Source organism: Pseudophryne corroboree, chromosome 6, assembly GCF_028390025.1.
Source record: "Pseudophryne corroboree isolate aPseCor3 chromosome 6, aPseCor3.hap2, whole genome shotgun sequence".
Lineage (NCBI taxonomy): Eukaryota > Metazoa > Chordata > Amphibia > Anura > Myobatrachidae > Pseudophryne > Pseudophryne corroboree.
The window spans coordinates 452,384,985-452,673,342 of NC_086449.1; the positions used below are offsets into that span (position 1 = coordinate 452,384,985).

The window sequence follows — 288,358 nt, forward strand, 5'->3', positions numbered from 1 at the left end:
TGACTCTGGTCAGAGACCTCTTAAAACCAAAACAGGTGTCGGTGCATCAATGCACGCGAGTCCTGGGAAAGATGGTGGCGTCATACGAAGCCATTCCCTTCGGCAGGTTTCATGCGAGGACCTTTCAGTGGGATCTGTTGGACAAGTGGTCCGTATCGCATCTTCAGATGCATCGGCTGATCACTCTATCCCCCAGGGCCAGGGTGTCTCTTCTGTGGTGGCTGCGGAGTGCTCACCTTCTCGAGGGCCGCAGGTTCGGCATACAGGACTGGGTCCTGGTGACCACGGATGCAAGCCTCCGAGGGTGGGGGGCAGTCACTCAGGGAAGAAATTTCCAGGGGCTGTGGTCAAGTCAGGAGACTTGTCTGCACATCAATATCCTGGAACTAAGGGCCATATACAACGCCCTGAGTCAAGCGGAGCGTCTGCTTCGCAACCAACCGGTGCTGATTCAGTCAGACAACATCACCGCAGTGGCTCATGTAAACCGCCAAGGCGGCACAAGGAGCAGGGTGGCGATGGCAGAAGCCACCAGAATTCTTCGCTGGGCGGAGAATCACGTGCAAGCACTGTCAGCAGTGTTCATTCCGGGAGTGGACAACTGGGAAGCAGACTTCCTCAGCAGGCACGACCTCCACCCGGGAGAGTGGGGACTTCATCAAGAAGTCTTCACACAGATTACAAATCGATGGGAACTGCCACAGGTGGACATGGTGGCATCCCGCTTCAACAAAAAGCTACAAAGGTATTGCGCCAGGTCAAGAGACCCTCAGGCGATAGCTGTGGACGCACTAGTGACACCGTGGGTGTTCCAGTCGGTTTATGTGTTTCCTCCTCTTCCTCTCATACCCAAGGTGCTGAGAATCGTAAGAAAAAGAGGAGTGAGAACAATACTCATTGTTCCGGATTGGCCAAGAAGGACTTGGTATCCGGAATTGCAAGAAATGCTCACAGAGGACCCATGGCCTCTGCCTCTCAGACAGGATCTGTTGCAACAAGGGCCCTGTCTGTTCCAAGACTTACCGCGGCTGCGTTTGACGGCATGGCGGTTGAACGCCGGATCCTAGCGGAGAAAGGCATTCCGGATGAGGTTATTCCTATGCTAATAAAGGCTAGGAAGGACGTTACAGCAAAACATTATCACCGTATATGGCGAAAATATGTTGCTTGGTGAGAGGCCAGGAAGGCCCCTACAGAGGAATTCCAGCTGGGCCGTTTCCTTCACTTCCTACAGTCGGGAGTGACTATGGGCTTAAAATTAGGGTCATTAAGGTCCAGATTTCGGCCCTATCCATTTTCTTTCAAAAGGAACTGGCTTCTCTTCCTGAAGTTCAGACGTTTGTAAAGGGAGTGCTGCATATTCAACCCCCTCTTGTGCCACCAGTGGCACCTTGGGATCTTAACGTGGTGTTGAGTTTCCTGAAATCTCACTGGTTTGAGCCACTTAAGACCGTGGAGTTAAAATATCTCACGTGGAAGGTGGTCATGCTATTGGCCTTAGCTTCGGCTAGGCGTGTGTCAGAATTGGCTGCTTTGTCACATAAAAGCCCCTATCTGGTTTTCCATATGGACAGGGCAGAATTGCGGACTCGTCCGCAATTTCTGCCGAAAGTGTTGTCATCTTTTCATGTGAACCAACCTATTGTCGTGCCTGTGGCTACACGGGACTTGGAGGATTCCGAGTCCCTGGATGTAGTCGGGGCTTTGAAGATTTATGTGACCAGAACGGCTAGAATCAGGAAGACTGAAGCTTTGTTCGTTCTGTATGCGGCCAACAAGGTTGGCGCTCCTGCTTCAAATCAGACTATTGCTCGCTGGATCTGTAACACGATTCAGCAGGCGCATTCTACGGCAGGATTGCCGTTACCGAAATCGGTTAAGGCCCACTCCAGTAGGAAAGTGGGCTCTTCTTGGGCGGCTGCCCGAGGGGTCTCGGCTTTACAGTTGTGCCGAGCAGCTACTTGGTCGGGGACAAACACCTTTGCTAAGTTCTATAAATTTGATACCCTGGCTGAGGAGGACCTTGTGTTTGCTCATTCGGTGCTGCAGAGTCATCCGCACTCTCCCGCCCGTTTGGGAGCTTTGGTATAATCCCCATGGTCCTTACGGAGTCCCCAGCATCCACTAGGACGTTAGAGAAAATAAGATTTTACTTACCGGTAAATCTATTTCTCGTAGTCCGTAGTGAATGCTGGGCGCCCATCCCAAGTGCGGACTTCTTCTGCAATACTTGTATATAGTTATTGCTTAAATAAGGGTTATGTTATGGTTGCATCAGGTTTGTCTGTTGCTCTGTTGTTGTTCATACTGTTAACTGGGTAAGTTTATCACGAGTTATACAATGTGATTGGTGTGGCTGGTATGAGTCTTACCCTGGATTCCAAAATCCTTTCCTTGTACTGTCAGCTCTTCCGGGCAGTTTCCTTAACTGAGGTCTGGAGGAGGGACATAGAGGGAGGAGCCAGTGCACACCAGTATTCCTAATTCTTTCTTAAAGTGCCCTGTCTCCTGCGGAGCCCGTCTATTCCCCATGGTCCTTACGGAGTCCCCAGCATCCACTACGGACTACGAGAAATAGATTTACCGGTAAGTAAAATCTTATTTTTTTAGTATATGTGCGCTTCCTTTTTCTCTCTCTCTCTCTCTATATATATATTTTTTATATTATAGAAATTAGTGTTTGTGTTGGGGTTTTCAGAATACCCTGTGGGAGCAGTCACTATATTTTAATATGGTCGTTTTATTGTGGCTTATTTGTGATTTATATACTGTCTGTGCCTGATTTGACTTTATTTATTAATTTTAATATATGGTCATATTTCTATGCTTCCAAACTAGACAAGCCTGCTACATGACGGCAGGGTGGGCCTCCCCCTGGGGGATCCCAGGGTAGGAGGCCAACTTCTGCAGTTCACCCAGACCTGGTTAAAGACCACTTCGGACGCCTGGGTACGGGAAGTTGTCTCTCACGGGTATGCAATCACTTATAAAAGAGACGTCCGTCTCACCAGTTCTGCTCGACGGTTATCCCTTCGGATACTTTAAAAGCACAAGCTCTTCACCTGGTCGTGCGATCTCTCCTGGACGCAGGAGTGGTACTGCCGGTACCGCTGTCCCAGAGAGGCAGGGGATACTATTCAACCCTGTTTCTAGTCCCGAAACCCAATGGGTCCTTCCGGCCTATACTCAACCTCAAATCATTTAACAAATTTGTGAGTGTGTCCAAATTCCATATGGAAACTCTGCGCTCTATTGTACTGGCCATGGAATCCGAAGACTATATGGTATCCCTGGAGATACAGGATGCTTACCTGCATATATCTATAGCCATATCGCATCAGCAATATCTACGGTTTGCTATTGGCAATGCACATCATCAATTCCAGGCTCTGGCATTTGGACTGGCCACGGCCCCTCGGATCTTCACCAAGGTCTTGGCAGTGATGACGGCCCTTCTACGCAGTCAAGATGTTCTCCTCAGTCATCTGGAACTGACGGTCCAATTCCTACAAGCCCACGGGTGGCTCATCAACTGGAAAAAGTCCTCACTGGTCCCTGCTTGGAGCATGGTGCACCTGGCGGCACTGCTGGACACACACGGCCAAACACTATTTCTGTCTCCAGATAAAGTCCTGAAACTTCAGGACAGGATCAGATACTTCCTTTCTCGCCCAAGAGTGTCGATATACTTGGTGATGCAAGTACTAGGCCTCATGGTGTTGGTTTTCAACATGGTAGAGTACGCTCAATTTTATTCCCGCCCTCTGCAGAGGTTAATCCTTTCCAAGTGGGACGGCCTGCCTCATCGGATCAGGTCTCAAATTATCTCCTTTGACTTTGGAGGTTCGTCTGTCACTGAGCTGGTGGCTACAGGACCAACAGTTGAGCAGGGGCTGTCCCTTCTGGATCCCCAACTGGGTCCTACTGACCACGGTGCCAGTCTAAGGGGTTGGGGCGCAGTGCTAGAGCAACACTCTCTCCAGGGTCGGTGGACCAAGGAGGAATCTCTCCTCTTGATAAACATTGTGGAGTTGCAGGCAGTGTTCAATGCTTTGACTCTTGCCCTGCCTCTGATACAGAACAGGCATGTTCAAGTACAATCAGACAACGCCACCACGGTGGCATACATAAATCATCAAGGCGGCACTCGAAGCCGCATGGCAATGATGAAAGTGTTAAAAATCCTTCGTTGGGTGGAACGCCATCTGCCAGCAATATCGGCAGTGTTCATTTTGGGTGTCCTCAACTGGGAAGCAGATTTCCTCAGTCGTTAGGACGTGCATGCCAGAAAGTGGAGTCTTCATCTGGAAGTCTCAACTCCTAGTGGACAAGTGGGGCCTACTAGATGTAGATTATGGCGTCTCAACATAATCACAGGTTCCAGTCTTCGGATCAAGGGATCCTCAAGTAGCATTCGTGGATGCGCTAGCAATTCCATGGAACTTTCGGCTGCCATACAAGTCCCCTCCAGTGTCACTCCTGCCCAGGGTACTACGGAAGTTTAAGCAAGAAGGAGGAATACTACTTCTAGTCGCTCCAGTGTGGCCCAGACGGCATTAGTTCTCAGACCTACAGGGTCTGTCGATAGAGCGTCCTCTTCTACTTCCTCAACGCCCAGACCTCCTCGTTCAGGGCCCTTGTGTCTACCTGGAACTGGCCAGACTGGCTTTGACGGCATGGCTCTTGAAGCTACACCCCTGAGAGCCAAAGGATTTTCCAAGGCGGTTATCCAAACTATGCTAAAGACCCACAAACCGGCTTCTGCACGGATTACTTATAGGGTCTGGGATTCTTACTTCACCTGGTGTGCTGCTAAGAATTACGATGCTTAGGAGTTTAGTACTTTCAGGCTTCTGGCTTTTCTACAACAAGGCCTAAACTTAGGATTTCGTCTGGCCTCCTTTAAGGTTCATATTTCTGCCTTGTCGGTGTGGTTTCAGCGGAAAATTGTGTCTATTCCTGACGTTCACACATTCACTCAGGGCGTATTGCGAATTCAACCTCCCTATGTCCCTCCTGTGGCTCAGTGGGATTTGTCTGTTGTCCTGAATGCCCTGCAAGAGTCTCCATTTGAACCTCTTGAGACGGTGGCCCTTAAGTGGCTCACTGCCAAGGTCCTCTTTTTGCTGGCTATTGCCTCGGCTAGAAGGGTTTCAGGATTAGGTGCACTGTCCTGCCGTCCACCCTTTCTGTTATTTAACCGTGACCGGGCGATTCTTAAAACTCACCCAGGTTATTTGCCTAAGGTGGTGTCATCTTTTCACCTAATCCAAGAGCGGTCTTTGGATATGGTATGGGCTTTCCGTATATACATAAGGACTGCCTCTATCAGGAGGTCTGATTCCCTTTTTGTACTTTTTGGTTTTCACAAACATGGCTGGCCTGTGAACAAGTAAACTTTGGCCAGATGGATTAGAATGGTGATTGCACAAGCTTATTCGCAGACCGGGCTCCCAGCTCCTGCTGCTATTAAGGCCCATTCTCCTTGGGCAGTTGGACCTTCTTGGGTGGCCCGCCAAACAATTGTGCAAGGCGGCTACGTGGTCCTCAGTGAACACGTTCATTAGGTTCTATGCCTATGATACTTCCACCTCCCAGGATGCTTCCTTTGGACGCCGGGTTCTCATACCTGCTAAGGTGCGTCCCCTCCCTTGAGGAACTGGTTTAGGACATCCCCGAAATATTCCTGTGAAATCCCAGTGTACCCTGCTGCAGAAAAAAAAGATTTATGGTAGACTTACCATGGTTTAATCTCTTTCTGCGAGGTACAATGGGTACCACAGGGCACCCACCCTGATGCACTTAGCTTTGGGGTTTGTATGGCATTAGCCGCTGGTCCCTTCTCCTGTCGTGAGGATGTGGTTCTATGTGACCAACATCTGCCTTCTTTTTCACCTGCTACTGCATTGGACTGGTTAACGAAACTGAGCTCCTGTGCACGGAGGCGAGGTTATAGAGGAGGCCATGCAATGCATCCTGGGAAGTCCAAGCTTTAGCCTGTTGGTGCCTCGGATAAAGATCCAATTTACACCTCAATGTATTCCCTGTGAAACCCAGTGAACCTCGCAGAGATTTAACTATGGTAAGTCTACCATAAATCTCCTTTTCACTACACGCTCAATTAAAAGTAAAAATAAGAATTTACTCACCGGTAATTCTATTTCTCGTAGTCCGTAGTGGATGCTGGGAACTCCGTAAGGACCATGGGGAATAGACGGCTCCGCAGGAGACTGGGCACATCTAAAGAAAGATTTAGGACTATCTGGTGTGCACTGGCTCCTCCCCCTATGACCCTCCTCCAAGCCTCAGTTAGGACACTGTGCCCGGAAGAGCTGACACAATAAGGAAGGATTTTGAATCCCGGGTAAGACTCATACCAGCCACACCAATCACACGTATAACTCGTGATAGGAACCCCGGTTAACAGTATGATAACAATAGGAGCCTCTGAACAGATGGCTCGCAATAATAACCCGATTTGTGTAACAATAACTATTTACAAGTATTGCAGACAATCCGCACTTGGGATGGGCGCCCAGCATCCACTACGGACTACGAGAAATAGAATTACCGGTGAGTAAATTCTTATTTTCTCTGACGTCCTAGTGGATGCTGGGAACTCCGTAAGGACCATGGGGATTATACCAAAGCTCCCAAACGGGCGGGAGAGTGCGGACGACTCTGCAACACCGAATGAGAGAACTCCAGGTCCTCCTCAGCCAGGGTATCAAATTTGTAGAATTTTGCAAACGTGTTTGCCCCTGACCAAGTAGCAGCTCGGCAAAGTTGTAAAGCCGAGACCCCTCGGGCAGCCGCCCAAGATGAGCCCACCTTCCTTGTGGAATGGGCTTTTACAGATTTAGGCTGCGGTGGTCCCACCGCAGAATGCGCCAGCTGAATAGTGCTACAAATCCAGCGCGCGATAGTCTGCTTAGAAGCAGGAGCACCCAGTTTGTTGGGTGCATACAGGATAAACAGCGAATCAGTTTTTCTGACTCCAGCCGTCCTGGAAACATAAATTTTCAGGGCCCTGACTACGTCCAGTAACTTGGAATCCTCCAAGTTCCCAGCAGCCGCAGGCACCACAATAGGCTGGTTCAAGTGAAACGCTGATACCACCTTCGGGAGAAACTGAGGACGAGTCCTCAATTCTGCCCTATCCATATGGAAAATCAGATAAGGGCTTTTATAGGACAAAGCCGCCAATTCTGACACACGCCTGGCCGAAGCCAGGGCCAACAGCATGACCACTTTCCACGTGAGATATTTCACATCCACAGTCTTAAGTGGTTCAAACCAATGTGATTTCAGGAACTCCAAAACCACATTGAGATCCCAAGGTGCCACTGGGGGCACAAAAGGAGGCTGAATATGCAGAACTCCCTTGACAAAAGTCTGAACTTCAGGCAGGGAAGCCAGTTTTTTCTGGAAGAAAATCGACAGGGCCGAAATCAGGACCTTAATGGACCCCAATTTGAGGCCCAACGTCACCCCTGCTTGTAGGAAATGCTGGAATCGCCCCAGTTGAAATTCCTCCGTTGGGGCCTTCCTGGCCTCACACCAAGCAACATATTTTCGCCAATGTGGTGATAATGTTTTGCGGTGACATCCTTCCTGGCTTTGATCAGGGTAGGGATGACTTCCTCCGGAATGCCCTTTTGCTTCAGGATCCGGTGTTCAACCGCCATGCCGTCAAACGCAGCCGCGGTAAGTCTTGGAACAGACAGGGCCCCTGCTGCAGCAGGTCCTGTCTGAGCGGCAGAGGCCAAGGGTCCTCTGAAAGCATCTCTTGAAGTTCCGGGACCAAGCTCTTCTTGGCCAATCCGGAACCACGAGTATAGTTTTCACTCCTCGCCTTCGTATTACCTTGGGAATGAGAGGCAGAGAAGGAAACACATAAACCGACTGGTACACCCACGGTGTTACTAGAGCGTCCACAGCGATCGCCTGAGGGTCCCTTGACCTGGCGCAATTCCACCTGTGGTCTTTCCCACCGGTTTACCAGTATTTGGAAGACTTCTGGATGAAGTCCCCATTCTCCCGGGTGGAGGTCGTGCCTGCTGAGGAAGTCTGCTTCCCAGTTGTCCACTCCCGGAATGAACACTGCTATCAGTGCTAACACATGATTTTCCGCCCATCGGAGAATCCTTGTGGCTTCTGCCATTGCCCTCCTGCTTCTTGTGCCGCCCTGTCTGTTTACATGGGCGACCGCCGTGATGTCTGATTGGATCAGTACCGGCTGGTTCTGAAGCAGGGGCCTTGCTTGGCTTAGGGCATTGTAAATGGCCCTTAGCTCCAGAATATTTATGTGAAGCGAAATCTCCTGATTTGACCACAGTCCTTGGAAATTTCTTCCCTGTGTGACTGCCCCCCAGCCCCGAAGGCTGGCATCCGTGGTCACCAGGACCCAGTCCTGTATTCCGAATCTGCGGCCCTCTAGTAGATGAGCCCTCTGCAGCCACCACAGCAGCGACACCCTGGTCCTTGCCGACAGGGTTATCCGCTGTTGCATCTGGAGATGGGACCCGGACGATTTGTCCAACAGGTCCCACTGGAAAGTCCTTGCGTGGAACCTTTCCGAATGGAATTGCTTCGTACGAAGCTACCATTTTTCCCAGGACTCGTGTGCATTGATGTACCGACACCTGTCCCGGTTTTAGGAGGTCTCTGACTAGAGATGACAACTCCTCTGCTTATTCCACTGGAAGAAACACTTTTTTCTGGTCTGTGTCCAGAATCATTCCCAGGAACAGAAGACGTGTCGTCGGGACCAGCTGTGACTTTGGAATATTGAGAATCCAGCCGTGCTGTTGTAGCACTTCCCGAGAAAGTGCTACCCCCACTACCAACTGTTCCTTGGACCTCGCCTTTATCAGGAGATCGTCCAAGTACGGGATAATTTAAAACTCCCTTCTTGCGAAGGAGTATCATCATTTCGGCCATTACCTTGGTAAAGACCCTCGGTGCCGTGGATAACCCAAACGGCAGCGTCTGGAACTGATAGTGACAGTCCTGTACCACAAATCTGAGGTACTCCTGGTGAGGGGGGTAAATGGGGACATGTAGGTACGCATCCTTGATGTCCAGGGAGACCATGTAATCCCCCTCGTCCAGTCTCGCAATAACCGCCCTGAGCGATTCCATCTTGAACTTGAACCTTTTGATATAAGTGTTCAAGGATTTTAAATTTAAGATGGGCCTCACCGAACCGTCCGGTTTCGGTACCACAAACATTGTGGAATAGTAACCCTTTCCTTGCTGAAGGAGGGGTACCTTGACAATCACTTGCTGTGAATACCGTTTCTGGATAGCCACCAACACTGCCTCCTTGACAGAGGGAGTTGCTGGTAAGGCAGATTTTAGAAAACAGCGGGGGGGGGGGGGGGGGGGAGGGGCGTCTCGAATTCCAGCCTGTACCCCTGAGACACTACTTGAAGGATCCAGGGATCCACCTGTGAGAGAGCCCACTGTGTGCTGAAATTTCTGAGACGGGCCCCCATTGTACCCGGGTCCGCCTGTGAAGCCCCAGCGTCATGCTGTGGACTTACCGGACGCGGGGGAGGACTTTTGCTCTTGGGAACTGGCTGTATGCTGCAGCTTTTTCCCTCTACCTTTGCCTCTCGGCAGAAAGGATGCGCCTCGAGCCCTCTTGTGTTTATGGGGCCAAAAGGACTGTACTTGATAATACGGTGCTTTCTTTTGCTGTGGGGTAGCCTGTGGCAAAATGTCGATTCCCAGCCGTAGCTGTGGAAACGAGGTCTGAAAGACCATCCCCAACAGTTCCACCCCTCAGCAAAATATTGTCCCTATCCAGGGTATCAATATTATCAGACAGGGAATCTGACCACGCAGCAGCAGCACTGCACATCCATGCTGATGCAATCGCTGGTCGCAATATAATGCCCGTGTGTGTATATATAGCTTTTAGGGTAACTTCCTGCCTTCTATCAGCAGGATCCTTTAGGGCGGCCGTATCCGGAGACGGTAGTGCCACCTGTTTTGATAAACGTGTAAGCGCTTTATCTACCCTAGGGGATGTTTCCCAACGTGACCTATCCTCTGGCGGGAAAGGGTACGCTGCCAATAACCGTTTAGAAATTATCAATTTCTTATCGGGGGAAGTCCAGGCTTCCTCACACACCTCATTTAATTCCTCAGATGCAGGAAAAACTACTGGTAGTTTTTTCTCACCGAACATAATACCCTTTTTTGTGGTACCTGGGGTACTATCAGAAATGTGTAATACATTTTTCATTGCCTCAATCATGTAACAGGTGGACCTATTGGAGGGTACACTAGTCTCATCGTCGTCGACACTGGAGTCGGTATCAGTGTCGACATCTGTGTCTGTCATCTGAGGTAGCGGGCGTTTTAAAGCCCCTGATGACATTTGAGACGCTGGAACAGTCACAAGCTGAGTAGCCGGCTGTCCTATGTCGTCAAACCTTTTATGTAAGGAGCTGACACTGTCACGTAATTCCTTCCATAAGTCCATCCACACAGGTGTCGACCCCTCAGGGGGTGACAACACATTTACAGGCATTTGCTCTGCCTCCACATCATTTTCCTCATCATACATGTCGTCACAGCGGTACCGACACAGCACACACACAGGGAATGCTCTGACAGAGGACAGGACCCCACAAAGCCCTTTGGGGAGACAGAGGGAGAGTATGGCAGCACACACCAGAGCGCTATATACCACAGGGATATCACCTATAAAGAGTGTTTTCCCCATATAGCTGCATATATATATTATACTGCGCCTAAATTTGTGCCCCCCCTCTCTTTTTTACCCTTTCTGTTGCAGGACTGCAGGGGAGAGCCAGGGAGCGATCCTTCCAGCGAAGCTGTGAGGGAAAATGGCGCCAGTGTGCTGAGGGAGATGGCTCCGCCCCTTTTTCGGCGGGCTTTCTCCCGCTATTTTAATATTTCTGGCAGGGGTTAATATACACCTATATAGCCTCTGGGGCTATATATGGTGTCAGTTTGCCAGCCAAGGTGTTATTTATTGCTGCTCAGGGCACCCCCCCCCAGCGCCCTGCACCCATCAGTGACCGAAGTGTGTGGTGTGCATGAGGAGCAATTGCGCACAGCTGCAGTGCTGTGCGCTACCTTGGAGAAGACAGAAGTCTTCAGCCGCCGATTTTCCGGACCTTCTTGCTTCTGGCTCTGTAAGGGGGACGGCGGCGCGGCTCCGGGAACGGACAACGAGGTTGGGTCCTGTGTGCGATCCCTCTGGAGCTAATGGTGTCCAGTAGCCTAAGAAGCCCAAGCTACCACCACTTAGGTAAGTTCGCTTCTTCTCCCCTTAGTCCCTCGGTGCAGTGAGCCTGTTGCCAGCAGGTCTCACTGAAAATAAAAAACCTAAACTATACTTTCTTCTAGGAGCTCAGGAGAGCCCCTAGTGTGCATCCAGCTCGGCCGGGCACAGAAATCTAACTGAGGCTTGGAGGAGGGTCATAGGGGGAGGAGCCAGTGCACACCAGATAGTCCTAAATCTTTCTTTAGATGTGCCCAGTCTCCTGCGGAGCCGTCTATTCCCCATGGTCCTTACGGAGTTCCCAGCATCCACTAGGACGTCAGATAAATAAAAACTAATAAGAAAAGGAACAGGGGACATTTAAAAGCAGCCCACATTGTAGTGATGCCCGCTCCTGCTGGCACCAGAACAGGCTGCTCAATGGCCGCTAGGGGCAGAGTATAGAGAAAAATAATGAAACTATTTGGTGCCCAGACTCTCCTCTCCAGGCTATATCCAGTGTTATCCCTGTGTCCCCTAAAGTGGAGGAAGAACAAACAATTTTCCCAGAATGTGATCTGAAAGAAGAGATCTGTGATTTTTTTACAAATTTTAAAAAAGTATGCCTTTTTATGAGATTCAAACTTAAAGTGAAGAACAGAGTCAAATCTGAACTGCCAGTCTGTGCTGTAAATTATATTTGGGTACTTTGACCGAGTGTGCTAAATATATAACACACACAGAGGGAGATATTTTTTTTCCATCCAATTCAATTGTCCCCCATTTTTTTGCCTGAAAAATTTTGTATTTTCATGCGAAAACACAAAGGATCCGTGATAAGTTCCCGGACCTATTTGTTTTTGCAAAAAAACCCCAACATGGCTGGTTATTTGGGATTTTTTTCCACCTGCCTCGGACACATATCAAAAAATCCCCGATGACTACCGGCATCGGTCAACAATTGAATATCCCCAGGTGAGGGAACAGTCAATTAGCCGCGGTAATTTACCATGGCTAATTAAAAACCCAGGCAATGTAAAAGTAGAAAACTGAACCAAGGAAGTAACTGGTTTAGCATCTTAAAGGCATTTGATTCCATGTACTGCAATCATTCAGTACAGGTTGAGTATCCCATATCCAAATATTCCGAAATACGGAATATTCCGAAATACGGACTTTTTTGAGTGAGAGTGAGAGAGTGAAACCTTTGTTTTTTGATGGTTCAATGTACACAAACTTTTTTTAATACACAAAGCTATTAAAAATATTGTATTAAATGACCTTCAGGCTGTGTGTATAAGGTGTGTATGAAACATAAATTAATTGTGTGAATATAGACACACTTTGTTTAATGCACAAAGTTATAAAAAATATTGGCTAAAATGACCTTCAGGCTGTGTGTATAAGGTGTGTATGAAACATAAATTAATTGTGTGAATATAGACACACTTTGTTTAATGCACAAAGTTATAAAAAATATTGGCTAAAATGACCTTCAGGCTGTGTGTATAAGGTGTATATGTAACATAAATGCTTTCTGTGCTTAGATTTAGGTCCCATCACCATGATATCTCATTATGGTATGCAATTATTCCAAAATACGGAAAAATCCGATATACAAAATACCTCTGGTCCCAAGCATTTTGGATAAGGGATACTCAACCTGTAATAACATATTGCTATGCTACGGCTTTTGCTGTTCTTTTACATTTGTAGATTTACCCAATAATGGAGGGACCCAGAGGATTATAAAGACTACACACACTTATTTTATAATGTTTTATTTAAGACATTTGCTTCTAAGTTTACATTTGATTTGTTAAAAAAATAAATTGAGCATAAATAAAGATTTACAAATAGTTTACCCAAAGCGAGACCTTTCTAAGATAATTAATTTGGTAATTAATTTGATGTAGACTGGTGGAAAAGTAGTAATATTAAAACCAAATCCATCAAAACTAGATATGTGACTTAGTATTGTATGAGTTTTCTTGTAGTATGACAAATGAGTAGTTTCAAATTCCATAATGATGTGCGTATAGAAAGTCATAGCATTATCATTCGGGGTAAGGTCTTCTCTTTTGTCGTATCTGGAGGCAAAAAGTACAAGTGAAAAAAAGACAGCCAATGTTAATACACGCTCACAACTTCATTCACTATTGTGCTTAGGATGCGATCACACGTGACTATTTAATTGAAAATCTTAAGCAAATTTACAGCAAACTGATGCAACAATAAAATTGGGGTGCATAACCAATTACCACAGATAGCAAAAAATAGAAATCATACTACTTATGTAAGAAAATTAAATTGGCCATGGACTCACCAGCTATGTAGGCAGCTATTGGCAGCCTGCTCTAACAGAGTTCCAAGGTAAAAACCCTTTTATGTACAGGGCCAGAAAAAAAAAACCCTAGTTGGTGCAACATTCCCCTCTAAAGTGGCAGCCCCTTTGTAAGGCACTGCACTCCTACAGCCAGTGCATATCCAGCTCCTCAGACTGAAAATGTGGCACTTGGCTGCCACACTATTGCAAAGTGATACACTCCCAGTTTAACACCAACATTTTACATAGTTTATACACTATATGGACAAAAGTATTTGGTCACACTTGTTAATTATTGAATTCAGGTATTTCAAATCAGACCTGTTGCCACAGGTGTATGAAATCAAGCACCTAGCTATGCAGTCTCCATTTTCAAACATTTGTGATACAAAATGGTTCATTCTGAAGAGCTCAGTGACTTCAAGCGTGGTACTGTGATAGGATGCCACCTTTGCAATAAGATGGTTTGTGAAATATCCCTGCTGGATATTCCACGGTCAGCTGTAAGTGATAATATTAGAAAGTGGAAGCATTTAGTAATAATAGCAACTCAGCCACGAAGACCAAGTAAAATCAGAGCGGGGTCAACGACTGCTAAGGAGCGTGGTGTGTTAAAGACGCCGATGCTCCGCTGATTCCACAGCTGAAGAGTTCCAAATTACCATTGGCAATAATGTAAGCATAAAAACTGTGCGGCGGGAGCTTAATGGAATGGGGTTCCATGGTCAAGCAGCTGCATGCAAGCCTAACATCACTAAGTTCAATGCCAAGCGTCGGATGGAGTGGTGAAAAGCACACAGACACTGGACTGTGGAGCAGTGGAAACATGTTCTATGGAGTAATGTATCATGCTGCTTTGTTTGGCAGTCAGATGGGCGAGTCTGGGTTTGGGCGATGCCCGGAGACCGTTACCTGAATTACTGCATTGTGCCAAATGTGAAGTTTGGTGGAGGAGGCATAATGGTATGAGGCTGTTTTCCAGGGTTCGGGCTAGGGTAATCCGGACTATGGGTTGACAGTCATTAAGTCAACCCCATATTGTAGACACTAACAAAGTCGACCTGGATAAAACGTCGACAGGTTCATCCGCTCAACATGACACACTTTTTCATTTTTTTCATATTTTTGGACTTTTTCCATCCTTGACTATCCATGTCACAAATCGGTACCTTTAATAAGCTTGTGGCGAGCGAAGCAAGTCACTGTGTCCAAAGCGTGGTGTGTGACGCGTGCCCACTAGGGGCCATGTTTCAACAAATGGTGGTCCCAGATGAAAAAAAACTATCCACACTAACCCTAAATACGCAAAAAATGTGTCGACCATTTTCATGTCAACCTTGCTCATCAACCTTTTGTCAGTGTAGTCCTTTCATATGTCAACCTTTTGTCAGTGTCGACTTTATTTGTAAACCAAATATGGTCGACCTAATGACTGTAGACCTAATTCATGTAGATCTTGTATACCACACCCTGGGCTAGGCCCCTTATCTCCAGTGAAGGGCAATCTTAATGCTTCAGCATACCAAGACATTTTGGACAATGCTATGCTTCCAACTTTGTGGGAACAGTTTGGGGAAGGCCCTTTTCTATTCTAGCATGACTATAGTCCTTGATTTGTGCACTGGGACACAAAGACATGGTTTAATGACTTCAGTGTGGAAGAACTTGGCTGGCCCGCACAGAGCCCTGACCTCAACTCCATCAAGCACCTTTGGGATGAACTGGACCGGCGACTGAGTCAGGCCTTCTCGTCCAACATCAGTGCCTGACCTTCTAAATGCTCTACAGAATGAATGGGCACAAATTCCACAGAAACACTCCAAAACCTTGTGGAAAGCCTTCCAAGAAGAGTGGAAGCTGTTATAGCTGCAAAAGGTAGACCAACTATTAAAGTATATGTATTTGAACACAATATCATCACAGTCCCTGTTGGTGTAATGGTCAGGCGTCCAAATACTTTTATCGATATAATGTATTTGTCTAGAAGTACTGTACCATATGCTGCCTATAACACTATCCGTTTAACTACACACAATACTCTTACCAGTTATCTGGAATAAATTCACAGAGATTTTATCTGCACATTTAACCATTGTTGGATGTGGTATCTGTTGATAGATTTACATTAAAATGATAGTCAATAGATAGACCCAAAATAAACAGCAGGGTCAAAATGTCAACAATTTAAAAAAAAACCCCCTGAAACAACACGTGCTACCCTCACAAAAGCTTGTTCAGCATTGGAGGGATAGGCACAATAATAACGTAATAGTGCAGCCAGTCGTCACAAAGAACATGAATGTTTAATATAGTGCACTAACAAAACACAAGATTAAAAATAGTATATAAACATCCTCTAGTGGCAAATACAGCAACACTCTAGGCATCTCACGGAATCCCACAGATGTCAGCAAGATAGTGGCAGGTACATGCAGGTCCGGAATCCGCAAAACCTTTCCGCAACGATACCCAGCGTGCAAAGATGTCCAAAACGAGGTGTCAAGAGTCGCACACAAACACGTTTTCAGACCTCACAGGATCCTTCATCAGATGTGTGATTGTGTGTATTGTGCCTATCCCTCCAATGCTGAACAAACTTTTGTGAGGGTAGCACATGGGTCGTCAGGATGTCTACCGCCACCGCCTGTGGGTCTCTCGCCCTGGAACAATACTGCCTGAGCTTCTTGTTGAGACAAGAGGCCATCATGATGATCTGTGGATATCCCCATTGACTTGTCAAGCACCTGAACACTTCCGGTTGAAGGCCCTACTCCCCCGGGTGCAGGTCATGTCTGCCGAGGAAGTCTGCTTCCCAGTTGTCTACTCCTGGAATGAAGACGCAGCGTTTCTTTCTGCCCAGAGGAGAATTCTTGACACCTCTGACATTGCTGATCTGCTTTTTATTCCACCCTGTCAGTTTATGTACGTTACTGCCGTCACATTGTCCGACTGGACCTGAATTGCCCGGTCTTGAAAAAGATGTGAGGTCTGCAGAAGGGCGTTGTATATGGCCCTGAGTTCCAGAATGTTGATTGGAAGGAAAACTTCCTGACTTGACCATCTTCCCTGAAACTGCACCCCGAGTGACTGCTCCCCAACCTCTGAGGCTTGCGTCTGTGGTTAACAGAATCTAGTTCAGAAATCCGAACCTCCGTCCTGCGAGGTGAGAAAACTGTAGCCACCACAGAAGGGAGGATCCTTTTAGCAACTGACGGATCCTCTGGTGCATGTGAAGATGCGATCCGGACCATTTGTCCAACAGATCGAGATGGATTACCAATGCTTCAGGACATCCCGAACCATCGACTGGATTACCAATGCCTTTTCCAATGGATGGAACACCTTCTGTGACTCCGTTTCCAGTATCATTCCCAGGAATGGGAGCCTCCGTTTTGGCTCTAGGTGAGATTTCGGAAGGTTCAGAATCCACCCGTGATCCTGGAGGAGTTTGCTTGAGAGAGCAATGCTGTCCAGCAACCTTTTCCTGGATGGCGCTTTTATCAGGAGATCGTCCAGGTACGGAATTATGTTAACTCTCTGCTTGCGGAATAGAAACATCATCTCTGCCATCACCTTGGTGAGCACCCTCGGTGCTGTGGACAGACCAAATGGCAGGGCCTGGAACTGGTAGTGACAGTCCTGCAGTGCAAACCAGAAATAAGCCTGATGAGGCGGCCAGATCGGAATATGAAGGTACACATCCTTGATATCCAGAGGAATTCTCCCTCCTCCAGACCTGAGATCACCGCTCTCAGAGACTCCATCTTGAATTTGAACACTGCGTGCCGACACTGCCATAGCGGTGGTGCATGCATTAAGCACGCCTATTTCCTTTATGGCTTCCGCCGTAAAGTTAGCAGGAGTAAGACAACATCCCCCCTAGATAAGGAATCTAACCCCTCAATTAGGTTACCTGACCATTTAGCAATGGCTTTAGTGGCCCATGCACATGCAATAGTGGGTCTTTGGGCCACCCCAGCAGCTGTGTACAATGATTTGAGTGTAGTCTCAATTTTACGATCAGCTGTGTCTTTCAGGGAGGCTGCACCAGGGACAGGCAATACAATTTTACGTGACAGCCTAGAGACTGATGCGTCCACTATCTGTGTATTTTCCCATTTTTTTCCTATCCTCTAGAGCAGTGGTGGCCAACGCGTGGCTCTTGAGCCACATGCGGCTCTTTCTTTATTCAAATGTGGCTCCCAACACTCAAAGTCACGTGACCACAAGAGATCTGTAAACCACTGCACTCCAGCCAGACATGCAGCAGCACTACGTAGACTGAGAACTGAGGGAGCCAAATACACATGGGGGAGTTGGCTGGAGTGACACAGGCGGGTGCTGGCTGGAGTGACACATGGGGGAACTAATGTGTATTATGCGAATCTGGCTTTTAAATATATTTTCTGCGGATCTGGCTTTTTAAATTATTTGATGTAGAAGTGGCTTTTTCATTGTATTTTATGTTGGATCTGGCTTTTTCAATGTATTTTATACCAGGGCGTGGCCTAGCAGGCACAAGCTGACACCCCATTTTTGCAAGTGCACCTTCGGCTCGAAGACGGCTCTTTGATGTACCTAACAAGATTTTATGGCTCTTTGTCTCTGATTGGTTGGCCACCCCTGCTCTAGAGGAAAAGGAAAAGATAAGAGCATCCTTTTAGGGATCTGAAACTTCTTATCAGGATTAACCCATGTTTCTTCAAACAGGGTATTCAATTTCTTTGTGACTGAGGACTTCTTTTTTACATTAAAATAAGATTCCTCACACTCCTCTGACACCTTATCAGGAATATGCAGAACATGTCTGATAGCCTCTATAAGAGCCTCTATTCCCTGTGGCAGAGCTGCATTCCCCCCCCCCCCCCTGTGAGTCCACCTCCCCCTCCTCCATGCCTGACCTGTCAGAGTCAGCCTGCAGGATATGGGCCAGAGATCACTTTTGCGGACAAATGGGAGGGGATTGAGACACTGTTTTGGGGACTGAGTCTCCCGTTCATAAACTCATCCACAGTCTGCCTTAAGTATTGCGTCTCTTTCTTATTGTGGGACAATTTTGTAGAAAGAGTGGAGATCATTCCTTTCAGAGAATTAACCCACTGTGGTTCAGCCCCACTATTCTGTGAACCCCGAGTACCCAAGTAGTGAGCCCCCTGGTGAAGAGGAACACTCCGCTGTACAAGAAACACACTCTTTGCCTGACATAATGTAAATGTGACAGAGCGCGCACACACACACACACACACACACACACACACACACACACACACACACACACACACGAAAAGGTTAAGCACAAGTAGCCCACAAATAGCCCTTCAGGGAGACACAGAGTTGTCTGGAGCCAGCCCCCACCGCACCCTTACCGCTATTGCCAAGCTTAGCCGGGTCGCAGACTAAGTACCCTGATAGGGGACTTAATATACTAATAGTCGCTTCTCACCTGCTATGACCCCCTGGTACCACTGAGGTAATTTGGAGTCACAACGGAGGAGCTGCGCGTCCCTGTCAGCGTCTGTGTGCACTGCAGAGGGAAATTGGCGCTGGTGAGCTGCTTGATCCTCATAGTGAAGCCCCACCCCTTCAATGGAGCACGATCTTCCCTCTTTTTTTATACTGGCTGAGGTAATTTTTGTGCTTAAAATGGAGCAGAACCGTTTTAAGGCTATGTTTGCCAGTCTGGGTACTATGGCCCTCATTCCGAGTTGATCGGTCGCAAGGCGAATTTAGCAGAGTTACACACGCTAAGCCGCCGCCTACTGGGAGTGAATCTTAGCTTCTTAAAATTGCGACCGATGTATTCGCAATATTGCGATTACTAACTACTTAGCAGTTTCAGAGTAGCTTCAGACTTACTCTGCCTGTGCGATCAGTTCAGTGCTTGTCGTTCCTGGTTGACGTCACAAACACACCCAGCGTTCGCCCAGGCACTCCCACCGTTTCTCCGGCCACTCCTGCGTTTTTTCCGGAAACGGTAGCGTTTTCAGCCACACGCCCCTGAAACGCCGTGTTTCCGCCCAGTAACACCCATTTCCTGTCAATCACATTACGATCGCCGGAGCGAGGAAAAAGCCGTGAGTAAAATTACTTTCTACATAGCAAAGTTACTTGGCGCAGTCGCAGTGCGAACATTGCGCATGCGTACTAAGCGGATTTTCATTGCGATGCGATGAAAAATACCGAGCGAACAACTCGGAATGAGGGCCTATGTACAGTGTACTAAAACGCAGTTTTGTACTGTGTCTGGAGACGGATTCCGCCCCGTTTAGAAGCCGTGCATCTCTGTACCCTTGTGCCGCCATAATGGCCGGCACCCCGCTAACCAGGACGCCGGCTCAGTACTCACCACTTTTCATTCTTCTGGCTCTGTTAGTGTTGGCGGCGTGCTGCGGGAATGTACGCTCGCTGTGGTGGGGATTGCGAATAGTTCCCTCAGGAGCTCAATGTCCTGTCAGCGGGGAACGGGACCATTAACCCTTCAAGAGGTTGGGCCATTTCCCCCCTAAATCCCACGAAGCAGGCAGGCCGGTGCCAACCAGCCCTGCCTGAAAATAAGAGAAAATAAATGCAGAAAACTCTTCAGGAGCTTCCTTCAGCGTGACCGGCTCCACCGGGCACATTTTCAAAACTGAGTCTGATAGGAGGGGCATGGAGGGAGGAGCCAGCCCACACTATCAAATTCCTAAAGTGCCCATGGCTCCTAGTGGACCCGTCTATACCCCATGGTACAAAATGGACCCCAGTATCCTCTAGGACGTAAGAGATATAAGGTCTATCGTTTGTCCCATGCATGCAACATGCCAGAAATGGTGTTCACCACAGAGCCATGTAGGATCATTAGTTTTCAGTGGGAAGCAATATAGGATTTTGTTGAGTGGCAACAGAAAATTTGAGGGTGGTATAAAAGGAAAAATATCCACAAATCTTCGGGAATAAAGGCTTCCATCATGGAGCTGAGAAGTCTACGGATCCGATTCCCAAATAAATATATCTTGGGACAGGGCCACCAAATGTGAAGGAGTGTCCGCCTGTGACCATAATCCCTTCAACAGAACATAAACTAAACTTTTTAGACATTTTTGTTGAAAATGGAACAAACTAATTTCAAAAATACTGATCTAAAGGCTGCTCCCAGATAGGTACTTTTGTATGCTGGCTGAACCACTCTAATGCACCAGACATGTAAGCAGAAGGTACAATTTGTAGAATTGGGTAAGCTGAATACAGCAGCAACTTGAGGCCTTCAAACAATCCATGTTAACTGAACTGGTTGGTTCAACATACTAATAACGCCAGCTATATATGCTAGAGAAACCAAAATCTAATTTCACTACTTGAAATAGAATGATTTGCGGTTGCTCTTTTCTAAACTAGCTTATTTATAAAAAGCATAATGCATTCAGTATTAATGATTCCCAGTTGTAAAACTATGATAATGGCATAGACACATACATTCCCATTAAGGACTCCTTCCTCTGGCTACTGGCATTCTATACATGTGAATGGATGGGGAACAATGGCAAGCATAATTGTTATATTTTAGGAATGGTGTACAAACTACAGAAATACTCTACAGAAAAATAAGACGTTACCTCCAATGTGAGTTTAATTGCAAAAAACGCGAGACTCCAGTTTGAGCAGCTGCCACATCTATGTGAACAGACACATCTGAAAAAGTGAAGACAATTTGGATACATTTCATTAAATAAAACAGCATAGAAGTAGCAAAAATAATAATAAAGGGGAGTAGTTTAATTTGAGAAAAAGATGCCAACCTCTAGAAGAGTCCACCAATTTATGCAAAGCATCCATTGCAGCACCTCCAGGGTAATTAAAATGGGAAGCATACAAAGAAGTTACAGAGTAGCTTGCATTTGCCAGTAGATGGGCTATTACACAGAAAGTGCCAAATTTGAACATCCAAGATTTCTGATAGTTATGAAGTCTGCAACAGTAGAAATAAATTAACACAATCATACTATACGCTAAACAATGGATTATTAGACATTACTAAATTACTTTTACTCAAAGACTATATAAAAAGACTATATAAAAAGAATATATTTTAAGTTTAATACATAAATGAGACTGCACATGCAAACATAATTCATATATAAAACATTCAGCGTGTGTTTTACTAAAGATGTTAGGCAGATAAGTGAAAGTATACATCAAGCAGGCTTACTTTATACTTACATATATGCACATCCTTTAGAAGCCACTATGTTTAAAAGAGGAAATGTGTAAATGATAAACCGTAGCTCTTTATGAGGAAGGAAAGAGTACAAAAATATGAAACCCACAGCTGGTGCAATCAAGAGGCACATCCTCCTGTCAAAAAGGCCAAACGGCAGAAAGAAAAGGCTAAATGCCAAAGCTCGAGGCAAAACTGAATAAAAATACCACAGAAATGGTGATGTCTTTGAAATCTATTAAGGAAAAGGATGTCTAAACAAAGCATTAGTAATACGGAATATTCCGAAATACGGATTTTTTTGAGTGAACTGAGATAGTGAAACCTTTTCTGATGGCTCAGTGAACACAAACTTTGTTTAATACACAAAGTTATTAAAAATATTGTATTAAATGACCTTCAGGCTGTGTGTATAAGGTGTATACGAAATATAAATGAATTGTGTGTATGTACACAAACTTTGTTTAATGCACAAAGTTATTAAAAATATTGGCTAAAATTACATTCAGGCTGTAAAATATAATATATTAAAAATGTATTTTTTAAATGGATGGCACTGCAGCAGAAAATATTAAGTGATGTGAAAAGATAGAACAATGGTGAATAAGAATTTAAAACATTAAAATAGGATTAAAATACCTCCATGAAAAAAATGCATCATTCATATTTCATCTATAAATACAATTATTGAAGATAATTATTAGAATGATACACTGAGCTGCTGAAGCTTTCCAATTAAAATATTGAAAAGTAGTATATATTGCATAATAAAATACATTACAATTACATAGCAATAAAATAAAAAAATAAAAACAGGGATGTGTGTTCTTAATTTATTATGTTAAACACATTAATAACAGAAAATAGCTAATTAAATCATCAGTAATGACTCATCTTTTCTAAAAACTCCATGGCAAACCTTAAAATGCATTGCTTCCCTTTTAAGTTAGATTGGAGGATAAAAAGAAAAACTAAACCACATATGCTGCATAATGAAACCTTTGTTTAAGTAGCTGTATGGAAACAATGGCTCCTTAGCAGACATTGGAGGGAATTCAAATGTTTGAAAAGTCAGTTGGGTGTCTGTTTTTTCCTGTCTATTAGATAAGAAAAAACAGACACTCAACTGACTTTTCAAACATTTGAATTCCCCCCATTGAGCAGAGAAGAATATACTCAGATGAACATGAATGGAGAAGGTATGGGTAGATGTCCATTCTGCTGCCTTGCAAGTTTCTGTTACCAAGGACTGAGCCATAATTGCCCAAAAAGTAGCCACTCTTCAAGATGAATGTGCTTTTAATATTGCAAGCACTTTAGGTCTACATTTCTTGCATGATTACTTCTCTAATCCTTTTGAAAATTATTTGTTTGGAAGTGATGGAATCACTAAAAATTGTTCTTTATAATGAAAGTATTCTATCCTGTATAAGTATTCAGTGACAGCACTCACTAGATCTAACAAATGTTTCTTTTCTTTTCCATTGACTGACTGTAGGTGAAAAGACGGTAATAAATCTCCTGGCAGGTACAGCTTATCGCGCGAACACTGGATTGACTCTTAGGGGGATATCCAATTAGAGGTGAAGAAACATCAGGTGTGAAAAAATGGACGTTTTTCAGCCATTTTGTCTTTTTTTTTTTTAAACAGGGTATACAATTTGGTCACCTGCAAAAAAAATAATTACATTCTCTCCCGAAAAACACAGATTCAGTGTGTTTTCAGAAGAAACAGCACCATTTTTGGATGAAAACAGGGCTGTTTCCGGGGGTTAGGTTTCGCCTGCCTGAGGCAGGTAAAACAAAATCCCAGATTAGCCGCGGTTCGCACCGGCTTATCAGGGCTAATAGGATAGCCTCCGGCAAGACAATTAGCCAGGGTAATTAACAGTGCATAATTTTATTCCCGCCCCAGGATCACTTTAGCCTTTAAGATATTTAAAACTGGTTCCTCTCATCATAATACCTATAATGGTATTCATCTCAGAGGCTAATTCTGATTATATTAGATTCACTCAATTAAATACATGTTTTCCGAATGCTAATCTACAAGCAAAAATAAGAATTTACTTACCGATAATTCTATTTCTCGGAGTCCGTAGTGGATGCTGGGGTTCCTGAAAGGACCATGGGGAATAGCGGACAGAAAGGTGAGAATGTGTGTGGGAATTTGAGGTTTTTACACAGCTTGATCCAGCTGTTGTATGTGTTTCTAAACAAGGAGTGGTTTGCGATGTGTGGAGGTATTAAGTGGAGAGGTGTGTGTAGTAAAGCTCCTGGGGAAAAATAAGATTTTACTTACCGATAAATCTATTTCTCGTAGTCCGTAGTGGATGCTGGGACTCCGTAAGGACCATGGGGAATAGCGGCTCCGCAGGAGACAGGGCACAAAAGTAAAGCTTTACGATCAGGTGGTGTGCACTGGCTCCTCCCCCTATGACCCTCCTCCAAGCCTCAGTTAGGTACTGTGCCCGGACGAGCGTACACAATAAGGAAGGATTTATGAATCCCGGGTAAGACTCATACCAGCCACACCAGTCACACCGTACAACCTGTGATATAAACCCAGTTAACAGTATGATAACAGAAGAGCCTCTAAAAGATGGCTCCCTACAACAATAACCCGAATTAGTTAACAATAACTATGTACAATTATTGCAGATAATCCGCACTTGGGATGGGCGCCCAGCATCCACTACGGACTCCGAGAAATAGAATTATCGGTAAGTAAATTCTTATTTTCTCTATCGTCCTAGTGGATGCTGGGGTTCCTGAAAGGACCATGGGGATTATACCAAAGCTCCCAAACGGGCGGGAGAGTGCGGATAACTCTGCAGCACCGAATGAGAGAACTCCAGGTCCTCCTTAGCCAGAGTATCAAATTTGTAAAATTTTACAAACGTGTTCTCCCCTGACCACGTAGCTGCTCGGCAAAGTTGTAATGCCGAGACCCCTCGGGCAGCCGCCCAAGATGAGCCCACCTTCCTTGTGGAGTGGGCCTTTACAGATTTAGGCTGTGGCAGGCCTGCCACAGAATGTGCAAGTTGGATTGTGCTACAGATCCAACGAGCAATCGTCTGCTTAGACGCAGGAGCACCCATCTTGTTGGGTGCATACAATATAAACAACGAGTCAGATTTTCTGACTCCAGCTGTCCTTGCAATATATATTTTCAATGCTCTGACAACATCCAGTAACTTGGAGTCCTCCAAGTCACTTGTAGCCGCAGGCACTACAATAGGCTGGTTCAGATGAAATGCTGACACCACCTTAGGGAGAAAATGCGGACGAGTCCGCAGTTCTGCCCTGTCCGAATGGAAAATCAGATATGGGCTTTTGTAAGATAAAGCTGCCAGTTCTGACACTCTCCTGGCCGAAGCCAGGGCTAGTAGCATGGTCACTTTCCATGTGAGATATTTCAAATCCACATTATTTAGTGGTTCAAACCAATGAGATTTGAGAAAGTCCAAAACAACATTGAGATCCCACGGTGCCACTGGGGGCACCACAGGAGGCTGTATATGCAGCACTCCCTTAACAAAAGTCTGGACTTCAGGAACTGAAGCCAATTCTTTCTGGAAGAAAATCGACAGGGCCGAAATTTGAACCTTAATAGATCCCAATTTGAGACCCATAGACAATCCTGATTGCAGGAAATGTAGGAATCGACCCAGTTGAAATTCCTCCGTCGGAGCACTCCGATCCACGCACCACGCAACATATTTTCGCCAAATGCGGTGATAATGTTGCGCGGTTACTTCCTTCCGTGCTTTAATCAAAGTAGGAATGACTTCTTCCGGCATGCCTTTTTCCTTTAGGATCCGGCGTTCAACCGCCATGCCGTCAAACGCAGCCGCGGTAAGTCTTGAAACAGACAGGGACCCTGCTGAAGCAAGTCCCTTCTCAGAGGTAGAGGCCACGGATCTTCCGTGATCATCTCTTGAAGTTCCGGGTACCAAGTTCTTCTTGGCCAATCCGGAACCACTAGTATCGTTCTTACGCCTCTTTGCCGTATAATTCTCAATACTTTTGGTATGAGAGGCAGAGGAGGAAACACATATACCGACTGGTACACCCAAGGCGTTACCAGCGCGTCCACAGCTATTGCCTGCGGATCTCTTGACCTGGCGCAATACCTGTCCAGTTTTTTGTTGAGGCGAGACGCCATCATGTCCACCATTGGTCTTTCCCAACGGGTTACCAGCATGTGGAAAACTTCTGGATGAAGTCCCCACTCTCCCGGGTGAAGGTCGTGTCTGCTGAGGAAGTCTGCTTCCCAGTTGTCCACTCCCGGGATGAACACTGCTGACAGTGCTATCACATGATTTTCCGCCCAGCGAAGAATCCTTGCAGCTTCTGCCATTGCACTCCTGCTTCTTGTGCCGCCCTGTCTGTTCACATGGGCGACTGCCGTGATGTTGTCCGACTGGATCAACACCGGCTTTCCCTGAAGCAGAGGTTCTGCCTGGCTTAGAGCATTGTAGATTGCTCTTAGTTCCAGAATGTTTATGTGAAGAGACGTTTCCAGGCTCGTCCACACTCCCTGGAAGTTTCTTCCTTGTGTGACTGCTCCCCAGCCTCTCAGGCTGGCGTCCGTGGTCACCAGGATCCAATCCTGTATGCCGAATCTGCGGCCCTCCAATAGATGAGCACTCTGTAACCACCACAGAAGAGATACCCTTGTCCTTGGAGACAGGGTTATCCGCTGGTGCATCTGAAGATGCGACCCTGACCATTTGTCCAACAGATCCCTCTGGAAAATTCTTGCGTGGAATCTGCCGAATGGAATTGCTTCGTAAGAAGCCACCATTTTTCCCAGGACTCTTGTGCATTGATGTACAGACACCTTTCCTGGTTTTAGGAGGTTCCTGACAAGCTCGGATAACTCCTTGGCTTTTTCCTCCGGGAGAAAAACCTTTTTCTGAACCGTGTCCAGAATCATCCCTAGGAACAACAGACGTGTTGTCGGAATTAACTGGGATTTTGGAATATTCAGAATCCACCCGTGCTGTTTTAGCATTTCTTGAGACAGTGCTAATCCCATCTCTAGCTGTTCTCTGGACCTTGCCCTTATTAGGAGATCGTCCAAGTATGGGATAATTAATACGCCTTTTCTTCGAAGAAGAATCATCATCTCGGCCATTACCTTGGTAAAGACCCGAGGTGCCGTGGACAATCCGAACGGCAGCGTCTGAAACTGATAGTGACAGTTCTGTACGACGAAACTGAGGTACCCCTGGTGTGAGGGGTAAATTGGAACGTGGAGATACGCATCCTTGATGTCCAAGGATACCATAAAGTCCCCTTCTTCCAGGTTCGCTATCACTGCTCTGAGTGACTCCATCTTGAACTTGAACTTCTTTATGTACAGGTTCAAGGACTTCAGATTTAGAATAGGTCTTACCGAGCCATCCGGCTTCGGTACCACAAATAGAGTGGAATAATACCCCTTTCCTTGTTGTAAAAGAGGTACCTTGACTATCACCTGCTGAGAGTACAGCTTGTGAATGGCTTCCAAGACCGTCACCCTGTCGGAGGGGGACGTTGGTAAAGCAGACTTCAGGAAACGGCGAGGTGGATTCGTCTCTAGTTCTAACCTGTACCCCTGAGATATTATCTGCAGGATCCCGGGATCTACCTGCGAGTGAGCCCACTGCGCGCTGAAATTCTTGAGACGACCCCCCACCGCCCCCGAGTCCGCTTGAGAAGCCCCAGCGTCATGCTGAGGCTTTTGTAGAAGCGGGGGAGGGCTTCTGTTCCTGGGAAGGAGCTGCCTGTTGCTGTCTCTTCCCCCTTCCTCTGCCTCGTGGCAGATATGAATATCCCTTTGCTCTCTTGTTTTTAAAGGAACGAAAGGGCTGCGGTTGAAAAGTCGGTGTCTTTTTCTGTTGGGGAGTGACTTGAGGTAAAAAGGTGGATTTCCCGGCTGTAGCCGTGGCCACCAAATCCGATAGACCGACTCCAAATAACTCCTCCCCTTTATACGGCAAAACTTCCATATGCCGTTTTGAGTCCGCATCGCCTGACCACTGTCGCGTCCATAAACTTCTTCTGGCCGAAATGGACATAGCACTTACCCGTGATGCCAGTGTGCAGATATCCCTCTGTGCATCACGCATATAAAGAAATGCATCCTTTATTTGCTCTAAAGACAGTAAAACATTGTCCCTATCCAGGGTATCAATATTTTCAATCAGGGACTCTGACCAAGCTACCCCAGCACTGCACATCCAGGCTGTCGCTATAGCTGGTCGTAGTATAACACCTGTATGTGTGTATATACTTTTTTGGATATTTTCCATCCTCCTATCTGCTGGATCTTTAAGTGCGGCCGTCTCAGGAGAGGGTAACGCCACTTGTTTTGATAAGCGTGTGAGCGCCTTGTCCACCCTAGGAGGTGTTTCCCAGCGCGCCCTAACCTCTGGCGGGAAAGGGTATAAAGCCAATAACTTCTTTGAAATTAGCATTTTTTTATCGGGGGCAACCCACGCTTCATCACACACCTCATTTAATTCTTCTGATTCAGGAAAAACTATAGGTAGTTTTTTCACACCCCACATAATACCCTGTTTAGTGGTACCTGTAGTATCAGCTATATGTAACGCCTCCTTCATTGCCAAAATCATATAACGTGTGGCCCTACTGGAAAATACGGTTGATTCGTCACCGTCACCACTAGAATCAGTGCCTGTGTCTGGGTCTGTGTCGACCGACTGAGGCAAAGGGCGTTTTACAGCCCCTGACGGTGTTTGAGGCGCCTGGACAGGCACTAATTGATTGTCCGGCCGTCTCATGTCGTCAAACGACTGCTTTAGCGTGTTGACACTATCCCGTAATTCCATAAATAAAGGCATCCATTCTGGTGTCGACCCCCTAGGAGGTGACATCCCCATATTTGGCAATTGCTCCGCCTCCACACCAATATCGTCCTCATACATGTCGACACACACGTACCGACACAGCAGACACACAGGGAATGCTCTTAACGAAGACAGGACCCCACTAGCCCTTTGGGGAGACAGAGGGAGAGTTTGCCAGCACACACCAAAAGCGCTATATATGACAGGGATAGCCTTATAATAAGTGCTCCCTGTATAGCTGCTTTAATAATATATTTTTGCCACAATTTTGCCCCCCCCTCTCTTTTTTACCCTGTTTCTGTAGTGCAGTGCAGGGGAGAGCCTGGGAGCCGTCCTGACCAGCGGAGCTGTGTAAGGAAAATGGCGCTGTGTGCTGAGGAGATAGGCCCCGCCCCTTTTTCGGCGGGCTCGTCTCCCGCTCTTTAGTGGATTCTGGCAGGGGTTAAATATCTCCATATAGCCCCCGGAGGCTATATGTGAGGTATTTTTAGCCAAATTAGGTTTTCATTTGCCTCCCAGGGCGCCCCCCTCCCAGCGCCCTGCACCCTCAGTGACTGCCGTGTGAAGTGTGCTGAGAGGAAAATGGCGCACAGCTGCAGTGCTGTGCGCTACCTTTAGAAGACTGAGGAGTCTTCTGCCGCCGATTCTGGACCTCTTCTCGTTTCAGCATCTGCAAGGGGGCCGGCGGCGAGGCTCCGGTGACCATCCAGGCTGTACCTGTGATCGTCCCTCTGGAGCTAATGTCCAGTAGCCAAGAAGCCAATCCATCCTGCACGCAGGTGAGTTCACTTCTTCTCCCCTAAGTCCCTCGTTGCAGTGATCCTGTTGCCAGCAGGACTCACTGTAAAATAAAAAACCTAAGCTAAACTTTTCTAAGCAGCTCTTTAGGAGAGCCACCTAGATTGCACCCTTCTCGGCCGGGCACAAAAATCTAACTGAGGCTTGGAGGAGGGTCATAGGGGGAGGAGCCAGTGCACACCACCTGATCGTAAAGCTTTACTTTTGTGCCCTGTCTCCTGCGGAGCCGCTATTCCCCATGGTCCTTTCAGGAACCCCAGCATCCACTAGGACGATAGAGAAATTAATTCTTCAATAATATGAATGTGTTGATACCTTACTGATACTCCTTTCTTGTTCAATTTGCATGCCATTAGACACAGTTGCTGTACATTTAGGTGAAAATAGACACTGAAGCCATAAACCTGCATGAAGTGGTAGAGGCCATGGATCATCCTGAAGCATCTGACAAGCTACTGGTACCACAGATGTCATGCCCAAAATGGAAGCCTTGATATAACCTGTACTTGCTCTTTTATGAACATTCTTATCAGGTGAGAAAGGAAGACATTCATAGACAAGCTGATAACTCCAGGGAAACATCAATATGTTCTTTTTCCGGGGGGTCTTCAGGTTGTTGGCTCCCAGCGACCGCCATACCAGCACCGGAATCCTGACCGCCGGCATACCGACATCTTTTCTCCCTCGTGGGGGTCCACGACCCCCCTGGAGGGAGAATAGATAGCGTGGCGCGCTTAGCGCACCACCGTGCCCGCAACGGGCTCATTTGCGCTCACCCAGCTGTCGGTATGCGGCAATCGAGATTCCGGCGCCGGTATGCTAGTCGCCGGGCCCCCGACCGCCGGCAAACCATACTACACCCATTCTTTCCATGTCCCTGGAACTGCATGTCGAGAAAAGACTTGGGGGCTGTTTCTGAAATGGACGTAACCTCGTGTCCATCTGATCTGCGCAAACGCGTGTGTGTGGGGGGGGGGCGACGTCACACGCAGCCACTCCGGAAAAATAAATGGCGGCGGACCGCCTGCGCTACCAGGGGTCAACTTTAGTTCCGATGTGTCCGCAATCTGATTGCGGATGCACTGGGAGGCGGCCCCCAGCATGTGAGGAGATGGACACAGATCTGGCTGCATATGCAGCGATCTGGACCCATCTCTGAATTAGGCCCTTGGTACATTGGCATACTGGTTTGTTACCATAATATTCAGCAGAGGGAAAACAGGGTCAGCAGTTCCACCTGAAGACATGTGCCATCTTGCCCTGACTACCACCGATATCGGCTGAGGAAGACATTAAGCGTGCAAACTGTTGTCTGCTGGTGGATCTGTATTTTGGATACACCTTTCCTCTTAGAGAGCTACCTTGTTAGGTACTGTATTTATTTTCTCAACCATATATTTTATTTGTTGCTAGAATAGGTGTCCTGTTCACAATCCAGTAATGCTTCTGCACAAAGGCAGTTGCCTGAAATTGTAGGTATTCACAACCTGTTTTGATATTTTCATCTATAGGATGTCATCAAAATTTATTATGATCTATTGTTCTTTTAATTCTTCCATTGTCTTTAACAGTACTTCTGTAGAAAGTTCTTGGGAGAAGTTGCCAGGTCAAAATGCAGACAGGTGAATTGGAAGTACTGTCCCGTAATCCAGAATCTGAGACACTTTCTATGCTGAATTGCAATATGAAAGTAAGCATCTTGAAGATCAACGAATGTGAGAAAATATTCTTTGCTAACGAAAATAAGATTTTACTTACCGGTAAATCTATTTCTCGTAGTCCGTAGTGGATGCTGGGGACTCCGTAAGGACCATGGGGAATAGACGGGCTCCGCAGGAGACATGGGCACTTTAAGAAAGAATTTAGATTCTGGTGTGCTCTGGCTCCTCCCTCTATGTCCCTCCTCCAGACCTCAGTTAGAGAAACTGTGCCCGGAAGAGCTGACAGTACAAGGAAAGGATTTTGGGAATCCAGGGTAAGACTCATACCAGCCACACCAATCACACCGTATAACTTGTGATAACTTTACCCAGTTAACAGTATGAACAATCACAGAGCATCAGATAAACTCTGATGCAACTATAACATAACCCTTATTTAAGCAATAACTATATACAAGCATTGCAGAAGAAGTCCGCACTTGGGACGGGCGCCCAGCATCCACTACGGACTACGAGAAATAGATTTACCGGTAAGTAAAATCTTATTTTCTCTAACGTCCTAGTGGATGCTGGGGACTCCGTAAGGACCATGGGGATTATACCAAAGCTCCCAAACGGGCGGGAGAGTGCGGATGACTCTGCAGCACCGAATGAGCAAACACAAGGTCCTCCCCTCAGCCAGGGTATCAAACTTGTAGAACTTTGCAAAGGTGTTTGAACCTGACCAAGTAGCCGCTCGGCAAAGCTGTAATGCCGAGACCCCTCGGGCAGCCGCCCAAGAAGAGCCCACCTTCCTTGTGGAATGGGCCTTAACTGATTTAGGCAGCGGCAACCCAGCCGCAGAATGAGCCTGCTGAATCGTGTTACAGATCCAGCGAGCAATAGTTTGCTTTGAAGCAGGCGCCCAAGCTTGTTGGAAGCATACAGGATAAACAAAGATTCTGTTTTCCTGACCCTAGCCGTTCTGGCTACATAAACCTTCAAAGCCCCGACTACATCCAGTGACTCGGAATCCTCCAAGTCAGTAGTAGCCACAGGCACCACAATAGGTTGGTTTATATGAAAGGATGAAACCACTTTCGGCAGAAATTGTGGGCGGGTTCGCAATTCTGCTCTATCCGCATGGAAAACCAGGTAAGGGCTTTTATGTGACAAAGCCGCCAATTCTGACACACGCCTAGCCGAAGCCAAGGCTAATAGCATGACCACCTTCCACGTGAGATATTTTACTTCCACCGTTTTGAGTGGTTCAAACCAGTGTGATTTCAGGAAACTCAACACCACGTTAAGATCCCAAGGTGCCACTGGAGGCACAAAAGGGGGCTGAATATGCAGCACTCCCTTTACAAACGTCTGAACTTCAGGCAGAGAAGCCAGTTCTTTTTGAAAGAAAATGGACAAGGCCGAAATCTGAACCTTAATGGAACCCAATTTAAGGCCCAAAGTCACTCCCGACTGTAGGAAGTGAAGGAAAAGGTCCAGCTGGAATTCCTCCATAGGGGTATTCCTGGCCTCACACCAAGCCACATATTTTCGCCATATACGGTGATAATGTTGAGCCGTCACATCCTTCCTAGCCTCTATCAGCGTAGGAATGACCTCATCCGGAATGCCTTTTTCTGCTAGGATCCGGCGTTCAACCGCCATGCCGTCAAACGCAGCCGCGGTAAGTCTTGGAACAGACAGGGCCCCTGTTGCACAAGTCCTGTCCTAGAGGCAGAGGCCACGGGTCCTCTGTGAGCATTTCTTGCAGATCTGGATACCAAGTCCTTCTTGGCCAATCCGGAACAAAGAGTATTGTTCTCACTCCTCTTTTCCTTATGATTCTCAGCACCTTGGGTATGAGAGGAAGAGGAGGAAATACATAGACCGACGGGAACACCCACGCTGTCACCAGTGCGTCCACAGCTATTGCCTGAGGGTCTCTTGACCTGGCGCAATATCTCTGCAGCTTTTTGTTGAGGCGGATGCCATCATGTCCACCTGTGGCAGTTCCCACCGACTTGCAATCTGCATGAAGACTTCTTGATGAAGTCCCCACTCTCCCGGGTGGAGGTCGTGCCTGCTGAGGAAGTCTGCTTCCCAGTTGTCCACTCCCGGAATGAGCACTGCTGACAGTGCGCTTACATGATTCTCCGCCCAGCGAAGAATTCTGGTGGCTTCTACCATCGCCACCCTGCTCCTGACTTGACCACAGCCCTTGTCTCCTGACTTGACCACAGCCCTTGGAAATTTCTTCCCTGTGTGACTGCCCCCCACCCTCGGAGGCTTGCATCCGTGGTCACCAGGACCCAGTCCTGAATGCCGAATCTGCGACCTTCGAGAAGGTGAGCACTCTGCAGCCACCACAGGAGAGACACCCTGGCCCTGGGGGATAGGGTGATTAACCGATGCATCTGAAGATGTGATCCGGACCACTTGTCCAGTAAGTCCCATTGGAAGGTCCTCGCATGGAACCTGCCGAAGGGAATGGCCTCGTATGATGCCACCATCCTTCCCAGGACTCGAGTGCAGTGATGCACTGACACCTGTTTTGGTTTTAATAGATTCCTGGCCAGTGTCACGAGCTCCTGAGCTCTCTCTATCGGGAGATAAACCCTTTTCTGGTCTGTGTCTAGGATCATGCCTAGAAGAGGCAGATGAGCTGTAGGAACCAACTGCGACTTTGGAATATATAGAATCCAGCCGTGTTGCCGTTACACTTCCAGAGAAAGTGATACGCTGTTCAGCAACTGCTCTCTTGATCTCGCTTTTATGAGGAGATCGTCCAAGTACATGATAATAGTGACACCTTGCTTCCGCAGGAGCACCATCATTTCCGCCATTACCTTGGTGAATATTCTCGGGGCCGTGGAGAGACCAAACGGCAACGTCTGAAATTGGTAATGACAATCCCGTACCTCAATTCTGAGGTACGCCTGATGAGGTGGATAAATGGGGACATGAAGGTATGCATCCTTTATGTCCAGAGTCACCATAAAATCTCCCCCTTTCAGGCTTGCAATAACCGCTCTTAGCGATTCCATCTTGAACTTGAACCTTTTCAGGTATATGTTCAGGGATTTTAAATTCAATATGGGTCTGACCGAACCGTCTGGTTTCGGGACTACAACATGGTCGAATAATAACCCCCTCCTTGTTGAAGGAGGAGAACCTTGACCACCACCTGTTGAAGATACAATTTGTGAATTGCAGTTAACACTGTTTCCCTCTCGTGAGGGGAAGCCGGCAGGGCCGTCGGTGAGGGGGCATCTCCTCAAAGTCCAGCTTGTATCCATGAGACACAATAGCTATTGCCCAGGGATCTAACAGTAAGTGAACCCACCAGCGATATGCGGTGGATTTTGTAGAGGCCGGGGAGGACTTCTGTTCCTGGGAACTAGCTGTGTTGTGCAGCTTCTTTCCTCTGCCCCAGCCTCTGGCAAGAAAGGACGCACCTCGGACTTTCTTGTTTCTTTGTTCGAAAGGCTGCTTTTGATAATGTCGTGCTTTCCTAGGCTGTGCAGGAATATAAGGCAAAATATCAGAATTACCAGCTATAGCTGTGGAGACCAGGTCCGAGAACCCTTCTCCACACAATCCTCAGCCTTCCATATGCCTCTTAAGTCGGCATCATCTGTCCATTGCATATTCTACAGGACACGTCAAGCAGAAATCGACATAGCTTTGACTCTAGGACCCAGTATACTCATGTCTCTTTGGGCATGTTTTATATATATATATATATATAAAAGAACAGAAATAGGAAGGCGCAATATTGAGTAAAATAGAAATTCTTTACTAATAAAAATGCATAAGCTCACGTACATCAAAGTAAAATAATACCGGCTCCCATCTCCAGGCCCCCGCAAAAATGCCTCCGGAAAGCACTTGGCAGTGCTCAGGACAGGGAATCCACAGCGGTTTCTTATTCAGCTGTTTTAAACCACCGCGGCTCTCGTTCAGCTGTTTGTTGTGCAGCTGAATAAGAAACCGCTGTGGATTCCCTGTCCTGAGCACTGCCAAGTGCTTTCCGGAGGCATTTTTGCGGGGGCCTGGAGATGGGAGCCGGTATTATTTTACTTTGATGTACGTGAGCTTATGCATTTTTATTAGTAAAGAATTTCTATTTTACTCAATATTGCGCCTTCCTATTTCTGTTCTTTTACATGTACCCAGCCGGTGGATCGGCTTTTTAGGAACTGGCAGCAAGTACATCCATTAAAAGGATTGATCATACTACATTCGGAATTGGACTGAGAGTATTTTCCCATGCGCAGTTTTAAAAATTGTGGTGAATATATATATATATATATATATATATATATCTTAAGACAGCATCTTTAATATATATATCTATATATATCTATATATATATATACATACTAGGGTCTCAATCTCTGCTGATAAGGTACCTGTCCACGCTGCCACAGCGCTATAAACCCATGCTGACACAATCGCCGGTCTGAGTAGTGTACCAGAATGTGCACGCTATCTGCAGGATCCCTAAGAATAGCTGTTACGTCAGGGCTACCTTTTGGGCAAACGTGACACCCTAGGGGAAGATTCCCATCATATCCTGGCCCTAGTGGGAAAAGGATACTGCCTGAGAATTCTTTGTGGGAAACTGCAGTCTCTTGTCTGGAGATTCCCGCTCTTTTTCATCATGAGAGGAGGGAAATTTACCTCAGCTTTCTTCCGCTTAAACATGTGTACCCTTGTGTCAGGGACAGATGAGTCATCAGTGATATGCAAATCATCTTTTATTACAATAATCATATATTGAATACTTTTCTGCCATTTTGGCTGTAACTTTGCATTATCGTAGTCGACACTGGAGTCAAACTCCGTGTCGATATCAGTGTCTATTATTTTGGATAGTGAGCATTGAAAGACTCTGAAGGTCTCTGCGACATAGGGACAGACATGGGTAGATTTCCTGTCTGTTCTCTAATCTTTTGTGCAATAAATTCACCTTAGCACTTAATTACACATATCCAAACAGGTGTCGGCGTTGTCGACGGAGACACCCTCTCACACATATTTGCTTTATCTCCTCCTTAGGGGATTCTTTTACCTCAGACATGTCGACACACACGTACCGACACACCACACACTCAGGGAATGCTCATCTGAAGACAATTCCCCCATAAGGCCCTTTGGAGAGACAGAGAGAGAGTATGCCAGCACACACCCCAGCGCTATTAACCCAGGAATAACACAGTAACTTAATGTTAACCCAGTAGCTGCTGTTTATATTGATTTTTGCGCCTAATTATGTGCCCCCCTCTCTTTTTACCCTCTTCTACCGTGTAACTGCAGGGGAGAGATTGGGGAGATTCCTCTCAGCGGTGCTGTGGAGAAAAAACATGGCGCTGGTGAGTGCTGAGGAAGAAGCCCCGCCCCCTCGACGGCGGGCTTCTGTCCCGCTTTCATGTACAATTTTGGCGGGGGCTCATACGTATATACAGTGCCCAACTGTATATTATGCAAACTTTTGCCAAAGAGGTCTCTAATTGCTGCCCAGGGCGCCCCCCCCCCTGCGCCCTTACAGTGACCGGAGTATGTGGGTGTAGTGTGGGAGCAATGGCGCACAGCTGCAGTGCTGTGCGCTACCTCATATGAAGACTGGAGTCTTCTGCCGCCGATTTCGAAGTCTTCTTGCTTCTTTCACCCGGCTTCTGTCTTCCGGCTCTGCGAGGGGGATGGCGGCGCGGCACCGGGATCGGACGACAAAGGGTACGATCCTGTGTACGATCCCTCTGGAGCTAATGGTGTCCAGTAGCCTAAGAAGCAGGACCTATCTTCAGAGAGTAGGGCTGCTTCTCTCCCCTCAGTCCCACGATGCAGGGAGTCTGTTGCCAGCAGAGCTCCCTGAAAATAAAAAACCTAACAAAATACTTTCTTATAGCAAGCTCAGGAGAGCTCACTAAGTAGCACCCAGCTCGTCCGGGCACAGATTCAAACTGAGGTCTGGAGGAGGGACATAGAGGGAGGAGCCAGAGCACACCAGAATCTAAATTCTTTCTTAAAGTGCCCATGTCTCCTGCGGAGCCCGTCTATTCCCCATGGTCCTTACGGAGTCCCCAGCATCCACTAGGCCGTTAGAGAAATCAGAATTATAGTCTCACAGCCATATGAAACTGTCTGGCACTGACAAATCTGTTGCATCTCCGCTGGTCCTGAATAGTGTAAAAGGCATATGAGGAGTTTTTGACAAAGATCAGTCTGAAAGAGAAACCTTCATCTCTCTTATCTTAAGGAACTGGGGCAGTTACTCTGACTTTTGATTTCAAAGATTTTATTAATTTTGACAAAGAAGTAACATATGAATCAAACAATATGAATCTTAGCAAATGCCCTCAGGTGGGGACATGAGGTTTTGCACTCCATTTACCTGAACAGAAGTAAGAATATCTGAGTATTGGTCTGAACATATATAGTCAAGTAAGTGTGAATGATGTGTTGCCTTCAAATGTATTTTTCTAGGATCTCCGATAATAGTGAGTCAGAAAGTGGATATGTAACACTTCTGATAGGCAACCATGAGTAGAGGAGAGTGAAAATAGGAAGAAGAGAAAAAAAATAAAAGCAGGAATATGATGAAAAGAGGAGTAAATAAAAGAAGACAGGAGAGAAGGGTCAATAGTTGAGGACATGACAGACTCAAGGGGGAGGAGGGGGGGGGGGGGATTAGCAGTAGAACATAGATCATACTTTAAAGCATTATATATATAAACTATGATTACATCTAGGATCTACTAAATGAGGTTACTAGGGTTACAGCAAGTTCCTCCAAATGTCCAGTTGAGTAGAGTCATCTAAAGTAGATATATACTTTCCCCATTTTTTAATAAAGGAATCGAAGGAGTATTCGGTGTTGAGTGAGAGTGTTCTTTTGTCGAAATATATTAGTTGGAGGATTCTGATCCGAAGTTCTCTAATAGACGGGGCGTTTTTTTGTGTCCAATGTATCAAGATGAGCTTCTTCGCCATAGTGAATACTGTGATAAGAAATGCTGTGGGCGGGCTCTCTGTCTTGGAAAAGTTCCAATCTTTAAAGTTTAGGCATATACAGGCAAGTGGATTGAGGTCAAGATTTAGGTGTAGTGTAGAGTTGAGAAAGGCTATAGTCTTGCGCCAAAACTTTAACACCTTATTGCAGGACCAAAAACAATGAAAGAATTTGGCGTTGACCATAGAGCATTTGTAGCAAGAGCCAGGATCTGAGGTAGACATATGTCTTCTTTGTGCTGGGGAGATATAGATCCTGTGTATAGACTTAAAGTGGACTTCTTGAAGATAAGATGAATGGAGCGTTTTCATAATTTTTGGAAACTGGAAGGTATCAATAATCTCGGCACTTGTAATCCCAGGGATGTCGGCACTCCAAGCAGACACAAGGTTAGTTAGACCCAAATCATTTACTGAATTTGTTAGGAGAGCATATAGCATCTTGGTTGAGGATTTATGACTATTATAGGATTTAAAGATAGTATCCAGAGGGTGAGTAGCTTTAAGTGAGGGGCTTAGTGGAGGTAATGACATTGTATAATGTCTAGCTTGTAGATATAAATAAAAGTGGGAGTTAGGGAGGTCATAAGTGTCTTTTAGGGTGGAGAAGGTAAGTATATGGCCTCCAGGATCAAAAAGTTTCGATGCTAGATTAAGGCCTTTTTGGGACCATTGGCGGAAGATTGGATTAGTTAGGGAGGGTTGGAAATTGGGGTTGCCCCATAATGGACAGAAAGGTGAGAATGTGTGTGGGAATTTGAGGTTTTTACACAGCTTGATCCAGCTGTTGTATGTGTTTCTAAACAAGGAGTGGTTTGCGATGTGTGGAGGTATTAAGTGGAGAGGTGTGTGTAGTAAAGCTCCTGGGGAAAAATAAGATTTTACTTACCGATAAATCTATTTCTCGTAGTCCGTAGTGGATGCTGGGACTCCGTAAGGACCATGGGGAATAGCGGCTCCGCAGGAGACAGGGCACAAGAATAAAAGCTTTAGGATCAGGTGGTGTGCACTGGCTCCTCCCCCTATGACCCTCCTCCAAGCCTCAGTTAGGATACTGTGCCCGGACGAGCGTACATAATAAGGAAGGATATTGAATCCCGGGTAAGACTGTAAGACTCATACCAGCCACACCAATCACACCGTACAACTTGTGATCTGAACCCAGTTAACAGTATGATAACAACGAAGGAGCCTCTGAAAAGATGGCTCACAACAACAATAACCCGATTTAGTTAACAATAACTATGTACAAGTATTGCAGACAATCCGCACTTGGGATGGGCGCCCAGCATCCACTACGGACTACGAGAAATAGATTTATCGGTAAGTAAAATCTTATTTTCTCTGACGTCCTAGTGGATGCTGGGACTCCGTAAGGACCATGGGGATTATACCAAAGCTCCCAAGCGGGCGGGAGAGTGCGGATGACTGCAGCACCGAATGAGAGAACTCCAGGTCCTCCTCAGCCAGGGTATCAAATTTGTAGAATTTAGCAAACGTGTTTGCCCCTGACCAAGTAGCTGCTCGGCAAAGTTGTAAAGCCGAGACCCCTCGGGCAGCCGCCCAAGATGAGCCCACTTTCCTTGTGGAATGGGCTTTTACAGATTTTGGCTGTGGCAGGCCTGCCACAGAATGTGCAAGCTGAATTGTACTGCAAATCCAACGAGCAATAGTCTGCTTAGAAGCAGGAGCACCCAGCTTGTTGGGTGCATACAGGATAAACAGCGAGTCAGACTTTTTGACTCCAGCCGTCCTGGAAACATATATTTTCAGGGCCCTGACAACGTCAAGTAACTTGGAGTCCTCCAAGTCCCTTGTAGCCGCAGGCACCACAATAGGTTGGTTCATGTGAAAAGCAGAAACCACCTTAGGGAGAAATTGAGGACGAGTCCTCAATTCTGCCCTGTCAGAATGAAAAATTAAGTAAGGGCTTTTATATGATAAAGCCGCCAATTCTGACACACGCCTGGCTGAAGCCAGGGCTAACAGCATCGTCACCTTCGATGTGAGATATTTTAAGTCCACAGTGGTGAGTGGTTCAAACCAATGTGACTTAAGGAACCTCAAAACAACATTGAGATCCCAAGGTGCCACTGGAGGCACAAAAGGAGGTTGTATATGCAGTACCCCTTTTACAAATGTCTGAACTTCAGGTACTGAAGCCAGTTCTTTCTGGAAGAAAATCGACAGGGACGAAATTTGAACCTTAATGGACCCTAATTTTAGGCCCATAGACAGTCCTGTTTGCAGGAAATGGAGGAAACGACCCAGTTGAAATTCCTCTGTAGGGGCCTTCTTGGCCTCACACCACGCAACATATTTTCGCCAAATGCGGTGATAATGTTTTGCGGTTACATCCTTCCTGGCTTTGACCAGGGTAGGGATGACTTCATCTGGAATGCCTTTTTCCTTCAGGATCCGGCGTTCAACCGCCATGCCGTCAAACGCAGCCGCGGTAAGTCTTGGAACAGACAAGGCCCCTGCTGGAGCAGGTCCTTTCTTAGAGGTAGAGGCCACGGGTCTTCCGTGAGCATCTCTTGAAGTTCCGGGTACCAAGTCCTTCTTGGCCAATCCGGAACCACGAGTATCGTTCTTACTCCTCTCCTTCTTATGATTCTCAGTACTTTTGGTATGAGAGGCAGAGGAGGGAACACATACACTGACTGGTACACCCACGGTGTCACCAGAGCGTCCACCGCTATTGCCTGAGGGTCCCTTGACCTGGCGCAATATCTGTCTAGTTTTTTGTTTAGACGTGACGCCATCATGTCCACCTTTGGTTTTTCCCAACGGTTTACAATCAGGTGGAAGACTTCTGGGTGAAGTCCCCACTCTCCCGGGTGAAGGTCGTGTCTGCTGAGGAAGTCTGCTTCCCAGTTGTCCACTCCCGGAATGAACACTGCTGACAGAGCTATCACATGATTTTCCGCCCAGCGAAGAATCCTTGCAGCTTCTGCCATTGCCCTCCTGCTTCTCATGCCGCCCTGTCTGTTTACGTGGGCGACTGACGTGATGTTGTCCGATTGGATCAATACCGCCTGACCCTGAAGCAGGGGTTTCGCTTGACTTAGGGCATTGTAAATGGCCCGTAGTTCCAGAATGTTTATATGAAGAGATGTTTCCATGCTTGACCACAAGCCCTGGAAGTTTTTTCCCTGTGTGACTGCTCCCCAGCCTCTCAGGCTTGCATCCGTGGTCACCAGGATCCAATCCTGAATGCCGAATCTGCGGCCCTCTAGAAGATGAGCACTCTGTAACCACCACAGGAGGGACACCCTTGTCTTTGGTGACAGGGTTATCCGCTGCTGCATCTGAAGATGCTAACCGGACCATTTGTCCAGTAGATCCCACTGAAACGTTCTTGCATGGAATCTTCCGAATGGAATTGCTTCGTAAGAAGCCACCATTTTTCCCAGGACCCTCGTGCACTGATGCACTGACACCTGGCCTGGTTTTAGGAGGTTCCTGACTAGCTCGGATAACTCCTTGGCCTTCTCCTCCGGGAGAAAAACCTTCTTCTGGACTGTGTCCAGAATCATTCCTAGGAACAGAAGACGTGTCGTTGGAATCAGCTGCGATTTTGGAATATTTAGGATCCACCCGTGCTGACGTAACACTATCTGAGATAGTGCTACTCCGACTTCTAACTGTTCCCTGGACCTTGCCCTTATCAGGAGATCGTCCAAGTAAGGGATAATTAATACGCCTTTTCTTCGAAGAAGAATCATCATTTCGGCCATTACCTTGGTAAAGACCCGAGGTGCCGTGGACAACCCAAACGGCAGCGTCTGAAACTGATAATGACAGTCTTGTACTACAAACCTGAGATACCCTTGGTGAGAAGGGTAGATTGGGACGTGGAGATAAGCATCTTTGATGTCCAGAGACACCATATAGTCCCCTTCTTCCAGGTTCGCTATCACCGCTCTGAGTGATTCCATCTTGAATTTGAACCTTTTTATGTAAGTGTTCAAGGATTTCAGATTTAAAATTGGTCTCACCGAGCCGTCCGGCTTCGGTACCACAAACAGCGTGGAATAATACCCCTTTCCTTGTTGTAGGGGGGGTACCTTGATTATCACCTGCTGGGAATACAGCTTGTGAATGGCTTCCAGAACTGCCTCCCTGTCGGAGGGAGACTTTGGCAGAGCAGACTTCAGGAACCGGCGAGGGGGAAACGCCTCGAATTCCAGTATGTACCCCTGCGATACTACCTGTAGAATCCAGGGATCCACTTGCGAGTGAGCCCACTGCGCGTTGAAATTCTTGAGACGGGCCCCCACCAAGTCTGAGTCTGCTTGTAAAGCCCCAGCGTCATGCTGAAGACTTGGCAGAAGCAGGGGAAGGCTTCTGATCCTGGGAAGCGGCTGCATGGTGCAGTCTTTTTCCCCTTCCTCTGCCCCGGGGCAGAAAGGAATGGCCTTTTGCTCGCTTGTATTTATGGGAACGAAAGGACTGAGTTTGAAAAGACGGTGTCTTTTTCTGTTGATGTGAAGTGACCTGGGGTAAGAAGGTGGACTTTCCAGCCGTTGCCACCAGGTCCGAAAGACCAGCCCCAAATAACTCCTCCCCTTTATACGGCAATACTTCCATATGTCGTTTGGAATCCGCATCCCCTGACCACTAACGCGTCCATAACGTTCTTCTGGCAGAGATGGACATAGCACTTACTCTTGATGCCAGGGTGCAAATATCCCTCTGTGCATCACGCATATATAGTAATGCATCCTTCAAATGCTCTATAGTTAACAATATATTGTCCCTATCCAGGGTATCAATATTTTCAGTCAGGGAATCCGACCACGCGACTCCAGCACTGCACATCCAGGCTGAAGCGATTGCTGGTCGCAGTATAACACCAGTATGTGTGTATATACTTTTTTGGATATTTTCCAGCCTTCTATCAGCTGGTTCTTTGAGGGTGGCCGTATCAGGAGACGGTAACGCTACTTGTTTAGATAAACGTGTGAGCGCCTTATCTACCCTAGGGGGTGTTTCCCAACGTGTCCTAACCTCTAATGGGAAAGGATATAGTGCCAATAATTTATTAGAAATTAGCAGTTTTTTGTCGGGAGAAACCCACGCTTTATCACATACCTCATTCAATTCATCTGACTCAGGAAAAACTATTGGTAGTTTTTTCACCCCCCACCTAATACCCTTCTTAGTGGTATTTGTAGTGTCAGAAATGTGCAATGCTTCCTTCATTGCCGTGATCATGTAACGTGTGGCCCTACTGGACATTACGTTCGACTCATCACCGTCGACACTAGACTCAGTATCTGTGTCTGGGTCTGTGTCGACCCACTGAGGTAACGGGCGTTTTAGGGCCCCTGACGGTGTCTGAGACGCCTGGACAGGCACTAATTGATTTGCCGGCTGTCTCATGTCGTCAACAGTTTTTTGCAAAGTGTTGACATTATCACTTAATTGTTTGAACACGATCATCCAGTCAGGTGTCGACTCCCTAGGGGGTGACATCACTAACGCAGGCAATTGCTCCGCCTCCACATCATTTTCCTCCTCATACATGTCGACACACACGTACCGACACACAGCACACACACCGGGAATGCTCTGATAGAGGACAGGACCCCACGAGCCCTTTGGAGAGACAGAGGGAGAGTCTGCCAGCACACACCCAGCGCTATATATATATATATATATATATATATATATACAGGGATAACCTTATATAAGTGTTATTCCCTTATAGCTGCTGTTGATATTGTCATTTGCTGCCAATAGTGCCCCCCCTTCTCTTTTTTACCCTGATTCTGAAGCAGGACTGCAGGGGAGAGTCAGGGAGCCGTCCTTCCAGCGGAACTGTGAGGGAAAATGGCGCTTGTGTGCTGAGGAGATAGGCTCCGCCCCTTCACGACGTCCTTATCTCCCGCTCTTTGTGTAAAAATGGCAGGGGTTAAAATACATCCATATAGCCCAGGAGCTATATGTGATGTATTCTTTTGCCACCTAAGGTATTATCATTTATATTGCGTCTCAGGGCGCTCCCCCCCAAGCGCCCTGCACCCTCAGTGACCGGAGTGTGAAGTGTGCTGAGAGCAATGGCGCACAGCTGCGGTGCTGTGCGCTACCTTAGTCTGAAGACAGGATTGTCTTCTGCCGCCGATTTCACCGGACCTCTTCGTCTCTTCTGGCTCTGTAAGGGGGACGGCGGCGCGGCTCCGGTGACCCATCCAGGCTGTACCTGTGATCGTCCCTCTGGAGCTAATGTCCAGTAGCCTAAGAAGCCCAATCCACTCTGCACGCAGGTGAGTTCGCTTCTTCTCCCCTTAGTCCCACGATGCAGTGAGCCTGTTGCCAGCAGGACTCACTGAAAATAAAAAACCTAAATTAAACTTTTATTCTAAGCAGCTCAGGAGAGCCACCTAGCCTGCACCCTTCTCGTTCGGGCACAAAAATCTAACTGAGGCTTGGAGGAGGGTCATAGGGGGAGGAGCCAGTGCACACCACCTGATCCTAAAGCTTTTATTCTTGTGCCCTGTCTCCTGCGGAGCCGCTATTCCCCATGGTCCTTACGGAGTCCCAGCATCCACTAGGACGTCAGAGAAATGGGTAAAATAAGGATTGTTCAAGTGCCTTATCAGTGAATTTTGAGGTTTCCATAAGCCAATCTGCTATTATCCTGAATTGAGTCGTGACAGAATATAGTGCAAAATTTGGGATGCTGAGACCACCGTTTGACTTCGGTTTGTATAGCTTTTTTAGAGCTAGTCTAGGACGTTTGCCCTGCCATAAGAATAGTGAGATTCTTTTCTCGAGGGTGCTAAGGTCTTGTTTGGATATGACACATGGTAATAATTGTAGGGGGTAGTATATTTTTGGAAAAATTACACTTTTCAATATTGCTGCTCTACCTAGTAGCGATAGAGGGAGTTTTGCCCACCCTTCTAGTTGAGAATAGATTTTTGTAAGGAGGGGGGGGAAATTAGATGAATATAGGGAGTGAGAATCGTTAGTGATCTGTACTCCTAAATATTTAAGCTGAGAGGTTTTAATGCGAAATTGGGACAGTATCGGTAAGGAGTGGAAGTCAGGAGATTGCTTAGATATGGGGAGAATTTCGGACTTAGCAACGTTAATTTTATAACCTGCTATCGAGCTGAAAGATGATATTATCTCTAAAATCACAGGGAGGGACTTAATAGGATTAGATATGAAGAGTAACATGTCGTCTGCAAAGAGGGACACTTTCAATTCTAATGAGGAGACTTTAATGCCGGTGAAGTCTAATGCGGATCTAAGGGCGATAGCCAAAGGTTCGATCGCTATATCAAAAAGGAGTGGTGACAGGGGACAACCCTGCCGAGTACCCTTCTGAATTGGAAAGGGGGAAGATAGGAATCCATTGCATGAGATTTGTGAGGATGACATTGTGTATAGTGTTTTAATAAAAGAGATAAAAGTGGGTGGGATACCAAATCTCTCCATAGTGAGGAACAAGTGGGACCAGTGTACTAGGTCAAATGCTTTTTCTGCATCAATTGATAGAATTGCTTTTCCACTGGACCCACCTGTTCCCTCACTACCCATGTGTACTGCTGCCAAAACTTTTCGGATATTTGTTAGTGAGTGTCTGCCCTTAATGAATCCTGTTTGGTCATGGTGTATTATTGAGGGGAGGATAGGGTTGAGGCGGGTGGCTAAGATTTTTGTAAGGAGTTTGTAGTCAGAATTTAAAAAGGAGATGGGTCTGTATGAAGCATATTGTGCAGGGTCTCTACCAGGTTTAAGTATAAGTTTGATAATTGCCGAATTAAAATAGGGGGGAGGGGCTGCATTAAAGAGGATAAAATTAAAGACTGATACTAAAATTGGGGCTATACGTTTGTCAAATAATTTATAAAAATCTCCATTGAAGCCATCTGGTCCTGGTGCTTTCGCTGATTTTAACGTTTTCATGGTCTGAATGACTTCAGATAGGGTGATCGGTTGTGTTAACAAATTATTAGAATCTTTAGGAGATTGGGGGTATGTAAGAGTGTCCCATAAGGATCGGGGGGAATTAAGAGTTGGAGGAGTATTAGGAGGGTCAATATCCGAGGGTGTCTGGGGATGTGAATATATGTCTGAATAATAGTGTTGCATGTTTTGGGAGATCTGTTTGTTGGATGTGGTATGTGTGCCATCCGATTGGATTAGGGGGTGTACTGTCATAGGGGGTCTAGTCCCGTTAAGAATGTTGGTCAATAACTTACTAGTTTTGTTGCCATATCTATGGAAGCGGTAATTAGAGTAGAATTGTGATTTGTCTGATAAGGTTTGGAGGGTTTCCTCAAATTTTATTTTAGCTGCTAGGTATATGGACTTGTTGGCAGGGGTAGGTAGTAAGCTATAGGTTGAATAGGCTTCTGTGAGGGATTGTTGGAGTAGGAGATAAGATTTAGAACCATTCTTTTTTTCCTTAAATTCAAAGTTTAAGATCGAACCCCTCAAAACTGCCTTTGCAGACATCCAGTATAGTGGTGGATTAGTGGCTAGGTGTTGTTTGTTATTTTCGTGATATTCATCCCAGGAGTGTAGTACATGATTAATGAATCTAAGAATTTTAGAAAGGTGCGCCGGGAATCTCCAGGTCTTATGTGTAGATCTTTCATTTTGTGTTTTAACTGTAAGCCATACCAATGCATGGTCAGATAAGATGATTGGTTCTATACCTGAGTCCAGGACTTGGGAGAATAAGTTATTAGAGAGAGTGACGTAGTCTATCCGGGATAAGGAATGGTGTGCGGAAGATAGACATGTATAACCTCTGTCTGTGGGGTGTAGGGCCCTCCAGACATCAATTAGTTGTAGAGAGGACAGGAACGTGGGGATACCTAATTTTGGTAGGGAATGGTGGGATCTTCTAGTATGGGATCTGTCCAAATGTGGGTGTGAGATCAGATTGAGATCTCCGCCCATAATGAGATTATTAGAAGATAAGGGTAATAATTTACGTAGTATCTGTTGAAAGAAAGCTTTAGAGTAGGAGTTAGGGGCATAGATTGAGCATAAGGTATATATGTTAGTGTATAATTTTATGGTGACGATGGCATATCTGCCCTCTGGGTCGCAGTCAGATGATATAATCTCTAGTGGGAGTGATTTAGAAACCAAGATTACTACTCCTCTGGATTTTGAGTTGAAAGAAGAGGAGGCCAACAGGCGCCAATTAAGCATTTGTAGTTTGAGTGTTTCCGGATGCGTAAGGTGCGTCTCCTGAATAAATGCAATATCCAATTTTTGTCTATTTAAATATATTAATACCTTGCGTCGCTTTGCCGGAGTGCCAAAACCCCCAGCATTCAGAGAGCCAACCCGTAATGAAGTTACGTCAGCGTGTGGCATGTAGATAATTCCGGGGAGGGAGACATCCTAAGGAACTCGTAACAAATCCTGTAGTGGAAAGGGGAACATATAGGGGAAGAACAAGAGGGGTGGGGGGGGACAAGACAAAAGAGATAGAAAGGAGCATAGGCATATTAGAGTTACATACCTCATATTTACAGCTGTATCCGCATGTATGAATGCGCGATACTTCCGCAAATAGGAAAAAAAAAAATATAAAAACAAAACACTAAACATAGTGTTTAAATTTAACATAGCATCATAACGGAGCATAACAGGTGCATCAATACCCTATTATAAATATCAGAATTATCAGACCTCTTACGTATGTTATTAGAACAGTGTATTGTCTGATCCTTCCATACCTATATCACCGCAGAACTAGCTTAAATCGTCAGGCATAAGGGGGTATTAGCTGCCAGAGGGGGTTGAGAATTTTGTGGGATAGGTCGGGGGGTATAAGATAACTATGTGAGGATCTTGTGGAGAATTGGATATCTGAAGTGGGGGAGGAGTAATCATTTAAGGGAAGAGGGTCTGCAGTGGTATATACAACTATATATATATAATCTGTGAGGTGGACTGTCAACGAGAATCACTGGGAGTAGGTGTTACATCGGATATATCATCGACTTGAGTCTGCTGATCTTCATTCAAGAATGCTCGTGCATCTTCCGGTGTGTTAAAGTCATAATGTTTGTCTGAAAAGAATATGCGCAAACGCGCCGGGTACATGAGGGCAAATTTCTGTTTAGCTGAGGCCAATTCAGAGCATACTGGATTAAAGGCTTTTCTAGCTCTCGTGAGCTCTACTGAGAAGTCTTGGAATAGATGTATGCGTTTGCCTTCCCATGAGAGGTTTTGTATCTGACGAGAGGCCTTCCAAATAGCTACCTTGTGAAGGTAGTTAAGGCATTTGAAGATAACTACACGCGGTCTCTTTTCATGTGGCTTAGGAACAGGGCCGATTCTGTGTACCCTCTCAATTATTAAGTCTTTGCATTCTGACTCAATTTTTAGCATTTGAGGAAGTGTAACAGATACAAAGGAGAGGAGGTCTGGGCCTTTAAAGGACTCCGGTATTCCTACCACTCTTATATTCGATCTCCTGGAGCGATTCTCTATATCATCTACTTTGTTCCACAGTTGATGGTTCTCTTTCTGTAGATTTAAAATAGCTCGCTGTGCCTCTGACATATCGTGGCAGACTGACGCTACTCGGTGTTCTGTGTCAGTGACTCTTCCCTGTAAATGGTGTAGCTGTTGTGTGATGTCTGCTACAGCCTGTGTTAGCAGGGGGGTCATAGTGCTCTTAATGGCGTCTACTATGTCCTGGTAAGTCGCTGGTGATTCTGGCGGGCGACGTACCTTTGGAGCATTTGCATCATCTGCTGCTTCTGCTGCAGCTTTCTTTGAGGCTGGTATGCTGTGAGCCGTTTCAGCGTCCGGCGCCATTGTGGGGTCTGCACGGCGCTTCTCCTGACGGCCCGGCGGGTGTTTAGCGGCAGGCGGTGAGGCCAGGAATTTCTCCATCAGAGGGGGAACGGTGCAGGAAGGTCGGGTAGCGAGGCTGTGGAGGCTGCAGGAGCCGTTAATAGTTATATTATTCCGGGTATTGTGCGGAGGAGCACGATTACGCTGTGCTCTGCATGCAACCGGAAGCGGAAGAAGCCTTACTCTGACTTTAAAGGTTTCTAGATCATCTTGCAAAACCTCTAGTCGGTGGTAGGCATTTGATATGCCGGCTGCCGGGATCCCGGCGCTCAGCATACCAGTACCGGGATCCCGACAACCGGCATACCGACAACTATTCTCCCTCTTGGTGTATCCACGACACCCCTGGAGGGAGAATAAATAGCGTGGCGTGTATAGCGCGGCACCGTACCCGCAAGGGGCTCTTTTGCGCTCACCCCGCTGCCTGCCGGCGGTCAGGATCCCGGCGCCAGGATCTCAAGCGCTGGCATAACGTAGTAGACCCGAGTCGGTCATCCAGTGCATGATAATCATTCAGATCAGCCAATGAAACAGCTGTTCTGTACAATGCTCGTTTAGTATATTGGTTTGAACAATAATCACGTATCAACCCGACCTACATATTGCCTTCATACATCCTGCAGAGTATGGAGGCACTTAGCTTATCCTAATCAATGTCACCGACACTACTGTGCGGTCTAGGGCCAGTTTAATTCTGCTGAGTCAAATTAAGTCTTGGTGTAAAAAAAGATTTTTTTTTTGGTTTACTGGTAAATCTCTATCTGGTGAACATTTCTTACAATGTCTATAATGCATTGATCTTTGATTAAATGTCACTGGTGTTATAAAGGACTGAATCTGACAAGTCATTGTATGGTGCTCTGATTTAGCATTTCATTTTTTTCACTTGAAGGTTCAAAAAGATTGTCTAGCGATAGAAGGAATATTCTGCCTGTTGTATTGTCTTCCTAATTTATAGCTTCTTAGGTCTTTGAATTACTGATGTAATGAAAGAGATACAAGTACTCTGTTCCTATGGAAAATTGTCTGCTGTGATACGGAGACATTAGTATCATGGATTCTATTTTTTAGATCTTAAAAGAATGACTCCTTCAAATTAGAGTTTGCTCAAACTATTTTCAGATTAAGTGTTTGCTGCCATAATACAAATTGCTGATGTGCTCCACACATTGTACATTTTAGAACAGTTTTCCAGCCATTTGAGCCACAGCAATTGAAGTTTGCTCAGTCTTCTATCTCTGTCATGCTTAAACCATATGAACTGCCCCTGATGTCAGCCCACTTACCGACCACAGAATCTCCAGCAGGCTGTGGGTCTATAAAGCTAGACGTTAACACATACTCAGTGCTGGTTATATCCCCTGTTTTGCTGGACTGTGCGGAGCCTGTTCTGTTCCTGTACTTCTATTACCTGTTGCTGACCAGACTATTCTTAGATTCTCTTGTTCTCACTTTTTCTGACCTAGGCTTGTTCCTGGACTTCATTTTGCCTGCCGTCTGCACTAAATTTGGAACTGTGACCTATTTTTGAGTGCCAGTTTATAAAACAACTTCTGGATCTTACCTCTGCCACACCCATTTTTAGTACTTCCAGTCATCCCCACCACTGAATATCCACTGATTTCCTGTCCATTATCATCAGTAATATTGACAACTTAACTAGGGGATTGGTGGGGTGTTAGGAGCAAAGTCCAGCTCTCCTTGCAGAAGCCCCTAGTGAACACTTAACTCTTGTTAGACTTTGTGTCAATAGATTAAGGAGTGAAAAACTGAGCCGCCTTCATCCGTGTCACTGCAAAACACCCAGGTATGTAAACAGAGACCTCTTCTGATCACTACGGCTGATGCCAAAAATCTTTCTGTAGATGCCATAGTGCATAAAGATGCTTGACCATTTTGATCCTTTTAAGCAAATACTGTCTATGTATCTACTCCTTGATATCCCTATGAAGTTTCTCACACCATACATGATGGATCTGCTATGGAGGCATTGACAATGTTGGTTTTTAATGTTACGCCTTGAGAAACCTTTTGAAAGAACTGTCCACCAACCAATGGGGTCCCTACAACATCCAATATAAAAAATAAATAAAAAAATTGTAGTTGTAGCAGCTATGGTTGCATCTACTTTAGGTTTCAGGCTCAATTTTGGCATTTCTTGTTCATTTAAATGGATAAATACGATTTAGCATTCTGACTAATGGCCTAAGTTTTTTTTAATCAGGGGCCAATTGTACAATAGATAATTTGCTATCCTTCTTTCCAACAGTTTCTAAATAAAAAATGTATCTCTAGGCACTGTAGTTTGTTTTGTATAAGTCAGTGGGTTCCCAAAGTCTGTGCCTAGGCACACTGAGGTCAGTGATCGTGGTGAGCGAAAAAAATTGTGGGTCCTACTCAACTGTTTCTGAGTCCCATCACATATTATGGGGAAGAGGGAGGGAGAAGTTGGGGTAGAGGGGTGTGGTATGTTAGGTAGATTAGACTTAGGTCGACAGTGTCTAGGTCGACCACCACTGGTCGACAGCAAGCAGGCCAACATGGCCTCCATTCGACAAGGACCCAGGTAGACATGCACCAGGTCGACATGAGAGAACAGGTCGACATGAGTTGTTGTTTCCCCCCCCCCCTTTTTTTTGGTGTTGTTTTCTCCATACAGTGACCGGGAACCCCAATTAGTGCCCCGTGTCCCCTCGCATGCAGGCTACCGTTCCCAATCGTAGTCCACGTGGATCAAAAAGTATGAAAAAGTTCAAAAAAGAAAAAAAAAATGTAAAAAACGTATGTCGACCTTTTGTCATGTCGACCCAGAACACGTCGACCCAGAGTCCCTGTTGGCCCAGAAACCAGGTCGACCCACTGTCGACCAACAGTGGTCGACCCAGACAGAGTCGACTCACTGTCGGCATAAAGACCGGATCCCGGGGTAGAGCTGGGGCTAGAGAGAGTAAGGGCAGACAGTGCTGGGGTAGGGAGTGGGTAAGTGCAGACAAAAGCTGGGGCAGTACTGGGGGTAGGGAAGGGGGTAAGTGCAGACAGCAGTTGGAATAGTGCTGAGGGGCAAGGAATGGGCTAGAAGCAGGCAGTGTTAGGGGTAGTGACGGGCTAAGGGTAGATAGCAGCTGGGGTAGTACTAGGGGTTAAGGAGGGTGTTAGGGGCAGGCAGTACTAGGAGTAAGAAGGAGGAAAGGGTAGATATGAGCAGTACTGGGGCAAGTAGCATTCACTCTAGATTGGGGACAGGGCAGTATTTACGTCTATGTCCCCGAAAAACACCAGTTTTCGGAGGTTAGCCACAAATACTATGTATCCCTGGAATGTATGAAGGAGGGATCGCAGCAGGTACTTGATGTGATCCCTCCATTGCTGCACACAACCGCATCCCCCATAAGTTTCTATGGAGGATTCAATGCTGTCCGATATGTCAATATTGGGAATGCTTCACATACCCAATATTGGCCCCAGCAGCTACCGCAATCAACGAGAGCACTTTTCCATTTCTGCAGGGCACGTTTTACCTTTGCAAGCCTTAGGTGTGCTCATCCAATATGTCAATATTGGGAATGCTTCACATACCCAATATTGGCCCCAGCAGCTACCGCAATCAACGAGAGCACTTTTCCATTTCTGCAGGGCACGTTTTACCTTTGCAAGCCTTAGGTGTGCTCATCCAAAAAGGGGTGTGGCCCAATGCCAGCATTAGATCACCCCCTACGCCCCTCAAAACCCACATTCCCCACAATACCAACCCATATGCCACTGCTGACTCTAAACAGTTTTACCAGTTCTTAAGCCTTCACTATTGTTGGGAGGGGCTGGGAAAGACCCGGCGGTCTTGGTGCACGTTGGCACCAATGACAAAGTTAGCGGAAGGTGGGATGTCCTTAAGAAAGACTATAGGGACTTAGGAAAGAAACTTAAGGCAAGGACATCTAAGGTAATATTCTCCGAAATATTACCCGTGCCACGCGCAAGTCCAGGGAGGCAGAGGGAGATTAGGGAGGTAAATGTGTGGCTTAGGGATTGGTGCAGGAAAGAGGGGTTTGTGTTTCTGGAACACTGGGCAGACTTCTCAGTCAGGCGCCATCTCTTTTGTCGTGACGGATTGCACCTGACTGAGGAGGGGGCAGCGGTGCTGGGGGGGGGGGGGGGGGGGGGGGAAGGATGGTTAGAAGGTTGGAGGAGATTTTAAACTAGGAGCCTGGGGGGAGGGTTTAGCTAGAAACTACGGGTCATGCAGTGAGAATAGTGGGGATGGCGGTAATAAACAAAATGGGGGAGAAGTTGGGGGGAGGGTAAGAGCAGGCGGTAAGGTTACTAACATGGGTACTAAAAGAGATTTTACCAAAGCACTAACCAATGACGATTACAGGTCATCATTGCTACATAAGGTGAAAGATGTCCCTAACGCAAGGGAAAATAGTTATCTTAGTTGTATGTATGTAAACGCTAGAAGCATTACTGGTAAAAAGGGCGAACTAGAAATACTTGCAGCAAGCAAACAGTATGATATTATAGGCATTACTGAAACTTGGTGGGACGAATCTCCTGATTGGACAGTCAATCTAGAGGGCTATACACTGTTTAGGAGAGACAGACTAAATAAAAAGGGTGGAGGGGTGTGTCTTTACGTAAAGCCGTTTTTAAAACCTGATATACGGGAAGATATTCAGGAGGGGACTGTAGACACTGTCGAGACATTATGGGTAGAAATTGCATGTGGGGAAAAAGGAATAAAAAAGTTAGTATTGGGTGTATGCTATAGGCCGCCTGGTATCAACGTATCTGATGAGGAATTGTTACTAAAGCAAACTGAAAGAGCAGCAGGAGTAGGAGACATAGTAGTGATGGGAGATTTTAACTATCCATAGATAAACTGGAAAAACGATTCATGTGATACTGCTAGGGGCAATATATTTTTAAACACACTTAATGAGAACTACTTAGTTCAACTAATTGAGGAACCAACTAGGTACAATGCAATCTTAGACCTGGTATTAACAAACAATGGGGATTTGGTATCAGGTATTATAGTAGGGGAACCCATAGGAAACAGCGACCACAATATGGTCACATTCAATATCAGTTTTTATAAACAGCCCTATACTGGCTCAACTAGGACTCTAAACTTTAGCAAAGCGAATTTTTAAAAGATGAGGGTATTTTTCAGGGATATTGAATGGGAAGGTTTGTTTTTAGGAAAAAATACTACGGAGAAATGGGAGGTACTAAAATTCCTGCTAGCTAAAAATACACTCAAATTTATTCCTACGAGCAGCAAAAAAAGGAATAAAAATCATAAACCGATGTAGCTTAACAAAAAGATTAAGGAACTTATGGGCAAGAAAAGGCGAGCATTTAAAAAATACAAATCTGACGGGGAAGCAGAGTCATTTCAGCACTATAAGGAATGTAACAAAAATAAGAATTTACTTACCGATAATTCTATTTCTCGGAGTCCGTAGTGGATGCTGGGGTTCCTGAAAGGACCATGGGGAATAGCGGCTCCGCAGGAGACAGGGCACAAAAAGTAAAGCTTTAGGATCAGGTGGTGTGCACTGGCTCCTCCCCCTATGACCCTCCTCCAAGCCTCAGTTAGGATACTGTGCCCGGACGAGCGTACACAATAAGGAAGGATTTATGAATCCCGGGTAAGACTCATACCAGCCACACCAATCACACTGTACAACCTGTGATCTGAACCCAGTTAACAGTATGATAACAGCGGAGCCTCTGAAAGATGGCTCACAACAATAATAACCCGATTTTTGTAACTATGTACAAGTATTGCAGATAATCCGCACTTGGGATGGGCGCCCAGCATCCACTACGGACTCCGAGAAATAGAATTATCGGTAAGTAAATTCTTATTTTCTCTATCGTCCTAGTGGATGCTGGGGTTCCTGAAAGGACCGTGGGGATTATACCAAAGCTCCCAAACGGGCGGGAGAGTGCGGATGACTCTGCAGCACCGAATGAGAGAACTCCAGGTCCTCCTTAGCCAGGTTATCAAATTTGTAGGATTTTACAAACGTGTTTGCCCCTGACTAAATAGCCGCTCGGCAAAGTTGTAAAGCCGAGACCCCTCGGGCAGCCGCCCAAGATGAGCCCACCTTCCTTGTGGAATGGGCATTTACATATTTTGGCTGTGGCAGGCCTGCCACAGAATGTGCAAGCTGAATTGTATTACACATCCAACTAGCAAAGGTCTGCTTAGAAGCAAGAGCACCCAGTTTGTTGGGTGCATACAGGATAACAGCAAGTCAGTTTTCCTGACTCCAGCCGTCCTGGAACCTATATTTTCAGGGCCCTGACCACATCTAGCAACTTGGAGTCCTCCAAGTCCCTAGTAGGCGCAAGACACCACAATAAGCTGGTTCAGGTGAAACACTGACACCACCTTAGGGAGAGAACTGGGGACGAGTCCGCAGCTCTGCCCTGTCCGAATGGACAAACAGATATGGGCTTTTTTGAGAAAAAAACCACCAATTTGACACTCGCCTGGTCCAGGCCAGGTCCAAGAGCATGTTCACTTTTCATGTGAGATGCTTCAAATCCACAGATTTGACTGGTTTTAAACCAATGTGTTTTGAGGAATCCCAGAACTACGTTGAGATCCCACAGTGCCACTGGAGGCACAAAAGGGGGTTGTATATGCAATACTCCCTTGACAAACTTCTGGACTTCAGGAACTGAAGCCAATTCTTTCTGGAAGAAAAATCGACAGGGCCGAAATTTGAACCTTAATGGACCCCAATTTGAGGCCCATAGACACTCCTGTTTGCAGGAAATGCAGGAATCGACCGAGTTGAAATTTCTTCGTGGGGTCTTCCTGGCCTCACACCACGCAACATATTTTCGCCACATGTGGTGATAATGTTGTGCGGTCACCTCCTTTCTGGCTTTGACCAGGGTAGGAATGACCTCTTCCTGAATGCCTTTTCCCTTAGGATCCGGCGTTCCACCGCCATGCCGTCAAACGCAGCTGCGGTAAGTCTTGGAACAGACATGGTACTTGCTGAAACAAGTCCCTTCTTAGCGGCAGAGGCCATAAGTCCTCTGTGAGCATCTCTTGAAGTTCCGGGTACCAAGTCCTTCTTGGCCAATCCGGAGCCATGAGTATAGTTCTTACTCCTCTACGTCTTATAATTCTCAGTACCTTAGGTATGAAAAGCAGAGGATGGAACACATACACCGACTGGTACACCCACGGTGTTACCAGAACGTCCACAGCTATTGCCTGAGGGTCTCTTAACCTGGCGCAATACCTGTCCCGTTTTTTGTTCAGACGGGACGCCATCATGTCCACCTTTGGTAATTCCCAACGGTTTACAATCATGTGGAAAACTTCCCCATGAAGTTCCCACTCTGCCGGGTGGAGGTCGTGCCTACTGAGGAAGTCTGCTTCCCAGTTTCCATTCCCGGAATGAAACACTGCTGACAGTGCTATCACATGATTTTCCGCCCAGCGAAAAGTCCTTGCAGTTTTTGCCACTGCCCTCCTGCTTCTTGTGCCGCCCTGTCTATTTACGTGGCCGACTGCCGTGATGTTTTATCCCACTGGATCAATACCGGCTGACCTTGAAGCAGAGGTCTTGCTAAGCTTAGAGCATTATAAATTTACCCTTAGCTATATTTATGTGGAGAAAAGTCTCCAGACTTGATCACACTCCCTGGAAATTTTTTCCTTGTGTGACTGCTCCCCAGCCTCTCGGGCTGGCCTCCGTGGTCACCAACATCCAAAACTGAATGCCGAATCTGCGGCCCTCTAGAAGATGAGCACTCTGTAACCACCACAGGAGAGACACCCTTGTCCTTGGATATAGGGTTATCCGCTGATGCATCTGAAGATGCGATCCGGACCATTTGTCCAGCAGATCCCACTGAAAAGTTCTTGCATGAAATCTGCCGACTGGAATTGCTTCGAAGGAAGTCACCATTTTTTTACCATGGCCCTTGTGCAATGATGCACTGATTTTAGGAGGTTCCTGACTAGCTCGGATAACTCCCTGGCTTTCTCTTCCGGGAGAAACACCTTTTTCTGGACTGTGTCCAGAATCATCCCTAAGCACAGGAGACTTGTTGTCGGGATCAGCTGCGATTTTGGAATATTTAGAATCCACCCCTGCTGTTGTAACAGTATCCGAGATAGTGCTACTCCGACCTCCAACTGTTCCCTGGACTTTGCCCTTATCAGGAGATCGTCCAAGTAAGGGATAATTAAGACGCCTTTTCTTCGAAGAAGAACCATCATTTCGGCCATTACCTTGGTAAAGACCCGGGGTGCCGTGGACAATCCAAACGGCAGTGTCTGAAACTGATAGTGACAGTTCTGTACCACGAACCTGAGGTACCCTTAGTGATAAGGGCAAATTTGGGACATGGAGGTAAGCATCCCTGATGTCTCGGGACACCATATAGTCCCCTTCTTCCCGGTTCGTTATCACTGCTCTGAGTGACTCCATCTTGATTTGAACCTTTGTAAGTGTTCAAATTTTTTTAGATTTAGAATAGGTCTCACCTAGCCTTCTGGCTTCAGTACCACAATATAGTGTGGAATAATACCCCTTTTCTTGTTGTAGGAGGGGTAATTTAATTATCACCTGCTGGGAATACAGCTCGTGAATTGTTTCCCATACTGCCTCCTTGTCGGAGGGAGACCTTGGTAAAGCAGACTTCAGGAGCCTGCGCAGGGGAAACGTCTCGACATTCCAATCTGTACCCCTGGGATACTACTTGTAGGATCCAGGGGTCCTGTACGGTCTCAGCGTCATGCTGAGAGCTTGTCAGAAGCGGTGGAACGCTTCTGTTCCTGGGAATGGGCTGCCTGCTGCAGTCTTCTTCCCTTTCCTCTATCCCTGGGCAGATATGACTCTTATAGGGACGAAAGGACTGAAGCTGAAAAGACGGTGTCTTTTTCTGCAGAGATGTGACTTAGGGTAAAAACGGTGGATTTTCCAGCAGTTGCCGTGGCCACCAGGTCCGATGGACCGACCCCAAATAACTCCTCTTCCTTTATACGGCAATACACCTTTGTGCCGTTTGGAATCTGCATCACCTGACCACTGTCGTGTCCATAAACATTTTCTGGCAGATATGGACATCGCACTTACTCTTGATGCCAGAGTGCAAATATCCCTCTGTGCATCTCGCATATATAGAAATGCATCCTTTAAATGCTCTATAGTCAATAAAATACTGTCCCTGTCAAGGGTATCAATATTTTTAGTCAGGGAATCCGACCAAGCCACCCCAGCTCTGCACATCCAGGCTGAGGCGATCGCTGGTCGCAGTATAACACCAGTATGTGTGTATATACTTTTTATGATATTTTCCAGCCTCCTGTCAGCTGGCTCCTTGAGGACGGCCCTATCTATAGACGGTACCGCCACTTGTTCTGATAAGCGTGTGAGCGCCTTATCCACCCTAAGGGGTGTTTCCCAACGCGCCCTAACTTCTGGCGGGAAAGGGTATACCGCCCATATTTTCTATCGGGGGGAACCCACGCATCATCACACACTTCATTTAATTTATCTGATTCAGGAAAAACTACGGTAGTTTTTTCACATCCCACATAATACCCTCTTTTGTGGTACTTGTAGTATCAGAAATATGTAACACCTCCTTCATTGCCCTTAACGTGTGGCCCTAATAAGGAATACGTTTGTTTATTCACCGTCGACACTGGATTCAGTGTCCCTGTCTGTGTCGACCGACTAAAGTAAACGGGCGTTTTAAAACCCCTGACGGTGTTTTTGAGACGTCTGGACCGGTACTAATTGTTTGTCGGCCGTCTCATGTCGTCAACCGACCTTGCCGCGTGTTGACATTATCACGTAATTCCCTAAATAAGCCATCCATTCCGGTGTCGACTCCCTAGAGAGTGACATCACCATTACAGGCAATTGCTCCGCCTCCTCACCAACATCGTGCTCATACATGTCGACACACACGTACCGACACACAGCACACACACAGGGAATGCTCTGATAGAGGACAGGACCTACTAGCCCTTTGGAGAGACAGAGGGAGAGTTTGCCAGCACACACCAAAAACGCTATAATTATATAGGGACAACCTTATATAAGTGTTTTCCCTTATAGCATCTTTTTTATATATTTTTAACGCCAAATTAGTGCCCCCCCTCTCTGTTTTAACCCTGTTTCTGTAGTGCAGTGCAGGGGAGAGCCTGGGAGCCTTCCCTCCAGCCTTTCTGTGAGGGAAAATGGCGCTGTGTGCTGAGGAGATAGGCCCCGCCCCTTTTTCGGCGGCCTCGTCTCCCGCTCTTAACGGATTCTGGCAGGGGTTAAATATCTCCATATAGCCCCCGGAGGCTATATGTGAGGTATTTTTAGCCAAAAATAGGTTTTCATTGCCTCCCAGGGCGCCCCCCTCCCAGCGCCCTGCACCCTCAGTGACTGCCGTGTGAAGTGTGCTGAGAGGAAATGGCGCACAGCTGCAGTGCTGTGCGCTACCTTAAGAAGACTGAGGAGTCTTCATGCCGCCGATTCTGGACCTTCTTCTTGTTTCAGCATCTGCAAGGGGGCCGGCGGCGAGGCTCCGGTGACCATCCAGGCTGTACCTGTGATCGTCCCTCTGGAGCTAATGTCCAGTAGCCAAAGAAGCCAATCCATCCTGCACGCAGGTGAGTTCACTTCTTCTCCCCTAAGTCCCTCGTTGCAGTGATCCTGTTGCCAGCAGGACTCACTGTAAAATAAAAAACCTAAGCTAAACTTTTCTAAGCAGCTCTTTAGGAGAGCCACCTAGATTGCACCCTTCTCGGCCGGGCACAAAAATCTAACTGAGGCTTGGAGGAGGGTCATAGGGGGAGGAGCCAGTGCACACCACCTGATCCTAAAGCTTTACTTTTTGTGCCCTGTCTCCTGCGGAGCCGCTATTCCCCATGGTCCTTTCAGGAACCCCAGCATCCACTAGGACGATAGAGAAATATGCAAAAAGGAAATAAGAGCGGCTAAAGTAGAAACTGAAAAACTAGTAGCAAAGGAAAGCAAAGAGCATGGTGTCAATTTTTGCAGATGATACCAAATTGTGTAAAGTTATAAATGCGGAGGGGGATGCTGAGTCGCTTCAGAACAACTTAGTTAAATTAGAAGATTGGGCAGCGAAATGGAGAATGCGCTTCAATACAGACAAGTATAAGATAATGCACTGTGGTAACAAGAACAAAAATAACACCTACCTACTAAATGGGGTAAAATTAGGGGATTCTGTACTGGAAAAGGACTTAGGTGTCCTCATAGATAGCAAACTAAGCAGTAGTACCCAAAGTAGGACTGCAGCAAAGAAGGCTAATAAGATATTAGCATGCATAAAACGGGGAATTGATGCTAGGGACGAGAGTATTACACTCCCGTTATATAAATCACTTGTGAGGCCACACCTTGAATACTGTGTACAATTCTGGGCACCTTACTACAAAAAGGATATCCTGAAGCTAGAAAAGGTTCAAAGGCAGGCGACCAAACTAATTAAGGGTATGGAGACGCTGGAATACGAGGAATGGCTTGCAAGACTAGGCATGTTTACACTGGAAAAGAGGAGATTAAGAGGGGACATGATCAACATTTACAAATATATAAGGGGACAATATACAGATCTTACGCAGGACCTGTTTTTGGTTAGATCAACACAGAGAACTCGTGGACACTCGCTCAGGTTAGAGGAGAGGAGATTCCGCACAATACGGCGTAAAGGCTTTTTTACGGTAAGGACGATACGTGTTTGGAATTCCCTGCCTGAGGGAGTTGTAATGGCCGACTCAGTCAACACCTTTAAGAATGGGTTAGATAAATTCCTAATGGATTAGGATATCCAGGGTTACGGGGCATAGTCACGCACTATGGTTATTATAAAAAAGAGGGGTAAAACGTAACGGCAGTCATCAACTTCAGTCAAAATTTTATACAAAATAATCGTGCATAGGAGACCACAAATAGGTTGAACTCGATGGACAATTGTCTTTTTTCAACCTTAGATACTATGTTACTACCCTCCATGCTTTCATGTGTACAGTTGCAAACACAACTTGGAGACAATGTAAGTGACTATATAAACTTGTCAGGTATTACTGTATATTTTACAGCAATAGTTCTCATGACAAATTGGAAAATAGCAGAAGTAACATGCACCCCTACCTGTTCTGGACTATGGGGGTGATTCAGACTTGATCGCAGATGTGATAATTTAGCACATCTACGATCAGTCACACAGACATGCGGGGGTACGCCCAGCACAGTGCTAGTCCGCCTCGCATGTCAGGCCCTACCCCACCCCCGCACAGGTACAAAAGCATCACATGGTGGCAATGCTTTTATACCTGACAAGTAGCTCCCAGCCAGTGCAGCTCCTGCGCGCTGGCAGGGGGATAACCGCCGCATCCCGGGTCGCAGCGGCTGCGTGTGACGTCACGCAATCGCCCCGGCCCGCCCACCCAACAGCTTGGACATGCCTCTGTTGTCCAGACCGCGCCCCGCCAACAGCGTTCTAACACCGCCAGCCCACCCCCTCTGCCTCTGTCTGTCAATCAGGCAGAGACGATCACACCAGTAGATGCTTTCGCATCTCACTGGCTGCCCTTGCGCATAGTAATTCAGACTGTGATTGCTGCAGCGATGCAGTCTGAATTACTCCAGTTTGCTGTGGTGATGCTGGTCATTGTTTATGGAGATGCGGTTATGTATGGTACCATTTTTACTCCTTCTTGTACCTGCTGCGATCCCTCCTTCATACATTCCAGGGCTTCCTATGGGAGTCATTTTTGTCCATACCTGGCCCATGCAGGGCAGGGGAGTTCATTTGGAAAATATGGTGGGATCAGGAGCTTGTAGTGGGTCACACAAGGCATGCCATGTAACTGCTGTCGAGGCAAATTAGTAACGGCAACAGCCCACCTCCTCCTCCACCATCTCTGCTGCCTATCACTGCCTCCCACTGCATGCTTCTGCTTAGGGTCCCCGGAGCCTGTCTGCTTGCACAGGATGACACTAAGTACAGAGGGAGGAATCACTTGGTCCTGGGTCTCTGGAGTTTGCACACCAGTCTGTGCATGGAGCCCAGACCCCCTGTCTCTTCCCCGTGTGTACAGCCTGCAGTGCCGGCATATGGGGGCAGCAGGACTGTGCCAGCAATATTGAGCGGGACTAAACACCCAAAGACCTCCCACTTATTCTTTGAATAGTGTCAATCCCGCCTCCAGTCCATCGCTCCTCCTGCTCCCAGTCTGTGTCAGCTTGCTCGGGGAAAAGTGCCGATGCATGTGCCCTGCAAAACGGCACCAGTGATGGACACCGGATGCCCACCATCAAATGATGGCTGGGCTTCCACCATTGAAACTTTCGATGCGATGGTAACTAACCATCACATCAAAAGTATTCGATGGTAAAAACTATATGATTTGCGCATGCGCAAACACCTTTGCAGTGCGGTTGACAAGGCGTGACAAGGGGTGGGATTGTGGCGTGACTAGGGCCGTGATTGGGGAGTGACTAGGGCCGTGATTGGGGAGTGACTAGGGCCGGGATTGGGGCGGAGCCTGGAGCAACAGACAAAGTCTAGTAGTGTAACTAGCAGCGGTGCTCTGCTATGCCTCGGACTGGACGGTACACTATACCTGCTGCTGCTGAAGTGAGTCCAGTGTATTACAGCCAGGCAGTGAGGAGGAGAGACACTGTCACTGCTGCACTGCTCTGCTGTGTGAGTGACTGCTGCAGGGCAAAGGCTGCACTCTGATTGGCTCTTACTGTCTCAGAGAGCCAATCAGAGCTAGCAATGTGCCCTGTTGCCTAGCAGCAGCCTAGAGAGGGGAGGGAGTGAGGGGACTGAGCAGGGCCACGTCTGAGGCAGGCAGAGAGTCAGAGACAGCCTCCAACAAACTCATAAAGACTCCATGAACAGAAACAGCAGCCAGGAAGGAGTTGGGGGAGGCATAGCTATCAAGAATTAAAAAAAAAAGGCCAACATCGGAACACCATCAAATGATAGGGTTATAGAGGAGGCCCCGCAATGCATTCTGGGACAGTCTAAAGCTTTAGCCTGTTGGTGCCTCTGGATCAAGATCCATCTCTACACCCCGATGTGTTCCCTGTGGAACACAGTGTACCCCACTGCAGAAATCCACATTTTTTTTATTTTTTTTTCAAAAAAGGATACTCCCCAGTTGGCACTGTTATTCAAAATAGTGTTATACCACAAAACCTCTCCCTCAGGCCATAGAAGACGTTTCCAGAAAAAGGAGTCTACAGCCGTGGTTAAACCTAAAGGAACAGAGGAACAAGGGAGAAATTAAAAATTATGAACTAGGTTAAAATTTATAATCCAACTGTAACGATTTTACTTTCAAATTTGTTTATTATTCTTAGGGGTCGATCCAATTAGCCTAGATGATTTTGCATGTGCGAATCATAGCGGAAGCCTGAATTCGCACAAAAGAGCTCGCTGCCCCATAGGGCTCCCAGCATTTGGATGCGATTCAGCCCAAAATCAGATAGCGAACGGTGCGAGATCAGATGCCGCTGCCGGCGTTTAAATGCAACTGCACATCGCACCCTTTGCGGCTAATAGGATCAACCCCTTAGTTAGAAAGGACATGGTTGTGAAAATGTTTGCACGTAAGCTTTTGCAAAATAACACCTACAAAATTAGTAGAGATGTTTGTTGCAGCTGTTAATGGAGCAGGCTGTTGATTGTACTACATAAGTTTTTATTGGTTAAAGTAAATTTCAAAAACAAAGCGTGCTATAATAGTAAAAAAAATGCCAGCAAACCCTGGCAGCCATGAACTGTTTTGGCATGCTAGAGCTTGTCAGTGACTGTCTTAGCATACTGGTACTTGTAGTAGTATAAAAGTCCTTATGAACAGGCAGCCAGGACTGGTAGCTTCACATAGAAAGTACTTGTCAACGAACACACTGACACCATATGAATAATCAATTTTAATTGGCATTTAGCATGCCCTTCTTACTATCTTTTATTTTAGTATTACCTTAAACTCTGCTGGCCAGAAAGGTTGGGATGAGTCTCAGTGAAAACCGTGTGGTTGGCAGGCCCAAGTCCACTAGGGAATTCAGCCCTTTGCTGACCGGGATGGGGCTGCAGATCTCCCAGTTATAGTACGATGCGACCAGACAATCGATAATCCTTGCATTAGCTGAAACCAATAGCAGAAGCTCTGACTACTGGTGTCAGAAGGTGACTAGCTTTTAATTACTATAGACTCATCAGGATATGCTTTAAGCATATTTTGATGTGACCACATATTTACACAGTACTTATCTTAAGAGTGTGATCTTGCAGTCAGAAACAAATAATTTGTTCATTAGCAAAAAATAAGAATTTACTCATGGGTAATTCTATTTCTCGTAGTCCGTAGTGGATGCTGGGACTCCGTAAGGACCATGGGGAATAGCGGCTCCGCAGGAGACTGGGCACAACTATAAAGAAAGCTTTAGACTACTGGTGTGCACTGGCTCCTCCCACTATGACCCTCCTCCAGACCTCAGTTAGGATACTGTGCCCGGAAGAGCTGACACAATAAGGAAGGATTTTGAATCCCGGGTAAGACTCATACCAGCCACACCGTATAACTCGTGATACAATACCCAGTTAACAGTATGATTACAACTGAGCCTCTCAACAGATGGCTCAACAATAACCCTTTAGTTAGGCAATAACTATATACAAGTATTGCAGACAATCCGCACTTGGGATGGGCGCCCAGCATCCACTACGGACTACGAGAAATAGAATTACCGGTGAGTAAATTCTTATTTTCTCTAACGTCCTAAGTGGATGCTGGGACTCCGTAAGGACCATGGGGATTATACCAAAGCTCCCAAACGGGCGGGAGAGTGCGGATGACTCTGCAGCACCGAATGAGCAAACTCTAGGTCCTCCTCAGCCAGGGTATCAAACTCGTAGAATTTTGCAAATGTGTTTGACCCCGACCAAGTAGCTGCTCGGCAAAGTTGTAGAGCCGAGACCCCTCGGGCAGCCGCCCAAGAAGAGCCCACCTTCCTCGTGGAATGGGCTTTCACTGATTTAGGATGCGGCAGTCCAGCCGCCGAATGTGCAAGCTGAATCATACTACAGATCCAGCGAGCAATAGTCTGCTTTGAAGCAGGTGCACCCAACTTGTTGGGCGCATACAGGATAAATAGCGAGTCAGTCTTTCAGACTCCAGCTGTCCTGGAAACATAGACTTTCAGGGCCCTGACTACGTCCAACAACTTGGAAGCCTCCAAGTCTTTAGTAGTCGCAGGCACCACGATAGGTTGGTTCAGATGAAAAGCTGATACCACTTTAGGGAGAAACAGGGGACGAGTCCTCAATTCTGCCCTATCCATATGGAAAATCAGATAAGGGCTTTTACATGACAAAGCCGCCAATTCTGATACACGTCTGGCCGAAGCCAAGGCCAACAACATGACCACTTTCCACGTGAGATATTTCAAATCCACGGTTTTTAGTGGCTCAAACCAATGTGACTTTAGGAAATCCAACACCACGTTGAGATCCCAAGGTGCCACTGGAGGCACAAAAGGGGGCTGAATATGCAGCACTCCCTTAACAAAAGTCTGAACTTCAGGTAGTGAAGCCAGTTCTCTCTGGAAGAAAATCGATAGGGCCGAAATCTGGACCTTAATGGAACCCAATTTTAGGCCCATAGTCACCCCTGACTGCAGGAAGTGCAGAAATCGACCTAGCTGAAATTCCTCCGTTGGGGCCTTCCTGGCCTCACACCACGCAAAATATTTTCGCCAAATGCGGTGATAATGGTTTGCGGTAACTTCTTTCCTAGCTTTAATCAGCGTAGGAATGACTTCCTCCGGAATGCCCTTTTCCTTCAGGATCCGGTGTTCAACTGCCATGCCGTCAAACGCAGCAGCGGTAAGTCTTGGAACAGACAGGGCCCCTGCTGTAGCAGGTCCTGTCTGAGCGGCAGAGGCCATGGGTCCTCTGAGATCATTTCTTGAAGTTCCGGGTACCAAGCTCTTCTTGGCCAATCCAGAACAATGAGTATAGTTCTTACTCCTCTTCTCCTTATTATCCTCAGTACCTTTGGTATGAGAGGAAGAGGAGGGAAAACATAAACCGACCGGTACACCCACGGTGTCACTAGAGCGTCCACAGCTATCGCCTGAGGGTCTCTCGACCTGGCGCAATATCTTTTTGTTTAGGCGGGACGCCATCATGTCCACCTGTGGCCTTTCCCAACGGTTTACAATCATTTGGAAGACTGCTGGATGAAGTCCCCACTCTCCCGGGTGGAGGTCGTGCCTGCTGAGGAAGTCTGCTTCCCAGTTGTCCACTCACGGAATGAACACTGTTGACAGTGCTAACACGTGATTTTCCGCCCATCGGAGAATCCTTGTGGCTTCTGCCATCGCCGTCCTGCTTCTCGTGCCGCCCTGTCGGTTTACATGGGCGACCGCCGTGATGTTGTCTGACTGGATCAGTACCGGCTGGTTTTGAAGCAGGGGTTTTGCCTGACTTAGGGCATTGTAAATGGCCCTCAGTTCCAGAATATTTATGTGCAGGGAAGTCTCCTGACTTGACCATAGTCCTTGGAAGTTTCTTCCCTGTGTGACTGCCCCCCAGCCTCGAAGGCTGGCATCCGTGGTCACCAGGACCCAGTCCTGTATGCCGAATCTGCGGCCCTCTTGAAGATGAGCACTCTGCAGCCACCACAGCAGAGACACCCTGGTCCTTGGAGACAGGGTTATCAGCCAATGCATCTGAAGATGCGATCCGGACCACTTGTCCAATAGGTCCCACTGAAAGGTTCTTGCACGGAACCTGCCGAATGGAATTGCTTCGTAGGAAGCTACCATCTTTCCCAGGATCTGCGTGCAGTGATGCACAGACACCTGTTTTGGTTTTAGGAGGCCTCTGACTAGAGATGACAGCTCCTTGGCCTTCTCCTCCGGGAGAAACACTTTTTTCTGTTCTGTGTCCAGAACCATCCCCAGGAACAGTAGACGTGTCGTAGGGATCAGCTGTGACTTTGGTATATTTAGAACCCAGCCGTGCTGTTGTAGCACCTCCCGAGATAGTGCTACCCCGACCAACAACTGCTCCCTGGACCTCGCCTTTATCAGGAGATCGTCCAAGTACGGGATAATTAAAACTCCCTTCTTTCGAAGGCGTATCATCATTTCGGCCATTACCTTGGTAAAGACCCTCGGAGCCGTGGATAGACCGAACGGCAACGTCTGGAATTGGTAATGACAATCCTGTACCACAAATCTGAGGTACTCCTGGTGAGGATGGTGTCACGATCCAGGAAATTCCTTATTAGTATTTACCTTCCAAATGCCTCCTGAGACTGTCCCAGTGTCCCAGGCCTGGATTCCATCTGCACTGTCTGTGTGCAGCATGCTGCATCTCATTGTCTCAAATCTCTTTACTATGATTCTGGCAGCTTCATGGTTAAAACTCACATGCAAGTTACAAACAAACAGTCTTTCCCTCCAAGTTCAAACATGGGCGCAGCCATGTTTGTTTTCATCACATGTTACTTTTCAGCCAATCAGCTGCACTCTGCTCTCAGCCTGATTACACAGCAGCTGCACTCTGGTCTCTGGTTAATTGCCCACCAATCCCTGCTAACCTGTGGGTTTAAATAGCCTGTCCCAGCATTGAAGGATGTCAGTGCTTCAATGGTCTTCAGTGTTTCCAGTGAGCAGTTCTTCCATGGACTTTCTCTGCAGTGCTTCATTTGTCTCCAGTGGTTTCTGTGTGCAGCCTTCTACAGATTCTCCAGTGAACTCTCCTGCATTCAAGCCTGACTCCTCTGTGTTACACTCTGTGGTGTAACACGACACCTCTGTGATTAACCCTCTACAACATCACATTACTCATCTGTATTTGTATTCCGGCTTTCCAGCAGCCACTCTTCAACAACTACAGTTTTCCAGCGAACCCTAGTTCATTTACAGTTTACAGAACTTTTCTCTACATTCCAGGTTACTGGTATTAACCAGTAGCACGCCTAAATTTCCACTTGTGACTTTCTATTGTTTTTGCAAGTTTTATGACTTTTCATTTAATAAAATCACTGAAAGATATTTCCAGTTGTCATGGTCACGCCTTCGGGCATCTTTGCTACTGTCTTTACGCATGTCCAGGAGTCACATGGCTCCTCCTAAGTTCAAGTACCCGTCAGCCCCTACAGCTGAGGCTCCCAGTCAGGGTCTCCAACCCTCAGTTGTGACAGTAAGCACTGACAAAATGGATCCAGCCGGAGACCAGGCCCAAGCGATTAGGCTGATACAAGAACTGGCAATCCGCCTTGAACGTCAGGAGGATGCTCAAGGCCATGTTGTTCGCTGTCTCCAGGACCTCTCCTCCCGGTTGGATGAAATTCAAGCGGCCCTCCGTGGTTCAGGGGCATCCAGTGTCCTGACTCTCAGTCAACTGTTGGTTCAGTTACAAGACCTTCTCTCTAGCATCGTTCCAGTTATTTCAAAGTGTCTCTGTGATACTCCTATTATCTCTGCTCCCATCTCCATGAAAGCATGCCCACAGTTTGCTGAGAACACAGATGCAACAGCTGCCAATCTCTCTATGTCCAAGTCGTTTCCCCTTGCTCCAAGTAAAGATAAGTTCCGGAGTAAGCCACGGTCTAGACTTTCTGAAGAGGAACGCAAGCGTCGCATGCAGTTTCAACTCTGCTTTTACTGTGGGGGTTCTGATCACTTTATTAAAGACTGTTCTCTCCGTAAACCAAGGAAGTGGGATAGATCTTCACATCACAGCATTCTTAGTTTCCAACCTTCCTATGTGGAATCTTCAGCTCCTTCTGAGCCGGTCAAGAAAAATATAAAAGTTGATCAAAGAAAAACCCAATTCTACAATTGGGGTCCTGTGTCCAGGAGCCCCATTTCCAATTCTGGGAAACAAAAGAGATTTAATGAGACTTTCTTCACCAAAGGGAAATCCAATTCCGCAGCCCAAGACGGGGCGTCTGTTTCTGCAGCCCAAGACGGGGCGTCTGTTTCTACAGCTCCAGGAAAGGTATCCAATGTTCAAGCTCTACTAGGGGCATATGAGTCTTCTCAAAAAGGAGTTTCTGATCTGTTAACCCCAGGAGGGGTGCTGGAGAAAACAACCCTGAGAGAGGTGTCTGATTCGTCAACCCCAGGAGGGGTCACCGAAATTTCAGCCCCAAGGGAAGTATCCAGAGCCAAGTTCCCAGATGGAAATTTTTGTGCTACAGATGCAGTTATGAACTCCTGTTTGCCGTTTTCAGAGAGCACCACCATGTTGGCATCCAGCATGGACCAGGTCCAGGATGGTCTAACTGAACACTTGGATACCACTCATTCCGGTTCCAACTGGATTCTGACTCCTTCGGTTCCAGCCGATTCCAGTAAGCCTCCTTCAGTTCCAGCCGATTCCAGCACCTTCGAATCTAATCAAGTCCTATCCGTTAGTCCAAAGACTCCTCTGGTTCCAGCCAGTTCAAGTTCATCAGGATTCAATTCAGGTTCCGAAGGTGAATTTGTTGATGACTCAAGCTACATTATGGGAGGTCCTGCTCTTTCCTGTTATGCTTTCACGCATGAAGAGGTTCCAGAATTACCAAAAAGTTCTACAGGTCTCTGTATGAAAAGTCCTCGTTCTAGAAAAAGATTTAATTTAAGACTTAGTGGAGTGCTAGCTTCAAAAGCACGATTTTCTCGTACTTCTAATCCAGGAAAGGGATTTTCTACAGGTTATTCCTCAGTCCTTTCAGATGAAGAAGATTGGGAGGACTTCTAGCAATCCAGTTGCTTCAGGCTTTCCACGCCAGATTTTCCTCAAGCCTAGGAAGTGTCCTGGGGCCACTCCTAAAGGGGAGGGTACTGTCACGATCCAGGAAATTCCTTATTAGTATTTACCTTCCAAATGCCTCCTGAGACTGTCCCAGTGTCCCAGGCCTGGATTCCATCTGCACTGTCTGTGTGCAGCATGCTGCATCTCATTGTCTCAAATCTCTTTACTATGATTCTGGCAGCTTCATGGTTAAAACTCACATGCAAGTTACAAACAGTCTTTCCCTCCAAGTTCAAACATGGGCGCAGCCATGTTTGTTTTCATCACATGTTACTTTTCAGCCAATCAGCTGCACTCTGCTCTCAGCCTGATTACACAGCAGCTGCACTCTGGTCTCTGGTTAATTGCCCACCAATCCCTGCTAACCTGTGGGTTTAAATAGCCTGTCCCAGCATTGAAGGATGTCAGTGCTTCAATGGTCTTCAGTGTTTCCAGTGAGCAGTTCTTCCATGGACTTTCTCTGCAGTGCTTCATTTGTCTCCAGTGGTTTCTGTGTGCAGTCTTCTACAGATTCTCCAGTGAACTCTCCTGCATTCAAGCCTGACTCCTCTGTGTTACACTCTGTGGTGTAACACGACACCTCTGTGATTAACCCTCTACAACATCACATTACTCATCTGTATTTGTATTCCGGCTTTCCAGCAGCCACTCTTCAACAACTACAGTTTTCCAGCGAACCCTAGTTCATTTACAGTTTACAGAACTTTTCTCTACATTCCAGGTTACTGGTATTAACCAGTTGCACGCCTAAATTTCCACTTGTGACTTTCTATTGTTTTTGCAAGTTTTATGACTTTTCATTTAATAAAATCACTGAAAGATATTTCCAGTTGTCATGGTCACGCCTTCGGGCATCCTTGCTACTGTCTTTACGCATGTCCAGGAGTCACATGGCTCCTCCTAAGTTCAAGTACCCGTCAGCCCCTACAGCTGAGGCTCCCAGTCAGGGTCTCCAACCCTCAGTTGTGACAGATGGTAAATGGGGACATGCAGGTAAGCATCCTTGATGTCCAGTGATACCATGTAATCCCCCTCGTCCAGGCTTGCAATAATCGCCCTGAGCGATTCCATCTTGAACTTGAATTTTTTTATATATGTGTTCAAGGATTTCAAATTTAAAATGGGTCTCACCGAACCGTCCGGTTTCGGTACCACAAACATTGTGGAATAGTAACCCCGTCCTTGTTGAAGTAGGGGCACCTTTACTATCACCTGTTGTGAATACAGCTTGTGAATTGCCTGTAACAGTGCCTCCCTGCCTGAGGGAGTGGTTGGTAAGGCAGATTTGAGGAAACGGCGGGGGGGGAGACGTCTCGAATTCCAGCTTGTACCCCTGAGATACTATTTGAAAGATCCAAGGATCCACCCGTGAGCGAGCCCACTGACTGCTGAAATATTTGAGACGGGCCCCCACCGTACCTGGCTCCGCCTGTGGAGCCCCAGCGTCATGCTGTGGACTTAGAGGAAGCGGGGGAGGACTTTTGCTCCAGGGAACTGGCTGTATGCTGCAGCTTTTTCCCCCTACCTCTGCCTCTGGGCAGAAAGGACGCGCCCTTAACCCGCTTGCCCCTATTGGGCCGAAAGGACTGTACCTGATAATACGGTGCTTTCTTTGGCTGTGAGGGAACATGGGGTAAAAATGTAGACTTCCCAGCTGTTGCTGTGGAAACGAGGTCCGAGAGACCATCCCCGAACAACTCCTCACCCTTATAAGGCAGAACTTCCATGTGCCTTTTGGAATCTGCATCTCCTGTCCACTGCCGAGTCCATAACCCTCTCCTGGCAGAAATGGACATTGCACTAATTTTGGATGCAAGCCGGCAAATATCCCTCTGTGCATCCCTCATGTATAAAAGTGCGTCTTTAATATGCTCTACGGTTAGCAATATAGTGTCCCTGTCTAGGGTATCAATATTTTCCGACAGGGAATCTGACCACGCAGCTGCAGCACTGCACATCCATGCTGACGCAATAGCTGGTCTCAGTATAACACCTGTGTGTGTGTGTATATATAGACTTCAGGATAGCCTCCTGCTTTCTATCAGCAGATTCCTTCAGGGCGGCCGTATCCGGAGACGGTAGTGCCACCTTCTTTGACAAGCGTGTGATCGCTTTATCCACCCTAGGGGATGTTTCCCAACGTGACCTATCCTCTGGCGGGAAAGGGTACGCCATTAGTAACCTCTTAGAAAATAAGAATTTACTCACCGGTAATTCTATTTCTCGTAGTCCGTAGTGGATGCTGGGGACTCCGTAAGGACCATGGGGATTAGCGGCTCCGCAGGAGACTGGGCACAACTATAAAGAAAGCTTTAGACTACTGGTGTGCACTGGCTCCTCCCACTAAGACCCTCCTCCAGACCTCAGTTAGGATACTGTGCCCGGAAGAGCTGACACAATAAGGAAGGATTTTGAATCCCGGGTAAGACTCATACCAGCCACACCAATCACACCGTATAACTCGTGATACAATACCCAGTTAACAGTATGATAACAACTGAGCCTCTCAACAGATGGCTCAACAATAACCCTTTAGTTAAGCAATAACTATATACAAGTATTGCAGACAATACGCACTTGGGATGGGCGCCCAGCATCCACTACGGACTACGAGAAATAGAATTACCGGTGAGTAAATTCTTATTTTCTCTAACGTCCTAGTGGATGCTGGGGACTCCGTAAGGACCATGGGGATTATACCAAAGCTCCCAAACGGGCGAGAGAGTGCGGATGACTCTGCAGCACCGAATGGGCAAACTCTAGGTCCTCCTCAGCCAGGGTGTCAAACTTGTAGAATTTAGCAAACGTGTTTGACCCCGACCAAGTAGCTGCTCGGCAAAGTTAAAGAGCCGAGACCCCTCGGGCAGCCGCCCAAAAATAGCCCACCTTCCTCGTGGAATGGGCTTCTACTGATTTAGGATGCGGCAGTCCAGCCGCAGAATGTGCAAGCTGAATCGTACTACAGATCCAGCGAGCAATAGTCTGCTTTGAAGCAGGTGCACCCAACTTGTTGGGCGCATACAGGATAAAGAGCGAGTCAGTCTTTCTGACTCCAGCTGTCCTGGAAACATAGATTTTCAGGGCCCTGACTACGTCCAACAACTTGGAAGCCTCCAAGTCATTTGTAGCCGCAGGCACCACGATAGGTTGGTTCAGATGAAAAGCTGATACCACTTTGGGGAGAAACTGGGGACGAGTCCTCAATTCTGCCCTATCCATATCAGATAATCAGATAAGGGCTTTTACATGACAAAGCCGCCAATTCTGATACACGCCTGGCCGAAGCCAAGGCCAACAACATGACCACTTTCCACGTGAGATATTTAAAATCCACGGTTTTCAGTGGCTCAAACCAATGTGACTTTAGGAAATCCAACACCACGTTGAGATCCCAAGGTGCCACTGGAGGCACAAAAGGGGGCTGAATATGCAGCACTCCCTTAACAAAAGTCTGAACTTCAGGTAGTGAAGCCAGTTCTCTCTGGAAGAAAATCGATAGAGCCGAAATCTGGACCTTAATGGAACCCAATTTAAGGCCCATAGTCACCCCTGACTGTAGGAAGTGCAGGAAACGGCCCAGCTGAAATTCCTCCGTTGGGGCCTTCCTGGCCTCACACCACGCAACATATTTTCGCCATATGCGGTGATAATGGTTTGCGGTAACTTCTTTCCTAGCTTTAATCAGCGTAGGAATGACTTCCTCCGGAATGCCCTTTTCCTTCAGGATCCGGTGTTCAACCGCCATGCCGTCAAAGGCAGCCGCGGTAAGTCTTGGAACAGACAGGGCCCCTGCTGCAGCAGGTCTTGTCTGAGCGGTAGAGGCCATGGGTCCTCTGACATCATTTCTTGAAGTTCCGGGTACCAAGCTCTTCTTGGCCAATCCGGAACAATGAGTATAGTTCTTACTCCTCTTCTCCTTATTATCCTCAGTACCTTTGGTATGAGAGGAAGAGGAGGGAACACATAAACCGACCGGTACACCCACGGTGTCACTAGAGCGTCCACAGCTATCGCCTGCGGGTCTCTCGACCTGGCGCAATATTTTTCTAGCTTTTTGTTTAGGCGGGACGCCATCATGTCCACCTGTGGCCTTTTCCAACGGTTTACAATCATTTGAAAGACTTCTGGATGAAGTCCCCACTCTCCCGGGTGGAGGTCGTGCCTGCTGAGGAAGTCTGCTTCCCAGTTGTCCACTCCCGGAATGAACATTGCTGACAGTGCTAACACATGATTTTCCGCCCATCGGAGAATCCTTGTGGCTTCTGCCATTGCCGTCCTGCTTCTTGTGCCGCCCTGTCGATTTACATGGGCGACCGCCGTGATGTTGTCTGACTGGATCAGTACCGGCTGGTTTTGAAGCAGGGGTTTTGCCTGACTTAGGGCATTGTAAATGGCCCTCAGTTCCAGAATATTTATGTGCAGGGAAGTCTCCTGACTTGATCATAGTCCTTGGAAGTTTCTTCCCTGTGTGACTGCCCCCCAGCCTCGAAGGCTGGCATCCGTGGTCACCAGGACCCAGTCCTGTATGCCGAATCTGCGGCCCTCTTGAAGATGAGCACTCTGCAGCCACCACAGCAGAGACACCCTTGTCCTTGGAGACAGGGTTATCAGCCGATGCATCTGAAGATGCGATCCGGACCACTTGTCCAGCAGGTCCCAATGAAAGGTTCTTGCATGAAACCTGCCGAATGGAATCGCTTCGTAGGAAGCTACCATCTTTCCCAGGATCCGCGTGCAGTGATGCACCGACACCTGTTTTGGTTTTAGGAGGCCTCTGACTAGAGATGACAGCTCCTTGGCCTTCTCCTCCGGGAGAAACACTTTTTTCTGTTCTGTGTCCAGAACCATCCCCAGGAACAGTAGACGTGTCGTAGGGACCAGCTGTGACTTTGGAATGTTTAGAATCCAGCCGTGCTGTAGTAGCACCTCCCGAGATAGTGCTACCCCGACCAACAACTGCTCTCTGGACCTCGCCTTTATCAGGAGATCGTCCAAGTACGGGATAATTAAAACACCCTTCTTTCGAAGGAGTATCATCATTTCGGCCATTACCTTGGTAAAGACCCTCAGAGCCGTGGATAGACCGAACGGCAACGTCTGGAATTGGTAATGACAATCCTGTACCACAAATCTGAGGTACTCCTGGTGAGGATGGTAAATGGGGACATGCAGGTAAGCATCCTTGATGTCCAGTGATACCATGTAATCCCCCTCGTCCAGGCTTGCAATAACCGCCCTGAGCGATTCCATCTTGAACTTGAATTTTTTTATATATGTGTTCAAGGATTTCAAATTTAAAATGGGTCTCACCGAACCGTCCGGTTTCGGTACCACAAACATTGTGGAATAGTAACCCCGTCCTTGTTGAAGTAGGGGTACCTTTACTATCACCTGTTGTGAATACAGCTTGTGAATTGCCTGTAACACTGCCTCCCTGCCTGAGGGAGTGGTTGGCAAGGCAGATTTGAGGAAACGGCGGGGGGGAGACGTCTCGAATTCCAGCTTGTACCCCTGAGATACTATCTGAAAAATCCAGGGATCCACCCGTGAGCGAGCCCACTGATTGCTGAAAAATATGAGACGGGCCCCCACCGTACCTGGCTCCGCCTGTGAAGACCCAGCGTCATGCTGTGGACTTAGAGGAAGCGGGGGAGGACTTTTGCTCCTGGGAACTGGCTGTATGCTGCAGCTTCTTTCCCCTACCTCTACCTCTGGGCAGAAAGGACGCGCCTTTAACCCGCTTGCCCCTATTGGGCCGAAAGGACTGTACCTGATAATACGGTGCTTTCTTTGGTTGTGAGGGAACATGGGGTAAAAATGTAGACTTCCCAGCTGTTGCTGTGGAAACGAGGTCCGAGAGACCATCCCCGAACAACTCCTCACCCTTATAAGGCAGAACTTCCATGTGTCGTTTGGAATCTGCATCTCCTGTCCACTGCCGAGTCCATAACCCTCTCCTGGCAGAAATGGACATTGCACTAATTTTGGATGCCAGCCGGCAAATATCCCTCTGTGCATCCCTCATGTATAAAAGTGCGTCTTTTATATGCTCTACGTTTAGCAATATAGTGTCCCTGTCTAGGGTATCTATATTTTCTGACAGGGAATCTGACCACGCAGCAGCAGCACTGCACATCCAGGCTGAAGCAATAGCCGGTCTCCGTATAACACCTGTGTGTGTATATATAGATTTCAGGATAGCCTCCTGCTTTCTATCAGCAGATTCCTTCAGGGCAGCCGTATCCGGAGACGGTAGTGCCACCTTCTTTGACAAGCGTGTGAGCGCTTTATCCACCCTAGGGGATGTTTCCCAGCGTGACCTATCCTCTGGCGGGAAAGGGTACGCCATTAGTAACCTCTTAGAAATTACCAGCTTTTTATCAGGGGAAGCCCACGCTTCTTCACACACTTCATTTAACTCTTCAGATGGAGGAAAAGCTACTGGTAGTTCTTTCTCTCCAAACATAATACCCTTTTTTGTGGTACCGGGGGTAACATCAGAAATGTGCAACACATTTTTCATTGCCTCAATCATGTAACGTGTGGCCCTACTGGAAGTTACATTAGTCTCATCATCGTCGACACTGGAGTCAGTATCCGTGTCGACATCTGTGTCTGTCATCTGAGGTAGCGGGCGTTTTAGAGCCCCTGATGATTTTTGAGACGCCTGGGCAGGCACAGGCTGAGAAGCCGGCTGTCCCACATTAGGTATGTCGTCAAACCTTTTATGCAAGGAGTCGACACTGTCGCGTAATTCCTTCCACAGCACCATCCACTCAGGTGTCGACCCCGCAGGGGGTGACATCACGTTTACAGGCATTTGCTCCGCCTCCACATAAGCCTCCTCATCAAACATGTCGACACAGCCGTACCGACACACCGCAAACACACAGGGAATGCTCTGACAGAGGACAGGACCCCACAAAGCCCTTTGGGGAGACAGAGAGAGAGTATGCCAGCACACACCAGAGCGCTATATAACACAGGGATCCCACTATAAATGAGTGTTTTCCCTTATAGCTGCTTTTTTATATATCATATATATATATCTATACTGCACCTAAATTTAGTGTCCCCCCTCTCTTTTTTACCCTTCTGTAGTGTTCAGACTGCAGGGGAGAGCCAGGGAGCTTCCTTCCAGCGGAACTGTGAGGGAAAAATAGGGATTTTTGTTTACTTACCGTAAAATCTCTTTCTCTGATTCCATCTGGGGGACGCTGCGCACTTACTAATGGGTTAGAGTGTGTGGGATTGGGAGTTTGGCACAGAACCTATAAAAAACTAACTCCTCCCCCCTCTAACCCCTCCCATCTCCTTCCTGCTCAGCAGATTACCTCAGTTAACGTTTAGCAAAGCCGGAAGAGGCAGAACAGAATATATATACGGGAGGGATCGCAGCGTCCCCCAGATGGAATCAGAGAAAGAGATTTTACGGTAAGTAAACAAAAATCCCTATTTCTCTTTCATCCATCTGGGGGACGCTGCGCACTTACTAATGGGATTTCCCAAAGCAAGCTAATTAGAGGAGGGAGACACAGACGACATAGCAGTCTGCAAACTTTGATGCCTAACAGAGGCAGTCTCCAAACCAAAAGTATGAAAAACGGAAGAATTTCTTGAAGGTATGTACGGACGACTAGGTCGTCGCTCTACGCAGTTGCTCGACGAATACACCACTGTGAACAGCCCAAGAGGCTCCAACAGGTCGAGTCGAATGAGCCCCTAAGGAATCAGGAACAGGCAACGCCTTGAAATCTAAGCCTGCTGAATAGCAGAATTAACCCAGCACATCACCCTGTTCTTATTGGCCAGCCAGCCACGCTTGGGTGCAGCAAACAAACCCAACAAGGTAAGAGTTAAGGTTTGAACAACAACCAATAAGGCCAATTACCGACCCGCCCCGGACAAGCCTGGGACGACACAAGAAGCCCAATGTGCTTAAGGAGAGGAAAAACCAATACAACTTGTGGTTTGTAAGTAAAACCACCCTAACTGCATAAACCAAAACACTGTAAGAGAAAAGAAACCGCAACTCAACCAGAGTCCAGAGGCCGGAAAGGAGAAACAGGAGCCATTCTGGAAAGTAAATTCTAGAGCAGAACCCAGTCTGCTAAGATAAGAAGACAAAGTAGTTCTGACAACTGTGTTGTAGAAAAGATAAGAGGCGGAAAGGACTAAGAACTCCAGCTGAGTGACCGTTAAATACACACAAACGATGACAAGTGTTCTGGCACTGTGATTGGTTAGAGAGCCAGAAACGTAGTAGGGCTTGATGACATTGTTTTCCACAATCACGCCGTCAGCGGCAGAATAGACAAAATCCCGGTGATGACGTAAAGGTTGGGAGTGGAGAGCTGGCCGAAAAGGTACCCTGTAAGGAGCCCTGGTCACTGTGGGCCATAACATTGCAGAACAGAGTCAACAGGCAAATCCGAAGCGGATTAGGAAAACCGAAAGAGCCACTGGTCAAATGCGTTGAGGTACTCACTAGATGTTGCCAGAGGCAGAATAAATATGCTAGATGAAAGTGACAAGGAGCTGACACGGCGTCTACGATTGCCACAAGAGGATTCCCGAAACGATCACAGCACCAATGAAGCCCTGAGGTCTATGTCGGCTAGTTATAGACACACCAAAGCCAGAAATCCCTGTTGATTTCACATACTTTAAGGAAGAACAGCCTGAAGATTCAGGAAATCTGCTTCCCAGTTGCCCATTCTGGAACTGGAGATGACAGACACTGCCGGGATCCAAAATTCCGCCCTCTGCATATGTTAGATACTGTTCCGATGTCTCTCCAGCTACAAGTGTCACAGAACAATTGATATAGGTCACAGTGGATAGACCCTGTAGAAGACATTGAGCTGGAGTCAAGGCGTTGTAGATCGCCCGTAGATTGGAAGTGATATTTCCACTTCGGACATCAGTTTCATAGAAAACGCCAGAGTTGAAACCAAAAAACCGTAATGTCTGAAACTTTTGACTGTGGTTATGACCCTCCATGTCGAGACAGAATGAAGTCCTATAAGTTAGATCTGGATTGTGTAGCCCAACGAAAAGATCGACCAATGAAAATATCTTGGTATTTTAATAGAGAAACTAAACTGCTGTTTACGTAAACTCAATCCTGCCTGAGATTAATAACATTTAATCTGAGATTGAAGAAACCAGGCAGGAGACCGGGGGAATGGAGCCACCTATAAAATCAACACTGTCCTGCAGAGGAAGTGTATGTCTGACCCCTGAGTCTATTCTGGTCAGTAAATCCTGCACTCCGCCAACATTCGAGATACCAGGTATCGAAAAGAATACCCATGAATAACATCTTCTGCGAAGGAAGAAATCCAGAACTAAGGTCCGTTGTAGAAAAAAAGTGCATGAGACAGCTGCTTTTTTTTTTTTTTTTTTTTTTTAACAACTGACCCAAAATGGTAGCGATGCCCGGATGACGGAAAAAGGATTGGACTGAATACTCCTGTTAGATAGCGAACAGATTGCAATGATTAGAGCCCGTCTAAGATGGGCACTAAAGATTCTTGCTTGGTACGTGTTCCCCAAGATTCAGAATATATGTTCGTGATACAAATTCAGTACATCCAACGGATCAGTGGACTCTGAGAAAGCTGGTGTCCTCCCCACTGGGAACCAGACTGTCCGACTCCGTGGCCCCTGCAGAGGGCACATTGGAAGTCCGTGTTCTAGGCATACAAATGCCTCCCAAAAGAATACCCATTTTTCTGACATAGGTTAAAATACCCATTTCTCAGCTATTATCCTCAGGATGAGAACCCACGACCTGTTATACCGCAGGCATACACCTTACTGATAGAGTTATTTGCTCCCGCCTGCAAAGTACGCTTTAATTTGGAAGCAGAATTTTACGATTCGCAACCAAAATGAATAGAAGGGTGTCATAGCCAGGGAAAAGATGCAATAATAAATAGATAGGGAATAGAGCTTGAGAGACCAAAACAGTCAATGGATAATTTGAAAAGGATCAGCTGCCCCAAGAATGGATAACTTGCATAATGCAACCGGTTTAAAGATTCATGCATAAGCCCGGAGAGGGCGTAGGAATATTCCTGTCAGAATGAATACTAATATAATAACGGCCTCACCGTTGTCAATCTGTGGTGACTGTTAAGGTCACATACTGTACTTTAGTAAAGACAGTTGCCTTAGGCTCTCCCATGATGGATGCGTCCACTAATTATTAGTGGAACCTTCATTAGATCAGTGTCTTCATCAGCGAAAGGATAAAGAAATACTGTCTCTAATACTGAGAACACCGAAATTGAACCGAAAACAGTATGTATTAGAGACAGACACATTTCCCTGGAAATAAAAACTATTTCATCAGGTGTGTAGTCAGACTTCCATCAACATTCTCTCACGTGAAGGAAGAGGTGGAAACCAAGAAATTCAGTAGATTATTTCTTATTTCTATCCTGAAGGATCCTCACTGACAGGATTTATCGCACCATTTTCTGTAGATGAAGCCTCAAAAACGCCTCGGAAGTAAAGGAGCTATATTGTCTGTCAAAGACCAGACTCGCTGCACAGTATGAACTGATTAAGGAGCTTTGTTCAGCCATTTGGCAAATCATAAGTACATAGTGTACAAGAAATAGAAATAGTCTGTCCTTGTTTTGAAAGGTGCACCGGTCCCGGAGGTACTGCAATACCGAGTCAATGCGTGGAGTGGACGGAGCAATCTCTTCTTCCATTTTTCTGTTCTAAACATATATTTAATACATGGCCCCCACATAGGGAACGTATCAGATATTAAACTGATAAGAACAGATACTACACTTGATCCTAGCCAAAAGGTCAAGTAGTGATCTTTTTACCAAGACTAGCGGCTAAGTAGTAAACAGAGTACCAGACCCATTACATTGACATATTGTAAGGAAAAATATACTCAAAGAATACCGGTATTTGTGGACAGGTCCTGGAACCCCCATCCCTGCAAGTGCAGGGAATATATATATATATACATATATAACTTCACACAGTTAGGGGCATACACTGAACTGGGGGGAGGCAGGTTCAGGGGAAATTTAAGGAAAATATTTCCTCACAGAAGGGGTAGTGAACAAGTGGAACAGCCTCCCATGAGAGGTGGCAGAGGCCAAGACTGTAGAGCAATTTAAACCTGCTTGGTATATTCATATACTTCTATGTAAACAAGCTCATGGCTTCAGTGCTGTGAGGCAGCAATGCTAACCACTACTCCATCTGTATTATTCTGGATTGAGATGTGTCTGGCCCAGAGGCATAAACTGATCCCTGGAACCTCCCGGCTGCTCTGCAACTGGTGTCCTGGAGCATGGGGTACCTGTGTCCGTGCTACCTTTAGGAAGTCTGGAGCCACATTGTGCAATTTAATGTATATGGGAATCAAACCTGTGTTTAGTCTATCTTACTAATACACAGCATTAGCCCACAAAGCTATTGGAGCTCCTGTGTAGTAAACTACTGAACTTGTCGTTCCTTTAGGAGATTTGCCGTTTACAACCATGGAATATACAATGCCACAATCATAGCACACAATGATGTCTCATAACTCTGTGCTGTGGTCCAGCTCTACAGACTGAGCTATAACGCTCCTTTTATAACATGATGTAAACAACTGTTGTCAATTTAGAATAGCACAACACTAGTTAAGAAAAAATCCCCGCCTGTGTAATAAACAGGGTGAGGTAAAAATAACTCTATTACAGTGAGATTACCGAAATATATGTACTAAAGGATCACTAAAGAATCCCTTAGAATAAACGAGCTCCAGAGCATATGAAAGGGCTGTGTTATACTTGCTGTTTTTTCTGCTCTCCGCCTGTACTAACAGGGTGAGACGCTGTGTTATGTGCAGCGCAGTATCCCCCGCTGACCTGACGGATGGTCTCTTGCAGAGATAGAAGATGGCGCCTATAGCTGAGTCCTGCCCCCACAGAGTGAGGACGGCGGCGGTAAGACGCTGTTGGGCGGGAGAACGGGGCGCGAACACAACATCCTCCTGCGTCCCGCCGCGGTACAGCCTCCCCACCCCCGCAACTGAGCTCCGTAAAATCATTGAAATGACTACCGCTGCTGTCTGACAAGACGCGGCTTCCATGAAATGAGCGGCGGAAGCGGGACTGAACCGCTCCGTCCGCTCTGAGCAGGGAGGGGGGTCCGCATACACCAGCGCTGCACAATAATAAATACAATTATTATAAATACCATATATGCAATAACAGCCCAACGCTGCCCAGGCAGGTTGTGGCTGTCTTACCAGTACAGTGCCTCCTAGGAAATCCATCCTGCATCAAGTAAGCCCCAGTGACTAAGAGTATGGTGGCTTCTTAGAGGCTCTGGGGAGTGGGAGACACATAACTAACTAACCCCACTCCTAGTATACGTGTCTCCTGTAAACAGGGACTAAGCACACATAAGTAAAATCAAAATAAACAACAGAAACCTAACTAAAATCTACACTGAAGGAATCTGTGCCTGTACTCCTCAGGCACAAAACTAAAACTGGGGTAATCTGCTGAGCAGGAAGGAGATGGGAGGGGTTAGAGGGGGGAGGAGTTAGTTTTTTATAGGTTCTGTGCCAAACTCCCAATCCCACACACTCTAACCCATTAGTAAGTGCGCAGCGTCCCCCAGATGGATGAAAGAGAAATGGCGCCAGTGTGCTGAGGGAGATGGCCCCGCCCCTTTTTCGGCGGACTTTCTCCCGCTTTTTCTGGAATACTGGGAGGGGTAATTTTACATCTATATAGCCTCTAGGACTATATATGATGTAGATTTGCCAGCCAAGGTGTCATATATTGCCCTCAGGGCGCCCCCCCCCCCCAGCGCCCTGCACCCATCAGTGACCGGAGTGTGAGGTGTACATGAGGAGCAATGGCGCACAGCTGCAGTGCTGTGCGCTACCTTGGTGAAGACCGAAGTCTTCTGCCGCCGATTTTCCGGACCTCTTCATGCTTCTGGCTCTGTAAGGGGGACGGCGGCGCGGCTCCGGGAACGAACATCAAGGTCGGGTCCTGCGGTTGATCCCTCTGGAGCTAATGGTGTCCAGTAGCCTAAGAAGCCCAAACTACCATCTGTTAGGTAGGTTCGCTTCTTCTCCCCTTAGTCCCTCGCTGCAGTGAGTCTGTTGCCAGCAGATCTCACTGTAAAATAAAAAACCTAAATATACTTTCTTTCTAGGAGCTCAGGAGAGCCCCTAGTGTGCATCCAGCTCAGCCGGGCACAATATTCTAACTGAAGTCTGGAGGAGGGTCATAGTGGGAGGAGCCAGTGCACACCAGTAGTCTAAAGCATTTTTTATAGTTGTGCCCAGTCTCCTGCGGAGCCGCTATTCCCCATGGTCCTTACGGAGTCCCAGCATCCACTTAGGACGTTAGAGAAATAGGACAAGACTTCAAGGGGACAAGTTAACTGTTTGTTATGGCTGCCAGTTACCAACGTTGAAACCTTTTCCCCAGCAACACACATCCATAGATTGTCTTTGGCGGCCTGCAGAGATGCACAGGAACTTTGCTCTACTGTAACTCTCAGCAATGCGCACTCACATCACTGAATCATACCGTATAAATAATATAGGCAAGTGAGTAATTTCAACCAATAAATCTTTAAACAATACAGTACATTAGAAGACACACTGGGGAAATGCTTGGTACGTGTCCCCACCCAATCTCCTCCCTTTCTTCCATGTCCGTGCCCAATTTCCTCCCCCATGTGCTCTCCGCACTGAGCCAGCGCTCGCTCATACACACGCAGGAGGCAGCGGAAGGAGTCGGGAAGAGCTGCGGTCAGTGAGTGTCCGGCAGTGGCAGGGAGCAAGATTGTGAGATATGATGTCATCTACTGTGTGTGGCCCATAGTGACCGGAAGCGGGATTTGGCATCTTTTGGTGTTTGTTGGAGGGTGCGCTATATATGTTGAATCGACTTGAGACACATTCGCAAATTATCAAGTGATGTATTGAGGGAAGTATTTTCTACCTATTTCGGTTAGTTTCTCCTTTATTCTAAAGGAATAAAAATAAGTAAATAATATACTCCCTTTACAATTTTTCTTTAATAAAATAATAAGATTTTAAACCTACCGGTAAATCTTTTTCTCCTAGTCTGTAGAGGATGCTGGGGACTCTGTAAGGACCATGGGGTATAGACGGGCTCCGCAGGAGACATGGGCACCTATAAAGAACTTTTAGTATGGGTGTGCACTGGCTCCTCCCTCTATGCCCCTCCTCCAGACCTCAGTTAGAGAACTGTGCCCAGAGAAGATGGACAATACGAGGAAAGGATTTTGGTAATCTAAGGGCAATCATACCAGCCCACACCAGTCATACCATATAACCTGGCATACCCAAAGCCAGTTAACAGTATGAACAAACAACAGCACCGGTCCAAGACCGATTCCAACTGTAACATAACCCTTATGTAAGCAATAACTATATACAAGTCTTGCAGATCTTCCGCACTGGGACGGCGCCCAGCATCCTCTACGGACTAGGAGAAAAATATTTAACGGTAGGTTTAAAATCTTATGTTCTCTTACGTCCTAGAGGATGCTGGGGACTCCGTAAGGACCATGGGGTTTATACCAAAGGTCCCAATCGGGGCGGGAGAGTGCGGATGACTCTGTAGCACCGACTGAGCAAGTGCTAGGTCCTCATCAACCAGGGTATCAAACTTGTAGAATTTAGCAAAAGTGTTTGAACCCGACCAAGTTGCCGCTCGGCAAAGCTGTAATGCCGAGACGCCTCGGGCAGCCGCCCAAGAGCCCACGTTCCTAGTGGAATGGGCCTTTACTGAATGTGGTAACGGCAATCCAGCCGTAACATAAGCCTGCTGAATCGTATTACAGATCCAGTGAGCAATAGTCTGCTTTGAAGCAGGCGCGCCAATCTTGTTGGCTGCATACAGGACAAACAGAGCCTCTGTTTTCCTAATTCTAGCCGTCCTGGCTACATAAATCTTTAAGGCCCTGACTACATCCAGGGACATGGAATCCTCCAAGTCACTCGTAGCCACAGGCACCACGATAGGTTGGTTTATATGAAAAGAAGATACCACCTTAGGTAAAAACTGGGGACGAGTCCTCAATTCTGCTCTATCCACATGAAAAATCAAGTAGGGGCTCTTGTGAGACAATGCCACCAATTCAGACACCCGCCTTGCCGAAGCTAAGGCCAATAACATGACCACCTTCCAGGTGAGAAATTTCAACTCAACCGTATTAAGGGGTTCAAACCAGTGTGACTTAAGGAACTGGAACACCACGTTCAGGTCCCATGGCGCCACTGGGGCCACAAAAGGAGGCTGGATGTGTAGCACTCCCTTCACAAAAGTCTGGACTTCTGGAAGAGAAGCTAATTCCTTCTGAAAGAATATTGATAAGGCCGAAATCTGAACCTTAACAGAGCCTAACTTCAGGCCCATATCCAATCCTGTCTGTAGAAAGTGGAGAAAACGGCCCAGGTGGAAATCCTCCGTAGGAGCATTCTTGGCTTCACACCAAGATACATACTTCCTCCAGATACGTGATAATGTTTCGCCGTCACCTCCTTCCTAGCCTTTATTACAGTAGGTATGACCTCCTCCGGAATACCCTTCTCAGCTAGGATTCAGCGTTCAACCGCCATGCCGTCAAACGTAACCGCGATAAGTCTTGGAACGTGCAGGGGCCCTGCTGTAACAGGTCCTCCCTTAGCGGAAGAGGCCAAGGATCTTCTGCGAGCATCTCCTGAAGATCCGAGTACCAGGCCCTTCGAGGCCAGTCTGGAACAATCAGTATTGTCTGTACTCTTTTCCGTCTTATGATCTTCAACACCTTTGTGATGAGAGGCAGAGGAGGAAACACATAGACCGACTGGAACACCCATGGCGTTACCAGAGCGTCTACTGCTATTGCCTGAGGGTCCCGGGACCTGGCACAGTACCTCCGAAGTTTCTTGTTGAGGCGTGACGCCATCATGTCTATTTGAGGAACTCCCCAGAGACCCGTTATCTCTGCAGAGACTTCTTGATGAAGTCCCCACTCTCCTGGATTGAGATCGTGTCTGCTGAGGAAGTCCCAGTTGTCCACTCCTGGAATGAAGACAGCTGACAGAGCGCTTACATGATTTTCCGCCCAGTGAAGAATCCTGGTGGCTTCCGCCATCGCGACTCTGCTCCTTATCCCGCCTTGGCGGTTCATATGAGTCACGGCTGTGACATTATCTGATTGAATCAGAACCGGTAGGTTGCGAAGAAGACCCTCCGCTTGTCGACAGCCGTTGTATATGGCCCTTAATTCTAGCACGTTGATGTGCAGACAGGCCTCCTGGCTTGACCATAGTCCTTGAAAGTTTCTTCCTTGGGTGACTGCTCCCCATCCTCGGAGGCTCGCGTCCGTGGTTACCAGAACCCAGTCCTGAATGCCGAACCTGCGACCCTCTAGAAGGTGAGCACTTTGCAACCACCATAGGAGAGACACCCTGGCCCTTGGGGACAGTGTTATTTTCTGATGTATTTGTAGATGTGACTCGGACCACTTGTCTAGAAGGTCCCATTGAAACGTCCTCGCATGGAACCTGCCGAAGGGAATGGCCTCGTAGGCTGCCACCATTTTCCCCAGAACTCGAGTGCATTGATGAACTGACACTCTTTTTGGCTTTAGCAGGTCTCTGACCATGTTCTGGAGGTCCTGGGCTTTTTCCAACGGGAGAAAAACCTTCTTTCGTTCCGTGTCTAGTATCATGCCTAGGAACGGTAGTTGAGTTGTTGGAACCAACTGTGACTTTGGCAGATTGAGAATCCAACCATGTTGCTGAAGCACTCTCAGAGAGAGTGACACGTTCTTCAGTTATCGATCTTTTGATCTCGCCTTTATCAGGAGATCGTCCAAGTATGGGATAATTGTGACTCCTTGCCTGCGCAGGATCACCATCATTTCCGTCATTATCTTGGTGAAAATCCTCGGGGCCGTTGAAAGCCCAAACGGCAACGTCTGAAACTAGAAATGACAATCCTGTACCGCGAATCTCAGGTACTCCTGATGAGCGGGATATATGGGGACATGAAGGTAAGCATCCTTTATGTCCAGTGACACCATAAAATCTCCCCCTTCCAGGCTGACTATTACCGCTCGGAGTAATTCCATCTTGAATTTGAAACGTTTCAAGTACAGATTTAGGGATTTTAGATTTAAAATGGGCCTGACCGAACCATCCGGCTTCGGGACCACAAAGAGGGTCGAATAGTACTCTTTTCCCTGTTGGCTCAGGGGAACCCCTATAATCACTTGCTGTTGACACAGCGTTTGAATTGCAGCTAACACTACTTCCCGCTCTGGGGTAGAAGCTGGTAAGGCCGACTTGAAAAATCAGCGTGGGGGCACCTCTTCGAATTCCAGCTTGTAGCCTTGGGAAACTATCTCCATCGCCCAAGGATCTACGTCTGACCGAACCCAGACCTGGCTGAAGGCGTGCCCCCACCGGTGCGGACTCCCGCAGGGGAGCCCCAGCGTCATGCGGTGGATTTTGTAGAAGCCGGAGAGAACTTCTGTTCCTGGGAACCCGCTGCGGCAGGTATCCTTTTCCCTTACCTCTGGCAAGGAAGGAGGAGCCCCGACCTCTTCTGGGCTTCTGCGACCGAAAGGACTGCATCTGATACTGTGGAGTTTTTTTTTGCTGTTGGGGAACAAAAGGTAAAAAGGTAGATTTACCTGCGGTAGCTGTGGAAACCAGATCCGCGAGCCCATCCCCAAACAACACATCACCCTTATAGGGTAAAACCTCCATATGCTTTTTTGAATCCGCATCACCCGTCCATTGGCGGGTCCATAAGGATCGTCTCGCTGAAATAGCCATGGCATTGGCTCTGGAACCCAACAATCCAATGTCTCTTTGAGCGTCTCTCATATATAAGACTGCGTCTTTAATATGTGCTAAAGTTAGCAAAATAGTATCCCTATCTAGGGTATCAAGGTCAGCTGACAGGGTATCTGCCCAAGCTGCAACCGCACTACATACCCATGCCGACGCAATTGCCGGTCTAAGTAAAGTACCAGTATGTGTATAAATAGACTTTAATGTCGTCTCCTGCCTGCGGTCCGCAGGGTCCTTGAGGGCCGCTGTATCTGGAGACGGCAGCGCCACCTTCTTGGACAGGCGTGTTAGAGCCTTGTCCACTATGGGAGAGGATTCCCAACATGCCCTGTCCTGTGTAGGGAAAGGGTACGCCATAAGAACCCTTTTGGGAATCTGCAGTCTCTTATCTGGAGATTCCCAAGCTTTTTCAAATAACTCATTAAGTTCATGAGATGGAGGAAAGTTTACCACAGGTTTCTTTTCCTTATACATGCGCCCCCCTGTGTCGGGAACAGAGGGGTCGTGTGCGATATGCAAAACATCTTTAATTGCAATAATCATATACTGAATAGTTTTTGCCACCCTAGGGTGCAATCTAGCATCATCATAGTCGACACTGGAATCAGAGTCCGTGTCGGTATCTGTGTCCACAATTTGTGACCAGGGAAGCTTTTGAGACCCTGACGGGCCCTGTGAGTCGGTCCAATCCGTGGATTGACCCCCTGAAGTTTCCCTGGATTCTGCTTTGTCTAGCCTCTTATGCAATGATGCTACACTTGTATTTAACATATATGCCACATATCCATCCATTCCTGAGTCGGCACTACCGACGGGGACACACCACTCATCTCCTCCACCTCCTCCTTTGATAAGCCTTCCGCTTCAGACATGCCGACACGCACGTACCAACCCCCCAAACACACAGGGATATAACTAAATGGGAACAATTCCCCAACCAGGCCCTTTGGAAAGACAGGGAGAGAGTATGCCAGCACACACCCAGCGCTAAACTGACACTGGAAAACCCAGATAGCGCTTATATATATATATATATATATATATATATATATATATATATATATATATTGCCAATGCTATTACCACTCACTGCGCTTGAAATGTGCCCCCCCTCTCTTTTTTTCAGCCCTCTGATGCGTTCAGCAGGGGAGTCCGGGGAGCCAGCGTTCTCTGCAGCTTCTGTGGAGAAAATGGCGCTGGTTAGTGCTGAGGGATCAAGCTCCAGCGGCGGGCTTCGGTCCCGCTTCAATATCATAAAAATGGCGGGGGATCGTCTATTTGCTGCCTCCGCACCCTAATATATATATTTGTGCCAAAAACGAGGTTTATTGCTGCCCAGGGCGCCCCCCCCTGCGCCCTGCACCCATCTGTGCCTGTGTGTGTTGTGTTGGAGCAATAGCGCGCAGCGGTCTTCTGCCGCCTTGAAGTCTTCTTTTCTTCTCATACTCACCCGGCTTCTATCTTCCGGCTCTGCGAGGAGGACGGCGGCGCGGCTGCGGGACGAACCCCAGGGTGAGACCTGTGTTCCGACTCCCTCTGGAGCTAATGGTGTCCAGTAGAGGCAGATCCTATCATTTAAGTAGGTCTGCTTCTCTCTCCTCAGTCCCACGACGCAGGGAGTCTGTTGCCAGCAGTGCTCCCTGAAAATAAAAAACCTAACAAAATTCTTTCACACAGAAAACTCAGGAGAGTTCCCTGTAATGCACCCTATCTCCTCTGGGCACAAGATCTAACTGAGGTCTGGAGGAGGGGCATAGAGGGAGGAGCCAGTGCAGACCCATACTAAAAGTTCTTTATAGGTGCCCATGTCTCCTGCGGAGCCCGTCTATACCCCATGGTCCTTACGGAGTCCCCAGCATCCTCTAGGAAGTAAGAGAAATTGGATTTGGAAATATTTGCATTCTAAACATATAATTTGTAATAAATATAAGTTGTGGAGATAAAAAACAAAAAACTCACTTAACCATACAATTCCAGCTGGGATTGCATGTGAGAGGGTCACATAAACGGAAATGTTCCTCTTCATTAGACTCAGCAGGAGCATGAGTCCCATCAGTATACACAGCTCCGATCGGAACACAATAATGGCCAATGCCGAAAGCCAGATAAATGGACCAGGCTTTTGTTTCATCCAGAATGTGACAGCCAGCAAGACTAATACATAGAAGGAAACACAGTACAAAGTTTTGAAATAATAACAAATATACATTCCACAAAGTAAATTGTATATATTGGGACATGGCAGCCACAAACCAAAAAGCATTGCACCCACATTTAAAAAGAAACTTTGAAAGCTGTGTGCCGTTGCCCAATGTCTTTCTTAGAAAACTTGGATTACCTATCTACAGAGGAAGGGAAATAGTACAATCATAGCACAGATATTATAGCAGCTCCAACTAAGAAAAGGTGAAAATGGCAGAATAGATACCAAATGTTTAATCTATAAACTTTAAAAGGATATGTCTAGCTTTTGTCCTTTTTCCTAAATCACTATGCCAATTAAGTTGCTGTTTAAATTATTTTACTTGCTAGATACTATTGGCTTAAAGTGTTTAAAAGCGCTGATACTTAGCAAATTACATTGCAGTGCGAGCAAGACAATTTCAATGATCTACTTCCAATTGAAAGGGGTAGTGGGCCGTATTCATAGTGGTACACTAATGCTGCTGTAAATGTGATTTGACACAGAGGATTTGCGAAAATATGCTAATGTAAGAATCTCTGGGATTTGTACTGAAATGCCCGCTGGAGCCTTTGCAGCTGCCCGCAACATCGCAGATGCAGGAAACATTGCATGTCTGAGTGAGTCTATGGTCTCTCAGAAACCCCGCCGCAACTGAGACGTGTTTCCTGCATATATGATCACCCCGAAAACGGTCCCAACATACACGCATTTTGCCACCACTGCCCGTTACCTCCCTGTCAATCACTTGTTAATGAATCCTCACTGCGAACGTAATCACAATTCAATCGCCATGCATGCGCAGTCTACCGTTAATCGCTCAATTGTGAAAACATCAGCATAACGTACAAATACAAATCAGTCCCTGTATTATAATCCAAGTACTAGCAAACGGTCAACAGGGGTTTATAGGTGATTTAAATATGACAGTTGCCCCCTTATGTAGAATTCAAATAAATTCTGTAACTATTTCAGCTTAACACCACTTTAAGGGGGCAATTCAATTGTTTAAGCACCCGACGGTGACGGGAGATCAGGAGACGTTATTAAATTTTTCTTTTTTTTCTATCAGTCTGATTGCGCCCTGCAGTGCCAGGTTTAGCCAAGCAAAGCAGCAACTAACTTTACTAAAGTGCTGGGTGCAACATGAAAAATTCAGTTTAGGTGCCCAAACGGGTCACATATCGCACAATTCTGCTCACCAACACGGGGGGGGGGGGCATTGGCTGCAAGCAGAAATGCTGGCAGCTGTTCACGCCTGATGGAGCAACAATTGCCTTGCTCCATTGTGTGCCAGAGACTGACAGCCGCCGAAGCAAACAATTGAATTCCCCCCTAAAATGTCTTGATTCTTAAATTGCAGTGGAATGACGAAGGCTGCATGCCCACTGGTGTATGAGATATGCATTTTAAAAATCATTTATAAATACATTGAAAAGCGGAGCAAGCAGTAACTATCAGACACATTGCAACCCTTTAAATGAATGTAAATAAGCAAAGTGATACGGACTCATTTGGAATAATGATTTTTAGGGTCCCATCATTTAAAGTACATTAAAAAAACGAATTCAAACAGTGTACACATATCCTAGGGGTACAATCTCACTGGTGTTTGGATCATGTTTTTCTGATGCAAGTTAATCATCTGCAATCACATGTATGTTTTTCATACGCATTTTACAAACATAAAATTATATGTAACCGTAAGTACCGTAATAGCCTTATAATTGTTTACAATAAGCAAAACTGACTTTGTTCAAGAAAACACATTATAGACAAAAGTTTCAGTTTCCAATATGTCAAGTCAATGAAGCAACTACATGTATGTTTGTACCCACTTCAACAGTTTCATGAGGGGCAAACACCCTGCACTAAATAAGAATTTACTTACCGATAATTCTATTTCTCGTAGTCCGTAGTGGATGCTGGGGACTCCGTCAGGACCATGGGGTTTAGCGGCTCCGCAGGAGACAGGGCACAATAATAAAAGCTTTAGGATCAGGTGGTGTGCACTGGCTCCTCCCCCTATGACCCTCCTCCAAGCCTCAGTTAGGATACTGTGCCCGGACGAGCGTGCATAATAAGGAAGGATATTGAATCCCGGGTAAGACTCATACCAGCCACACCAATCACACCGTACAACCTGTGATCTGAACCCAGTTAACAGTATGATAACAACGAAGGAGCCTCTGAAAAGATGGCTCACAACAAGAATAACCCGATTTTTGTAACAATAACTATGTACAAGTATTGCAGACAATCCGCACTTGGGATGGGCGCCCAGCATCCACTACGGACTACGAGAAATAGAATTATCGGTAAGTAAATTCTTATTTTCTCTAACGTCCTAAGTGGATGCTGGGGACTCCGTCAGGACCATGGGGATTATACCAAAGCTCCCAAACGGGCGGGAGAGTGCAGATGACTCTGCAGCACCGAATGAGAGAACTCCAGGTCCTCCTCAGTCAGGGTGTGCCCCTGACCAAGTAGCAGCTCGGCAAAGTTGTAAAGCCGAGACCCCTCGGGCAGCCGCCCAAGATGAGCCCACTTCCTTGTGGAATGGGCTTTTACTGATTTTGGCTGTGGCAAGCCTGCCACAGAATGTGCAAGCTGAATTGTACTACAAATCCAGCGAGCAATCGTCTGCTTAGAAGCAGGAACACCCATCTTGTTGGGTGCATACAGGCTAAACAGCGAGTCAGATTTTCTGACTCCAGTCGTCCTGGAAACATATATTTTCAGGGCCCTGACAACGTCAAGTAACTTGGAGTCCTCCAAGTCCCTAGTAGCCGCAGGTACCACAATAGGTTGGTTCATATGAAAAACAGAAAACACCTTAAGGAGAAATTGAGGACGAGTCCTCAATTCTGCCCTGTCAGAATGAAAAATTAAGTAAGGGCTTTTATATGATAAAGCCGCCCATTCTGACACACGCCTGGCTGAAGCCAGGGCTAATAGAATCTTCACCTTCCATGTGAAATATTTTAATTCCACAGTGGTGAGTGGATCACCAATGTGACTTTAGGAAACTCAAAACAACATTGAGATCCCAAGGTGCCACTGGGGGCACAAAAGGAGGCTGTATATGCAGTACCCCTTTTACAAACGTCTGAACTTCAGGCACTGAAGCCAGTTCTTTCTGGAAGAAATTTGACAGGGTCGAAATTTGAACCTTAATGGACCCTAATTTTAGGCCCATAGACAGTCCTGTTTTCAGGAAATGTAGGAAACGACCCAGTTGGAATTCCTCTGTAGGGACCTTCTTGGCCTCACACCACGCAACATATTTTCGCCAAATGCGGTGAAAATGTTTTTCGGTTACATCCTTCCTGGCTTCGACCAGGGTAGGGATGACTTCATCTGGAATGCCCTTTCAGGATCCGGCGTTCAACTGCCATGCCGTCAAACGCAGCCGCGGTAAGTCTTGGAACAGACAAGGCCCCTGCTGGAGCAGGTCCTTTCTTAAAGGTAGAGGCCACGGTTCTTCCGTGAGCATCTCTTGAAGTTCCGGGTACCAAGTCCTTCTTGACCCATCCGGAACCACGAGTATCGTTCTTACTCATCTCCTTCTTATGATTCTCAGTACTTTTGGTATGAGATGCATAGGAGGGAACACATACCCTGACTGGTACACCCACAGTGTTACCAGAGCGTCCACCGCTATTGCCTGAGGGTCCCTTGACCTGGCGCAATATTTGTCTAGTTTTTTTGTTCAGGCGGGACGCCATCATGTCCACCTTTGGTTTTTACCAACGGTTTACAATCATGTGGAAGACTTCCCGCTGAAGTCCCCACTCTCCCGGGTGGAGGTTATGCCTGCTGAGGAAGTTTGCTTCCCAGTTTTCCACTCCCGGAATTAACACTGCTGAGAGTGTTATCACATGATTTTTCGCCCAGCGAAGAATCCTTGCAGTTTCTGCCATTTCCCTCCTGCTTCATGTGCCGCCCTGTCTGTTTACGTGGGCGACTGCCGTGATGTTGTCCCACTGGATCAATACCGGCTGACCTTGAAGCAGAGGTCTTGCTAAGCTTAGAGCCTTGTAAATTGCCCTTAGCTCCAGTATATTTATGTGGAGAGAAGTCTCCAGACTTGATCATACTCCCTGGAAATTTTTTCCTTGTGTGACTGCTCCCCAGCCACTCAGGCTGGCATCCGTGGTCACCAGGACCCAGTCCTGAATGTCGAATCTGCGGCCCTTTCATAGATGAGCACTCTGCAGCCACCGCAGAAGAAAACACCCTTGTCCTTGGAGACAGGGTTGTCCGCTGATGCATCTGAAGATGCGATCCGGACCATTTTCCCAGCAGATTCCACTGAAAGGTTCTTGCGTGAAATCTACCGAATGGGATCGCTTTGTAAGAAACCACCATTTTTCACAGGACCCTTGTGCAATGATGCACTGATACTTTTCCTGGTTTTAGGAGGTTCCTGACTAGCTCGGATAACTCCCTGGTCTTCTTCTCCGGGAGAAAACATCCTTTTCTGGACTGTGTCCAGAATCATTCCTAGGAACATTAGACGTGTCGTCGGAAAAAGCTGCGATTTTGGAATATTTAGAATCCACTCGTGCTGTCGTAGAACTACTTGAGATAGTGCTACTCCGACCGCCAACTGTTCTCTGGACCTTGCCCTTATCAGGAAAGCGTCCATATTTCTTTTAGGAAGAATCATCATTTCGGCCATTACCATGGTAAAGACCCGGGGTGCCGGACAATCCAAACGGCAGCGTCTGAACTGATAGTGACAGTTCTGTACCACGAACCTGAGATACCCTTGGTGAGAAGGGCAAAATTTGGACATGTAGGTAAGCGTCCCTGATATCCAGTGACACCATATCGTCCTGGTTCGCTATCACTGCTCTGAGTGACTCCATCTTGATTTGAACCCTTGTATGTAATTGTTCAAATCTTTTAGATCTCACCGAGCCGTTTGGCTTCAGTACCACAATATAGTGTGGAATAATACCCCGTCCCTTGTTGTAGGAGGGGTACTTTGATTATCACCTGCTGGGAATACAGCCTGTGAATTTTTTTCCAATACTGCCTCCCTGTCGGAGGGAGACGTTGGTAAAGCAGACTTCAGGAACTTGTGAGGGGAAGACGTCTCGAATTTCCAATGTACACCTGGGATACTACGTGTAGGATCCAGGAGTCCACTTGCGAGTGAGCCCACTGCGTGCTGAAACTCTTGAGATGACCCCCCACCGCACCTGAGTCCGCTTGTATGGCCCCAGCGTCATGCTGCGGACTTGGCAGAAGCTGTGGAGGACTTCTGTTCCTGGGAATGGGCTGCCTGCTGCAGTCTTCTTCCCTTTCCTCTAACCCTGGGCAGATATGACTGGCCTTTTGCCCGCCTGCCTTTATGGGTACGAAAGGACTGAGACTGAAAAGACTGTGTCCTTTTCTGCTGAGATGTGACTTGGGGTAACAAAAGTGGATTTTCCAGCTGTTGCCATGGCCACCAGGTCCGATGGACCGCCCCTTTATACGGCAATACTTCCATGTGCCGTCTGGAATCTGCATCACGTGACCACTGTCGTGTCTATAAACATCGTCTGGCAGATATGGACATCACATCTACTCTTGATGCCAGAATGCAAATATCCCTCTGCGCATCTCGCATATATAGAAATGCATCCTTAAAATGCTCTATAGTCAATAAAATATTGTTCCTGTCAAGGGTATCAATATTTTCAGTCAGGAAATCCGACCAAGCCCCCCCAGCGCTGCACATCCAGGCTGAGGCGATTGCTGGTCGTAGTATAACACCAGTATGTGTGTATATACTTTTTAGGATATTTTCCAGCTTCCTATCAGCTGGCTCTTTGAGGGCGGCCGTATCTGGAGACGGTAACGCCACTTGTTTTTATAAGCGTGTGAGCGCCTTATCCACCCTAAGGTGTGTTTCCTAACTCGCCCTCACTTCTGGCGGGAAAGGGTATACCTCCAATAATTTTCTATCGGAGGAAACCCACGTATCATCACACACTTTAATTTATCTGATTCAGGAAAAAACTACAAGTAGATTATTCCCACCCTACATAATACCCTTATTTGTGGTACTTGTAGTATCAGAATTATGTAACACCTCCTTCATTGCCCTTAACATGTAACGTGTGGCCCTAAAGGAAAATACGTTTGTTTCTTCACCGTCGACACTGAAGTCAGTGTCCGTGTCTGTGTCGACCAACTGAGGTAAATGGGCGTTTTTACAAGCCCCTGACGGTGTCTGAGACGCCTGGACAGGTACTAATTTGTTTGCCGGCCGTCTCATGTCGTCAACCGACCTTGCATCGTGTTGACATTATCACGTAATTCCTAAATAAGCCATCCATTCCGGTGTCGACTCCCTAGAGAGTGACATCACCAATACAGGCAATTTGCTCCGCCTCCTCACCAACATCGTCCTCCTACATGTCGACACACACGTACCGACACACAGCACACACACAGGGAATGCTCTGATAGAGGACAGGACCCCACTAGCCCTTTGGGGAGACAGAGGGAGAGTTTGCCAGCACACACCAAAAACGCTATAATTATACAGGGACAACCCCTTATACAAGTGTTTTCCCTTATAGCATTTTCACATATGTAATCATATCGCCAAATAAGTGCCCCCCCTCTCTGTTTTAACCCTGTTTCTGTAGTGCAGTGCAGGGGAGAGCCTGGGAGCCTTCCTCACAGCAGAGCTGAGCAGGAAAATGGCGCCGTGTGCTGAGGAGAATAGGCCCCGCCCCCTAAAACGGCGGGCTCTTCTCCCGGAGTTTGTGAGATCTGGCAGGGGTTAAATACATCCATATAGCCTCAAGGGCTATATGTGATGTATTTTAGCCATAAAAAAGGTATAATACATTGCTGCCCAGGGCGCCCCCCCCAGCGCCCTGCACCCTCAGTGACCGCTGGTATGAAGTGTGCTGACAACAATGGCGCACAGCTGCAGTGCTGTGCGCTACCTTATGAAGACTGAAAGTCTTCTGCCGCCTGTTTCTGGACCTCTGGACCTCTTCAACTTCGGCATCTGCAAGGGGGGTCGGCGGCACGGCTCCGGGACGAACCCCAGGGTGAGACCTGTGTTCCGACTCCCTCTGGAGCTAATGGTGTCCAGTAGCCTAAGAAGCAAATCCATCCTGCACGCAGGTGAGTTTACTTCTCTCCCCTAAGTCCCTCGTAGCAGTGAGCCTGTTGCCAGCAGGACTCACTGAAAATAAAAAACCTAACTTAAACTTTTATTCTAAGCAGCTCAGGAGAGCCACCTAGATTGCACCCTTCTCGGCCGGGCACAAAGATCTAACTGAGGCTTGGAGGAGGGTCATAGGGGGAGGAGCCAGTGCACACCACCTGATCCTAAAGCTTTTATTATTGTGCCCTGTCTCCTGCGGAGCCGCTAAACCCCATGGTCCTGACGGAGTCCCCAGCATCCACTTAGGACGTTAGAGAAACAAAGAAATTTAAAGTGCACCGGCTCCTTTGGACCCCGTCTATACCCCATCGTACTAGATTCCCCAATATCCCTTATGGATGCTAGAGAAAATCTTTTTTTTTTTTTTTAAAGCTCTATCGTTCATATCATCCAGTGTGTATGGATGAATGATGTGCGCACCCGCATTCGTTCTCGTTCATCCATGATCTACCGAACATGCAGCTCAATGTTAACTATATCTTTGAGCTGCATGTTCGGGGAACTAGGGGGATGACGTTAGTGAACGATATTGTACATCAATATTGTTCACTGTGTATGCACTGGCGATCTCCCCTAATTAGCAGTCAGCGATATAGCACTGATTGCTAACTAGGGGAGGTCACCCAGTGTGTACCCGGCTTTAGAATTCATATGGTTAATTTGCTGGCTGTCAGGATTCCAGCAGTCAGGATACAGACGCTGGAATCCCGACAATGCCTGCAGCCAGAATACTGGCACAACAGGACTATTCCCACTCATGGGTGTCCAAATAAAAACTGTGGCGAGCTCAGCAAGCCACCGATCCGGCAGCGTGGCAAGTGCAGCGAGCACGAAAGTGGACTCTTTGCACTCGCCCCGCTGCCGGCATACTGGCAGCCGGGATGCCGCTGTCAGTATATCGACTGCCGGCAACCCGGCCGACGGAAAATCATAAGCCCCTACAAACAAGTTTGAAGCAGCAGGTATTTTCTTTTTTAAACGAGCAAGCATTATACATACCTATTGGTAGAGCAAATATATTAGGGAGGGTTCGAGTGCAGTAAAACATCAAATGAAACTGAGTTGCTGTTATTAGGCAGAAATATGTTGATACGGTAGATCCAAATTGTTTCTGTATTTCCTTCTGCAATTGCCATAGTGCAAAAATGACAGTCAAACCCAAAGCTCCTCGTACTATTAGAAAAAATAAAAACAGAAAGAGGCTTATTTAAATTGTATCTTCCACTGTTTAATTCTGCTGCAGTTTCTTGCATCACGGCGCTAACACTGCAGGGACAGCAACGCAGGATTGCGAAGGGCAACCTGACAAACGTGGCAATTAAAGGTGAGGGACATTCCCACAACCATTCTGTGCACTCTGTCCTGCAGGGGTTCAAGCTCAAACAATATGCATCTTAAAACACTGCAAGACAGTAAGCAGCTAACTCAGTGTATCTCAGACCTCAGCTCACATCTCCAATATGTCAACCAATATGGCATAAGCAGAAAGGACAGTACTGTACAGTAAACAGATTTGTAAGTAGATACATTTTACTAACTAGTAAATTAAAAAAGGACACAAATTAATTTATGAATCGACAAATTTGTAAATTACAGAAATCATTTTTCACCAACATTGTAATATCCTCCTGATAATTTGCAACCGATTTAAGCATTATGTGACTATAAGATAACATTTTAAACTCCAAATGCATAATGGGATTATTAAAAAGAAAGTCTGCATTATCTACCTTCATTAGTGCACACTGTACTAGTTCATTTAGAAATGGTACTTTTAAGGAGATCTGTGCACTACCTCCTTACTAATCTTTTGTACCGATGTTCTCATACACTATTGCACAGGTTCTCAAACTCCGTCCTCAGGACCCCACACAGTGCATGTTTTACAGGTCTCATCACAGAATCGCAAGTGAAATAATTAGCTCCACCTGCGGACTTTTTACAATGTGTCAGTGAGTAATTAATACACCTGTGCACCTGCTGGGTTACCTGCAAAACATGCTCTGTGTGGGGTCCTGAGGACCGAGTTTGAGAACCTATGCACTATTGGCACACCAGGTATTGAGAAACTCTGCTTCCGTCGATCATCTTTGCTCGAAAATGTGTCTCATACCCTTTTCAGACAGAAAACCTGCCAATTACTCAGCATTTCAGTGCCGAGTCGTGTTGCCGGGCTCTGTCTGACCCCCCCACCACCACCTTTCACACAGAGAAGCAAATTACTGAGTTAAGCATTTCAACCCAGTAATTTGTGGATCAACACAGTTATTTTGTCTGTGTGAAAGGGTCAACACGGGTCGTAATTCTCCAACCCTGGTAAATTCTTGGGTCGAAGTCCCGGGAATTTCAACCCGGGTTGACACTTTCACACAGAAAAAGGACCAGTGTTTTTTGTGAAATTAACGGGTAGAACAGCTTCACCCAGTAATTTCAGTTTGTGTGTGAAAAGGGTGTTAGTCACACTGTGATGCGACTAAGATGAACAGGGAAACTGCACTGATAAATCTGATATGCAGCACTTGTATGAAACTAAGCCTAAATCTGAATACAAAGTGTTACCATGCAGCAGCCATGACTTTTTTCCATACCAAGTTCCGCTGTGCTTTCTATAGACACAGTCACACACAGATATACAAGTGTCTCATATCAAATTAATCAGTTCAGTCTCCTGGTGAGGAATTATAGAGGGAGAGCAGGAGAGGTCCAAGAACAGAAGCTTGGAGAACACCAACTGTTTGTGGAGGGGGGATGAGAGGAGATAACAGGAACTGTCAGAGATAGGAAGATAGCCAGGAGAGGGTAGTATCAAGTACACCAAAAGAGTGTGGGATTTGCAAGATAGGGGATCCTCCTGCTGTTGTGAAACTACAAGTCCCATGATACCCTCCCACCGATCAGCTGGTAAAGCTTGCTGGGACTTGTAGGTTCACAATAGCTGGAGAGCCAGACCTGGTCTAGGAGAATGAATTGGGAATATTGGTCCTTCGATTTGGTAGCAAGGAGGTCATTGCTGTCTTTGTGAGGGCAGTTTCAGTGGAGTGGAGCGGACGAAAGCCAGACTGAAATGGGTCAAGCAGGGAGTGGTAGGAAAGAAAGGCAGTAAAGTGGTTGTAGACAATACACTCAAGGAGTTTGGAGGCAAAAGGAAGTAGAAATGCTTGAATGCCTTTGGCACAGTGCCTGATGAGAGGGAGAGACTTAAGAAGTGGGCAAGATGGGCATAGGCAGAAGAAGAGATGTAGTGGAGATGGGAGGGGATTGGGCTATGAGGGCATGTGTTTGGGGGTCGATGAGGGCCATGACTTCATCTCCAGATACAGAAGAAAATGAAATTGGAGTTGGTAAGATGGATGGGAAGGCTGGTGGTAAAGAAGGGGTCTGGTGGGATGTGATGACCTGGCATGGTGCATGGAGTCAGTTTTATAGGCCCTACACACTGGCCGATTTTCTGAAAGATATGAACGATCTCGTTCATAAATGAACGAGAACTCGTTCATATCTTTCAGTGTGGAGACTCCTGCGATGAACGATGCGCGGCCCCGCGCTCGTTCATCGCTGGTCTCCCGTCGGCTGTGCATGCAGGCCAATATGGACGATCTCGTCCATATTTGCCTGCACTTCAATGCAGCCGCGTGACGGGGGGAGTGAAGAAACTTCACTCCCCCCGTCACTGCCCCCCCCCGCGTCGCTCGTCGGCCGTATCGGCCATCGGGCACCTCGGCGGCGCATCAGGAAATGTGTAGGGCCCCTTAGATGTGAACTGGTTGGCAAAGCCAAAGGAAGAGAGTAAGTGTAGCAAGGTGGGAGATGAAAGTGACAAAAAAATAAAAAAGTTTCAGAAAGCTATAGCAAGTACACTAATTGCTTCAAAAATTTTGCACTGGGGCAGATGTATTAACCTGGAGAAGGCATAAGGAAGTGATAAACCAGTGATATGTGCAAGGTGATAAACGCACCAGCCAATCAGATCCAATATGTAAATTAACAGTTAGGAGCTGATTGGCTGGTGCGTTTATCACCTTGCACATATCTTGACATGGCTTCAAAGTGAGAAGAAAATCATTCATTTTATTGCAAAGTTAATAAAACGTGTCTATATTGCTGGCTCCTATTATATACGTGCTATCCGTACAGAGAGAAGAGAAATACACCGTATGGCAGCAAAATATTCATGCTAAACGAAGAGGGGTGATGAGTTTTCATGTATCTGAGCCCAACTCTCCTTAACTGCAGTCATTTTCTCTCCATACACACAGCAATGCCCGGCTCCTTTACTGGCTCATGCCCAGTGCTCACTATACTTGTGCAAGTTATATGTGTGAGAAAGCAACACACACACATCTGGTCTGCCTTCTGTGTGCACGGCTGCCATCTGCTCGCTGATGCCCGATTCCATCATACATACCGATCAGCTGAGAGGAGAACTTGGACACCCCCAGCAGGGACAGGACGGACACAGCCGGGGCAGACAGAGAACTCAGGAAGATGGGGCCGAGAAACGTCCTGGGCACCACCCCGGGGAACTCATGGTGATCATACTGTAAGGGGACAGACACAGGTATCACACACTGCTAGCAGCACTCTGCGCTCAGCTATCACCGGGGTACGGTCATTACTTTCTCTACGTCCAGCCGGTGGTACAGGAGATCGTGGGCCGCCTGCAAGTTGAAGCTCTCCTCCACCTTGGAGAACGGGCAGACGGTAAGATGCAGCAAGGCTGCCGCGGAGAGGAAGAGCAGCAGTAGGCATTGGCGTCTCCCACAGCCGCTCTCCCCGGCGGCCGCCATAGTGGAGCCGGGCACCAACGAGATACGCCCCCTAGCGAGGCCGGCGCAGACAGGGCACCGTCAGCTACACAACACCATTAGCCCAACCCCAGTGCTGGAGCGGCTGCCCGGCTGTTATGTCTCTCACTACTGTATGTGAACGTATATGATAGTAGTACTGTGGAAGAGTGCTGTGCTGCTGCCCCCTGGCGAGGAGGTGCTCTAGCTGTGAGAGACACTGACGCTTCATGCTTGTACATCGCATCCACTGCTGCCCTTTATCTGCTGTAGTGACCAGGCATGCTGGGACTTGTTGTGGCACCACAGGAGCTGACAGCACCCACTAACAACCCCGGCCCCAGCCCTGTGTCCCCGGTGAGGTAGCCGTAGACCCCACCGGCTTCACACAGCTGAGGGGCAGACCCCCGCCAGTACGCGTAGAAAGACGATTGGCTCGAGCGTGGCGACGGCAGATTGGTCCACATCTTGAACGAGACTTTCACGCATCCAATCAGGAGAGCGAAGCGCGGACGCGGAAGTGACCGTCTGGGTAGCTGCCGCCGCACTAGTAATGAATCAGTGATGCTGCAGCTATAGTGCATCTAGAGGCCGGCGGCGCCGTGAGCTCTGCAACACTGTGCGGTTCAGCGTGTAAGGTGACCAGCCTCCCATTATGGGAATCAGAGCAGCTGCCGTGTCCTTTCACCTGGCCACATGGCTGCTCTTCGTGCTCTGCGCTTCTTCTCCAGCTGCAAAGAACTCCTGTGATACCTGCAGACAGGTGGTGGACAGGTTCCACAAGGTAATCAGACATAAGGGACACCAGGATCATTTCCTGGGAACTCAGTGCTGCTACCTCGCCCATTGCTTCTTTACTTTAGGTTCAAATGCATACAAGTTCCATTCCCCTCTTATACTATTGTGTAAAGAAGGGCATACTTGGTTGATGCAGTGTGTGTTATATTCAGGTAGTTCTGAAAAATTCAATTGTCATTCACTTGAAAAAAAATATTTCTTTCAATAGGTAACCAAAGTGTTACCTATTATTATTATTATTATTATTATTATTATTATTATTATTATTATTATTATATCTTTATGTTGCATAATTAAACATTATTACGGAAAATAATATGCAGAAAATAGTACTGTGGTTTTATTATTTGTAATTATTACATTAAATATTATCTCTGGTATTCATTTACATAAAGCAACCAGTAGTTTTAATTTTTTAATTAAGTATACTTTAATGTATGCACATTAATTTATAGACGTTAATATTTTAATAGTGGGCCACGTCACTCAGGATTGCATTAGCATATATTTGCTGTCGTATTTTAATATTTCAATATTCCTATTTAAATTTTAAATGAACAGTGTAATTGCATTAGTGTAAAATCTTTTTCCTTAGCACGTGTTGACCTGTGTAATCCCATTATTAATCATTTGCTATTGTGTGTGAATAAATCACAATTATTAGTATATTAAATTCTCTATAGCTCTGTAGATGTTTTTTTTTTCCCCTAACCAGCTTTTGACAGGCTCATAGTTAGTAAAGACGTGACTCACAAGCTCCTGAATTTAAGTTTTGTTTTTTTCTTTCTCTCATCCCAAATGTAATTTGTTGGGGTCTAAGGTCCTACCACAAATTGTCAAAATAATACTGGGACTGACCGATTTTCCCTAAGAAACCACCCCTAGCTTGGGTGATAAAATGTCACTTGTCCAGAGCTTGACAACCTTGAGAATGTTCAGTGAATACAGTGCTCAGTAGGAATTGTATTTCTAGATGTCACTGAATGGCATAGCAGCTTTATCATTATTTATGCACTGATGGGAGGGTTTAATCAGTGATTCCCAGATTGTTTAGGGCAGAACTCCTGAATTTATGCATTGTGTGTAGTATAGAAGATCTACTGTAATTAAATACAGTCATTAGGTCAACCCCATATGTTCAAAAGGTCGATATGAAAATGGTCGACACAAAAAAGTTGACAAGTTTTTTGGGTGTTATTTTGTATGTTTCATCATCTGTGACCACAATCGGTGTAAACGTACACCCTCCTGGGCTTGCTTCGCTCTAAACAGGTCACTATTTCCAGTCGTAGTCCACATGGATGGTAAATCATGCAAAAGTTGAAAAATATGTGAAAACCCCAAAAGCTTGTGTCGACTTTTGTCCTATCAACCTTAAGCACTGTATACCTTTTTACCTGCCAATCTTTTAAGCATGTCGACACATTGACTGTTTATCTAAACAACATCTGTCTTTACATTGGAACCCTTATGCCGTTTGGGGGGCAAGGGGTGAATAGGTACAAATCATGGGTGTCCTTTATCAAATCATGTAGCGAGATAACGTGGAGTGGCCTATACCAACCAGTTCACTACTACTGTAGCGGTCATTTTATAGGCTGTGCTAGAAAAAATTAGTTAGGTGCTGATTGGTTGATATGAACAACTTTTCTATTTTATTTCTCTCCATATTTTGATACATCTCCCCCATAATTTGTAGCAATCAACCTCTCGCTCCCCAGGTAGTGTATATGCAGGGTTCCCTGCTTGGCAGTCTGAGAAACCTTGATTAAACTCTCCTCGGTGCATATATAATGATGAAGCTGCTGTGCCATATTTGGTTGGGTGTCTTCTTTAAGGGGATTCCATTCAGGCAATCATTTCTTACTTGCACCTCTTACTAAAGAGCTGTTCTTAAGTTATGGTATTGATATGCATTTACTAAAAGTCGTATCCAAAAGTGCAAGTTTGTGACCCATGAAATATTTCTATTTGCACTTTGAGGTACATGTACTAAGCAGTGATAAAAGTGGAGACGTGAGCCAGTGGAGAAGTTGCCCATTGCATACTATAAACGTATACAGAGCAGCTGATTGGTTGCCATGGGCAACTTCTCCACTGGCTCACGTCTCCACTTTTATCACTGCTTAGTACATGTATCCCTTTGTGCCTATTTGTCTGGATCTCAGTAAGGTCCATGTCCAAATTCCAATGTATAGAAATGTCCCTAGAAAAAAAATCTATCTGCACTTACTGTTTTGGGGATTGACTGTAAATTCACTCTCTGTGTGTGTGTGTGTGTGTGTGTGTGTGTGTGTGTGTGTGTGTATATGTACATTAAATGTTACTTTCATTTGCCTAAATTCTTCTGTGTCATTTTTAGTAACCTTTCTCTTTTTTTTGTTGTACATTTTATGTAATTTTTTTCAGGGCTTAGAAGATACATCAAGAAAAAATTTTGGAGGTGGAAATACGGCTTGGGAAGAGAAAACATTATCAAAATATGAAACTAGGTACTGACATTTCTTAGTTATAGAAGGGAAATGGCACGTCAGGAAATTTGTGTAAACAATAAATGTATATTTAACTACATTGTTAAATAAACATTTATTGATTGAGAAAATTTCCTGGAGAGAGATTAACTAGTACTCGGATTCGGGTGGTCTTCAGTATGCCGGCGGTCGGGCTCCTGGCGACCAGAATACCAGCGCCGGGAGCCCGACAGCCGGCATACCGACACTTATTCTCCCTCGTGGGGGTCCACGACCCCCCTGGAGGGAGAATAAAATAGTGTGGCACGTGTAGCGTGCCACCGTGCCCGTGGCGAGCGCTGCGAGCCCGCAAGGGGCTCTTTTGCGCTCGCCACACTGTTGGTAAGCCGGCGGTCGGGCTCCCGGCGCCGGTATGCTGGTCGCCGGGAGCCCGACCGCCGGCATATCGTAGTGAACCCCTCAGATTCAGTACTGTGTATATTTTATGTTTTTAACACAAACATGTTTTACGTACATTGCATTTAACACCATTACAAATTTATTCCACACATTCTCCCTGTGCGTTGCATATATTATGCATAATCTCCAGCTAAACATTTTGTTACAAAGTGTTTTCTGTACATTCCATATATGTATTTTATGTCATGTTTTTTTTGTTTGTTTTTTAATGATAGAAACTATATTGTCTATATTCTTCTTACAGTGAAATACGCCTTGTGGAGATTATTGAAAATCTGTGTGATAGCAGTGATTTTGCGTGCAACGTCATGGTAGAAGAACATGAAGAACAAATTGAGAAATGGTGGTTTAAAATGTAAGTTTTGAAAGCATTTTGGCCTTCATTTGCTTCGTAAGCTTGTGAAACATACAGTAATGCGGAGTACACACTAGATGATATGTCATACAATCTGTCTGATCGCTCCGACATATCGGGTACATTGTCTAGTGTATACCTGATATGTCGCTGACTATGCGCGTCATCTGCAAATTCCTCTATCAGCCCTGCGTGCAGGTACGACAGAAGACATCACTAGCGATGGCCATGCTGCCAAATGCAGTATGGCTTGCTCCGTCGCTGCCGGCATCAGCAAGTGTGTATGCACTTGTTGATGCCGGGTCCCGTTGCCCGCGATGTTGCTGGGTACACACATTGTTTAGTGTGTACCCAGCTTAAGTCTCAAGCATAGCCTGTGACATGGCAGTTAGGAGCTGATTGGCTGCTACTTTATCTCTGTCCACTATATCACCCTCCAATGCTTAGTACATAGACCCCACAGTGGGATATTGCACATAGCTCTAGTAGATGCATATAACATAAGCTGTAAGTACACAGAAAAATGAAGATAGCCATTTCTTGATGTAGAAGAACATTTCATGCTATAATAACGGAAAACATCGGTGACACACAGGTATTTATCCATTCTATGGATGAAGCTTTGACTAGATATTGTATTCTAAAGGCCAGTACTCACTGGCCAATGTGGGAGAGATTTTTGCTGAGCGAACTGCTCAGCACAGCGCGATGTGTGCTGAGCGTGCGGGGGGGGGGGGGGGGGGGGGTGCGCTCATTTCACCCAGCGGGTGAAGTGAGCGACCTGCTAGATTGGTCTGCCGTGCAGGCCAATCTAGCACTAGCGATGTGCGGGGCTGCGCATCGCTATCGCTGTACGGGCTACACACGGAGCAATCCTGCTTAAAATCTAAGCAATCTGGTCAGATTGCTTAGATTTTAAGCAGCGATCGCTCCGTGAGTACCCTCCTTTAAGGGGGGTACTCACGGAGCGATCGCTGCTTAAAATCTAAGCAATCTGACTAGATTGCTTAGATTTTAAGCACGATCGCTCCGTGTGTAGCCCCCTCAGCGATAGCGATGCGCAGCCCCGCGCATCGCTATCGCTGCTGCTAGATTGGCCTGCATGCAGGCCAATCTAGCGGGTCGCTCACTTCACCCGCTGGGTAAAGTGAGCGGCCCCCCCGTCTCCCCCCGCACGCTCAGCACAGATCGCGCTGTGCTGAGCGCCGGGAGAGATGTGTGCTGAGCGGTTCGCTCAGCACACATCTCTCTGCCATCAGCCAGTGAGTACTGGCCTTTACTCACCCACATGAACAATAGGGACTTCTATTCTTACCTCCACCCTTATCTCAGTAAGTCAATATTCACCACACTTTATCTACATGACATTGCACACAAGACAACCACTAGGTCACTAGTTAGTTCTTATTCTAAAGGGGGGTACTCACGGAGCGATATTCTAAGCAATCTGACTAGATTGCTTAGAATATCGGCATGATCGCTCCGTGTGTAGCCCCCTCGGCGATAGCGATGCGCGGCCCCGCACATCGCTATCGCTGCTGCTAGATTGGCCTGCATGCAGGCCAATCTAGCGGGTCGCTCACTTCACCCGCTGGGTGAAATGAGCGGCCCCCCCGTCTCCCCCCGCACGCTCAGCACAGATCGCGCTGTGCTGAGCGGCAGGAGAGATGTGTGCTGAGCGGTTCGCTCAGCACACATCTCTCCTGCATCGGCCCGTGGGTACTGGGCTTTAGCATGATGTATGGCTGTAATAAAAAACAATGGCAATGTGTTAATAGCTTTTCTGCTGACACAGAATCTATATGTTTTTAATGACTATACACCTATATATTGTAAGCTTATATGAGCAGTGCTCTCTATCTTGTATTTTCTCTATATAATTATGCTAACTACTCATTGTAATTATGCATCTAATGTATATGAATACTCGTGTGTGTGTGTGTGTGTGTGTGTGTGTGTGTGTGTGTGTGTGTGTGTGTGTGTATGTATGTATATACCATCTGTATAAGTCTACTTATTTTGTTGTAATTTTTATCCTGGTGCCTCATACATAAAACCTAATAATAAAAAAGCACAAATACATGCAAATATGTTTCTGACCTTGACAGCAGAAATATTGAGAGCTAACATAATACTGTATAGTTATTGCAGTGTGCATGATACAGTCTCTAACAGGCCCTATACACTGGGCGATAATAGTTAAAGATATGAACGATCTCGTTCATTAATGAATGAGATGTCGTTCATATCTTTGAGTGTGGAGGCACCAACGATGAACGAAGAAACTTCACTCCCCTCCCCGTCACAGCCCCCCCGCCGCTGGGTCGGCCGTATCCGCCGTCAGGCAGCTCGGCGGCGGATCGTTAAATGTGTAGGGCCGTTTAGCTTCACACACATTTTAGTAGAAGGGTCTTTGTGGCTTGCTTTAATACTGGTTTGTATCTCAGTGCTGAGATACAGACCAGAGTGTGCTAGAAGCACCAGGAGATGTGCAACACCCCAGGCAGGAAGGAGGAAGTGCAGGGTGTTAGAATGAATACTACTATGTATTGCTTCTAGTTACAGCCAGCCATTGTTGTCTCAGTCATCCTCACCGTATTCTTTGTGAAATGTGTATTGCAGCAAAACTGAGCCCCATAGTAAAATTGTTCTCTGTAATAAGAATTAATGAAGCTTTTAAAAACAAACATGTAAGCTGATGTTTGTGTATCTCAGAAAATACATAACTTTACTAATATATTTGTAAGTAGTGTTTTAAGACAAAAACTAGCAACCCATTTGACTTTTTGCTCGCTTCTCTGCGTCCCTCTGCGGAGCCAATTCAAGATATGAAGAACTTCAGTACTTTTTGTTCAGTATTCTCCTGCACTATTTGCCAGTAAAGAAGAAGCAATGTGATTCATTTCTGTGTAATGTGCGCAAAGTGCAAATTTCTGTGAATTACCCCCCCCCCCCACCCCCCCCCCCCCTCCCCCCCCCCCCCCCCCCCCCCCCCCCCCCCCCCCCCCCCCCCCCCCCCACCCCCCACCCCCCCCCCCCTCCCCCCCCCCCCCCCCCCCCCCCCCCCACCCCCCCCCCCCCCCCCCCCCCCCCCCCCCCCCCCCCCCCCCCCACCCCCCCCCCCCCCCCCCCCCCCCCCCCCCCCCCCCCCCCCCCCCCCTCCCCCCCCCCCCACCACCCCCCCCCCCCCCCACCCCCCCCCCCCTCCCCCCCCCACCCCCCACCCCACCCCCCCCCCCTCCCCCCCCCCCCACCCCCCCCCCCCCCCCCCCCCCCCCACCCCCCCTCCCGTTGTTGTTGTTGAGAGAGATCAGAAACAGATGCCTTGACATGGTTTGCCAGCTTAATCATATATTTGCAAATAAATTCAAACTGAGATCTCTGTATTTCTATTATCATGCAGTATTATAATCTTATTGCTGATCCTTTTCAGTGTGCTCGGGGAATATTCTTCCTTTTTTTTTTTTTGTCTAGGATATCCCTTCCCTTTCATGCATCTGTGAAAGAACTATTACATTGATTGAGCAGCCATCATTTTATACTACAGCTCAGTATTAAGCTCTCATTGTTTTACTTTGGTGCTGTGGTCCATGATCTTACACTTTACTTTTCTGTCATTTTTGCTTTTCTGATCTATGGAAGTGGAAGTACTTCCATTATCATTTGTTCCTTACAGATTCTATTTGTAAATTTCTATTTGTAAATTCGTTATAATCATCTCAAGAAATGACCTCTTTCACCAGATTCTAAATAAATAAAATTTCTGCTGCGGGGTACACAGGGAATAACATCGGGGTGTAGAGTAGGATCTTGATCCGAGGCACCAACAGGCTAAAAGCTTTGACCGTTCCCAGAATGCATAGCGCCGCCTCCTCTATAACCCCGCCTTTGTGCACAGGAACTCAGTTTTGTAGTTGGTGCCTGCAGTGCAGGCAGACAACGGGCAGGGCTGCTGCCCTCTGAAGAGCTTTTATAAGTGAATTTTGAAGACTTCAAGGGTTGCAGCAGAGACACTGTTAGTGTTAGATGTCAGTCAGACATCTCCTGCTTTAGCTTCATCACCTTCCCCAGCGGCGCTGTATACTCCCGCTCCCTGGTTGCCGGGTACTTACAGCGGAGGCTCCGGTTTTCTTCAGTCAGGCACAAACACACACCACTGCAGCTCTCCAGGATCGCGTGGCCACACTTCAGGAGGAGGTAAGTGGGTCCCCCAGGCAGGACTTGCTAGAAATCGCGATCCGGCGTGACCGGTGGGAGGCGGGCCGCGTGCGCTGGCGTGGACTCTGTGGCAGTACAGGGACCCCACTAGACCACCAGGGCAAGGGCACAGGTCAGTTTTACTAAAATCCGTTTGTCTATGGCCCACAGTACCCGGTGGTGAAGTCCAGCAAGGGGATAAGGCTCTGACCTGTACCTCGCCATTTAGAGTAAATGTTCCCGCCCTGGAGCTGCATCTCTCTCTCCCTCACTCCCTGTCAGCGTTTGGGTGCCATCTTCACATGCTGAGCTGATTCTGGGACTGTTTGGGCTAATCTTCCTCTGTAAAGCCGCCTGCCTGTCAGCGCTGTGCATTTTAAGGACACTTAAGTATTCTACATGTCTGTTGACAGTGTTAGTTAAGAAACAGTGCATTTATTCAGGGTAATGTACAAGTTCCCTGTGATATACATCTAGTGTATTACTGTGCATTGATATATCTATTAATCTGTATAGCTTTACTCTGTATTACTTAGTATTGCTAGTCCAGTGCAGTTTTATTGCATGTTATAATTTCTCCATTGTAAATATGACTGTGTGTGTGTGCGCATATATAGCTGCTGCGTGACTTCCATTCCGTGTATCTCACTCAGATTGCTATCCCTATATTCTGTACCCTGAGGGAGCTAAGTGCGTCAGGGGTATTAGTTCATATAGGTGTTTCACATGATATATTTATTGAGTATTTCTCTAACGTCCTAGTGGATGCTGGGAACTCCGTAAGGACCATGGGGAATAGCGGGCTCCGCAGGAGACTGGGCACTCTAAAGAAAGATTTAATACTATCTGGTGTGCACTGGCTCCTCCCTCTATGCCCCTCCTCCAGACCTCAGTTAGAATCTGTGCCCGGACAGAGCTGGGTGCTTTTAGTGAGCTCTCCTGAGCTTGCTAATAAGAAAGTATTTTAGTTAGGTTTTTTTTATTTTTAGAGAGCTTCTGCTTGCAACAGACTCTCTGCTACGTGGGACTGAGGGGAGAGAAGCAAACCTACTAACTGCGGCTAGGTTGCGCTTCTTAGGCTACTGGACACCATTCGCTCCAGAGGGATCGAACACAGGACCTGACCTTGTCGTCCGTTCCCGGAGCCGCGCCGCCGTCCCCCTCGCAGAGCCAGAAGACAGAAGCCGGCAGAAGCGGAGAAGACATCGAAATCGGCGGCAGAAGACTCCTGTCTTCACATGAGGTAGCGCACAGCACTGCAGCTGTGCGCCATTGCGCCCACACTAACCCACACACTCCGGTCACTGTAGGGTGCAGGGCGCAGGGGGGGGCGCCCTGGGCAGCAATGGATACCTCCTGGCGAAAACTGCATATAGACAGTGGGACACTGTTATATGTATGAGCCCCCGCCATTTATTTTACAGAAAATCGCGGGACAGAAGCCCGCCGCTGAGGGGGCGGGGCCTTCGTCCTCGGCACTCACCAGCGCCATTTTCCTGCCACAGCTCCGCTGAGAGGAAGCTCCCCAGGCTCTCCCCTGCAGAATCACGGTAGAAGGGTGAAAAAGAGAGGGGGGGGGGCACATAAATTTAGGCGCATTAATCATAATACAGCAGTTACTTTATAAACACTAAAGTACTGTGTAATCCCTGGGTTATATAGCGCTGGGGTGTGTGCTGGCATACTCTCTCTCTGTCTCTCCAAAAGGCCTTGTGGGGATCCTGTCCTCATTTAGAGCTTCCCCTGTGTGTGTGGTGTGTCGGTACGCGTGTGTCGACATGTTTGACGAAGAGGGCTATGTGGAGGCAGAGCAAGTGCAGTTGACTGACGTGTCGCCGCCGACGGTGCCGACACCTGATTGGATGGATATGTGGAAGGTGTTAAATGATAATGTAAGCTCCTTACATAAAAGGTTGGATAAAGCTGATACCTCGGGCCAGTCAGGGTCTCAACCCATGCCTGATCCTACAGCGCAGAGGCCCGCAGGGTCTCAAAAGCGTCCACTATCCAAAATGGTTGACACAGATGTCGACACGGATTCTGACTCCAGTGTCGACGACGATGATGCAAAATTGCAACCGAAAATGACAAAAGCTATACGCTACATGATTATAGCGATGAAGGATGTTTTGCACATATCAGAGGTAAACCCTGTCCCTGACAAGAGGGTTTATATGTATGGGGAGAAAAAGCAAGAGGTGACTTTTCCCCCTTCACATGAGTTAAATGAGTTATGTGAAAGAGCGTGGGATTCCCCAGATAAGAAAGTCCTGATTTCCAAAAGGTTACTTATGGCGTACCCTTTCCCGCCAGAGGACAGGGTGCGCTGGGAATCCTCCCCTAGGGTAGATAAAGCTCTCACACGCTTATCTAAGAAGGTGGCCCTGCCGTCGCAGGATACGGCCATCCTAAAGGATCCTGCAGATAGAAAGCAGGAAAGTATCCTGAAATCTGTTTATACACATTCAGGGACTCTACTGAGGCCGGCAATTGCGTCGGCGTGGATGTGTAGTGCTGTAGCAGCGTGGACAGATAATCTGTCTGAGGAAATGGATACCTTGGACAGGGATACCATTATGCTGACCCTGGGACATATAAAAGACTGTCCTATATATGAGGGATGCCCAGAGGGACATTTGCCTACTGGGCTCTAGAATTAATGCAATGTCAATTTCTGCTAGGAGGGTCCTGTGGACTCGGCAGTGGACAGGTGATGCCGACTCCAAAAAACACATGGAGGTGTTACCTTACAAGGGTGAGGAATTGTTTGGGGACGGTCTCTCGGACCTGGTTTCCACAGCTACTGCTGGGAAGTCAAACTTTTTGCCATATATTCCCTCACAACCTAAGAAAGCACCGTATTACCAAATGCAGTCCTTTCGCGCACAAAGAAGCAAGAAGGTCAGAGGTGCTTCCTTTCTTGCTAGAGGCAGGGGTAGAGGAAAAAAGCTGCACCTTACAGCTAGTTCCCATTAACAGAAGTCCTCCCCGGCTTCCACTAAATCCACCGCATGACGCTGGGGCTCCACGGGTGGAGCCAGGAGCGGTGGGGGCGCGTCTCCGACATTTCAGCCACCAGTGGGTTCGCTCACGGGTGGATCCCTGGGCTATACAGATTGTGTCTCAGGTATACAAGCTGGAATTCGAGGTGATGCCCCCTCAACGTTACCTAAAATCGGCCCTGCCAGCTTCCCCCATAGAAAGGGAAGTAGTGGTAGCGGCAATTCACAAGCTATTTCTCCAGCAGGTGGTAGTAAAGGTTCCCCTTCTTCAACAGGGAAAGGGATACTATTCCACAATGTTTGTGGTACCGAAACCGGACGGTTCGGTCAGACCTATATTAAATTTAAAGTCCCTGAACATTTATCTGAAAAGATTCAAGTTCAAAATGGAATCGCTCAGAGCGGTCATTGCAAGCCTGGAAGAGGGGGATTTTATGGTGTCTCTGGACATCAAGGATGCTTACTTGCATGTCCCCATTTATCCGCCTCATCAGGAGTACCTCAGATTTGTGGTACAGGACTGTCATTACCAATTACAGACGTTGCCGTTTGGGCTCTCCACGGCACCAAGAATATTTACCAAGGTAATGGCAGAAATGATGGTGATCCTGAGAAAGCAAGGAGTCAGTTATCCCATACTTGGACGATCTCCTCATAAAGGCGAGGTCAAGGGAGCAGTTGCAGATCAGCGTAGCGCACTCTCAGGAAGTGTTGCAACAGCATGGCTGGATTCTGAATATCCCAAAGTCGCAGCTGATTCCTACGACGCGTCTGCCCTTTCTGGGCATGATTCTGGACACAGACCAGAAGAAGGTGTTTCTCCCGACGGAGAAGGCTCAAGAGCTTGTGACTCTAGTCCGAGACCTCTTAAAACCGAAGCAGGTGTCGGTGCATCACTGCACGCGAGTCCTGGGAAAGATGGTGGCATCGTACAAAGCCATTCCCTTCGGCAGGTTCCATGCGAGGATCCTTCAATGGGATCTGTTGGACAAATGGTCCGGATCGCATCTTCAGATGCAGCGGCTGATCACCCTGTCCCCCAGGGCCAGGGTGTCTCTTCTGTGGTGGCTGCAGAGTGCTCACCTTCTCGAGGGCCGCAGGTTCGGCATACAGGACTGGGTCCTGGTGACCACGGATGCGAGCCTCCGAGGGTGGGGGGCAGTCACTCAGGGAAGAAACTTCCAAGGGTTGTGGTCAAGTCAGGAGGCTTGTCTGCACATAAATATCCTGGAACTAAGGGCCATATTCAATGCCCTGAGTCAAGCGGAGACCCTGCTTCGCAACCAACCGGTGCTGATTCAGTCAGACAACATCACCGCGGTGGCTCACGTAAACCGCCAGGGCGGCACAAGAAGCAGAGTCGCGATGGCGGAAGCCACCAGGATTCTTCGGTGGGCGGAGAATCACGTGCAAGCACTGTCAGCAGTGTTCTTTCCGGGGGTGGACAACTGGGAAGCAGACTTCCTCAGCAGGCACGACCTTCACCCGGGAGAGTGGGGACTTCTTCACGAAGTCTTCATTCAGATTACAAATCGATGGGAACTGCCACAGGTAGACATGATGGCGTCCCGTCTCAACAAAAAGCTACAACGGTATTGCGCCAGGTTAAGAGACCCTCAGGCGATAGCTGTGGACGCCCTGGTAACACCGTGGGTGTTCCAGTCGCTCTGTGTTTCCTCCTCTTCCTCTCATACCCAAGGTGCTGAGAATCGTAAGAAGAAGAGGAGTGAGAACAATACTCATTGTTCCGGATTGACCAATAAGGCCTTGGTACCCGGAACTGCAAGAAATGCTCATAGAGGACCCATGGCCTCTGCCTCTCAGACAGGACCTGTTGCAACAGGGGCCCTGCCTGTTCCAAGACTTACCGCGGCTGCGTTTGACGGCATGGCGGTTGAACGCCGGATCCTAGCGGAAAAAGGCATTCCGGAGGAAGTTATTCCTACGCTGATAAAGGCTAGGAAGGACGTGACGGCAAAACATTATCACCGCATATGGCGAAAATATGTTGCTTGGTGTGAGGCCAGGAAAGCCCCTACAGAGGAATTCCAACTGGGCAGATTTCTGCACTTTCTACAGTCTAGAGTGACTATGGGCTTGAAGTTGGGATCCATAAAGGTCCAGATTTCGGCCCTATCCATTTTCTTTCAAAAGGAACTGGCGTCTCTTCCTGAAGTTCAGACGTTTGTTAAGGGAGTGCTGCATATTCAGCCCCCTTTTGTGCCACCAGTGGCACCTTGGGATCTCAACGTGGTGTTGGGTTTCCTAAAATCCCACTGGTTGGAATCGCTTTAGACCGTGGAGCTAAAGTATCTCACGTGGAAGGTGGTCATGCTGTTGGCCTTAGCTTCGGCTAGGCGTGTGCCAGATTTGGCGGCTTTGTCATGTAAAAGCCCCTATCTGGTTTTTCATATGGACAGGGCAGACTCGTCCCCAATTTCTGCGAAAGGTGGTGTCATCTTTTAATTTTCTCTATCGTCCTAGTGGATGCTGGGGTTCCTGAAAGGACCATGGGGAATAGCGGCTCCGCAGGAGACAGGGCACAAAAGTAAAGCTTTCCGATCAGGTGGTGTGCACTGGCTCCTCCCCCTATGACCCTCCTCCATGCCAGTTAGATTTTTGTGCCCGGCCGAGAAGGGTGCAATCTAGGTGGCTCTCCTAAAGAGCTGCTTAGAAAAGTTTAGCTTAGGTTTTTTATTTTACAGTGAGTCCTGCTGGCAACAGGATCACTGCAACGAGGGACTTAGGGGAGAAGAAGTGAACTCACCTGCGTGCAGGATGGATTGGCTTCTTGGCTACTGGACATCAGCTCCAGAGGGACGATCACAGGTACAGCCTGGATGGTCACCGGAGCCTTGCCGCCGGCCCCCTTGCAGATGCTGAAATAAGAAGAGGTCCAGAATCGGCGGCAGAAGACTCCTCAGTCTTCTAAAGGTAGCGCACAGCACTGCAGCTGTGCGCCATTTTCCTCTCAGCACACTTCACACGGCAGTCACTGAGGGTGCAGGGCGCTGGGGGGGGGGGGGGCGCCCTGGGAGGCAAATGAAAACCTATTTTGGCTAAAAATACCTCACATATAGCCTCCGGAGGCTATATGGAGATATTTAACCCCTGCCAGACTCCGTTAAGAGCGGGAGACGAGGCCGCCGAAAAAGGGGCGGGGCCTATCTCCTCAGCACACAGCGCCATTTTCCCTCACAGAAAGGCTGGAGGGAAGGCTCCCAGGCTCTCCCCTGCACTGCACTACAGAAACAGGGTTAAAACAGAGAGGGGGGGCACTAATTTGGCGTTAGAAATATATAAAAAAGATGCTATAAGGGAAAACACTTATATAAGGTTGTCCCTATATAATTATAGCGTTTTTGGTGTGTGCTGGCAAACTCTCCCTCTGTCTCTCCAAAGGGCTAGTGGGTCCTGTCCTCTATCAGAGCATTCCCTGTGTGTGTGCTGTGTGTCGGTACGTGTGTGTCGACATGTAGGAGGACGATGTTGGTGAGGAGGCGGAGCAATTGCCTGTAATGGTGATGTCACTCTCTAGGGAGTCGACACCGGAATGGATGGCTTATTTAGGGAATTACGTGATAATGTCAACACGCTGCAAGGTCGGTTGACGACATGAGACGGCCGACAAACAATTAGTACCGGTCCAGACGTCTCAAAAACACCGTCAGGGGTTTTAAAACGCCAGTTTACTTTAGTCGGTCGACACAGACACAGACAGGGACACTGAATCCAGTGTCGACGGTGAATAAACAAACGTATTCCTTATTAGGGCCACACGTTAAAGGCAATGAAGGAGGTGTTACATATTTCTGATACTACAAGTACCACAAAAGAGGGTATTATGTGGGATGTGAAAAAACTACCATAGTTTTTCCTGAATCAGATAAATTAAATAAAGTGTGTGATGATGCGTGGGTTCCCCCCGATAGAAAATTATGGGCGGTATACCCTTTCCCGCCAGAAGTTAGGGCGCGTTGGGAAACACCCCTTAGGGTGGATAAGGCGCTCACACGCTTATCAAAACAAGTGGCGGTACCGTCTATAGATAGGGCCGTCCTCAAGGACCAGCTGACAGGAGGCTGGAAAATATCATAAAAAGTATATACACACATACTGGTGTTATACTGCGACCAGCGATCGCCTCAGCCTGGATGTGCAGAGCTGGGGTGGCTTGGTCGGATTCCCTGACTAAAAATATTGATACCCTTGACAGGGACAGTATTTTATTGACTATAGAGCATTTAAAGGATGCATTTCTATATATGCGAGATGCACAGAGGGATATTTGCACTCTGGCATCAAGAGTAAATGCGATGTCCATAACTGCCAGAAGATGTTATGGACACGACAGTGGTCAGGTGATGCAGATTCCAAACGGCACAAAGGTGTATTGCCGTATAAAGGAAGAGGAGTTATTTGGGGTCGGTCCATCGGACCTGGTGGCCACGGCAATGCTGGAAAATCCACAATCCACCGTTTTTACCCTAAGTCACATCTCTGCAGAAAAAGACACCGTCTTTTCAGCCTCAGTCCTTTCGTCCCTATAAGATCATATCTGCCCAGGGATAGAGGAAAGGGAAGAAGACTGCAGCAGGCAGCCCATTCCCAGGAACAGAAGCGTTCCACCGCTTCTGACAAGTTCTCAGCATGGCGCTGAGACCGTACAGGACCCCTGGATCCTACAAGTAGTATCCCAGGGGTACAGATTGGAATGTCGAGACGTTTCCCCTTCGCAGGCTCCTTAAGTCTGCATTACCAAGGTCTCCCTCCGACAAGGAGGCAGTATGGGAAAAAATTCACAAGCTGTATTCCCAGCAGGTGATAATTAAATTACCCCTCCTACTACAAGAAAAGGGGTATTATTCCACACTATATTGTGGTACTGAAGCCAGAAGGCTAGGTGAGACTTATTCTAAATCTAAAAATTTTTTGAACACTTACAAAGGTTCAAATCAAGATGGAGTCACTCAGAGCAGTGATAACGAACAGGAAGAAGGGGACTATATAGTGTCCCGGGACATCAGGGATGCTTACCTCTATGTCCCAAATTTGCCCTTCTCACTAAGGGTACCTCAGGTTCGTGGTGCAGAACTGTCACTATCAGTTTCAGACGCTGCCGTTTGGATTGTCCACGGCACCCCGGGTCTTTACTAAGGTAATGGCCGAAATGATGATTTTTCTTCGAAGAAAAGGCGTCTTATTTATCCCTTACTTGGACGATCTCCTGATAAGGGCATAGTCCAGGGAACAGTTGGAGGTAGGAGTAGCACTATCTCGGATACTGCTACAACAGCACGGGTGGATTCTAAATATTCCAAAATCGCAGCTGATCCCGACGACACGTCTGCTGTGCCTAGGGATGATTCTGGACACAGTCCAGAAAAAGGTGTTTCTCCCGAAAGAGAAAGCCAGGGAGTTATCCGAGCTAGTCAGGAACCTCCTAAAAACAGTGCATCATTGCACAAGGGTCCTGGTAGAAAATGGTGGCTTCCTACGAAGCAATTCCATTCGGCAGATTTCACGCAAGAACTTTTCAGTGGGATCTGCTGGACAAATCGTCCGGATCGCATCTTCAGATGCATCAGCGGATAACCCTATATCCAAGGACAAGGGTGTCTCTCCTGTGGTGGTTATAGAGTGCTCATCTTCTAGAGGGCCGCAGATTCGGCATTCAGGATTGGATGCTGGTGACCACGGAGCCCAGCCCGAGAGGCTGGGGAGCAGTCACACAAGGAAAAAATTTCCAGGGAGTGTGATCAAGTCTGGAGACTTTTCTCCACATAAATATACTGGAGCTAAGGGTAAATTTATAATGCTCTAAGCTTAGCAAGACCTCTGCTTCAAGGTCAGCCGGTATTGATCCAGTGGGAAAAACATCACGGCAGTCGCCCACGTAAACAGACAGGGCGACACAAGAAGCAGGAGGGCAATGGCAAAAACTGCAAGGACTTTTCGCTGGGCGGAAAATCATGTGATAGCACTGTCAGCAGTGTTTCATCCCGGGAATGGAAACTGGGAAGCAGACTTCCTCAGCAGGCACGACCTCCACCCGGGAGAGTGGAAACTTCATCGGGAAGTTTTTTCCACATGATTGTAAACCGTTGGGAAATACCAAAGGTGGACATGATGGCGTCCCGTCTGAACAAAAAACGGGACAGGTATTGCGCCAGGTCAAGAGACCCTCAGGCAATAGCTGTGGACGTTCTGGTAACACCGTGGGTGTACCAGTCGGTGTATGTGTTCCCTCCTCTGCTTCTCATACCTAAGGTGCTGAGAATTATAAGACGTAGAGGAGTAAGAACTATACTCATGGCTCCGGATTGGCCAAGAAGGACTTGGTACCCTGAACTTCAAGAGATGTTTACAGAGGTCTTATGGCCTCTGCCGCTAAGAAGGGACTTGCTTCAGCAAGTACCATGTCTGTTCCAAGACTTACCGCAGCTGCGTTTGTTGGCATGGCGGTGGAACGCCGGATCCTAAGGGACAAAGGCATTCCGGAAGAGGTCATTCCTACCCTGGTCAAAGCCAGAAAGGAGGTGACCGCACAACATTATCACCACATGTGGCGAAAATATGTTGCGTGGTGTGAGGCCAGGAAGGCCCCACAAAGAAATTTCAACTCGGTCGATTCCTGCATTTCCTGCAAACAGGAGTGTCTATGGGCCTCAAATTGGGGTCCATTAAGGTTCAAATTTCGGCCCTGTCAATTTTCTTCCAGAAAGAATTGGCTTCAGTTCCTGAAGTCCAGAACTTTGTCAAGGGAGTATTGCATATACAACCCTCTTTTGTGCCTCCAGTGGCACTGTGGGATCTCAACGTAGTTCTGGGATTCTTCAAATCACATTGGTTTAAAACCAGTCAAATCTGTGGATTTGAAGCATCTCACATGAAAAGTGACCATGTTCTTGGCCCTGGCCTGGACCAGGCGAGTGTCAAATTGGTGGTTTTTTTCTCAAAAAAGCCCATATTTGTTTGTCCATTCGGACAGGGCAGAGCTGCGGACTCGTCCCCAGTTCTCTCCCTAAGGTGGTGTCAGTGTTTCACCTGAACCAGCTTATTGTGGTGCCTTGCACCTACTAGGGACTTGGAGGACTCCAAGTTGCTAGATGTTGTCAGGGCCCTGAAAATATAGGTTCCAGGACGGCTGGAGTCAGGAAAACTGACTTGCTGTTATCCTGTATGCACCCAACAAACTGGGTGCTCTTGCTTTTAAGCAGACTATTGCTAGTTGGATGTGTAATACAATTCAGCTTGCACATTCTGTGGCAGGCCTGCCACAGCCAAAATATGTAAATGCCCATTCCACAAGGAAGGTGGGCTCATCTTGGGCGGCTGCCCGAGGGGTCTCGGCTTTACAACTTTGCCGAGCGGTTATTTAGTCAGGGGCAAACACGTTTGTAAAATCCTACAAATTTGATACCCTGGCTAAGGAGGACCTGGAGTTCTCTCATTCGGTGCTGCAGAGTCATCCGCACTCTCCCGCCCGTTTGGGAGCTTTGGTATAATCCCCATGGTCCTTTCAGGAACCCCAGCATCCACTAGGACGATAGAGAAAATAAGAATTTACTTACCGATAATTCTATTTCTCGGAGTCCGTAGTGGATGCTGGGCGCCCATCCCAAGTGCGGATTATCTGCAATACTTGTACATAGTTACAAAAATCGGGTTATTATTGTTGTGAGCCATCTTTTCAGAGGCTCCGCTGTTATCATACTGTTAACTGGGTTTAGATCACAAGTTGTACGGTGTGATTGGTGTGGCTGGTATGAGTCTTACCCGGGATTCAAAATTCCTCCCTTATTGTGTACGCTCGTCCGGGCACAGTACCTAACTGGCTTGGAGGAGGGTCATAGGGGGAGGAGCCAGTGCACACCACCTGATCGGAAAGCTTTACTTTTGTGCCCTGTCTCCTGCGGAGCCGCTATTCCCCATGGTCCTTTCAGGAACCCCAGCATCCACTACGGACTCCGAGAAATAGAATTATCGGTAAGTAAATTCTTATTTTAACCAACCTATTGTGGTGCCTGCGGCTACTCGTGACTTGGAGGATTCCAGGTTACTAGATGTAGTCAGGGCTTTGAAGATTTATGTAGCCAGAACGGCTAGAGTCAGGAAAACTGACTCGCTGTTTATCCTATATGCCCCCAACAAGTTGGGGGCTCCTGTTTCAAAGCAAACCGATGCCCGCTGGATCTGTAACACTATTCAGCAGGCTCATTCTGCGGCTTGATTGCCGCATCCAAAATCAGTGAAAGCCCATTCCACAAGGAAGGTGGGCTCTTCTTGGGCGGCTGCCCGAGGGGTTTCGGCTTTACAGCTTTGCCGAACTGCTACTTGGTCGGGTTCAAACACATTTGCAAAATTCTACAAGTTTGATACCCTGGCTGAGGAGGACCTTGAGTTTGCCCATTCGGTGCTGCAGAGTCATCCGCACTCTCCCGCCCGTTTGGGAGCTTTGGTATAATCCCCATGGTCCTTACGGAGTTCCCAGCATCCACTAGGACGTTAGAGAAAATAAGATTTTACTCACCGGTAAATCTATTTCTCATAGTCCGTAGTGGATGCTGGGAGCCCGTCCCTAGTGCGGACCTTCTTCAATACGTGTACATAGTTATTGCTTAATAATGGGTTATGTTATGTTGGCATCCATTGTTGATGCCCTGTTGTTGTTGTTCATACTGTTAACTGGATAAGTGTATCACAAGTTATACGGTGTGATTGGTGTGGCTGGTATGAGTCTTACCCGGGATTCCAAAATCCTTTCCTTATAATTTCTGCTCTTCCGGGCACAGTTTTCTTAACTGAGGTCTGGAGGAGGGGCATAGAGGGAGGATACAGTGCACACCAGATAGTACTAAATCTTTCATTAGAGTGCCCAGTCTCCTGTGGAGCCCGCTATTCCCCATGGTCCTTACGGAGTTCCCAGCATCCACTACGGTCTATGAGAAATAGATTTACCGGTGAGTAAAATCTTATTTTTTTCTCTGTGATTTTCAGTCACCATATACTTCTTGAATTCCCTGTTTGTGCTAATACACTGCACAGGGGGTTCTTGTTAAGGTATTAGGCTGCTGATATTGTACTGGGTTACCCGTGAATTGAGCTTTCAGGTATTTCGGCTACAAGGGGCGATGGAGCTGGGGCTGATCCCACAATGCGTGGTGGTGACTCTGCAGACACACATTAGAGGAAAACATAGCAGCAGAGGGTTCAGGTTCTGGGGGTTCCCTACCCTCCAGTGGGACCGTAGCAACGGGGGTTCATAATGACCCGCCTTGGGCTACTTTCTCCACATTATTAAGTACACTGGTAACTAGACTTAAGCCCCTTATGGGACCTCACGTGCCGGTACAACCACATATTGTCCCTGTGGTTAATCCGCCATGGGCAGATCAACTGTCCACTCAGTTACAGCAGTTGAACCACTCATTGACTAAACAGAAATCTAACCCTGCCCGCCTAAGAGCAAGGGGTTCTCTAAGCGGGCCATTACTTCCTCACAATCCACCCACGTCCCAGACACCTCGTCTGATGAGGATGACTTGTATACTGACCCTACAGACTCTGATCCAGTTACTTCTAATGGGGACTCTGTCTCACAGGTGGATGTTCCTGACTTATTGGAGGCTATCAGACTGATTATTCAAATTACTGATGACCCAGAGCATGATGCCACCTGTAAGAAACCGGACAGGTTTAAACGTCAGAAGGTCGTTAAACAAGTTTTACCTCACTCTGACCATTTAGTTGACATACGTCAGGAATCCTGGGAAAATCCAGGAAAGAAATTTACACCTCACAAGAAGATGCTAGCTCGCTATCCCCTCACTGCGGAGCTAAGTAAAAATTGGGAAACACCCCCACCAGTGGATTCGCAAGTGGCGCGCCGCTGGTGGTTTCATCAGGTCTGCCTGTAACTACCGTCATTTCTCTAAAAGAACCGATGGATAAGCGCGTGGAGGGTTGCTTAAAGGTGATTTACACCCTCGCAGGAGCTGAGCATCGGCCCACTATTGCAGCAACATGGGCTGCAGAGGCTATTGAAGCGTGTGCTCAGGAAGTGGAAGCGGAGCTGCCTTCCAACTTTTCTGATGATGCTAGACAGTGTCTCTCGTATATTGTCACAGCATCTCATTACATTAAGGAGGCGGCTTTTGATGCTGGTGTTCTGGCGGCCAAGGCTTCTACTACGTCCATTTCGGCTCGCCGGATCCTATGGCTACAGTCCTGGTCTGTGGACCTGGCCTCTTAAGAAAACCCTGGAGGTGCTCCTTTTTAAGGGAGACATTCTTTTTGTAGAGGACCTCAACAAGCTAGTGGCTGACTTAGCTTCTGCTAAAACAGCGTGTCTACCTAGTACTGCCCCTTCGATGCCGAAGGTTTAGAGTACTTCCTTTTGCTCCTTTCGTCCTTCAGGTAAAGCCAAAGGTCAAGCGTACCCGAAACAGGCTTGCAAAACTGACAAGCCTGCTGCATGACGGTGCGGGCCTCCCTCTGGGGGATCCCAGAGTGGGAGGCCGACTTCTAGGGTTTACCCAGGAATGGTTGAAGTCAACTTCCGACGCCTGGGTACGGGAAGTCCTCACTCACGGATACGCCATAGCCTTCAAGAATCGTCCCCCTCATCGATTTTGCCTGACAGACGTCCCTTCGGATCAGGTGAAGGCAAAAACTCTTCATTCGGTGGTACAGTCCCTCCTGGACACAGGAGTGGTAGTACAGGTTCCTCTGGCTCAGAAAGGCAACGGGTACTATTCACCGCTGTTCCTAGTCCCGAAACCGAATGGGTTCTCTCGGCCCATTCTCGACCTCAAGTCCTTGAACAGATTTGTGAGAGTCTCCAAGTTTCGTATGGAAACTCTTTGCTCTATTGTTCTGGCCTTGGAGCCTGGGGATTATATGGTCTCCCTGGACATACAGGATGCTTACCTGCATATTCTCTGGCTGGGTCCACAGGATTATCCACAGGATAACATTGGGATATTGTCGAGCGACAGCGAAAATGGCACCAACACGGTCACAAGCTTCCTGGCCTCCCAGGATGCATTGGGGCATTCACCATATAGTCCCACCCACTGACTCGGTCAGATCAGTTTTTTGCTTGGTGCGGCAGGAAGCCGCATGGTCGCAGGGCTGCTGTGGAAGCAGCCTCAAGCTTTTTGTTATTTTATTTTTATAGACTTACTATATTTGTTTTTTTTTGAGCGACTTATCTTAACAGCGTCTTAAACGCATTCTGGAAAGAGTCGCTCCAACAACTCCCCACCGGGTCGCAACAACGCTTACCTTCGGGTATCAGTGCTGTCTCGACGGGCATCTGTGTCGGATGTTCTAGCAGGTCCAGCAGACGTAACCAGGCTGTAGCCGGAGCATGGGGAGACGGTGAGTCTATGGACTTCTTCTTCCTAGAGGGGTCAGGACACCGCTACACTGATTTTGGTGGAGACTACAAACAGTGTGTTGATGCGCCGAACATCAAGAGTGCGACAGCTCTACGCTCTGGGGATCATAGGCGCCAGGACTAGGTAGAGGCCGCGATCCTGGGAGTTTAAGTCAACAGGGGGATTCAGACGGTCTCCTGGCCGTCCCTTCTCCGAGTTCATGGCCAGTTCCCGCGGGTGTCTCGTTTCATGAACTGAATGACCTCACTTCTGGCTCAGACGCTACCACGAGGGTACTCGGTCGCAGCTTAGACGCTGCGGTTGTGTACACTGGAGATAAACCCGCCAGACCGAGTCGCAGGCCTTAGCGTCTGCATACACGTGGAAGTCGCTCAACGTCCGTGTCCGTTGGTGAGCGTCCGTGTCCGTTATCAGTTATCAAGAGCGGCAGTGTACACCAGTAGCGTCTGAATCCACTCAGCGTCTTACGAGCGTATTTGCTTGTATATGGAAGTGTGGTGAGTCTCCCTGTATCCCGCTCTATGGAGGCAGGGTATACAGTACTAAAAATTCTCTCTACTTCTTAGTATGCATTGTTAATTTTTAGTACCTATTGCATATGAGACCTGTATATTACTGTGTTTTCTGCATGCTATGTTGAAAAAATGAACCAGTTTAAAACAGAAGTACAATTTTCCTACTTATGTATAAGTTGTTATGGAGGTTGTATTCTCGTATGGCAATGTCTAATGCTTTAACATGTGACTGACTGCTAGTATGTGTGCTGACTTTTCTGTGTAATGTCAGTCCTGTTCTGACCCTCAAATCAAGTGCACTGTGGTCAGATTGATCTCACCTCTAAATACTGACATATAGGGTGATTTTCAGTCACAAATTGTGTAGTCAATAACAGGTTAATACCATGTCTGTGAGCGACAAAAGTGATGAGGAGAATTTATCAAGCACTCCTACAGCCCTAACATGTTTATCTTGTAAGTCAGGGGTAATTGATATGAATCAATTGGTCACTTATGAGGGTTTGTGTGCAAACTGTTTCGCTTTTCAGCGAAGTAAAAAACAGGAGTTGGTTCAGCTACTAACAGAGCCGCCATGGAATATGTTCGCAAAGACTCTATTTTCAATAGCGGACAGGTTAACTCCGGTAGCACCACCTCAAGGGTTAGGTTACACTATGAACCCATACATGCAGCTCCCTTCCTATGGTTTGGTTCCAGTAGCCTCTACAAGCAACCAAGGGACAGTTAAGACTAAGACAGATACGTCTGTGTGGCAGACTACACAAGATGATACATCGGATGATGATGATGATACAATAGATTCAACTCCGTATGATGATCAGTCGCAGAGCTTTAGTTCAGAAGATGTAGCTGAACTTATTAATGCTGTGAAGGCTGTTCTCTCGTTTGAAGAGCCAGCCAAGACAGTGTTAAAAGCTAAAGCACCTGTATTTAAACGAACAAAATCAGTGAAAGCTGAATTCCCAGCGTCAGATGAGCTGACGGAAATGATGGATGAGTCTTGGGCAGCGCCCAGTAAAAAGTATAAGATTCCTAAGAGATGGGATTCTTATTATCCATTTCCTGCTGTGGATTGTTCGAAGAGAGAAGTTCCTCCAAAAGTAGATGCACATGTTCTGCGACTCGTGCATAAATCTGCTTTACCACTGTCGTCTACCTCATTGAATGATGTCACAGACAGAAGGGTAGAGAGCCTGTTGAAAAATATTTTTTCTCTAGTAGGAGCAGTGGTAAGACCTGCTATGGCTTCGGCCTGGGTAGCAAAGGCAATGGGCGAATGGATAGAGGAACTAGAGAATGACATCCCTTCTCCTACTAGGGAGCAAGAGGATCGTTTTTTCCGTTTAAGACAATCTGCCCAGTATTTGGAAGAAGCGGCAATTGATGTAGGTACAGTTGCTTCTAAAGCTTCAGCCTTGACAGTAGTCGCTCGCAGAGCAGTTTGGCTACGTACCTGGAAGGTAGATGCGGAATCCAAGAAAGAATTGGAAGCATTGCCTTTTGTCGGTAATATATTATTTGGAAAACATTTATCGGATATCCTAGAATCAGAGGCTGAATCGAAAAAGGTCAGATTTCCGGCTGCTTATAACCCTAAGTCCAAGGGTTTAAAATTTTGCTCATTTCGTTGGCAAAGTGAAAGCTAAAGAGGAGCCTAAGCAACCCCAGTTTAAATCCAGGGGTAGGAAGCAGTGGGCTAGCAAAAAGCCAGCTTCCAAACCTGAACAGAAACCGTCAGCCTGAAGAGACTGGCCTCCGCCTGGAGGATTCCAGGGTTGGGGGCCGACTCCTTCTTCTTTTTGCACACATATGGCAACAGTCAACAGCAGATGCTTGGGTGCAGAAGGTAGTATCTCAGGGGTATGGGTTCCCATTCAGGAGGCAGCCTCCTCAAAGATTTTTTTGCACCAGCCCGTCTCGTATAGAGTCGAAGGCCAATGCCCTGCAAGATGCAGTCCAAAAACTACTGCAGTCAGGTGTGATTGTCCCAGTACCTCCATCACAAAGGGGACAGGGGTTTTACTCCAATCTATTTCTAATCCAGAAGCCAAATGGGTCATATCGACCAATTCTAAATCTGAAAATGTTGAACAGATACATATGGATCCCGAAGTTCCACATGGAGACCTTACGCTCCATAATGTTGGCTATGGAACCGGGAGATTACATGGTATCTCTGGATGTACGGGATGCTTACCTGCATGTGCCTATAGCACGGTCGCATCAGTGTTACCTCAGGTTTGCCATCATTTCCAGTTCCAAGCTCTGTCTTTCGGGCTAGCTACAGCACTCAGGGTGTTTACTAAGATCATGGTGGTTATGGCAGCTTGTCTGTGCAAACAAGGGATAAGAATATTCCCATACCTAGACGACCTGTTAATCTTAGCACAGTCGCAAGATTTACTGTTGAGCCATCTTCAACAGACGATAGTTTGTTTACAGAGACATGGGTGGCTCATAAATTGGGAAAAGTCGTCCCTGAATCCGTCACAGCGGACGGTTCATTTGGGAGCCATATTGGATTCAAACCTACAGAAGGTTCTCTTACCAGAGAAAAAGATAGTCAAGGTGCAGGTCATGGCTCAGGAAGCGTTGCAAGCCCAGACTATGTCAGTCCATGCAGCAATGCGACTGTTGGGTCTGATGGTATCAACCTTCGACATGGTGCAATATGCGCAATTCCACTCCAGACCGTTGCAGCAACTTATTCTGACCAAATGGAACGGAAATCAGACGATAAAGAAGCAGATGATAAAGATTCCAGTAAACGTAAAAAGGTCTCTAGCGTGGTGGCTACAGACAGACCATTTAAACAAGGGGAGACCCTTTTGGATAAAAGTGTGGCAAGTCCTGACAACAGATGCCAGCCTGCAGGGCTGGGGGCCGGTACTCGGAAGCCTATGGTTCCAAGGAAAATGGACCGCAAGGGAAAGTCGCCTGCCAATAAATCTGTTAGAAATAAGAGCCATTTACTTGGCTCTGGTTCAGGCAAAGGACAATCTACAAGGAAGACCAGTCCAGATCCGCTCGGACAATGCGACGGCAGTAGCATACCTCAATCATCAATGAGGAACTCACAGCAAGAGATTGATGGAGGAAGTAACTCCCATTCTAAAATGGGCAGAACTCCATCTCCCGGCATTGTCAGCAGTATTTGTCCCGGGTGTACTAAACTGGGAAGCGGACTTTCTCAGTCGGCACACCATCCAGGAAACCGAATGGGCACTACACCCAGAAGTATTTCAGACACTGGTGAACAGATGGGGTCTACCGGAGATAGACCTTATGGCGTCTCGTCTGAACAACAAAGTTCTAAGGTATGGATCGAGAACAAGGGACCCAGGAGCGGTCCTTGTAGACGCATTATCAGTAGAATGGAGGTTTCAGCTGGCGTATCTGTTCCCGCCAATATCTCTGTTACCCAGAATAGTGAGAAGGATAAAACAGGCAAAAGGAGCAATCATTCTAATAGCTCCAGCTTGGCCAAGAAGGCATTGGTACACAGATCTGTTGAGAATGTCCATGGAAGCACCGATACTGCTCCCTCAACGTCCAGATTTGCTAATGCAGGGTCCTTGTCACAGTCATCTGGATCGCCTGTCTTTGACGGCGTGGCTGTTGAAACCTCTATCTTAGAGGCTAAAGGTTTTTCGAAACAAGTAATCCAAACTATGCTTAGAGCAAGAAAGCCTTCTTCGGCCCGTGTGTATCATAGAATATGGCAAGCCTATATTCACTGGTGTACTGGAAAAAATTTCAATCCGAGATCTTTTAAAGTAGCTAGGATTTTGGATTTCCTTCAGGCAGGATGGGATAAATGGTTGAAAATTGCTTCCTTGAGGGTTCAAGTTTCAGCGTTAACTGTATGGTTTTAGCAGAAGATTGCTGATTTACAGGATGTACGTACATTTTTTCAAGGAGTAGTACATATTCAACCTCCATTTGTTCCTCCTGCAGCTCCCTGGGATTTAAATTTCTCCAGGGTCCTCTGTTTGAACCATTGAGAGAGCAGATCTTAAGTGGTTAACGGTTAAAGTTCTTTTTTTACTGGCAATGGCGTCAGCCAGAAGAGTGTCAGATTTAGGAGCATTGTCATGTAAGTCTCCTTTCCTAAGTTTTTTTCCAGACAGAGCAGTTCTCAGAACGAGATCTAGCTATCTTCCAAAGGTGGTATCAAAGTTTCACCTGAATGAAGAGATTGTAGTCCCAGCTTTTCAGGTATCGGGACTATCTGCGGGAGAAGCGTCGCTGGACGTGGTCCGGGCTTTTAGAATCTACATAGATCGTACTAGTGCCATCAGGAAAACAGATTCTCTCTTCATCCTCTACGGATTCCATAGGAGAGGTTGGCCTGGTAGTAAACAGACGCTGGCGAGATGACTCCGAATGGTAATATCAGAAGCTTATTCTCATGCAGATCTCCCTATTCCGGCTAATGTCTCTGCACACTCTACACGTAAGGTAGGTCCTTCTTGGGCAGCACAACAGGGTGCTTCAGCAGAACAGATATGTAGGGCAGCCACACGGTTTTCCATAAACACATTCATTAGACATTATGCCTTGGATACTTTTGCCTCTCATGACGCAGACTTCTGGCGAAAGGTCCTCCTGTGCAATCAGGAGCGTCCCCGCCACTAAAATGGCTTTGGGAATCCCAATGTTATCCTGTGGACCCAGCCAGAGAAATATACGTTATGGTAAGAACTTACCGTTGATAACGTGATTTCTCTAACGTCCTAGTGGATGCTGGGAACTCCGTAAGGACCATGGGGAATAGCGGGCTCCGAAGGAGGCTGGGCACTCTAGAAAGATCTTAGACTACCTGGTGTGCACTGGCTCCTCCCACTATGACCCTCCTCCAAGCCTCAGTTAGATTTCGTGCCCGGCCGAGGTTGGATGCACACTAGGGGCTCTCCTGAGCTCTTAGAAAGTTATAGTCTTAGAATTTGTTATTTTCAGTGAGACCTGCTGGCAACAGGCTCACTGCAGCGAGGGACTAAGGGGAGAAGAAGCGAACTCGCCTGCTTGCAGCCGGATTGGGCTTCTTAGGCTACTGGACACCATTAGCTCCAGAGGGATCGACCGCAGGCCCAGCCTTGATGTTCGGTCCCGGAGCCGCGCCGCCGTCCCCCTTACAGAGCCAGAAGCAAGAAGATGGTCCGGAAAATCGGCGGCATGAAGACATCCTGTCTTCACCAAGGTAGCGCACAGCACTGCAGCTGTGCGCCATTGCTCCTCATACACACTTCACACTCCGGTCACTGAGGGTGCAGGGCGCTGGGGGGGGCGCCCTGAGGCAGCAATAAAAACACCTTGGCTGGCTAAAATACCTCAATATATAGCCCCTGGGGCTATATATGGGGTAAATACCCCTGCCAGAATCCCATAAAAAGCGGGAGAATAGGCCGCGGAAAAGGGGCGGAGCCTATCTCCTCAGCACACTGGCGCCATGTTTCCCTCACAGCTCGGCTGGAAGGAAGCTCCCTGGCTCTTCCCTGCAATTCTACAGTACAGTAAGAGGGAAAAGAGAGGGGGGGCATTAAAATTGGCACTGTATACAGTATATTATATAAAAAGCAGCTATTAGGGACATAACTCAGTTAGTCCCTGTATATATATATATATAGCGCTCTGGTGTGTGCTGGCATACTCTTACTCTGTCCCCCCAAAGGGCTTTTGTGGGTCCTGTCCTCTATTTGAGCATTCCCTGTGTGTGTGGAGTGTGTCGGTACGGCTGTGTCGACATGTTTGAGGAGGATAATGATGTGGAGGGGGAGCAGATGCCTTTAGCAGGGATGTCACCCCCTGGGGGTCAGACACCTGAGTGGATGGTATTATGGCAGGAAATGAGTGCACGTATAGACTCCTTACATAAAAAATTTGACGACATGCCGACTGTGGTACAGCCAAGTCTTCAGCTCGTGCCTGTCCAGGTGTCTCAAAAGTCATCAGGGGCTCTGAAACGCCCGTTATCTCAGGTGGCACAAGTAGATGTCGACACGGATACTGACACCAGTGTCGACGACGATGAGTCAAATTTAATGCCCGTTAAGGCCATTCACTGCATGATTGAGGCAATGAAAGAGGTGTTAAATATTTCTGATTTACATCCAGGTACCACAAAAAAGGGTATTATGTTTGGGGAGAAAAAACTACCTGTAGTTTTTCCCCCGTCAGATGAATTAAATGAAGTGTGTGAAGAAGCGTGGGCTTCCCCTGATAAGAAATTGGTAATTCCTAAGAAGCTACTAATGGCGTTCCCTTTCCCGCCAGAGGATAGGTTACGTTGGGAAACACCCCCGAGGGTGGATAAAGCGCTCACACGTTTGTCTAAAAAGGTGGCACTACCGTCCCAGGATACGGCCGCCCTTAAGGAACCTGCTGATAGAAAGCAGGAGGCGATCCTGAAGTCTGTATATACACACTCAGGCATTATACTCAGACCAGCTATTGCGTCAGCATGGATGTGCAGTGCTGCCGCTGCGTGGTCAGATAAACTGTCAGAAAATATTGACACGTTAGACAGAGACACGATCCTGGTAACAATTGACCATATAAAAGACTCAGTCTTATACATGAGAGATGCACAGAGGGAAATCTGCCGGCTGGCATCTAAAATAAGTGCATTATCTATCTCTGCTAGGAGATGCTTATGGACTCGCCAGTGGACTGGAGATGCAGATTCCAAAAGGCACATGGAAGTCTTGCCTTATAAGGGGGAGGAATTATTTGGGGATGGTCTCTCCGACCTAGTTTCCACAGCAACGTCTGGGAAGTCAGCATTTTTACCCCATGTCCCCTCACAGCCTAAGAAGGCGCCATTTTATCAGGTTCAGTCCTTTCGGTCCCAGAAAAACAAGCGGGGAAAAGGAGGGTCTTTTCTGTCAAGAGGCAGAGGCAGGGGAAAAAGGCTGCAGCAAACAGGTTCCCAGGAACAAAAGTCCTCCCCCGCTTCCTCTTCCAAGTCCGCCGCATGACGGTGGGGCTTCACAGGCGGAGCCAGGTACGGTGGGGGCCCGCCTCAGGAATTTCAGCGATCAGTGGGCCCGCTCACAGGTGGATCCCTGGATCCTTCAAATAGTATCTCAGGGATACAGGCTGGAATTCGAGGCGACTCCACCCCGCCGTTTCCTAAAATCCGCCTTGCCGATTGCTCCCTCAGACAGGGAGGCGGTGCTAGCAGCGATTCACAAGCTGTATTCCCAGCAGGTGATAATCAAGGTACCCCTACTTCAACAAGGCCGGGGTTACTATTCCACACTATTTGTGGTGCCGAAACCGGATGGTTCGGTGAGACCCATTTTAAATTTGAAATCCTTGAACACATACATAAAAAAATTCAAGTTCAAGATGGAATCGCTCAGGGCGGTTATTGCAAGCCTGGACGAGGGGGATTACATGGTATCCCTGGACATCAAGGATGCTTACCTGCATGTCCCCATTTACAATTCTCACCAGGAGTACCTCAGATTTGTGGTACAGGACTGCCATTACCAATTCCAAACGCTGCCGTTTGGACTCTCCACGGCACCGAGGGTATTTACCAAGGTTATGGCGGAAATGATGATACTCCTTCGAAAAAAGGGAGTTTTAATTATCCCATACTTGGACGATCTCCTAATAAAGGCACGATCCAAGGAACAGTTGTTAGTGGGAGTAGCACTATCTCAGGAAGTGCTGAGCCAGCACGGCTGGATTCTGAATATCCCAAAGTCACAGCTGGTCCCCACGACACGTCTAATGTTCCTGGGAATGATTCTGGACACGGCCTAGAAAAAAGTGTTTCTCCCGGAGGAGAAAGCCAGGGAGTTGTCTTCTCTAGTCAGAGACCTCCTAAAACCAAAACAGGTATCGGTGCATCACTGCACGCGGGTCCTGGGAAAGATGGTAGCTTCTTACGAAGCAATTCCATTCGGCAGGTTCCATGCCAGGATTTTTCAGTGGGACCTGTTGGACAAGTGGTCCGGATCGCATCTTCAGATGCATCGTTTAATAACCCTGTCTCCACGAACCAGGGTGTCTCTTCTGTGGTGGCTGCACAGTGCTCATCTTCTGGAGGGCCGCAGATTCGGCATACAGGACTGGGTCCTGGTGACCACGGATGCCAGCCTACGAGGCTGGGGGGCAGTCACAAAGGGAAGAAATTTCCAAGGACTATGGTCAAGTCAGGAGACTGCCCTTCACATAAATATTCTGGAACTAAGGGCCATTTACAATGCCCTAAGTCAAGCAAAATCCCTGCTCCTACACCAGCCGGTGCTGATCCAGTCAGACAACATCACGGCAGTCGCCCATGTGAATCGACAGGGCGGCACAAGAAGCAGGACGGCGATGGCAGAAGCCACAAAAATTCTCCGATGGGCGGAGAATCATGTACTAGCACTGTCAGCAGTGTTCATCCCGGGAGTGGACAACTGGGAAGCAGACTTTCTCAGCAGGCACGACCTCCACCCGGGAGAGTGGGGACTTCATCCAGAAGTCTTCCAAATGATTGTAAATCAATGGGGTCGTCCACAGGTGGACATGATGGCGTCCCGCCTAAACAAAAAACTAGAGAAGTATTGCGCCAGGTCAAGAGACCCTCAGGCGATAGCTGTGGACGCTCTAGTGACACCGTGGGTGTACCGGTCAGTTTGTGTTCCCTCCTCTACCTCTCATACCAAAGGTATTGAGAATAATAAGAAAGCGAGGAGTAAACACAATTCTCGTGGTTCCGGATTGGCCGAGAAGAGCGTGGTACCCGGAACTTCAAGAGATGATCTCAGAGGACCCGTGGTCTCTGCCGCTCAGACAGGACCTGCTGCAGCAGGGCCCCTGTCTGTTCCAAGACTTACCGCGGCTGCGTTTGACGGCATGGCGGTTGAATGCCGGATCCTGAAGGAAAAGGGCATTCCGGAGGAAGTCATTCCTACGCTTATTAAAGCCAGGAAAGATGTTACGGCAAAGCATTATCACCGCATATGGCGGAAATATGTTGCATGGTGCGAGGCCAAAAAGGCCCCAACAGAGGAATTTCAACTAGGTCGATTTCTGCATTTCCTGCAAGCAGGAGTGAATATGGGCCTAAAACTGGGCTCCATTAAGGTACAGATCTCGGCTCTGTCGATTTTCTTTCAAAAAGAACTAGCTTCAGTACCTGAAGTTCAGACATTTGTGAAAGGAGTGCTGCATATTCAGCCCCCATTTGTGCCTCCTGTGGCACCTTGGGATCTCAACGTGATGTTGAGTTTCTTAAAATCACATTGGTTTGAGCCACTAAAAACCGTGGATCTGAAATATCTCACGTGGAAAGTGGTCATGTTATTGGCCTTGGCTTCAGCCAGGCGAGTGTCAGAGTTGGCGGCTTTATCATGTAAAAGCCCTTATCTGATTTTCCATATGGATAGGGCAGAATTGAGGACTCGTCCCCAGTTTCTCCCTAAGGTGGTGTCAGCGTTTCACCTGAACCAGCCTATTGTGGTGCCTGCGGCTACTAAGGATTTGGAGGACTCCAAGTTGCTAGACGTTGTCAGGGCCCTGAAAATATGTTTCCAGGACGGCTGGAGTCAGAAAATCTGACTCGCTGTTTATCCTGTATGCACCCAACAAGCTGGGTGCTCCTGCTTCTAAGCAGACTATTGCTCGTTGGATTTGTAGTACAATTCAGCTTGCACATACTGTGGCAGGCCTGCCACAGCCAAAATCTGTCAATGCCCATTCCACAAGGAAGGTGGGCTCATCTTGGGCGGCTGCCCGAGGGGTCTCGGCTTTACAACTTTGCCGAGCAGCTACTTGGTCAGGGGCAAACACGTTTGCAAAATTCTACAAATTTGATACCCTGGCTGAGGAGGACCTGGAGTTCTCTTATTCGGTGCTGCAGAGTCATCCGCACTCTCCCGCCCGTTTGGGAGCTTTGGTATAATCCCCATGGTCCTTACGGAGTTCCCAGCATCCACTAGGACGTTAGAGAAAATAAGAATTTACTCACCGGTAATTCTATTTCTCGTAGTCCGTAGTGGATGCTGGGCGCCCATCCCAAGTGCGGTTTATCTGCAATACTTGTACATAGTTATTGTTAACTAAATCGGGTTATTGTTGAGCCATCTGTTGAGAGGCTCTATTGTTTCATACTGTTAACTGTGTTTCATATCACGAGTTGTATGGTGTGATTGGTGTGGCTGGTATGAGTCTTACCCGGGATTCAAAATCCTTCCTTATTGTGTACGCTTGTCCGGGCACAGTACCTAACTGAGGCTTGGAGGAGGGTCATAGTGGGAGGAGCCAGTGCACACCAGGTAGTCTAAGATCTTTCTAGAGTGCCCAGCCTCCTTCGGAGCCCGCTATTCCCCATGGTCCTTACGGAGTTCCCAGCATCCACTACGGACTACGAGAAATAGAATTACCGGTGAGTAAATTCTTATTTTCTCTTATGTCCACAGGTATCCACAGGGATCTCACCCTGACGCATCTAATTTGAGGATCTAGACAATCACTAAAACCTCTTCCTCCTTGTATGGAAGGGTGTGCATGTGTGTTCTTATCGCCTAAACAGGTCTCGGCCTGATGTTCCTGCCTAAGATCGCTGTGGAAAGAACTGATCTGACTGAGTCTGTGGGCGGGACTATATGGTGAAGGCCCCAATACATCCTGGGAGGCCAGAAAGCTCGTGACCGTGTTGGTGCCATTTTCGCTGTCGCTCGACAATATCCCAATGTTATCCTGTGGACATAAGAGAAATCACGTTATCAATGGTAAGTTCTTACCATACCGTATATTTCCTATTGCAATGTCGCATCCGCAGTACCTGAGGTTTGCTGTGTGCAACCTCCATTATCAATTTCGAGCTTTACCCTTTGGTTTGACCATGGCCCCGCATGTCTTCACAAAGGTCATGGCGGTAATGACTGCTGTATTTCGCCGTCAAGGGGTCAGGATCCTCCCGTATCTGGACGACTTGTTGATCCTGGCAAATTCCCCAGAAATTCTCCTACGTCATCTGGATCTGAGGCTCCAGTTTCTGCAAGCCCACGGGTGGCTCATCAACTGGAAAAAGTCTTCCCTGGTCCCTGCTCAGAGCATGGTGCACCTAGGGGCATTGTTGGACACTCACAACCAGAGGTTGTTCTTGTCTCAGGAGAAGGTCCTGAAACTTCAGGACAGGATTTGATGCTTCCTATCTTGTCCACAAGTGTCGCTACACTCGGCGATGCAAGTGCTAGGTCTCATGGTGTCGGCTTTCGACATGGGGGAGTACACTCCATTCCATTCCCGCCCTCTCTACAAACTGATTCTAGCCAAGTGGGACAGCCTGCCTCACCGGATCAGGTCTCACATGATCTCTTTGTCTCCGGAGGTCCGTCTGTCACTGAGGTGGGGCTGCAGGACCATCGGTTTGAGCAGGGGTCGTCCCTTCTGGATCTCCAGCTGGGTCCTCCTGATGATGGATGCCAGTCTGAGAGGTTGGGACGCGGTGTTGGAGCAACACTCCTTTCAGGGTCGGTGGACCAAGGAGGAGTCTCTCCTCCCGATAAACATTCTGGAACTGCAGGCGGTGTTCAATGCTCTGAACCTGGCCCAGCATTTAATACAAAACAGGCCTGTTCAGGTACAGTCGGACAACGCTACCACGGTGGCGTACATAAATCATCAAGGTGGCACTCGAAGCCGCATGGCAATGAGGGAAGTATCCAGGATTCTTCAGTGGGCGGAATGCAATCTGCCAGCCATATCGGCAGTGTTTATTCCGGGGTCCTAAACTGGGAAGCGGACTTCCTCAGTCGTCAGGACGTACACGCCGGAGGAGCCTCCATCCAGAAGTATTTCAACTCCTAGTGGACAAGTGGGGTCTCCCAGATGTAGACCTGATTGCATCTCGACACAATCACAAGGTTCCGGTCTTCAGAGCAAGGACAAGGGATGCTCAAGCAGCGTTCGTGGATGCACTGGCACTTCTATGGAACTTTCGGCTGTCGTACGTGTTCCCTCCGGTGTAGCTTCTGCCCAGGGTAATAAGGAAGTTCAAGCAAGAATGAGTACTCCTGCTTCTGATTGCCCCAGCGTGGCCCAGACGGCATTGGTTCTCAGACCTTCAGGGTCTCTCGATAGAGCGTCCCCTTCTACTTCCACAGCGCCCAGACCTCCTCGTTCAGTGCCCTTGTGTATATCAGGATTTGGCCCGATTGGCTTTGACGGCATGGCTCTTGGAGCTTCCGTTCTAAGGGCCAAAGGATTTTCTGAGACAATCATTCAAACCATGTTGAAGGCCTGGAAACCAGCTTCGGCTCGGATTTACCATAGGGTCTGGAATTCCTACTTTGATTGGTGCGCGGATAACAATCATGACGCTTACAAGTTTAGTCTGGCCAAACTTTTGGCCTTTCTACACCAGGGCCTGGACTTAGGCCTTCGTCTGGCCTCCCTCAAGGTTCATATATCTGCCTTTTCGGTTTGGTTTCAGAGAAAAATTGCGACTCTGCCTGATGTTCATACATTCACTCAGGGTGTGTTACGGATTCAACCTCCTTACGTCCCGCCTGTGGATCCTTGGGATTTGTCTGTGGTTCTGGAGGCATTGCAAGAGTCTCCGTTTGAGCCTCTCGAATCTGCAGACCTTAAGTGTCTTTCTTTTAAGGTATTGTTTCTGCTGGCTATTGCCTCTGCTAGACGGGTATCGGTTTTGGGTGCCTTGTCGTGTAGGTCCCCCTATCTGATTTTTCACCGTGACCAGGCGGTTCTTGGAACACGTCCCGGGTATCTACCTAAGGTGGTGTCTTCTTTCCACCTTAATCAGGAGATTGTGGTTCTGGCCTTTGTCTCTCCTGAATTGTCTTCCAAAGAGCGGTCTTTGGATGTGGTACGGGCTCTCCGTATCTATGCAAGAGGACAGCTTCTGTTAGAAAGTCTGATTCTCTGTTTGTCCTGTTTTGGTTTTCACAAACGTGTCTGGCCTGCTCACAAGCAGACCCTGGCCAGATGGATTAGAATGGTGATTGCACATGCTTATGTACAGGCTGGTCGTCCAGCTCCTGCTACTATCAAGGCCCATTCTACTCGGTCAGCTGGGCCTTCTTGGGCGCCCCGCCGTGGTGCGACCCTTGAACAATCGTGCAAGGCGGCGACGTGGTCCTCAGTGAACACGTTTATAAGGTTCTATGCCTTCGATACTTCCGCCTCCCAGGATACTTCCTTTGGACGCCAGGTTCTTGTGCCAGCTACAGTGCGACCCCTCCCATGAGGAACTGCTTTAGAACATCCCCGATGTTATTCCCTGTGTACCCCGCAGCAGAAAAGGAGATTTATGGTAAGAACTTACCTTTGTTAAATCTCTTTCTGCGAGGTACACTGGGTTCCACAGGGCGCCCGCCCTGACTCACTTAGCTACTTTGGGTTTGTATGGCATTAGCCGCTGATAGCTTCTCCTGTCGTGAGAATGTGGTGAACGTGGCTACTAACGGTTGTCGTCTCTTACCTGCTATTGCATTGGACTGGTTAACAAAACTGAGCTCCTGTGCACGGAGGCGGAGATATAGAGGAGGCGGCGCTATGCATTCTGGGAACAGTCAAAGCTTTTAGCCTGTTGGTGCTTTGGATCTCGCAGAAAGAGATTTAACAAAGGTAAGTTCTTACCATAAATCTCCTTATTTAAGCTTCATATTTAGAGAGCACGTGTGTATTTAAAATCAAAGGGGGTATTCAATTGTTTTAAGAGGGAAATTTTAATTGCACTAAGTAATTGTTTCTGCAATGAGCGCCAATTATTTCTGCTGGTAACCACCTGAGGTGGCAAGCAGAAATCTGCCCAAAGTCTGGCTTTTCGACAGAGCATGCCCCGTAGATGGCACGGGTTTAGCCGCTTTATACGTGCAACATGCACAATAAGTATTGGTCACCCAGCAACTCATACCCAGTGGCACAAACAATTTAAATTCACCCAATACTTAAGATGGGAGCTGTGGGTGCAAGAAAATTCAATTGGATTGCCCTTTAAGTGGCATCTAGTGTTGATTTGAGATATCCAGTTGCAAATGAGAGAAGTAGATGTATCCTGATCAGATCCAGGTATATACATGAAAGGGTTTCCCAGTATAGGAAGATTTAATAATACCTCCATAACAGAATTGTTAATACGACAAAGTAATGAAAAAGCCTGCTGGACTAGTTATTTCATGCATTTTAGTTATCTTTGATGCATATTAATGTTTAAATGTGGGGATAGTGAGAAAATATTTGATACACATGTTCTTCAATGTATTTATTTGAAAGGCATTCATTAGAAAAAAATATTCTACATAATGGTTGTGTTTTTTAATTAATCATTAGAGAAGATAAACATTTTTGCTAATATTTGAAACTGTTTTGCTCTGAAGATGGAATTTGCGTATCATAGTAATAGATGTGTCGTGTTCTGTTTTATTTACTTCACTAGATGGCATTAATTTCAATAGAAATGGTTTTATTCCAGCCTTGCTATTCTTCATCTGTAGGCTCACTAGTGCAGATTATAGGTTGCCGACCTACAGGCTGTCATATTACTTCCCTTGCATGTGATTTATTTCATTAAACATGAGATTCTTTCCCGGGATTGTGTATTTATAACTTGCATCATGAATCTGTGTTGCTTAGCTGTAATAATTTCTACCTTTATCATTTATTCAGCTATTTTTGTAATATGAAACGGTACTGAAAAATTGCTTTCATATTTATTGTGGGTTGTATCCACTGTATGTTGAGGCTATTTGGTATTTTCCACAGCTGCACACTTTTTGTAGGAGTTCATTATGTTTATCCTATGTACTGCATTTTGTATAGTAGTAGTAAAGGTAGTTATTTATAAGTCTGCAACGTAGAATAAGGCAGTTCATTGCTTTTGCCATATTGAAGTTGAGTTCCAGTTTTGAGAAACTAACAAATATGGCTTTTGATATTTAACAGGAAGAAAAATGGTGATTTATTGAAATGGTTTTGCATTGAAACTATTGAAGTCTGCTGCCCTCCTGGAATGTATGGACCTGACTGCCTAGGTAAATAACAGCGCTAAATATTTGTTTTATTTAAAATGTTGTGAAATGCATGCAAATGAAATCTAAAATATTAATACTAGCACATCCTGACCATTTTTGCCACAAAAGTTGCGGAAAAAAGAAAAAGCTGGGGTGGTGGTTAGTTGTCAAAGCACTGCACCTATGTGGGTGGTCTTCATCCTATATATGTCCACTTTGCAGGTGTCCATGGTGTATCACCAATTGTTACGTGTGTAGAGTACCTGTGCATAGGTTCTGTTTTCATAAGTAACAGGTGGGCTTGTATTGTAACTGGCTGGAGGTGTTTAAAAAACAAACAAACTAGGGGCCGGATGTAATGACACCCAAGATCGCCGGAGGTGCGAGATGCTGGCTGATCTCGGGTGTTCTTTTAAAGGGGCAATCACTTACAAGGTAAAACTATACCTTGTATTTGATTGTCCCTTTAAAAAAACATCCAAGATCGGCCGGTATCTCGCACCTTAGGTGATATCGGGTGTCATTACATCCGTCCCTAGGTCTCTGATATCTGGAATAAAAACTAGGGAGCACCTTTACTATGTATAGCTTGATTATAGCCTTTCCTATTCATATGTGTCCTCGTACATCATTACTGAAGTTACGCCAAACAGCTCTCTTGGCACGACAGATCCTGCGAGAGACTGCTAGCTTCGGGCGTCTTTGCACCTTTTTTGCCAAAAAAATGCATTCGACTAGGACACGCCAGAAAACGGCTGATTTTAATTTGATAGGAGTCACTTGTATATCTCTGTGACTGAAGCCAGGTACACACTAGGCGATTTCAGCCTAAAAAATAAACGATAGTTACATAAATATTGTTATGGTTTATTTTTTGGCTTATATTATCCAGTGTGTATGGGGGAATTGTGTATTGTGTGTATTGGTGAATGATGCGTGCTCCTGCACTTCGTTCAGCGATTATTGAGCTGACATGCAGCTCAACCTGTCAATGTCGGGCTGAGGTGCATGTCCGGGAATGCCGGCGGTGACGTCACTGATCGTTATCGTTGAACGATAGCGTTCAGTGTGTACACACTATATCGTTCAACGGTATAGTCGTTCATTGCCGGCATTTCAGCATCGCCCAGTGTGTACCCGGATTGAGTCTCTGAATCTGCAAATGAAGTACAGTGTAGCAGCGGCAGCTATTTTCCAATAGTTCCTTTTGTGCTTTGTATACAAACTAACAATATGCAAGTGTCGCATATCAAATAAATTGGCACAGTCTCCTGGTGCATCATGTTGTGACTAAGACGCATTTTTGACAAAACAAGACACCCAACGCTAGCAGAGTTGCATGGGACTTGGCGGCCCACTCGCGCCAGGCATCTCACGTATGGCACATGGAGGCTGGATGTGTGAGGACACATGTCCAGGTGTGATCAACATGTCCAGAAATGTTAATGACACCTGGCAGGGCATGTAGAAAAGACTATAATTACTACCGCTCCCTGTCACATTGACACATCTGAAATTCAGTTATTTTTAATACACCTCTAAAAAATGACCAGACAACCCCACCTACATAACGGCACACCTGTTACTTTTAAAAACAACAGAATCTACGCACAGGTTCTCCACACATATAATAAGTGTATACACCATGTCCGCCAGCATAGTTGATGGTAAGCCATCCACATAGCTGCAGTGCTTTGATACTCCACTCTGTTACAGATTTGCAAATATGAAGCAGGGCACCTCAGTCATAGCAGCTCCTGATTACATGATTGCTCCCCCTGCTCACAGGCTCCACACTTCACTCCATTTATCACAAAAAGTGCTGTGACTTGGTTATGTTTGTGTAATTTGCTGGTAAGTCTGAATGTCTGTAGTGCCCAACTTGGTAGGTAGAGCTCTAGTATGTTTGAAATAAGATGATGATTCTCATTTTCTTTGTGGTTGTTGCTTGCCTTGTTACATGTTTGGCATTTAGATATACCTATTTGTAGTACTATGCAATATAATCTATTTATTATATACTAAAATTAAATGCCTTTTAGGTGCTACATTCTATAATTAATGCACTGCTCACTGAGTTAAAACAACTGTGGAAATTATGTAACGTAGCATAAAAAAATAATAATACAATTATGCATGTAAATGGATCTGCTTTGCTTTGTAAGCCTAGACCAACATACAAGTTTAACATGTGTAGTAGTATGCAAAATAGAAAATAAATATTCTATTTTTTACAACACTTTTTTTGTTTGTTCTAGCTTGCCTAGGTGGATCAGAGCGGCCCTGTCACGGGAATGGTTTTTGTAGTGGTGATGGCACCAGAGGCGGAGATGGCTCTTGCAGCTGCCATGCAGGGTATACTGGACCATTTTGTCTTGAATGTGCAGATGGACACTACAGTTCTGAGAAAAATGACTCCCACGCGGTTTGTACTGGTAATTTTTATTCACACTATCTGAACATACAGTATAATAATGTTGCATTTCAGTTCTAGTTAATGATTTACACTTAATGTAAACAACATATAGCAAACAAAATTATTATAGTTTCTGAAATTAAAACTGTGTTAAAATTGCTTTTAATTCTGTGTATAACATGCATTTTTAATGAGTCTACACAGTTGTGAAAAAGTAATTCTACTAATACATTTAAATTTTCATGTAAGTTTAACTTGGATTGTGCTGCGGTGCATTATTTTGAATATTTTCCATTTCAGTGCATTTATGCAGCTGAAAGCAAGCATTCAGCTCATTGGGAGCGCATTGTAATGCCCTGATGTAGTTTTGAGTAGTGTTTACTTATGCTTAGTGTGAACAAGATAACTTCATGCTTTATCTTAGATGCATGTTTAAACACCAATTAAATGCCTGTGTAAACCCGTAGATACTTGGAATAGGCGTGCTTAGCGTACATTCGTTTTGTTTGTTTTTCTGTGTTTCGTTTGTTTTTTTACATTTATATATTTCCTGCCATATTGTAAATTTGAATTGTTTTTAGATAAACTGGCTTTCTTTTTTCTCCTCAAAATATCTACTCTACATCATCAATTTCTGGGATTCTATTAGCTAGAAGCAAAACTCTTGCTGATTTTTGCACAAATCAAGTTTCATGGCAGAATAGGACATTTTGAAGTAGAATGTTCTTCATTTGTTGCACTTGATTGTGTAATATGTATTTTTATATTCACATTTAATGGAAAGAATATTAGTAGTGCGATTGCTGTATGGTGTGGTGTAGTAGTGAGTAGGACTGGAAACACTAAGGCCACATTCTGCCAGTGCGCTGAGCAAAATCTAGCAGCCAAATGCAGACTGACATAAAACAGCTCCGCAAACTTCATGTCTCTCTAGTTCTATATTACTTGGTTGCACAATATAAAAATAATTGTCATGTATTTGTGTTTTTAAACCTATATATAGCTGTCCATGCAAAAACTTAAGTTGTTGTATTTTATTAGCTGCTGAGTATATTTTCGGTAAAGCCTTTGAAAACTACTTACACCTCTTTAATTGACATTGTAATACAGCATAGGAAAATGTGACATTGCTGTACATGCAGAAAGAATAGCTGTTGGTTTTTACAAACACATGTTATGTTGAGTTGAATGAATAACCTGGATCTTTCGCTTTGACAAATTTATAAATTAAACCTGCAGACACCAACAGCTTGTGGTATGAAGATGGTATAGTTTGATTATAGCAATCTGTTTTGAAATGTTAAATATATTTTGATCCCCTGGCCGTAGATCTCCAAGTAACGTAAAAATGACACTGCACTGTGATTATACTCTGCTGAAGGCTTTGGTCACATGGGTAGTATGAATACCACTGGTTCTTAATTGACACATAGAAGTGAGTGGGGAACACAATTTCCCTGTCACATAAGAGTTTCAGCAGTCAAAAATATTTGCGGTCCATTTTTCCAGTTAGAAAAATGAAGTAGCTTGAGTACAAGAGGTGGTTTCCCTTCACCACAAGCTCCTAATATAGGCGGTGATTCAGACCTGATTGCTGGGCTGCTAAAATTGTTGTCCTGCGATCAGATAGTCGCCACCAAAGGGGAGTGTATGTTCGCTGTGCAAGTGTGCGATCGCATGTGTACGCCGAGCTACTAAAATTATCTGTCGACAGATAGCTGCAAATCCGTTCGCACCTCACTAGGGAAGCCAATCCCGGGCCATTTTTTCAATCCCGGGTATCGGGATTGAAAAATGGCCAATCCCGGGATTCTCGGGATACCCGGGATTGGCTTTTACCTAGGTGGCCACCCCGCACATATAACTCACCATATAACAGGGGCGGGCGAGAGGGGAACATCCTGTGAACGCTGCTGGCGGCTCCCACCAGCAGCTGACAGCGCAGCGTGACCTCTCACGCTGCCCTGGGGACCCGGAAGGAGGAAGCCGGCCAGCGTTTGAGCGTCCTGTGGACGCTCAACGCTGATCCCTGAATCCCCGGGATTGGAGCTTCCAATCCCGGGATTGGATCCTGGCCATTTTTGGGCCTAAATCCCGGGATCCCGCTGATCCTGGGATTGGCCACCATACACCTCACTCACCATCAAATGGTTTTTCCAGTGTGTGCAGTCTGTGCGCAGCCCAGGACTTACTTCCACAGTGCAATCAGAACAGGCTGATCGGGACTGAAGCTGACGTCACACACCATCCCTGAAAATGCTTGAGAACGCCTGCATTTTCCTTGACACTCCCAGAAAACAGTCAGTTACCACCCACAAACGGCCTTTTTCTGTCAATCGGCATGCGAATGGCTGTGCGATTAACTTTTTCGCGCCAGCCTGTCGCTGACCAGTGATGCCTCTTTGCCGACGCGTGTGCATATTGCGGTGCATAAGCATGCGCTGTCTATTGCTGATCGCCCGCTGTGTGAAAAACGCACATCAAAGATCAGGTCTGAATCGCCCCCATGGATAGTACATTTTTAACAAGTGAAGCTCTGTTATGTGAAAGGACAATAGTTTACCTTCTACTTCAATGCGTCTCTAAACGAGGTTCAGAAAAATTCTGCAGTCATAATTGTCCATGTGGTGATCTCATTAATATAGCACAGATGAATTAATTAGTATTTACTTGAAGCAGTTACACCTGATGTTTGTTGTACAAGGGAGAATCCGTTAATACTAATAGAAACATAGGGGCAGCTGTATTAAGCCTGGAGAAGTGATAAAGCAGTCATAGTTGTAAGGTGATAACGCACCAACCAATGAGCTCCTAACTGTCAATTTACATATTTGAGCCGATTGCCTGGTGCGTTATCACCTTGCATTTATCACTGCTTTATCACTTCTCCAGGCTTAATACATCTGCCCCATAGTTTGCTTAATCCTGTGAAAACATGCTGTATTTATAGTGGAATGAACATAGAAAAATATTATTTGTACTCCTACCTAGTACACTAGGTTCTATGCATTGTTCATACAAATGAGATCAGTTCAGTTGCCAGGGAGGCAGTTGGCTAACATCCACAATTCTGAAGTGGCAATGCATGCGCTGTAACATTTTTATGGTATGCTGCAGTGGTTATGTGTACTTCTGCAATGTAAAAAATAAGGAGTTATCCGCGCTAATGGAGGGTGTATGAATTTAGCAACTCCTTTTAGTAAAGTCAATAATAAAGTTAATACAGGTTGAGTATCCCTTATCCAAAATGTTTGGGACCAGAAGTATTTTGGATATTGGATTTTTCCGTATTTTGGAATGATTGCATACCATAATGAGATATCGTGGCGATGGGACCTAAATCTAAGCACAGAATGCATTTATGTTTCATATACACCTTATACACACAGCCTGAAGGTAATTTAATACAATATTTTGAATAATTTTGTGTATTAAACAAAGTCTGTGTACGTTGAGCCATCAGAAAACAAAGGTTTCACTATCTGTCTCACTCGAAAAATTCCGTATTTCGGAATATTTGGATATGGGATACTCCAACCTGTATTGGGAGCGCTTACTATAAATGAATAAAACAATGAACAAAACAAAATGCAATACCTGTAAAGCGTTAATGGTTAATAAAATGTTTAGAGCTTTTTTAGATTATTTGATGAGCAGAACGTTTGTGCATAGCTGAAGTGGGTTCCGTTATGAATGCCGGCAGCTGGGGACGCATATGGGTTAGCTGAGGGATGTAAGCTAACTATTCTGTCCCTAGCACTTACTATCCTCTGGCGGCTGTGTTCCCCTTGCCGGCTGGTTCCCTCGTTCTCCAGAGCGCTGCGTATAGCCGCGTGTCTTGCTGGCGGTCAGCGCAGTGCTTTCAGGTCACTGCTCATTCTGTGCATGGCGTCTGTGGGCGTCCGATGCGTTTCAGGCTTCTCAGCCCTTTCTCAAGGATAGTATGTGTTCCCAATATTAACTTTGTTTACTTCTGCGTCAGACCGTTAGAAAAGCTTATTAATTTTGCAAAGTAGCACTTCAAAAATGCTTATATATCTATAAATGTAATTTATATTTCTAGTGTGCCATACAGCCTGTGAAACTTGTACTGGGCCATCTAATAAGGACTGTAAAGCATGTAAGGATGGCTGGGTGAAAGAAGATGGAAGCTGTGTAGGTTAGTATCACTTGGTGCCATTTTCTTTCAGAAAGAAAGGTCATTAACATTAACCAACACAACTCTGCCAATTCAGGTGGGATCATTCTGATTTTAGGGGAGTACATGATTACCAGAGAAGCACAACATACTGTATATAGCATAATCTGTTGTAGTGAATGCCGTGTTGACCTTTAGCGAATGTTCAGGAGCTGTTCACAATCCTCTTACTGGAATCCTAGCCTATAAAAGACGTGTGTCCCTACAGTCAGAAGCGCCATGAATGCATATCACATAGAGATAAACACTGAGCGATAACGCAAAAATGATGAAAAAGTAAATTGCGCCCAGGCAACTGCTCAGTACCAACTCTCAAGAGCACCAATGCTTAAACAACATGTATAATGATAAAAGGGAGTTGTCCGCAAGTGCTACAAGTATTATAAGGAGGTTTTTCTCCTGCAGGGTCCACAGGTTATCCACAGGATAACATTGTGATATGAGGTAGCGACAGCGGATTGGCTCCAAACGATCAAAGCTTTTCAGCCTCCCATAATGCAACAGCCCTGTCCCTATATCCCCGCCTCCTGGCTCAGGCAATTCAGTTTTTTATTTGGTGCTGCAGGAGCTGGACCATGGTCAATGGGCTGCTGGTTTTTAGCAGCCATAAGCTTATTTTATTTTTATAGTCTTGCTCTATTTTCTGAGCGATCTTTCTAAAAAAAAGTCTATGTACCTTAGAAAGAGTCGCTCCAACAACTCTCTGCCGGGTCGCAGCAACACTTACCCACGTGTACAGTGCTGTTTCGGCAGGTGTCTGGGTAGGATGTACTAGCAAGTCCCGCAGACATTACCAGGCTGTGGCCGGAGAACAGGGATAAGGTAAGGCATCTGTTCTGCTTAGTAGGGGAAACTCGGGACACAGCCGCACTGTTTCGGGGTGGAGACTACCGAACAGTCGCTGACGCGGCTGCCACCTCTGGTGCACCAGTGATAGGCCTCAGGGATCATAGGCTCCAGGGGTAGTACGAGGCCGCGAGCCCTAGGGTTGATGTCAGCAGTCGGGAGTAAGATGCTCCCTTGGTCGCCCCTCCCCCCAAGTTCATGACCAGTTTCCTCCGAGTTTCCCGCCAGGATCGGAGATCCCGCTTCCGTCTGAGACGCTGTGTATCTAAAAGGACCTAGTCGCAGCATAGGCAGCTGTGTGACTGGTGCGTCGGTGTTCACTTGGGCGTCTGTGTTCACTGTAGGTTCACGGGGCGATTGTATACACTAATAGCATATGGATCCACTCAGCTTAAAGTCTCCCTGTATCCCACTCTCCTGAGCCGAATGATACAGCACTAAGTCTCTATCTACCTTTGGTACGAATAGTTGGATAAGTGCCTGATACATATGAGTCTGTAAACTATTGCTGCTGTATTCTTTCGCTGTGCGACTGAATACGTTTAAACTCCTATATAAGGTAATGGAGTAATATGTTTCTCCTACTTACTTGAAATGTATCTGTAGTTGATTATGTGCTGATATTGCTTATTATACTAATGTATAACCTGTGACTGATTGCTAGTGTGATATTTTCTGTCAGTTTCTGTGTATTCAGATTCTCAATGCTGGTGCAAAGAAGGGAGGGATCGGATTGTATGTCACTTTAACAAAATTTAAAGTGATTGCAGTCACAATTTGTGTAGTTAACACTGTAAAGGTGTGTGATTTATTTATCATGTCTAAGAGAGGAAAGGGTGAGGAGGATACACTCTCCACAGCAGAATCAACACTCATGTCATGTTTGTCTTGCAAAGCTGGGTTAACCTCTCAGGATCTGGTTCAAAATGGATTATGTGCAAATATTGTTTTAGCTTTCACCAAAGCCTCTTGAATAATCCGAGGCAGGCACAGGTTCAGGTTGAACCCCATGGGCTACTTTTGCACAGATATTGGGGGGTCATTCCGACCCGATCGCTTGCTGCAGTTTTTCGCAGCAATCGGGTCGGAACTGCACATGCCAAAGGCCGTCGTTTCCTAGTGATCGCTTCTGCCTGATTGACAGGCAGAGGCGGTCGCTGGTCGGGAGGGGATGGCACGGTGGCACTTTGCCGCTGTTATGGGGGTGCGATCCGGCCAACGCAGGCGTAGCCGGACCGTGCGGGGGGCGGGCTACAGCGGTTGTGTGACGTCACACGCAGTTGCTGCGACCAAGGGCAGTGACTATCAACTCCCGGCCAGCTGCAGGAGCTGCGCTGGCCGGGAGTTACTCCACAAGTACAAAAGCATTGCCGCTGTTCGATGCTTTTGTACTTGTGCGGGGGGGGGGGGGGGGGGGGGCAGACTGACGTGCTGGGCGTCCCCCTGCATGTCCGGGAAGATTATCTTAGCTGTGCTAAATTTAGCACAGCTACGATCAACTCAGAATGACCCCCATTATCCAGTGTAGCTGAGCAGATAATGCTAGCTCCTATACTAGGGATAGGTTACCCTATTAACCCTCACATGCAACATTCCACCTCGGGGTTATCACATCCAGTACAGGAATCGGCAGCCTCTCAACAGAAACAGGCTGAAAGGTCGGTTGTAAGTAAATCGCATAGACCTAAAACAACATCTTCACAGTCTACACATGTTTCAGATAAGGACTTGTCGGAGGATGAGGACTCATCGCACTCCCTCCTCACCTCTGTATGCAGGCCCGAAGGACTCAGCTCAGTGGACATTTCTGAGCTAATCGGTGCTATGAAAGCCATTCTATCCTTAGAGGAGGCAGCAGAGCCTTTGTTAAAATCTAAGGCACCTGTGTTTAAACGGCCCAAAATAGTTAGGACTGAGTTTCCTGGGACAGAACAGCTGACGGAATTTATGCAAGAGGCTTGGGTTACACCCAGTAAGAAGTTTAGAATTCCAAGGAAATGGAATTCCCATTATCCTCTTCCGGCTAGGGACTGTTTAAAAAGGGAGGTGGCTCCCAATGTAGATACGCATGTCATCCAATTGGTGCGAAAATCTACATTACCTCTGCCTCAACATCATTAAATAATGTCATGGATAGGAAAATAGATGGTTTTCTTAAAACCATTTTCTCCTTCTCTGTGGCAATCATAAGACCAGCCTCGGCTTCGATGATAAAAGCAGTGGCAGCCTGGGCTGATGCATTGGAGGATGACCTTTCAATGTCATCTAGAGAGCAAAAATCCCATATTGCACATATCAAACAGGCAGCTATTTTTATGGAAGAAGCAGCCTTGGATATGGGTACACTTGCCTCTCAGGCATCAGCCTCAGCATTAGCGGTTTAGCTACGTACATGGAAAGCTGATTTAGAATCTAAGAAGGTTCTGGAGTCTTTGCCTTTTACTGGAGATATTCTTTTTGGTAAAGAATTAAACAGTATTTTGGAGTCAGAAGCAGACTCCAAGAAAGTGAAGTTTTCTTCCACACATAAATCCAAGCCTAGATTTCCAGCTTTTCAGCCCTTTCGGACTCAAGGAAAAGGAAAGCGTTATGGTAAACCGTCTCAATCTGACAAGTCTTGTAAGACTAAAAAGCATTGGGCTACCAGAGGACCGTTTCCAAATCAGAAGATAAACCATCAGCCTGATGGTGCAGGCTTCTACCTGGGGGACCCCAGGGTGGGAGGCAGACTTCTTCAGTTTGCACAGATCTGGCAGCAGTCTACGACAGATGCCTGGGTGCAAGAAGTGGTACCTCGCGGTTATGCATTTGCTTTCAAGAAACACCCTCTGCAAAGGTTTTTCTTTATACCAGCCCGTCTTCAGTGGAAACGAAGGCCAGGGCTTTGCAAGAGGCAGTTTAGAAGTTGCTTCAGTCAGGAGTGATGATTCCAGTTCCTCCTGCACAACGAGGACAAGGTTTTAATTCCAACCTGTTTCTAGGCCAGAAGCCAAATGGGTTGTTTCAGCCCATACTCAATGTCAAAGTGCTGAACATGTACATTTGGGTGCCTCATTTTCATATGGAGACTTTTTACCTTCCATTATTGTGGCCATGGAGCCGGAGTATTTTATTGTATCCCTGGATGTTCCTGTAGCACTGTCCCATCAGTGCTATCTCAGGTTTGCTATCCTCCAACAACATTTTCAGTTTCAGGCCCTACCATTTGGACTGGCCACAGCTCCCAGAGTGTTCACCAGAATTATTGTGGTATTGGCATCTTATCTCCATCAGCAGGGGATAAGGATTTTTCCATACCTTGACGATTTATTAATCCTGGTACAATCTCAGGAATTGCTTCAGTGTCATCTGTGGCAAACAATAGCTTGTTTGCAGAGACCCGGTTGGCTCATAAATTGGGCAAAGTCGTCACTAGTTCCGTCACAACGGATGACTCACTTGGGGGCTGTGTTGGATTCAAGTCTTCAGAGTCATTTTATAGCTGAACAAAATATCCAAAATTCAGTCAAGGATTCAGGAGCTGCTACACAGTCAAAGGGTATCCAATCACGCAGCATTCGACATGGTGGAGTATGATCAGTTCCTCTCGAGGCCTCTGCAACGTCTGATCCTTTCCAAATAGAATGGTTTTCATCATACAATACAAAGTGCAGACTATGGTCCTTCCTCTGGAAGTAGCCTGGTGGCTACAGACATCCCATTTGGACAAAGGGAGACCCTTTTGGATATCAGATTGGGAAATTCTGACAACGGCTGCCAGCCTTCAGGGCTGGGGAGCGATGTCAGGAAGGAGTTGCTTCCAGGGACAGTGGACTAAGGAAGAGAGTTGCCTGCCAATAAATATATTGGAACTTCAGGCCATATATATGGGACTTATTCAGGCAAATAACATCCTTCAGGGGAAACCAGTCCAAATCTACTCTGACAATGCAACGGCAGTAGCGTCCCTCAACCATCAGGGAGGAACATGCAGCCAAACTGCAATGAAGGAGGTAAGTCACACGTTAAAGTGGGCAGAGCTTCATCATCCAGCCTTGGGGCGAATTCAGACCTGATCGCTGCTGTGCGTTTTCTCACAGCAGCGATTAGATCTGAACTGCGCATGCGCCGGCAGCGCAGTGTGCCGATGGCTGTCTTAGCCCTGCGATTGCCTCTGCTTGATTGACTGACTGGCAGAGGCAGTCGCTGGCCGGGAGGGGGTGGGCCTGCAGCATTTGCCCGCCATTTAAGGGGTGCGGTCCATGCAATGAAGGCATGCTCAGACCATGGGGGGTGGGGGTGGGCTGCGTGACATTACATGCAGCCGCTGTGACCCGGGCAGTGACTAGTAGCTCCCTGCCAGCGCGCAGGAGCTTAGCTAGCTGGGAGCTACTCTTCCAGTACAAAAGCATTGCCGCTGTGCAATGATTTTTTACGTGTGCGGGGATGGGGAGTCGGGCCTGACATGCAGGGCGGACTAGCCCTTTGCTGGGCGTCCCCCCCGCATGTCTGAAAACTGATCGTAGATGTGCTAAATTTAGCACATCTGCGATCTGGTCTGAATCTGGCCCCTGGTCTGCAGTGTTTATTCCGGGAGTCTTAAACTGGGAAGTGGATTTTCTCAGTTCACACGCCATTCATGTAAACGAATGGGCTGTACACACCAAGGTCTTCCAAATTCTGGTAGACAAGTGATGGTTACTGGAGATAGATCTCATGACGTCCCAACAAAGTTCCTGCATACAGGTCAAGAACAAAGGTTCCCAAAGCGATCTTTGTGGATGCCCTATCAGTGAAATGGGACTTTCGTCTGGTCTATGTGTTTCCACCAATTGCCCTGTTACCCAGGGTGATGCGAAAGGCTAAACAAGGAAGGGGCGCCGTGATACTAATAGCTCCGGCTTGGCCCAGAAGACATTGGTACACAGATCTGCAGAGGTTGTCGATGGATGCTACGTTCCTACTCCCTCAATGTCCAGATCTACTGTCTCAGGGTCCTTGCTATCACAAGCACCTGGATCGACTGTCTTTGACGGTGTGGCTCTTGAGACTTCCATCCTGAAAGCATGAGGATTCTCACAACAGGTAATTCAAGGAAACCTTCCTCAGCTTGCATTTATCACCGAATATGGCAAGCCTATATTCAATGGTTCAGTGACCGAAAATTTGATCAGAGATTCCAGAGTCCTAGCATTCTTTCAGTTAGGAATGCACAAAGGTCTAAGGGTGGCTTCTTTGAGAGTGCAAGTGTCAGCATTGACTGTATGGTTCCAAAAGACAGGATGTGTGCACTATTTTCCAGGGAATGCTGCACATTCAACCTCCTTTTGTTCCTCCTACAGTGCCTTGGGACTTAAGTTTAGTCCTAAAGGCCTTTCAAGTTGCCCCATTTGAACCACTAAAACGAGTGGATTTTTAATGGTTGACAGCTAAAGTTCTTTTTCTACTGGCTACTGCTTCAGCTCGAAGAGTTTCAGATTCAGGGGCATTGTTTTATCGTCCTCCTTTTTCTGTTTTTTTTTTTTTTTTTTAATCCAGATAGAGCGGTTCTCAGAAACAAATCTGGATATCTTCCTAAGGTGGTGTCTAAATTTCCCCTTAACGAAGAAACTGTAGTCCCGGTGTTCCAAGGGACGGGACCTTTCTGCGGGAGATGCATCATTGGACGTAGTCCATGCTTTAAGGATCTATGTGGATCGTACCAGTGACATAAAAAAAACAGACACTCTCTTCGTTCTCTACGGATTTCACAAGAGAGGATGGCCTGCTAACAAGCAGACACTGGCGAGGTGGCTTCGAATAACTATTTCAGACGCATATTCGCAAGCAGATTTCCCTGTTCCGGCTAATGTCTCTGCTCACTCTACTCATAAGGTAGGTCCGTCATGAGCAGCACAACGTGGTGCTTCAGCAGAACAGATATGTAAGGCAGCCACATGGTCTTCCATTAACACATTCATTAGACATTATGCCTTTGATACCTTTTGCCTCTCAGGACACTGAATTTGTATGAAGGATTCTCCTGTCCAATCAGGAGCGTCCCCACCACTAAATTGATGTATAGAAACCTTATGTCTGGAGACTAAGAATTCTATTGGTGGGTCAAACCACATGATCTAGCCAGATGGTATAAAATGGCTGACATGGTTTGTTCTACTATACACCCTGAGGAAGAAAAGTGTTCCGAAACGCATTTGTGTTGGAGTGGAGTCACCAAGTTTGATACTTATTCATTCCACAGATATTTACCTGATTTGGGTTGTTTATTTGGTTACCCTCCCTCGGAGAGAAGTAATATTCTAGAAAGGGGTTGATGGATGCCTAAAACATCCCAGGGTACATAGTGGAACAAACCAATGTTAACCAGAGGGGTACTACCACTATTTTTTTATCTTGCTTTTATGTGAATTCAACTTTTTATGTAAAAATTTATTTTTTTGACATTCTTGAACTCTTTTACTCGTGGGAAGTGTGATTTGCTGTGGAGAATGCCACCTTGGAAGATCATGTATAAAGATACCTTTCAATGAACATAGGGCATATTTTCTAGGCGAGTGCCTATCCTATGGGATACAACATCCTATTCTACACCCCTATGAATTAGGGTACCTGTATGAAGAGCTAAAGAAACCTTTTGATGAACGAATCTCATTTTATTGAGGTCAGTTGATAGGTTTCCGATTGTTATATGGAAAAGTCATCACATATATCCTATTGATGCTGTCGTTTTGTTCTTGTCTTTGAATCCCATGGAGAAATATAGGACTTCCGGAAACTCCTGTGGATTGATAAGAAAAACCTCCTTATAATACTTGCAGCGCTTGTGGACCACTCCCTTTTATCGTTATACTGAACGATAACTGCTCATTACTAATCTCTGACTTTACACAAGCTTATATTTTGTTATTTTGTATCTTACACATTTTTAACATTTTGTCTTCAATATAGACCACGATGAATGTGCAGCTGAAAAATCTCCTTGTAAAGAGGACCAATATTGCTCAAATACAGAAGGATCTTTTTCATGTAAAAGTGAGCATGTCTTACATTTCTACATTTATTTCTGAATGCCCTTCTGTTTTCTCCTTCGTACATATACCCCTATAATCCTAGTTAAATTCTAAGACTTAGGGGGGAATTCAAGTGTTTGAAAAATCTGTTGGGTGTCTAGTTTTTCCTGTCTATTATATAGGAAAAAACAGTCACCCAACTGACTTTTCAAAATTTGAATACCCCCCTTAGAGAGAGAAAATACTAACCAGCCTACTCCTGTCCTTTTTCAAATACAGGGTTCTATTCATAAAGAAAACGAAAAATGAGTTGATACTTAACACTATGCATCGCATCGGTTCGATGCGATACATAGCTGTTATAAGTAGCAATTCATATATACTCACCCTTCCGGCGAAGCGATGCGGTGTCCCGGGCTCCACTGATGCTCTCTTCTCTGCCGGTCCCCCTCGGCGGTCTTGAAGTCAGCCGGCGGGTCCTTCTGCGCATGCGCTGCCTGCTGACCTCTCGGAAGGCTGCAGTAGCTGAGGGAAGGTCAGGGGGCGGAGCCAGCGCTGAGTGCGGACAGAGAACAGGGAAGCATTGAGCTTCCCTGCAGTTACCACACAGCAAATCAGGTTATGCCATCCGGAGATAGTGAACCAGAACTCCTTGGAGAAGCGGAAAGCTGATCTTTCCACTCCTTCATGAATCGCACTCACCATATTAAAGTATAGTGATGTGATTCAGGCATGGAGCGGGGGTGCCGCTGGAGAAGTCAGGGACTTCTCCGTGGTAACCTGCTCTGTGAATTACGGTAAGCAGAGAAAAGCCCTGTTTAAAGCAAAACAGGGCTTTTCCCTGCTGCATGAATAGACCCCACAGTCTGTCACATGGCAGTTAGGAGCTGATTGTCTGATACTTTATCTCTCTCCAAGGCTTAGTACATATGATCCTTAGTCACTTAGGGGTCTATTTACTTAGTTCTGGAGAGAGAGAAAGTGCACAGAGATAAAGTACCAGCTAATCGGCTCCTGTCATGTCACAGGCTGTGCTTGAAAAATTACAGACAGTAGCTGGTTGGTTGGTACTTTATCTCCGTCCACTTTATCACTCTCCAAGGCTTAGTAATTAGACCTCTTATTGGGGGTCATTCCGAGTTGTTCGCTCGTTGCCGATTTTCGCAACGGAGCGATTAAGGCGAAAATGCGCATGGTACGCAATGCGCATGCGCTAAGTATTTTAGCACAAAACTTAGTAGATTTACTCACGTCTGAACGAAGAATTATCATAATGTCTCCACACAAGACCACTGGGCATGCGCATGAGGCCATAAATGAGGTACATATAATACACTCCCAGAGGGCGGCGGCCTAGCGTGTGCAATGCTGCTAAAATCTGCTAGCGAGCGAACAACTCGGAATGACCCCCTTTGTGTTAACACTTCAACTAAAGGATTGTTGTAGTGGTTGGTATTAATACCATCCGCAGTCAGTCTGGCCACCTGGATTGTTCACAGCAGAATATCGGGAAATGAGTAAGCTGAACTTGTAGTAACCAGTGGTCTGTCCACTTAATAACGGAGTCTGCATATGGTATGATGTTAGGAGAGGAATAGAGGTCGTAGGTCCATCCAATTGCACAGAGTAGTGTTGCATGGTTCCTGTCACCCTGATGTGGGAAGACTGATGGGAAAGGCACGTCTATATTAAACAAATTATGTACGTCTAATTGATAATACCGAATAGTTTTAGTTTATTATGCTTAATGGTAGTAATGTGTATATGCAATCATGTGAACGTGATGTGCTTATTACTAGAATGTGATGAAAGCTGCTCTGGATGCTCTGGTGAGGGTGCAGATAAATGTACAGACTGCACAGCTGGGTATGTGCTACAAGATGACAAATGTACAGGTAAGTTTATTGTATTATGTATTATTGTCTGCTTCAGTGGCCACCTTTTTATATCAGCCTGTCATGTACTCCAGTACACAGCATGCACACTATATTTGGTCAATGGAATTGCCTTGGTGGATATCAAATAAGCAGTGTTAAGTGAAATATCTCAATTTGCACATGTAATTACGAAGACTTGGCTTGTTAATATGGTAAGAGAGGTGTAATTCAAAAGGTTACCAATTCTATAAAAATATGGTTGTTGTAATATCTTTAACATGTATGTCAATGATAGCTCATGGTTGAAGTGGTTTAATTTACACGTATTTCATTGGATTCATGGGGGTAAATTTACGAAGGTGTTTTTTTTTTTTTTTTTTTAGAACTGGTGATGTTGCCCATAGCAAGCAGATTCTATCTATTATATTCTAGAAGCAGCTAGATAAATGTTAAGTAGAATCTTATTGGTTGTTATGGGCAACATCACCAGTTCTAAAAAAACTCCCACCTAAATTAACTCCATGGTCTGATAATTGTAGCTTCGAGATCTGAACACTGTTCTGAGGGGTGATATTTAGACCATACTTTTCCTAACATGGGGCCACTTATTTTAAAGACTTCATTTAAATAAAAAAAATAAAAAAAAAAAGATTTTAGCAGACAAATGCTTCCAGGAATTGCGCCTGTCACTGAAAATTGGAGATTGCATCTATGGAACCAAGTGGATTATTCCTAGGCCACCCATTAGCAGATCCAGCAGAAAAATATCTCTGGCAGGTGTAAAACAGTTTTAGCAGGTTCTTGTAGTCTTGTTTTATAAACGTTAGGCCACGGACTCCTAACAAAAACCTATAGAACGTATGATGTTGCCAACTAACTTCATCCTCAGTATTCATCATATGCCTAGCAAAATACAGTAAACCTGTTTTAATTCATAAAACATTTAAAGCACCATATACTTCCCAAACAGTGATAGCAATAGTTTTCTGCAGCGGGGTACACTGGGATTCCACAGGGAATAACATCGGGGTGTAGTGTTGGATCTTGATCCGAGGCACCAACAGGCTAAAAGCTTTGACTGTTCCCAGGATGCACCGCACCACCTCCTCTCTAACCCTACCTCCGTGCACAGGAGCTCAGTTTTAATGTTGGTGCCTGTATAGCAGGTCACTAACAGGGGAAACTGCGTTAGGCAGCCCTGAGGAAAAGAAGAATAAAGCTTTATTGAAGATACTTCATGGGCCGCAGCACTTTTTATGTTCAGGGGACATACTGTGCTGCGGCTCCATCACCTCCCCACTGCGGCGCTGTATACTCCCGCGGCCTGGTTCTCGGGTACTTACAGCGGAGACACACCGGTATTCTGGCATACCGCTGCTGCACATCTCCAGGATCGCGTGGCTGCAGGACACGGGGAGGAGGTAAGAGGGTCCCCCAAGTGGGACACGCGGAGCTAAATCGCGGTCTCCAGGAGACGGACCACGCAGCTGGTGTGGACACTGTACGGCTCAGGGACTCCACTATATCAACCAGGGCAGCCGGAGCGCAGGTCGGTTTTCTTGAAAAAACATTTGATAAAGTCTCCATAAGTACCGTGGTGAAGTCCAGCTTGAGGGGATAAGGTGCTGACCTGTAGCCCCGCCTCCCAGCTCCGGGCGCTATCTACCGCTGGTGTTCCTGCCCTGGAGCTGCTTTCACTTTCTCCCTCTCTCCCTGCAGAGATCTGGCGCCATTTCTGTAGCAAGGGCTGTTCTCAACTGGATTGCTGGGCTGATGTCTCCTCTGTAAAGCCGCCTGTCACAGCGCTGTGCCTTTACAGTCACTTGAGTATTCTACATGTCGTTTAGACAGCGTTAGTTAAGAACAAGTGTAATTATAACAGAATAGGTAGTACAATTATTCTGTGATATACATCCAGTATTACTGTGCATTGTTATATTTCTCTGCATATACATATCTATTGTCATATGTAATTTGCATGTCCAGTGCAGTATTATCGTGGTGCACTTTATATCAGTATTGTTTGTGACTCAGTGTGCCTATAGCTGCTGTGTTTTCTTTTAGTGTATCACACCCTTGCTATCACTTTTATTTATTTATTTATTTATTTATTTATATAGATATATAGATATATATAGATATAGATAGCTACACATTCTATACAGCTCCGTGTATTTTTCTGTGTATTTCAGTCACCCCATACCGACTTAATTCTCTGTTTGTGTCATGCTTTTATTAGCACATAAATCGGTGGATTGGTATATGGTATTCTTATTGTCTGGCTATATTGTACTGTGTGCCCCACGGCTACATTCCTCATAATGTCTGCCACACAGGGCGGTTATTCCGTGGACGCTCCTGCCTAAGACAGTGATGATCCCACGGATTTACCAGGGTGGGAAAACTGCTGCTGGGGATGTGGATGTGGATGCTGGGTCCCATACCTCTCCCACTCCACCTGTGGCTCCTGTGGCCAATCAAGAGCCACCCTGGGCTGCCTTCTCTTGTATGTTAAATACATTGGTAATACGTCTTACGTTCCCTGTGGTACTACCTGTGCCATTACAGCCACAAATTGTCCCTGTGGCAAATCCGCCTTGGGCGGACACTCTGTCTGCCCAGATACAGATTTTTAATAAATCTTTGGTTAAACAGAAGCCTACACCTCAGCCCTCTGGGGCCAAGGGGCACTCCAAGCGTGTGGTTTCCTCCTCCCAATCCACTCATGTTTTGGACACTTCGGATGAGGATGGGGCTTATACTGATCCGACTGACTCTGACTCAGCGGCCTCTGACGGGGAGCCTATAACTCAGGTTGATGTCCCTGACTTAGTGGAAGCTATCAAAATGGTTCTCCAGATTGATGATGAAGCATTTCCCACTACTCTGTCAAAGAAGCCTGATAAATTCAAGCGTCAGAAGGTGGTTAAAGTAGTTTTAACTCACCCTGACAGTTTAATTGACATACGTCAGGAGGCATGGGCTTCTCCAGGGAAGAAATTCTCCCTCTCTAAGAAGATGCTAGCTCGCTATCCTATCCCTACGGAGTTGAGTACCAAGTGGGAAACTCCACCTCTGGTAGACTGTCATGTCACACGGATTGTGGTGTCCTCTTCTCTGCCTGTCACTACTGTCACCTCCTTGAAGGAACTGACAGATGAGCGTGTGGAGGGATGCCTGAAGTGTATTTTTTCCCTAAATGGGGTGACACATAGACCGACTATTGCAGCCTCCTGGGCTGCAAAAGGTATCGAAGCATGGGTCCAGGTATTGGAGGATGAGCTACCTTCGGATATTTCTGACATTGCCAGACAGTGTCTGTCTCACATTACCACCGCCTCCGACTATATTTAGGAGGGGTCCTCTGAGGCGGGCATTATAGCGTCCAAAGCGGCCACTACGTCTATTTTGGCTCTCCGTATTCTCCGGTTGCGGTCCTGGAAGGTGGACCTGGATTCTAAGAAGACTCTGGAGGTGCTCCCTTTTTAGATAAGATCTAAACAAGATCGTGACTGACTTAGCCTCTGCGAAGACTGCATGCCTTGCTAATACTACTCCTTCTCCGAAAGCCAAAAGTACTACTTTTCTTTCCTTACGGACTTCAGGTAAATCGAAAGGTCAGGTGTACTCGAGACAGCCTCATGCTTCCAAGACTAGTAAGCCCAAATCTAAACAATCCTGGAAGATCAAAAAATGAGAAAGCGCTAATCACATCTGATGTGGATTTTATTTTTCATTCATTTCAATTTTTACTAAAAGCACATTAAATGTATTCAGTGCCGGCCGGCAATACACAAGAAAAATAATAAAATATTACAATAAAATTAATAATATTCTAGACATAACTTTTCATCTGCATATTGTGAGTATGATGACTCTAATTTATACTATATCTAAGTTTATAACAATGCACATAATATATTAGCCCGAGGATCCTCTTCTTATCCTCAGATATTTTGTTACTATTATGCTCAGGCAGATGGTAATCGTGTGTCTTTGTAACAATATTAGGCAATGCTTATGTCCGTGCGTTCCAAATTAATGGAGTGCGTATATGAAGAATAAATTAGACAGTCCTGTTGTTGATTTATAACGGATATTAATTGCAGTTTATGAAAGAAAGCTGATATGAATATGGTCACTGTACCACAGTGTATAATTGAAAAGTACCGTATTGAAACCTCTGTTCAGACGCAATGGTAGAGATGCTTCTCCTGGCTGAATGTATGCCTTTAATTGGAGTTGAACAGGTGTCCGCTCGTATCCACGGTGTGTTTGCTTTTTCCTCCCGGCCGGTGTGCACCACCCTCGGCCTTATCCGGAGTCCGTGTGCGGTTGATGGAGGGATTTTTCTCACCTCCACAGGGACTGTGTTCAGCTGGCCGACTGATGAACTCGGTCTGCAGTGTGCTGTGACCGGAGATGCTGACAGACGCGTTTCTCCGCCTATTAGTGAATATCGGCGGCTTCCTCAGTGTCATAAACTTTCTCCACTAACTTCTCCTCATTAAATACCCATTACATTGGTATGTCCATGTGCATTCAATTAGTTGATTATTCCTTTTCTCCCCAGACACATGTCCTATCTTAATTTCATTAAATATTCCTTTCCATATTACCTGGGAAGCACTTTATATATACATATATAAAAGCATAATATGCAATTCAAATATTTAAAAAGACACATATAAAAACGATTTTTTAGAATACACTATTTTGTATTGCCAATATCACATGTATTGCTACACAGCTATAATAATTACATTCTTTTGCATTTATATTTTTTCATTTCTTTCCTTTTGTATTTATATAAATAAATGATTTTAATTATTATTATTTAGTTAGCATGAAAAAATAATAATGCATTTGTTTCTTCATTTAAAAAACTCCACTGATTTTGTTAGTATTTATAAAGAATTCCTATCAATTGTCAAAATCTCATAAACAATATATATCTCTCCACCATTGTTTATTTATTTATTTAGGTCTATACTTATTCAATAAATATTATACTAGGTCTTCTAGTTCTAATGTATCCTAGGAGTCCCACATGTACATATTCCTTAGTTTGTATATATACACACACATGTGCATAAATGAACATATAAACACATGTGTGTGCATTTATTAGTGGACAGATTCCTTGTCCTCTCTATACTCCATTTAGTTCAACCGTGTCATTCAGGCCTAGGGGAACCATGGTGTCCAAAAGAAAAATCCAGTAGGCCTCACGCCTACGGAGCCTGTTAAAACGATCACCTCCTCTACTTGTAGTTTTAATGTGTTCAATACCTATCATGGTCATGTTCTCCCATCTTGCCTTTTGACACTGTATCACATGATCTGACAGGGGATGTTTGGCTCCTCTGATGATATTCCTCCTATGCTCCATAAATCTTATATGCAGGGTTCTTGTAGTCCGCCCCACATATTGTTTTCCACATTGACAGGAAATTAAATATATAACAAATGTAGAGGTACAATTAATGAAATCTTTAATGGGATATATTTCCCCTGTTGTATGGGATTTATAATTAACACTTTTTTTAGGTATATTAACACAAGACTGACAGTTAGCTTTGCCGCACTTATGATATCCTATTGGTCGTACGGGGAGCCATGTATTCTGTATTTTGGAAGTAGATGTCCTTTCCTTAACAAAATGGCTTGGTACTAATTTTTTACGCAAATTGTCAGCCTTCCTAAAGATCATAGATCCTTTCGGATTTATAAGTGGCTTCAATACATCATCCAAGAGTAACAACGAAGTATTTTTCCTTATTACTTGACTGATTTTGTGTGCACAACTGTTATATTGTGTAATGAATGCCATGCTTCTATCATTCTTATTACCTATTGCATGACCTTTTTCTTTCTTGTTCTTAGGTACAAGTAATTGTTCTCTTTGCATTTTTTCGGCTTCTAAAAATGCTTTTTCTAATAAATCTTGAGGGTAACCTTGTTTAGAAAATGATTCCATAAGTGTAGTAGCTTGCATTCTATAGGTAGTAATGGAGGTGCAATTGCGTCTTAGACGTACAAATTGACCCCTGGGGATATTGTCCTTCCAACACTGTTTATGGGAACTTTGGTAATTAAGATATTTATTATGATCTACTTCTTTATTAAATGTTTTTGTAACCAGTTTTTCCTGCTCAATTGTCAGCTCTATATCAAGAAAACTAATGTTGCTTTTACTAAAATTAAACGTGAATTTTAATCCATACTCATTGTTATTTAAACTATTTGTGAACAATTGTAGTGAATCTAATGTGCCACCCCAAACAATAAACAAATCATCTATATACCGGCCATAGTAGATCAGATCCGCCCCGAGTCCACTACCCCACACATGTTCCTCCTCAAACTTACCCATGTATAGGTTTGCGAGACTCGGAGCGAATCTGGCCCCCATGGCCGCACCCCGTGTCTGCAAATAATAATGAGTGTCAAACATAAAATAATTATGTGATAAAATAAATTTAATTGCTTTTAAAATAAAGACACGTAGAGAGTCCACAAGATCACTTTGTTTTAAATAATACTCAACCGCAGATATTCCTTTGTCGTGTGGTATGTTCGAGTATAATGCCTCGACATCACAAGTTAGTAAATAATAATTGTTTTTCCACACAATCGTGTTAATAACATTCAAAAAATGTTGTGTGTCTTTTATGTGTGATCTAAGACCCTCCACGTGTCCCTGCAAATAGTGATCAACAAAAAAGGACAAATTATTAGTGAGTGATCCCACCCCCGAAATTATAGGTCGACCCGGTGGATTAATAAGTGACTTATGAATTTTAGGTAACACATAAAAAGTGGGTGTGATGGGGTGTGCACAAAATAAAAAGTTTTGAGTTTCTCTTGATATAGAGCCCTCCTCATATGCAAAGTCTAATAATTCATTAAGTTGTTTTTGGAATAGGACGGTGGGGTTTGAATCTATGCTCTGATAGAAATGCCCATCTCGTAGCTGTCTATAACACTCTGAGGTGTAATCCTCCGTGTTTAGGATTACAACCCCACCGCCCTTATCTGCAGATTTTATTATAATTGATGTGTCCCCTTGTAATGTTTTTAGGGCTTTTCGTTCCCCAGGGGTCAAGTTATCCCAATATTTGCACTCCTCCGATTTTTCACAGATGTCCCTAAAGTTGGCCAGTGTGGCTTTATAAAAGCTATCCACATATGGCCCCTTGTAAGCTAAAGGGTAAAAATCTGTTTTCTTTTTAAATAAATGATTCTTTACATCATAGATAGGAATCTTACTTTCTATTATGGGTCTCTCTGTGGCTCCTTCCTGCTCCAGATATTCGAGGATCTCCAACGCATTAGAATCATCCTCATCCAATATTATGGGCATTTCATCATTTTTGCTATTTTTTAAAGCTTTGAGGGCAAAATACCTTTTCCTACTTAATGTACGGATGTACCGATTTAGATCAACAAAAAGCTGGAACAGGTTAGGTTTGGCCACAGGAGCATAATTTAATCCCTTTTCAAGTAAATTCTTGGGGTGGCACATTAGATTCACTACAATTGTTCACAAATAGTTTAAATAACAATGAGTATGGATTAAAATTCACGTTTAATTTTAGTAAAAGCAACATTAGTTTTCTTGATATAGAGCTGACAATTGAGCAGGAAAAACTGGTTACAAAAACATTTAATAAAGAAGTAGATCATAATAAATATCTTAATTACCAAAGTTCCCATAAACAGTGTTGGAAGGACAATATCCCCAGGGGTCAATTTGTACGTCTAAGACGCAATTGCACCTCCATTACTACCTATAGAATGCAAGCTACTACACTTATGGAATCATTTTCTAAACAAGGTTACCCTCAAGATTTATTAGAAAAAGCATTTTTAGAAGCCGAAAAAATGCAAAGAGAACAATTACTTGTACCTAAGAACAAGAAAGAAAAAGGTCATGCAATAGGTAATAAGAATGATAGAAGCATGGCATTCATTACACAATATAACAGTTGTGCACACAAAATCAGTCAAGTAATAAGGAAAAATACTTCGTTGTTACTCTTGGATGATGTATTGAAGCCACTTATAAATCCGAAAGGATCTATGATCTTTAGGAAGGCTGACAATTTGCGTAAAAAATTAGTACCAAGCCATTTTGTTAAGGAAAGGACATCTACTTCCAAAATACAGAATACATGGCTCCCCGTACGACCAATAGGATATCATAAGTGCGGCAAAGCTAACTGTCAGTCTTGTGTTAATATACCTAAAAAAAGTGTTAATTATAAATCCCATACAACAGGGGAAATATATCCCATTAAAGATTTCATTAATTGTACCTCTACATTTGTTATATATTTAATTTCCTGTCAATGTGGAAAACAATATGTGGGGCGGACTACAAGAACCCTGCATATAAGATTTATGGAGCATAGGAGGAATATCATCAGAGGAGCCAAACATCCCCTGTCAGATCATGTGATACAGTGTCAAAAGGCAAGATGGGAGAACATGACCATGATAGGTATTGAACACATTAAAACTACAAGTAGAGGAGGTGATCGTTTTAACAGGCTCCGTAGGCGTGAGGCCTACTGGATTTTTCTTTTGGACACCATGGTTCCCCTAGGCCTGAATGACACGGTTGAACTAAATAGAGTATAGAGAGGACAAGGAATCTGTCCACTAATAAATGCACACACATGTGTTTATATGTTCATTTATGCACATGTGTGTGTATATATACAAACTAAGGAATATGTACATGTGGGACTCCTAGGATACATTAGAACTAGAAGACCTAGTATAATATTTATTGAATAAGTATAGACCTAAATAAATAAATAAACAATGGTGGAGAGATATATATTGTTTATGAGATTTTGACAATTGATAGGAATTCTTTATAAATACTAACAAAATCAGTGGAGTTTTTTAAATGAAGAAACAAATGCATTATTATTTTTTCATGCTAACTAAATAATAATAATTAAAATCATTTATTTATATAAATACAAAAGGAAAGAAATGAAAAAATATAAATGCAAAAGAATGTAATTATTATAGCTGTGTAGCAATACATGTGATATTGGCAATACAAAATAGTGTATTCTAAAAAATCGTTTTTATATGTGTCTTTTTAAATATTTGAATTGCATATTATGCTTTTATATATGTATATATAAAGTGCTTCCCAGGTAATATGGAAAGGAATATTTAATGAAATTAAGATAGGACATGTGTCTGGGGAGAAAAGGAATAATCAACTAATTGAATGCACATGGACATACCAATGTAATGGGTATTTAATGAGGAGAAGTTAGTGGAGAAAGTTTATGACACTGAGGAAGCCGCCGATATTCACTAATAGGCGGAGAAACGCGTCTGTCAGCATCTCCGGTCACAGCACACTGCAGACCGAGTTCATCAGTCGGCCAGCTGAACACAGTCCCTGTGGAGGTGAGAAAAATCCCTCCATCAACCGCACACGGACTCCGGATAAGGCCGAGGGTGGTGCACACCGGCCGGGAGGAAAAAGCAAACACACCGTGGATACGAGCGGACACCTGTTCAACTCCAATTAAAGGCATACATTCAGCCAGGAGAAGCATCTCTACCATTGCGTCTGAACAGAGGTTTCAATACGGTACTTTTCAATTATACACTGTGGTACAGTGACCATATTCATATCAGCTTTCTTTCATAAACTGCAATTAATATCCGTTATAAATCAACAACAGGACTGTCTAATTTATTCTTCATATACGCACTCCATTAATTTGGAACGCACGGACATAAGCATTGCCTAATATTGTTACAAAGACACACGATTACCATCTGCCTGAGCATAATAGTAACAAAATATCTGAGGATAAGAAGAGGATCCTCGGGCTAATATATTATGTGCATTGTTATAAACTTAGATATAGTATAAATTAGAGTCATCATACTCACAATATGCAGATGAAAAGTTATGTCTAGAATATTATTAATTTTATTGTAATATTTTATTATTTTTCTTGTGTATTGCCGGCCGGCACTGAATACATTTAATGTGCTTTTAGTAAAAATTGAAATGAATGAAAAATAAAATCCACATCAGATGTGATTAGCGCTTTCTCATTTTTTGATCTTCTTGTTCTACTTCAGGGGTGAAATACCAATTACCCCTGAGAGAGCTGCTTACACACCTGTATAATCATAGCGCCAGGAGTTTTTCTTTTGCTTTTCTTTTTATTGGTTATCCCGGCAGCTTTGATTTATTGTGGTTTTTTTATTTTTCATTTTATATATATATATACATTTTTATATATATTTTTTATATATATATATATATACAAAAAATCTTTGATTAATACAATAAAGGGTTTTGAATTTTAAATTATTGTATAGGAAAAAGACACATTTGTGTATAAATTTGTTTAGCCAATATGACGCAATTAATGTGTATTACTAATAGACTTGAGAGGAGAGATTTATATTTAAAGGGTAATAATATTGTTAATACGGAAAAAAGCACCGGGGCGGTGGCTGAGATGCATGGTTGGTTCAATAAATTGGAGAACCTATGCATCTCTGAAACCAAGCACTGGTGAGACCAAGTATCGTTACAAAAATATTTAGATGGGGGGCTCATCCCTAGGGGTCTCAGAATCCTGAAGGAATCTACCTTCAAGGAGGATAAGACCTTTACTGATGAGTGGAACACCTCATTGGACAATTGTTCCAGGCATCTTATGCAGCTACTTATTAGATATAGAGAACAAAAAGTTAAAGAACTCCAAATAGAAATAGAAAAGGTACATTCGTCCCTAAAAGATTATGAAAAATTAGAAGAATTTAAAGAGAGAGATTTTAAAGTAAATAAAAAACTCTTAGAATTTGAACAATCATTAGTGGACAGAAAGGATCATAAAATGGAAAGGGATGTCATAGATTATGAGAAAGGTATATCCCGTGATTACAGAAAGGCATATTCATCTAATTATAATTCCTATCAAGCCACACCCAATACAGGGTATAAGAAAAGACAACCTTATAGAGGACAAAATACACCACGACAATGGGTTAATCAACATGAGACTAGGGGGAGGAACCCACGCATGCAAATGCAAAATCGGAGAGTAGATTTCACACACAGAAATAGATACCAGGTGTTGGATGAGGATAGAAATTATAGATCAGAAAATAGAACCATAAGACCCTCTGAAACTGAGGATGAACAGGAATCCACACCGGTCAATCATAATAATTTTTTAGACAAGCGCAGGGGATTCAACACGTGGCACACAAACAAATATCACATGAAGAGAGGAAGAAACAAAGAAGTAGAGGATGCAGAGGAGGAGGGAGACGGAAACAGATTAAAAACGCCCCGCAGAAAATAAAGCACAAAGAAACAGGGAAAGGTATATTTAATCTTTCCAAGAGAGTATTAACAGAGGAAGAGAAGAATTTACTTGAAAAGGGATTAAATTATGCTCCTGTGGCCAAACCTAACCTGTTCCAGCTTTTTGTTGATCTAAATCGGTACATCCGTACATTAAGTAGGAAAAGGTATTTTGCCCTCAAAGCTTTAAAAAATAGCAAAAATGATGAAATGCCCATAATATTGGATGAGGATGATTCTAATGCGTTGGAGATCCTCGAATATCTGGAGCAGGAAGGAGCCACAGAGAGACCCATAATAGAAAGTAAGATTCCTATCTATGATGTAAAGAATCATTTATTTAAAAAGAAAACAGATTTTTACCCTTTAGCTTACAAGGGGCCATATGTGGATAGCTTTTATAAAGCCACACTGGCCAACTTTAGGGACATCTGTGAAAAATCGGAGGAGTGCAAATATTGGGATAACTTGACCCCTGGGGAACGAAAAGCCCTAAAAACATTACAAGGGGACACATCAATTATAATAAAATCTGCAGATAAGGGCGGTGGGGTTGTAATCCTAAACACGGAGGATTACACCTCAGAGTGTTATAGACAGCTACGAGATGGGCATTTCTATCAGAGCATAGATTCAAACCCCACCGTCCTATTCCAAAAACAACTTAATGAATTATTAGACTTTGCATATGAGGAGGGCTCTATATCAAGAGAAACTCAAAACTTTTTATTTTGTGCACACCCCATCACACCCACTTTTTATGTGTTACCTAAAATTCATAAGTCACTTATTAATCCACCGGGTCGACCTATAATTTCGGGGGTGGGATCACTCACTAATAATTTGTCCTTTTTTGTTGATCACTATTTGCAGGGACACGTGGAGGGTCTTAGATCACACATAAAAGACACACAACATTTTTTGAATGTTATTAACACGATTGTGTGGAAAAACAATTATTATTTACTAACTTGTGATGTCGAGGCATTATACTCGAACATACCACACGACAAAGGAATATCTGCGGTTGAGTATTATTTAAAACAAAGTGATCTTGTGGACTCTCTACGTGTCTTTATTTTAAAAGCAATTAAATTTATTTTATCACATAATTATTTTATGTTTGACACTCATTATTATTTGCAGACACGGGGTGCGGCCATGGGGGCCAGATTCGCTCCGAGTCTCGCAAACCTATACATGGGTAAGTTTGAGGAGGAACATGTGTGGGGTAGTGGACTCGGGGCGGATCTGATCTACTATGGCCGGTATATAGATGATTTGTTTATTGTTTGGGGTGGCACATTAGATTCACTACAATTGTTCACAAATAGTTTAAATAACAATGAGTATGGATTAAAATTCACGTTTAATTTTAGTAAAAGCAACATTAGTTTTCTTGATATAGAGCTGACAATTGAGCAGGAAAAACTGGTTACAAAAACATTTAATAAAGAAGTAGATCATAATAAATATCTTAATTACCAAAGTTCCCATAAACAGTGTTGGAAGGACAATATCCCCAGGGGTCAATTTGTACGTCTAAGACGCAATTGCACCTCCATTACTACCTATAGAATGCAAGCTACTACACTTATGGAATCATTTTCTAAACAAGGTTACCCTCAAGATTTATTAGAAAAAGCATTTTTAGAAGCCGAAAAAATGCAAAGAGAACAATTACTTGTACCTAAGAACAAGAAAGAAAAAGGTCATGCAATAGGTAATAAGAATGATAGAAGCATGGCATTCATTACACAATATAACAGTTGTGCACACAAAATCAGTCAAGTAATAAGGAAAAATACTTCGTTGTTACTCTTGGATGATGTATTGAAGCCACTTATAAATCCGAAAGGATCTATGATCTTTAGGAAGGCTGACAATTTGCGTAAAAAATTAGTACCAAGCCATTTTGTTAAGGAAAGGACATCTACTTCCAAAATACAGAATACATGGCTCCCCGTACGACCAATAGGATATCATAAGTGCGGCAAAGCTAACTGTCAGTCTTGTGTTAATATACCTAAAAAAAGTGTTAATTATAAATCCCATACAACAGGGGAAATATATCCCATTAAAGATTTCATTAATTGTACCTCTACATTTGTTATATATTTAATTTCCTGTCAATGTGGAAAACAATATGTGGGGCGGACTACAAGAACCCTGCATATAAGATTTATGGAGCATAGGAGGAATATCATCAGAGGAGCCAAACATCCCCTGTCAGATCATGTGATACAGTGTCAAAAGGCAAGATGGGAGAACATGACCATGATAGGTATTGAACACATTAAAACTACAAGTAGAGGAGGTGATCGTTTTAACAGGCTCCGTAGGCGTGAGGCCTACTGGATTTTTCTTTTGGACACCATGGTTCCCCTAGGCCTGAATGACACGGTTGAACTAAATGGAGTATAGAGAGGACAAGGAATCTGTCCACTAATAAATGCACACACATGTGTTTATATGTTCATTTATGCACATGTGTGTGTATATATACAAACTAAGGAATATGTACATGTGGGACTCCTAGGATACATTAGAACTAGAAGACCTAGTATAATATTTATTGAATAAGTATAGACCTAAATAAATAAATAAACAATGGTGGAGAGATATATATTGTTTATGAGATTTTGACAATTGATAGGAATTCTTTATAAATACTAACAAAATCAGTGGAGTTTTTTAAATGAAGAAACAAATGCATTATTATTTTTTCATGCTAACTAAATAATAATAATTAAAATCATTTATTTATATAAATACAAAAGGAAAGAAATGAAAAAATATAAATGCAAAAGAATGTAATTATTATAGCTGTGTAGCAATACATGTGATATTGGCAATACAAAATAGTGTATTCTAAAAAATCGTTTTTATATGTGTCTTTTTAAATATTTGAATTGCATATTATGCTTTTATATATGTATATATAAAGTGCTTCCCAGGTAATATGGAAAGGAATATTTAATGAAATTAAGATAGGACATGTGTCTGGGGAGAAAAGGAATAATCAACTAATTGAATGCACATGGACATACCAATGTAATGGGTATTTAATGAGGAGAAGTTAGTGGAGAAAGTTTATGACACTGAGGAAGCCGCCGATATTCACTAATAGGCGGAGAAACGCGTCTGTCAGCATCTCCGGTCACAGCACACTGCAGACCGAGTTCATCAGTCGGCCAGCTGAACACAGTCCCTGTGGAGGTGAGAAAAATCCCTCCATCAACCGCACACGGACTCCGGATAAGGCCGAGGGTGGTGCACACCGGCCGGGAGGAAAAAGCAAACACACCGTGGATACGAGCGGACACCTGTTCAACTCCAATTAAAGGCATACATTCAGCCAGGAGAAGCATCTCTACCATTGCGTCTGAACAGAGGTTTCAATACGGTACTTTTCAATTATACACTGTGGTACAGTGACCATATTCATATCAGCTTTCTTTCATAAACTGCAATTAATATCCGTTATAAATCAACAACAGGACTGTCTAATTTATTCTTCATATACGCACTCCATTAATTTGGAACGCACGGACATAAGCATTGCCTAATATTGTTACAAAGACACACGATTACCATCTGCCTGAGCATAATAGTAACAAAATATCTGAGGATAAGAAGAGGATCCTCGGGCTAATATATTATGTGCATTGTTATAAACTTAGATATAGTATAAATTAGAGTCATCATACTCACAATATGCAGATGAAAAGTTATGTCTAGAATATTATTAATTTTATTGTAATATTTTATTATTTTTCTTGTGTATTGCCGGCCGGCACTGAATACATTTAATGTGCTTTTAGTAAAAATTGAAATGAATGAAAAATAAAATCCACATCAGATGTGATTAGCGCTTTCTCATTTTTTGATCTTCTTGTTCTACTTCAGGGGTGAAATACCAATTACCCCTGAGAGAGCTGCTTACACACCTGTATAATCATAGCGCCAGGAGTTTTTCTTTTGCTAAACAATCCTGGGCTGCCAGTCAGCCTGCTTCCACACAGGACAAGCCTGCAGCATGACGGGACGGGCCTCCCCCTGGGGGGACCCCAGGGTGGGAGGCCGACTTCTGCAGTTAACCCAGGTCTGGTTAAGGACCACTTCAGACGTGTGGGTGCAGGAAGTTGTCTCACGGGTACTCTGTCTCCTTCAAGAGATGTCCCCCTCGCCAGTACTGCACAACTGTCATTCCATCGAACCGGTTTAAGGCGCAAGCTCTACACTTGGTTGTACAATGCCTGCTGGAGGCAGGATTGGTGGTGCCTATCTCTCAAAGAGGAAGGGGCTACTACCCAACCCTGTTTCTAGTTCCGAAACCCAATGGGTCTTTCCGGCCTATTCTCAACCTCAAGTCACTGAACAAATTTGTGAGAGTTTCCAAGTTCCGTATGGAAACACTGTGCTCTATTGTACTGGCCATAGAACCTGGGGACTACATGGTATCCCTGGATATACAGGATGCTTACCTGCATATACCTATTGCCATTTCACATTAGCAATATCTGCGGTTTGCTATTGGCAACCTCCATTATCAATTCAGGGCTTTGCCGTTTGGCCTAGCCACAGCCCCTCGGATTTTCACCTAGGTCATGGCCGTGATGACAGCTCATCTCCATCAACAGGGAATCGGGATCTTGCCGTATCTGGACGACCTGCTGATCCTGGCAAGCTCCCAAGATGTCATCCTGAGTCATCTCCAGCTGACGGTGCAATTCTTCTCAGCCCACGGGTGGCTGATCAATTGGAAAAAGTCCTCCCTTGTCCCTACGCGGCGCATGGTGCACCTGGGGGCTCTACTGGATACAGACAGCCAGAGGCTGTTTCTGTCTCCAGCGAAGGCTGTTTCTGTCTCCAGCGAAGGTCCTGAGGCTTCAGGACAGGATCAGATACTTCCTCTCTCGCCCAAGAGTATCCCTTAACTCGGCGATGCAAGTATTAGGCCTGATGGTGTCGTCTTTCGACATGGTGGAGTATGCTCAATTCCATTCTCGTCCTCTCCAACGGTTAATCCTCTCCAAGTGGGACGGTCTACCTCAGCGGATCAGGTCTCAAATTATATTCCTGACTCCAGAGCTCCGCTTGTCTCTAGCCTGGTAGCTCCAGGATCAACAGTTGAGCAGGGGCCGTCCCGTCTGGATTCCTCACTGGGTCCTCTTGACTACGGATGCCAGTCTAAGGGGCTGGGACGCGGTGTTCGAGCAACATTCTCTTCAGGGTTGTTGGCCCAAGAAGGAGTCTTTCCTCCCCATCAACATTCTGCAACTGCGGGCAGTGTTCAATGCATTGACGCTGGCCCTGCCTCTGGTAAGGAACAGGCACAAGCTTATGCGCATGCTGGTCTCCCAGCTCCTGCTGCTATCAAGGCCCATTCTACTCGGTCTATTGGACCTTCTTGGGCGGTCCCGACATGGCGCATCCGCTGAACAATTGTGCAAGGCGGCTTCGTGGTCCTCTGAACACGTTCATGAAGTTCTATGAATTTAATACTTCCGCCTCCCAGGATGCTTCCTTTGGATGTTGGGTTCTCGTGCCCACTACAGTGCATCCCCTCCCATGAGGAACTGCTTTAGGACATCCACAATGTTATTCCCTGTGGAATCCCAGTGTACCCTGCAGTAGAAAAGGAGATTTATGGTAAGACTTACCATGGTTAAATCTTTCTTTTAATTGTGAGGAAACCTTTTGCCGGTAACTTCCCACTGAAGGACAGAACAGCCACCTTTAGCCCAAATGACTAAAAAGAGTGCACATTTAAAATGTAAAGCACTTTCAAGGCTTTTTTTACGGGTTTTTCATGTATACTAATGTTATTAGAAGTTCAATTATATAAACCAATTTGACCTGTCCGATTAGCACATTATTATACTTAACAATACGAAAGTCACGGTAAAAATAAATGCGCTCTTAAGAAAAAAAAGTACAGTTTATTACAATCAAACAATAAAAAATTGTCAGTTTCTAAGCAAGGGAAATTGCATAGAGCTCTGTGCATAATGTGACAGTCTCACTTCGCTACAGGACTCTGTAGGACATTAGTATGCCCAGTGAACAGATCACATTTATTGATATGATATGCCCAAGAGTTCTTTGAAATAGCTCAGTGATGCAACTTGATTAACCCCTTTGCTGTGGAGGACAAGTGGGGCTTGTCCTCCACATATACATTAAGACTGCGTAGTAAGAGCATGACTTTTCCTCCAGAGCGATGGGGTGCGGTTGAGAAATAATATACAAAAATAAAAACATCTTACCTCCCCCAGTCTTGATGGTAGAGGGAGAGCACAGGCATCTTGTAATGCACTTGGTCAAATGAGGTCACCTCCGTTTCAAAAAAAAAAAAAAGATGAAAAATATGGAGTAGGAACTTTGTCCCTATTTCTCCCCAACCATAGTAACCACAGGGATATGCCCACATAAAAGGTATCGCCTGGTGATTGGTGTGATAGCAAGATAATATCGCCTACAATACAGAAAAGTCATGTGAGTCCAGGGATGAGAGAAGTTATCACCCTAACCTGGATTTCATTAAAACTCACAACACCCCCGGTAGCGTTTGTCCAGTGATCCCCTGAAAATAGCACCCTGTGTATCAGGAAAAACCTATATTTTCATATTGGCATTAGGTGACAGTGCACCAGATGGCTTTTCTTTCTATATTACAGGATTAGCAAATGCTTATTACTTTGCTGTTATAACTAAAGGACTATGGACATCAGATGCAGTTTTGCTAATTTAGCAGAACTGCAACTGCTAACACTCACTTATACAGGGCCGCCCAGCCTGCTAATTTGCAGCCAGTTATGCATTGCATTGCGACAGCATCGCAGACCCGGCAAAATAAGAGTAGTCCCCTGGCTGCAAAGGCAGGTGCACCGTCGCCATGTTTTTTCTCGCAGCGGACACGCGTGACATTATGCGGCCACCTGGAAAATGTCCCGAACCCGTCCACATTTCGTCAACATGCCCCCGCAGCATCACACCACGCCCTGCGAACGCCTCTTCCTATCAATCAGGCAGAGACATTTGCATTAATGCAATGTAATTGCATCACCCGGGCCATGCACACACAGAACTTGCCCTGCCTGTGTGCACTGGCCCAAAAGTCCGGAAAATGCGATCACATCGCATTACCGATTGATGCTGAATGAGGCCCTATATACTTGTGTACACTCTTTGTGTTTATTTTACATGTTACAATCATTATTTTCTGCTGCTATTTTCTTGTGTACTTATTAACGTCTATATATATTTTTCCTTTTCAGATATTAATGAGTGTGAGAATTCAGAGAATGTGTGTACATCTGAAAATGAGGATTGTTTGAACACACGTGGTAGCTATAAATGTGTTTGTGCTGAAGGGTTTGAAGAGAAGGATGGAAATTGTGTAGAGAGTTTAAAAACAGGTAATGTTAATCAAAATGTGGTATTTAGAGCGAACATTGATTTACAAAACAATTTGTGTCTGTTAGTTCTGATTATAGCAATGGTGGTAAGAGTCCAATACTGCCCACCATGACCAAAGGATAAGACTGGAGAAATATAACTTTATTCCATCCTAACATACAAGAGTGGATTATGCTGTGGTCTATATCCTCACCCTATATGATACACTCCTGACCCCAAACAGCCTCCTCGTGCATACTAGTTGCATCACATTGCGACTAGTGCCCCTTTCACACATCGGAACCAGGAAATTGCCAGGTCTAGCAGCTGGCAAATTCCTGTGTCTCCATCCCCAACCCTGGTAAAAAGTTAGTGTGAAAAGGGGTATAAGACGCGTTTCAGCCCAAAAAAAACAAAACACCTGACACTAGCAGAGTCTTACGGGACCTTGCGTGCCATTTGGGGCTGTTTGGTGTGAGCAAAGATGTATGGAGACCTATCTGTATGCAGATCAACCGGTATAGTTTGCCCGATAATTGCCTAGGTGTATGCCAGAGCGTTAGCCCAAAAATGGGTTTAAACGCACTTGTAACGGTTGGATTGGGAGGCCAGGATTTTTAGTCCAACCTCATAATTACCTTGAAGAAAGCACACACTGAGCTCAGAGTGTACAGGGGGCACACTGATGTGATTGTCGCTTAGAGGTTTGGCGCATTTATCGGCTTAACTGATAGGGAGAGCTCTAGGCAGTCCTTCTGTCTGGGAATTGATCAAAAAAAGAAAATGTACTTTTATTGGTATTGATGCATAGGTGCTGCTCACCATAACATCCACGGAGATTCTAGTGTCTGGTCCCTGTGAGTTATAGCCCTTCAGTTGTTTTCAAAAATGTTTCAAAGTCTTTTGAAAACTGCACATATAGGGACCAATACATTGGGAAAGTCTGGATCAGACCTATACTGTGCCCATTTTGTTTTTGGTGCACCTTAGCACTTATTGTTTTTAACATTAATGTGTAAGTGTATATTTAGACAGTGCTGCGTGCTCCTCTTAACCACTTAACAGATTTTCTCTGACGTCCTAGTGGATGCTGGGGACTCCGTAAGGACCATGGGGAATAGACGGCTCCGCAGGAGACTGGGCACATCTAAAGAAAGATTTAGGACTATCTGGTGTGCACTGGCTCCTCCCCCTATGACCCTCCTCCAAGCCTCAGTTAGATTTCTGTGCCCGGCTGAGCTGGATGCACACTAGGGGCTCTCCTGAGCTCCTAGGAAGAAAGTGTTTGTTAGGTTTTTTATTTTCAGTGAGACCTGCTGGCAACAGGCTCACTGCATCGAGGGACTAAGGGGAGAAGAAGCGAACCTACCTAAGTGGTGGTAGCTTGGGCTTCTTAGGCTACTGGACACCATTAGCTCCAGAGGGATCGAACACAGGACCCGACCTCGTCGTCCGTTCCCGGAGCCGCGCCGCCGTCCCCCTTACAGAGCCAGAAGCAAGAAGGTGGTCCGGAAAATCGGCGGCTGAAGACTTCTGTCTTCTCCAAGGTAGCGCACAGCACTGCAGCTGTGCGCCATTGCTCCTCATGCACACCACACACTGCGGTCACTGATGGGTGCAGGGCGCTGGGGGGGGGGCGCCCTGAGCAGCAATACTGACACCTTGGCTGGCAAACTGGCACCATATATAGCCCCAGAGGCTATATAGGTGCTTTTTAACCCCTGCCAGAATCCATAAAAATGCGGGAGAAAGTCAGCGAAAAAGGGGCGGAGCTATCTCCTTTAGCACACTGGCGCCATTTTTCCCTCACAGCTCCGTTGGAGGGAAGCTCCCTGGCTCTCCCCTGCAGTCCTGCACTACAGAAAGGTTTAAAAAGAGAGGGGGGGCACAATTTAGGCGCAGTATACAATATATATAGGCAGCTATAAGGGAAAACACTCTTTATATGTGATATCCCTGTGATATATAGCGCCCTGGTGTGTGCTGGCATACTCTCCCTCTGTCTCCCCAAAGGGCTTTGTGGGGTCCTGTCCTCTGTCAGAGCATTCCCTGTGTGTGTGTGCTGTGTGTCGGTACGGCTGTGTCGACATGTATGAGGAGGATAATGATGTGGAGGCGGAGCGAATGCCTGTAAATTTGATGTCACCCCCTGCGGGATCGACACCGGTGTGGTTGGACTTATGGAAGGATTACGTGAAAGTGTCAACTCCTTACACAAAAGGTCGACGACACAGAACAGCCGGCTACTCAGCTTGTGCCTGTTCCAGCGTCTCAAATGTCATGGGGGGCTCTAAAAACGCCCGCTACCTCAGATGGCAGAAACAGATGTCGACACGGATACCGACTCCAGTGTCGACGACGATGAGACTAGTGTACCCTCCAAATAAGTCCACCCGTTACATGATTGAGGCAATGAAAAATGTATTACACATTTATGATAATACCCCAGGTACCACATAAAAGGGTATTATGTTTGGTGAGAGAAAACTACCAGTAGTTTTTCCTGCATCTGAGAAATTAAATGAGGTGTGTGAGGAAGCGTGGTCTTCCCCTGGTAAGAAATTGATAATTTCTAAACGGTTATTGGCAGCGTACCCTTTCCTGCCAGAGGATAGGTAACGTTGGGAAACACCCCACAGGGTAGATACAGCGCTTACACGCTTATCAGAAAAGGTGGCACTACCGTCTCCGGATACGGCCGCCTGAAGGAACCTGCTGATAAAAAGCAGGGGGTTACCCTGAAAGGTATAGTCACACACTCGGGCAGTATATTGCGACCAGCCTTTGCTTCGGCATGGATGTGCAGTGCTCCCGCTGCGTGGTCAGATTCCCTGTCGGAAAATAACTATGGATAGGGACAATATTGTGCTGACAATAGAGCATATAAAAGACGTGGTCTAATACATGCGTGATGCACAGAGGGATATTTGCCGGCTGGCATCAAAAATAAGCGCTAGGTCCATTGCCGCCAGACGGGGGGGTTATGGACTCTGCAATGGTCAGGCGATGCCGACTCGAATCGGCACATGGAAGTTTTGCCCTATAAGGGGGTAAAACTGTTTGGGGATGGTCTTTCAGACCTCGTTTCCACAGCTACTGCTGGGAAATCGACTTTTTTGCCATAGGCTACCCCACAACAAAAGAAAGCACCGTATCATCAAGTACAGTCCTTTCGGCCCCAGAAAAGCAAGAGGGCTAGAGGCTCATCCTTTCTGCCGAGAGGCAAAGGTAGAGGAAAAAGCTGCAGCACACAGCTAGTTCCCAAGAGCAGAAGTCCTCCCTGCGTCCGGTAAGTCCACAGCATGACGCTGGGGCTGCTCAGGCGGACCCGGGTACGGTGGGGGCCCGTCTCAGAAATTTCAGCGCCCAGTGGGCTCTCACATGGATCCCTGGGTCCTTCAAGTAGTATCTCAGGGTTACAGGCTGGAGTTCGAGACGTTCTTCCCCCCGCCGTTTCCTAAAATCTGCCTTACCGGCACCTCCCTCTGCCAGGGAGGCGGTGTTGGTGGCTATTCAACACTATAATCACAACAAGTGATTGTCAAGGTGCCCCTCCTTCAGCAAGGAAGGGGTTACTATTCCACAATGGTTGTGGTACCGAAACAGAACGGTTCGGTGAGACCCATCTTAAAATTAAAATACTTGAACTTTTATATCAGAAGATTCAAGTTCAAGATGGAATCGCTCAGGGCGGTTATTACGAGCCTGGACGAGGGGGATTACAGGGTCTCACTGGACATCAAGGATGCGTACCTGCATGTCCCCATTTACCCTCCTCACCAGGAGTACCTCAGATGTGTGGTACAGGACTGTCACTATCAGTTCCAGACGCTGCCGTTGGAGTTGTCCACGGCACCGAAGGTCTTTACCAAGGTAATGGCCGAAATGATGATACTCCTTCGCAAGAAGGAAGTTTTTATTATCCCGTACTTGGACGATCTCCTGATAAAGGCGAGGTCCAATGAACAGTTGGTAGTGGGGGTAGCACTCTCTCGGGAAGTGCTACAACAGCACGACTGGATTCTCAATATTCCAAAGTCACAGCTGGTCCCGACGACACGTCTTCTGTTCCTGGGAATGATTCTGGACACAGACCAGAAAAGAGTGTTTCTTCCAGTGGAAGCACACGAGTCCTGGAAAAAAAAAAAAAAATGGTAGCTTCGTACGAAGCATAATTCCATTCGGAAGGTTCCATGCAAGGACGTTCCAGTGGGACCTGTGGGACAAATGGTCCGGGTCCCATCTACAGATACAACAGCGGATAACCCTGTCGGCAAGAAACAGGGTGTCGCTGCTGTGGTGGCTGCAGAGGGCTCATCTACTAGAGGGCCGCAGATTCGGAATACAGGACTGGGTCCTGGTGACCACGGAGGACAGCCTTCGGGGCTGGGGTGCAGTCACACAGGGAAGAAATTTCCAAAGGAGATTTCGCTTCACATAAATATTCTGGAATTAAGGGCCATTTACAATGCCCTAAGCCAAGCAAGGCCCCTGCTTCAGAACCAGCCGGTACTGATCCAATCAGACAACATCACGGCGGTCGCCCATGTAAACAGACAGGGCGGCACAAGAAGCAGGATGGCGATGGCAGAAGCCACAAGGATTCTCCGATGGGCGACCTACACCCGGGAGAATGGGGACTTCTTCCAGAAGTTTTCCAAATGCGGGTAAACCGTTGGGAATGACCACGGGTGGACATGATGGCGTCCCGCCTCAACAAAAAGTTGAAAAGATATTGCGCCAGGTCAAGGGACCCTCAGGCGATCGCTGTGGACGCGCTAGTGACACCGTGGGTGTACCAGTCGGTTTATGTGTTTCCTCCTCTACCTCTCATACCCAAGGTACTGAGAATAATAAGAATGCGAGGAGTGAAAACCATACTCGTGGTTCTGGATTGGCCAAGAAGAGCTTGGTACCCGGAACTTCAAGAGATGCTGGCAGAGGACCCTTGGCCTCTGCCGCTCAGACAAGACCTGCTGCAGCAGGGACCCTGTCTGTTCCAAGACTTACTGCGGCTGTGTTTGACGGCATGGCGGTTGAACACCGGATCCTAAAGGAAAAGGGTATTCCGGAGGAAGTCATCCCTACCCTGATCAAAGCCAGGAAGGATGTCACCGCAAGACATTATTACCGCATTTGGCGGAAATATGTTGCTTGGTGTGAGGCCATGAAGGCCCCGAAGGAGGAATTTCAACTGGGTCGATTCCTACACTTCCTGCAAGCAGGGGTGACGTTGGGCCTCAAATTGGGGTCCATCAAGGTCCAGATTTCGGCTCTGTCGATTTTCTTCCAGAAAGAACTGGCTTCACTGCCTGAAGTTCAGACTTTTGTCGAAGGAGTTCTGCATATTCAGACTCCTTTTGTGCCCCCAGTGGCACCTTGGGATCTCAATGTGGTTTTGGCATTCCTGAAATCACATTGGTTCGAACCACTTAAGACTGTGGAATTAAAATATCTCACGTGGAAAGTGGTCATACTGTTGGCCCTGGCTTCGGCCAGGCGGGTTCAGAATTGGCGGCTTTGTCTTGTAAAAGCCCTTATCTGATTTTCCAGATGGATAGGGCAGAATTGAGGACTCGTCCTCAGTTTCTCCCGAAGGTGGTCTCAGCTTTTCACTTGAACCAACCTATTGTGGTGCCTGCGGCTACTAGGGACTTGGAGGATTCCAAGTTGCTGGACGTAGTCAGGGCCCTGAAAATTTATGTTTCCAGGACGGCTGGAGTCAGAAAAACTGACTCGCTGTTTATCCTGTATGCACCCAACAAGCTGGGTGCTCCTGCTTCTAAGCAGTCTATTGCGCGCTGGATTTGTAGCACTATTCAGCTGGCGCATTCTGCGGTAGGATTACCGCAGCCTAAATCAATAAAAGCCCATTCCACAAGGAAGGTGGGCTCATCTTGGGCGGCTGCCCGAAGGGTCTCGGCTTTACAACTTTGCCGAGCAGCTACTTGGTCAGGGGCAAAAACGTTTGCTAAATTCTACAAATTTGATTCCCTGGCTGAGGAGGACCTGGAGTTCTCTCATTCGGTGCTGCAGAGTCATCCGCACTCTCCCGCCCGTTTGGGAGCTTTGGTATAATCCCCATGGTCCTTACGGAGTCCCCAGCATCCACTAGGACGTCAGAGAAAATAAGATTTTACTCACCGGTAAATCTATTTCTCGTAGTCCGTAGTGGATGCTGGGCGCCCATCCCAAGTGCGGATTGTCTGCAATACCTGTACATAGTTATTGTTACAAAAATCGGGTTTTGTTGTGAGCCATCTCTTCAGAGGCTCCATTTGTTATCATACTGTTAACCGGGGTTCCTATCACGTGTTATATGGTGTGATTGGTGTGGCTGGTATGAGTCTTACCCGGGATTCAAAAATCCTTCCTTATTGTGTCAGCTCTTCCGGGCACAGTTCCTAACTGAGGCTTGGAGGAGGGTCATAGGGGGAGGAGCCAGTGCACACCAGATAGTCCTAAATCTTTCTTTAGATGTGCCCTGTCTCCTGCGGGCCATCTATTCCCCATGGTCCTTACGGAGTCCCCAGCATCCACTACGGACTACGAGAAATAGATTTACCGGTGAGTAAAATCTTATTATTTTTCCCTTCAGAACTGTTCATAACATTGTTTTTATGTAATATAGTTTAAAAAGTCTTTTTTTTTTTTTTTTTTAATGGTCAAATATTATATTATGCACATCTGCAGAACAGATCTCCTTTCACAAAACTGGGGGACACATCAGTCCCTATATCCCTACAGGTAGCACTAGAACTGAGATGTATTAACATCTCAGATGAGTAAGAGGAGGAGTGAAAACACTATGATGAGCTGTCTCTCCCCCACAGCCGGCTCACTGGGCATGCATGAGATCTTGCATGTATCCCAGAGCCGGCACGCGCCGTAGCCAGGGGTTGCACTGTCCTTGCTGTGTATATAGGCAACAACACCTGCGGATTTCGAAATCAATAGCTGCAGATGTTGTAACGGCCAGTCATACATTGCCTGTCACATCAAAGTGCTATCTTGTAGATAGCAGTGCCGATATGGACAGGGGCATATAGTGCCCCTGCCTCCTTGCACATACCGCCACTGTCATACATGGGGGAGAAACGGTATCAATGCACATAATGTGAGCTGTTACCACTTCTCTGCTGTTTAATGCATCTATGCCACAGTGCCTAAGTTTGGTTATGATTAGTAATGTTTTTAAATGTACTCTGTCTCTCATTTCTATTGTTGTCAACATTTCTTCAATTGAAAGTGTTTGATAATTTGTTGTCTTATGATATAGCACAGGGTTTCTCAAACACTGTCCTTAAAGCCCTAGCAGTGCAGATTTGAAGGAAATCCATGCTTGTACATAGAACAGTGGTTCCCAAACTCTGTCCTCAAGGACCCCAAACAGTTAATGTTTTCCAGGACGCCCAGCAGGGGCAATGTGTATGACAAGCTGCTACATTTGAAAAATCCACAGGTGACCTGGAAAACATAAACCATTAAGGGTCCCTGAGGACTGAGTTTGGAAACCACTGGCATAGATGGTATACTCAAACTGGCTGAGGTACTAATTAAGTCACCTGTGCTTAAGCATGGATATCCTTAAAACCTGAATTGTTAGGGTGCCTTCAGGACTGTGTTTGGGAGCCACTGATATAGTGATTAACTGGTGTCCTGACTAGCCGCCATGGGAAGCTGGAGCAGTCACCTCCCCTGCCCATGCCTCCTAACTGATATCCATGCACAGTAACCATCTGAATGTAGATACGGAGGAAATGTACAAATATTTCCTCTGTTTGTCTTACACGTAGATCCTATATTTTATAAAGTAGCTGAAAAAAATAGTTGATTGCTCATATATTGATTACTATTTTGTCTTGTGGTGTTATTTTTTTTTTGTCTGCAATTAGTTCCTATGTCGTACTATATTTACTGTTGAAAACATCTTCTACATTTAGCTAGATTAAAGTTTTCATTCTCCATATTTTTTTTTCTCAGTACAGTGTTTAGCTTAAGTCTTGGCATTTCTTAGAGTGTAAAGACTTCTTTATAATATAGGTAGCAGGTTAATGTGTTTTGAAACTTTAAATTACATTGCACAAGGGACCCTTTTAAATAAATGTTGACACAAAATGGGTCTGAAGTATATAATGGGACCTATAGACTGTTCTAAGCTTTGAACATTTTGTGGGGTAGAAATGATCATGTACCTATCCACATGGCAAGGAACACCCCTAAAATGAATCCTTTCCATCTCTTTATGTAATGACTATAATCTTGTTATGAAAACTCACATCTCCTTTCTGCCTTACTCCACATAAATGCTACGCCGCTAACCTGCTCCCTATCGCTCAGCCAGATTCCTCCTTTTGCCTATGTTAATTGCTTCTGCTCCATCAGCACTAGGGTGGCCAATTCCAGGATCAGGATTGGCGGGATCCCTGGATTTTAGCTTAAAATTTGCCGGGATTGAATCCCGGGTTTGAAGCTTCCAATCCCGGGATTAGGGCCAATGCTTTGTTTGAATGCCGGGCAGCGTCTGAGCTGTTTCAGCATGCAGCTCAGGCGCAGCCCGGCTCCCCCTATCCCCGGCTGTGTGACTGCGCAGTGTGACATGGTGTTAGAGGACATGCTGAGCAGCACAGCGCAATACTCGCCGCCGGCCCAGAATGACTGTACTCCTGCCGCCGCCTGCTGCCCGGACCCGCTGATAGCACCGCTGCCTGCGCCCGGACCCGCCAACTGCCGGACCTGAGGAGGGTAATTTGTGTTTGTTTGTTTTTTGTGTTTTTTTTTAACCCTAGTCTATCCTGGGATTGACTGTTTTTTCAATCCGAGTCCCGGGATTGAAAGAAACGGCCTGGGATTGGCCTCCCTAGCACTGCTGCCTTGTTCTGTATATCTATGCATCCAAGCATATTTAGATGCATGTGGGTCCAAATATAAATAGTGTAGGTTTATTTTCATTCTTCATTTCATGCTTATCGAGTATAGGTAATATAAAAATAACTTGTATAATTGAAACTTATCGAACAACCTCTGAAAAACTAATGAGATGAAGAAACTTTTATTTTTACTGTATTTTACTTCTTTTAGACGATGAAGAAAAGAACATTACAACTAGTACAGTAAAAGATTCCATGGATGTTCACGAGGACCTCTGATCTACATCAATTTATTAAATATTTTAAGTTATTGAACTCCAGACTCTACACTCAAGATACTGTGGACACTTTGTTATATGAATAACAGGTTTATCAACCTGCTGTACAATCCCTTTTATCTGGTATTCAGATTGGACTTGCCCTAAACACTGCACACATTAATCTTGGTTATAAACTAGATTTGTCTTATATTTTAATATAATACTTTCTAATAAACATTCATTATATGAAAAGGTTTGGTTGCATTTGTTCCTCTTTTTGATTAATAATTAAGTGTTCACTGTAGGTTGTTCTGTATTTCTGTAGATAGTAATTTGCAAAAATAGATTGTGTGTTAAAATGAATGTCAAAATTAGATCTCCTAGAATCGCATTATACTGTATTAAGTCTGGGGGAGTAACTGGTATTGTGGAGTTTTGTGTCATTCTTTCTAATGGATTTGTGTTGCATCAGTATACGCTTACAGAAGGGATGTCATAGTTTACCGGGGATTTCCCGTGTGTGTGTCTAATACGCAAAGCACACAAGCACCACAGAGATAAGTGAACTTTTACTCTAATTGAACCACAGAGGGTAGTGCAAGGTAAACAGGTTGTAATCCGTTAACTGTGGCAGTTGGTGCTTAGCAGCTTTATTGCAGGTCATACTGGTACAAGTATGCAAACTAGTACCCAGGTAGACACTTAAGTATGGCAGATAGATACTGTAGCATAAAGTCCAGAAATCAGTGAAGTGCAGCACATGGGAAGACTGGGATGTAGTAGGTAACTCTCAGTAGCATAATGTAATGAAGGACAAGGGAAACAATGGTATTCAGTAGGTAACGCACCATAGTATAATGTCCATATCTCAGAGAAGTGAAACAAACCAGGAACACTAGACTCAAGCAGGAACAGACAGTAATATAATGTCCATAGGTCATAAGTGCAGCATGTTGTAAGTACCACACAGGTCCAGACACATGGGAATGACTCAACATAGGTTCTCTCTCTAGTGGAAGTCACGGGGAGAGCAGGAAGCAAGGGGCCAGGGTCTTGCACTGTGAGACTGCCACAGAGTACAGTCAAAGGTTAGACTTGATGATCTGGCACAGGAAGGCTTGTGAAGAAGGTTTAAATTAAGAAGTTACAGGTGCTGCCCCTAGCGGCTTCATCAGCTGATTTCCACAGACTTCGCAGACCAGAGTGTGCTAAAAGCACCAGAGACAAGAGCAGCACCATAGGAAGGAAGTGGTATTGCACGAATTGTGACAAAGGAACACAAAGATATGCACATATTTCTCTTACGTCCTAGAAGATGCTGGGGTCCACATTAGTACCATGGGGTATAGACTGGTCCCTTGGGATCCATGGGCTCCTTTAAGAGTTTAATAGTGTGGGCTTTCTCCTCCCTTTATGCCCCCTACCAGACTCTGGTGCAGCCGGTCACCGCTAGGAGTGCTCCTAGGAGTTTCTTTAGTTTATTGTTTTTTTTTAAATAGAGTTATGTACAGGGAGGCTGCTGGCAACAGCCTCCCTGCTTCGTGGGACTTAGGGGGGAGTGGGATCCAACCCTATAGGTTAATGGCTCCTATCTCCGCTGACCGGACACTGAGCTTCTGAGGATGATGATCGCAAGCCCACGAGGCGACCGCTCACTCCCTCAGCACGGCCGCCACCCCCTAACAGAGCCAGAAGATGGAGTGGTGAATATGAAACCGGTGCCCCGGTAAGCGGGTCACCGGCGGGAAATGGCGGCATAAGGGTTGGAGCACAGCCCTGTGAAGCTGTGCTCCGGAGGGCTCAGCGGTACGAGGTTCGGCGCTGTGAGGGGCGCCCTGAGCCAGCACACAGACCCACACTGGTGTTCAGAGGCTAACAGGGGCTAATCTCACTGTTAGCAACCACAGTTACCTCAGGACAGTATAATCTCATCAGCGGGAAGACGTGCCATTACAGGGGGCGGGGCTTCTTCCTCAGAGCGGATCCAGCACTCACCAGCGCCATTTTCTCCCTGCAGATCGCACTACAGAGACGCTGACAGGGAGCGCTGCCCTCCTCTTCACTCCAGATATCCTCTGCGGTACCAGGGTGTATTAGACAAGGGGGGGAAGGGGGAGTGTTATTTTTCACTGTTTGATCTATTTAAGTTATTCAGTCAGTGCCAGGCAATTATCATAACTGCTTACTGGGGTGCTGTGTGTGCTGGCTCCTTATACTCTGTGTCTCTCTCTGAAGGTACTCTGTGGGGAAACTGTGTGTGTGTGTGTGTGTTTTATATATTTCACATTACCATGTCCAGAGACTGTGTGTCTTGTGCTGCAGAGTGTGTATCTTCTCCTGAAGAGTCTATTCCATGTACTTAGGAATGTAATATACTGTCCCAGGCTTCTGAATCCGAACCCCCATGGGTGGCTTCTATCCGGGGAATGATATCCCAGATTTCATCTAGGATAGCTCATAATGAGACTGAAACACAGGTTTGTAGAGGTTTCATCGTATTCAGCTCCCACTGCCTCATCAAAAGCCCCTGGTATGTACCCTAAAAAGCGTGCTCCTGCCCAGATAATGCAAGCTGACACGGACACCGACTTTGATTCAGGGGACGGTGATGGGGATATAGTGGGGGAGGAGGCATCCCTTGCTAAGGGGGTGCAACTCATGATTGAGGCTATTAGGGATATTTTACACATTACTGATAAGGTTCCTGAGCAGGTAGAGGAGGCTTATTTTACTGACAAGAAAGCCTCCCTTACTTTCCCTGCGTCTAAAGAATTAAACGCATTATTTGAGAAAACCCGGAGAAAAAAATTCCAGATTCCAAAGAGGGTTCTCATTGCTTTTCCTTTCCCTGTGGAGGACAGGAAAAAGTGGGAAGACCTGCCTGTAGTAGACGCTACTGTATCTAGATTGTCTAAAAAGGTAGTTTTACCTGTCCCTGGTTCAACCGCATTAAGAGCCGGCTGACCGCAAGATTGAGACTACACTCAAATCTTTATACACAGCTAATGGCGTAGCTTTAAGACCCACTATTACTTGTGCATGGATTTCTAAGGCCATAGTAAAGTGGTCAGGCACATTACTAGAGGAATTAGATTCTATGGATAGAAGTGACATTGAATTGTTTTTACGTCACATACAGGATTCTGCAGGTTTCATGGTGGAGGCCATGAAGGACCTTGGACATCTGAATGCGAGGGCTTCTTACATGGCTGTCTTGGCACGCAGGGGGCTCTGGCTGCGCCAATGGTCTGCGGATGCTGAATCCAAGAAAAGTGTGGAGAATCTACCCTTCACAGGTCCGGCTCTGTTTGGGGAAGCGTTAGATGCGTGGATCTCTTCGGCAACTGCGGGTAAGTCCACTTTTCTTCCCTCTGCACCACCTACGACCGCAAAAGTTAAAAGATCCAAAGCCCCTTCCACTTTCTTTAGAGGAGGTTGGGGCAAATCCAAGAAACCTGCACCAACAGGTTCCCAGGAACAGAAAGCTGTTTCTGCTTCCTCAAAATCCTTGGCATGATGGTGGACCTCCCAGCCTGGAGATCAGGCAGGTGGGAGCAAGACTAAGAAATTTCAGTCATGTCTGGGCGTCCTCAAGCCTGGATCCCTGGGTACAGGATATTGTCACCCAGGGAGGGGTACAGACTGGAGTTTCAAGAGCTCCCACCTCACAGATTCTTCAAATTGGGCTTACCAGCTTCGCTGACAGAAAGTGCTATCCTACAGGAAGCCATTCAAAAATTGCTAAGGTCAAATGTCATTGTTCCAGTTCCACCTCACTTAACAAAAGGTTATTACTCAAACCTGTTTGTGGTACTGAAACCGGATGGTTCGGTCAGGCCAATATTGAACCTGACGTCATTGAACCCTTATTTGAGGGAATTCAAATTCAAGATGGAGTCTCTGAGAATGGTGACCTCAGGTCTGGAGGAGGGGGGATTTCTGGTATCCCTAGATATTAAGGATGCATACCTTCACATTCCGATCTGGCCACCTCATCAGGCTTATCTAAGATTTGCGCTGCTGGACTGTCGCTATCCGTTCCAGGCGCTGCCGTTTGGCCTCTCCACGGCACCGAGGGTGTTCACCAAGGTCATGGTGGAAATGATGCTACTCCTCCGCAAGCAGGGTGTGAACATGATTCCATAGCTGGACGATCTGCTGATAAAAGCGTCTTCCAGGGAAAAGTTGTTACAGAGCAATGTTCTCTCGACTCAATTACTACAGGATCATGGATGGATCCTGAATCTTCCATAGTCGCATTTGGAGCCGACAAGGAGACTGTCCTTCTTGGGGATGATCCTCGACACTGAAGTACAGAGGGTGTTTCTACCGGAAGAGTAAGCGATGGTGATTCAAACAATGGTCCGGGATGTCCTGAAGCCAGCCCGGGTGTCGGTTCATCAGTGCATTCACCTTCTGGGGAAGATGGTGGCCTCTTACGAGGCTCTTCAGTACAGAAGATTTCATGCACGACCCTTCCAACTGGATCTCCTGGACAAGTGGTCAGTATCTCATCTTCACATGCACCAGAGGATATGTCTGTCGCTGAAAGCCAGAATCTTGCTCCTCTGATGGCTGCCAACTTCTCACCTGCTGGAGGGCCGCAGGTTCGGGATTCATAATTGGATTCTTTTAACCATGGATGCAAGTCTCTGAGGTTGGGGAGCAGTCACCCAAGGGGAAAACTTCCAAGGAAGGTGGTCGAGTCTGGAATCCCTCCTTCCGATAAACATTCTGGAACTAAGGGCCGTGTACAACGGTCTTCTACAAGCGGCACATCTTCTAAAAGATCAGGCCATTCAGGTTCAGTCGTACAATGTAACGACGGTGGCTTACATAAACCGACGGAACGAGGTAACAAGGATCATCCTCTGGGCAGAAAAGCACGCGGTGGCACTGTCTGCAATCTTCATTCCGTAAGTGGACAACTGAGAAGCGGACTTCCTCAGTAGACACGATCTCCATCCAGGAGAGTGGGGCCTACACCCGGAGGTGTTCACGGAGGTGACAGGTCTTTGGGGCGTACCTCAAATAGACATGATGGACTCCCGCCTCAACAAGAATTTGAGATAATCTACAACTCTTTCTTTTAAGAGTGTTTCCATCAATTTCCCTACTACTGATGTAAGACTCACTGGTCTGTAGTTGTTTGTCTCTTCCTTGCTTCCACTTTTGTGCATTGGGAGTATGTTCGACTGGAAAAGAGCGAACGTAGTCCCACTGCACAAAAGTGGAAGCAAGGAAGAGGCAAACCACTACAGACCAGTGAGTCTTACATCAGTAGTAGGGAAATTGATGGAAACACTCTTAAAAGAAAGAGTTGTAGATTATCTCAAATCCTGCAAATTACAGGATCCCAAACAGCATGGATTCACTGGGGGGAGATCATGTCAAACAAATCTTACTGACTTTTTTTTTGACTGTGTGACTAAAGTGATGGATAAAAGTGGAGCCTTGGATATAGCTTATCTAGACTTTAGTAAGGCATTTGACACTGTTCCACATCGCAGACTGCTAAATAAACTTGGAAGCTTGGGATTGGATACTAGGATTATTGAATGGATAAGATCTTGGTTGCAGGATAGAAAACAGAGAGCTGTGGTAAATGGAGTGCATTCACAGGAGGGAAATATTACCAGTGGAGTACCCGAGGGATCAAGTGCTTTTTTATATCTTTACTGATGACATTGCAAATGGCATTAAAGGGAAAGTATGCCTTTTTGCCGATGACACAAAGGTATGCAACAAGGTAGACACACCAGGTGGGGTAAGACAAATGACTGAGGATCTAGGTAGACTAGAGGAATGGTCAAGAGTGTGGCAATTACAGTTTAATGGCCAAAAATGCAAAATCATGCACTTGGGTCTCAATCTAAAGGCTAAATATAGTATTAATGGCCTTTTACTGGAAACTACTAAGGAGGAAAGGGATCTAGGAGTCACTATTTCAGGTAACTTAAAGGCAGGTAAGCAAAGTAACAATGCAATGAGGAAGGCTAGTCCGATGCTTGGCTGCATTGGGAGAGGAATCAGCAGCAGAAAGAAAGAAGTAATAATGCCACTGTATAGGTCATTGGTACGGCCTCATCTAGAATACGGTGTTCAATTCTGGAGGCCATATCTTCAAAAGGATATTAATACATTAGAGACTGTACAAAGAAGGGCAACTAAAATGGTGCATGGCCTACATCACAAAACATACCCAGAAAGACTAAAAAATCTCATTATGTATAGTTTGGAGCAGAGAAGGGAAAGGGGGGACATGATAGAAACTTCCAAATATACTGTATAAAGGGTTTTAACAAAGTCCAGGAGGGAAACATTCTCCATATGAAGAGAAGCAATAGAACATGAGGACATGCTCTGAGACTGGATGGAGGGGGGTTGGTTCAGGAAAAATATGAGGAAAAATTACTTCTCAGAAAGGGTAGTGGACAAGTGGAATAGCCTCCCATCAGAGGTGGTAGAGGCTAAGACAGTAAAGCAATTTAAACATGCATGTGATAGACATAAGGATATCCTTGCAAAGAAATAAGGATCAAATAAGTTTTGAAATAAAAATATGGTTAAAAAAAAAAGGGCAGACTAGATGGGCCAAGTGGTTCTTATCTGCCGTCAAATTCTATGTTTCTAAGAATCTTCGAAGGTACTGTTCCAGGTCGAAAGACCCACAGGCAGCGGCGGTGGACGCCCTGGTAACTCCGTGGGTGTTAAAATCAGTGTATGTGTTCCCTCCACTTCCACTCATCCCAATGATTCTCAAACTAATTAAGAGTTCCGGCAATCCTCATTGCTCCGGACTGGCCAAGAAGGTCTTGGTACGTGGATCTTCTGGAGTTACTGCTGGAAGATCCAAAGCCTCTTCCTCTTCACGAGGAACTACTGCAACAGGGGCTGTTCGCTTATCAAGACTTACCAAGGCTATGTTTGACGGCATGGAGGTTGAAAGCGAGATCTTAGCTCGGAAGGGCATTCCGAACAAGGTGTTTCCTACCCTCATACAAGCTAGGAAGGGAGTAACATCTAAACATTACCATCGCATTTGGAAAAAGTATGTGTCTTGGTGTGAATCCAAGAAGCTTCCTACGGTGGAATTTCAACTAGAAGGTTTCTCCTCTTTCTGCAAGCAGGTGTGGATGTGGGCCTGCATTTGGGGTCCATAAAAGTCCAGATTTCGGCCTTATCCATTCTCTTCCAGAAACAATTGGCTGCCCTCCCTGAGGTTCAGACTTTCTTGAAAGGGGTTTTGCACATCCAGCACATTTGTGCCTCCTACGGCACCTTGGGATCTTAATGTGGTGCTACAGTTCCTGCAGTCGGATTGGTTTGAGCGTTTACAGGAGGTTGATGTCAAGATTCTTACTTGGAACGCGGTCACATTGTTGGCATGAGCATCTGCTAGACATGTGTCAGAATTGGGGCTTTGTCCTGGAAGAGCCCATACTTGATCTTCCATGAAGATAGAGCTGAGCTCAGGACGCGTCAGCAACTTCTTCCGAAGGTTGTGTCAGCTTTTCATATCAACCAGCCTATTGTGGTGCCAGTGGCTACTGACTCCTCAATTACCTCAAAGTCCTTGGATGTTGTGAGGGCTTTGAAGAGTTATGTGAAGAGAACTTCTCGTCACAGAAAGTCGGATGCTCGGTTTGTCCTTTTTATGATCCCAACAAGGGGGTAAATTTACTAAGATGGGAGTTCTATTTAAGATGGGATGTTGCCCATAGCAACCAATCGGCTTCTACTTCTCATTTATCTAGCACCTTCTAGAAGATAATACCTGGAATCTGTTGGTTGCTATGGGCAACATCCCATCTTAAATAGAACTCCCATCTTAGTAAATTTACCCCCAGGTTGGGTGGCCTGCTTCTAAGGACACGATTTCTCGCTGGATCAGGTGTACTATACAGCATGCTTATTCTACGGCAGGCTTGCCGTGTCCAAAATCTGTTAAGGCCTACTCTACTCGTAAAGTGGGTTCTTCCTGGGCGACTGCCCTGTGGTGTCTCGGCTTCACAACTTTGCCGAGCAGCAACTTGGTCAGGGTCGAACATGTTTGCTAAGTTCTACAAGTTCAATATTTTGGCCTCTGAGGACCTAAAGTTTGGTCAATCGGTTATGCAGGAGCCTCCGTGCTCTCCCTCCTGTACTGGGAGCTTTGGTACATCCCCATGGTACTAATGTGGACCCCAGCATCCTCTAGGACGTAAGAGAAAATAGGATTTTAATTACCTACCGGTAAATCCTTTTCTCGTAGTCCATAGAGGATGCTGGGCGCCTGCCCAGCGCTTAATTTTCCTGTAGTTGTTACTTGGTTCAGTACTGCATTGTTACTTGGTTAAGTACTGTTCAGCTGTTGCTGACTTGTTTCAAGCTGGTTAGCTTGGTTTTCTGTTATGGGTGAGCTGGTGTGAATCTCACCACTATCTGTGTATTTCCTTCTCTCGAAGTATATCCGTCTCCTCAGGCACAGTCTCTAGACTGAGTCTGGTAGGAGGGGCATAGAGGGAGGAGGCAGCCTACACTATTAAACTCTTAAAGTGCCCATGGCTCCCAAGGGACCCGTCTATACCCCATGGTACAAATGTGGACCCCAGCATCTTCTACAGACTACGAGAAAAGGATTTAGCGGTAGGTAATTAAAATCCTATTTTTAGTCTTTACAAACAATTGAGGGGTAGAGTATTACATTTGGATCTAATTTTCCCACCATATTAGATAACAAAGGATAAATATGAATACTTATACATGTCAAATTAATGTTTGGAATGGTAGTAATTAACATAAATTTGCAGCTTCTCTAACTGCAATCCTATGTCTCTTTTTTTTTTCTTTCTTTTTTTGTTCCTCAAATTACCTAAATGACTGGTGTACCACTGATTTTTTTTTTCCCCTCTTGCTCCCCCCATCAGGCTGTCTGCAAATGGGTTTCCACCTTCATTTCACTGAGACTGCACTCCTAAAAATTATAAATGATCTACTTACAGCAAATCACTTCTTCATACTTATCCTCAGGACATTTATTTTTTGCTTTTAACACTGTAGATCACCTTCTACTGGATACCCCTTACCTCACTGGCTTATGACAATTTTTTCATGGGTAATTTCTTCAAACTGCTCCTTTATTTTCTTTTCCCATGGCACATTCTACTCTCCACTTCATACATCTATTGCAGACCCGCAAATCTCTGTACTAGGCATTCCACTTTCTTCTTTATGCAGCCTCCATTACCACCTCTATGCTGACAACATTCAAATGTGCTGCTCCATCCACTCTGACCTCTCACTGTACTAGCCGGTGTAACCGACACTCTGCTATCTTCACATTGATGTCCCAATGCTATTTAAAGCTCACCATATACAAACAGAGTTTATCATAATCTATCTTCCCTGATGCATCACTGTCCCTTTAATCTTCCTCCTCACTAACACTACAATGTCCTCAGACTCCATTACCCACTAGCGTGGTATAACATTTGACTCTGTTCTTTATTTATCCCATCCAGTCTCTCAAAGTCTTGCTGCCATAATATCCTACATTATCTGCTTCAATCTCCCAACTATTTCACTTTCCCATAACTCATCTATCCCAGCTCCAATCCATTTAAATGCCTCAGCAGGACTGATATTCCTCTCTCGCCAAACTGCACCACTCTGAAAATCCATACAGTGACTCTTGTGCCTTCCAGAATTCAATTCAAATTGCTCATCCTCCCCTACAAAGCCCTAATACTTTAATAATACATCTTTGCTCTCAAAATAGGTGTCATCTTAGATAGAGATGTGCAAGGACCCCCTTGTTTAGGTTCTAGTTCATCATCATCATGTTTTGGCAAAACCACCTTTAAGTGTTTTGGTTCAGATTTGGTTTTTTGTTCGGTTAAAAAATCGATTAAAAACTGTTAAAATCATGTAATTTCTCTAACGTCCTAGTGGATGCTGGTGACTCCGTAAGGACCATGGGGAATAGACTGGCTCCACAGGAGACTGGGCACTCTAAAGAAAGATTTAGTACTACCTGGTGTGCACTGGCTCCTCCCTCTATGCCCCTCCTCCAGACCTCAGTTAGAATCTGTGCCCGGCCAGAGCTGGGTGCTTTTAGTGAGCTCTCCCGAGCTTGCTAATAAGAAAGTATTTTAGTTAGGTTTTTTATTTTCAGAGAGCTTCTGCTAGCAACAGACTCCCTGCTACGAGGGACTGAGGGGAGAGAAGCAAACCTACTAACTGCGGCTAGGTTGCGCTTCTTAGGCTACTGGACAGCATTAGCTCCAGAGGGTTCGAACACAGGATCTTAACCTTGGTCGTCCGTTCCCGGAGCTGCGCCGCCGTCCCCCTCGCAGAGCCAGAAGACAGAAGCCGGCGGAAGCAAAAAGACATCGAAATCGGTGGCAGAAGACTCCTGTCTTCACATGAGGTAGCGCACAGCACTGCAGCTGTGCGCCATTGCGCCCACACTACCCACGCACTCCGGTCACTGTAGGGTGCAGGGCGCAGGGGGGGGGGGGGGGCGGCGGCGCCCCCCTGGGCAGCAATTAGGATACTTCTTGGCAAAAAGACACACATATACAGCTGGGCACTGTATGTATGTACGAGCTCCCGCCATTTTATTTACACAGACCCGGGACAGAAGCCCGCCGCTGAGGGGGCGGGGCCTTCTTCCTCAGTTCTAACCGGCGCCATTTTCTCTCCACAGCTCCGCTGAGAGGAAGCTCCCCAGGCTCTCCCCTGCAGTATCAAGGTAGAAAAAGGGTAAAAAGAGAGGGGGGGCACAAATTTAGGCGCAAATTATCATAAACGGCAGCTACTGGGTAAACACTAAGTTACTGTGTAATCCCTGGGTTATATAGCGCTGGGGTGTGTGCTGGCATACTCATTCTCTGTCTCCCCAAAAGGCCTTGTGGGGTCCTGTCCTCAATTAGATCATTCCCTGTGTGTGTGCGGTGTGTCGGTACGTTTGTGTCGACATGTTTGATGAGGACGGTTACGTGGAGGCAGAACAAGTGCAAGTGAATGTGGTGTCGCCGCCGACGGCGCCGACACTGATTGGATGGATATGTGGAAGGTGTTAAATGATAACGTAAGCTCCTTGCATAAAAGGTTGGATAATCAGTCAGGGTCTCAACCCATGTCTGATTCTACAGCTCAGGGGCCGTCAGGGTCTCAAAAGCGCCCACTATCCCAGTTGGTTGACACAGATGTCGACACGGATTCTGACTCCAGTGTCGATGACGATGATGCAAAGTTGCAGCCTAAAATAAGTAAAGCCATCCGATACATGATTATAGCAATGAAGGATGTATTGCACATATCGGAGGAAAACCCTGTCCCTGACAAGAGGGTTTATATGTTTGGGGAGAAAAAGCAAGAAGTGACTTTTCCCCCTTCACATGAATTAAATGAGTTATGTGAAAAAGCGTGGGATTCCCCTGACAGGAAAGTACTGGTTTCCAAAAGATTACTTATGGCGTATCCTTTCCCGCCAACGGATAGGTTACGCTGGGACTCCTCCCCTAGGGTAGACAAAGCGTTGACACGCTTATCTAAGAAGGTGGCCCTGCCGTCACAGGATACGGCCGCCCTAAAGGATCCTGCGGATAGGAAGCAGGAAGGTATCCTGAAGTCTGTTTATACACATTCTGGTACTCTTCTGAGGCCAGCAATTGCTTCGGCCTGGATGTGTAGTGCTGTAGCAGAATGGACAGATACTCTGTCTGAGGAGATAGATACCCTGGACAGGGAGACTATTTTACTGACCCTAGGGCATATCAAAGACGCTGTCCTATATATGCGGGATGCCCAGAGGGACATTTGCCTGCTGGGCTCTAGAATAAACGCAATGTCGATTTCTGCCAGAAGGGTCCTATGGACTCGGCAATGGACAGGTGATGCCGACTCTAAAAAACACATGGAGGTGTTACCTTATAAGGGTGAGGAATTGTTTGGGGACGGTCTCTCAGACCTAGTTTCCACAGCTACGGCTGGGAAGTCAAATTTCTTGCCATATATTCCCTCACAGCCAAAGAAAGCACCGTATTACCAAATGCAGTCCTTTCGTTCACAAAAAAGCAAGAAAGTCAGAGGTGCATCCTTTCTTGCCAGAGGCAGGGGTAGAGGAAAAAACTGCACCATGCAGCTAGTTCCCAGGAACAAAAGTCCTCCCCGGCTTCCACTAAATCCACCGCATGACGCTGGGGCTCCACAGCCGGAGCCAGGAGCGGTGGGGGCGCGTCTCCGAAATTTCAGCCACCAGTGGGTTCGCTCACGGGTGGATCCTTGGGCTATACAAATTGTGTCTCAGGGATACAAGCTGGAATTCGAGGTGACGCCCCCTCACCGTTACCTAAAATCGGCTTTGCCAGCTTCCCCCATGGAAAGGGAGGTAGTGTTGGCAGCAATTCACAAGCTATATCTCCAGCAGGTGGTAGTGAAGGTTCCCCTCCTTCAACAGGGAAGGGGTTACTATTCCACTATGTTTGTGGTACCGAAACCGGACGGTTCGGTCAGACCCATTTTGAATTTAAAATCCCTGAACATTTATCTGAAGAAATTCAAGTTCAAGATGGAATCGCTCAGAGCGGTCATTGCAAGCCTGGAGGAAGGGGATTTTATGGTGTCTCTGGACATCAAGGATGCGTACTTGCATGTCCCCATTTATCCACCTCATCAGGAGTACCTCAGGTTTGTGGTACAGGACTGTCATTACCAATTCCAGACGTTGCCGTTTGGCCTGTCCACGGCACCGAGAATATTTACCAAGGTGATGGCGGAAATGATGGCGCTCCTTCGGAAGCAAAGGGTTACAATTATCCCATACTTGGACGATCTCCTCATAAAGGCGAGGTCCAGGGAGCGGTTGCTGATCAGCGTAGCACACTCTCAGGAAGTGTTGCGACAGCACGGCTGGATTCTGAATATTCCAAAGTCGCAGCTGATTCCTACGACGCGTCTGCCCTTCCTGGGCATGATTCTGGACACAAGCCAGAAAAAGGTGTTTCTCCCGGAGGAAAAGGCTCAGGAGCTCGTGACTCTGGTCAGAGACCTCCTAAAACCAAAACAGGTATCGGTGCATCACTGCACACGAGTCCTGGGAATTATGGTGGCGTCATACGAAGCCATTCCCTTCGGCAGTTTCCATGCGAGGATCTTTCAGTGGGATCTGTTGGACAAGTGGTCCGGATCGCATCTTCAGATGCATCGGCTGATCACCCTGTCCCCCAGGGCCAGGGTGTCTCTTCTGTGGTGGCTGCAAAGTGCTCACCTCCTCGAGGGCCGCAGGTTCGGCATACAGGACTTGGTCCTGGTGACCACGGATGCAAGCCTCAGAGGATGGGGGGCAGTCACTCAGGGAAGAAACTTCCAGGGGCTGTGGTCAAGTCAGGAGACTTGTCTGCACATCAATATCCTGGAACTAAGGGCCGTATACAACGCACTGAGTCAAGCGGAGCCTCTGCTTCGAAACCAACCAGTGCTGATTCAGTCAGACAACATCACTGCAGTGGCCCATGTAAACTGCCAGGGCGGCACAAGAAGCAGGGTGGCAATGGCAGAAGCCACCAGGATTCTTCGTTGGGCGGAGAATCACGTAAGCGCACTGTCAGCAGTGTTCATTCCGGTAGTGGACAACTGGGAAGCAGACTTCCTCAGCAGGCACGACCTCCACCCGGGAGAGTGGGGACTTCATCAAGAAGTCTTCAAGCAGATTGCAAATCGATGGGAACTGCCACAGGTGGACATGATGGCGTCCCATCTCAACAAAAAGCTAAAAAGGTATTGCGCCAGGTCAAGAGACCCTCAGGTGCAACACCGTGGGTGTTCCAGTCGGTCTATGTGTTTCCTCCTCTTCCTCTCATACCAAAGGTGCTGAGAATTGTGAGAAAAAGAGGAGTGAGAACAATACTCATTGTTCCGGATTGGTCAAGAAGGACTTGGTACCCGGAATTGCAAGAAATGCTCACAGAGGACCCATGGCCTCTGCCTCTCAGACAGGACCTGTGGCAACAAGGGCCCTGTCTGTTCCAAGACTTACCGCGGCTGCGTTTGACGGCATGGCGGTTGAACGCCGGATCCTAGCGGAAAAAGGCATTCCGGATTAAGTTATTCCTACGCTGATAAAGGCTAGGAAGGACGTGACAGCAAAGCATTATCACCGTATATGGCGAAAATATGTTGCTTGGTGTGAGGCCAGAAAGGCTCCTACAGAGGAATTCCAGCTGGGCCGGTTCCTGCACTTCCTACAGTCAGGAGTGACTATGGGTTTAAAATTAGGATCCATAAAGGTCCAGATTTCGGCCCTATCCATTTTCTTTCAAAAGGAACTGGCTTCGCTTCCTGAAGTTCAGACGTTTGTAAAGGGAGTGCTGCATATTCAGCCCCCTTTTGTACCACCAGTGGCACCTTGGGATCTTAACGTGGTGTTGAGTTTCCTGAAATCTCACTGGTTTGAGCCACTTAAGACCGTGGAGCTAAAGTATCTCACGTGGAAAGTGGTCATGCTATTGGCCTTAGCTTCGGCTAGGCGTGTGTCAGAATTGGCGGCTTTGTCATGTAAAAGCCCCTATCTGGTTTTCCATATGGACAGGGCAGAATTACGGACTCTTCCGCAATTTCTGCTGAAGGTGGTGTCATCTTTTCATTTGAACCAACCTATTGTGGTGCCTGCGGCTACTCGTGACTTTGAGGACTCCAAGTTGCTTGATGTAGTCAGGGCTTTGAAGATTTATGTAGCCAGGACGGCTGGAGTCAGGAAAACTGACTCGCTGTTTATCCTGTATGCATCCAACAAGCTGGGTGCTCCTGCTTCAAAGCAGACTATTGCTCGCTGGATCTGTAACACGATTCAGCAGGCTCATTCTGCGGCTGGTTTGCCGCATCCAAAATCAGTGAAAGCCCATTCCACAAGGAAAGTGGGCTCTTCTTGGGCTGCTGCCCGAGGGGTCTCGGCATTACAACTTTGCCGAGCAGCTACTTGGTCGGGTTCAAACACCTTTGCAAAGTTCTATAAGTTTGATACCCTGGCAGAGGAGGACCTTGTGTTTGCCCATTCGGTGCTGCAGAGTCATCCGCACTCTCCCGCCCGTTTGGGAGCTTTGGTATAATCCCCATGGTCCTTACGGAGTCCCCAGCATCCACTAGGACGTTAGAGAAAATAAGATTTTACTCACCGGTAAATCTATTTCTCGTAGTCCGTAGTGGATGCTGGGCGCCCGTCCCAAGTGCGGACTTTCTGCAATACGTGTATATAGTTATTGCTTAATAAAAGGGTTATGTTATGTTGGCATCTGTTTGATGCTCTGTTGTTGTTCATACTGTTAACTGGGTAAGTTTATCACGAGTTATACGGTGTGGCTGGTATGAGTCTTACCCTGGATTCCAAAATCCTTTCCTTGTAATGTCAGCTCTTCTGGGCACAGTTTCCTTAACTGAGGTCTGGAGGAGGGGCATAGAGGGAGGAGCCAGTGCACACCAGGTAGTACTAAATCTTTCTTTAGAGTGCCTAGTCTCCTGCGGAGCCCGTCTATTCCCCATGGTCCTTACGGAGTCCCCAGCATCCACTACGGACTACGAGAAATAGATTTACCGGTGAGTAAAATCTTATTTTTTGCAATCTAAAACCTGAAATTTGGATTTACAGTGCATCCGGAAAGTAGTCCGTACTTTTTCCACATTTTGTTATGGTATAGCCTTATTCCAAAATTTATTAAATTCATTTTATCCCTCCAAATTCTATATGCAATACCCTATAATGACAACGTGAAAAAATATTTTTTTTTGAGATTTTTGCAAATGTATTAAACTTAAAAACACTAAGAAATTACATGCATGTAAGTATTCACAGCCTTTGCCATGAAGCTCAAATTTGAGCTCAGGTGCATCCTGTTTCCACTGATCATCTTTGAGATGTTCCTACAGCTTAATTGGAGTCCACCTGTGGTAAATTCAGTTGATTGGATATGATTTGGAAAGGCACCCACCTGTCTATATAAGGTCCCACACTTGACAGTGCATGTCTGAGCACAAACCAAGCATGAAGTCAAAGAATTGCCTGTAGACCTCCGAGACAGGGTTGTCTCGGCACAAATCTGGGGAAGGGTACAGAAAAATATCTGCTGCTTTGAAGGTCCCAATGAGCATAGTGGCCTCCATCATCTGTAAATGGAAGAAGTTCGGAACCACCAGGACTCTTCCTAGATCTGGCCATCCGTCTAAACTAAGCAATTGGGGGGAAGGGCCCTAGTCACGGAGGTGACCAAGAACCCGATGGTCACTCTGTCAGAGCTACAGCATTCCTCTGTGGAGAGAGGAGAACCTTCCAGAAGGACAACCATCTCTGCAGCAATCCACCAATCAGGCCTGTATGGTAGAGTGGCCAGACGGAAGCCACTCCGTAATAAAAAAAACACATGGCATCCCACCTGAAGTTTGCCAAAATGCACCTGAAGGACTCTCAAACCATGAGAAACAAAATTCTCTGGTCTGATGAGACAAAAATGTAACTCTTTGGCATGAATGCCAGGTGTCATGTCTGTAGGAAACCAGGCACCGCTCATCACCAGGCCAATACCATCCCTATAGTGAAACATGGTGGTGGCAGCATCATGCTGTGGGGATGTTTTCAGTGGCAAGAACTGGGAGACTAGTCAGGATAGAGGGAAAGATGAGTGCAGCTATGTACACAGACATCCTGTATGAAAACCTGCTCCAGAGTGCTCTTGACCTCAGACTGGGGCGACGGTTCATCTTTCAACAGGACAATGACCTTAAGCACACAGCCAAGATATCAAAGGAGTGGCTTCAGGACAACTCTGTGAATGTCCTTATGTAGCCCAGCCAGAGCCCAGACTTGAATCCGATTGAACATCTCTGGAGAGATCTGAAAATGGCTGTGCACCAGCGCTTTCCATCCAACCTGATGGAGCTTGAGAGGTACTGCAAGAGGAATGGGCAAAACCGCCCATAGATAGGTGTGTCAAGCTTGTGGCATCATATTCAAAATATGCTGCCAAAGGTGCATCAACAAAGTATTGAGCAAAGGCTGTACATGTGATTTTCTTGTTTTTTAATTTTTAATAAATTTGCAAAATTCTCAAAAAAACTTTTTTCACGTCATTATGGGATATTGTGTGTAGAATTTGGAGGGAAATAAATGAATTTATTCAATTTTGGAATACGGCAGTAACATAACAAAATGTGCAAAAAGTGAAGCTCTGTAAATACTTTCCCGATGCACTGTAAAATCCAAACTGTGGGAACATCCGAACCATGACTCGGATTGGATCTCCACGGGAGTTCCGGACTGAGGGGGTGATTCAGACCTGATCGCACGCAGGTGTTTTTTTTGCAGTGCTGCAATCAGGTAGTTGCCGCCTACAGGGGGAGGGGGTAATCGCTTGTGCAGAGAGCTGCACAAACAAAACTTTGTGCAGTCTCTGGACTTACTCAGCCGCTGCAATGATCCGGCCAGCAGCTGACCTTAGGAATCTTCCCTCCAAAGGGCTGGGCACGCCTGCGTTTTTCCGGACACTCCCTAGAAACGGTCAGTTGACACCCACAAACGGCCTCTTCCTGTCAATCTTCTTGCGATCCCCATCGCTGGCAGCTGATGTGCCTGCGCATTGCGGAGCATACGCATGCGCAGTTCAGACCCGATCGCTCTGCTGCAAAAAAGCTAGCGTGTGATCATGTCTGAATGACCCCCTGAGTTTTGGTTCAGTTTGGATCCACAAAATTTGGATGCAGCCTGATTTCTGGAAAACCAATAGAAATCTCTAATCTTAGATTTACCTCTGAAATGCGTCTTGACTCTAACTACTTCACACCCACCTAATTGACTTTTCCTGTGCCATTGCCCACTTATGGAATTCCCTACCATATCCCATCAATGGGGGTAATTCTGAGTTGATTGCAGCTTCAAGTTTGTTAGCAATTGGGCAAAACCATGTGCACTGCAGGGGAGGCAGATATAACATGTGCAGAGAGAGATAGATTTGGGTGTGGTGTGTTCAATCTGCAATCTAAATTGCAGTGTAAAAATAAAGCAGCCAGTATTTACCCTGCATAGAAACAAAATAACCCACCCAAATCTAACTCTCTCTGCACATGTTATATCTGCCCCCCCCCCCCCCCCCCCCCTGCAGTGCACATGGTTTTGCCCAACGGCTAAAAAATTTCCTGCTGCGATCAACTTGGAATTACCCCCAATGTCTCCCCCAACCTTCATAAGTTTAAACACACTCTGACCACCCATCTTTTTGTTAGAACTCACCATGCACTTACCTATACTACTTACACATGTGCAGCTTTCCCAGTTTCTACTTTGAGAGCTGTATAACTTCTATTGCATCCAGTGAGATATGACTTCATGGAGGTCCAAATTAGAGGTGTTCCTGTTATTGGCTTGTCCTTTTGTATTGTTATATGGATTCTGCAGGAGTTGTCATCTAGCACATCAAGTTGTATGTGTCTGCTGTGTGAGAGGGTTGCGGGTGCAGTGCATGCTGCTGTGCAGGTGTAGTCTTGCTGCATTCCTCTACTACACAAAGATAGAGTAGTCCACAAGCGCTGCAACAAGGTATCACGCCTTCACATGAGATCCTTCCATATTCATTATATGGTTTCCAAGGTTCGCACCTTTGGACTGACCTCCTCTTAGTGGTGGAGACACCTATAAAGGTTTCTTTCTGCGCTCTTCTTCACTGTTCTATTACTTGATGGTGCACTTTCCCTCAGTGAGGACGCTCACCTTAAATACACTCCCTATGTGCAAACAACGGTTTCTTTTTCTTTATCCTTAATCGTCACACAATTATTCCATTGACATCATTGGAGACCTCCCTCTCCCTTAAAATAGACGCTCACCTTATATTAAGGCCCTATATGCCTTGAAAGGTTTCTTTCACCACTGTTAATCTCGGCTGTCTGCCACCTGCATCTCACGTACTTTCCTCCTTGTGGTAGATTCTCATAAAAAATGAATAAAAGATTCCGTCCAAACAGATTTATTCACACAATGGACATGGAACTATTCAGTAAAAAAATCCATAAAATCACATTTACAAAACAAAAACAACTACAATTTCCCTATTTGGCAGCCTCGGTTAGTCCTTTTATATCCCCCTCGGAAACCGATAGGAGGAATCAATCTTCCCAGAGTAAAACGGAAAAAATTGTAAAATGCTCCCAAATTACGGTCCCTTGCATGGGGAAATATCTCATAGGCACTACCTTACCGCCAGGGCTTTAAAAGAAACTGGTACCAACGCGTTTCGGATAAAAATCCTTCCTCAGGGTGTATTGCAGGACTAACCCAGTCGGCCTTTTAAACCCCACTGGGTACCTCCCTCCATTGTCTCCACCAATCCCGAAAGAATGGTGATTTTTATGTACAAAAAAACATTCATTTTCCATATATGTTATACAATGTATATTCCCTGTAATAAACAAACATACATTATGGTCTTTTTCTGAATCACATTATATTATAAGTCCGAAAACATCATTTTTGCATCAATTGGTTAAATCCAAACATTGGCATGGGGTTGTGGATCGTAATGTCCTCTATGTTATTCCAGGGCTTTCCATATCCTATCGGGATTTTCTTATCCATACTTTGATGAAAACCCCCGCTGTTTCCACTGGGTGATCTTCCGTTTGTTTATGGCCCAGAATGCATCTGATGTCCATCATGAATCTACATCCCCTTATGGCTTCGTAATAGTTCCTATTCCTTGTGCCCCGCCATGGAGATTATCGGACCTGGTGGTGACGTACTTCCTGTTCATGGAACGCAAACAGGAAGTCGCGGTGGAACGCACCGGCTTTCTTTCAGCGCTTATCGTATGTTAGATGTCTTTAATATCTCTGGGATGTTTGCTCCAGACCCAAGAGGAAGTAAACATAAAAAACATACATTAGTCCATTACCATAAATAAATCATATTTTACCTTAGGAAAAGAAGCATTCCACAATTAGTACTTTATAACATTAATCTCATTTTCGTATTTAATGCATTCTTAACCAACCCAAGGTAATAATATTTCAATCAGCAAAAGAGGGATTTAATACTTAGAGAAACCATTTCATCTCAAATTCTATATTTAAACCTTTGGGGACCAAAGTTCTTAACTCATAGATGGTCCTCATTTCCATTTTCGCCAACCGTGATTCACCATCATTTGATCTCCACCCTGGAGTCACCACTTTAATACCACAGAAGCTTACTAAATTATTAATATTACAGTCATGGGTTTTACTGAAGTGGGCTGATACACTATGGGACTCTAACCCTTTCCTAATGTTACGTGTATGTTCTGCCATTCTTATTTTGAGCATGCGTGTGGTCCTCCCCACATACTGTAACCCACATGTACATTCAAGAAGGTATATACAATTTTTAGTATTGCATGTAATGAAATCTTTGATATCATAGGTCATATTTGTTTGTGTGGATTTATACTGTGTAATTTTACTATTTTTACTTTTGCATGTCCTACACATCATACACAGACCACATCTAAAAAACCCTTTAGATCTATTTCTAGTGGGCATCCTGGGAGCTGTTACCACACTGTTCACTATATTTTCCTTAAGAGTCTTAGCTCTTCTGTAAATAAATCTAGGAGTTTTTGTGACCACTTCTTTCAAATATGGGTCTCTACCTAAAATGGACCAGTGTCTCTTTATTATTTTTTCTACCTGTTTATGTTGGCTATTATATGCCGTAATAAATGGTACATCCTCCATAGTTTTTTTACCCATAATAGATTCTTTGGATAACATTTCCATACGACTGTATGCCCCAGCTACCTCCATAGCGGACTGAACTGTCTCTTGATTATATCCCTTTGTTTTAAACTGTTCCTCCAGTATCTGGGCCTGTTTCCAATACACTTCTATATCCGTACAGTTACGCCTAATCCTTTGGAATTGGCTAGCTGGAATACTTCTTAGCCAATTTTGATGGTGATTACTTGTGTAATCAATATATGAATTACAGTCTGTTAATTTGGCATAATTGCTAGTTTTGACCATTCCATCCTCAATATATATCCGTAAGTCCAAAAAATTGACCTCCACCTCACTGATATTAAATGTTAAATGTATATTTGATTGGTTGGCATTTAAATGTTCACAAAAAGTGTCCAAAGTGTGACGATCCCCTCTCCATATAAATAGTATATCATCTATATATCTGCTCCATACCTCGCATCACACTCTCACCTTCAGGTCATGGAACCTTCACTTGGATCCGGACATGGTGATCCCCCTTCCAAAACCAGACGACGGCCCAACTGGGAAGGAAAGGAAGCCAATGAAGGAGTATCGACGCTCTTTCCAAGGGAAAAAGAGGATACTCCAGGGGTGGCGGCGACCTTCACCGGTTAGGTGAAAAATCATCATCGGCATAAAGCTCCATCCACCCAACTATCGCCTATGTGTAGCTGGACCTTGCAAGGCTGAGCAAGTTCCACTGAACCGGTGCTCAGGGAACAGATGGACACAGGGACAGACAGACACAGATGATGCTCACCATTGCCAAACTTGTACTCTGATCTTCTCCACTTACAGGTCCTTGTAAGGAGGCAAAAAGAAACCACAGCCGTCCAGGTCCAATAGCTAACCTAGTATGCGTCTGCTACACTAGCTTTATTAACAGAGCCCTCAAACTAGCTCAGGTGTATGTGGTGTAACACAAACTATGCACAAACTGTAAACAAACTTTGCCCTGCACAGTAAACAGCAGACATCACAATGTCACTGTACAAGCATAAACAACGTCCCTTTACATTCCTAACTCCTGGCGCTGTTATGGCTATGTGTGTGGAACTGGACCGCTCCTCCACACAACCTATTAACTTTAGCAGGGGGCTCAGGCCCTGCTGACCTGCCTAGCTCAGGGCATACACCAGTGATCTGGGTCTAATACCCAGATCACCTTATCAATTATGGGCATGGTCTCTAGGCCTGCCTAGCATGGGCAGTGGGAGTGACCTGGGCCTAATGCCCAGATCACTCTTATTTACCTGGGGGGGCCACTTATTAAGTGGGCCTAGCACCCCCTAACTGCGCACAGGCCAGACTTCACCCACAGGCAGAGCGCCCGCCTAACATGGGGCCAGTTGGGTGACTCTGGTCCTAATACCCAATAGGTCCTAATACCTAATGTGGGCACAAGCCTAATGCCTTAATTAACCCCATGGTCCTAGTGCCCGCCTATGCACCACAGGCCTGTGGCCTGAATTTGCCCACGGGCGTAATGCCCGATCCCTGGTGGCCTAGGAAGGATAGGTATAAGGCATACCTCACGGTGGAGAAGGCTGCAGTGGGGAACTTCACAGCTCAGTTTCTTTCCACCACTACAGTGCTTCTCAGTCTTCATCTGCACTCTTCTGCTGCTGGCCCGTCCTGGCCAGCAGCGCCACCATCGCCTCTCCACGTCCACCCACCGCTGGACATCATCTTTCTGGAGGCAGGCGTCTTCTGACCTTTTCCGCGGCCTCAGGAACTCTTCGCGTGGCCTGCTCTCTCCTCCACATCCTGGCGGTGTCTGATGTCACCCAGGGGCAGGGCCTATGATGTGGCAAGCACTGATTGGCCTGGCACGGTCGCCCGTGATTGGCCACTGATCCATAAGCCGCGATTGGCTCACGGAGGGCGCCAATCTATGAATTACTCTGCCGGCGCTTTGGATTGGTTGCCGGAACAGCGCTAAGCTCAAAGCACCGCACTGCCCGACGCCATACCTGGACAGGCGCTAGGGTCAAACACACCGCCCCAGCACCGGCCACTGCCGCACCCTGCAGGGGACGCAGATCCCCTGCACTTCACCGCTGCAGCCCCATCAGCGATGGGGACAGATACACTGCCCCAGTGCTGTCTGCCACTTTGTCCTGCAGGGTACACAGGTCCCCTGCACGTTGCTGCTTGCCCGGCGCTGGGAGCGGGCACACCGTCCCAGCGCCGGAACACATTTTTAAACAGCTGTACAGAATTACCCTGCCATTATCCAGCTCTGGGCTGTTGGTCTCCACCTGTGCCTACTACTTGCATTTATTCTGAGTATACGGTTTACAGGTTTTTTCATAGTACTGTAATTCTTATTTACACGTGGCTGCTGGCTTTTATTTGAGTGCCTAGGGACCATTTTTTTGTTTAATGTTTAAAAAAGAAAATCAATAATAGTTTTCTCAGCTGCTGGACAGGAGTGCTCCTTCCTGGCTCATCTGCATCCTTGCTCAGCCTGACGCCTTACCTCAGTGCATTACCCTTTTGGCTAAGGGTAGGCACTGATGGCATCAACTTAGCAGGGTGGACTGGTCCGGGTCAACTTCCTGGATTGCGGCTGGTATCCTCTATAATGTCCGTTTCCATCCTGAGAGTGTGCCCTGTCATCTCTGCTCTCATCAGCCATCATGCTGCTGGATCTTCAGCACGGCTGGTAGAAGATTCACTTTGCCTTGCCAGCGTTCCACCCTGCCAAACCCCTGTCTGGGCACCGCCAGTCCCCCCTCGTACACCATCTCTTTCTCCACCATGAACCTAACCGGACTCCAGCACTATGTACAGGGCGCTACCCCTGTGCTGCAGCCAGCTATCTGGCTCCAAGGTATGGAGGAAGTCTGGGGTAGCAGAGGGGTCTGAGGCCACTAGACACTATCAAGGGACCTACTCCTTTCAGCACTTCATGAAAACTGGAAAAGAGGTTGTAGGGGAGGAGCTTATATACCCTTGAAAGTTACCTCATTAAGTGCTGGCTCCTCAAACCTCACTAACCCCATGTTAAGAAGTGTCCCCCAGATGAAGGAAACAGAAATATCTAATTTATGAGCAGTTAGCTTGAGCCTTATTCACTCCCAACCTCTCCACCTGTGTAGAAAAAAGTACCTAGATCTTGCACTGTTGGCCTGCAACATATTCTCATTTCTCCTGGACCATGGAAATGGATAGTAATGAACTTTATTAAAAAAATAAAATTTAACCCCAGGGTACTTATGATAAACTGGAAAAGCACCTATAGTTTAAAAACCTAATGGTCTAGTGCAGCTTAAAAATATAAAGCATAGATAGTGTACCAACTGTGATCCCATGCTAGATAATTAGTAACACTGGTCCATTGTGATTTGATACCTCATTGAGAAGTCTCACATTTTATTTAGTATCAGTGTGGCCAACGGAAACCAAGTTTATCTGGCTACCAGCCAGTCATTGCATTACTGTGTGCAAACACTCATTGGGCGGTATTCTATTCTTTTCACCACCTTCCACACTGTTTCTGCTGACAGCCGTGGTAATAATTTCAGCTCGCTACCCCCAGGGGAGCGAGGTTGCACAACCCTTTTACGCAGCTAAACCTGATTACTATGGGCACAATATGCGTGATAATGGGATCACTATAGAAAGGAGATTGGGCGTGATATATCATTTGAATACCGCCCATTGAATGGTACAAGTTCAGTCACGCCTGGGACGTTAACAAATATATGACGGTGACTGGGAACAGTGCTTGGACGGAGATGTATCACCTGTGCACAAGGATGGTAGTTATTATTTTCTAGTCTGTGTGTATTGTTTCTGTATCACCATTGACACCTTTGATTAAAAAAATTCAGTAAATCAACTGACACCCTCCAAAATGATTTTTTCTAACAGGTACAAAATGCTCAGCTCCTGGACTTCCTTTTTAAATTATGATTTTCAGACACGTGTTGAAACATCCTTCTTTTGTAGAAGTGGAATGGGTCATGTTTGAAGATCTGCTAACCCAGCCAGTCTACAGTAGTCCAATATGGGACTGGCCCAGGGATACCAGCCCAGCCCTTGACCCTGAGGTAAATCATGTTAAGCTCTAGATAGTTCGTTCAATCACTTTTTGGTTTCAATGTTCAAGCAAGAAAAATACTTACAAGATAGAACCACATGGTGGCACCAAACAGCTACGTTTGCTACTGATTATGGCAGAAAGTTATATTTAGCTGCAGTTTGAAAGAAATTGATAATTGTGCAATAGAAATATTTGCCAGGGAAATGGGAATTATGGGACGACAGCCAATGAGCACTGCATTTAAAGAAATCTGAATATGATGAAACAAATGTAAAGCATTGCTACTATTTCAAAGTAGCAAAGCTTTACATTTCATTCATACCACAACTTTCATCTGTTGAATAATCAGGCACCTTTGTTACAAAGTTACACGGAAGCAATGTATTAGACTGTTTGACATCAGGTTTCATTTGACAGAACGACTGCCATTCCTTTACTCTCCTGGGGCTTATTGCTTAAAAAGGGAAACATCCGCAATCATCCTAGGGTCCGTATACTCCTGGGGCCCATTGGCAACTGGCCATTGAGCCCATACGAAAAGATAACCCTGGACAGGGGAGGGGTAAAATGATTACCCTGTCCCGTCTGCATTTTCATTGTCTTGATGCCGGCATTGGTCATGTAACCTCCGGCATCCTGGCTGCCGGGATGGTGTATCACACCCGATTACACAGCTGGTGTTTTAGTCATTTGTTCATCCCTCGCAGCACTTCTATGTAAGATTAAAATGTTAAAGACTATATTTTAAACACTAGCTTTTAAAAAAGGACCTGGTTAAACTATATAATTGTCCTAAATGAGCTTAATTCCTTGCATACTGCCTGTTTAGTGCATAAACACTTTAATACATAATTTATTGTTTAACAGCTCTTAAAGTATGTACTGTAGAACTTCACTAATATTTCAAATAATAGAAAGACCAACTTGAAATGCTATAATTTATGAATGGAGGACTTAACACTAACATTACATACACTGCAGATAATTAGATAACGTGTTGCGCTCGCACTACATTGGAGGGCCTGATGCAGAAATGTACACATCTCTGCTTTCAATCCAAACCTATTTGTATGCATGGTTTGACAGCTGGCGTCACTGACCGTGCACTCTTGCTCCAGCCAAACCCATGATATAAAAGAACTATCTGAAAACAGGCATAATTACGAGTATGCCCTCAGTGAACTTAGGGTCTGATTGAGATAAGTAGGCTAAAGCAGCTGCAAGTGTGATTTTCTACCCAACACAACTGCAGTTATCAGCAAGCAAAGCTGTCACCCAGAAATGAAGAGACGTCCACCAGAGCTAGCACATCTCATTTGTCGTTTCTGCTCAAAGAGCCTTTGTCAAGGTTTGAGCAGAAACGCGTTGGTGATATCTGGGACAGACTGTAGCAGACCAACTAAAAAGGGGAGAACATACAGAAGTTGTCTGGCCAGTGATGAGAAGGTGCAGACATCCCGGGAGGTACCTGAGAAACATCACATAAAGTGTTACAGGGTGGGCACTTCCTGACACCCCACAAAATTTGGTACGCACATTTGACCTAGCAAATGGTGGATTGTGATTTTAATTAAGCTAATGTTCAAATTTATTCTGGAATAAACTTTACTTCACTATATGCCATGTCATTTCTGTTTTATTTGAGGAATATGGAGATTGGCAGGTTATATCCAACTGGAAGCACTACTATTTGTTCTGTAGAGACTGGTATTCCATAACTGTGGAACTGTGAGATTACATCCTAATCTATTCCGGAGGGTGCGCACATCTGCAAATTGTAAACTGATATTGTGGACTTATTGGAAGTGGGTGTGACCACTTCAGCAGCTGTTGCAGCATCATTTGAGTTGGATCGCTGGTTTGAACTTTGGGGTCTATTTACTAAGCCTTGGATGGAGATAGTCGCTGGAGATAAAGTACCAGCCAATCGGCTCCTAACTGTCCTTTTTCAAACACAGCCTGTGACATGGCAGTTAGAGCTGATTGGCTGGTACTTTATCTCCAGCGCCTTTATCTCCGTCCAAGGCTTAGTAAATAGACCCCCTTGGTTTTTTTTTAACCGTGACTGGACTGGTTGGGGGGGGGGGGGCTAGAAGAGGGTAGATACTGGGATGAGGGAGTTAGTGAGATGGTGGGGGACACTGGGATGGATAGGGGGGCACTATGAATGGGAAGGCACTGGGCAGGATGGGAAGGGGCAGTGAGATAGGGGTGAGAGGAAGTAACACTGGGCTGCGTGAGGGGGGATCTAGATGGGAGGGCAGTGAGATGGCACAGTGGGCTGGTTGGGGAGGGAAGGGAAACATTTGGCTGGCAGGATGGGAGATACTGGGGTGGGGGTGGGGTCAGTAATGGTGGGGATGCTGGGCAAGGGGCAGACACTGTGAAGGGAGCACCGGCCTGCTGCTGTTCAGTTTCTGCCTGGCCCCGCACACACGCTGCAGCACCGCACACACACATAGTAGCCCTTTCCCAGTGTCCCTGCACCCTACCTGCATCCTCTGGCGCCCTCAGTCCCCAGCTCGATCACACCTGCACTGCCAGCTCTTTGCAGGGATCTGTTCCCTGGTGGCAGGTCCGGCTCGCTCCATCACTCCGCCGAGGGATATGTCACCCGACGGCGGCATTGGTGGCTCCGCCCCCCTCCCCCGCATCATCTGTCTCCTCATTCTGTGGAGCCCCCTACTCCCCTGTGAACTTATGCAGCCAGGGAAAGGTTGACACTCAAGTCCGGATCAAGCCCAGCCTGCGAATCAGAATGCAAGAGCTGGGCTGCTCGTTCATAGCTGCCATGGGGAGGGCGGACAGGCTGACTGACAGCCAGCAGCCTCATCTTGGTGGCTAGTGTGAAGGTGCAAAGGGTCTAATTCAGACCTGATCACAGCAGCAAAAATTTTCTCTAATGAGCAATCCATGTGCACAGCAGAGGGGGCGGGGGAGGCAGATGTAACATGTGCAGAGAGAGAGAGTTAGATTTGGGGGGCGGATGTAACATGTGCAGAGATAGTTAGATTTGGGTGGGGTGTGTTCAAACTGAAATCTAAATTACAGAGTAAAAATAAAGCAGCCAGTATTTACCCTGCAAAGAAATAATATAACCCACCCAAATCTAACTCTCTCTGCACATGTTATATCTGCCACCCCCCTGCAGTGCACATGGTTTTGCCCATTAGAGAACAATTTTGCTGCTGCGATCAGGTCTGAATCAGGCCCAATGTGCAGTTCAGTATTAAAAAAAAAAAACAACCCTCCTAAACGACAGGGGCACGTGCCGTGGTCCTCTCCCCTGGTTCCATGTATGGCTATGGGCGACATCACATGACCCATTTTGCACATGCGCCAAGCATTGAATTTGTATGCAAACCACGGGTACAAATATGAATCGGGACCATAGTCACGTACACCTGTTTCTCGCATAGTCACAGAATAAAAACACACAAGATATACAAGATATTCCGTCGGAAAGGACCCGACAGCTATTGAATACAGCCCTATATTGGAGTATGTGCAACTTTATGTCCGATTCAAAATCAGCCCCTAATTTGGAAATTATATTATAACTTGGAGGTTATAAATACAGAAAATGAATATAAGATAATTTTTATGCTCTAACAGTCGTTTCTTGTTTATAAGTTAAACTTTTCTGTGTATTCAAAACAAGAAACTTGAGAAGCTTTTGTGTATGAAACAGTATTATTAAAAGCTGTGTTGACCAAGCAGTATGTGCATAAGATTATTGGCTTCTATATAGTAGCAGATGTTGAATGGCTAAATAAAAAATATTTGCAGCCTGTCTCTTTGATGTATTTCATGAGGTAAATGAACAGCATAATTTATGGATATCAAATTATACTCTACTGCAATTTTGCTTTTATTATAAAAAAACAATAGCTCAAATGAGACATTGTGATCAATTGAAGACATTTCTTTGTAGATGTTTAATTTCCAAATTGCAACAAAATGATGACAATTGTTAATAATGTATTTCAAATCATAACTATTTGTTTGAATGATTAGAGCAATGTGTAGAGCAAAAGCTACAGCAACTAGAGATTTGACAGAGAAAATAGAATCTTGCTATTTAGCAATAAAGTACATTATAAGTAAAACTTTCAGGGTTTTATGTAGATTCAGCGGTGCAAGTATGCGGGTACGCTCGGGTACGGAGTACCCATAAGATTTTGGCAGCGGGTACGCAGTACCACCTGCCACACACTTTGCCATTACCACAATTATAATGTGCCACAAAGCAACAAGACCATGGTACTTGGCAGCATGACGGTTCCTCCCACTTTGTCAGGGTTACTGGGAGTGCGACAGTGGCTGTATTTTCCTGTTATATGGAGGCATTACTATATATTGTTATTAAATTGGGGGCATTACTATATATTTCTATTATACTGGAGGTATCACTATAAATTTCTATTATACTGGAATCATTACTATATATTTTAAGCCTTGCCTTCAGAAAACAAAAAAAAAGGGGCTATGTCATGTGGCCACGCCGCTAGTGTCATGTAGCCACTCCCACTAGCAGCATGTGGCCACAGCCCATCACAACACATGACCACGCCCATTTTTTTCGGCACTCCGTACCCATAAGAAAATATTTCTACTTGCACCACTGTGTAGATTGGTACGGTCATGTTGTTTGCCTGGAAAGCAAGAAATGGCCTTTACTGTCTGAGGTGGACAGCTAGTATTGAGACCTGCAATAGCACTGGGAGGGTCAGGTACTGCTGCTGAATATGGTGTTACAGCCCTAGAGTAGTCTAGTTAAGGTCATCAATCACAGGAAAAGATGCATAATCAAGGTCATGGGTAGAAGTAAACTTTGGGATATCCAAAAATACATTTAGGATGGGTTGGCAGAACCAGGTAAATATTGTCTGACAGAATTTAACACTACTTGAAACAAAGAAAAGGGTATAGGGGAAAACCTGAGCACTAGACAAGACCACAAATATCCAATTATATATGAGCAGACTGTATATGAAATTCCACTGTGAGGTTTCCATATGACTTAACATTTAAGATAATCGTGTCTTATGTGGAGGTGCACCTCTGAGATTAATATTTTAGAATGCATAACATAGAGGGAGAAAAGTCTCTTGTATTTGTGGGGGCACTCTTAGTAATTTAAATAAAATTTTACTTTTATTATATTAGTTAAAAACCTATTAAGAAGCACTTACTGACCAGAATAGACATATTGGCCCTCATTCCGAGCTGTTCGCTCGTTCTTTTCCTTCGCATCGGTGCGATTTTCCGCTAACTGCGCATGCGGAATGTTCGCACTGCGGCTGCGCCAAGTAAATTTGCTAAGAAGTTTGGTATTTTACTCACGGCATTACAAGGTTTTTTCTTCGTTCTGGTGATCGGAGTGTGATTGACAGGAAGTGGATGTTTCTGGGCGGAAACTGGCCGTTTTATGGGTGTGTGTGAAAAAACGCTGCCATTTCTGGGAAAAACGCGGGAGTGGCTGGAGAAACGGAGGAGTGTCTGGGCGAACGCTGGGTGTGTTTGTAACGTCAAACCAGGAACTACAAGCACTGAACTGATCGCACTGGAAGAGTAAGTCTCGAGCTACTCAGAAACTGCAAAGAAAAATCTTTTCGCAATATTGCGAATACTTCGTTCGCAATTCAGCTAAGCTAAGATTCACTCCCAGAGGGCGGCGGCTTAGCGTGTGCACTGCTGCGAAAAGCGGCTAGCGAGCGAACAACTCGGAATGAGGGCCCTTGGCTAGATCCAATGGTGGCAAGCAAAAATATAAACTAATGAAATAACTTCATGTAAATGATAAATTCAATGCTAGTAGTGGTCTCCGCAAATAATAAATTCTTTCAATAATGATACTCAGCAGTCCAGAGTGCAATAGCACCAGGGTAATTTCCTATAGTGGAACGCGTACCCTATCACGCAGAGAGCCAAATAATGCATACAGGGTCAGTGATAGTGATAGTACTTGTATCATTAATGTTATTTTTTCAACCATCGATTAATTAAGATTCCGAACACCATTAGTTCAAATCATTGATAATGCATTGATACCTTCCCCAAAAAATCCACAATGGTTATATACTGTTTTGTCCAGAAAATATTAGCATCTGGGCAATATCTGACCTTCACATGTCATACAAAAATATTCTAGAAATCATCAATTCAAACCATCGAGAGTGCATTGATACATTCCCATAAAATCCACAGTAGGTAAATATTGTTCTGTCTAGAGAATCTAAGTCAGACCTGATCACAGCAGCAACATTTTTCTCTAATGAGCTAAACCATGTGCACTGCAGGTAGGGCACGTGTAATAAATATACACATATATATATATATATATATATATATATATATACACACACACACACACACACACACACACACACACATCTGTGGAGGCCAGTGCCGTAACTAGACATTTTTGCGCTGCGTGCAAGAAATGGCATTTGCTCCCCCCTTCCTTTTATACAAAATAGAGGCAGTGCGCGCCGTAGTCGTGTGGAAAATGTTTAGGGGCGTGGCTTAATGGGGGAAGGGGTGTGGTCACAAAATAATACCAATTCATATTACGGTGCACAGTAGTCTCCATTATTCAAATTACGCCGCACAGTAGTGCCACTACACCAGGTAGAGCCCATTTTACACATTACGGCAGCCAGTTCCCCTTTTTACACATTACGGCAGACAGCGTCCCCTTTTTACACATTACGGCAGACAGCGTCCCCTTTTTACACTTTACGGCAGACAGCGTCCCCTTTTTACACTTTACGGCAGACAGCGTCCCCTTTTTACACATTAAGGCAGACAGTGTCCCCTTTTTACACATTACGGCAGTCAGCGTCCCATTTTACACATTACGGCAGACAGCGTCCCCATTTTACACCTTACGGCAGACAGTCCCCCTTTTTACACAATGCGGCCGACAGTCCCCATTTTTACGCATTACGGCAGCAAGTCCCCCTTTTACACATTAGGTAGGCTAGATAAATAGATAGATAGAATAGATGATACTTACCATCTCTCTGCTGGCTCAGTCAGTCAGGCTCCTCGGTGCTGGCAGCTCCGGAGGCAGGGGAGAAGGAGGAGGAGGGAGGGGGACTCTAGAGCTGCAGCAGCGCACTGTAATTGGTAGCGGCGCCACATGCAGCTGTCCCTCTCCTTCCACATTGGCTGGCCGCCGCTGCTGTGAATGCTGGGATGAGGGAAGCGCATCCCAGCATTCACAGCAGCGGCGGCCGGCCTATGTGGAAGGAGAGGGACAGCTGCAGCGGCGCCACTACCAATTACATAGCGCTGCTGTGGCTCCCTCCTCCCCCTCCCTCCTCTTCCTTCTCCGCTGCCTCTGGAGCTGCTCCTCTCCTCCTCCGGCGCACAAATGCGGCTTGTAATGAGTCAGTTTGACTCATTACAAGCCGTTGATTTGGAATGTGGGCAGTTGCGCCCTCAGAGCGACTGGGCTGTGTGCCAGGCACACCTGGCACACACGTAGTTACGGCTCTGGTAGAGGCAGCACCTTTGTTCCCCCTTCCCCTGACAGTTCCTCACCCACTCCATCAACAACCACGGCAGGCAGCAGCTGGAGCCACTGTAAGGTGCCGGGGTCCGGCACCGCACGCCATTATAATAAAGAAACGCTGCATAAACTACAGCTCCCAAAAGCCCTTTCTTCTGTGAGCTCTGGCAGCAAGGGATGCTGGGAGCTGTAGTTTATGCAGTGTTTATTGTAATGCGGTGCGGCATGGTTGTTGACGAGGTGGGTGAGGAACTGCCAGGGAGAAGGGGGACCAAAGGTGCTGCCTCTACGAAGTGTATCTACCCCTTGGCCGCAGGTGGCACCTTCGGGTGGTGCCCCTCCTTAGCTGGCACCCCTGGCGAGTGCCATCCTGGCCAATGGGTAGATACGCCTATGTGTGTATACCCCTACAATATCAGACCTACTATCTTACAAAATACATAAAAATAGAAAAAATGCTGAATTTTGTAAGAAAACTAGAAATACAATTTTAATACTAACGATTTATGTGTTGCCATTGTTAATCTGGCCCTATACCCAATACAGATAATTCGGTGACCTGCATCTTGTCCATCATTCTTAGGTAAAAAAAATATATTTTAGCAGTAATGGTAAACAACCCAGCTAGTTTATTATTCTGCTGTGGAAACGTTATTTAGATGGTGGATTTCGTGTAGACCCTTATTAATGCAATATCATATGGTCGCAGCAATTCTAATCACAAGGAACAGCAGGTAACTAGACGGAGAATAGACAAATAGCTACTCCTATTTTATGTGTATGTCTGTCAGCTGCTGTATGTTGTGTGTCAGGCACTTATACAGCAAGTGAACGTGCCTTTAATACACCATAGAATGTGAATAAATGAAATGGGTATCTTCTGTTGATTTTGTGTTGAATCGGGATGTAGTCAATATCCCAGTGGTCGGGATCCTGACGGTCCGGATACCGACGACGCGATCCTGACCACCGAAAATGCCAACAGTGGTGCAAGGCTATTCTCACTTGTGGGTGTCCATGACACCCATAGAGTGGGAATAGAACAAGTGGCTTTTTAACGCTCACCCCGCTGCTGGCATTCTGACGGCCGGGATCCCGGGGTAGGTATTCTGACCTCCGGGATCCCGGACGCCAGTATTCCAACACCAACCCATTGAATCTTATAATACAGTTCAGGAGCCACCCAAAAATACTCTGTCAATGAGAGTACCCTAAGGTAGAAGTACGTATTTATAGCATCAGTGTAGTTACAGGAGTATCATCTCCCATGTGCAGAGCTATGTGCTGCTGCTTGTCATCTGAATAATGCTAGAAATCAAGGGGTTTGCGTGGAGCGCACAGTATGTGTATCCTGTTCAAGGGGGCTGCTGGTATCTGGAGAGTTGTCCAGACTCTAGGGCTAGTGTTATCGTACAGGTTTTGGATACCTGCGCTCACCCTCTATTTGGTGTTTGTATGTGAGAAATGATGTATCTCTATGATCTGTAAATACCTTTATAAGTCACAATGCTTAGTATAACAGATGGTACAATAATTCATATATAATTGATGATATTGTGATTACACATAAATGCCCTTATAGTAACATGCATATTGTGTGAACATCCGATGTATAGGGAAATTAAACACAAGATGAAATAAAATATGGTATTGCCGCTTGATGAATATCCTAAAAAAAAAAAGAAAAAAAAAAAAGAGTCTTTTGAGAAAAGGAGTATCTTTGTTCCAGATATATAGGAGTCAGTCTTTATCTGAAGGGATTTCCTTTCCCCTCAGTGTGAGTCTAAACAGTGTGCCCAGAGGCGGTTCTTTTGTCAATAATTGATCGTAGGTGGAGGTGGTGTTCTGGGAGGCCGGCGTCTCGGTCTGCCAGGTGCAACTTACCCTCACGATGTGATGTTTAGTTCTCTTTGTTCACTCTGTGGTGAGTGATGATGTGGCCACTTGTGCTGTTTCCGCTGTATCCGTCCCCGGTGGTGCTTCTCAGCAGACAGGGCTGGAAGCCTTCCTGGCTCTGCTGCTAGGCTGCGGGTTCATCAAGCGGCAATACCATATTTTATTTCATCTTGTGTTTAATTTCCCTATATATCGGATGTATAGAGGGTGAGCGCAGGTATCCAAAACCTGTACGATAACATCTGAATAATGCTATTGGTGGCAAGTTGGCGATATCACTCTGCTGGATGGTGACTTGAAGAAAGACAGACAGACAGCTATATGTTCATCCTTGAGTTCGGGTGGACCCTAGTTCCTGCTAGTATTGCAGGGTCAGTTTGTCTACTCTAAGTCCGAATCCCAGTCTCTGGAATGAGAAAATGACCTGCTGGGGCCCTTCAAATTTATGCTGGTGCACTTCTACAAGTGTAGAAAAAGTGGTGCTGTGCCTCTATGGTAAACCGCTTGTGCATAGCATAAGCCCCCCAACTCCAAGATGGACCATTTAGCAAAATTGCTTCTTCAATTGAAGAAGCAATCTTATGAAGTGGTCCAACTTGGAGTTACTGTTTGACAGTCTGATGCCATTTGGGTACAGGGAGGTGGCGTCAACGGCCTCCATTTCTAAGTTTCTTAATTTCTTCCATGTAAGCAACAGCTATCACTGCTGCTACCGTGTAAACAGCAGCTATAGCTCCTCCAACCACAGCTGAATCAGTTCCCCTGTGCTGATTCCATCCCTTATCTTTGTTTTAAATATACAGTATGTAAGCTAACTCAGTATCCAAATCGCTAATTACACTGGTAGGCATAACTCCGCCTACTACTGGTGTTTTACAACTCCTGTTAAATTGCAAGCGTATAAGTAGTGTCTCTTTTGAACTAGACAGACACAATCCTTTGAGAAAACTGGTGGTTAGACCGGGTTAGTCAGGTGTGGCTCTGCTTTCTTCACCACTGATTAATACTAGCCTATGAAACTTCTTTTGCAGAATCATCACCCTTCACTTATGCTTCCCAGTCCGGTTTATTTCCCTCATACAGCCAGAGGTGCTTTAAAAGAGGAGGGGGCATGTGTGCAGTCTCCGATTGGGCCCCCTCCTCTCCGGTGGCACAGTAGACTCTGGCATTGTACCAGAGCCTACTGCGCATGCACAGGTCTCCGGGAACATGGTGCCATCGCCTCATTCTCATAGACTTCTCTATTGCGCATATGCAAATTACTGGAAATTAGCCGTGGTGCCCATTTTCCGAGTGATTTTTGCTGCTGAGTTGCTAGCGCCGGGCCAGCAGACAGGTGAGTATAATTAAATGGGTGCGGGGGGCGCCGTGTGTGGGTACCCCTGGACCCAGGGGTCCATGTGCACCATATACCTAGCACCAATTATAGATACGCCAGTGCATGCTGCCCTGATTTGTGTGAAGATTACATGTTACAGCATAATACCAATGCTATGTGACCACAGTCTGCAGTCAAATACAGAACACATTGAGGCTGTGAGTCTCTCTGGAGTGATATACTCAGCTGTCACAGTGTGTTAAAATTATTGGATGGATTCACATCATGACGTCACGGACATCCAACTCTCATTCTGATTGACAGGATGTTCCATCATTTTCTGCTGTGCTCTCCGGCACAGATTTCTTTGTGTTATCTGTAAGTTTTCCTTTTTACTTTTGAAACCCATGTATAAACTTTGTAACGGTTTTTATTTGTCTATTTTTTTTTTTTTTTACATTAGCATTGTCCTTTTTTGTAAATAAAGTATACTTTATTAGACCTTCATATTTGCTCCAGAAACCCAGTCTTTCAAGGAGAAGATTATAACTCTAGGGTTATGCTATAAACTATATTAATTGCTAGAAGCAGGGAGCAATCAATTAACTGTGTGGGTATTGTGCTTCTGAGTCTGCACAATTGTTATTTTGTGTTAGGGGACCTGTGACTTCTTTAATAATCGCAGGTGGTGATAGTATAAGGTATTGTGGCATATCTAGGTATTCAAATTACAGCGCTCTGACCATAGTTAGAGTGCTAACCCCATCCATTAGGGATGTATTAACTGAGGTTCCTGACATAATTACCAAGGACTCAATTAACCAATTTCAACAGCAGCAGGTGTACCGACACTCTCTGCTGTGGGGGATCAAAGGTCATAGTTGGGATCCATCCGGGCTTCCTAGATGCAGTGTCGGTATGCAGGTGAGATGTGGTGTGATTGCCCTCAGGAGGGGAAATACAGATTTTTGATACAGCTGTGGGTTCAACGCATTTTGACTGGCACAATGGTCTTTTTCAAGGAACTATGAGATTCATCCGTCTATATGTTCAAAAAGGGAACAGTCTCCAGAAAGACACCTGATGTTAAGCGGAGTACACACCAATGCAATCATTGGGCTGTTCTTTTAATTTCAGCCTGTTCATGAGATATCGCAACAGTTTGTATGCACCTTCGATAATGTTTTATCAGATCAAAACTGGTAGAATAGAAAGATATCTTATGGGATATGTAATATTTATCAGATTTAATGGTGCCATATCAGACCAGAAGTGAAGTGTATGCATCTTTGACTGTTCTGTTTGACCGTTCTACCGGTACTTTACCAGCAGCAGTGCCGCCTCTGTGGGCATGTATAATTAAACCTGTCATGTGGCTTGCTACGTACTCTTGTTAACATTAGTAAATGTTATACAGCCATTTGTTTATAAATAATCGCCCTTTTTTTATTGTTCACGCATACTTGGCATTGAGATTGTGGCATGGTGCAATACATGCAAAAATGGTTTTGTTTTGCTTAATAAAATATCACTTGACACTTGTCACTTGTGTAAATGCATTGCAGCAGTCTCAATGTAAATGCATACACTCTGTGCACCTTCATTGAGAAGCTGCATGTATTATGGGGGTCATTCCGAGTTGTTCGCTCGTTGCCGATTTTCGCAACGGAGCGATTAAGGCAAAAATGTGCATGCGCATGGTATGCAGTGCGCATGCGCTAAGTATTTTAGCACAAAACTTAGTAGATTTACTCACGTCCGAACTAAGAATTTTCATCGTTGAAGTGATCTGAGTGTGATTGACAGAAAGTGGGTGTTTCTGGGCGGAAACTGACCGTTTTCTGGGAGTGTGCGGAAAAATGCAGGTGTGCCAGGATAAAACACGGGAGTGTCTGGGGAAACGGGGGAGTGGCTGGCCGAACGCAGGGCATGTTTGTGACGTCAAACCAGGAACGAAACGGGCTGAGCTGATCGCAGTGTAGGAGTAAGTCTCGAGCTACTCAGAAACTGATAAGAATTATTTATTCGCAATTCTGCTACTCTTTCGTTCGCTATTCTGCTATGCTAAGATACACTCCCAGAGGGCGGCGGCCTAGCGTGTGCAATGCTGCTAAAAGCAGCTAGCGAGCGAACAACTCGGAATGACCCCCTATGTAAAGTGTAAAATACATGCAGTAATCTATAGTGATTGCCCACAAGTCACAAAACCTATTTTTAGCCTGTAACTCTACCACATTTCAGGAATACTTCACGTTTTTATCATATATTTTCATTCAAAAAACACACAAAAATCAGTGCTTATAAAAGTTTTTTTCAGTGGGATCAGCTCAACTTTATTGAAAAGAGTGAATAAACACAGTTAAATTATTCCCTATGAAACACCTGTGAAATATTTGATGTCCAAAGCATGTGTAGCATTCGCATTGCACATGCACGTGGGGTACTAGCAGCAGAAAATGCGTACAGATCATAAACGTAATACAGCCGTTGTTTGACTGACAGGAAGCCAACATTTCTGGGCGGAAACCTGATGTTTTTTTGGGTGTGTCAGAAAAAACACAGGCGTGCCCAGCCATTTTTGAGGAGGGTCTCTGACGTCAGCACAGACCACTTCCAGCCCGTCTCAGTCAAATTAGTGGCAACCTCAGACCTACTCACATTTGCTCAGACGGCAAAGATTCTTTGATGTTCTGGGATTTGCGTATGCATTTGCGAGTGGATAGCGATTTGGATGCAAAAATGCAGGGGGCATTTTTTCTTTATGTTAGGGTGGCTCCACTATATTCTGTACCCTGGGGGGCTAAGTGCATCAGGGTCTCATTTAAAATATAGTGTTCCACAGGATATACTGTTTTATATTTTTTCACTGTGCATTTCAGTCACCTCACACCGCTTAAATCCTCTGTTTTGTGCTTTGCATTTGCTATCACATCACAGTTTTTTTTGCAGGTATTGTGTTTGCCTGGCTATATTGTACTATTGCGCCCAAAGGCTACATTCCGAATAATGTCTGCTACACAAGGCAGGAAATCTGCAGACGCTCCTGCATCATGCAGTGCTGACGCCACGGATTTGACTGAGGAAAAGGTTTCAGCTGAGGCTTCAGGTACTGGGTGCCCTGCACCTTCCAGTCAGTCTGCAGCACCTGTGGCAAATCAAGACCCACCTTGGGCTGTTTTTTAAAATATGCTGACGACACTTGAAACGTGGCTGTGGGACCTCCTGTGCCATTGCAGCCGCATATTGTCCCCGTAGTTAACCCGTCTTGGGCGGATGCTCTGTCTACCCAGTTACAACAATAAAATCAGTCTTTGGTTAGACAAGACCTACCCCTTGTCCTGCTGGGGCCAAGGGGTTATCTAAGCAGGCCATTTCTTCCTCACAATCCACTAATATTTCGGATGATTCTTCCGATTTGGATGGGGATTATACTGATCCGTCAGACACTGATACAGTTACTTCTGATGAGAAATTTACAACTCAAGTTGATGTTCCTGACCTAGTGGAGGCTATCAAGCTGATTCTCCAAATTGATGATGATATTGAGCCCCCCCCCTCCCCCGCTACGTCTAAGAAACCTGATAAGCTTAAACGTCAGAAGGTTGCTAAAGTAGTTTTACAGCATTCTGACCTTTTAATTGACATATGTCAGGAATCCTAGTCATCTCCAGGAAATACATTTTCCCTGTCCAAAAAGATGCTAGCTCGTTACCTTATCCCTGTGGAGTTGAGTAACAAGTGGGAAACTCCACTGCCGGTGGACTCTCATGTCGACCGTCTAGTGGTATCTTCTACTCTGCTTGTCACCAATGTCACCTCACTGAAGGAACCAACGGATAAGCGCGTGGAGGAATGCCTGAAGTCTTTTTACACACTTACCGGTGCCGTACATAGACCCACTATGGCAGCCTCTTGGGCTGCATTGAAGCATTGGTATAGGCAATTGAGGATGAGCTACCTCTAAATTTTTCTGACACTGCCAGACAATATCTGTCGTATATTACCACAGCCTCTCACTATATTCAGGTGGCGGCCTCAGATGCAGGTGTAATGGCGGCCAAGGCGTCTACTACGTCTATCCTGGCTCACCGGATTTTGTGGTTAAGGTCCTGGAAAGTGGACCTGGACTCCAAAAAGACCTTGGAGGTTCTCCCTTTTAAGGGAGTCATACTATTTGGGGAGGATCTGAACAAGATCGTGACTGATTTGGCAACAGCTAAGACTGCATTTCTCCCAAGTACTAATCCTTCTGCTCCAAAGGCTAAGAGTACCACTTTTCGTTCCTTTCGACCTCCAGGTAAAGCAAAGGGTCAGGCGTACCCGAGACAGGCTCATACTGCCTAAACCAAGTCTAAGCAATCTTGGACCGCCCGTCAGCCTGCTTCCAAACAGGACAAGCCTGCTGCATGACATGGCGGGCCTCCCCCTGGGGGACACCAGGGTGGGAGGACAAATTATGCTGTTCACCCAGGCCTGGTTAAAAACCACTTCAGATGCCTGGCTGCGGAAAGTTCTCTCTGACGTGTACGCGATCTCCTTCAAGAGACGCCCCCCTCACTAGTTCTGCTCGACGGTTATCCCTTCAGATCCACTGAAAGCACAGACGTTACACTTGGTTGTACAATCTCTCCTAGATAATGGAGTGATTGTGCTGGTACCTCTGTCTCAAAGAGGCAGGGGCTACTATTCAACCCTGTTTCTAGTCCCGGACCCAAATGGGTCTTCCGGCCTATACTCAACTCTTTGAACAAATTTGTGAGGGTATCCAAATTCTGTATGGAAACTCTGTGTTCCATTGTACTGGCCATGGAACCCAAGGACTATATGGTATCCATGGACATACAGGATGCTTACCTGCACATTCCTGTTGCCATGTCGCATCAACAATATCTGTGGTTTGCTATTGGCAACCTACATTATCATTTCCAGGCCTTGCCTTTCGGACTGACCACAGCTCCTCGGATCTTCACCGAGGTCATGGCAGTCATGACGGCTCTTCTCCGCTGTCAGGGTGTCAGTATCATGCCATATCTGGATGACTTGCTGATCCTGGCGAACTCCCCAGAGGTTCTCCTCAGTCATCTGGAACTGATGGTCCAAGTCCTACAAGCCCACGGGTGGCTCATCAACTGGAAGATGTCCTCGCTGGTCCCTGCTCAGATCATGGTGCACCTGGGGGCATTGTTGGACACACACAACCAACAATTGTTCTTGTCTTCAGAGAAGGTCCTGAAACTTCAAGACAGGATCAGATACTTCCTCTCTTGCCAGAGAGTGCTAGCACATTTGATGATGCAAGTACTAGGCCTCATGGTGTCTGCATTCGACATGGTAGAGTATGCGCCTCTGCAGAGGTTAATCCTTTCCAAGTGGGACAGACTGCCTCACCGGATCAGGTCTCAAATGATCTCCTTGACTCCGGAGGTTCGTCCATCACTGAGCTGGTGGCTGCAGGATTAACAGCTGAGCAGGGGCCGTCCCTTCTGGATCTCCAACTGGGTCCTCCTGACAACGGACGCCAGTCTGCGAGGGTGGGGCGTGGTGTTGGAGCAACACTCGCTCCAGGGTCGGTGGACCAGGGAGGAATTTCTCCTCCCGATAAACATTCTGGAATTACAGGCAGTGTTCAATGCGTTGACACTGGACCTGCCTCTGGTACAGAACAGGCCTGTTCAAGTACAATCAGACAATGCCACCATGGCGGCATACATAAATCATCAAGGTGGCACTCGAAGCCGCATGGCAATGATGGAAGTGTCAAAAATCCTCCAATGGTCGGAACGTCATCTGCCAGCAATATCGGCAGTGTTCATTCCGGGAGTCCTCAACTGGGAAGCGGACTTCCTCAGTAAGGATGTGCATGCCGGAGAGTGGAGCCTTCATCCAAAGTCTTTCAACTCCTAGTGGACAAGTGGGGCCTACCAGATGTAGACCTAATGGCATCTCGACACAATCACAAGGTTCCGGTCTTCGGACTAAGGACAAGGGATCCTCAAGCAGCGTTCGTGGACGCACTGGCAATTCCATGGAACTTTCGGCTGCCATATGTGATCCCTCCAGTGTCAAACCTGCCCAGGGTAATACGGAAGTTCAAGCAAGAAGGAGGAATACTTGTAATCGCTCCAGCGTGGCCCAGACAGCAATAGTTCTCAGACCTGCAGGGTCTCTCGATAGAGCGTCCTCTTCTACTTCCTCAATGCCCAGACCTCCTCGTTCAGGGCCTCTGTGTCTACCCAGACCTGGCCAGACTGGATTTGATGGCGTGGCTTTTGAAGCATCACTCCTGAGAGCAAAAGGATTCTCTGAGGCCGTCATTCAAACTATGTTGAAAGCACGTAAACCAGCTTTGGCTCGGATTTACTACAGGTTCTGGAATTCTTACTTCACATGGTATGCTGCCTCTGAATTATGATACATAAACTTTCAAAATTTCCAGACTTTTGGCTTTTCTACAACAAGGCCTAGACTTGGGCCTTCGTCTGGCCTCCCTCAAGGTTCATATAGCTGCCTTGTTGGTGTGGTTTCAGAGATAAATTGTGTCTCTTCCTGACGTTTACACTTTCACTCAGGGCATTCTAAGGATTCAGCCTCTCTATGTCCCTCCTGTGGCTCCATGGGATCTGTCTGTTGTCTTAAATGCCCTGCAAAAGTCTCCATTTGAACTTCTTGAGTCAGTGGATCTTAAATGCCTTAAGCTTGAGGTCGTGTTTCTGTTGGATATTGCCTCTGCTAGGAGGTGTCTGATTCATATGCTTTGTCCTGTTGTCCAACCTTTCTGATTTTTCATTGTGACCGGGCAGTTCTTCGAACTCGCCCTGGTTATTTACTTAAAGTGGTATCATCTTTTCACCTTAACCAGGAGATTGTGGTTCCAGCTTTCATCTATTCTGGTTTGTCCTTCAAAGAAAGATCTTTGGACATGGTACGAGCTCTCTGTATTTATGTGGAAAGGACTGCCTCTATCAGGAGGTCAGATTCCCTTTTTGTACTTTTTGGTTTTCACAAACGTGGCTGGTTTGCGAATAAGCAGACCTTGGCCAGATGGATTAGAATGGTGATTGCACAAGTGTATGCGCAGGCTGGGCTCCCAGCTCTTGCTGCTAGCAAGGCCCATTCTACTCGGTCGGTTGGACCTTCTTGGGCGGCCCGCCATGGCGCATCCGCAGAACATTTGTGCAAGGCAGTTACGTGGTCCTCAGTGAACACGTTCATCAGTTTCTATGCCTTTGATACTTCCACCTCCCAGGATGCTTCCTTTGGACGCCGGGTTCTTGTGCCTGCTACAGTGCGTCCCCTCCCATGAGGAACTGCTTTAGGACACCCCCGATGTTATTCCCTGTGGAATACCAGTTTACTCTGCTGCAGAAAAGGAGATTTATGGTAGACTTGCCATTGTTAAATCTCTTTCTGCGAGGTACTCTGGATTCCACAGGGCGCCCACCCTGATGCACTTAGCTTCTTTGGGTTTGTATGGCATTAGCCGAAAGCCCCTTCTCCTGTCATGAGAATGTGGTTCTATGTGACTAACATCTACCGTCTCTTTTCCTGCTACTGCATTGGACTGGTTAACAAAACTGAGCTCCAGTGCCTGGAGGCGGGGCTATAGAGGAGGCAGTGCAGTGCATCCTGGGAACAGTCAAAGCTTTTGCCTGTTGGTGCCTCAGATCAAGATCCAACTCTATACCCCGATGTTATTCCCTGTGGATTCCAGTGTACCTCGCAGAAAGAGATTTAACAATGGTAAGTCTACCATAAATCTCTTTATTTTGGCAGTTCCACATCCCAAGCCTGGACTGACTAGTTAGAGGGGATGAATGTTTAGGCTGGGGCGACCCTGTGAAGTGTGTCCTCTGGCTGTGGCATTACCTCCCTGCTCGTGGAGCCCGGTGCTGGTTTTAAAAATACGGCGTATGCTTACTTATTTTTACCCCCGTATTTTTTAAACCAGGGCCAGCTTAATGAGCCCGGGGCGGGACATGTTTGGGGGGACCCCACACATTTTTATTTTTATTTGTTAACTATTAATAGAAGAGTTTATTGTTGTGATAGAGTACTGTTATTGAGTTAAAGAACAGAATGGAGGCAGTGGGTAGTAGTACCGCCTATTATTTACATTTTCTGCATGTGACTAGTAAAAAGACAGTTGATTGAGGTGATGTTTGGCCACTTTCATGATTTGTAAATACAGACTCTAGATGGAAAAATCTTCAGAACACTGAAATAAATCTGTGTGCGCTTTATGGGCAAAGTCAGATGGATAAGTGAAACAAATCTGGAGGGGGAAAAAAAATCACAGAATCTATGAAACAAAAAATTGGGATTGCTGATGTATAGAGGCCTTAATCTAGATTCCTACCATTTTACTAATTTTATTATCACAGTGACTAATTTCCAAGTGGCAGGGATAGAAAATTTCTGTTTACAACCTTTGCAGTGTAAAGATAAATATGTAAATATTATTTGTGCTGCGCCTGCTTGTAAATGTTTTGTTTTGTAAAAATTAAAACTAATTTTATCCACAATAACAGGAATGCCCATACTTAGCAAATAATGTCATACATTGTAAAATATTACATCCCATAACAAACCACCCTCTTTACACGCAGCTATATGAGCTTCACAAAACTGTGGGAGCTCTTACTCAAAAGTAAGTGCATGAGGTCCAAAATGTAATTAGTGCTAAGTACATTTTTTTTATTACTTTTGTTAATGCATTTTGCTATATGAATATGCTTCCCAAAAAACTTCTTCAATAAAAAAAATAAAAAAGGACAACATACACTACAAAAACCAAGCATACAAGGTGCTGATTTGTGTCAAAAAAGGGCTGTGCCAATTTGAACTTTATACTTTATCTTCTGTGTACCCTCTAACCCAATGATGCCTTTATTCCTTTTAATTATTTTTTTTTTCAAAATGCATGTTTATTTACAATCTTAAGTAATTTCTATATTAGATTTTGAAAGTGCACCATACCACAGTAAGTGTCCAGGCTGCTTTTCCCCATTTGCCAAAGAATCATTCTGCATGCTTATTCCTGGTGAGGAATTGATTTTTACATTGTACTTACAATTCTTAAACCAATAAACATAACATTTTGTTTGTTCACTTCTAATAGAGGAACTATATTGAAAATCAGCCATGGTCATATAATATCTGAGAATGCGTCTCCTAAGCTAATATTTTTAAAAACAGGACTGAAAAAGTGACTTGTGCGTAACCACATTACATTTTCTTGATATGCCTACCATACTGTCAGATTGTGTTTTGACTGTGTCCCCGAAGGGGGCGCTAGTGGGTCAGTGGAGGTGGATGGGAGAAAACGAGGAGGCTGGATAACGTTTCTGCGCATGAGCGCAATGATATTTATTCAACAGATGATTAACAGAACGGCAGCAGAAATAATAATAATAATAAATGCAAATGTCAATCACACAGCGTAATAGCTGAAAGTCTTATGGCAACGGAATGAATGATGACTGAGAAATGATAACCGGTAAGATGATAAACAGATGAAATGATAACTTGTAAAGATGATTCTGGTATGGAAACCAGTGCAGGTTAAAACATGGAACTTGGTAGTGAAGATGTTAAATGGCAAACCTGGTAGCAGAGGCAGGAGTCTGACTAAGTCCACAGTGCAGGTGGTGAAGCACTGACAGCAAGCAAGCTGTATCACAGGTGGAGGAATGGAACACACCTGGAGTCAGTCTCTACTGCAAGGCTGAAGCACACAAGATGATGATGGGTGTGAAGCCTGTTGATGAAATGCAGGTATTGCTGGGACTTGAAGTTCCACGGAGCTGTGTAGTAACCAGGAGTATAAGTCTTAGGTAGAGAGCCAGGAACACGGAGGAAACAGGAACAGATCCTTTCACATGGGTCGCAGGAGTGACACAAAGTCCAGGATGCCTGCAGACTGATCCTGCAGTCTCTTATATACCCCTTGGTTCACAGACATTGGTGGAGTGAGGGAAAGTGGGTGCGGCCAAGCACCGGATTGGCCGCTGTATGCTGACTGTTGGAAACTGTCATGGCGGCGCCCATGCCGCGGCCTAGCGGGAACGCGGCGTGCTACACGCCCGCTGTCACAGGAGCGCTCCCAGGCCCATGATGGCGTCCGATGGCAGGGACGTGGACGACAGATGACCGCAGGGACCCAGGACGGAGTCCGCAGCGGCGGACAGATGTCAGCTTGGTGAGTCGATTCCTGACAGTACCCCCCCCTTTAAGGGTGGGCACCGAACACCCACGTGGCTTGGAAGGATGAGTGTTATGGAAGACACGGACCAACCTTGGAGCATGGACATCCATCGAATTTACCCAACTTCTCTCCTCTGGGCCATAACCGGACCAATCGACCAGGTACTGGAGACGTCCATACCGGCAACGGGAGTCCAGAATTTTGCCAATCTCGAATTCCACGCCCCGCTGAGTTCGAATTTTGGGGCCAACTGGAAGAGCACTCTGAAAACGGTTCAGGACTAAAGGTCTGAGGAGAGAAACATGAAAAGCATTAGGTATTCGAAGAGAAGGTGGTAACTTCAGTTTGTAGGCCACAGGGTTAATGACTTTTTCGACAGGAAAGGGACCAATGAAACGTGGTGCAAATTTCATAGACGGGACCCTAAGACGGAGGTTACGGGTCGACAGCCAAACCTTGTCCCCAGGTTTCAGGCTAGGAACCGCACGTCTTTTGCGGTCAGCAAAGTATTTATACCGGCTGGAGGCCTTCTTGAGAGAAATGTGAATTTTCTTCCAGATTGAAGAAAACTGAGTCAATGCAGTAGTGGCAGCAGGAACGTCCATATGAGGGAGTTCTTGGAAGTCTGGAACACGAGGATGCTGCCCATATACCGCAAAGAATGGTGTTGACCCAGTGGCAGTGTGGTAGCGGAAGTTGTGGGCAAACTCGGCCCATGGGAGCAGATCGAACCAGTCATCCTGAGAAGATGAAACATACAATCTTAAAAACGTCTCTAGTTCTTGATTTACCCTCTCTGTCTGCCCATTCGTCTGAGGATGGTAAGATGACGAAAACTTCAGCTTGACTTGCATGGCAGAACAGAGAGCCCTCCAAAACCTTGCTACAAACTGTACACCTCGGTCGGATATTATTTCTGAGGGTAGACCGTGTAAGCGGAAAATCTCCCGTAGGAAGATTTGGGCAAGTTTTGGGGCAGAAGGGAGACCCTGGAGAGGAACAAAATGGGCCATCTTGGTAAATCTGTCCACTACGACCCAGATGGTATTGTATCCTTGGGAAGGAGGAAGGTCGGTGATAAAATCCATGGACAGGTGTGACCAGGGACGACTAGGAACAGATAATGGTTGTAACTGACCTGCTGGAGACTGACGAGGAGTCTTGTGCTGCACACACTTAGGACAGGATGCCACGAAATCCTTGATGTCAGCCTTCATCTTTGGCCACCAGTATGTCTCAGAGAGAAACTTGAAGGTCTTCAGGACACCAGGATGACCGGTGAACTTGGATTGATGGGCCCAAGATAGCAACTTAGGGCGAAGTTCTGGGGAAACAAAAGTCTTACCAGGAGGAGGAGCTGGGGAGACTTGAGATGCAGCGAATACCACTGGACTCAGGATGGAATGTGGAACTGAGTCAGGCGTTTCCTCTTCGGATTCCATAGATCGGGATAAAGCGTCAGCTTTAACATTCTGCGAACCTGGGCGGAAATGAAGCTTAAAGTTAAAACGTGAGAAAAACATAGCCCACCTGGACTGGCGAGGATTAAGGCACTGGGCTGCCTTTAAATATAGCAGGTTTTTATGATCCGTATAGATGTTGAACGGATGTTTGGCCCCTTCTAGGAGATACCTCCATTCCTCGAGGGCCAGCTTGATCGCCAGTAGTTCTTGATCTCCAACGGAGTAGTTAGCTTCTGCAGGAAGGAATTTACGCGAATAAAATCCACAGGGGTGGATTTTCCCATCGGTTCCCTTCTGAGAGAGAACAGCTCCAACTCCAACTGTGGAGGCATCCACCTCTAACTCGAACGGTCTGTTTACATCTGGCTGAGACAGAACTGGAGCAGACATAAAGGCCAGCTTGATCTTCTGGAAAGCTGCTAAAGCTTCTTCTGACCAGTTGGAATGATTTGCCCCTTTCCGAGTCAGGTTGGTAATAGGAGCGATGAGAGTGGAGAATCCCCGAATAAATTTCCTATAGTAGTTGGCAAATCCCAGGAACCGCTGAATAGACTTGAGAGAATTTGGGATGGACCAATTGGCAATGGCTTCCAACTTTGTCGGGTCCATCTGGAGATCCGATCCGGAAATTATATAACCCAGGAAGGGTATAGAGGGAACTTCAAAGGTGCATTTGGATAGTTTACCGTAGAGCCGGTTCTCACGAAGACGTCGGAGGACTTCACGGACTTGTAGACGATGAGATGGAAGGTCTTGGGAGAAGATGAGGATATCATCCAGATAAACAACGAGGTACTTATACAGAACGTCACGGAAGATTTAGTTCACAAAGTGTTGGAACACTGCTGGAGCATTACTCAACCCGAATGGCATTACCAGGTACTCGTAATGGCCATCTCGAGTGTTAAAGGCTGTCTTCCATTCGTCACCACTCCGGATTCTGATGAGATTGTAGGCACCGCGGAGATCTAACTTGGTGAAGATGCGGGCTCCTTTAACTCTGTCGAATAATTCGGTAATGAGTGGTAATGGATAACTATTTTTAATGGTAATGTCATTGAGACCTCGGTAGTCAATGCATGGACGCAGTCCTCCATCCTTCTTTTTGACAAAGAAGAAGCCTGCACCAGCGGGTGATGATGAAGGGCGGATGAATCCCTTCTGTAGGTTCTCCCTGATATAAACGCTCATCGCCTCAGTTTCAGGAACAGACAACGGGTAGGTGCGCCCCCTAGGTGGCTTCTTGCCAGGAAGGAGATCGATGGGACAATCCCATTCCCTATGGGGCGGCAGGACATCTGCGGCCTTCTCACTAAAGACATCAGAGAAATCTTGATAAACCGCAGGTAGACTTGACTGTGTCTTTACTTCAGTAGACTTTATGGGACAAATTTGGGCTAAACAGGACTGATGGCAATGTGAACCCCATGAGGTAAGCTGTAACGTTGACCAGTCAAACTGTGGATTATGTAGCTGGAGCCAGGGCATGCCCAAGACGATCTCCTGGGTGGCTTGAGGAATGACTAAGAACTTAATCAGTTCAGAGTGTAGGAATCCAACTCCCAAGACCACTGGTACAGTTTGATGAGAAATATTCCCCTTGGAGATTCGACTACCATCCACGGCGGTAATATAAACTGGACAGGAAAGTTCACAAATAGGCAAGCAAAATTTATTTACCGCAGCTTGGGTGATGAAGTTTCCTGCAGCTCCACAGTCCACTAATGCTGATGCGGACTGGAGCCCAACTGAAGTCTCTAATGTCACAGGAAGGATAAGGTCTTGATTAGAAGGAGCTTGTCTAGAAGATCCCAACTTGACTCCTCCTTTACAAGTCAGGATCTGGCGTTTCCCGAACGCACTGTGCAGGAGTTAATCTGGTGGCCTGCAGCCGCACAATACAGACAAAGTCTCTCACGAATTCTTCTTGCCCGCTCTTCAGGAGTTAGGCGGGACCTATTTACTTGCATAGGCTCGTCAGAAGAGGGAGACTGGAACTGTACGGAGGGTATCATCCTTGATCTGCGTGGCTCACTCCGAGCGCGTTCATTATTGCGTTCGCGGATGCGAGAGTCCAACTTGATGCACAAGGAAATTAATTCAGACAATTGTACAGGAAGGTCGCGGGTCGCCAGTTCGTCTTTGATCCGGTCAGAAAGTCCATGCCAGAAAGCTGCTACCAGGGCCTGATTGTTCCACTGAATCTCTGCGGCCAACGTCTGGAACTGAATGACATATTGTCCCATACTACGGGTACCTTGACGAAGTTGGATCAGGTCAGCAGAAGCTGATGTTGCACGACCAGGCTCGTCAAAGATCCGTCTGAAGGTTGACACGAATTCTGTGTAGTTGTCAATCAGAGGGTCAGCACGTTCCCACAGAGGAGACACCCAGCTCAGAGCAGATCCAGAAAGTAAGGAGATGATGTAGGCAACCTTGGATCTTGGCGTGGGGAAATTATGTGACAACAACTCAAACTGGATTTCACATTGGTTGAGAAACCCGCGACATAACTTTGGACTGCCATCATACTTGCTTGGCACGGGCAGGTGCAGACGTGACACTGGAGCTGATGCAGCCGGCGTAGAGGAACTCACAGTACTGGCAGGTGCTGGAGTAACAGGAACTGCAGAAGTGTGTACACTAGGAAGGGATTGCTGTAGTGTATCTATCCGGGAGGACATCCCTTGCAGGAACTGGAACATCTGCTGCTGCGCAGCCTCTTGACCATCCAGACGGGAGACCAGATTTTGCAAGGCCTCTGACCCCACACTCCGTCCACCATCCGAGTCCATCGATCCTGGACTTACTGTCAGATTGTGTTTTGACTGTGTCCCCGGAGGGGGCGCTAGTGGGTCAGTGGAGGTGGATGGGAGAAAACGAGGAGGCTGGATAACGTTTCTGCGCATGAGCGCAATGATATTTATTCAACAGATGGTTAACAGAACGGCAGCAGAAATAATAATAATAATAAATGCAAATGTCAATCACACAGCGTAATAGCTGAAAGTCTTATGGCAACGGAATGAATGATGACTGAGAAATGATAACCGGTAAGATGATAAACAGATGAAATGATAACTTGTAAAGATGATTCTGGTATGGAAACCAGTGCAGGTTAAAACATGGAACTTGGTAGTGAAGATGTTAAATGGCAAACCTGGTAGCAGAGGCAGGAGTCTGACTAAGTCCACAGTGCAGGTGGTGAAGCACTGACAGCAAGCAAGCTGTATCACAGGTGGAGGAATGGAACACACCTGGAGTCAGTCTCTACTGCAAGGCTGAAGCACACAAGATGATGATGGGTGTGAAGCCTGTTGATGAAATGCAGGTATTGCTGGGACTTGAAGTTCCACGGAGCTGTGTAGTAACCAGGAGTATAAGTCTTAGGTAGAGAGCCAGGAACACGGAGGAAACAGGAACAGATCCTTTCACATGGGTCGCAGGAGTGACACAAAGTCCAGGATGCCTGCAGACTGATCCTGCAGTCTCTTATATACCCCTTGGTTCACAGACATTGGTGGAGTGAGGGAAAGTGGGTGCGGCCAAGCACCGGATTGGCCGCTGTATGCTGACTGTTGGAAACTGTCATGGCGGCGCCCATGCCGCGGCCTAGCGGGAACGCGGCGTGCTACACGCCCGCTGTCACAGGAGCGCTCCCAGGCCCATGATGGCGTCCGATGGCAGGGACGTGGACGACAGATGACCGCAGGGACCCAGGACGGAGTCCGCAGCGGCGGACAGATGTCAGCTTGGTGAGTCGATTCCTGACACATACATTTTACTCTGTAATGTACTAGATTTGAGAACACAGTGTTCTACTAGTAGGACCAAGACAAACATTTGTATAATTCAGTGCACCTTGCATTATTGTTAAATATCCTTTTCATTTGAATGTTCTTTAAAACCAATTTAATGGGTTCCTGGAAATGTTGCTGCTGGGAGAAACTACACATTTTCCCTGGGGATATTTGTGTGTTTTTTCTAATGGAGCCATGTTCATGAAAACTGTAGTTCTAGATTCTATAATCCATTTTTCAAATTCCTACCTAATGCTATCCCTAACTGAAATCCGCATCACATACTTTACAGACTTTTAGAGACAATGAAAGTGATGTCACTAAAAACAAAAAACACATGAACCACAGGTGGTATTTTTTCTTTTTAATATTATTTACTGTGGAAAAACTACAGACCAGAGCTAATAATATAGGCCCTGCCTCGAACAGACTCATGCTGGACAGAACTCACTACATGTCTAAATTCCAAGCTCTATTAGGTCAGGGACTAAAAAGGACTTCATAAGATGTAAGTACTGTAGAGATGGCACGTTTTTGGCTTTGCCTGCTACCTGTTGTCTATACCTACATTATGAAGCAGCTTCCATGATCTCCATGATTATTCTAGAACGTGGTTTTAGACTACTTAAATCCTGGAGGTTGTGGTGGCTCAAGTCATAAACAGAGGTATTACCACTGTAATCTGTCCTACAGTTTAATGTTATATTACATCTGTGAGAGAATGTTTGAATATACTGTAAGACCCCATACTTAGACTGGACCATAAACAGTGTACTTCTTTAAAAGAGAATGACATAGCATGACCCAGAAAATAATAGTAACAAGCAACTAGTTCTGCCAAATACTGCCACAGGACACAGTGGCGTAAGTTCGTCACAGTCGCCCGGAGGCAAGTTCATACCAGTCCCCCCCCCCCCCCCCTTATATTTAGATACATATATGCACACATACATACATATATTTATGTGTGTGTGTGTGCATGGAGTGTTCTGAATTTTTTTTTATATACTGTATATATACATTTCATTGTCTTTTATTTTAAATCACACTTCTTAGCAGTCATACCCAGGATTAGAACCCACTGACAGCAGACACTTTACTGATGGAGCTATTTGCTCCAGTACAGGAAGCATGAGAATTGTATAGTAACTATATGAAGTTATGTGTAATTGTCAGAGAAGTAACTTCATATTGTGAAAGGATAGCGGCAGCCATCAATTAGTTTACTTCAATGGTGTCCCAGAATGGGAGGAGAAGAGCCCCCCTTCAGAGCAGGAGCCCGGCGGCAGATGACTCCGTTGCCTCCCAGAGTTCTGCCTCTGACAGGACAGTATAAAACAAATAGTGCTATAAACTCCACACTCCTCCCATAGATACAACCTAACAATATCACAAAACATTGTCACTGGCCTAGACTGAGGGTGTTGTGGACTCGGGGATTCTTCCGATGGTTGGGAAGAGGGCACACAACTGAGCCGGAACAGGGGTGGCCTAATATAGGATTTCCTCATACAGGATGCTGACAGTGAAGTTTGGTGAAATATTGAAGAGCTTTATTGTAGGAAAAGAACATCTTAAAGTCATATTTCATAAAGGAACTTAAGAGGGAATGTCCAGACCCATTGAAGGATTTTGTGAGCAATATTAGAGATGCTGGTGACGGAAGGAACTGTGGGTGATGTTGGAAAGTCACTGATAACTTAAAGAACTTGTAAATGGCGGTTAAGGACACAGATGGTTAAAGAACTTGTGAGCGGGGATTAAGACACTGGTAATGTGAAGAACTTAAGTGCAGTGGTTTAAGACGCTGTTGATTTGTAGAACTTGTGAACGGTGACTGAGACGCTGATAATTTGTAGAATTTGTGAACAGTGACTGAGACGCTGATGATTTGTAGAAGTTAAGTGCAGTGGTTTAAGACGCTGTTGATTTGTAGAACTTGAGAACGGTGACTGAGACGCTGATGATGTGAAGAACTAAGTGCAGGGGTTTAAGACGCAGGTGATTCGTAGAACTTGAGAACGGTGACTGAGACGCTGATGATGTGAAGAACTGAAGTGCAGTGGTTCAAGACGCTTTTGATTCATAGAACTTGAGAACGGTGATTTAGGGCCCGCAGCCCACGCTGATTCCTAGAAGCACTGGTGACTGGACCGCAGAGAGATACACCGGCCGCTGAATACACTGCAACTTGTGCAGCGAACTGGCACCTGGAAATGCCGGAGACACTGGAGTACAACTTCAGAGATCCTTGCCGGGAACAAGAGCGCTGGCATCCACATCAGGGAAAGACGATACTCAGGCACTGAGGCTCCGTCTGGCATCTGACTTTGAATCCCCCGCCACTGCCGGATTGGCGGAGCAGTCCGATGACGTCACCTACCCCCCGTCCACGTGATGCCGGGTGTCATGGCGGCGCCCATGCCCTGGAGAACCGCCGGGAGCCACGCCAGCCAGATGCCGGAGCCCGTGGCCCACCGAAGGTGGAGACCGCAACACCGACCAGCAGACACGCAGGGGTAAGCGCGGCGAACGCCGCCTCTGGCGTGTGACAAACATCCACGCTAACTATAATTACGAGTAGGAATTGGGTGCACTACGTGCCTTCCCCTAGAGTGTATCTATCTGTGTTTGGGGTGGTTTCTGCTGCGGTCTTGAATAACTAGTGAGTCTATCCTAACCTCTTATTAGACCTCCCTGGAAATGCCCAAATAACGCCAAACTTGGAAGCTAAGCAGGAATGGTCTTACCAGTATTGAGAAGGGTGACTCCCCCCAGGAACATCAGGAACTGTAACTGAGATAGCCAGTAAGCTTTAACCTGACCTCTAATTCAAGATTTGTATAGCACCTTCAAAAGGGACGAACAATAGTTATAACCATTGAACGACTTGGGAATAACCTTAGATATATCTAATATGGAAACAACATGTTAGTGATCTAAAGGATGGTCATTATAACAATAGACTAATCCATTATACTAATACTATACTATACTACATATAAGCTCTATTATAAGGTAGCATACAGTATCGAACACCCATATATAAGTAAAATGTTTACTGGAATCCAATTGAATCAGTGTATGCTTGGTGAGCCAATACTGAAATAACCAATCGTGTAAAGCATAGTGGGGCAGATGTATTAACCTGGAGAAGGCATAAGGAAGTGATAAACCAGTGACATATGCAAGGTGATAAACCCACCAGCCAATCAGCTTCCATATGTAAATTAACAGTTAGGAGCTGATTGGCTGGTGCATTATCACCTTGCACTTAACACTGCTTTATCACTGGTTTATCACTTCCTTATGCCTTCTCCAGGTTAATACATCTGCCCCAGAACTTCTAATGTAACATTTACTATTTATTGTGTTTTAGACAACACTTATGACTGACAATATATGTGACTCATTACAAGGCACTATTGGAAAGATGTACTAAGCTTGGAGAGAGATAAAGTGGACAGAGATAAAGTACAAATCAACCAGCTCTTAACTGTCCGGCGCACATTTCTAGTTTATATGTTGTCCTTAGGGTCAGTTATGTGGTGAGGGGCATGACTCCTGTTTGTCCACATATTTTATGATTGGAAGCCAAAAGCACTGGTTTCACCTATTACATTGACCATACGTAGGACCAAATGAATTAAGCCTTAACAAGAGATAAAGTGGAGACAGATAAATGACCAGCCAATCAGAATCAGCTTTATTGGCCAGGTGTACTCACGTACACTAGGAATTCTTTGTGGTACAATGCATCGGCTTTCTAACTACCATGTCACAGGCAGTGTTTGAAAAATGACAGGAGCTGATTGGCTGGTCATTTATCACTCTTTATCCAGCTCCACTTTAGCTCTTGCTAAGGCTTAATACATTTGGGCCAGGATTTTAGTTGATTCTGGACCCAGTTTGAGAAGCACTGCCTTTAGTCCTTACATCCTGTTTAATGAGAAGCAAAGCAGCTGTCAGCTGTTTAACTGTAACCTGCAAATTAATGGGGCCAGTATAAAGCCACATTCTACCTAAGGAGCCATTTATAGTCAACTAGCTGATTTTAGAGTCTAGCTTCGTGTAAGTTATTTTTTTTTTTACTGAAGTGCTGTAAGCAAGGACAGAGGTAAAAGATGCATCTGGGTTCTACAAATAACTTTGATGTGGGCTGTTATCATGTCATTTATACAAAGTTGTTGTCTGTTGGGAGAAATAACCCAAAGGAGGAACATTAAATCATTTTGACAATACTCAACTACTGTAACAATAACAACTTGGTGACTTACAGTATTACTAAAATTACTCAAAAAGGAGAACCCTGCTCTTTCACACCAGTAAGTGTTCAGACTGAAAAAAAAGGTAAACATATCCATATATTTGCAGTAATCAAACCTATACTAGAGATACAACATCAGGATACTAATACATCTTTTACAATGAAATGCCAGGTCACACCTGTGATTTTGTATATGGGTCCAACCTGGGTGTGACCTGGCTGATATCCTTTTCAGATTGGTGGCTTCACCCAGTTTATTACCAGGTCGATGTTGCCACCTCACATGTGACCTCTTCCAGAGCTTGGAAATATGATCATCTCCTAGTGCCGGCTCTCCCTATGCTGTAAACCATAGGTCTGCAAACTCGGTCCTCATTACCCCACACAGTGCATGGTTTGCAGGTAACCCAGCAGGTGCACAGGTGTATTAAATACTCAGACACATTTTAAATGGTCACTTGTGATTCTGTGAGGAGACCTGCAAAACATGCACTGTGTGGAGTAATGAGGACCGAGTTTGAGAACCTGTGCTGTAAACAGGTGCCCTCAGCCCTGACTTGAGTAGATAATTCCAGTACACTTATTTACAATTTAGAGGTCTAACATATTTATCTTGATCTGTAAAATGTCTATTGATGTACTGCTATTCAAGGTCATAGAGTTAAGTTTGTGTGAGTGACAGTGGTTACAAGCTTTGTTAGTGGGAGTAGAGGTGAACAAAAGGGAACTTCTACTGACAGGCTGTGTTGCTGAGAAGCCTAGTAGTCAACTTCAAGTTAATCTACAACATTGGCAAAACGGGAATAAGGGAAATGAAATAAATCAAAGGTCTAATTTGCTTCCAGGATTGTTTAAGCCTCATTTTTTTTTCAATAGCAGGTTAATATAATTTGTCATACTTGTTTAACCCATGTTATACTTTAAATGAATCAAGGACAGTGAAGAGTTCCTGATAAATAAAACTATTGCTTGTATAACAATAATTCTTATTCTTCAACTACTATACAGTACCTATCAGCCTAATTGGTAGTTATGTATTAGCTTACCTCTGGGGATTTTCTCAAGCACAGACCTTGGGAAAACTGAGAAGACCAGCCTTGGGTGGCGGCACACTAATATTACTTAAATTAGTAGTAAGTGGTGTCACAGGGCAAGATAGGAGGGAATATTATTTATTTACTTATTAAAAGTTTCTTATAAAGCGCAGCATATTATGTTGCACTTTACAATTGTAAATAACAGTAATAGAACAAAACTGGGTAAACTGGGTAATAACAGACAGACATAGACTTAGGAAGGCCCTGCTTGCAAGCTTACACTCCATAAAGGAAACAGGCATTTATACACAAAGAATAGGTGCTATCTATTGCATAATGGTCCTGCCGATTTGCAGGTTCTTGGTGGGCTGTATGACAGGGCCGAAACTAGGATTTTTGTCACCCGGGGCAAGGTAGTCATTTGACACCCCCCCCCCCCCGCAAAAAATATATATATTTTACAATAAATAAATAAAAATAATAAAATAAAATAACAAAAATAAATGAATAAAAATATTATATATATATATATATATATATATATATATATATATATATCTCTTTCAGAACTTTTTTACCTGAGAAACTGCCTTTTCTAACATACATTTCATATCCAGGAAAAAGTGTCCCCATTTTACACAGTACGACAGGCAAGTGTCCCCATTCCCCATTTTACACATTGCGGCAGACAGGTGTCCCCATTTTACACATTGCGGCAGGAAAAAGTGTCCCCATTTTACACATTGCGGCAGGAAAAAGTGTCCCCATTTTACACATTGCGGCAGGCACAGGTCCCCATTTTACACAGTACGCTGGCAAGTGTCCCCATTTTACACATAGCGGCAGGCACAGGTCCCCATTTTACACAGTACGCTGGCAAGTGTCCCCATTTTACACATTGCGGCAGGCACAGGTCCCCATTTTACACATTGCGGCAGGCACAGGTCCCCATTTTACACAGTACGCTGGCAAGTGTCCCCATTTTACACATAGCGGCAGGCACAGGTCCCCATTTTACACAGTACGCTGGCAAGTGTCCCCATTTTACACATAGGGGCAGGCACAGGTCCCCATTTTACACAGTACGCTGGCAAGTGTCCCCATTTTACACATTGCGGCAGGCACAGGTCCCCATTTTACACAGTACGCTGGCAAGTGTCCCCATTTTACACATAGCGGCAGGCACAGGTCCCCATTTTACACAGTACGCTGGCAAATGTCCCCATTTTACACATTGCGGCAGGCACAGGTCCCCATTTTACACAGTACGCTGGCAAGTGTCCCCATTTTACACATAGCGGCAGGCACAGGTCCCCATTTTACACAGTACGCTGGCAAGTGTCCCCATTTTACACATAGCGGCAGGCACAGGTCCCCATTTTACACATAGCGGCAGGCACAGGTCCCCATTTTACACATAGCGGCAGGCACAGGTCCCCATTTTACACATTGCGGCAGGTGGTGGAGGGAGAGAGAGAGAGAGGAAGGGAGAGGGGCTGACTTACATTTGAAGCGGTTCTCGCCGCTCTTCAGCCGCCTCTCCCTCCTCGTCTGCGCGGCTCCGGGCTCCCCCTTCTCCCTCCTCCGGCGGGGTTTCGTGGAATGACGCGTTTGCGCCGTGACGTCACGACGCAATCGCGTCATTCCGCGAAACCCCGCCCCCCGAGCTGGGCACTCGGGAGAAGGGGGTTTAAAAGTATGTACCGCGGCGGGTGTTAGGGGGTCTCGGCGCCCCCTCCAATCTGGCGCCCAGGTCGCCTGCCCCCCTAGCCCCCCCCTAGTTTCGGCCCTGTGTATGATATGGTCACACAAAGTCTGGCCTGGGGTCGGGAGGATGCCAAATTGAAAAAAAGAAAAGAAAACATATGTGCAGAAATGCAGACTGCACAGAGGTGATGTAATTAGATATAAATATTAATGAAAGTTATGTGGGTGGTTCCAAAATTTCATAAGCTTGCTTGAAGAGATGATTTTTCATAGTACTTCGAAGGTTTGGAGACTAGAGGTGAGTGTTATTGTGCGTGGTAAAGCATTCCACAGAGTGGGTGCAGCCCGAAGAAAGTCTTGCAATCGTGCATAGGAGGGAAGAAGATCAGGTGAAGGTCCGGTTCAGGGCCGGATTAAGCCCTTGGGGGGCCCAGGGCACCCAAGACAGGGGCCCCCCCCACCAGCAACAACCCCCCGCAGGGGCAAAAGCAGGATTCGGAAGGGGGTTTCCTTTGATGCACACACAAGTGTGTGTGTGTGTGTGTGCGTGTGCGTGTGCGTGTGCATATATATATATATATATATATATATATATACACATATATACACAGTGGTCGAAGTGGAAATTTTGAAGTGGGGGTATGCAAAAGTCAAGGACACAATTATGCGGTCACACAAAAGGGGGCATGTCCAGTGTAGTAGAACCCCTTATGCTATCTAGTACTGGTGCCCCTTTCACATTATAGCACACGGTACAAGCTGAGATTCACATTGTAGCACACTGAATGAGCCGAGATTCACATTATAGCACACTGAATGAGCCGAGATTCACATTATAGCACACTGAATGAGCCGAGATTCACATTGTAGCACACTGAATGAGCCGAGATTCACATTGTAGCACACTGAATGAGCCGAGATTCACATTGTAGCACACTGAATGAGCCGAGATTCACATAGTAGCACACTGAATGAGCCGAAATTCACATTGTAGCACACTGAATGAGCTGAAATTCACATTGTAGCACACTGAATGAGCCGACATTCACATTGTAGCACACTGAATGAGCCGAAATTCACATTGTAGCACACTGAATGAGCTGAAATTCACATTGTAGCACACTGAATGAGCCGACATTCACATTGTAGCACACTGAATGAGCCGACATTCACATTGTAGCACACTGAATGAGCCGACATTCACATTGTAGCACACTGAATGAGCCAAAATTCACCTTGTAGCACACTGAATGAGCCGAAATTCACCTTGTAGCACACTGAATGAGCCGAAATTCACATTATAGCACACTGAATGAGCAAAAATTCACATTATAGCACACTGAATGAGCCAAAATTCACATTGTAGCACACTGATTGAGCCGAAATTCACCTTGTAGCACACTGAATGAGCAGAAATTCACATTATAGCACACTGAATGAGCCAAAATTCACCTTGTAGCACACTGATTGAGCCGAAATTCACCTTGTAGCACACTGAATGAGCAGAAATTCACATTATAGCACACTGAATGAGCCAAAATTCACCTTGTAGCACACTGAATGAGCCGACATTCACATTGTAGCACACTGAATGAGCTGAAATTGTGACAGCAGGGACAGCCAGAGTGACGACAGAGAGAGAGAGTGTGACGACAGGGAGAGAGAGAGAGAGAGAGAGAGAGAGAGTGACGACAGGGAGAGAGAGTGGTGATAGGGAGAGAGAGAGAGTAACGACAGGGAGAGAGTGACGACAGTGACAGCAGGGCGAGAGAGAGTGACGACAGAGAGAGAGAGTGACGACAGTGACAGCAGGGAGAGAGAGTGACAGTAGGGACAGGGACGGTAACGACAGGGAGATAGGTGACAGCAGGGGAACATTACCTCATTTGTTGTGGGTGAGCGGCGGGTGGTTGGCGGCGGTGAGCGGCTGGTGGCTGGCTGCGGTGAACGGCGTGCGGTGGGTGGCTGTTGGTGGTGAGCGGCTGTGAGCTAGTACAGTGCTCTACACAGCCGCCGGCCGCCGCGCAGGGACGGGGAGCAACATGTGCAGCAGGATGGCCACTTCCCTCGCCTCCTGCTGCACTTTAATTTCCTAATTTCCTGGTCAGTGGAAGAAGTGGCGGTACAAACAGCACATATACGACAAAAGGGTAAATAAAACCGGAAACGTTGCTGAACTAGCTGGCGTTTGTGATTAAGAAGCCCGCTGAGTGACATACTTTTGGAGGTTTATGTGAAAGCAGTGTAAAGAGCATCACAGCTGCTGATTAAGGAGAGGGAGTGCCGGCCAATCGATTGGTATGTATATATATATATATATATATATACATACACATTACATAGATCTCATACACCCACATACTCACAAATACATAACATACACATAAAACACATACACACACACATAGAAAATATACACACATACATTTACACTAATAGAACATATACATACAGTATACACAGATAGAACACCACCTGTGCACACACTTACATTGAAGCCTGAGGAAAGGGGTCAGGAATGGATGCCACAGCCAGGAGATATTGCTGGGAGCCAGGGACACAGTTCACCATTAGGCCCCGCCCCCACAGCAAAAAATGCCGTGATTTGCGGGTCGCCGGGAGTGGGCGGAGCCAATATATTGTGTTGCTATAACAATGATCTCTAATTAGCTCCACCCCCTCTGATCCGACCCCCGAATCGCCGTATACAGCTACAAGGGGGCGGGGCTCCGAATGCCTGCCGTAGGACCGGACAGCGGGCATTGAAAACAAAAACATTTGGGCCACGCCGCCACCCCCCTATTTTCTCCTCACCCCCCCAAGCGCAGCACAGCACAAAGCCAGGCTGAGACAACGGCAACAGGAGAAGTCAGTGTAAAGGCTCCACGCTGCAGCAGGGAGGAGAAGAATCCCGGCTGCTGGAGAGGGAGGTGTGGATTTCGCGCTCCCCACTCCTCACGGGTTAGTGTCAGATACAGGGCAGAGGGGACAGCAGCACCAGAGCGGTGCAGAGCAGCTTTGGCTGGGGGGGCCCCTTATGCCAGGGGGGCCCGGGGTACTGACCCCCTTGGCACCCCCCTTAATCCGGCTCTGGTCCGGTTGGGAGATAATTTGAGATAAGCGAAGAGATGTACGTTGGTGTAGCTTGGTTAATGCCCTTGTGTGTAAATAAAAGTATTATATATTTAATAGGATAGAATACAGGTAACCAATGGAGGGACTGACAGAGCGGATCTGCAGATGAATAATCCTGTTACATTTAAATCTGAAGGTTTATATGAAATCACAAACAGTAAAATCTTAAGTGTTTTGTTAGACTTAATGTAACTATCCAGTACCTCTCTCCTTGCTAAGTTCTGCGCATGCAGAGGGGGGTTTCTGAGTATACATAAACACCCCCTCGACAGAGGAGAGAGAACTGGCACAATATGTTTATATGTATGTTTATAAGTACATATACTTGTGTGTGTCTGTTTGTGTGTCTATGTCTATCAATCTATATTAGAGATGTGTGCCAGACCCGATGATTTTGGATTTGGATTTGTCGGCGGGATTTGGATTTGCCAAACAGCCGTGATGGGCTTTGGATTTGGATTCTATTCAAAAATTGTCAAAAAACGCCAAAATCACATAATTGTTGCATTTGTTTTTTGTCCATAGAGTATTATTGACTTCAATAATTTCCAGTAATTTGCAGACAATTTTTACCACCTTATAGCTCACAATGTTGTTTTCATCCACTTTAGGTCAAAGTCTGCAGCCAGCTGGCTGGTTACTTACTACCAGGTGATAGAGCAGCGGCACAAATAGACGTCAGTTTGTATTTCCAGTTCAACTCACAAGGTTCCCAGCTGTGCCGAAAACTCTCTCCAAGTACACACTGGAGGGTGGGCAGCCTAAGTAATACAAAGCCAGTTTGTACGAGGGCCTCCATATTGACTTTTATTCCTTCCAGTACATGAAGGGACTCTGTGACATGCCTACTTTTTATGGTGTTATGAAAATAATCCTCCACCATTCTTTGGATGGTGACCATATCAGAGGGAGTTACAGTAGAGGTGCCACTAATACTGGCCAATTCATTTAGATCTGACCAGATGTCAATGTTGTTTTGACTGATCTGCAACCCCACTAGGTCTTTTGGGAAAATTTAGGTTTTTCCTGGCTGTTTCAGAAGAAACTGAAAGATTAGACGTCACTTGAGCTGCCAACTTGCTTACCAAGAGCTCTTTGCATCTCTTAAGATCTGTGTCAGTTGGAAAGAAAGACACAGCATACAACTTGAACCTAGGATCAAGCATGCTTGCCAAAATGTAGTGATCCAATTTCAAGATATTGGCAACCCCTGGATCTTGGCGAAGCGAAAAAAGGACATGATCTACAAGTCCGGCATATTTTGTGGATTCACCTTGTTTTATTTCTTTCTTCAAATTCTCCAGTTGTTTTCAAAAAGCCTAATTAGGGGAACCAACTGGCTCAAGTTAGCAGTGTCAGAAATCACTTCACAGGTGGCTACTTTGAAGGGTTTGAGCACCAGCTTGTCCCACACTGCGTGGAGTCAGACCGCTTTCACACACAGTACTATACTTTGGTGTACTGGGGTGCAGTGCACACAACAAAACAATGTAAACCGCAAACCAGTTTTTTTACTTTTTTGGGGACGCAGCTTGTCCCACACTGTGTGGAGTCAGACCACTTTCACACACGCACTGTGAACGCAAAGGGTGGGGCTTGCATCGTCACTGCAGTACCACTGTAATGGACAGCAGTGACAGCACCACATCTCCTTAGATGGACAGTGACAGCACCAAAAAACCCAGTAGCTGTGCTGGACACAATGACTGACAGCTCCTCTGATGTACACTACTGACTGACAGCCTCTTATGTACACTACTATACTGACTGACACAGCCCTTTATGTACACTACTACACAGACTGACACAGCCCCTTATAATGTGCACACTGACTGACACAGCCCCTTATAGTGTGCACACTGACTGACACAGCCCCTTATAGTGTACATACTGACTGACACAGTCCCTTATAGTGTGCACACTGACTGACACAGCCCCTTATAGTGTGCACACTGACTGACACAGCCCCATAGACAGCCCCTGATGGACACTCTGACTGACACAGCCCCATAGAAAGCCCCTGATGGACACTCTGACTGACAGCCCCACAGACAGCCCCTGAAGGACATTCTGACTGACACAGCCCCTGATGGACACACTGACAGCCTGCCCTTAAAATGACAGTGCACAACACAGCAGAGCTCCTAGCAGCTTGAAAGCATGCAGTGAAATGGGGCTGACTCACGGGACACCGAGCCTTTATAGACTCGATGTCTCGCAAAAATCAGATGCGGGATGATGGCGTTCGGCTCTTTTCTGGGATCCCGAGCCTGCCGGAAACTTTGCGAACCTGGCGGGAACTTTGCAAGCTGTCTGCTATTGCAGTACCATTCTGTCTCCTTGATGTGCCATGTTGGAAGTTTAAGTGCCACATGTTTGTGCTGCCCACTGCTGACTCTTAGCTTAGATATCCAGCTACCTTTGTGCAACCTTTTGGCCTAAAATGGATGCAAACAATATTCTGAGCTGTGAGGTGGTCAAAATTGACTGAAAATGAATGTTATTAAGGTTAATATAATACTTTTTGTAAAAAAAATACAGACCTATACCAGCAATTACGTCAAAAAAATACAGAGGCACCTTTAATGGTGGATTCCAGCTGAATTAATAGTGTGTGAAGAAGAGGATGTACACACAAATTGTGGGGGAGGAATCGGATGACGATGTCGACATCTTGCCTTTGTAAAGCCAGTTTATGTAAGTAGAGACCATTAGCAGCTTATTTTGTGGAGGCCCAAACAAACCAATCATTCCAGCCACAAGTGGCGGTCTCAGTCGCTGAAGTGATTTGTCTGTTAAACTGTGCATGTCCTGTTTAATACATACAACATAAGGGAGGGCACAAGGACAATTCCATCTTGTTCTTTCTCTACATTATGCACTGTTTGGAGCATTGTCCTGTGTAGACCACAAACATTTTCATAGTTTATTAAACTGCCACCCTGTCTGCTACTGCAGTACCACTCTGTTTCCTAGCCATGTTGCAAGTTTAAGTGTCACATGTTTGTGCTGCCCACTGCTGAGATTAACTTAGTCATCAGATACCTTGGTGCAACCTTTTGGCCTAAACTGGATGAAAACAATATTGTGAGGTGGTCAAAATTGTCTGGAAATGACTGGAAATGAATGCTATTGAGGTTATTATAATAGTGTAGGATTTTTGTAAAGAAATATAAATCCAAAACCAAAACTCACAATGGCATTTTTAGCATAACCAAATACAGAACCAAAACACAAAGGAAATACAGATCCAAATCTAAAACCCATGATGGTGCCAGCGCACATCTCTACTTTATACTTGGGTAATTTATGCTTTATTCTCTTTGTGCTGTGGTATGGAACCCTTGCAGCACTTTAGAAATGAAAAACTAGTAATACTGTAATTGCTTGGGCTGTAATATATATCTTTTTTATTTTTATTAAAATAGACATAATAAATATACATTTATCAGATTCCTCTATTAGCATTTTGTTTTTGTGCATACTGTACTGTACATTTCATACATTAAAAAAAGAAATACCAAATGTACAGAGAATTGTATTACAACATGACATCATGAGAATGACATGACAATAACAAATTATGCAGTGTATGTGATACATTGGACTATAAACATTTTTTAACAAACAGAATACATCTTGGTACATTAATGGTATAAGACAGTATTTTGTGAAATATTTTATTTTTTAACAGAGTTGTAATGAAATGTCAAATTAACTGTTAATTTTAGGGTTTAGTGTTTATTTAATCTGATTTATGCAAGATCTATACATTTTTAAAGCAAAATTAATACATATTCCATCTATTCACACATTGCTAATGCAATAAAGAACGGATATTTCAAAACAGGTGCCTTATACTATTTTCACTGAGGTACAAGTTTAATTACACCAGTAGATGTCACTCACACGCAGCATATCTGCCAAATCAGCACAGACATGTAATTACTGTTTCAGATTTGTAAATAATTAAAAAAGATATATATATATATATATATATATATATATATATATATATATATATATATATATATGAACTCGCCAAGAATGGTAGAGAAGGTTAGAGTGCTTTTCTGTTTGCTGAGTTTTATCTTCCTGCAAATAGGCTTTCTGTGTTTTCATTTCTAAAATCAGTCTGCGGACCGTATGAGGTGACCTACACTCAGAATGTCACTGTCACCTTGATCATTTGTCTCACTTGTTATTTACCTTTTCAAAACTGATTATTAGAACAGTTGAAATGTTAAAAGCTATAAGCAGTACGGATGGTGTAATGGTTAGCATTACTGCCTCACAGCACTGAGGACATGGGTTCGATTCCCACCATGGCCCTAACTGTGTGGAGTTTGTATATTCTCCCCGTACTTGTGTGGGTTTCCTCCGGTTACTCCGCCGGTTTCCTCCCACAATCCAAAATTATAATGGTAGGTTAATTGGCTCCCAACAATATTAACCCTAGTGTGAGTGTACATGTGATAGGGAATATAGATTGTAAGCTCATCTGGGGCAGGGACTGATGTGAATGGGCAAATATTCTCTGTAAAGCGCTGCGGAATATGTGTGCGCTATATAAATAACTGGTAATAATAATAATAATAATAATAAGCAATATAAAAGCAGCTGTTGCGTGTCCTGTCATTCATCATTGTGTTAATAATTATAAACTGAAAATAGAGATTAGGCAATTTAGGAAATGTAACTTTCATAGATACACAGTGTATCTATACCATACTTACCTACTTTTGAAAAAGCATTTCAGGGAGATTGTGAAAGTAACACCTATCAGCGTGGACGCATACTGCTACATCTGTTAGGCGTGTCATAAAAATTACTTACAGCCAAATATAAATGAGCCCCAAAGTTAGAGCTACCTGTTGAAGAAAAGACACTGATATTTTGCAAGACTTGTTTGTGTATTGTGTTTTAAAAGAGGTTCCATATACTGGAAGTGGCCACACGAAACCTTATTTAAAATGCATGTAGCCATAGGGATCATTGTGCCTTATAACCAATGCAGGGAAATGGCACTGTAGAGCTACTTTAAATGTATGTATGCAGTGTTGGACTGGGGCATGAAGGGCCCACCCGGGAAATGCAGTGTTAGGGGCCCATGTTTAGGGGTGTGGCCAATCTCCATAGAGGGTGTGGCCAGTTGCCACAGAGGCTTGGTTAACCATTATAGAGTGCATGGTCTGGGCCCCTTGATATATATATATATATATAATCTATGTATATAGTAAATACTGCTAGTACATGCATAATTATCTACCAGCTTAATAACAGCAATGCATTGTAGAATATACACCATAGTCCTGTACAGTATAAGGTAACATATATAATGAGTAATTTAAGTACACAGCTGGGAACCTGATCCCTAGAGGAAGAGTTGGGCCCCCCGGTGGTGGGGCCCACTGGTGGTTTCCCCTGTTCCCCTGTGGGCCAGTCCAACCCTGTATGTATGTCTGATTTATTTCCCCCCCCCCAAGAATTTAACAGCTGCATAATAGGGATAAAGTGTAATCAGGGAGTTTGCTTGTCTATTCAGGGAGTGAGGGAGATTGCTGCTATTTCAGGGAGTCTCCTGCAGAATGAGGGAGGGCAGGCAACTATGAATTCTACAGTATACCCTTAATTCCATCTTGTAAAGAGTAATGTTTATTAGGGCAGCAGTGTATATATGTAGGTTAAAGTGGTCCTAAATAAATAATTGCTCAGTTTGTCTACCATTAAGTTCATTAACAGATCTATCTGGACTCTTAATGAATAATTATATTCTGACCCTTTTCTTTTCATGTCCATTGACATTTATGGGCATGTTTTCGAAACACCCAACCTTTTTAGTACAAAGCTGCACATTATTCACAGAAACCTATACCTAATCAACTCTACCCCCCTCCCAAAGTAGTCTGCGCATTGCATTTTAAATGCACTACATCTCACCACTTATCAGGTGCGTATCGGCATTAATAATGCCGTTATGCACGTAGATTGTGATTAAAATTCAAAGGCCAGTTCTTGCAAAAAAAAGCTGTTCTTTGCATTGATAGGAATTCAGAGTTTATGATCTGGGAGTCCTTCTTTGCATGCATGAGATGACAAGCACAGCATCGGAGAAAGTGGAAGCAATCTGACTGGATCCCCTCAGTGCACAATGTGGAATGAAGTCCATAGTCTTCTTTTAGGCCACACCACCTATAGATGGTGTTGCCTAACGGGTCCAAGGTATGGCAAGTACTGAATTCCGGAGCATGGTACAAATGAGAAATGCATCCCTAAAGACAAAAAATTGCAGTTTTGGGAGTTTTGTTTGCATTGTGCTTTTAGTACATCCTCCCATAATATGCCCACATTAAAATCAAGCCACCCAAGTAATATTAACTGGCTAGAGTGAACCAATGCCACAGTCATTCCATAGCGCCCTATTACTTGGAGGATGAAATCCAGTTAATTAGTGGTGTTTGCAGCCTTGAAAGGAAAAGAGAAGTCTAGAAACTCTTCAAAAGAATCCAAGTATAAGCAAAGTCCTTTTTAGCACAGGTTCCCCCAATTGAAAAGTCAATGATACTTCATTGGACCACTTTCCGCTTTTTTAGACAGTTTGTGCTTTTCTGAAGATCCAAATCTTGAAATTTGGAAAACTGCCTTCAGTACACATGGTGAAAGTGGTTAATCAAGGTAAAGCTGTGTGTAAGTAAATAATTAATTTGTGCAGTTACTTCTAATACAGTTAGTGTAACTATACGTTGTTAGCTTCTCACTGACCATGGCAACATGGAGGCCATCGTTGTGTAGTGATAATCAGGTTTAGGCTGCAGCAAATCCTACTTCTTATACGCGAACATGTTCTGCAAGTACAACTGATTGTATTAATAAAGGTGCAAAACGTGATAAGTACATTGAAAAGGCATTCAATATGTATTCTTAAAACATGTCCACTGCCATAGAAGCCGGCTCTGTGGGTGCTTGAGCACCCATCTTACTCTAGATGTACTGCCACTATTCCTACCTACCTATGCATGATATTTTTCAATCACCCTCAATCATTTTGAACAGTTGTTCCAATGTTTTGAGCTATGTAGTTTTCCATATATATAATGAGAAGGGCAGCTGATTAAGCCAAAGTGTCTAGAGCATGTATGGTGGCATTGTTGTATGGGATTGCCTATTTCTCTAAACTACACAGGTTTCCAGATTCCACTAAATTCTTTTATAGAAAAGTGTTACAAAGTTGGACAGGTACATCAACCCATTGACAGTTACTACACTCCTTGGGCAATGGGGTTAGGCATGTGGCTTTGAAAGCGTGTGGATTATTAGATTGACACTAAAAAGCTCTACAGTCAATAGGTCTACCACTAATGCTAGACATGCATTAGGTTGACAGGGTCAAAAGGTTGACAGGGTTAAAAGGTCGACATAGAATAGGTAGACAGTAGAAAAGGTCGGCAGGGTTAAAAGGTCGACATGGAAATGGTTGACACAGAAAAGGTTGAGACTTTTTTGTTTTTTGGGGTGTTTTGTCACTTTTCTGCCACAAACAAGCCCCATTAGTGTACCACATACCCTCACATGGCTCGCTTCACTTGCCATGCTTTGGGCAAGGTTACTATTCCCAATTGCAGTCCACGTGGATGGTAAAGTATGAAAAAGTTTTTAAAAAATGAAAAATAATAATAAAAAACTTGTGTCAACTATTGTCATGTCAACCTTTTGACCATGTCGACCTAAAGCATGTCTCCCATTAGTAGTCGTCCTCTTGACTGTAGACCTTTTTAGTGTAGATTTATAGACTGGATACCCTTTGAAATACTTTTGTTTTGTCTCACTTTTTTGATAGCACATTTATGTGTCTTTCAATTCAGCAAGAACACTGCTCATTGCAAACTTATTGACCCATGTGAACAATTCAGAGTCTCCAGGTTTGCTCACACAGTACTGATCAAGGATTTACTTGATTTGCAAAATTCATTGCTCAAGAATGAATTTGCTCAGAAGGGGGTAGTGGATTTCCTTGGAACGATATCTAACTCTTTTTGTTTGTCCAGTATGTTTTGTTGTATATTTACTTTATTAAAACTTATAGGGGGCTATTTATTATGCAAAAACTACGTGGAGTGATAATTAAGTATTGAACTCACAGTGAGTTAAGATAATATATCAGAGCCATTCATCATGCCTCACTAACCTAATTATCACTTCCGCAAAGCTGCTCTTTCTGCAGAAACAGCTTTTCGAAATAGTGAGATATGAGACATATTATTCCTCGACTCAAGCCAGCCAGCAGTCAGAGACTCCAATCACAGCAGCCCTACAATCAATGGTACCCACAACCATTTTTTCCAAATAAAGTCACCTTAATCTGCCCCAGCCGCCAGCACACCTTACTGACCAGGGGCCAGATGCATCATTGCTTGGAAAGTGATAAAATGGAGAGTGTAAAAGTACCAGCCAATCAGCTCCTAACTGCCATTTTTCAAACACAACCTGTGACATGACAGTTAGGACCTGATTGGCTGGTACTTTTTCCTTCTCCATTTTATCACTCTCCAAGCGATGATGCATCTAGCCCCAGGTACTGATAAGAAAGAACTTGCAGCTGGAATGAGAGAGTAGTAGCAAGTAAAAGCATTGTGTCCCCCTGTAAGGTCCCTCTGCCTATGCTTGTGGGACAAACCCTGGCACTGTAACAGGGGTGGGCATTAGGGGTGAGATGCATGTATCCATATAGCTGTCTCCCTACAGGGAAGACACAGGGCTGCTTGCTTAAGTAAGGGCTCCATTCCTGCAGTTCCATTCATGGTGTCCCTGCTCTTTGCCACAGTGGCGAGAGCTGTGGCAGGTGGGCAGAAGTCGGCTCCCTGCACACTGCTTCAAGTTCTGCCCAGCACCAAGGACCACGGCTCAGTAAGTCTCCCTGAACAGTGGGCTGCTGCCCACTTCCCTGCTTCACACACTACGCTTCTGCCCAGCACTAAGGACCTACCTGCATGCTGGCTACTGCCGACTGGGGACCAGGAGAACATGTCCAGAGACCTGAACCCGCACAATTGGGAGGAGCTGCAGTGCAAGGTAAGCCCAGAGCACCAGTGTCTGCTCTCTACAGACTGCAAGGTCAGGGGGATCACAAATCTCAGCCTACTAAATGCAGAGCCTCAAGGGGGTCCTGGGGTAAATGGGACCAGTATGATAAGTGCAGACCCCACAAAAAAAATAAAGTTCCCACTTTCTTACCTGCTGTACCATGTGAACTGCAGCTTGGGAAGAAATTCTGGTGCTGCATGTTCTCTCATGATGACGTACAGTTTCCCTGTCAAGTTGTGAATAAAAGTGCATTTTCGGAACTTGATGAATCATATAATTTCTACAAGTATGAGAACTGTGGAAATAATCAGGGCAGATTTGTAACCAGGAGATTTCAGTTTTATATTCTGCATTACAGGAATGAGGAATGGCTCTGTATATAAAAACTGAGAATATCACCTGAAACTTTTGTGAAAAAGCGATTAAGTGATGCTGAATATGCTCCATATTTTTATTTGACCATTATTTTAAAATATTTTTGTTTTTCTGGATACCATATAGCGTAGCAAAATACATATTTTATGTAATAGATAGTGAAAGAAAATATAGTAATTGATTTAAATAGGAATTTTTACTGCTACTACCAGTTTTGCATTTTCCGTTTTTTAACGAATATTTCTCTGTGCTACTATTTATAATTTTACAGTAATCAGTGTTCTGCCATTGCCTTTTGTCTGGATACACAAATGTAACTTAATGGGGGTAGTGTCTAAGCCAGGCATCCTCAAGGCACACTAACAGTCCAGGTTTTAGTGATAGCCATGCTTGAGCAAAGGTGACTTAATTAGTACCTCAGCTATTTTGATTTAACCATCTGTGCTGAAGCCTGGACATCACCAAAACCTGCACTGTTAGTGTACCTTGAGGACCGAGGTTGGGAATGTCTGGTCTAAGCACCACTCTCTCTATTGCAGTGGTTCTCAAAGTCAGTCCTCTGGACCCCAAACAGTTCATGTTGTCCAGGTCACCTAGCAGGTGCACAGGTTTATTCATTACTCACTGACACAATTTAAAAGAGCCACAGGTGGAGCAACTTATTTCACTTGGTATTCTGTGAGGAGACTTAGAAAACAAACTGTTTGGGGTCCTGAGGACCAGTGCCGTACGGTGAGGTCAGTGGCTGGTGAGGCACTGCAGCCATAATGTCCACAGAGTCCAGTTGATGACCCCTACTGCCCCGAGCCGATGCCTGCCACCGCCACTGTCCTTGCGTGCACCAAAGGCACATGTGCTTCTGGAAAAGTGGGTGTGGTCTTGCAATGAGGGTGTGGCCTCACAACAAGGGGCATGGCCTTAATGGGAATGCTGTACCTGTATGACCAGGAGAGGGTGATGCCTTGGAAAGGCAGATGGTGACAGGAGGTAATGGGGGGACAGTGATGCAGGTGAGATGCAGAGGGTGAAAGGGAGAGGTTGACGGAGAGAGGGTGACAGGTAGAGGCTGACAGAGCGAGGCAGAGGGTGACAGGGAAAGGGCAACACCAGGGAGAGGATGACAAGAAGGGGGTAACACCACGGAGAGTTTGACAGTAGTGGGTGACAGGAAGAGGGTGATACCAGTTAGCTGGTGACAGAAAGAGGGTGATGCCAGGGAGAGAGAGGGTGACAGGAAGAGGGTGATTCCAGTGAAAGGGGGACAGCAGTAGGTGACAGGGAGAGGGTGACACCAGGGAGAGGGAGACCAGAAGAGGGTAACACCAGGGAGAGTTTGACAGCAGTGGATAACAGGGAGAGGGTGATACCAGTTAGCTGGTGACAGGAAGAGGGTGATACCAGTTAGCTGGTGACAGGAAGAGGGTGATGCAGAAAAAAAGGAGTAAATAAATGCGCTGACAAGATATGATGCAGCCAATTAAAACAATAGGAACCTTCACAAACAATTCCACAAATAGTAAACAAAAAGAATTTTGTCAAATCGGCGCAAAATATCAAACAAATTCTTACATGAAAATATCCTGATAGGCTTAATAGGATAAAATCCTAATGAAGAGGTTTCTGTGTTCCAAATGTCCCGTAATCCATATGCCCTTTGGTTCTGTAAATCAATTTCCTTATCTCAAACAAAGAAAAAAGATCATGGTGCAGATCCACTTATGGGGGACAAAGGATTTATTTTACACAAGAAACTCACAATTTATAAAAACAAACAAGCATATAACCACTGCAAGTGGAAGGCGGGGTGCTGTCGTTACTGGTAGTCAGAGTTACCCTCCGAAGATGGTCAGGCTGCACTGAAGGTTCCGGATACCATAGAAGAGCAACCATTAGTTTTACCGACCCAGGTCAAACCACCCTCAGTCCCAAATCACCAACTGCTCAACGCGTTTCGGACAGCTGCGGTCCTTCGTCAGGAGCATAGTGGTGAATGGGAAAAACACAAATATTTATACTCAAACATAATTATGAGATAATGTCCACATGTGGCGTTTTTTCCGCCCAGAATCCCTGGCCGGGACGTCCGTCACCGGAAGTTCCGCTAACCGGAACCGGAAGTCAATATGCGTTCCACCGCCGATATCCGGAAGTTCACTATGCTTTCCACCTACGATGTCCGGAAGTTCCTTATGCATTTTATCGGCTGGTGTCCACAAAAAGGGGTCCCGAATACAAAGTTCCATACTTTAGAATGGAGTCTCTTTAGTCCAAATGAGTCCAAGTCCATAAACATAACATGTAATTAAAAACAAAAAAATATATATATTAAAAAAATACATATACTTAAATATATAAAAAAATAGAGAGACATGTTGAGAACTATAAAAGGGATATATAAAAGAAAAAGGTGGTTCATAAATACTCAGATAATAGCAAAAACCTAAAATTCTAAAAACCATTTTAATTCAAAATCCCCATTTAAACCTTCTGGGGTTAGGGTTTTTAATTTAAAAATCCACTTCATTTCAGATTTAGCTAGTTTACTTTCAATATCTTTATTTCTCCAAGATGAAGTGACCTCTTCTATACCCCAAAAGGCTTTAATGGCAGCTGGATTACAATTATGACCCTTCTTAAAATGTGAAGATACGGTATGGCTCTCAAAACCTTTCCTGATATTATAGGTGTGTTCCGCCAATCTTATTTTTAAATTTCTGCTGGTCTTCACTATATAAACTAGGCCACATATACATTCAAGACCGTATATCACGTTTTTCGAATTGCAAGTAAGAAATTCTTTAATTGGATAGACATTGTCTTTCACACAGAACTCTCTTATTTTGCTGGGTCCTTTCACTAATTTACATATAGTACATAAGCCACATCTGTGTACCTCATCCTCTCTTTGTATTGGTTGATATCTATTCCTATTTGTTGGGAAATTAACCCTCGGGTGAAATTTCTATCTCTTCTTTCATCTCTTTCTCCCCATTTATCATTATATTGTTGCCTACTTCTCCAATTTTCCCTTTTATTTATTCTCCAATTATCTTTAATAAAAGGTTTTTTTTATATTGGTTCTTTTTCTCTCTACCTTCCTCCATTGTGGGTCTAGATTAATCCTTCTTTCTGATATATCATTGGGTTTGTTACCAAGGGAAAGAAAGACCTGGCACCGGTGTAATTTATAATAGGATAGAGAGAAGCCAAAATGGACAAGTATTGGAAAAGAAAACAACTTTTCAATTATAGTCCTTATTGGCGGTGCGCCCAGAGCTAGGAGGTATATGTACATACAAAAGGAGAGAAAGAAAGCTCTTGTGTGGGCGCACTCTTGAAAAAAAGAAGAAATCAAAAGAAATTCTTCGGATATGAGTTGAAAAATATAAAAACAAATATTTATTGAATAATTAATTAAAAATTATTAATATCCCACTGTGATCAAACCGTTTTTTGTAATTAGTTGATGAATATTTTATTTTTATATTTATCTTTTTAGAAAAAATAATAAAGATAATAAGCAAAAGGAAGGGAAATGTTCTGGTCTCGGTAATCACACAAAATGAATTAGAAAGGTTACAGACACTTGATAGTCTAGTAGCCGTTTCTCCTGACCAGCACAGAAATTCTGTGTTACTGAAAACAGGGAGATCCAATATTATGTCTTTGAAAGACCACTGAGGGGGTCAATGTCGGACAAATTACTGATCACCGGGTATACCTAGGTCACAAATTTAACGACATATCTTAGACATTTTAGAGCATATTGAAAAGATTGCCGTAATAGGCAAAGGAGACAAAGGGTAAAACGAGATGATTAAAAAATGAAAAGGAAAGGCAAAAATGGGTGTGTGGGAGGGGACAGAGGGGGAGGGAACGGGGGGGAGGGAAGTGAAAAAGTGGTGATCCTGCTGTTGGTGTCCACCCTTCAGATGAAGGGGAATAGTGTCCTTCTCTACAACACCAGGTATTCCCAAAAAGTCTCCTTTCAGGTACTGACCTAGCCCAACGCTGCTTAGCTTCCAAGATCGGACGAGATCAGGCATTAACAGCGTGGTATGATAGTAGAGAGGCTATCTACCAATGAGAGTGCACCTATATAGGAAAGGTGGGTAAGAATATAGGAAAGAAATACAGTCTGAAAAATGTGTGGATCTGCTTTCCACGTTAGGCGAGGTGACTCATCTGCCAATTGGCCAGTGATACACCCTGGATCGTGGATGAGAGTCCACTGAAAAGGGCTGGGCCAGTGAAGAATGTCAGAGAGGAATGCGAGAGAATAGAAATACTGGTCAAATTGTGTTAATGGTCACAGATGAGTTGACCGAAAAGAGAAAGAACACCTGATGTCTCTATATATGGCAAAAAATTGACATGTCATTCGAAAGCACAAAAAGTGAGTAGGTGGTTCCTATGAAACTGGAACCAGATATGTCATATGCATAAGCACCTAGGAGTGCAGTGGTATGAATTCACTGTTTTTGCACAAAGTTTGCATGATATCTAAAGCATATTAAAGTAGATTTCTAAATTGTATACAATGATGTCAGATATGGTGTATGCATAGGAACCTGTGAAGACAATATTACAGATTCACTGATGATAAGAAAGCAGTGCAATGCACACCTTATTGATCCCGACTGGCATACTAAGTTAATTGCCCTTTATATGCAAAAATGATGAACTATGCAGTAGGTGGGAAATCCCCCAGATTAAGATTACTTCGTCTCTTTTGCATGGTTACGCTTAACATATATAAGGTTAGAAATAGCCAAGTTTGATACTCATGATGTGTGGATATCAAATTCCGGGAGCCTCTGGTAATCAGTAGTCATCCATGGAAGAATCTCCTGTTTGGATCCGTGGAAAACGCGTTTCGCCCGCTGGGCTTGTTCACTTCCGGGATCTCGTGTTTCCTGTCTAAGTGTGGGGTTTAAAGGCCCTGTCAATTAGAGTAGCAGCCAATCGGAAGTTGCTCACCAGTCACGGACAACTGTAGAAGCGTGTTGCCGGCGCTTACCGGCTGACGTCAGCAGCAAGTGATAGACCTTCGCGGCTGACGTCAGTGGCACATGACCGGAGCCTAGTCACGTGGGGAGAGAGGCGCTGGTGAGTGTGCGCATAGGGAGGTCCCTATCGTCATAACGTCTACAGCACGTGATTGGAACATGATCACAAAGGAAAAAGTGCGCTGATGAGTATGCGCAAGGGAAGAGGGGGAAAAGAAAGAGACTACCTAACGTCATTGTACTGATGTGATGAGATAGCGCCATATTGTAAAAGGGTATACCAATAGTTAGAGTGGGAGGCTCTCTGTTGCCATGGTAACTAAGGCGCGCGAGGTGGCGATTTGTTTTAAGAATGATATGCATGTTCAGTTGTGTGTGTGTTAAATAACAGAATGAAATCTATTGCAGCTGCAACATGAGAATTATGTGATATAAGAGGATATAGACGTGAGATATCCTGGAATATTTCTGTTTATAGGGGACCGTAGACAAATAAGGTAGATAAATGACACTAGAATAGTATAATCAAAAGGAAAATAAGAATCAAAATAAATATAAAAATAAAAATAAAATTGAAAATGAAAATAAAAATAAATATAAAAATAAAAAATAAAAATAATAATAATAAATATAAATATAAAAATAAAATAAAAATAGGAATAAATATGAGAATAAAAATGAAAATAAATGAAAATAAATAATAAATAAAAAAATAAATAAAATAAATAAATAAATATAAATATAAAAGTAAAAATAAAAAACTAAATGAACATTATGTCAAGAAACACGGTTGTGACTGTGGTGATAAGGTCACAGGGACGTGCTTGGCGGCATGGTGATGTGGTGGAATGGGGTGAAGGAGAATGGTGAGCAAGTGGTGAATAAGGTGAACTGTGTATGAGGTCTATTACGGATTGAGACCTGGGGAATGATAGTGGATGGGATCTCCCGTGTTGGGGAAGCCCCCCTATAACTGGGGGGATCTGAGTGTAATGCACAAAGTGTTACTGGGTGGGAAAACTAAGTGAGTGAAAGCAAAGCTGGGTGATGTGATACTAGGAGTGGTTGTGAGGGTGGGTAAGGTGACAGGGATGGTGGGGAGTGGGGGATTCGTTAATTGGGAATATTTATTGTTATATAGGTTGTGACGGATGTGGGATGGGTCTGCAGATAAGTGGGAGATGAGTGGAGTGGCAGGGAGTAAATAAATAACTAATCAATGGGTATATTTGTGGGTGTTTTATAAAAAGGCACCATAATTAATATTTTCATTCAGACCATCTGGTCTTAGAGTACCAAGGCGAAAAATCCATTCGCTCTCTTTTTTGTACAATTCCTTGGTCATGTCGCCTCCTCGTATACCCAAATGAATACGATCCAAGCCAAAAACTTTAAGATCTTTCATCAGACCTTTGTGTTGAAAGTGAAAATGTCTGGCAACCGTAGTGAGTTGTCTCATGCGTGCCAGATCTTTAAATGCATTGCGAATATTGCCCAGATGTTCTAGGACCCTCTCTTTCAGTTTTCGTGAGGTCATGCCGACATATTTCATATTGCAGCTGCAAGTAATGCAGTAAATTATCGCTTGAGTGTTACAGTTGAAAAAATGTGGTATTGTGGTTGGTTGCCCATACTTGTCTGTGACCACATTGGTTCGGAATATATGTGTACAGGCCTTACATTGGCCGCACGGAAAGGAACCTGTTGTGGCCGGCTTCTTAGGTATTGCGGGCAATAGATGACTCCGAACTAATCGATCTTTGATGTTTTTTGATCTACGCCAGCTCATTTGTATGGAAGGGCCCACAGCAGATGATAAATCTGGATCCAAATGGAGTATGGGAATATGTTTGGTTATAGCATCTTTAAGCATTCTCCACTCCGGACAGAAAGTTCCTATAAATCTGAAAGGATCCGTATCTTCTGAAGTTGTCTGGTTAGTCCTGAAAATAAGTTGCTCTCTCTTGACTGAAATGGTGGACTGGTAGGCTCTTTTTAATGATCGTTTACTGTAGCCTCGGGCAAGGAGGCGATTGGTAAGATCCCAGCTCTTGATTTGAAAAATATGATCCTCAGAGCAGTTACGTCGGAGTCTGAGGTATTCTCCTTTGGGTATATTCTCAATGGTGGGCGGGAAATGAGAGCTAGTTTGAAAAAGGAGACTGTTAGTTGCAGTCTCCTTTCTGTATAGCTCTGTTTCTAGATACCCCGTATGTGACCTGTAAATGTTCAAATCGAGAAAGGGAACCTGTTTGGGGCTGATGGTATGAGTAAGCTTGATGTTCAATTCGTTGGTATTCAATAATGCAATAAATTCCATTAAGAGTTCCTTATCTCCATTCCAGATAATGAACAAGGAACAGAGAAAGGCAGTAAGATAGATTCCGATAAATCGAGTCTATTACAAGTCATCAATTTATCTACCAGGTCCCTTTCCTCGGATCACATGGCAGTACTCAGCAAAGGACTCTCTTTCTCCCCATCAAGATCTTTCAATCGATTCTCCTGGGAGAAAGATTTGAGATTATTTGGTAGGAAGCTTCTCCTAAAGAAGTTCTTCTCCAAACGTCAAGAGGGACAACTAGATGACTAGATGAGAAAGAGCCTACCAGTCCACCATTTCAGTCAAGAGAGAGCAACTTATTTTCAGGACTAACCAGACAACTTCAGAAGATACGGATCCTTTCAGATTTATAGGAACTTTCTGTCCGGAGTGGAGAATGCTTAAAGATGCTATAACCAAACATATTCCCATACTCCATTTGGATCCAGATTTATCATCTGCTGTGGGCCCTTCCATACAAATGAGCTGGCGTAGATCAAAAAACATCAAAGATCGATTAGTTCGGAGTCATCTATTGCCCGCAATACCTAAGAAGCCAGCCACAACAGGTTCCTTTCCGTGCGGCCAATGTAAGGCCTGTACACATATATTCCGAACCAATGTGGTCACAGACAAGTATGGGCAACCAACCACAATACCACATTTTTTCAACTGTAACACTCAAGCGGTAATTTACTGCATTACTTGCAGCTGCAATATGAAATATGTCGGCATGACCTCACGAAAACTGAAAGAGAGGGTCCTAGAACATCTGGGCAATATTCGCAATGCATCCAAAGATCTGGCATGCATGAGACAACTCACTACGGTTGCCAGACATTTTCACTTTCAACACAAAGGTCTGATGAAAGATCTTAAAGTTTTTGGCTTGGATCGTATTCATTTGGGTATACGAGGAGGCGACATGACCAAGGAATTGTACAAAAAAGAGAGCGAATGGATTTTTCGCCTTGGTACTCTAAGACCAGATGGTCTGAATGAAAATATTAATTATGGTGCCTTTTTATAAAACACCCACAAATATACCCATTGATTAGTTATTTATTTACTCCCTGCCACTCCACTCATCTCCCACTTATCTGCAGACCCATCCCACATCCGTCACAACCTATATAACAATAAATATTCCCAATTAACGAATTCCCCACTCCCCACCATCCCTGTCACCTTACCCACCCTCACAACAACTCCTAGTATCACATCACCCAGCTTTGCCTTCACTCACTTAGTTTTCCCACCCAGTAACACTTTGTGCATTACACTCAGATCCCCCCAGTTATAGGGGGGCTTCCCCAACACAGGAGATCCCATCCACTATCATTCCCCAGGTCTCAATCCGTAATAGACCTCATACACAGTTCACCTTATTCACCACTTGCTCACCATTCTCCTTCACCCCATTCCACCACATCACCATGCCGCCAAGCACGTCCCTGTGACCTTATCACCACAGTCACAACCGTGTTTCTTGACATAATGTTCATTTAGTTTTTTATTTTTATTTTTACTTTTATATTTATTTTTATTTTTATTTATTATTTATTATTTATTTTCATTTATTTTCATTTTTATTCTCATATTTATTCCTATTTTTATTTTATTTTTATATTTATATTTATTATTATTATTTTTATTTTTTATTTTTATTTTTATATTTATTTTTATTTTCATTTTCAATTTTATTTTTATTTTTATATTTATTTTGATTCTTATTTTCCTTTTGATTATACTATTCTAGTGTCATTTATCTACCTTATTTGTCTACGGTCCCCTATAAACAGAAATATTCCAGGATATCTCACGTCTATATCCTCTTATATCACATAATTCTCATGTTGCAGCTGCAATAGATTTCATTCTGTTATTTAACACACACACAACTGAACATGCATATCATTCTTAAAACAAATCGCCACCTCGTGCGCCTTAGTTACCATGGCAACAGAGAGCCTCCCACTCTAACTATTGGTATACCCTTTTACAATATGGCGCTATCTCATCACATCAGTACAATGACGTTAGGTAGTCTCTTTCTTTTCCCCCTCTTCCTTTGCGCATACTCATCAGCGCACTTTTTCCTTTGTGATCATGTTCCGATCACGTGCTGTAGACGTTATGACGATAGGGACCTCCCTATGCGCACACTCACCAGCGCCTCTCTCCCCATGTGACTAGGCTCCGGTCATGTGCCACTGACGTCAGCCGCGAAGGTCTATCACTTGCTGCTGACGTCAGCCGGTAAGCGCCGGCAACACGCTTCTACAGTTGTCCGTGACTGGTGAGCAACTTCCGATTGGCTGCTACTCTAATTGACAGGGCCTTTTAAACCCCACACTTAGATAGGAAACACGAGATCCCGGAAGTGAACAAGCCCAGCGGGCGAAACGCGTTTTCCACGGATCCAAACAGGAGATTCTTCCATGGATGACTACTGATTACCAGAGGCTCCCGGAATTTGATATCCACACATCATGAGTATCAAACTTGGCTATTTCTAACCTTATATATGTTAAGCATAACCATGCAAAAGAGACGAAGTAATCTTAATCTGGGGGATTTCCCACCTACTGCATAGTTCATCATTTTTGCATATAAAGGGCAATTAACTTAGTATGCCAGTCGGGATCAATAAGGTGTGCATTGCACTGCTTTCTTATCATCAGTGAATCTGTAATATTGTCTTCACAGGTTCCTATGCATACAGCATATCTGACATCATTGCATACAATTTAGAAATCTACTTTAATATGCTTTAGATATCATGCAAACTTTGTGCAAAAACAGTGAATTCATACCACTGCACTCCTAGGTGCTTATGCATATGACATATCTGGTTCCAGTTTCATAGGAACCACCTACTCACTTTTTGTGCTTTCGAATGACATGTCAATTTTTTGCCATATATAGAGACATCAGGTGTTCTTTCTCTTTTCGGTCAACTCATCTGTGACCATTAACACAATTTGACCAGTATTTCTATTCTCTCGCATTCCTCTCTGACATTCTTCACTGGCCCAGCCCTTTTCAGTGGACTCTCATCCACGATCCAGGGTGTATCACTGGCCAATTGGCAGATGAGTCACCTCGCCTAACGTGGAAAGCAGATCCACACATTTTTCAGACTGTATTTCTTTCCTATATTCTTACCCACCTTTCCTATATAGGTGCACTCTCATTGGTAGATAGCCTCTCTACTATCATACCACGCTGTTAATGCCCGATCTCGTCCGATCTTGGAAGCTAAGCAGCGTTGGGCTAGGTCAGTACCTGAAAGGAGACTTTTTGGGAATACCTGGTGTTGTAGAGAAGGACACTATTCCCCTTCATCTGAAGGGTGGACACCAACAGCAGGATCACCACTTTTTCACTTCCCTCCCCCCCGTTCCCTCCCCCTCTGTCCCCTCCCACACACCCATTTTTGCCTTTCCTTTTCATTTTTTAATCATCTCGTTTTACCCTTTGTCTCCTTTGCCTATTACGGCAATCTTTTCAATATGCTCTAAAATGTCTAAGATATGTCGTTAAATTTGTGACCTAGGTATACCCGGTGATCAGTAATTTGTCCGACATTGACCCCCTCAGTGGTCTTTCAAAGACATAATATTGGATCTCCCTGTTTTCAGTAACACAGAATTTCTGTGCTGGTCAGGAGAAACGGCTACTAGACTATCAAGTGTCTGTAACCTTTCTAATTCATTTTGTGTGATTACCGAGACCAGAACATTTCCCTTCCTTTTGCTTATTATCTTTATTATTTTTTCTAAAAAGATAAATATAAAAATAAAATATTCATCAACTAATTACAAAAAACGGTTTGATCACAGTGGGATATTAATAATTTTTAATTAATTATTCAATAAATATTTGTTTTTATATTTTTCAACTCATATCCGAAGAATTTCTTTTGATTTCTTTTTTTCAAGAGTGCGCCCACACAAGAGCTTTCTTTCTCTCCTTTTGTATGTACATATCATTGGGTTTATCACTTGGAGGAGTTTTAATTTTCTCCATGACCTTATGTCCCTCTTTATCCCTTCTGAACTTTTTCACTTTCTTTTCTCTAAGTTCCCTAGTCTCTTTATTTAGTTTTCTAATAATTCTCTTTAAAATCCTCTAATTCTCTAAAAGGAGCTACTAATAACTGCATTTTGGAGATCTCAATGTTGAGTTTCTCTGCTACACTACGACGTTCTTTAATAATTAATTCCATCAGTCTAAAAGAACATTGTTCTAAAATTAAATTCCAATCATCATTGAAATTTTCATTAATACTATTAATGGAATTAACTATTTTGAATGGAATGAGGATTTTATAATGGTCAGTGGGGATGTGTCTACTCTGTATACCATTATAGACATTGATCTAGGTATTAAGGCAGTCCACTATTTTCTAGAAAAAAGCACTTTATCTATAGATATAAAGAATTTCTTAATCAAGAGTATTAAATTCATTTTAACCAATAATTATTTTTACTACAATGGTTTTTATTACTTACAGATGGTTGGTACCGCCATGGGCACCAGATTCGTGCCCAGTTATGCAAACCTTTTTATGGTGTATTGGGAGGATACGATGGTTTGGCATGATGGAATTCTGGGCGCGAATCTGGTGTCATGGCAAAGGTACATTGATGATATAGTGTTTGTATGGAAAGGTACCCAAAATGACCTTATAAAGTTTTTTGAAGTTTTAAATTCCAATGATTTTAATATTACAATTTCTTTTACTTGGAGTAAAAATGAAATATTCTTCCTAGATTTGTGTATTTATATAAAAGAAGGCACTTTACAAACTAAAACATATAGAAAATCTACTGACTCGAACAGTTATATAGACAAATGTAGTCTTCATCATAGGAACTGGCTCGACGGTATACGGTATGGGCAGTTCCTACGGGTGAGACATAACTGTACCGAAACTGCCATTTGTGAGGTACAGATGGAAGAAATGGGTAACCTTTTTATAGAAAAAAGGTTATGAAAAGGCTTCTATAGAAAAAGCTAAAGTGAAAGCCTTAAATATCGATAGACAGAGTCTTTTAAATGGGAAATCAATAGATAAGAATAATGACAATGTCAATTGGGCGTTTATCAGTGAATATAATTTCCATTATAAAGAAATTGAATCAATATTCAGAAAGAACTGGAAACTTCTGAAACAGGACCCAATTATTGGTCCCAAACTTCCAGTAAAACCCAGTTTTATATATAGACGTGCCCGATCGCTTAAGGATAAACTTGTTAATAGTGCAATCGAGGAAGTAAAAAATACGAGTATCAGAACTGTTGGGTTCCACAGATGTGGCTTATGTACTATATGTAAATTAGTGAAAGGACCCAGCAAAATAAGAGAGTTCTGTGTGAAAGACAATGTCTATCCAATTAAAGAATTTCTTACTTGCAATTCGAAAAATGTGATATACGGTCTTGAATGTATATGTGGCCTAGTTTATATAGGGAAGACCAGCAGAAATTTAAAAATAAGATTGGCGGAACACACCTATAATATCAGGAAAGGTTTAGAGAGCCATACCGTATCTTCACATTTTAAGAAGGTTCACAATTATAATCCAGCTGCCAGTAAAGCCTTTTGGGGTATAGAAGGGTCACTTCATCTTGGAGAAATAAAGATATTGAAAGTAAACTAACTAAATCTGAAATGAAGTGGATTTTTAAATTAAAAACCCTAACCCCAGAAGGTTTAAATGGGGATTTTGACTTAAAATGGTTTTTATAATTTTAGGTTTTTGCTATTATCTGAGTATTTATGAACCACCTTTTTCTTTGATATATCCCTTTTATATTTCTCAACATGTCTCTATATTTTTTTATATATTTAAGTATATGTATTTTTTTAATATATATATTTTTTGTTTTTAATTACATGTTATGTTTATGGACTTGGACTCATTTGGACTAAAGAGACTCCATTCTAAACTATGGAACTTTGTATTTGGGACCCCTTTTTGTGGACACCAGCCGATAAAATGCATAAGTAACTTTCGGACATCGTGGGTGGAACGCATAGTGAACTTCCGGATATCGGCGGTGGAACGCATACTGACTTCCGGTTCCGGTTAGCGGAACTTCCGGTGATGGACGTCCCAGCCGGGGATTCTGGGTTGAAAAAACACCACATGTGGACATTATCTCATAATTATGTTTGAGTATAAATATTTGTGTTTTTCCCATTCACCACTATGCTCCTGACGAAGGTCCGCAGCTGTCCGAAACGCGTTGAGCAGTTGGTGATTTGGGACTGATGGTGATCTGACCTGGGTCGTTAAAGCTACTCTTTGCACTTCTATGGTATCCGGAACCTTCAGTGCACCCTGACCATCTTCGGAGGGTAATTCTGACTACCAGTAACGACAGCACCCCGCCTTCCACTTGCAGTGGTTATATGCTTGTTTGTTTTTATAAATTGTGAGTTTCTTGTGTAAAATAAATCCTTTGTCCCCCATAAGTGGATCTGCACCATGATCTTTTTTCTTTGTTTGAGATAAGGAAATTGATTCACAGAACCAAAGGGCATTTGGATTACGGGACATTTGGAACACAGAAACCTCTTCATTAGGATTTTATCCTATTAAGCCTATCAGGATATTTTCATGTAAGAATTTATTAGATATTTTGTGCCGATTTGACAAAATTCTTTTTGTTTACTATTTGTGGAATTGTTTGTGAAGGTTCCTATTGTTTTAATTGGCTGCATCATATCTTGTCAGCGCATTTATTTACTCCTTTTTTTCTGCATTGCTTGTACTTCACTCAGTGAATATTTGCTGCAGCCATGTTTGCTTTCAGAGAGAATAGAAGTGAACTTCTTTCAAATATTTTTGATGATGACAATGATAATAATATATGCGATGAAGATCTCACTTCTATTTTACATAGATTGGAGACAGTAGTGCTGAAAAAGAATCGCTTGTTTTGGGAAGTTCTTACATTAGAAAAGTATCAAGCCGAAAGGATAATACCCAAAGGACTTATAATAAACAAGCCATCCTCTTTTAATAGTATTAATGAAAATTTCAATGATGATTGGAATTTAATTTTAGAACAATGTTCTTTTAGACTGATGGAATTAATTATTAAAGAACGTCGTAGTGTAGCAGAGAAACTCAACATTGAGATCTCCAAAATGCAGTTAATAGTAGCTCCTTTTAGAGAATTATAGGATTTTAAAGAGACAGAAATCAAAATTATTAGAAAACTAAATAAAGAGACTAGGGAACTTAGAGAAAAGAAAGTGAAAAAGTTCAGAAGGGATAAAGAGGGACATAAGGTCATGGAGAAAATTAAAACTCCTCCAAGTGATAAACCCAATGATATATCAGAGAGAAGGATTAATCTAGACCCACAATGGAGGAATGTAGAGAGAAAAAGAACCCATATAAAAAAACCTTTTATTAAAGATAATTGGAGAATAAATAAAAGGGAAAATTGGAGAAGTAGGCAACAATATAATGATAGATGGGGAGAAAGAGATGAAAGAAGAGAGAGAAATTTCACCCGAGGGTTAATTTCCCAACAAATAGGAATAGATATCAACCAATACAAAGAGAGGATGAGGTACACACCCCTTTTTTAGATTGGGAACCCAGATCTGTGAGGAGACGGTTTTAAAGAGAATAAAGAAACATAAAAGAGGTAAAAGAGCTGGTGTTAAAAATAAGAAGAAAAATCTTTTTACCAGCCAGGAGAATGTTCCTCCAAGTGAAGAAACATCCTCCATAAAAATCTTCAATCTCAGCAAAAAGACACTCACAAAGGAAGAAACTAGTGTCTTAAGGAAAGGCTTAAAATATACCCCTACTAGCAAAATGGATCCCTTTGAATTTTTTATTGATTTGGAAAAATTCACTCGGAAGTTAACTATTAAGAAATTCTTTTTAAGTAAGGATGGGGATAAAACATTAAGCACCGAAAATGGAGGTTTCTCTAATTCGGTATTTAAGCCAAAATCCACTTTTTACCCTGCCCATTGTCAAGGGAGCTCTATTGATTGTTTCAACAAGGTCGTAAATGAGGAAGTTGAAAAAGTATTACAAAAAAAGAATAAAACATTTTACCTCACGAATAAGGTTCCTTATTCGTGAGGTTAAATTTTTTAACCTTGAAATCCTTAAGAGATGATAAAGAACTTATTATTAAACCGGCAGATAAGGGTGGAGGGGTGGTCCTTATAGACAAAGTGGACTATATGGCAGAAATTTCTAAACAACTTTCTAGTGGTGGCACTTATAACAAACAGAAGAACGACCCCACCCTGAGAATCCAAAAAGATCTGATAGATCTTACGAAGGAGGCGGTATCCAATGGTGCTCTGAGTCAATCAGAGTCTGACTTTATTAATATTGTACATTCATCAGTACCCACCATTTATGTTCTGCCCAAAGTCCATAAGGACCCCCTCCACCCACCAGTAATACCGATTGTGTCGGGTGTGAATAGCATCACATCCAATTTATCGGCGGTCATTGATGCTTATCTGCAACCACTCGTTAAAGAAACGAGAGCCTATCTTAAGGACACTGGAGAAGTTTTACGTACCTTGGGCCATTTTGAATGGAATGAGGATTTTATAATGGTCAGTGGGGATGTATCTACTCTGTATACCATTATAGACATTGATCTGGGTATTAAAGCAGTCCATTATTTTCTAGAAAAAAAGCACTTAATCTATAGATATAAAGAATTTCTTAATCAAGAGTATTAAATTCATTTTAACCAATAATTATTTTTACTACAATGGTTTTTATTACTTACAGATGGTTGGCACCGCCATGGCCACCAGATTCGCGCCCAGTTATGCAAACCTTTTTATGGCGTATTGGGAGGATACGATGGTTTGGCATGATGGAATTCTGGGCGCGAATCTGGTGTCATGGCAAAGGTACATTGATGATATACTGTTTGTATGGAATGGTACCCAAAATGACCTTATAAAGTTTTTTGAAGTTTTAAATTCCAATGATTTTAATATTACAATTTCTTTTAATTGGAGTAAAAATTAAATATTCTTCCTAGATTTGTGTATTTATATAAAAGAAGGCACTTTACAAACTAAAACATAGAAAATCTACTGACTCGAACAGTTATATAGACAAACGTAGTCTTCATCATAGGAACTGGCTCGATGGTATACCGTGTGGGCAGTTCCTAAGGGTGAGACGTAACTGTACCGAAACCACCATTTGTGAGGTACAGATGGAAGAAATGGGTGATCTTTTTATAGAAAAAGGTTATGAAAAGGCTTCTATAGAAAAAGCTAAAGTGAAAGCCTTAAATATCGATAGACAGAGTCTTCTAAATGGGAAATCAAGAGATAAGAATAATGACAATAGATGTGCCCGATCTCTTAAGGATAAACTTGTTAATAGTGCAATCGAGGAAGTAAAAAGAACGAGTATCAGAACTGTTGGGTTCCACAGATGTGGCTTATGTACTATATGTAAATTAGTGAAAGGACCCAGCAAAATAAGAGAGTTCTGTGTGAAAGACAATGTCTATCCAATTAAATAATTTCTTACTTGCAATTCGAAAAATGTGATATACGGTCTTGAATGTATATGTGGCCTAGTTTATATAGGGAAGACCAGCAGAAATTTAAAAATAAGATTGGCGGAACACACCTATAATATCAGGAAAGGTTTAGAGAGCCATACCGTATCTTCACATTTTAAGAAGGTTCACAATTATAATCCAGCTGCCATTAAAGCCTTTTGGGGTATAGAAGGGGTCACTTCATCTTGGAGAAATAAAGATATTGAAAGTAAACTAGCTAAATCTGAAATGAAGTGGATTTTTAAATTAAAAACCCTAACCCCAGAAGGTTTAAATGGGGATTTTGAATTAAAATGGTTTTTATAATTTTAGGTTTTTGCTATTATCTGAGTATTTATGAACCACCTTTTTCTTTGATATATCCCTTTTATAGTTCTCAACATGTCTCTATATTTTTTTTATATATTTAAGTATATGTATTTTTTAATATATATATTTTTTTGTTTTTAATTACATGTTATGTTTATGGACTTGGACTCATTTGGACTAAAGAGACTCCATTCTAAACTATGGAACTTTGTATTCGGGACCCCTTTTTGTGGACACCAGCCAATAAAATGCATAAGGAACTTCCGGACATTGTAGGTGGAACGCATAGTGAACTTCCGGATATCGGCGGTGGAACGCATATTGACTTCCGGTTCCGGTTAGCGGAACTTCCGGTGACGGACGTCCCGGCCGGGAATTCTGGGCGGAAAAAACGCCACATGTGGACATTATCTCTTAATTATGTTTGAGTATAAATATTTGTGTTTTTCCCATTCACCACTATGCTCCTGACGAAGGACCGCAGCTGTCCGAAACGCGTTGAGCAGTTGGTGATTTAGGACTGAGGGTGATATGACCTGGGTCGTTAAATCTACTCTTTGCACTTCTATGGTATCCGGAACCTTCAGTGCAGCCTGACCATCTTCGGAGGGTAATTCTGACTACCAGTAACGACAGCACCCCGCCTTCCACTTGCAGTGGTTATATGCTTGTTTGTTTTTTTAAATTGTGAGTTTCTTGTGTAAAATAAATCCTTTGTCCCCCATAAGTGGATCTGCACTATGATCTTTTTTCTTTGTTTGAGATAAGGAAATTGATTCACAGAACCAAAAGGCATATGGATTACGGGACATTTGGAACACAGAAACCTCTTCATTAGGATTTTATCCTATTAAGCCTATCAGGATATTTTCATGTAAGAATTTTTTTAGGAAGAGGGTGATGCCAGGGAGAGAGAGGGTGACAGGAAGGGGGTGATGCCAGTGAAAGGGTGACAGCAGTAGGTGACAGGGAGAGGGTGATGACAGGAAGAGGGTGACAGCAGTCGGTGCCAACTGTGGGTGACAGGCAGAGAGTGGTGCCAGAGAGAGAGAGTGACAGGAAGACTGTGACTCCAGGGAGAGGGAAACAAAAAGAGGGTGATGCTAGGGAGAGGGTGACAGGGAGAGGGTGACAGCAGTGGGTGACAGTAGAAGGTGAGAGGGAGAGGGTGATACTAAGGAGAGCACATTACTGTCCCACTCTGTTGGCAGTATAGCATAGAACATAAGCGTACAGCTGTCAGAACAGGCTGTGTTTGTGGATCCATTGGACTCTGACCAACCTATAGGAGCAGATGCCCCTGAGTGCTGGAAACAAGGAGGATGAAGATAATTCCTTTTCATATATTCATTAAGGATAACCGATCAGAATGAGACTGTGGGAAGACTGAGACTAATTCGTTTCGGATTGGGAAACTGCAGGGAATGAATTTACTGAATGATACGAGGCCGAGATTGAAGATCTGTGAAGAATATACTTAGGTTGATATAAAGACGAGATTGAAGAACTGTGAAGTTGAGTAATGCGAAGGCGAGGCTTAAGAACTGTGAAGACTGTTAGCCGGATGATGTGAAAACATGAATGTGGACCTGTGAAGACTGGTTGCTGGATGATGCGATTACATGAATGAAGAACAGTGAAGACTGGTTGCTGGATGATGCAAAGACGTGAATGAAGAACAATGAAGACTGGTTGCTGGATGATACGAAGATGTGAATGAAGAACTGTGAAGACTGGTTGCTGCATGATGTGAAGACGTGAATGAAGAACAGTGAAGACTGGTTGCTGGGTGATAAGAAGATGTGAATGAAGAACTGTGAAGACTGGTTGCTGGATGATGCAAAGATGTGAATGAAGAACTGTGAAGACTGGTTGCAGGATGATGCGAAGATGGGAATGAAGAGCACAGGCTGAAGCTGGCGAACCACCGTGAGAATCCTGCGGAATCCGAAGGCACCGGTTGGAGAGCGGTTGACCGTGACCGCGCACTGGAGAGCTGGCGAACGTTGTGCAGCGAGAGTCGGCTGATAACTCGGAGAGTGACGGGACCAATTAACAAGAGATGCACAGAACAAACTGCGGGAGAACAGAGCTAAGGCACAGAGTAACCACAGCAAAGCACTGGCGCAGAATGCAATAATCCCAGCCTATTTATAAGCAGCAGGAAAACCGGATTGGCTGACACTCACCCATCACTCTCATTGGTGCTGCCCTTGGTCTCCAGCATGACCGTTCCCAGCACTGCAGACACGCCAGGAAGCTGCAGGCCACTAGGTCCTCCCTCCAGTCTCCAGAACCGTCACTCCCGCTGCTGACCCAGCCTGCTCGTCCTCCAGCACTTCCTAGCTCCACCTGTATAGGGCCACAGGCTAGCTGGGGTTATTACTCTGGTATCAGGGCTCCAGGTGTGGCTGTGAGCAGGGTCGGTGCATGGTAGCCCTGTGCACTAGGCTACATTTTAGCCTACCACCCATCCTCCCACAAAAATCCGCACAAGTGACTTATTGGAAAAGCTAGTAAGTAGACTCTAGGGCAGCACCAGAGTCTACTTACTTGCACCACCAGCTAGGGAGAAGGGAACCTGGATGGAGATGGCAAACGGACTCCCTCCTTTCTGAATGCACCTTTGTGTGGGATTGGTATGGGATCCCGTTGCACAGGATGCCTAATGTCAGTATACCGACATCGGCATCCTGTACGCAAAAATGCTGGCAGGGAGGGGCGAGCGCAATGAAGCCTCTTGCAGGTTTGCTGCGCTCGCCACGCTGCGGCTCGGTGGCAAGCTTCACTCGCAACAGGTTCTATTCTCCTTCTATGGGTCTCGTGGATGGTGTTCCGGCGGCGGTAAAGTACCCCTGTTGGGATCCCGGCATCAGTATTGAGACAGCTGGAATCCTGATGGGCGATTTATTAACCGCATACCCCATGTGTGTGAGGGTGTGTGTAAAAAAAATAAATAAATCCCATGTGCTCGGTATGTACATGGAAAACAGTAATACATACTCTGCCTCAACTTTTACAAAACATCACTACCCGCCCCCCCACACACACCATACCCAAATAACTTCAGTATATGATAAAACAAGATAGTACACAACCCCATGATAGTGATACAACCCACACCCCACATAATATTATTTACCAACCCACTCCCCTACAGATAATACTAACACAACACCCCTAGATAATATTCATATATATCCCAACCCCCATATATAAAAACACCCATCCCCCCACAGATAGTTACCTCTGATTGTAGGAGGTTGCAGTCTCTATATATTCCCTGGTTCACCCCACGAAGCTGGCGCGGAAGGAATCAGATCTTCCCAACCAAAGCAGGAAAGGGGCATGGCCTCAAGCGTGAGGGGGTGGGGCCTCAGGAGGGGATGAAGAAGGGATATATGGCTGCAGCAGATTGGTGGCTGATAGGGAAGGGGCGGGCATTGGGCACTGCTGCTACTGGCTGTGCTGCAGCAGACATGTCAGATTGTGACATGTCTGCATTCTCAGCCAGACAGCAACTGAAAGGGGTGGGGGGCAGCGGCCGCAACTTACAGTATACATCACTGCCGTACATATTTAGTAAACTAAGGGGGGGGGGTGCATCTGCATGTGACAGGGGCGTGCTTTCATATGAGCTGAAAGCACGTCCCTTCCAAAGCGGCACTACTGTTAGGTGCCGCTTCTGCTACTTTTTTTAATGGGCTTTTACTGCCCAATGCTTGGCGCCGCCACACACTTCCTGCCCTTTACACTGACAGCGAGAGGTACTGAGAGGGGTGCCTCCATAACACATTTACCACAATTTTAAAACAGGAAAAAATGATTAAAATAATATCAAGGCTAAAGCAGATACTTATGACACAGAATATGTCTCATAAGTATCAGTGTTTGTATTATTGTAATCATTAATGACAGGGGAGGCTGGCACTGTCTCCCCTGACTGCACAACCCTGCTGAGGACCGAGTTTGTGAAGCTATGATCTATTGTACATAGTAATTAGCATGCAGTCACAACAGTATTTTCTGTTCCTAGACATTTAGACTGATTAATAAGGTTTATTATTTCATTTTTACAAGTCTCCAACAGTTCATATAATATGTTAATGTTCCTTTATGCTTATCCTGTTCTTATTTATATCACAGAGATGTATAACAGCCATTACACAATAATTAGGAGCTTGTTGTTGTTATGATTCCCGTACTCCAGACCAGCGGAGATCGTATGGCTGAGGTCAGAGTACTGGGAAGATATGCTGGTTGTGGGAGCAGGAAAGCCTAGTAACCCCTGGCGCCCTAACTCCGTTGTCTCGCCCGTGTTATCAGAAATCCCCTGCGAGACTATGGTTGCTTGAGCCCATGGCAGCCGCGTTCGAAGGGCGGATTTTGTCTGCCCAACCCCGATGCCCCCTCAGGTCTTAATGGGAGACAAAGGGAAATCCGAGACAGGGTGATAACAAGGGGCCCTCTGACTAAGCAACCAGGCCAGGGGTTACAAGCTAACTAACTAAATCAAAAGGTATGTGCGGACTAGCCGCCAGGGAAAAGGACAACCAAAGATCCACTGATCCGTTACTCCTATCCAGCACCGCTGGATACCAGAGTGGATCAGGGAGAGCGGAATCCTCCGCAAAAGCTCCAGGACACAAATATACTAAATAATAAACAGTAAGCGGACAAGCCACAACACACGGCTGCGCCGTGACTCACGAACACCACAAGATGTTATCTCTTGCAGCTGGCCTGCTGCATGACTAAGCTGACAAGATGCAATCAGCAGCCAGATGAGGCTGAACACATGGGAACAAGCTGCAATTGCACAGACTCACCAGCGGCAGCAGACAAGAGTAATCCAAAACAGAGCAATGGGAAATCCTGGCATGCAAGACAACTAAATAAACATAAAATAGGAATGAACCACTACCTGTGGTTCATAACAGTATCCCCTCCTTAAGGGTGAGCTCCGAGCACACCATGACACCCACGGGGAACATAAACAGAAGTATAACATGAAATACAGAACAAAACTGCAAAACAGGAATGAGCCACAGCCGTGGCTCATAACAGTACCCCCCCCTTGAGGAGGGGTCAAAAGACCCCAAAATTCAGACTATCCAGAACAAGGGATACAAAAAAAAAACCTGACACATTGGTCTAACAGACACGAAAACAGAAACAAGCTGCAACCACAGCTTGTAACAGTGCCCTCCCCTTGATGGTGGCCACTGGACACAAGACAAGGGAAAAAAAATCTTTTTTTTTTTTTTTTTTATCAAGGCAAGAGTCAAAAAATTATTTCTTTTTCTTCTTCTTCTTTTTACAAAGCTCTTTAGGTCTGACCAAGGTAATTCCCCAAACATTGTCTGAACTGATGGTACCACCCAGCAAGGCTGCGTTCAAATCAGAGACAGGTCTCTTACCCTTGGGAGCTGAACTTTCTGGTAAAGTACTATTATTAGAAGAAGTAGTCAGAAAAGCACATCCTGCAGTCACAACAACGGGCTGAGACTCCTGTGCCGAGTTTACAGTATTTTGTGGACTCTCAGCAGATAAGACGGGTGACTTAGAGGAACCTGAACCAATTTCTTTGGAACCATATCTTTTAATAATTGCATCACTGAATGCTGGGGGATCCTGAAGAATGGGATCTTCAGCTTTCATAAGGCTGGTCGCCCACTCAAAAGGCTCTCCTCTAAAAGAATAAATAAGATAGAGCACAAGGTTCTCTGGAGTGATGCCCAGAAATGGTCTAGACAACATAATAATGTAATAGTGTTTGTAAAGCGCCAGAAATTGGGCTAAGTCCCCATCAAAGATTATGGATGTTGAGATATCAGAGTCAGGATCTGTTTCCTTCTCATCTGACTGACTGGAGTGCTTTGCTAGGACCTGGTCACTATTGACCTTACTCGAGGCTGAGACTCTCTGAACCCCACCCGGGGCTGAGACTCTCTGAACCCCACCCGGGGCTGAGACTTTCTGAACCCCACCCGGGGCTGAGACTTTCTGAACCCCACCCGAGGCAGTGACTTTCTGAACCCCACCCGGGGCAGTGACTTTCTGAACCCCACCCAGGGCAGTGACTTTCTGAACCCCACCCGGGGCAGTGGCCTCCGGGAACCCCGCTGGGGCAGTGGCCTCCGGGAACCCCGCTGGGGCAGTGGCCTCCGGGAACCCCGCTGGGGCAGTGGCCTCCGGGAACCCCGCTGGGGCAGTGGCCTCCGGGAACCCCGCTGGGGCAGTGGCCTCCGGGAACCCCGCTGGGGCCAGCACCTCGGATTCTATTACTGGGACCGGGTCGTTGGCCTCCCTGACTGGGATCGGGCCATCGGCCTCCCTCTCTGAGTCGATAATAATCGAAAGTTCTCCCGGAACTATGACTTCCGGGACTTTTGCTGAAGCAATAACGTTCAGATCCTCCACTAATGCTATGCTTCTTAAGTTCTTTCCTGGGGAAGCGACTTCTAGACCCTTCTTTGGGGCTGCGTCTCTCGAGACCCCACTTGGGGATATTACTTCAAAGATCCCTTCTGGGGTTTTGCTTCTCGAGTTCCCTTCAAGAACTATGGTTTTAGATACCCTTTCTGAGGTTGCGCTCCTCAAGTCCCTACCTGGGGTAACAGCTTCTGAGACCCCTTCTGGTATGGAAACCTGAGCTACAATATTTGATGTCCCTCTATAAGCTTGGGCATCGGGTACCGCTCCAGCACTCTGGGCATCGGGTACCGCTCCAGCACTCTGGGCATCGGGTACCGCTCCAGCACTCTGGGCATCGGGTACCGCTCCAGCACTCTGGGCATCGGGTACCGCTCCAGCACTCTGGGCATCGGGTACCGCTCCAGCACTCTGGGCATCGGGTACCACTCCAGCACTCTGGGCATCGGGTACCGCTCCAGCACTCTGGGCATCGGGTACCGCTCCAGGACCCTGGGCTACGGGCACCGCTCCAGGACCCTGGGCTACGGGCACCACTCCAGGACCCTGGGCTACGGGCACCACTCCAGGACCCTGGGCTACGGGCACCACTCCAGGACCCTGGGCTACGGGCACCACTCCAGGACCCTGGGCTACGGGCACCACTCCAGGACCCTGGGCTACGGGCACCACTCCAGGACCCTGGGCTACGGGCACCACTCCAGGACCCTGGGCTACGGGCACCACTCCAGGGACTTGCAACTCCGCTTCCACAGGAACCTCAAGAGAGGAGAGAGACATTCTCTTTTGATTCCTGAATCTATAATGGGGCTCCCTTGCCCAAGGACCCCAATTATAGGACAGAGAGCTTTTTTGTGTGGGTTGTGTGACAAGTACCTCTGCCACAGTAGAGACAGGAGTAGGTCTTATATCATGACTCAACTTGGCCAGAGGGCAAGACTCGTCACAACACTTTGGCTTGCGCAACTCACAGGTCTGCAGATAATGGCCTAAACCCCCACAATATAGGCATAAGTTTAAGTTTCTGCGACGCAGACGCTCCTCTTCTGAGAGCCTGGGCCGCAGAAAACTTTTAAACTTTTTCTCTTCAATTAAACCAGAGGATTCTCTTGTCACCATACTGTGAACAAGAGTCTCTTTAGAGATAGATGTACTCTCAACGACTTCTGGCAAAATAAGCAAGATTTTAGTCAGAAGGTTTTGCAGTTGCTTTAGGGATTGCTGCAAAACTTCTAGTCGCTCTGGTCTCAAAGCACTGAATACAGAGTTCAGGGCTGCGAGAGATGCCTGCAGGGCTTGCATAGTAGACATAGGAGGATTTAAAACTAGACAAGACAAGACAAGGCAAGACAAGGCAAGGCAAGACAAGGCAAGGCAAGGCAAGGCAAGACAAGGCAAGACTAAATTTTGCTAAACAAAACAAGACTTTTTTTTTTTTTAAACACCGGACTGGATTCTAAACACCGGACTGGATTCTAAACACCGGACTGGATTCTAAACACCGGACTGGATTCTAAACACCGGACTGGATTCTAAACACTGGACTGGATTCTAAACACCGGACTGGATTGGATTCTAAACACCGGACTGGATTGGATTCTAAACACCGGACTGGATTCTAGACTAGACACTGGACTGGGCCAAAAAAGAAAAAAAAAAGTTTTATTTCTTTTTTGTGGTATGGCTGATGATAATGTTATGATTCCCGTACTCCAGACCAGCGGAGATCGTATGGCTGAGGTCAGAGTACTGGGAAGATATGCTGGTTGTGGGAGCAGGAAAGCCTAGTAACCCCTGGCGCCCTAACTCCGTTGTCTCGCCCGTGTTATCAGAAATCCCCTGCGAGACTATGGTTGCTTGAGCCCATGGCAGCCGCGTTCGAAGGGCGGATTATGTCTGCCCAACCCCGATGCCCCCTCAGGTCTTAATGGGAGACAAAGGGAAATCCGAGACAGGGTGATAACAAGGGGCCCTCTGACTAAGCAACCAGGCCAGGGGTTACAAGCTAACTAACTAAATCAAAAGGTATGTGCGGACTAGCCGCCAGGGAAAAGGACAACCAAAGATCCACTGATCCGTTACTCCTATCCAGCACCGCTGGATACCAGAGTGGATCAGGGAGAGCGGAATCCTCCGCAAAAGCTCCAGGACACAAATATACTAAATAATAAACAGTAAGCGGACAAGCCGCAACACACGGCTGCGCCGTGACTCACGAACACCACAAGATGTTAAAGGTGCTCAGTCAGACTCCAGGAAAAGATGACAAATCTCTGAGTACAGGACCACTGAGGACAGGAACAACCGGCTTGAGCAGGACTGGATACTTTCTGCAACTGACATAGGCAAACAGGAAGCTGCCGACACCGACTTTCAGAACTGGAGGACAGGCAGAATCCACTGGAACTCAGGGTAGGACACGGGATCAGACACAGGGACTGACACAGGAATCCACACAGGGACTGACAGGAACCAGCTCAAACTTAAAGCAGACTGCAAACCAAGGAATATCATCAGCATCTGCTAACTGCAGTGAGCCAGCATATATCAGAGAGGCCTAATTAATTATCTCTTGCAGCTGGCCTGCTGCATGACTAAGCTGACAAGATGCAATCAGCAGCCAGATGAGGCTGAACACATGGGAACAAGCTGCAATTGCACAGACTCACCAGCGGCTGCAGACAAGAGTAATCCAAAACAGAGCAATGGGAAATCCTGGCATGCAAGACAACTAAATAAACATAAAATAGGAATGAACCACTACCTGTGGTTCATAACAGTTGTATGTGATTAATGAAGGTAATTACCTTATGCTGCTAATATAGTATATACTTTCTGTCCATGATTTTCTTATTCATATCTCAATAGTTTAAACAGTGTCAGTCCACTTGCTACTAATGTATTTCAGTGTATACTTGTCCTTGTAACATCTTTTGTTATGCACAATTATGGTGGCCAAACCTGGGATCGTCGAGATCCCAGGATTTAGGGCCAAAAACGGACGGGATTCAATCCCAAAATTGGAAGGTCCAATCCCGGCGATTGAGGGATCAGTGTTGAGCGTCCACAGGATGCCCAGACGCTGCCCGGCTTCTGGCTCTCCAGCGTAGCGTGAGGTCACACTGTGCCACTGCCGCTGGGGGAAAGAGAGTGGCTGTGGAGTTTCCCACCCATCCACCCGCGGTATCCGGTTATAGTTATGTGTGCAGGGTGAGGGGGCGGCCACATAGTTAAAAGCCAATCCCGGGAATCCCGGGATTGGCCATTTTTCAATCCCAATACCCGGGATTGAAAAAATGGCCCGGGTTTGGCTTCCCTATGCACAATAGCAAATGGCAGTCAACAGTTCAATATTAGGCTGCTATGTTATACTAATATTCTCTGTAATGCACTGCGGAATATGTGTGCATTATATAAATAACTGATAATAATAATAATAATAATAATAATAATAATAATTATTATTATTATTATTATTATTATTATTATTATATGCTTTAGAGAGTATACATTTTCTGCCCACAATGGGCCTGATTCAGATTTGTAAGTAAAGCAAAAAATGACAGTAACTTTGTGTCTGGAGCAAACCATGTTGAAATGCAAGTAGAGCAAATACTGTACATTTATATATTTTTTCTGTGCAAGGTAAATACTGGCTGCTTTTGCATGTAGCCCACAGCTTTATTTTTGCACTGCAATTTAGATTTCAGTTTGAACACACCCTACCCAAATCTTACTCTCTCTGCACATGTTACATCTGCCCCACTTACAGTGCAACATGGTTTTGCCCAGTTGCTTGCTTTGTTGCTTTGCAAATCAGAATCAGGCCCTATGTTCTTATTCATATCTCAATAGTATGTCACAGCCATTTATAATTGGGCTGCTTTGTGATGTCAGTTTAAATCCTGAGCTGCATGTTGCTAATGTGTTTCCATGTATACTTTTTCCTGCAGTTTTTCTCATTATATCATCGTAGAGCATAGCAGTCAATAATTCAATAAATTTATATCCTTTGTTATACAATGTTGTTACAAACTTTAGATAACGATACTTTTTTTTAAATAAGGGTTTCCTATGCTTTCAGCCATTTGCTGTTCATATAAATTGAGTAGAGACAAATATATCATGATATGAGATTTTCCAAGTGCTCATGTAATTATATATCAGAATTTAAAGGACATATAAATAATGTATATACAAATATTGGAATATACTGTATAAACCAAATGATTATTGATATAGTCAGAATACTTATATGGATATGTAATATATGTTTCTAAGTTTCTATGACTAAGTCAAAAATGTTCTGTGTGTGTATTTTGTCACATGACCGATATTAACATGATAACACAATTCATTCCAACCACACTGGAGCATTTCCACGTCAACACTCGCAACAATTGCTGTGATGCATTTCTTAAGATCTTCATATTATTTACACTTACAGGAAGTGGAGGAACAAGAAAAATTCACAGATGGAATGAAAGTTTTTCTGACTGCAGCTGTTCATGACATCAGCATCGCGTGAGCAGCTGTTGCATCATGTAAAGAAAATGGCTGCTACACCGGTAGAGAAGGCATTTTGTGTACTAGAATTAGCAAAAAAAACTCTGTTACTACAGCAGCATTTTAGAACATAATATGGGAAACCTCCACCAACAAGGCAGTCCATCTACGACTAGAGCAAGTAATTTACGAACACTGGTTGTTTACGCAAAGGGAAAAGTTCTGGAAGGCTACCTGTATCAATGGAACAAGTGGCTCATGTCTGTGAGATCTACACACGCACCCCTAAGGAGCTGACAACACATGCAAGTTTAGAATTACAGATTCCACAACAAACTTTATGGAAAATTTAGCAGAAATGTTTACAAACTCATACGTCATTGGACGTGTTTGGACTGAATTGGATCACTGTATTAATATCTGTCATGTGACAAGAGGCTCACACATAGAACATTACTAACTCAGTCATAGAAACTTACAGATATATACTGCATATCCATTTAAGTATTTTGACTATATCAATAATACTTTGGTATATATAAAACATTGAAAGTGTCTATTTTTTATAGTCACCCTGTATATTCCAGTATCTGTACATGCATTATTTGTATGTCCTTTAAGGTCTAATATATAATTACATGAACAATCTCATATCATGATATATTTGTCTCTAATTAATTTTTATCAGAGTATGTGAACAGCAAATGGCCAAAACCATAGGAAAACCTTATCAAATAAAATGAATTGTTGCGTCAAGTTTCTTGATGTTGATCTTGGAATGTAACAAGCACAAACATACAATAATGACCTCGGGTTGAAAACCCTCAGCAGCAAAGGGATTAAACATTTACAAAAGATTACTAATTAAATATCACTAAACCACAGCAAACAATAAAATGTTTTTTTATTATTATTATTATTATTTTTATTTTATTTTAATAGAACCACAAGGGTTTCACACTTACCTAGTACTTAAGCAGGAACAAAACAAAAAGAACAAAACAATGCAAAAGACTTACAGTACAAAACATTGCAGAACATGGAAAACACGATGTATGATGAACATTGTTTCATATGCAGTCATAACACAGAAGTAGCACAGTCTGTTGATCCCAAAGGTTTGGTGCCATTGTGGGCAGTAGGGGAAGAACAGATGATAGTAAAAGTGAGGGAAGGAGAAGCAGATGAGGGAAGAGGAAAAACATACTGTATACATATATAAAAATAGTTGCTGTGTACTATTCAATGCCTGAATTATAGTTGCCTAACACATTTCTGCGTGACTGATTATGAAAATGTTTGATTGACTAGTCTTTGGTCTATAAATTGGAGTTTTGGGGATATACTGTAGGGCCCATATTTGCAAGGAAACATCTGCGCAATTCTGTATTATTAAAATTCTAATGCAGCAACAGGCATTTGCAGGAGGTAGACACCTCCTGATAGCATTAGCAAGGATCTGAGTACTGCATTTGAGGACGCAGCCTTAGCTCACCATCGTGACCATTGCCATCATCAGTTGCGATTCGCAATAGTTACAGGCACCGGCCAGCCTGAAGCTTACTCAGGCTGGCCGTTGATACGGCCATATGTATACTATAGAACTATGGTCCTGATTCATATTTCTATGCAATCCTGACGGTTTGTGTACAAATACGATGTGTATGGGTCTGTGTCAGTGCATGACCCATTCTGAGCATGTGCAGAGCGGGTCTTATGGTGTTGCTCACAGCCCCTTGTCAGTTGCAGCATGACTGACATGCACCCAGCACTGTTCTTAAAATTAGGAGTGTATTGCCCCCCGTTTTGAAGGCATGTTGGATCCAGAGTTTGCTTCAACGGATGAAAAACTTCCTGGACTCTGGTGTCCTGATCCGATGGCTAGCCCTAAGTAAGCTAAAGGTTAAGCAGGCTGGCAGGTACCTTTAACTAATCCGACTCATGACTGATGGTCACAATGGTGATCCAACGCTGCGTCCTCAGATGCAGCACTCAGGTCCTTACTAATACTAACAGGAGGCATCTATAATACCTCCTGCTGCATTAGAATTTTAATGATACAGAATTGCACAGACGCTTCCTTGCAGCTATGCAATTCCTTACAAACATAAATTGGGCCCTACAGTATATCCCCAATACTCCAATAATACCCCTTTCAGATTGACAATAGCCGGGTCGCACCTGGGAATGTGTACACGGGTGCTTCCTAGGTGCGACCCGGCTTGATACCCCTTCAAACTTGTGGCCCGGCACGGCATATTGCCGGGTTGATGATGTCACCGCTGACGCAACTGGAGGCTGTGTTTGGAGATAATCATCTCCAAGCACCGCCTCCTCCTATGCAGAGAACGGGTGCCGGGTCGCCTTGACCCGACTTACCCATTCACACTGCATGCATCCCGGGTCTATTCTAGCTTCAACCCAGGTCGAGACCTGGGATGAAATGCCGGGGCGCTCAACCCGGGATATTCTTTCAGTACCCTTTCACACTGAGCAAATTTCCGGGTTGATGCGCGTTCATGTGCAATAACCCGGGAAATATTTGTCAGTCTGAAAGGGGTATTAACAGACCTAAGGCTAGTCAAATTATACATTTTGGTAATCAGGCACACAGAAATGTGTTCTACAACTACAATACAAGCACTGAATAGTACACAGCAACAATTTTATTATAAGATGATGTTTTTCCCCTTCCTTCATCTGCTTCTCCTTCCATCACATACTATCATCGGGTGGTCTTCAGTTTGCCGAATGTCGGGATCCCGGCGCACACTATACCGGCGCCGGAATCCCGACACCCGGCATACCGGCACATATTCTCCCCTGGAGGGAGAATAAAATAGCGTGGCGCGCATAGCGCGCCAACGTGCCCGCAAGGGGCTCATTTGCGCTCACCACGGTGTCGGTATGCCGGCGGTCGGTCTCCCGGCGCCGGTATGCTGGTCGCCGGGAACCCGACCGCCGGCATACCATACTACACCCCTATCATCTGTCCTTCCCCCACTGCCCACAATGGCACCAACCTCCTGGGTTCAACAGACTGTGCTACTTCTGTGCATAAGAAATAATGTTCATACATCTTGTTTTCCATATTCTCCAATGTTTTGCACTGTAAGTCTTTTGCATTGTTTTTTCTTCTTGTTTTGTTTTTGCTTATGTACTTTTTAAGGCATTGCAAAACCTTTGTGGTTCTATTTACATATTAATAATAATAATAATAATAATAATAATAATGATGACACTTCTTTCAATTGTATTATTGTTTGCTGTGTTTTAATTATATTTAATTAGTATTCTTTTATAAATGTTTAACTCCTTTGCTGCTGACGGTTTTTTCAACCCGAGATCATTATACGATGCTTGCACTTGCTGCATTCCAACATCAATATTAAGTGGGTTTTTTTATGCTAAACCGACACAAATTATACCTTGTTGTTTTATCAAAATATCATGAGTCTTTCTGCTCATTACTAACACGTTCAAATAAAAAATGGAACTAAAAGTGTTTTTTTATTGATAAGTACAAAAGCAAATAATTTTTTTTATAAACACCAAAAATTAATACTTTCTGGTTCTTGCTTTGGTATTAATTCATTGTTTCAAAATTACAACTAGCATGATTCTATATCTAGGTTTTCATGAAAAAAATCTACCCTTCAAAATAATAATGAATTTATACATTTTGCTAATTTTTGCTTTCATGATTTAAAAGCTAATCATCTCTAGGCATAATATTGCAACCCAATAAGGGGGTAAATTTACTAAGGTGGGAGATTTTTTAGAACTGGTGATGTTGCCCATGGCAACCAATCAGATTCTACTTACCATTTATCTAGCTGCTTCTAGCAGATAATAGATATAATCTGATTGGTTGCTATGGGCAACAATCACCAGTTCTAAAAATCTCCCACCTTAGTAAATTTACCCCAAGGTCTACCATATTTTAAGCTAGGAGTCCTACTGCATTAATTAAGGGGATCCATTTTTTTTTATTTAACACAATATGGGGGCATCTGGGCTTAGAGCCACACCCCAATGTGTTGAATTGTTTTGGATGAGTGCAAGGCCGTAACTAGGTGTGTGCCGATGGTGCCTTGCCCACAGCGCAAATGCACTGAGGGAGAACCATCTGGCATCACACCTCCCCCCGCATGGCCTCTATCTCAGGCAGTCATTACTCACACTAGTCCCACCGACACCGCAGCCTGTCTTCCGCTGCCACCACCTCTGCAGCCGCCAGCTCCTGGTTCCCTGCGGCTCTGCCTCCTTTAACATTATTGCCTGACAGCCAGCCCTGGATGCCGGATCGTGCCCCCCTGGGCACTCCGGAGAGATGTGATGATGTCAGACGTCTCTCCCAGTCCTGGCTTACTCAATCTCCCACACTGCCCTTCACCCTGACCAGCTGCTAGTTGGGAGAGGAAGAGGACACTTAAGCGGGATGTGTTAATTCCGCTAGCGCACATAGGGACAGGCAGTCAGGGTGAGTAAAAACATTGGAGCTGGATGTCCCTTTTGTTGTAATGTGCATTTATTACTGTATCTCATGGTAGTCTTCTTTGTGGATTATTTAGTCTATTGTGCTTTATCCTTGTGGCTTGCTGAAAATGCGAACGCCTCTACCTGTCCATTGGGCGGAGGCTTTCGCAGGGCGGGGTAAGCAACGCTCCATTTCCTAGGTGGAGATGGAGCATAGTGGGGGCAGAAAGGGGGCAGAAAGATGGCGGCGGGCCTCCTGCGAGCGCAGCCAAGCTGCGTCGGCAGAAGGCCACCCTAATTTCTGCAATCAAGGAAACTTTTGTCATTAAAGGGAACTTTTGTCATAAGGTGTGGTCTTCTTAACCTATAGTTAACTCCTTTTGGAAGGAAGTACTCCATATTATAGTGTCCACCGGAGTACCTCAAGAGATGCTCACTCCTGTAGTATGTATACTAGCTGTGAATGATGAAGACGTGTTAGACAAGCATGCCAGACGATATGTTATTAATATGTGTATGCTTGCAAAAATCTGTATAGTGAGATCATGGATGGAAGCGGGTGGTACTAAATTAGGGGCATGGCTGTCTTTGCTTAATGAAGTCGCTTTCCATTAGAAATTTATATACATGGCTAGAAAAGCAGAGAAAAAGTACTATGACATTTGGGAAAGATGGATAGAATCACCATACAATCATCTAGAAGAGAGGCTTGTTGGGCCTAATATGTCTGCAGCTAGTGGTGTAGGATCAACATGATTATTTGTATTGGTACTCTCACTTAGTGATATGTATTTGAACTTATTTGTACTATTACCAAGTGAACTGTAACTACCTTAACCTGTAGTAAGATGCCACACTTCCAATGTTAACAACTTGGTATGGTTTAAATTAGAGATGTGCACCGGAA

The 288,358-nt window shown here is 45.3% G+C and overlaps 2 protein-coding genes, 1 non-coding gene and 2 pseudogenes across 3 annotated transcripts; 2 read left to right on the top strand and 3 right to left on the bottom strand.

Moving 5' to 3' along the window:
* Positions 1-13,007: 13,007 nt before the first annotated feature.
* ALG12 (ALG12 alpha-1,6-mannosyltransferase) lies at positions 13,008-102,121 on the bottom strand. The gene is made up of 9 exons (XM_063927129.1): positions 101,602-102,121; positions 101,391-101,523; positions 97,985-98,158; positions 89,580-89,774; positions 63,089-63,192; positions 21,765-21,988; positions 21,344-21,513; positions 21,161-21,236; positions 13,008-13,332 (listed from the first exon to the last, which is right to left on the bottom strand). Exons 1-9 carry the CDS (start codon positions 101,770-101,772, stop codon positions 13,104-13,106), a joined length of 1,476 nt encoding a protein of 491 aa, XP_063783199.1. The 5' UTR covers positions 101,773-102,121; the 3' UTR covers positions 13,008-13,103.
* Positions 80,406-80,596, bottom strand: LOC134938155 (U2 spliceosomal RNA). The gene has a single exon (XR_010180780.1). It is a non-coding gene; the product is annotated as a U2 spliceosomal RNA (small nuclear RNA).
* A 118-nt stretch (positions 102,122-102,239) lies between the features above and the next one.
* On the top strand, positions 102,240-184,435 carry CRELD2 (cysteine rich with EGF like domains 2). Its single transcript, XM_063927130.1, has 10 exons — positions 102,240-102,553; positions 104,977-105,059; positions 105,742-105,852; positions 139,885-139,973; positions 142,211-142,387; positions 146,432-146,527; positions 154,340-154,423; positions 156,201-156,296; positions 174,933-175,073; positions 184,135-184,435. Exons 1-10 carry the CDS (start codon positions 102,425-102,427, stop codon positions 184,200-184,202), a joined length of 1,074 nt encoding a protein of 357 aa, XP_063783200.1. The 5' UTR covers positions 102,240-102,424; the 3' UTR covers positions 184,203-184,435.
* A 74,316-nt stretch (positions 184,436-258,751) lies between these two features.
* Positions 258,752-258,869, bottom strand: LOC134938486 (5S ribosomal RNA; annotated as a pseudogene).
* Positions 258,870-265,341: 6,472 nt separating this feature from the next.
* On the top strand, positions 265,342-265,459 carry LOC134937838 (5S ribosomal RNA; annotated as a pseudogene).
* The last annotated feature ends 22,899 nt before the right edge of the window (positions 265,460-288,358 follow it).

What these genes read in the sequence shown, in the direction of transcription:
- ALG12 (XM_063927129.1), bottom strand. Translation starts at nt 101,772, where the DNA reads ATGGCGGCCGCCGGGGAGAGCGGCTGTGGGAGACGCCAATGCCTACTG. An exon ending in TCTAAAGGATGTGCATATAT is followed by an intron (nt 21,514 to 21,764) that starts GTAAGTATAAAG and finishes CTACTGTTGCAG; the next exon opens with ACTTCATAACTATCAGAAAT. An exon ending in CAATTAAACTCACATTGGAG is followed by an intron (nt 13,333 to 21,160) that starts GTAACGTCTTAT and finishes TTTTGCCTCCAG; the next exon opens with ATACGACAAAAGAGAAGACC.
- CRELD2 (XM_063927130.1), top strand. Translation starts at nt 102,425, where the DNA reads ATGGGAATCAGAGCAGCTGCCGTGTCCTTTCACCTGGCCACATGGCTG. An exon ending in ACAAGATGACAAATGTACAG is followed by an intron (nt 156,297 to 174,932) that starts GTAAGTTTATTG and finishes TTTCCTTTTCAG; the next exon opens with ATATTAATGAGTGTGAGAAT. An exon ending in TGTAGAGAGTTTAAAAACAG is followed by an intron (nt 175,074 to 184,134) that starts GTAATGTTAATC and finishes TACTTCTTTTAG; the next exon opens with ACGATGAAGAAAAGAACATT.